Source organism: Taudactylus pleione, unplaced genomic scaffold, assembly GCF_031769625.1.
Source record: "Taudactylus pleione unplaced genomic scaffold, aTauple2 ptg000366l, whole genome shotgun sequence".
Taxonomy (NCBI): domain Eukaryota; kingdom Metazoa; phylum Chordata; class Amphibia; order Anura; family Myobatrachidae; genus Taudactylus; species Taudactylus pleione.
This window is the reverse complement of record NW_028284767.1, coordinates 2,781,865-3,070,222: the sequence shown is the minus strand read 5'-3', so window position 1 is coordinate 3,070,222 and position 288,358 is coordinate 2,781,865. Positions and strand designations below refer to the sequence as shown.

Genomic DNA, 288,358 nt, shown 5'->3' with positions numbered 1-288,358 from the left:
AGCACAACACAGCCCAGTCAGCCCCTATGACAGCAGCACAACAAAGCCCAGCCAGCCCCTATGACAGCAGTACAACACAGCCCAGCCAGCCCCTATGGACAACAGCAGCACAACACAGCCCAGTCAGCCCCTATGGACTGAGTGGACACAGCCCCTATGGACAACAGCAGCACAACACAGACCAGCCAGCCCTAGCTCCCACCCTCCCTCTTCACTGTCCACAGCCGGAGAGAGAAATGGCGCAGACGCGGGGACCTTTTATAGAATCCAAAACCCGCGAGATCCGGAAGGCGGGATGATGATGTTTTGCCTCGATTTCAGTTCCGAGTCAGGCGGGAAAACCTGAGCCGGACTCGGTTCCCGGCTCGGATCGGGAGGTTCGGGGGGGTTCGGATTTCAGAAATCCGAACCCGCTCATCCTTAGTTCATATGGTGTCATTAGGGGTATGTCTCAGTTCTCCAACAGCATCTTTGTGTAGTTTTCCCACCGAAGAACTAGTTAAACTGGCTACAGACACTTCATACAAAATGGTAACATGCTTACCAATAACTGCCTATAGTTCATAACTTGCGGACACATGATGCGATCTCCTTGCCAATAGAACCGGAGATCTGCAAATGACCGGTGATTTAATATAATACCAAACATGAAATGTCTACGATGTTCTAAACCTTAGATCTTATTTAAGTACATATTACATCATAATTACTTGTTAAAAAGACCTTTAATAACTCTCTTTATTAACTTATTGTAAATAGGAACCATTATATACATATGCGTTCGCATATGTGCGTCTGTGCATTGATGTATTAAATGTTCGTATGTATGTGAGGACGCACGTGGGTGTCTATGTGTGCGCATGTGGATATACATTCGAGCGTCTATGTGTAAGCATATGTCTATGTGTGTGCGTTATGTGAATCAGTATATGTGTGTGTTGGGTTTGCAGTTGTGCGCATTGGATTTGTGGTACCCCGCAAATAGGGGAACCAACTAGTGGGGCACCAGAATGTTGTTAACATGTTTAATATAAATGACTTTAACCTAGGCCCATTTATTTAGGTGCTGGACTGGTGTAAGGAGAATAAGTTGGAGGACTGACCCTTATTATGGGGGAGGACTTGGTGATGCCCCATAGAACACCTGCTAACTTGTGGAGGGACACGAGAATAGGACGTACCAAATGATATAACAGGGGGAAAACTGCCCTGTCTGGGCAATGGGGAGTGTGAAGAGATAGAGGGCCTGATTCAGAGCCGGACGCAAATAGCGCTCGCTCGGCCTGAAAATAGGGGTGGCTATTCAAATGAACCGTTCGCTGTTTGTGGTCTGTTCACGCCTCTAGGTCTGAACGAGCGAACAAAACTTGCGGTAGTTTTTTGGGAAACTACATCCCCTGGCCGCTCGCATCCTACGTCATGTCCGCTATTTATTAGATTAATCGAGTACATCGACCAGCGTATGAACTGCTCGCTATTCTTGTGGTTGGTTTTTGCTACCACAATTTTGCGAGCAGTTCTGGCTTAAAAAAAACCCAGTGACGTGGTCAATGTCGCTGCTGTTTTAATTATGCACACCCATAAAACGCCCGTTTTGACCTTTAAGCACACCTGTGATCGGATCTCCACTCCCCTTTTTCAAGCACCTTCCCCTGTTACCACCCACATACGCCTCATTCTGTCACTCAAAATAGCAGGCATTCGCTATTTTGCGAGCACATGAATTTCAACAGCACTGACCGGTTCGCGCATGCATATAACGATCCGTACGCATGCGCAGTTGGCCAAACATCGCTTGGAGCGAACGAGCTGCCGCTTACGAGTGGCTCTGAATCAGGCCCAGAGCGCGAGCGGTGAAGGGCCGTTGAGGGGAGCATGAGCAAGAGAGTCTGCCTTTAAAAAGGACAGAGTATGCGCGGCATGTGCGCAGTAGATTTCCGGAGGGAGAGAGGCAGAGAGATACGCGCTAGTGAGAGACTTACCTGGCAGAGTTGGGTAGTGTCGGCCGGCGGTGCGGAGAAGCATCTCGGAGGCGTCCGAGCGGCAGGAGGGCAGCCGGAAAGAGACGGAAGTGCTGTCGGAAGGAGGCACGGCTCCAGTGGGGGTTCCATGATTGAGGGCTCCCGGGGAGAATGGAGGCGTGTCCGGAGGCGGAGTAAGAGAGACCCATCGGCGGTGATTTCGGACCCTGCAAGGGACACAGAGACCGCAAATTAAGGCTGATCACGGCGGGGGTAAGAGACTTTCCAGCAGCCTGGCCACTACCAGTAGTGCGTACCCTCAGTTACCCCAAATAGTCAGACAAGGACCCCTTTGCTAGCGGGACTTATAAGCCTTCCCCTCATTAACCCCTCTATCTGTGGAACCTATAAAACTCCCCCCCATTGGCACCAGCGCAGTAGAGTCTGGTGGGGTCACATATAAAAGCACCCACCATTAGCACAAGAGACTGCTGCAGTTAAACTTCCCCCTCATTGGCACCAGCGCAGGAGAGTCTGGTGGGGTCACCAATAAAAGCACCCACCGTTAGCAGAAGAGACTGCTTCAGTTAAACTTCCCCTTTAAGCAGACCTAGGACACAAAGTCACAGTCTCATTGATATTGCCAGCCACCCGTCCCCCTTGCTGCAGTGTCTGGCCGGAATAGTAACTTTGTGTCAGTACCTGGCAGACGGCCAAAAACCTAAGCAATCCTCAGGAAAGGCTATTGAGTATTGGTAGCATTAGGAAAAGCAGAACTATTTACAGGATATTACAACAGGACCGAGTCTAGAGACCAAGGGCCTGATTCAGACCCACTCGCGAGCGGCTGTCCGCTCGCAAGTGGGTCGATGTTATGGACTGAGCATGCGCACGACGGAGGGAGCTCCGTCGTGCGCATGCGCCAGACGCGACGAGCGAAGGAAAGTCCTTCGCTCGTTGTGTCCGATCAAAGGGGGTGTGCTGTCAATGTTGATTGACAGCACGCCCCCTTTGGTGGGCGTGCCGGGGGCGTGCCTCCCTGACGGGGGCGTTCCCACGGGAACGCCTCCCGTCAGAAGCCGGCCCACTGACATCACTAGTGATGTCAGTGGGAGTGATTTTGGCTCTGATAGAGCCAAAATCACTCCGGAGCTTGCGGTTGAAAACCTCAACCGCAGGCTCCGACTCGCAATTTCGATGGTCGCAATGGTCTCGACCATCGCGGCCATCACAATGCGCGCTCATATAGCCTGTGGGTGGTGACCCACAGCTATACGAGCGTCCAGGAGGACGCTCCATGAAAATGGAGCCCGGCCCTCATTCAGAGCGTGCGCTCTGCTCAGAGCATACGGCTCTGAATGAGGGCCATTGTCCGCAACGTGTCTCACCCCCCCCCCAAGTGCTGCCTTGGATTGTACAGATAGTAACTGCGTCTTAGTGTCTGGCAGCCGTCTAGGATACAAAAAGAGGAAATCATTTGCAGTTAGGAATAATTCAGCCCTGCATCCCTTACAAGCAGAGCCAGTCTAGTTACAAAATAGGCTAAGGACAACCGGATTAACCAGTATCCCGGGCAACACAGTGTACACGTAGCAAGACTCTATACTTCATTAATTTATTAAAGTGTAGCTTCCGGCAAGTAAGCATTAAGATAGTTAGCATATATACGCATACATTTATAGACGGTTATCTATTATTGTTGCTGTTTCATTTTCGTAGGTAAAATCCACAGTTTATTATATTGCATGCAATAACCCTTTTAAATCGATAGGAGCAACGTGATACCAATCGAAGCTAGGAGGCTAAGTTCTGGTATAATAAAAACTACTGTCATTGTTTCGTTTAATCTGAAAGTGACCTTGTAAAAACAATTGTTATAATAATTTCCAATCGAACTGAACCTGTGATCTATGTTCCATGAATGTGATGTACTAATATATAACTACGTTGTGACAATAAATTACCTTTTTACCTCTCTGTATTGAGTCTGAACCGAGAAATCCCATTCGCACGTCTAAACAGTCAGGGGTATTACAATTGGCGTCACTAAGTACAGGATACAGAGTCCAAAGTGAAGAGCGTAAGGGAGAGGTCATTAGAAAAGTCTTCAATGTCACAGGAGCAGAGAGCAATGGGGGATTCGGCTGGAGCAAGTTGAAGTGGTAGTCCGCAAATCAACCCCATAACCCTTCCTTATTAGTTCGGTGGTCCCTGGCTGCCTACTTTTAGTGGAGATAGATATGGAGGTGAGGGAAGTAACCTAATGGATTTGAGAAATAAAATAAGATCTATGTTTAGAACGGCAACGAGTGGAAATCCTTATTGGCCAGTTAAAAGGGGCGGCCCTACGGGAAGTGACATCATGGCCAGCAGAGGAAAGACATGACATAGACCAGATCTTTCAGCGACTGGCCGCCACTTTTGAAACCCGGACAGTTTCAGAACTTAAAACGGTGTTCTATGGACGTAAACAGTTCCCGGGGGAGACGTTAAGAGATTATGCCCTAAGTCTACAAGAAGCGCTTCGAGATAGCCGAACTATCGGAAATTAAGAAGTGGGAGATACTGATGACGTACTCATAGCCCGATTCATCGAGGGCTCTAATGGAGAAGGCATAAAGACCCAATTGAAACTGTTAAGAATGCAAATGCCAGAGCACTCTTTTCTAGATTTCAAAGAAACAGCCATAAAAATAGTGGGGGTCTCAAAGTGGACCGGAATTAAACTTTCCCGAAATGCCGGAGTATCAGGGAAGTCAAAATATAACAAGAACAAGATATGTGGGGGAAGGAAATGCGATGAACAGAGAAGATTCCGCTAAACCGAATGTTGCACCAGCTGCCGACCCGTTTGAAATGTTACAGAACCAATTGAAAGAACTAACAGTAGGGATGGCCGAAATGCGCCAAGAAGTTCGGACTCTAAAGAGAAATAAATATTTTAATCCCCAAATGTCGAGAGGGAGGAGCGACCGGGAATCAAATTCAGAGGATTGGTGGGCTCCGCCTAGGAGAACGGGCCGGCGAGCTACAGATCAATTTGATGCTCAAGGGCGTCCTATTTGCCAACGTTGCCAAAGGCCCAGTCATATTGAGAGAAATTGTCCACAGCAGGAAGATTTAAACTCCCAGGCCCCGAGGAGAGAGAACGAACCTCGGGGGGAACAGTAATGGCAGATCCAATCCTGGAAGAATGGTGGCCACGCTATGTGGGAAAATGCTCCCTGCTCACCATTGATATTTCAGACAATTGCTATGATCGACACTGGATCTCAAATTACGACCATACAATCTACATTATTCCAGCAATATTGGGCCGAAGATCAAATAGTCTTGCCGCGCCCACCTGGCTACAATTAATAGCCAGTATGGCTTAGGGATCAATTACCTCGGATACTGGGAGGCAGATATTAAAATTGGGAAGAGTTCGTTACCCTGCCAAGGATGCTTGATTACCCATACTGAAGACCCAAAGACAGCACCTATTATTCTAGGCATGAACGTTCTGCAGAGGTGCCCGGAAGAATGGATCACGGCTCTAAGGAAAGAGTTGACCCAAGCCATTATGACAGAACAGCGGGTATTGAGGAAGACTATCAAAGTGCTTCAGGGACATCAACGTGTGGTGAATGCAGAAGGTGAGCTAGGGTGGGTGCGGATCACCAATGGCAAGCCCATAAAAGTGCCCCCAAACTCAGAAATTCTCCTTTGGGGAAAAGGACCTAGCGGACTTGGAGGAAGAAAATATGAAGCCATAATCGAACCCTGTTTGACGATGAACAAGGGGGAAGTAGTGGTCGCTCATGCTGTTGTTACAGTAGATCAAGGACGAGTGCCCATCAGAATTCTAAATCCACATAACCGAACAGTGAAACTATACCGACATCAGCCTGTGGCCAGACTGGTATGTACTACCATTCAGGATGTCTATAGTCTAGGAATCAACACCCGAAAGGTTCCAGAAAAGTCAGAAGACACAGTGCCGGAGACATGGTCATGGTGGAAAGAGATACATATCGGGGGAGAGGATACCTCACAAGCTCAAAGAGAAGGAGCTTTGAAGGTAGTAAAGGAGAATGGTGAAGCCTTTAGTAAACATCCGGCAGACTTCGGAACCATAACTAATATACAGCATCGAATTGTGACTGGTGATGAGCCGCCCATCAAAGAGAGGCACCGTCCCCTGGCGCCAGCACTGTACCAACCCGTGCGACCGATGCTGGAGGAAATGAAAGCCGCAGGAGTGATCCGGGAGAGTCACAGCCCGTGGGCAGCACCCATGGTGCTAGTGAAGAAAAAGAATGGTCAACTGAGACTTTGTGTTGACTACCGAAAACTAAATCACATCATCCACCGGGATGCTTATCCGTTACCCCGCATAGAGGAATCCCTAGCGGCTCTGAAGTCCGCGCAGTATTTCTCCACCTTGGATCTAACCAGTGGATACTGGCAAATTCAGATGTCCCCCGAGGATCAGGAAAAGTGCCTTCACAACCCCAATGGGGATACATGAATTCAACCGGATGCCCTTTGGGTTGTGCAATGCTCCTGCTACCTTTCAGAGGGTTATGGAGCATTGCTTGGGACACCTCAATTTCGAGCTAGTACTTTTGTATCTCGATGACATCATCATTTTCTCCCGAACCTAAGAGGAACATTTAATACATCTACAAGTAGTGTTCAAACGCCTTGCCAAATATGGGCTTAAGCTCAACCCAGCGAAGTGTCACCTCCTGAAACCAGAGGTTAAATACCTGGGGCACATAGTGAGTTCCAAAGGGGTGACTCCTGACACCGACAAGATTCAAGTGATTCAAGAATGGCCAGTCCCACGCACCATCAAGGATGTGAGGCGGTTTTTGGGGTTCGTGGGATATTATCACCGATTCATCAGAAATTTTGCTAAAATCACCTGTCTCTTGCATGAACTTCTCAGAGGATTACCGAAGTCAGGAAGGAATACATCTGCCGGAGTAGAGTGGACTGATCGGCAGCAAGAGGCCTTCGAAAAGCTGAGACGAGAACTGATGCAAGCCCCTATCTTGGCCTATCCCGATTATGGTCGCCCGTTCTCCTTGTACACTGACGCTAGTAGGCAAGGGTTAGGTGCAGTGCTTGCACAAAAACAGGATGGTGTGGATCGAGTTATCGCTTACTCCGGTCAAGGATTGAAAAAGACCGAAAGGAACGATTCCAACTACAGTGCCTTCAAACTCGAATTCTTAGCGTTGGTGTGGGCAGTAACAGAAAAATTGAAGGACTATTTGTTGATGACACCTTTCATAGCCTACACAGATTGCAATCCACTAGCCCACTTGCAAACGGCCCAACTGGGAGCATTAAAGCAACGATGGTATGCCCACCTGGCCAATTTCCAATTCACAATCACCTACCGGGCTGGAAGGAGCAATGGCAATGTGGATGCCTTGTCCCGACTACCCAACAAAGAGGAACCAGAGCGGGAAGACCAATGGGAAACAATTGAAATTCCTGCATTCATCCAAGATGTTGTCCCAGAAAAAAAATGAGTCGTTTCTTCATGCACTTATCTCAATTATGAGGCCATAGGTACGGGGCCTACAGGAGAGTGGCAAAGGTGGCAGGAAGAATCCCTTCTGCTTCAACAACTGAGGACTATGTTACGAATGGGTGGGAGCAAGAAAAAGCAAATGCTACCTGAAGAACTAAACAAACTTTGGAGACAGAGAGACAAATTGAGCATACAAGGAATGATAATGAGACGGAGTATCAATCCAAAAACCCATTTGCCCCAGAGTCAAATCCTGATCCCAAAGGAAAGATCGGAAGAGTTGCTACGAGCCTATCATGATCGTTCTGGCCATTTTGGCCATCAGAAAACTGAAGCTACTCTTAGACAACGCTTCTGTTGGGTCGATCTATGAACAGACGTCAAAAAGTGGTGCCGGAACTGCGTCAAGTGTATTTTGAGGAAACCTTCATTGAGCACTCAGAAAGTCCCACTCCATCCCATTGGCAGTTCAGGTCCACTAGAGTTAGTAACGATGGATCATGTGAAACTAGAGAAAAGTCACACAGGATACGAATACGCCCTTACCATCGTAGACCATTTTACAAAATTTGCGGTGGTATTACCAGTAAAGAACTTGTCAGCAAAAACTACCGCTGAAGTATTCTGGAGAGCCTTTGTACATCCTTATGGTTACCCGATGAAAATATTAACTGACCAAGGACCAGCGTTCACTGCTAAACTTTTCCAAGAACTGTGTGCCCTGTATGGGTGTCAAAAACTTCAGATGACCGCCTACCACCCACAAGGGAATGGTCTTTGTGAATGTACCAACCAAACACTAATACATATGCTTAGGGCGTTATCCATACAAGAGCGACAGGAATGGCCTGTGATGGTAGTGGAATTAATGTATATTTACAACAATACAATACACAGCACAACCGGATACACACCGTACTACTTGCTATTCAGAAGAGCTGGACAGTTACCTGAGGATATTCGACTGCAAGTACCACTTACTGGAGGGCAAGAATCGGATCCAACAACTAATTGGGTGACAGAGCACCAACGAAGATTGCAAAAACGCAAGAAATCATGAAACAACATATCGAAGTTACCCATAAGAGGCAGAATGAGAATTACGATCTGACAGCTTGTGCCAAACCCTTAAACATAGGGGATCGAGTTCTGAAGAAAAATAACCAGAGACACAGTAAACTTGACCCTTGGTGGGAACCAACACCTTATGTTATCCTGGAATCGTCACAAACCGAGTTAGACATATATATGATACAAAAGGAGGATGGGAGTCGTACGATAGTGGTTCATAGAAACCAATTGAAACTGCACTCCAAACAAGCCACAACTGGTCAAGAGAGGGAGGAACATACTCACACAATGCCAATGGAACCCGATACTCAGAGTTCCGATGAATTTATGAACATATTGATGAGTACATATTGGCCAGTGCTGTTATCCTCCAATACAGCGGGAACAGTGACATTGGAAGAGAATGCCACAACCATCCCAGGAGAAACAGAAGGAGAAGGTCAACTAAGACATTCCGAAAGAAGCACAAAAGGACTATTACCCCTTAGATATCGTGAATAAGAGTTAATTGTTGTAACTGTCATTGATTGATCAAATTATATAGTAGAATGTTATAAAGTAATGATAAGAGTTAATTGTTGTACCTGTAATTGATTGATCAAACTATACAGTAGAATGTTATAAAGTAACGGTGGTTTAACTTGTTGAAATGGTGAAACGCGTGAGGGCACGCATGATTCAAGTAGGGAGGAATGTGGTACCCCGCAAATAGGGGAACCAACTAGTGGGGCATCAGAATGTTGTTAACATGTTTAATATAAATGACTTTAACCTAGGCCCATTTATTTTGGTGCTGGACTGGTGTAAGGAGGATAGGTTGGAGGACTGACCCCTATTATGGGGGGAGGACTTGGTGATGCCCCGTAGAACACCTGCTAACTTGTGGAGGGACATGAGGATAGGACGTACCAAATGATACAACAGGGGGAAAACTGCCCTGTCTGGGCAATGTGGAGTGCGAGCAGTGAAGGGCCGTTGAGGGGAGCACGAGCAAGAGAGTCTGCCTTTAAAAAGGACAGAGTACGCGCGGCAAGTGCGCATTAGTTTTCCAGAGGGAGAGAGGCAGAGAGATACGCGCTAGTGAGAGACTTACCTGGCGGTGTCGGGTAGTGTCGGCCGGCGGTGCGGAGAAGGACGGAGGCGGAGCAGCATCTCGGAGGCGTCCGAGCGTCAGGAGGGGCAGCCAGAAAGAGACGGAAGTGCTGTCGGAAGGAGGCGCGGCTCCAGTGGGGGATCCATGATTGACGGCTCCCGGGGAGAGTGGAGGCGTGTCCGGAGGCGGAGTAAGAGAGACCCATCGGCGGTGATTTCAGACCCTGCAAGGGACACAGAGACCGTGAATTAAGGCTGATCACGGCGGGGGTAAGAGACTATCCAGCAGCCTGGTCACTACCAGCAGTGCGTACCCTCAGTTACCCCAAATAGTCAGACAAGGACCCCTTTGCTAGCAGGACATAAGCCTTCCCCTCATTAACCCCTCTATCTGTGGAACCTATAAAACTCCCCCCCATTGGCACCAGCGCAGGAGAGTCTGGTGGGGTCACCAATAAAAGCACCCACCGTTAGCACAAGAGACTGCTGCAGTTAAACTTCCCCTTTAAGCAGACCTAGGACACAAAGTCAAAGTCTCATTGATATTGCCAGCCACCCGTCCCCCTTGTGGTTGCTGCAGTGTCTGGCCAGAATAGTAACTTTGTGTCAGTACCTGGCAGATGGCCAAAATCCTAAGCAATCCTCAGGAAAGGCTATTGAGTATTGGTAGCATTAGGAAAAGCAGAACTATTTACAGGATATTACAACAGGACCGAGTCTAGAGACCAAATTGACAGACTCAGTGATATTGTCGGCAACGTGTCTCACCCCCCCCCCCCCCCCCCAGTGCTGCCTTGGATTGTACAGATAGTATCTGCATCTTAGTGTCTGGCAGCAGTCTAGGATACAAAAAGAGGAAATCATTTGCAGTTAGGAATAATTCAGCCCTGCATCCCTTACAAGCGGAGCCAGTCTAGTTACAAAATAGGCTAAGGACAATCGGATTAACCAGTATCCCGGGGAACACAGTGTACACGTAGCAAGACTCTATACTTCATTAATTTATTAAAGTGTAGCTTCTGGCCAGTAAGCGTTAAGATAGTTAGCATATATAAGGATACATTTATAGACGGTTATCTATTATTGTTGCTGTTTCATTATCGTAGGTAAAATCCACAGTTTATTCTATTGCATGCAATAACCCTTTTAAATCGATAGGAGCAACGTGATACCAATCGAAGCCAGGAGGCTAAGTTCCGGTATAATAAAAACTACTGTCATTGTTTCGTTTAATCTGAAAGTGACCTTGTAAAAACAATTGTTGTAATAATTTCCATCCGAACTGAACCTGTGATCTATGGACCTCATTCAGAGCCGGACGCTATTTGCGGTCGTTCGTTCAGAAAAAAGGGGTGGCTATTCAAATGAACCGTTCACTCTTTGCGGTCTGTTCATGCCTCTATGTCTGAACGAGCAAACCAAACTTGCGGTCATTTTTTGGATAACTACGCCCCCTTGCCGCTCGCAACCTACGTCATGTCCGCTATTTATTAGATTAATCGAGTACATCGACCAGCGTATGAACTGCTCGCTATTCTTGTGGTTGGTTTTTCCTACCGCAATCTTGTGAGCAGTTCTGACTATAAAATAACCAAGTGACATGGTCAATGACGCTGCTGTATTAATTATGCACACCCATAAAATGCCCGTTTTGACCTTTAAGCACGCCTGCGTTCGGATCTCCACTCCCCGTTTTCAAGCACCTTCCCCTGTTACCACCCACATACGCCTCCTCCTGTCACTCAAAATAGCAGGCATTCGCTATTTAGCGAACAAATGATTTTCGGCCGCACTGACTGGTTCGCGCATGCGTATTACGATCCGTACGCATACGCAGTTGGGCAAACATTGCTCGGAACGAACGAGCGGCCGCTTACGAGCGGCTCTGAATCAGGCCCTATGTTCCATGAATGTGATGTACTAATATATAACTACGTTGTGACAATAAATTACCTTTTTACTTCCCTGTATTGAGTCAGAACCGAGAAATCCCATTCGCACGTCTAAACAGTCAGGGGTATTACAGATTGCCCTGACGCAAAGTAGCATCCGATTTACTCTTTATCAGACAGCAGACGACTAGATCGTCAGATAATAATTGCAAACGATCACATCCAAGTATTTGACTTCGACAGTAGGTAAGACAATTGGAGCTGAGATTACAGTAAGAAGGAAATGCAGAGCAAAGAGGAAAATTATAGAATACCAAGAGAAAACAAAGAGCAGTGAAAGAAGCAAGAAATTATAATGTAGGAATAATCAGCTGCAGCAAAGAGAAGAAAGAGAGAAACAGTGAGAGAGACATCTGAGGAGTCAGCATTCAGAAGCTCCGCAGTGAATGAGTTCCTTCCTATCGTGTTTTGGGAGACTGCACTGACACTGACAGTGTTTCTGATTGCAAGAACTAAAAATACGGAAAGTAAAACAGCATTAAAATTAGGGGTGTGCACCGGCCACTTTTCGTGTTTTGTGTTTTGGTTTTGGATCTGGATCTTTCTTCGTGTTTTGGATCTGGATTGGTTTTGCCAAAACCACCCTTCCGTGTTTTGGGTTTTGGGTTTTGTGTTTTGGATCTGTATTTTTTGGAAAAAAGGCATAAAAACAGCTAAAATCACAGAATTTGTAGGTTTTTCTGCTCCTATGCTATTATTAACCTCAATAACCTTAATTTCCACTCATTTCCAGTCTATTCTGAACACCTCACACCTCACAATAGTGTTTTTATGTCCAAAAGGTTGCACCGAGGTAGCTGGATGACTATGCTAAGCGACACGAGTGGGCGGCACAAACACGTGACCCATCTAGGCGTGAAACTGCAGTGGCAGACAGGATGGCAGTTTGAAAAACTAGGCCCCAAACTGTACATAATGCAAAGAAAAAAAAGAGGTGCAAGAAGGAATTGTCCTTGGGCCCTCCCACCCACCCTTATGTTGTATAAACAGGACATGCACACTTTAACAAACCAATCATTTCAGCGCCAGGGTCTGCCACACAACTGTGGCTGAAATGATTGGTTCGTTTGGGCCCCACAAAACAAGCTGGCAATTAATCTGTCCCTGCACAAACTGGCTCTACGGAGGCAAGATGTCATCCTCATCCTCCTCATCCACCGATTCCTCACCCTCTTCAGTGTGTACATCCTCATCCTCACAGAGTATTAATTCGTCCCCGCTGGAATCCACAACCACAGGTCCCTCTGTACGTTCTGGAGGCTGGTCTCTCTGGAAGAGTTGATAATTCATTTTATGAACATCATCTTCTTCACATTTTGTGGAAGCAACCTCCTACGCCTTTCGCTGACAAGGTTCCCGGCTGCACTCAACACTCTTTCGGAGTACACACTGGAGGGGGGGCAACTCAGGTAAAATAGAGCCAGTTTGTACAGGGACCTCCAAATTGCTTCTTTTTCCTGCCAGTACAGGTACGGACTGTCTGACATGCCTACTTGGATGCTGTCACCGATGTAATCCTTTAACAGACAGACGCATGCTTGTCGCTGCTGCTTTGAGGATGCAAGTGTGGCTACAGCCCACACAATTCACAAAGACAGAAAAAAAAAGAAGAATATTTTTATTGTTTGTGGAGCGCACTTTGAGGGTTACACCACCCTTTAACAGACAGACGCACGCTTGTCGCTGCTGCTTTGAGGATGCAAGTGCAGCTACAGCCCACTCAATTCACAAAGACAGAAAAAAAAGAGCAATATTTTTATTGTTTGTGTAGCACACTTTGAGGGTGTCACCACCCTTTAACAGACAGACGCACGCTTGTCGCTGCTGCTTTGAAGATGCAAGTGCGGCTACATTGCACACATGTCACAAACACATTAAAAAAATAGTTTTTTATTTTTTGGAGCACTTTGAGAGTTACACCACCCTTTAACAGACAGACGCACGCTTGTCGCTGCTGCTTTGAGGATGCAAGAGCGGCTACAGCCCACACAATTCATAAAGACAGAAAAAAAAGAACAATATTTTTATTGTTTGTTTAGCACACTTTGAGGGTGTTACCACCCTTTAACAGACAGACGCACGGTTGTCGCTGCTGCTTTGAGGACAGTATCATATGCAGTGACAGTAGACATGTCAGAAATTGTTGGCATGTCCTTCAGTCCGGACCAGATGTCCAAACCAGCCCTTGACTTATGACACAGGCGCACGCTTGGCGCTGCTACTATGTTGATGCACGTGCGGCTACATCGCACACAAGTCACAAACACATTAAAAAAATAGTTTTTTATTTTTTGGAGCACTTTGAGAGTTACACCACCCTTTAACAGACAGACGCACGCTTGTCGCTGCTGCTTTAAGGATGCAAGTGCGGCTACAGCCCACACATTTCACAAAGACAGAAAAAAAAAGAACAATATTTTTATTGTTTGTGTAGCAAACTTTGAGGGTGTCACCACCCTTTAACAGATAGACGCACGCTTGTCGCTGCTGCTTTAAGGATGCAGGTGCGGCTACAGCCCACACATTTCACAAAGACCAAAAAAAAAAGAACAATATTTTTATTGTTTGTGTAGCACACTTTGAGGGTGTCACCACCCTTTAACAGACAGACGCACGCTTGTCGCTGCTGCTTTGAGGATGCAGGTGGAATCTAGACGGGATTTGGAACCGGGGACACACTACCTCCATCAATTGTCTAAATCCCACTGCACTAATGGCGGATACCGGACGCACGTCTAACACCAACATAGCAGTCAAGGCCTCAGTTATACGTTTTGCTTCAGGATGACTGCTGTCGTACTTCATCCTCATCGCTAGGGACTGTTGGAGGGTCAATTGTTTAGTAAAAGTAGTGATGTTCCTACTTCCTCTCTGGGATGATGAACAACTCCCAGCAGCAGCAACAGCACTAGGAGGAAGTGGTTCTTGATCTTTCCCTATTTTATTTTTATCGGAGAAAGTTTGGTCCTCCATTTATGTTATATTGATATATACGTGCGGCTAAAGCGCACACAAACACAGAAAATATTTTTTTATTTTTGCTGGAGAGTAGTGCACTTTGTGGGTTACACCACCCTTTAAGAAATGAGCCAGCCGGCTCTTTACTTATGGGACACAAGCGCACGCTTGGCGCTGCTCCTTTGTTGATGCACGTGCAGCCACAGTGCACACAAGTCACAAACACAGAAAATATATTTTTTTTTGGTTTGGACTGGAGTGTACTTTGGGGGTTACAGCACCCTTTAACGGTCAAGCCAGCCGGCCCTTTACTTATGACACAGGCGCACGCTTGGCACTACTTTGTTGATGCACGTGCGGCTACTGCGCACACAATTCACAAACACAGAAAAAATATATTTTTTTGGTTTGGAGTGTACTTTGGGGGTTACAGCACCCTTTAACGGTCAAGCCAGCCGGCCCTTTACTTATGACACAGGCGCACGCCTGGCACTACTTTGTTGATGCACATGCGGATACTGCGCACACAATCCACAAACACAGAAAATAATTTTTTTTTTGGTTTGGACTGGAGTGTACTTTCGGGGGTTACAGCACCCTTTAACGGTCAAGCCAGCCGGCCCTTTACTTATGACACAGGCGCACGCTTGGCACTACTTTGTTGATGCACGTGCGGCGACTGCGCACACAATTCACAAACACAGAAAATAATTTTTTTTTGGTTTGGACTGGAGTGTACTTTGGGGGTTACAGCACCCTTTAACGGTCAAGCCAGCCGGCCCTTTACTTATGACACAGGCGCACGCTTGGCACTACTTTGTTGATGCACATGCGGCTACTGCGCACACAATTCACAAACACAGAAAATATATTATTTTTTTAGCACTTGGGGGGAGCACCCCTGATGGACAGAGCACCCCCTGGACAACACTACAGCACACCTTTAGGACTGGGACACTGCACAGGACTTTGGAGTGGACACAGCCCCTATGGAGAACTGACTGCACAACACAGTCCAGCCAGCCCCTATGGACTTTGAAGTAGTGGACACAGTCCCTATTAACAACAGCAGCACACCACAACACAGCCAGCCCCTATGGACTTTGAAGTAGTGGACAACAGCAGCACTACACTACACTACACAGCCCAGCCAGCCCTAACTCCCACCCTCCCTCTTCACTGTCCACAGCCGAGTGAGAAAATGGCGCCGACGCGGGTACCTTATATAGGATCCAAAACCCGCGAGACTCGGAAGGCGGGATGATGACGTTTTGCCTCGATTTCAGATCCGAGTCAGGTGGGAAAAGTCGAGCCTGACTCGGATCGGACTCGGATCGGGGGGGCTCGGGGGGGTTCGGATTTCAGAAATCCGAACCCGCTCACCCCTAATTAAAATTTGTTTTGTTTTGAGCAGAAACTTGAAAGACTTTACCATAATGCCAGATGACCCGCTGTGTACACATTAGAAGTGTGAGAGACTGTTGTTGAGAGAGTATTGCTAAATAGACTGCTAGAACCATTTTGTTTTATGACTTATACATTGCTTCCTTGCATTTTCATTTAGGAATAAGAAAAAGAAAAAAACCTTATACCAGTGTTGTACAGTTTCTTAGTAAGTTTGATTTCACCATGAATGAATATACCAGCAAAGTATAAATAAAGAATAATAATGAATTATTTAGTTAACAACGCTAAGCAATCTTGTTCATTCTTCAAGGCTTTTCATTAACATAAAATGTTTGGAACCACTTTATTATTTACATAATATTTTCCAAAACAAAATTGGGGAACAAACAATGTATGTGCTTCTGCAGGAGAAATAAGAATTAGTGTTGAGTTTGTAAGCACAGCACCCTTACATATTACATAACAAATGCATGCAGGCTCATACAATACACAGATTTAAATATTTAGTGCCTCAGTTCTCAGTTCTCAACAAAACTCCACTATGAATTGCCGTTGTTTCCCCATTCTCATACTGATTAGTGATCGCCTCAGGTACTGTAGTATATATCTACCAAAGTATTTCATTGCTTGCATTCCTAAAAAGCCTCCAGCTTGTTTTACCTTGTAACATTGCTTGGTTTACGTAATGGAGGATCAAATATCTTTATTCTCCAAATATTTTACAAGTAACTTGATTTTATTCCCCATATAGATCCTAAATGTATTTATTTTCAAGGTTGATATCAGGGTGAAATAAGCACCTATATAAGTTATGATAAATGGATATTTTATAGTACTAGCTAAACATCCTAAATTTAAAGACTTAGGGGCATATTTAGTAAACAATTTTTACATGATTTTACTGGAAAACAATTATTTTAAAAGGGTACCCACAAATATTAGGGATCCCCCTGATGTACCATGGAGGAACCACAGGAGATATGTCCGATATCTGCCTTGGTCCTTCCTTTTCCGATCACAAAACAGCCCCCAGCCTGTAGGTTTGTATGGGAGCAGCTATGCTATTGGATTTATAAAGTTCTTGAATGTGAAGCTTTCCAGAGCCTGGCCCCATTCGCTAACACCACAGATCCCTTTCTGGTGCCCTCCTCCACTGATGCATGTGCTGGTACAGTAAGCTCGCAGACACCAAACCTGAAAGCAGACAGATCTTAAACACATCCGTAATAATTAACCAGCATATTTATCAATATTATTCTTACTAAAATAATTATTTTAGTATCACTTAAACGTATTCATGGACTTTTGGAGCAGTTTTCATACACTACTCTAAGCCCTTAAATTTGCATTATTTTAGTAAGCAGATTGCATTTGCCATACTTGTAATGGAAAGGTGATCTGTCTTAGATTTTCTGAAATAAAATTGTAAAAATATAACGGGGGAAGCCTTGTGATCATAACACCACCTGGAGAGGGCAGTATTAGGGCTTTTCCTCATTTCAGCAACTACTGCTCTGCTCAGATGGGCACCTGTAATCAGCCTTGTGTGTCTAAAAAGACCAGTTAAAAAAAATATTGAAAAGAACATTTGAATAAAAATAATTAAATAAAAATAATAACTTACCACCAGGAACCTGTGATCCGGTCAGCTCTTCTGTGACTCCGGTCAACTGATAGCCAGGACCCTGCTCTATGACCTTGGTGTCTGACTTGTGCTATAAACCGGCATCTCAGTTTACAGCACAGAGCAGCTGACCAGCTCACAGGGTAGAAGCTCGGATATCAGCTGACCGGATCACAGATCAGTGTGCATGTAAGTGTCAGATTAGTTGGGGAGAGGGCAGGGGATCACGGGGAGGTTGTAGGGTGGGAGGACAGTCACAGGGGTCTGGGGGGGGGGGCACGGGAGTGGCAGTCGGCAGTCTCATGGTATTTTTTGTGAACAATACCCTGAGAAGTGCATGCAATATTGGATACATCCTTGCTATGCATTTAAATATCGCATTGTGATTTTGGGTAATTTATCACATCCCATCCGCATCTGAACTGTGGATTATGATAAATATGCCCATAAATATTTAACATATCAGCATTAAAAACTGTCCTTTCAAATTATCTATACTATATAAGATGAAGGCAGTGTCAACCCTGCTACAAGCCCTGCAGCCGTTTGAGGCTGCTACACACACAGAAAGACATATTGCTGCATAAACACAGTCATGTCTATTATCTTTGTGCTGGAACTTTCCTTATCTGACTGGTTTACAGTAGTGGTGGAAGAGAGAAGAGCCACAGAACTGTGCTACTGTGGGAGATAAACAGTAAGTGAAATATCAAGAATACTATCCACCACATATTGTGGCAGTGCAGTTTTCATTTATTTTAAGGGCAGAATTGCTTGATAAATAGGCCCCATAGTGGCTTAAATTATGACCATGGGCAGGAAGGAGACAGTGACTGGAATGTTAAGGTGCCTCTGGCCTCAAATGCGATAATACATTCCATAGTCAGACATGCAGCTCCAGCTGGCCATGTGTTGCTAGCACTGCTGCCATCTCAGGCCATGTCCTTTTGGGGCTAATTAACATTTAGTTTCACTCCACTGATAAGTAGTAAAGACCACTATGCCTATCTAATTGGCAATGGCGGTCTAAGCTCACAGGGACTTCCCTGGTGGATTTGCTGCTCAATCGGACTCCGCAGAATACTATTCAATACAATTTAAATGTTGTGCGAGTAGCTCAGAATATATTACTTTTATATTCACAGATAATTAAAAAAATTGCAAATCTAACTATAAATACTGTAATTATTAAAATATTGGTACAATTGTAATTTAAAGACCTAGGTAAAATATTGGTCAATTATAAAACCAGTTATTGAAAAGAAAAAGTATTAAAGCATTACAGCCAAAGTGAATGGTAACAATCATTTAATAATTAATAATATTAATATCAGATTCTAAGATTGAGTATGTCTCACTACACAAAAAGTTTTTTCAAAATTTTCAATTACCCAGATAATATGAATAATAATGATTGTAATTTTGTACCCTACCTAAATGACCATGAATCTAATTTTCTATCCTACCTAAATTACCACGAATGAAAAGAAAACTAGAAAAAGAATAGGTATTATGGATGCACACTGTCTCCTAAAACATAACCTTTATTAAGTGCTGTATTTATAAAATGTAATTAAAATCAAAATAATATAATGAAATATAATGTAATTAAAAGAAAAAGCTATGTGTCCGAAAACCTGTCACTGAATTACTACAAATCTTAGAATAGTTTGGATTTATTTGATTACTTTTCTAAGCACACATCTTTCTAATTATTAACACTGTTTTGTTTACATATAATCAGATATCAACTCTATAGTATCGGCATGTAGCTGTGTGGCTAAACAGCCTGTCATCTGCATATATGTCTTACATTAGCTAGGGATGTAGACAGATCTGGCCCTAGGCATAGGCAAACTAGGCAAATGCCTAGGGCCTGCTCAGCTTGACAGCGGGCAACTGCAGGACCGGGACAGGCGGACGTGCCTCTGCTCTTGCTGTCCTTCCACAATCAGAGCTCTCAGCTCAGCTCTGATGGGGCAGCAGCTTATACAGCGGGCAGCAGTGGGAGTGGGGAGCAGAGACAGTGGGGGGCAGTGGGCAGTAACAAAAATTGATGCTGAGGGGGGCTTCTAGGCATGCCTTAATAAGTGACTGCCTTTTCTGTATACAGTGGCAACAATTGCACCTCTGCTGCATCTATATAACCCAATGATTGGATCTCTTCCTCTGTATACAGCGGCAGCAGTTTCACCTATTTGATTTGATCTCTATGACCGGATTTTGGACTACCCGCATGTGGGACGGAGCAGTACATAGGAGACCATAATATAAGGGAAGTTATATTTGATTATGGGATTATTTAAATAATGGCTGCAGGACCATATCGTATTATTTATGGTCAATGTGATAAGTAAAATAAATAATTGTTTCTGTTTGAACATTTATTATAGAATAAATGGACAAACAGAAGCACAACCCTGTCCACCACCACCACCACCACCACATGAATGAACCTAAGAATGGCATATGAGCACAATTTACTTCATTTAATCATTTTTGTTGAATTGCTCAATAAGAAACATTTGGCCTAGGGGTGCCGTGAAAAACATTCTGATGCCATAGAGAGCTATGACTTGGGAGCCAGAAATAACTTATGAATCATCTGCAATTAGGGGACATAACTGTCCATTGTTAAATCAAACAAACCACCTTTATTATCACAGCAATAAACTGCAATTTCAACACCTTACAGTATATCAGAGGCTTCAAAACTCGGTCCTCAAGGTACCCTAATGGTCCAGGTTTTAAGGATCTCCGTGGTTGAGCACAGATAGTTAAATCAAAAGACTGAGGGCCTGATTCAGCAGTGCACCCAATGATCGGGAATCTGCGCAGGCGTCTGACCCATTCTGCTCATGTACAGAACAGGTCTGCAACCCCGCACGCAGACTGGCAACAGACTGTCATTGTGGGTGGGGAGGTGGTAGCTATGGCCTCCGTTTTCCAAAACGAAGGCGTGTCGCCGCTGTTGGGGGGGGGGGAGGGAAGAGACCAGGATTTCTGTCGGCTGATAGAGATTTCCTGGCCTTTTCCTCTCATCTGTGGTGGCCAGCTTGCATGACCCAATGGGTCACCTTAGCTGGTTGATGTTCCCGCAGGGTATCCGATGCTGCATTGGACAACGTAGCACGGATAAGTTATGCAGCATGAGGCGTGATGCCTCCTGTGCATTACCATATCTGCAAGAATCGCAATTGTAAAGCTGCCTGTGTGCATACATTATATCTATAGCCTGCGTGCATACATCATATCTATAGCCTGCGTGCATACATCATATCTATAGCCTGCATGCATACTTCATATCTATAGCCTGCGTGCATACATCATATCTATAGCCTGCATGCAGTTTAGCAATTGCAATCCTTGCTGAATCAGGCCCTGAGGTATAAATGAAGTCACCTGTGCCCAAGCATGGTCATCCTTAAAACCTGGACCATTAGGGTGCCTTGAGGATTGAGTTTGGGAACCTCTGCCTTATATTATAATAAAAAAATAATAATTTGCCATCTCTTAATGCAATTATTTGAATGGGATGTAGTCAGCATCCCGGCGTGTGGGATGCTGTCGGGCAAAGTACCGGCACCGAAAACCCTACAGCATCAGCACCCCGGCACCAGAATCGCGTATTCTGACCAGCAGCATCCCGACCGCCGGGATCTCATACCCAACCCATATGTGAGCTGTAATACGACAATAAAGGGCAGTGAGAATACATCAGAATAAAGATGGAACATAGGCCCTCATTCAGAGCCGTTCGCTATTTGCGTTCGTTCGTTCAAAAACAAGGGGCGGCTATGCAAATGATCCGTTCGCACATTGCAGTCTGTTCACACCTCTAAGTCTGAATGAGCGAGCAAAACATACGCTCGTTTATTTGATAAAAACACCCCCTGGGCGCTCGCACCATACGTCATGTCCGCTATTTATTAGATTAATCGAGTGCATCGAACAGGGTATGAACTGCTCGCTATTCTTGTGGTTGGTTTTTTCAACCGCTATTTTGCGAGCAGTTCTGACTATAAAATAACCCAGTGACGTGGTCAATGACGCTGCTGTATTAATTATGCACACCCATAAAACGCCCGTTTTGACCTTTAAGCACGCCTGCGATCGGATCTCCACTCCCCGTTTTCAAGCACCTTCCCCTGTTACCACCCACATACGCCTCATTCTGTCACTCAAAATAGCAGGCATTCGCTATATAGCGTACAAATGATTTTCGGCCGCACTGACTGGTTCGCGCATGCGTACTAAAAACCGTACGCATGCGCAGATGTGCGAACATCGCTCGGAACGAGCGTACTGCCGCTAGCGAGTGGCTCTGAATGAGGGCCATAATTATCAGCAAAGCAACTTATTTATTTAAATGAAAAATCTGCTATATTTAGATGCTTAACAGCTTTGCAACAATAAGGTAATAGTGATGCTAATCACAACGTGATTACAAAATAGCATGGTTACAAAATAAATACTAGTTTGTCATATGTGAAGAGATAAATCCTTCTATAAACTCTATCTCAAGATACAGAATAAGTATGAACACAATGTGACTACAACATTAATTAATGAATTAACAGAGAAACTGCTTCTACTGATTAATACTAATTAACATCTCCCTAATAGAGATGATATCTGAAAATATGTAAACAAAACATTGTTAATAATTAGGTAGATGTCTGTTTGGGAGAAAAGTGATTAAATAAACCGTCTTAAGACTTGTAGTAATTAGTGACAGGTATTCGGACACATAGATTTTTCTTTTAATCGCATTATATTTCCTTCACGTCTATTCTTTTGTTTTTAATTATTCGCTGACTACTATACATTTTATAAATACTTAATAAAGATTATGTTTTAAGAGACAGTGTGCATGCATAATACCTATTCTTTTTCTAGTTTTCTTTAGATTAATATCAGATTCTACCTACTCCCATAATGATCCAATTATTCCAAAGCTGGGTACACATTAGACAATGTGTACCCAGCACGATCTCGTGGGCGACGGGACCCATACACACTTGCCGTGGCTGGCAACAACTGAGTGACGGTGGAGAGGTAGCGGGGGCCATGCTGCATTCGGCATCACGGCATTGCTAGCTACATCCTCAGATCTTTCTGCATGTAGAAAAAATCTGAGGATGCGAAGGAAGACCCGTGGGAACACACGTTAACATGGGCATTGTGCGTTCACACTGGATGATATGAACGATTTGTATTGGCCAAATCATTAAAGATATCATCTAGGGCAGTAGTCGCCAACCTTAGTTGGGGTGTGAGCTACTCGAGACAAATGAAATCTCCTTAAGAGCTACTAAAATATAAAAAAAAAAATATTTGGCTAATAACCAACCAATTGAAGGTCATTTAATGAAAATTAAAAAAGTTTAATAGAAAACAACAATGAATTTAATTAATACAGTGATATCATTTCAATTTGTAAATAAAGTTTAAGAACAAGCTCTTTTCACTGTTAATTACCGGCTCCAAGGAGGTAAGTGCATTAGAGGAGAAAAATATATGGGCTGTGTGATTTTCCGGGAGGGCTGGGCAGGAGTCACTCGTGGTGTTTGTCACGTATTGTGCCGCTCCACCGTGGCATAGACACCATGGGTGGAACCATGGGGAAGCACAACAGGTGATCGTAGTGGCTAGGGCAATCACTTGACTCACTTCAATGCCACAGAGGAGCATGCATAAGAGGTCACTTCCACCTAGTGGGCTCCTAACTGACTTGGCAGTACTGCAGCTGGGCAAGCTATCCTCCTAGTTGACTCAGCAGTACTGCAGCTAGGCGAGCCACCAAAATTAAGACTGTGAGGTACGGGTGGGAGACCACTGGGCTAGTGTGCAATGGCTTAAGCCTTGATTAAGCAAACTAATTCTGGTTTCTGAAAAATATTTTGGTTAGATACAGACAATTTATGTATATTTGTAGTGTGCGTTAGATACTTACTATGGATAATTATTTGCCTCTTACCAAAATATTTACTATTTCTATGCCTCATAGCTTGAAGCATTAAGTCACCCATAGTTTTATTATTTTCACCATACTTAACTTAAACTTAACCATCTAAAATAATGACACTGACAACTGGATAGATTTGTAATAAAGAGGTCGCAGCCAAATTTATTTAATTGGATTCCAATTGATCTGTTGTAGCATCGAACATGGTGGCGAAAATAAAAAAAAGCACTCCTCCTAACCCACCTCATGCTCTTTCCTTCCTATCTTCCCCTTCTGTGTCTGCCCCTCCCCTTAGAATGTAAGCTCTCATGAGCAGGGACCTCTTCCCTCATGTGCTTCTCTTTACATTTTCTTCTACTCTCTACTCCCCATTAGAGCACCTAACATGGGACCGCCAACTCCCGGCAGCTTATTGTGAGTGCTTTAATCACTATTTCAGCAATGTATATAAGTTGTGTCCTTGTCCTGCACTGTAATGTACTGTAAGTTACTTGTTTCTTGTTCACTTATTAGTTCTATGTACTATGTAAGGCGCTGCGGAACACTTGTGGCGCCATATAAATAAAGGATAATAATAATAATAATAATAATAATAATAATAATAATAATAAAAAGCAGTGCTAACTCGGCTGCAGCCCATAAGCAGAATGTATTACTAAGATGGGGGTGGAGATTCCACCTCCAAGTGCGATCTATCTCGAGTAGTACCATCTCCCCTTAATCTAGCAAAGTGCTGATCCCTCCATAAGATGGAGACCTGGTCCTCCCCTAAGGCAGCGACCGACTTGCCTCTCTCAAAGGGGGGATGCTAGCCAAGTTCAGCTGCACTAAATTGAACCACCGAGGAGCACTGATTTCCACCAAATACGGGGTCCACTGACGACGTACCGCCACCAGCTATCTAGGACCTCTAACTGCCTCCAATACCAGACAAAAGAGCTGCTACAAACAAGACCAAACCTTCCCCATCCAAATGCACTCCATCTGATCTATAGAAGTCAACCTCTTCATAGCGGAGACAGGGGTGTTTGATAACCCGCCTGCCAAAACTCTCTACGGAGCGAGACACCGCAACATTCAATTTTCTCCTCACTCTATCTAAAGCTGCACCTCCTTGTTCTCCTCTCCAAAATCTACGGGGAATAACATCAGACCAAACTAACTGAACCTGTGGCCAATGATGAGCAATTATTTGTAAGTCTCTCTTCATAGCAATGATGATCTCTACCCCTTTACACGTGCCCAAATCATTGCCTCCCAGATGGATGATTAAGTAGTTTGGGGTACCCCATTTTTTCTCCAACTCCCAGAGGAGATTCAAAAGGCCATTCCATCTGAAACCACGCACACTTATCCAGCGAACATTAAAGGGGGTCTCTCTAGCAAGGGGGTGCCTGCCAGCCCAATACACATAGGAATGCCCTACAATCCACACCCTATCAATTAACCCACCATGACCTGTATGGAAAAAGTGTATAAAGTAACATTAGTGTTTATACACCATAGTAATTTTTAAAACAACCGGGGAGGGAAAACTGAGTTGTTTGAGTGACCCAGATGGAGGTGAACAACACTAAAGCCTCATTGAGGGCAAAAGGTGAAAAGAATGCCAATCCCCCCTAGCGGCGGGTAGCGTAACGCACTGGGTTTCCCAAAAAACAAACTCGCATGAGCGCTATCTATTTATGCAGCTTGTCACCTCTAATATAACTTTTATACGCGGAAGACTTCCACTGGCCCAATCGCTTGATTGCATCACTGGAAGAACCCGCTGCTGCTGCACAAGTGGCTGCACCAATCCTGAAAAAGTGCGTGCCATAATGTTCTACTGGCAAATCAAGGGTTATCAAACAACGCTTAAAAATCGCTGTGAACTGAAAACGCGAGAGCGGTGAAAGGTCCTCATGCATCAGCCATTGCAACCCCCCTCGCGGACGTTGCTGATTGTAATGCTTAGCTATGGCTACGGGGCATATGCTCGGGTCTGGATGCTGAGGAATTGACAACCAATGTCCCCTACCTAATTGGTCGGTCTTTGATCTCTGAATTTTCAGCAAACTCGAGTCCGATTTTATAATCATATTATCCAACAAAATCTCTGTTTAAACTGAGATTCTTACTAGCAGCCGCCAGCTCTGCCACATGCAGCGCCCCGAAAAATGCCAAAACGAACGCCAAACTGAACAACAACGCCTCATTATCTCCGAGGGCCACACCTGCCACCGCAACAACGAGATTCTTTAACAAACTGGTATCTACTGGCCTAATTGCAACATGGTATTTTCAACACTCTTACCCTGATCTACTTTGTAAATGAAAGCCAGCCAGGAGTTCCACGCCGCCGTATAGGACCTTAAGGTACCCGGTGCCAATGCTTTCAGAGTGAGTCCGCCGAAGCCGGCCTGATGATCTGCCAGACATGAGCAGGACAAGGTAAACCATGATCGCTGGCTGCGGGTGCCAATGTTCTAAACCTGGACCATTGGAAACGAGATAAAGCATCCGCTATCTCTTCAACTCCCGAAACGTGCCTAGCCTTAAAATCAATGTTCTTTACCATACATAATAATGTTAAATGTCTAAGCAAACTGAGAGCTTGAGGACAAACGGTACTCTGGTTGTTAATGGCCTGAACCACCCCCAGGTTGTCGCACCAGAAATTTATACTACGATTACTAAGCTGCGCCGCCAAGATCTCTACAGCTACTACAATTGGGAACAATTCGAGGAGGAGCATATTGCTTATAAAACCGGCAGCTCGCCAATCTTGCGGCCAAGCTTCCGCGCACCACTGACCCTCAAAAAAGGCCCCAAAACCCAAAGCACCAGATGCATCCATATAAAGCTGGAGTTTGGAGTTGGCCACTGGTTTGGGAAACCAAATCCGAACCCCGTTGAAATCCTGTAAAAAAGTGTACCATAAGTGCATGTCCTGCTTGAGCTCACTATTCAAACGAATCAAATGGTGCGCCTTTTTTACGCCTGCTGTTGCCCTCTCTAACCTACGACAAAACACCCTGCCCATAGGAATAACTTGGCAAGAGAAATTAAACAGGCCGAGTAACGATTGCAAATGCTTTAAGGAAATCTTTTTAGCGGAAAGGCAAAGCCCTAGATGCTCACGTAGCTAGTAACTTTATCGCTGGGCAACCGACATAAACCCAACCTGGTATCGATTTTGATACCCAAAAAGGACAACACTGTGGTCGACCCTTCCATCTTTTTCGCAGCAATGGGCACACCCAAAATGCAAAAAAGAGCCTGCACCGAAAAAAGTAGTTCGCTGCAAATGGCACTATCAGCTGGCCCAACCAATAACAAGTCATCTAAATAATGGGCTATGCCCGACTGACCTGAACCCGCCTGAACGCACCACTGTAGGAAAAGCTGAAACATTCGAAAAAGGAACAGGAAATGGAGCATCCCATTGGCAAACACTTATTCACAAAATATGACACATCGAACTTGAAACCCATGTATTTAAAAGAATCAGGATGCAAAGGAAGTAGCCTGAAAGCGGACTCTATGTCAATATTCGCCAATAGGGCTCCCGAACCGAATTCCTGTACCAACCGGAGGGCATCCTCAAAAGATTGATATGCGATGCTGCAATCATCCGGATCTAGAGCGTCGTTCACGGACCCCCCTTCCGGATAGGACAGGTGTTGGATCAAAAGGAATTTACCAGCCTCCTTTTTAGGAACAACTCCCAAGGGGAAAAGCACATATCGACTAAGGGAGGAGATGGAAAAGGGCCAGCCATGTGGCCTGCATCCACCTCCGCCGCTATTTTCTCCCTCACAATAACTGGGTAATCCCTGGCCGATTTAAGGTTCCTTTTGGCCAAAACAAAAACTGGACGAACAACTGGCAAATGAAAACCTTCAATAAAACCTCGTAACAAAAAGGCCGTTTCCTCCTTAAGAGGATAGCGACCCAACCAAGACTCTAGAACCTCTATTTTAATTGGGGAAAAGGCTCTACTTAGAGCTAAGCTGCTCGCCCTGTCCAGCCGCCTGTCCACTTGTACGTTTACAATCTTTGGCTGCATGAGCACCCCTGCACGACAGGCAGACGTGTTTAAAACGGCAGCTTGTGCCTCTGCCACATTGCCCGTTATTAAAAGCAAAGCATTTACCCTTTCCTGCTGTGTTAAATCCTGGGCGGGCAACAAAGGGCTGTTTACGCCCAACGGGAATAACAGTGGTGGGCTTATTCTGATGGGTGACCTCTAACCAAACTTCTACATCCTTGAACTTGAAACTAAAGATCTTATGGCCATGCTGTTTCTTGCGAAAAACCTCATCGTACTGACGCCATACATTATGCCCAGCAGACAGTTGCATGCTATGCACAAGATGCAAATACTTGAGAATATTCAAAAATTCGGCAGGCCTAGTTTCTGTATAACAGGCCGCAAATATGTATATACCCGAAACCCAATTATCGTAGCTGCGCCGAGCTTCTTCGGCAGCCGCTCCAGCCAATTTAGCCAGGTCTAAGGCTTTTTTATCATCATGTCCACGTACTTGCCTTTCCTAATACGCTCTTTAATTTTAGATCTAACCCCCCACAAAATAGCAGTATTAGAGCAATGCACGGCATCGCCCGATGCATCCGGAACAGAGCTACCCGCTGAACTACGGGATCTATTTGGGCTCTTACGCTTCCCTTTTAACTTCTGAACAAAATAACGCATGAGCTTGTGCGGTTTTTCGCTTGAGCTAGAGGAGTCAGATGAGTCTTCAGGATGTGATGATGTGGCATTGTTATGAGGCAAAGTTATCTCACCTGCTCCAGACATCGGTGGGGTAGCCGCCCCGACTGTGGAAACCGATTCCTGTCCCGTGCTGTGAGATGCACCCGCTCCATCTTGAATCGACAACGCCGGAATGTCCTCCATGACAGTGGTAGCTGGAGCCAAAGTCGCTTGTGACATGATGTTCTGTGAACTAAGAACATCAACATTAGTAACGGACAATGTTGAAACTGAAACTGCAACAGGGGGGAGTTCCGGCTCGAGCAGGCAGGGGGGCATGTGGCTGAATTGAGAGGGGTCCGGAGGGGTGGGAGGCCTTGGCAGGTGGTGGGACCAGAGGCAAGGGGGGTTGGAGGGTGGGATTCGGCTGTAAAATGTCCCTGGGCACCTGCTGGATAAATTGCGGGTAAGGGTTATATACGGCCGAGGTGGAATGAAACTGCTGACCAAAAGAAGGGTGCAGCGCCTGCGGAACATAATGGCCCAGAGCATGGGGCAATTGAGGGTTAATAAATTGCTGGGAAAAAACAGGAAGGACAGGCGGAAGTGTCTGCTGGCTAGAACCCTGGCCAAAATATGGGGACCAATGCATAACGGGCGGCGTGGCACTTATTGAAAAATTATGGCGGGCCAAACCGCTGATGGGAACGCTGGTGATAGGTGGTAATGGGGCTAAACCTGGGTATGAAAACTGCGTAATTAATGGGGTGTTGCGGTTTGAGGCACTATGATGTCTGTCAACAGCAAAAATGTGGATCATTGGTGGAGAATTCATCCCAGCCGGGCTGGCAAGTAGCTGACCCCTGCACATCAGCAGGGGTCAGCATCAAAGCCCTTCCCACTCCTGGAGCAGTGGAGGCCAATATTTGTGGCCTATGCGGGGTCAGGCCACCTAAAATGGCGCCCACTACTTGGGGAGCAGGGCTTAGTGCCGTGTCTGAGGACACCGCGCTGCCCGGCCTAATGGAAGCAGCTGGTGAGCGGGAGGGGCCCGATGAAGCACCCGCTCGAGCCAGTCATGCCTGCAGGCTGGATGGCGAAGGAGCGGGTGCACTAACAAGCGCTCTAGGTGAGGCGGGTTCCACCGGCCCGGAGGACACTAAAATGGAGGGGGGGGAGGTGAATAAAACGGAGCTGAGCACAAAAGGGAACAGTGGGAAGAGAGGAGGGGGGAGTATAAAAGAGCAGGGGGGGAGCAAAGCAATGTAAAATGGAGAAAGGAGGGGAGGGTGGAAATGAATGGAGGTTTGAGGATAGGTTGAAAAAGACAGAGAGTAAAGGGCTATATTATGAATAAGCAGGAAAGCAGGAAGCGATATAATACAAAGACAATTAGGTGTTTTCAGGGTGACACTGAGGTACTTATCCAGACGATCACAACTGGAAAAGAGGAAGCTGACTCCTCCCCATGACCTAATATCTCTAAACAGAGCCCTCCTATAGAGGTCTCTGATAGGCTGTCAAACTTTGATTGACTCAATACAAATACCAATAACGTGACTGCGACCAAAACCCAGTTCTAACCAGTACTGCTACAATAAAAAACAGGGTGCTTATCTACTCTCAATGCTTATGCTAGCTTTCGAGTGCTTTATTCAGTGGTACCTCAGTGTTATTTGACAAATTGCCTTCAAAGCTGAAAGAGGTGATCGAATGGTGAAGCCACCCAAAGTGCAAGGCAAAGCTGCCCCATGGCACCTGTATTTGGCATGGGGATACTTGCAATGGCGCACCATTGATCCACCAGAAAGCTACCCTGTACAGTCTTAGGACGCTGAGCTCCCGGCAGTGGTCCAGCCCTCTTTGTGAGGTTGTGATGTCATGTATGGGAGGCAGGACCAGCCCATGGTGCACTATTGCCCTACTATGGCTCTGACTGCCTTACTACAACTGGTCTTTATTTTTCCATTTTTTATGAAGTTCAAGTGTATCATAAATGTATACATTCTGTACACCAGTATGCTGCTTTATACTGTTGTTAGATATATTTACATTATTTTCTTTTAATATTTGTTTTGACTTCAGAAATCCTGTATGTAACTTAACGGGAATTCCATAGCAGAATAATGGTGACATTTGGCTCTCGCTGCACAGCTGTAACCTGGTATAAGTTGTAGAAACAGTAGGTTTAAAATAAATGTAGCATCAGGGTTTGCCAAGCAATAAAATGAAATGCCAGGGACTAGGAGTAGACAGAAGCAAAGGTGAATGTAGATAGAAAAGTGATAATAGACCATCAGCAATGCTGAACAAGCAAAGATTTGTGATGGGTGGTAGGCAAAGGTTTGTCAGGCATGGAAGCTGTTTAGCAGCAAGGATAAGGTAGCAACCTGAAATTAAGCGGAACACTAGGACTCAGGGCCGGATTAACAATGGGGCGGTGGAGCTTCAGGTCCAGGCCGCGTATCAAAATAGGCCCTTCATCAGCATGTGCTGTGCTGCTGTAGACAGGAAAAAATATTTTTCCTGCTTCAGCAGTCTGACAGTGGCAACCCGAGGCCCCACCCTCCGTCGAACGCGGGCCGAGACGCCCCCACCCCCTTCATGCCCGCGGGGGATCAAAGAGAGGCATCTGTTTATTTTTATGCTGGCACTATGGAGGCGCAGTGGAAGGCTTCTCTAGCCCTCCCTTCACCACTTATGCACAGTGAGTGCCCCCGTGTCTGCGCCTCCTCCATGGCGTGTAACGTCACAACGCATAGGTACACTCTGCGCTGTGAAGAAGCAGGCAGCCTGTGTCAACCTGTCAGTATGAGCAGAAGATCCTGAGCTCCGGGAATGCCAGGAGAGTGTCTGATCCACCAGAGAGGTGTAAGGCAGGCTCAGTACTCCTGGCTGCTGCTGATCACATATGTGTAGCACTATGCAGGCACTGAAAAGATTTTGATAAATAAATATGCATGTGTATATATATATATATATATATACTGTATATATATATATATATATATAATATTTATGTATGTATATGTGACTATATATAGTATATATATTTATATATGCATGTATATGTGAATATATGTAGTGTGCATATATATATATATATGTATGTATATGAATATTTGTAGTATATAATATATATATATATATATATATAATGTATAATGTATATGTGTGTATATATATATATATTTATGTATATGTGAATATATGTAGTGCGTATCTATCTATCTATCTATCTATATACAGTATACATATAAATATATATATATATATATTAGGGGTGAGTGGATTCGGGCCCCCCGATCCGAGGCCGATCCGATTCAGGCTCGACTTTTCCCGCCTGACTCGGATCTGAAATCGAGGTAAAACGTCATCATCCCGCCTTCCGGGTCTCGCGGGTTTTGGATTCTATATAAGGTACCCGCGTCGGCACCATTTTCTCACTCGGCTGTGGACAGTGAAGAGGGAGGGTGGGAGTTAGGGCTGGCTGGGCTGTGTAGTGTAGTATAGTGTAGTGCAGTGTAGTATTGTGCTGTGCTGTGCTGCGCTGTGCTGCTGTTGTCCATAGGAGCTGTGTCCACTCCTCCAAAATCCATAGGGGCTGGCTGTGTTGTGCTGTACTGCTGTTGTCCATAGGGGCTGTGGGCCTGATTCAAAGCCGGACGCTCTGACCAGAGCTCACGCTCTGAATCAGGGCCCTCCTACCTTAAAATGGAGCGGCCTCTTGGACGCTCGCATAGCTAGCGTCCATGATGATGGTCGCGATGGTCAAGACCATCGCGACCATCGGGCTTGCGACGAGACCCTGCGGAAGGGTCTCGCTGCCACAAAGCCCAGGAGTGCTTTTGGCTCTATCAGAGCCAAAAGCACTCCCACTGACATCACTAGTGATGTCAGTGGGGCCGGCTCCAGATGGAAGGCGTTCCCATGGGAACGCCTCCGTCTGGGCAGCAACGCCCCCGGCACGCCCACCAAAGGGGGTGTGCTGTCAATCACTATCAACAGCACGCCCCCTTTGGTGCGAGACCCATAGCGACAGCTTGGCTGTCGCTATGTGGGTCTCGCGTATGCGCACGACGGAGCTCTCACCATCGTGCGCATGCGCATTAGGGCACCATCGACCCGCTTGCAAGCTTGCAAACTCCTCCAATGTCCATAGGGGCTGGCTGGGCTGTGTTGTGCAGTCAGTTGTCCATAGGGGCTGTGTCCACTCCAAAGTCCTGTGCAGTGTCCCAGTCCTAAAGGGGTGCTGTAGTGTTGTCCAGGGGGTGCTCTGTCCATCAGGGGTGCTCCACCCAAGTGCAAAAAAATATATTTTTTTTCTGTGTTTGTGATTTGTGTGCACTGTGGCTGCACGTGCATCAACAAAGGAGCAGCGCCAAGCATGCGCCTGTGTCCCATAAGTAAAAGGCCGGCTGGCTTGTCCTTTAAAGGGTGCTGTAACCCCCAAAGGGCACTCCAAACAAAATAAAAATATATATTTTTTTGTGTTTGTGAATTTTGTGCGCAGTAGCCGCAGTGCATCAACAAAGTAGTGCCAAGCGTGCGCCTGTGTCCCATAAATAAAGGGCCGGCTGGATTGACCGCTAAAGGGTGCTGTAACCCCCAAAGGGCACTCCAAACAAAATAAAAAAATATATTTTTTTGTGTTTGTGAATTGTGTGCGCAGTAGCCACACGTGCATCAACAAAGGAGCAGCGCCAAGCGTGCGCCTATGTCCCACAAGTAAAAGGCCAGCAGGCTTGTCCGTTAAAGGGTGCTGTAACCCCCAAAGGGCACTCCAAACAAAATAAAAAAAAATATTTTTTTGTGTTTGTGAATTTTGTGCGCAGTAGCCGCAGTGCATCAACAAAGTAGTGGCAAGCGTGCGCCTGTGTCCCATAAATAAAGGGCCGGCTGGATTGACCACTAAAGGGTGCTGTAACCCCCAAAGGGCACTCCAAACAAAATAAAAAAATATATTTTTTTGTGTTTGTGAATTGTGTGCGCAGTAGCCGCACGTGCATCAACAAAGTAGTGCCAAGCGTGCACCTGTGTCCCATAAATAAAGGGCCGGCTGGATTGACTGCTATAGTGTGCTGTAACCCCCAAAGGGCACTCCAAACAAAATAATAAAATATAATTTTATGTGTTTGTGAATTGTGTGCGCAGTAGCCGCAAATGCATCAACAAAGTAGTGCCAAGCGTGCGCCTGTGTCCCATAAATAAATGGCCAGCTGGATTGACTGCTAAAGGGTGCTGTAACCCCCAAAGGGCACTCCAAACAAAATAAAAAAATATATTTTTTTGTGTTTGTGAATTGTGTGCGCAGTAGCCGCATGTGCATCAACAAAGTAGTGCCAAGCGTGCGCCTGTGTCCCATAAATAAAGGGCCGGCTGGATTAACCACTAAAGGGTGCTGTAACCCCCAAAGGGCACTACAAACAAAAAAAATATATATTTTCTGTGTTTGTGAATTGTGTGCACTGTGGCTGCACGTGCATCAACAAAGGAGCAGCGCCAAGCATGCGCCTGTGTCCCATAAGTAAAGGGCCGGCTGGCTCATTTCTTAAAGGGTGGTGTAACCCACAAAGTTCACTACTCTCCAGCAAAAATAAAAAAATATTTTCTGTGTTTGTGTGCGCCTTAGCCGCACGTATATATCAATATAACATAAATGGAGGACCAAACTTTCTCCGGTAAAAATAAAATAGGGAAAGATCAAGAACCACTTCCTCCTAGTGCAGTTGCTGCTGCTGTTAGTTGTTCATCATCCCAGAGAGGAAGTAGGAACACCACTAATTTTACTAAACAATTGACCCTCCAACAGTCCCTAGCGAGGAGGATGAAGTACGACAGCAGTCATCCTGAAGCAAAACATATAACTGAGGCCTTGACTGCTATGTTGGTGTTAGACGTGCGTCCGGTATCCGCCATTAGTGCAGGGGGATTTAGACAATTGATGGAGGTAGTGTGTCCCCGGTTCCAAATCCCGTCTAGATTCCACCTGCATCCTCAAAGCAGCAGCGACAAGCGTGCGTCTGTCTGTTAAAGGGTGGTGTAACCCTCAAAGTGCGCTCCTCAAACAATAAAAAAATTCTTCTTTTTTTTTCTGTCTTTGTGAATTGTGTGGGCTATAGCCGCACCTGCATCCTCAAAGCAGCAGCGACAAGCGTGCATCTGTCTGTTAAAGGGTGGTGTAACCCTCAAAGTGCGCTCCACAAACAATAAAAAAATTCTTCTTTTTTTTTCTGTCTTTGTGAAATGTGTGGGCTGTAGCCGCACCTGAATCCTTAAAGCAGCAGCGACAAGCATGCGTCTGTCTGTTAAAGGGTGGTGTAACCCTCAAAGTGTGCTCCACAAACAATAAAAAAATTCTTCTTTTTTTTTCTGTCTTTGTGAATTGTGTGGGCTGTAGCAGCACCTGCAACCTCAAAGCAGCAGCGACAAGCGCGCGTCTGTCTGTTAAAGGATTACATCGGTGACAGCATCCAAGTAGGCATGTCAGACAGTCCGTACATGTACTGGCAGGAAAAAGAGGCAATTTGGAGGCCCCTGTACAAACCGGCTCTATTTTACCTGAGTTGCCCCCCCTCCAGTGTGCACTCCGAAAGAGTGTTTAGTGCAGCCGGGAACCTTGTCAGCAAAAGGCATAGGAGGTTGCTTCCACAAAATGTGGAGAAGATGATGTTCATAAAATGAATTATCAACTCTTCCAGGGAGACCAGCCTCCTGAACGTACAGAGGGACCTGTGGTGGTGGATTCTAGCGGGGACGAGTTAATACTCTGTGGGGATGAGGATGTACACAACACTGAAGAGGGTGAGGAATCGATGGATGAGGAGGATGAGGATGACATCTTGCCTCTGTAGAGCCATTGTGCAGGGACAGATTAATTGCCAGCTTGTTTTGTGGGGGCCCAAACGAACCAATCATTTCAGCCACAGTCGAGTGGCAGACCCTGGCGCTGAAATGATTGGTTTGTTAAAGTGTGCATGTCCTGTTTATACAACATAAGGATGGGTGGGAGGGCCCAAGGACAATTCCATCTTGCACCTCTTTTTTTTCTTTGCATTATGTTCTGTTTGGGGCCTAGTTTTTCAAACTGCCATCCTGTCTGCCACTGCAGAGTCACTCCTAGATGGGCCACGTGTTTGTGCCGCCCACTCGTATCTTTTAGCATAGTCATCCAGCTACCTCGGTGCAACCTTTTGGACATAAAAACACTATTGTGAGGTGTGAGGTGTTCAGAATAGACTGGAAATTAGTGGAAATTAAGGTTATTGAGGTTAATAATAGCATAGGAGCAGAAAAACCCACAATTTCTGTGATTTTAGCTGTTTTTATGCTTTTTTTTAAAAAAAATACAGATCTAAAACACAAAACCCAGAACCCAAAACACGGAAGGGTGGTTTTGGCAAAACCTGTCCAGATCCAAAACACGAAGAAAGATCCAGATCCAAAACCAAAACCCAAAACACGAAAAGTGGCCGTTGCACACCCCTAGTTTAAAGTGCTTCTTTTATTATTGAACAAATATGCATTAGCCTTTAACAACGTGATCTTAATGCATTCAACAATTTAAATGTGTATACAGAGGATAGAAAAATAGGTTGTGCTGTCAGGCTCTCTAAAATACTATAGGCGAGGCACCCCAACTACTAGAACTGTGATTCAGGCCCACCCTTTGAATCGATACATATATACATTTGGTAATATAGCGGCCACACATGGCAGAAAGCTCAAGACTGGCCTGTTAAGTGCAGTATACAAATTATTTACTACAAAACAACGAAGCCAGAGCCCAGGAGTGAGCTCCGTCCTCCAGGTACCGCCAGGGGGAGAGAAGGACCCAGGCGCTCACTGGTAACACACTCAGCGGGCGCCCGGCAAATGGAGGGTGCAGGGGGTGCGACCGCACCCCTTGCACCCTCCTTAGTTACTCCACTGGAGGTGGAATGCCAATCAATGGCGCTCCTTCTCCATGCAGCTCCTCAGCAGTGCCCGGAATGGCCGGTTGACAATGGAGCCAGGTGCCCCCTTCAGGGCTGGCGCTCAGTGGCAAATGACTCCATTGTCTCCGGGAGTTCCGCCACTGGTGTACCCTAGACACCAGACCATTAAGGAATGACATATGTGCCTCTCTGTTTTCACACAAAATTAGTTTGTGTAGACCAACAAGCTGACTGAGAAATGAATTTTGTAACTCTCTTTCATTCTCAGATAAGCTGTGTTAGGTTTTGGTTCAGTGTCTCACATACCCTGGGGAGAACAGACACTGAGGTTTGTTCAGAGACACTGTGATATTTGAAAGTGCTGTGTTTGTGGTAAGGCAGTAGGCCCTGCCACTTGTAGAGAGTAAATAACCTGTCTAGTTAGTGCCCAGATGGGCTAGGATTTATTTTTATGTTTTGTTTATTTTGTTGTTTATATTGCACAATAAAACTGGTTCCAACCAGCTTGCACAAAAACCCTGGACTGGTGTGCTGTTCCCTGGCTGCTGTGCGTAAGGAGGTGTCCATCTACCCCAGGAGTGGGACCCCCTACCCCGACTATATCACAAGTGGTGGAGAATGCGGGTAAACACACAGCAAGAGGAAAAGTTTTGCATTGAAAATTTAAAGAGACAGACACCAATTTGTTGTTTGGATGTCAACCTGTGTTTTGTGGAATCCACGAAGGTGGCGTTGGTAGATGCTTAGAGGAGCAAGATTCCACTTCCAACCTACACCTAAAGACAACATGGAGGACATTGTTAAGGCCTTGCTCCAGGATAACAAAACTCAGCAGGAAACTAACAAAGCTCAGCAAGAAGCCACCAGGTCTCAGCAAGAAGTTACCAGGGCTCAGCAAGAAGCTACCAGAGCTCAGCAAGAAACTAACAGAGCTCAGCAGGAAACTAACAGAGCTCAGCAAGAAGCCTTATGAGAGGTGGTACAAAAGCTAGTAATCTGGTCTGGAGATCCTTCCCTTGCTCTTCCAACTCACACTCACACCATACGAGCCAGTCACTTTCTGCAAAAGATGACCCAGAATGATGATGTGGAAGCGTATCTTACGGACTTTGAAAGAACCACAGAAAGAGAGAATTGGCCTAAAGAGCAGTGGGCAAGCCTTGTGGCACCCTTCCTGTCTGGAGAACCACAGAAAGCCTACTATGACTTGTGCCTGACTGATGCGAAAGACTATGTTAAATTGAAACAGGAAATCTTAACTCGATTGGGAATCACAGTATTTGTTTGCGCCCAACGAGTCCACCGCTGGGAGTTCCAAACAGAAAAGCCTCCATGCTCGCAAATGCATGACCTTGTCCATATTACCACAAAATGGCTGCAGCCAGAGGCTCTAACAGGACCAGAGATCATGGAAAGGGTCGTTATGGATCGATATTTGTGGTCTCTGTGCAAGTGGGTGAGCCATGCAGACCCTAAAACAGCAGACCAATTGGTTGAACTGGTGGAGAGGTATGTGGCGGCTGAGGAACTGTTGAGTGCACCTCACCGAGCCCCAATTCCGCAACGGCAATCTCCCATGATCACTGGTAAGACTGTTCCAGGGGAGAAGGGTGCTGGGCAGTGGAATGTACTTAAGACTGAGGGTTTGGAACCTGGAGATAGGCCAGCCAGGCCAGGAAGGTTCCTACCCTGTAATAGACTTGATAATAGTATGATTCAATGTTTCCAATGTGGTGATTTTGGCCATATTTCTGCTAATTGTTCACTTCCTCTGAACCAATGCAATGTGATACTGCTTACGTCAATCACAGAATGTCTTTCTTTGCACAGCCAGTCTGTACTGCTGACCGACAGGCTGGGACAGATAAGCAAATGTGTATAGTTACTGTAGAAGGCAACCGAGTAGAGGCTCTATTAGATTCTGGTAGCCTGGTTACACTTGTGAAAGCTGAACTGGTGAGCCCCTTGAAGCATAAGGGAAAAACTGTTGGTGTGACCGGCATACATGGGGATACTCGCTGTTATGTTACTGCAGAGGTGAACATAGAAACACAATGTGGTTCTGCGACAGTCTCTGTGGGTTTGGTGCATGGCTTGATGTATGATGCAATATTGGGGAGAGACTTTGCTCACTTCTGGAAGTGGTGGGAAAGCCAATTTGTTATAGAAGTAAATAACCCCAACTCATTTGAGAAGGTTACTGATGCAGTAGCAGAGGGAGTTTCTTCAGAGTCTGAGGTGTTTCCCTTTTCTAGCATGGTTGGCGAACCAGAGAATGCTGAGAATGATGGTGGCTCACCAAGTGATGTGCTTCCTACTGAGGTGGGAAGTGTTATTGAGCCAGTTGGTCATCTGCCTGATCTGAAAGTCAGAAAAGAGGTTTTGCCGTGGAGCAGTTAAATGGCCCTACTCTGGTAAAAGCCAAGGAAAATTTAAAAGTGGGGGAGGTTAATTATAAAGTTTACCAGCCTGGGAAAAGAAAGCCAGAACAGATATACCATGTAAATCTTATAAACCCTTGGAAGGATAGAGCAGCTCTGTCAGCCATCCCGGCCCCTCCAGTAAACCCAGGGCCCTTGGTTCCCAAAGTGACAGTAGCTAAAACCCTGTCAGCAGTTCAACAGCGGGAAGTTAAGGAATTTCTTAGCAGAAATAGGGTTTTGTTTTCAGATAAACCAGGCAAAACCACAGTCATTAAACATGACATAATCACTAACCCAGGGGTTAAGGTTAACCTAAAGCCCTATAGATTACTAGAAGCCCAAAGAGAATCTTTATCTAAAGAAATAAAAAAAAATTTGGAATTGGGTGTAATTGAAGAATCGCATAGTGAGTGGTCAAGTCCCATTGTGCTTATTCCAAAGCCTGATGGGAGTGTGCATTTCTGCAACAATTTCTGAAAATTGAACAGTGTGTCAAAGTTCGATGCCTACCCTATGCCTAGGGTGGATGAACTAATTCAAGAACTAGGAACAGCCAGGTATTTAACCACTCTAGACTTAACCAAAGGTTATTGGCAAGTGCCGTTAACTGAGAATGCCAAAGAAAAGACAGCCTTTTCTGTACCAGAAGGGTTGTTCCAATACAAGATGTTGCCCTTTGGGTTATATGGGGCACTGGCTACCTTTCAAAGGGTGATGGATAGAATTCTAAGGCCACATAGACAGTATGCTACTGCTTATCTAGATGGTGTGGTTGTTCATAGTCCTGATTGGCAGTCTCACTTGCCCAGAGTGCAAGCAGTGTTGGGCTCCATCTATAGGGCAGGTTTGACAGCCAACCCAAAAGGATGTTGCCTAGAGATGGAAGAAGTAAAGTATCTTGGATACACCATTAGCGGAGGTTTGATAAAGCCACAGTTAATAAAATTGAGGCAATACAAAACTGGCCTGAATAAGAAGCAGGTGAGAGCCTTCTAGGGATTACTGGGTATTATAGGAGATTTATACCCAATTTTGCCCCATTGCAGTCCCACTGACTGACCTTACCAAAGGCAAACAGAAAGTCATGGTTAAATGGAGTACTGAAGCAGAGATGGCTTTTCAGTGGTTAAAAATTGCATTGTGTAACCAACCAGTTCTGATGACCCCTGATTTTGACAGGGAGTTTGTTGTGCAAACTGATGCATCAGATGTAGGAATGGGAGCGATCCTGTCCCAGAGTAAAGAAGATGAAGAACACCCTATTTGTTACTTAAGCAGGAAGTTGAATGTACATGAGAGAAACTATGCTACGGTCAAGTAAGAAGCGTTGGCCATAAAGTGGGCATTAGAAATGCTCAGGTACTACTTGATGGGAACGAAGTTCAGGCTGGTCACTGACCATGCCCCTTTGAAATGGATGTCAGAGAACAAAGTGAGAAATGGGAGAATAACAAGGTGGTTCTTGGCACTGCAGAACTTTAAGTTTACAGTCGAACACAGGCCAGGAAGCCAGCTGGCCAATGCAGGTGCTTTGTCGCATGTTCATTGTTTGGGTGCTGCAGTTGTTCCGCTCCACAGGTTGAAACAAAGGGGGGGGATATGTGATAGAAGCACTGGAGAAGTCTGGGATGGCATAGATGGCATATATGTGTTTCCCAGATTCTGATCATGTGTGTTATAAAAACCCAGTGAAAGTCTGTTATGCCAAACAGACCAGAAGTGTCAGCTTTTGGTAAAAGCCGGATAATAGGTCCTAGGGGTGTGGATGTGAGAAGAGAAGGGAGGGCTATATCCACAGGCCATTTCAGGTGTTGGGCCTTTCAGTCTGAGAGCAGGCTGATTAGTAGTTACACCTGAAAGTGGCTCAGATAAGCTGTGTTAGGTTTTGGTTCAGTGTCTCACATACCCTGGGGTAAACAGACATTGAGGTTTGTTCACACACACTGTGATATTTGAAAGTGCTGTGTTTGTGGTAAGGCAGTAGGCCCTGCCACTTGTAGAGAGGGAATAACCTCTCTAGTTAGTGCCCAGACGGGCTAGGATTTATTTTTATGTTTTGTTTATTTTGTTGTTTATATTGCACAATAAAACTGGTTCTGACCAGCTTGCACGAAAACCCTAGACTGGTGTGCTGTTTCCTGGCTGCTGTGTGTAAAAAGTTGTCCATCTACCCCAGGAGAGGGACCCCTACCCCAACTATATCACGCAGCATATATGTGATTGCGGCCTTCACCCTCCTGCACATTAGCTTCACACTGCAACAAATACATTGAGTTTGGATTTCAGCATAGTAAAATCAGCATAGTGATACTATAATGACAGGTCAATCCAGGACAATGTTGACATTAGCAAAAATTGGATTCTATGTCTAAAGAAGTGGGTGTATAGTAACTAAAAATAAACTTACTGTTCCAACGCAATGTCGGGGTCTCAGTATGTGCAGGAGTTGGTGTCCCACTCGGTGTCCCTGCACTGCTTCCACTTGCCTCAACCTCACTCTCAAGTGTATTGGTGTCTGGGACCCCCATGGCAACGATCGGATCTGTGTCACTTATCTCTGTGATGTCATCAAAGAGCATTGGTGGCGTCATTGGACAGAATTGGCTGTTCTCTGGGTTAACACTTCGTGAAGATGCACAACTGGACGATGATATGGCAATGAGATTAACCAGTGTAGAATTGCCAATTACTTCATTACACTGATCATAGTAAACCCATTCCATTCTGGCAACACCACTTTTCCGCCTGTTATTGTCGTGAACTTTGTTGTTGAATTTGAGTAAAGCTTTCAGTTTGTTCACTACCTACTGCTGGGTCCGCACAATGCCCCTTGAGGTGATGATATTAGCTATGTTTGTGTATACTATTAAGTCCTTCACTGTGCCACTGATCTGTTTGCGGATTTCCTCCTTCCCTCTGACTGCCATCAGCTCACGGATCTCCTCTTCCTTCCAGTGCGCCATGTCTCTCTCTCTCTCTGTTTTACTGCAGCACAATTGTGACTTCAGATGCCAGTGCCACTGCACCGCCCGCTCAGCCAATCAGTGAGACCCTGCCACTCAGCCCTTGCACCGCCATCTCAGCCAATAAGCGCTGCTTACTATGCCCGGAGTTGAAAAACCCGGGTCGGCGCCTTTCAGATAGAGAAAAGGTATGATAAAGAGAATAAGAGGGTGGGGTGGCAGACCCTGAGCAGGAGGAATACTGGAAGACGGATCTAAGGGAGGGAGTTGAGCTCCCTGGGATACCTAGGATTCTGTTCTGCTGGATGATCAAGACACCAGTGTTTAACTATATCAACAAAAGATCCTGGGAAGAAATGTATGTTTTCCTATTATGTTTATTACAGCCCATTGGGTCTTTCTACCTGAAAATCACAAGAGCATAACTAGAGATGAGATGGTTCTGAGCTCGGAGTCGAACCAATGCATGCCTTGGTTCCCCTAGCCAAATTAGTATCTCAAATCGCAAACTTCATAGTCCCAAAAACGTTCTGCATGATTTGGATTGCATATACATTGCCACTGGTGCTGAGAGCATGCTGGGCCTGGAGGCGTGACCTAATCGTTGGAGGTGTGTTCACGCCCCCTTAGGATAAAAAAATATAAAAAAATTATTTTTGCAGTGCCACATAGCGGCACTTCATGCTGGGGAGGGGGGCACTGTGAGCCCCTCTACCTGGTGCAAAGCTGGGGGGGATGCTATCAGTGTGATTGCTCCCCCCCACAGGCATAGGAGACTGCTGCGGCTGCTTCTCAGCACTGTGTGCTGGGCTGCTGTGAGGTAAAAGGGAGGGAAGGGGCGTCGTCGGGCCCCTACTGGGCCTCACTAGCAATCCCAGGCCGGTGTAATTAGTACCTGCTCCCCCCCTCTCGCCGCCCCTGTACATTCCTCCCTGCCTACTTCCTAGTTCCTATTCCTCAGTGAAGCAGCTCCGCCTCTGTGGGTGGGCTGTAAGCACTGCACAGATCAGTATATCCTGGACAGACATATCTATGTGTAAAAATACAGAATAAATAGTTATTTTTATAAAATAAATTATGTGAGGTCCCCTTTAATCAACAACCAGCCCATGATCTCTCAGCCTGGGTGGTATTGGAAAATAGATAGAAAACAAGCATTGGGTTCTCCAGTATCCAGCACCAGGCTGAACCAGCAGTGGTGGTGGGGGAGGTTTATGCTACAGAGCTTGCTGGTACCTGTAGTCTGCCTATAAAGAAAATATTACAGTACAGTACGCGGACTCTACAGTACAAGTAATCCTTTATTTAAAAAAAAAAAAAACACCAATTACATACTTAAACACTTGGGTGGCCTCCATAGGTCTTGGTAAAATAAAAATATGCAAACCCGATCCCACCAGTGCCTAAACCTAAAATGACAGGTCACTGCCATTGACATGAATGGGGAAGCACTGATTGACTGAGAGCGGCACTCCTACATTCTCAGGGCCTGATTCTGTAAGGATCGTAAGCTGCACTCAGGCAGCTTTGCAATTGCGAACCTTTGCAGATATAGTAATGCAGCAGGAGGCATCATGCCTCCTGTCCATTACTTAACCGAGCTGTGTTGTTCAACGCAGCATCGGTTAATCTGCGTACCATCGGCTGGCTGTGGTCACCCATGGGGTCCCACAGCCAGCCACCGCAGTTTACAGGAAGAGGTCAGGAAATCTCTGTCACTCTACGGAGATCCTGGCCTCTTCCCTCTCCCCCCAACGGCGGTGACACGCCACCGTTTTAGGTAACATGGGCAGCCGCTGCCCCTTCCCCACCTCCAAACCGCAGCAGACTGTCAATCACTGACATTCTGCTGCCAGTTTACAAGCGGAATCACAGATCCGTTCTGCACATGCGCAGAACAGGTCTGGTGCCTGCACAGATTCTCAAACATCGGGAATCTGCATTCAGCACTGCTGAATCAGGCCCTCAGTCAATCAGCACTTCCTCCATTTAGTTCAGTGGGAGGGACCAGTAATTTCAGGTTTAGGCACTGTATAGAGTACAGTGCTGTCCGTGGGGATCGCGTTGGTGTTTTTGTATTTTTTTTTTAATTACAGCAGTGGCCTGATCTACCTATAAAATAAACATTACAAATCTGACTTTTTTTGTCTTTCTTCTGTACTTGTGCCAGGCTTTTAAGATGATGATATAATAATAATAATAATAATAATAATAATAATAATAATAATAATAATAATAATAATAAAATTAATAATATTAATAATAATAATAATAATAATAAAAATAATAATTATTATTATTATTTTATAATACATTTTATTCATATTCCAATCTTGAAATTTAACTTACAAAAATATCTAACAAGTGTGAGCTCTCCCAGTAACTATGGAAACAAATATACACTTGACAAGTTACTAACCTGGGGCACCCTGCAGTTACTACAGCATTACACCACTGTATTTTTATTCTCTTAAAAATAAAACTATATTTCTTGGCTTATTGACATAAGTTTTTTCATCAGGTAACAAGATGTGATACTTACTGGAATCCTACTGTTTTGCAATTAAAATATATTTACACTTATATTTTGAAATAGAATGTGTTATAGAAGAACTTGTTTCCTCATCTGACTAAGGGCCTGATTCAGAGATGGACGCTAATGCAATCACAGCTGCGATTGCGCAAGGACAGTAGCTGCGAAAATATGCCAATAGTTCCAATGCTTCCCCGAGCATAGGGACACCCACTGCTGCCTTCTCATCTTCGTCCATCATTGCATATTTATTTATTTATTTATTTATTTATTACCAGTTATTTATATAGCGCACACATACTCCGCAGCGCTTTACAGAGAATATTCGACCATTCACATCCGTCCCTGCCCCAGTGGAGCTTACAATCTATATTCCCTACCACATGCACACACACATACACACTAGGGATAATTTTTCTTGGGAGCCAATTAACGAGCATAAATATCGATAACATTGATGCACATTGACCAACCATGCAGCCCTTGTGGAAGTTAAACAAAAGTTGGGTAGGATCCGCACTAGTCAATCCAAACCATAAATACACATTATAAGAGATGAAATTATAGATGTAATTATGAAAACCAACATTATAGTCTTAACTATACACAATTGAAATAAGACTTATTGGTTGGTGGTGCACCAGATAATATTTGTGAAAGTCACAATTTTAACTATTTGCGAAGGAGCAAAAGAACAAATAAAGTCTTTCTGGTGCACTCTTAGGGAATAAGAAAAGGGAGAATAATCGAAGAGAAATAGAAAAATGATTATACTCAATAATATTTAACCTTTAATAGTAATTAATAAAATAGTCCTCAAAGCATATTACAGATACACTTCTTACTGTCCAGGATCACCAACAGTATTAAATCCTTCAAAATACATAATTATAAAGTTATAGCGAAAATATTAATCTCTCAAAGTCCCCTTATATATCCATATATACAAATATTGTCAGAGAACTCGAGTAGATACACCACCTTGTATGATGCAAAAAATGTGTATTCCCTCATAAAGTTTCATACGTTAATTATAATACATCAAAAGGTCTAAGCAGCTGTAGTTTTATCAATTAGAGCATATATAATTTAATAATAGCCACTGGCAGATAATTACTACTAATGTCCCTAGTCATACAAGTATATACATTTTAACACTATCACATAGCTGTTAAATCTAAAATAAAACAGTTTCCCAGAAATAACAAAACAAGGCATACAGTTGAACTGGGCTCAAAAATTGACACAATCAATGAATGAATAGTGCACACCCTAGCTAGATTGCACTATAAAGACATCATAATTTATTATCAGCTTATGTCAATTCCACAGTTCATTGATCACAATAATCATTGATTGATAATATCTCACCTTCAACATTATTATCATAGCTATAAGTAAATTAAGAAAATAGCAAATATTTAATACATGTTGGTAAAACATTAACAAGTGATCACAGTCTGGTATAAGTGATGTCTATTAACCATTTATGTAAATACCCTTAAAGAGAGTTCAAGTACCCCAGAAATAATAGAAAAGCCTAAGGATAAGCTGTGTTATACACCTTCTGCTTTCCCTTGTCTTATAAATATCAGACAAGGGATGAGAGAGGGGCAAATCAGATCCTCCGGGAAACAACAGGTTAAACGCTTCTACTGTCCCCGCTCCTGACTGTGTCTCTCCGCTGTTGCTATTAAAGCATTGCAGAGGTAGAGTGTTAGTCCAGTTTGGATGAGAGAGCGTTAGAGCGATAGAAGAAGGAAAGATACCTTGTATGATAGCGGTCACAAATTCGGCCGCCCAGATAGTGTCAGTCAGATGGTAATACTCAGTTGGCCCATTTACATGTGACTGCAAAAGTCAGCTGCTCGCGGTGTATCATCAAGGACTGTCAGCGTGCAAACAGCCCATGGGTAGGACGCGCATTTCGCCTCTACAGGCTTGGTCACCTGATCACCTGATTGGGTTCTCTGTGTGTGTGCAATGGCGAGACAATTGCAGCACGTGTGCAATGGGACTTTGATGCATGTGCAATAGCCAAAATCGCTCAAATGTTGCGTCCATCTCTGAATCAGGCCCTAAGTTGTGACTTTTTGGCTCTTCTTGAATAACATATAACAGTTGAACCACAGGAGGAGATCCTAAAGTATCATTGCACCAGTTACAGTATTGTATGGGTAAAGAAGACTGAATAGGGGGACTGCACCTTGGAAACCACTTCTTGGCCACATTACAGCCACCTGGATGATAGTGCTACAATTTTGTGTCTCGCATTAATAATAAAATTCTACTTCACTACCCATGATCTCTTAGGTCCTTAGGCTCCTTAGATCCAGTAAGGCACTCCTGTAAATGCAGTGTTGTTGTCTTTGTGCCCGTTCTTTCAACTCCTTATTATCATGGGGAAGGGTGTCAACAACAAAGCTGTCAGTTTGAAAAAAGCTTGCTCTCGTACAAGGAAGGCCGTAGAAATGCAAATTCCTAGCTGGTGGAATTCTGTATTAAAACATAAATGTATAGTTGGAATAAACCAACTTTAGGTTCAGCAATGCTCATGGTAAGTTATTAGCAAGGAACACCACCTATACCTCCAGCTCTCCTCTCATCAGATGAGATAAACTTTTGTGCTCCTGCAAATGCTGCCCTCTATACGCTTCCCCATAAAACCTACAGCAATTGCACTGCATTGCTAAACTTTTATAGTTCATAAATTATATTTATAATATAAAGAAGTGCCAGTGAGACCTTAAATTGTAAACGGCAAAGTAAAACATATGAGATGTAAGGACTGTCTATAGAAGAAGAAATGTAAAGAGAAGAATAATGAAGAGTAATGGACTTAGATATTGAGGGCACTTTTGAAGGATGCACAACTGAGAAACAGATGGGTAAAGTGAAATAGAGAGTTTCATGAAAGAATCAAAGAGGATTAGCACAGAAAAAAGTCTTGGTTACATTTGTGAATAGAAGTAATTTGAGGTATGTAGGTCATTGTTGGAGTGTATCAGCATGACCATTAAAAATGTGTACCCCCACTCATTCCAAATTATTTGACTGCTTGAAAGGGGCCACTGTCTTGTCCAAGCTGGACCTTAGCAGGGCCTACAACCTTATTCAGATTCAACAAGGAGATGAGTGGAAGACAACTTTTAACACAAAGGATGGGCAGTTAAAATACTTGGTGATGCCCTTCAGGCTCTGCAATACCACAGCAGTTTTCCATGGATCCATCCTCCATTGGCACAGGGGCAGTACTATCCCAGTGGTAGTACTATCTCAGTGGGATACCATGGGAAAGCTTCACCAATACAGATATCATTCCCACAAAATGCTGCCTGCAGAGAGGAACTACAGAATTGGGGACAAGGCACTCCAAGCCATTAAATAGACACTCGAGGAGTGGAATCATCAGCTTGCGGGAGTCTTATACTCAATAACTGTTTTTACAGACCACAAAAACTTGGCATATCTGCAGTTGACCAGCAGACTGACCCCAAGAAAAGTACGCTGGTACTATTCTTTTCCATCCCTGCAGGAGTTCGCTCTAGCAGATCATTTGTGCCAGAAAGTCTGAGACCAAGATTACTCTGCTGGGCCCACACATCACAATTTTTGGGACATTTGTGGACCCAGGAAATGACCCACTTCCTGTTATGATACACCTGCATAAATCATAAAATCTCTAGAACCAAACTACAAAGTTCTTCTGCTTATAACAACCACTCTTTTCCAATAGAGAGAGACACTCTCACCGGTACTGAGATGTCGCCAGGTCTTAAACTCAGGATAGTAAAGGTTTATACAATAATCAGGTGATCACAGGGTTAATGCTGGATTAATAGAATACAATATGCAAGTACAATGAGACTCTATAATAAACTTGTGGTTTTTGACAATAACAGCAGGAGCTGTATAACAACAGGTAACTTGATAATGATAATTGCAACAAATGACACTTTTCAATATTAAATAAAGTGGTACTTAACAATAGGTGATGCAGGGAGCAAGAGACCATAGATCAAACTGGATTAGCAGACAAAGATTCAAGATAGTAATAGTAGAGAGTATTCACCAGGTATTCAGATCAGCTAATTTACACCAAGACATGAAGCTATAACTGACAAAGAGGTGAAAGCCTAACTGCCTTTTAGCACACACACACACACACACACACACACACACACACACACACACACACACACACACACACATCACCAAATAACAATTAGGATCAAGCCCCTGCAAGTGAATAAATTACAGGTGTGATGCTGCACATAGGAAAGCAACTATTGAGTATCTCAGCAATGAAACACCAGCTGCAGACATTCCTGTACAGCCTCTGATCACATACACTGATGCCCCTGGTGTCCTAGCAATGACCGTGACTAGCAAACAAAATGGATGCTGACGCTGACGTTCCTAGCAACCGGCAGGACCTGAGCAGGTATTGAAATGCCACGCTGGCTACGTCGGCTCCTAACACTAAGTTCTGCAAACAGGCAGGCATAGAACTGAACTTTTCCTCAGTGTATCACCCTCAGTCTAATGGTCAGACTGAGCATTTTGAGCTCCAGGTTTATTGCATGTACTCTGTGTATCTCATGGTGATTTAATCCCCCAAACTAACACAAATATGAAAATCTTCCACCATATGGTTGCCATGGATGTACAGTATCAAATATTTGACAGGGATAACTACTGTATGTTACTTTTGACAATTTGACCCCTCAGGACAGAATGCCATTGAAATCCATAAAATTTAATGACAATGTAGTGGTGGATCCCACTGCTAAGGGTGGGGAGATTTTGAGTATAATTGTGAAATTAGGATGCAGTTTAGTCACTCATTCATATATTAGGCTTCTTACTGATCCCGTATTTCAAGCTGCTACTTTTGTTTAATAGAATAATAATTCTGCTACAGTCAGGTGCATAAATATTGGGACATTGACAGAATTTTCATATTTTGGCCTCTATTCACCACCACAATGGCTTTGAAATGAAACAAACAAGATGTGCTTTAACTGCAGACTTTCAGATTTAATTTGAGGGTAATTACATCCAAATCAGGTGAACGGTGTAGGAATTACAACGGTTTCTATATGTGCCTCCCACTTTTTAAGGGGCCAAAAGTAATGGGACAAACTACACAATCCTAAATCTAACTTTCACTTTTTAATACTTTGTTGCAAATCCTTTGCAGGCAATTACAGCCTGAAGTCTGGAACGCATAGACATCACCAGACGCTGGGTTTCATCCCTGGTGATGCTCTGCCAGGCCTCTACTGCAAATGTCTTCAGTTCCTGCTTGTTCTTGGGGCATTTTCCCTTTAGTTTTGTCTTCATCAAGTGAAATGCATGCTCAATCGGATTCAGGTCAGGGGATTGACTTGGCCATTGCATAACATTCCACTTTTTAGCCTTAAAAAACTCTTTGGTTGCTTTTGCAGTATGCTTCGGGTCATTGTCCATCTGCACTGTGAAGCGCCGTCCAATGAGTTCTGAAGCATTTGACTGAATATGAGCATATAATATTGCCTGAAACACTTCAGAATTCATTGTGCTGCTTTTGTCAGCAGTCACATCATCAATAAATACAAGGGAACCAGTTCCATTGGCAGCCATACATGCCCACGCCATGACACTACCACCACCATGCTTCACTGATGAGGTGGTATGTTTTGGATCATGAGCAGTTCCTTTCCTTCTCCATACTCTTCTCTTCCCATCACTCTGGTACAAGTTGATCTTTGTCTTATCTGTCCATAGGATGTTGTTCCAGACCTGTAATGGCTTTTTTAGATGTTGTTTGGCAAACTCTAATCTGGTCTTCCTGTTTTTGAGGCTCACCAATGGTTTACATCTTGTGGTGAACCCTCTATATTCACTCTTGTGAAGTCTTCTCTTGATTGTTGATTTTGACACATATACACCTACCTCCTGGAGAGTGTTCTTGATTTGGCCAACTGTTGTGAAGGGGTTTTTCTTCACCAGGGAAATAATTCTTCTGTCATCCACCACAGTTGTTTTCCGTGGTCTTCCGGGTCTTTTGGTGTTGCTGAGCTCTCCGGTGCGTTCTTTCTTTTTAAGAATGTTCCAAACAGTTGATTTGGCCACACCTAATGTTTTTGCTATCTCTCTGATGGGTTTGTTTTGATTTTTCAGCCTAATGATGGCTTGCTTCACTGATAGTGACAGCTCTTTGGATCTCATATTGAGAGTCGACAGCAACTGATTCCAAATGCAAATTTCACACCTAGAATCAACTCCAGACCTTTTACCTGCTTAATTGATAATGAAATAACGAGGGAATAGCCCACACCTGTCCATGAAATAGCTTTTGAGTTGATAGTCCCATTACTTTTGGCTCCTTAAAATGTGGGAGGTACATATAGAAACCGTTGTAATTCCTACACTGTTCACCTGATTTGGATGTAATTACCCTCAAATTAAATCTGAAAGTCTGCAGTTCAAGCACATCTTGTTTGTTTAATTTCAAAGCCATTGGGGTGGTGAATAGAGACCAAAAAATGAAAATTCTGTAAATGTCCCAATATTTATGCACCTGACTGTATATATATTTGTATATTTATTTGCATATATAATCTTTATCTCTGTAGAGTGTTTATACCTAGCCTATTTTTATTATATAACTCCATTACATTCACATACAGGGTTAAAAATGTTCTAGTTTCCTTGCCAACTTGCGCCTCTAAAAAGAAATACATATCACTGAATAAGCTTACTTTAGAAAATAATAATCAAACAGCAGGGGACCAGTACACTGTGTGATTACTTTAAATTAAGTAAGATCACAGCCCAACATAAAGAAGAGGAAAAACATGTCAAACAATACATTTGATTAAAATTATGCATCTATATAATGAAATATCATGGTCTACATCACACAATTAAAGTCATTTGTTTCTAAAAGTCTCTTTTTTTCTTTTATATTCTTTTATATTTTTTTCTTTTATATTCATGTAATTACAATTGTTTGCAGATGCTAAATTGGACTTTCCTTATGTTTAGAGATGAGCAAAGTTTCTAAATAATTAGCATAAATCAGAGGTGTGAAACCTTTATTCAAGAATAACTTTAAGGCCACAATTCAACAACTGCATTCCAAACTGTATATGTAAATTTGCATTTTGCTGAATTTATAGTCATTGATTATACCAGGGATAAAGACAATTATTTATTTATTATTTATTTATTACCAGTTATTTATATACCGCACACATATTCAGCAGCGCTTTATAGAGAATATCTTACCATTCACATCAGTCCCTGCCCCAGTGGAGCTTACAGTCTATATTCCCTATCACATGCAAACACACATACACACTAGGGATAATTTGTGTTGGGAGCCAATTAACCTACCAGTATATTTTTGGAGTGTGGGAGGAAACCGGAGCACCCGGAGGAAACCCACGCAAGCACAGGGAGAACATACAAACTCCACACTGTGGTGGGAATAAAACCCACGACCTCAGTGCTGTGAGGCAGTAATGCTACCATTACACCGTCTGTGCTGCCCAATTAATTCACTCTCCTGTGCAGGGTGGTTAGGGCAGGACTGTGAAAGCTTAAAGCAAAATTCAGCAAATGGGCAAAACTACAGAATAGTTTTGAATATTTTGCTTATCTCAGTAGCACCTATGACATTGGGATCATTGATATCTATGGTTGGTACAGTAAATTGACCTATTAACGTAGCAATATATCCAGAATATCAGAATGTTGCATGCAGCTAGCACAAACTTTATCAATTGTCTAGTTCAGACCTGTTTTGAGACATGGGCGGGAGTGGGGGGCTTGGACTACATGGCCTAATTTTAAACATAGTAGGAGGCGTTACCATGCTGGAACTTGTAGTGCCATGCAGGATAAGGAAAATGCAGGTGAGCACTGTAAGCTCTAAGAATACTAATTGTCATAACAATTCTGATAAACTCTAGCCCATCTATCAGATTAGGGGGCACTGTTACGGTAAGTCCTTGATAAATTTATGTAATGTGTTTAGAAGTGTTAGGGACCCTTCTGATGGTGATCACCTTGATATGGTGGATGCGCTCACATTTATGCCCTAAGAACCTCATTTACACTACATGTTATTTGTAAAGTTAATCATAATTGCTATGACTATCAGTAATCAGGTTACTCAGGATGGCTGGTGTGTTCACGCATAAAACTGCATACAAGGACGCAGCCACTGATATCAGCATGCCCAAACAAATGGGGCAGATGCCCCATTTTCTGAAGAGCTGCCTGATACCACCCCCACTCTGCCCCCAAATGGTCACAGCTAGTCAATCAGGCTGCGGTATCCAGACACTGCAGAAGGAGACCAGTCACGACTCTAGGAAAACTGGCCTCCTGTGATGGAGCAGGCTTAGCGGACTGGGATTCTTTTAGTACGAACCGATGAGGTCTGAGATAGGTCTTCCTCATAGGACGGCACACAGCCAGGAAAGCAGGTCACAGTAACAACAGATGAGGATGGACTGTGTTGAGGCAGGACTGGATATGGAATAAGCTAGATAGCGTATGAGATTGTATATGGTTTTAGATAACAGCAGAAGACTTAGGTACAGACATTGAACTTGAACTCAGAGGTGAACTGCAGGAGTCCGTAGTCAGAAATACTGAGGTAATTCAGCTAGACAGAGGGCCTGATTCAGAGCCGGACGCTATTTGCGGACGCTCGTTCAGAAAAAGGGGCTGGCTATTTAAATTGAGCGCTCGCTCTTTGCGGTCTGTTGATGCCTCTATGTCTGAGCGAGCGAACGAAACATGCGCTCACTATTTTGTGAAGACGCCCCTTGGCCGCTCGCATCATACGTCATCTCCGCTATTTATTAGATTAATCGAGTACATCGAAAGGCGTATGAACTGCTCGCTATTCTTGTGGTAGCATTTTCCTACCGCAATCATGCGAGCAGTTCAGGCTAAAAGACAACCAAGTGACCTGGTCGATGACGCTGCTTTGTTAATTATGCACTCCCATTAAACACCCGTTTTGACCGTTTGGCACACCTGCGTTCGGATCTCCACTCCCCGTTTTCAAGCACCTTCCCCTGTTACCACCCACAAACGCCTCACCCTGTCACTCAAATTAGCAGGCATTCGCTATTTTGCGAGCACATGATTTCCGACCGCACTGACTGGTTGGCGCATGCGCATTACAACCCATACGTATGCACAGATGTGCGAACATCGCTCAGAGCGAACGAGCGGCCACTTACGAGCGGCTCTGAATCAGGCCCAGAGGGCGGGAGCCTTGTTCTGTACTGAGTAATAATCCACACTGTAGACACTGATGTCTTCGTGTTAACACGCTGGATTGAACGCAGGTAAGTGAGGCAAAGTCCAACTATATATATCAAAGTTCCTTACACAAGAAATACGGAGGTTTGGTTAGTAAAACGATGGCTTGGACACTTGTATAGAAGTACTGAACTGAAAAGTTCACCAGGTCCAGAACAAACTTAGATCCAACAGGAGCCAAAAGGAAACCATAGGAGACATTGCACAGACACTAATTGAATGTCCAGGAAGGGTTTAAATACCCAGTGCCTGCTGCTGACTGGTCAATACTTCTAAAGACTGAACCAGATAGGTGGATGCAGCACCAGGTTATCAATCCAAGATGGCTGCACCCATGGCCCAGAGGACCCAGCGACCCAGCATGAAAATCATAGAACAGCATCAGGTAAGGAGCTGAGCACTATCCTCCTAGTCAGCGCTGGGATGAAACATGCAGCAGCCTCCATTTACAAGTGTAGGGAGAGCAGGTAAGCAGCACCACATGCCGGAATCTGATTGGGAGGCACACGGCTATCCGGGGTCTCTGCAGTGCTCTGGCAGCCCAGGTCTTAACAAGAACTTTACATGCCCAGTACAGATCCTGTGCATGCGTAGATCTAAAAACATCGGAGTTGCACGTAAACCATTGGGTTTGCATACAACTCTGCATCAGCAGCCCCTTAGACATTGACCATGACCACTGCTGTTACACATATACACACAAACACACACACAAACAAACATAATATATATTATGATTGCAATAGTAATGCTAGTATAAGGGCTATGTACATATATGAACATTATAGGACATGTATATGAAATATCTTGTAGAGAGGGTCAATGGGGTCTGCAATCAAAATAGAAAATTGACTAGTAAAAATAATTGTCTATTATCTACTATTACTACAGACCCCATTTACCCTTCTCTATAATATTTATATGGTATTGTTAGTATAAAGGCTATATATTGCAATCATAATATACATTCTGTTTAGATAATTCTTTTAATTATACTATTTGTTTTCTTCGTCCTGTCCTCCATTCATCCATGTCTGCAATATCTGTATATTCATGTCCTGCTTACCAGTTTTTACACTTACCCCCGCTCACCAGCTTTTCTCACACATCCCTGTGCCACATGTTCCTGTGCACACTAGCTTTTCTCAATTGTCCCCCTATGCAGCTGGTTTTCTCACATATTCCCTCCTTTTCACCAGCTTTATAACACATGACCCTCTACTCACCAGCTTTCTACATACATTCCTCTGTGCCCACCAGCTTACCACACAAGCACTCCTATTAACCAGTTTAATACAAATATGTCCCTCCCTTTTCACCAGCTCCTCATACAAATGTCCTTGTGCCCAACTGCTGTTTCCAATCATGCCTCCAACATTTCTCAAACCTGCCCACCTGTATTCCTCAAATCTGCCCCCCTCCTTTTACACTTTTACCATACCTGAAGGAACTGGGAGGCTGGAACAGCAAACCAAAAGGGACAGGACTCCACACAGGACCAAAGTATAGAGACAAATAAGGAAAAACTTTCATAGGCGTGGAATCATATTATATGGTGTAACTAACGTTGGTGGTGCACCCAAGGATTAATGTAACTAATACAGTACATATATCAAAAGGCTTTTTGGGGTACTATTGTGAAAACTGATTAAAACTTAACTTTTAATAAATATATTAACAAACTTACATACAGTATACTGTAGACAAAACACATCTAGGACATAATTGTCAAAAGTACAGTAATAAAGTCACAAGGGGTGACTAACTATCACAAATAAAATGTACTATATTAAATACATATGTTTCAGATATAAACTATTTGGTCCAACAAATGGATATGTGTTATGCTGGTGATATATGCAAAGTAACAGTGGTATGTCCTGTCTCCCTGTATTTAAGGGGAGATAAAGGTTATTAAATCTGTTTGAAAAATTACTCAAAATATTGCATGCAAATTGTTGATTAGAGTATCCTATTCTCACAGATCACAAACGTATCTGTACATTAGAGGCATCTACAAACGTCTGGATATGTGCTGTAATGTCAGATACAAAGTATGTAGTAATAATACATGTACTGTAATGATCATGTAGTCATAATTTCTGCAGAGTCAAGTAAGAGATTCCTATTTAGGAAAGAGGGGATTTTTGATATTCAACTAGGTGCAGAGTTTTTCAGTTTTGAGCAGCCTGAGGTTTTTGTTCTTGCAGCCCCAGAGCATGACCAATTTTTCCTAAAATCCATATTTTTAGGAAAAATGGTCAGGAATTGCTCTGGGACCCCCCCTAATGACTAATTAAGCATTGGAAGTTTCCAGTTGTAGTAGCTTAATTAGTCAGTAATTACTCACCATTCGAAACAGTGTCTTCTTCCTCCAACATCAGGATTCGGTTTTCTGCAGCAGTGGTGTGTGTAAGTATGTGTGTCAGTGTGTGTAAGTATGTGTGAGTGTGTGTGTAAGTGTGTGTGTAGTATGTGTGAGTGTGTGTAGTATGTGTGAGTCAGTGTGTGTAAGTATGTGTGAGTGTATGTAGGATGTGTGAGTGTGTGTATGTGTCAATGTGTGTAAGTATGTGTGAGTGTGTGTAAGTATGAATGTGTGACCCTGGGTGTATGAAACCCCCCGGAGGCAGCAGCATGGAGAACTACATTTCCCAGCAGCCCCTTCCCCTCCCAGTAGCCCCCTTGCCTACCAGCAGCCCCCTTCCCAGAGCAAAGATGAAGGGGAGATGACCGGGAGCCTTGATTATCCCCTTTGAGTAAAGAGCTCAGGTATTTATTTATTACCATTTATTATTATTTACTACTAGAGTATTCTAATAAAAAAGCAATGGTGAAATGTAAATATATGGATAATAAATTGAACAAAATATTTGAAAAAGAAGAGGGGATAAGGGACTCACACACGAGTCATAAGAAGGTATAAGTACTATCTGTATGGAAAATGTAATATACTTTAAATGATTTAAAGGAATACAAATTATATTATCTAGAGTACTAATCTATATAAAGATAAATGTGAATTATATTGTGTGACTAATGTGAAATGTATGAGTTATAAAAGCATGTTGTGAAAAAAAAGAAATTTAATGACATGAGTGCCAAAAATTTAATTTGAGAATTAATAGTTAGAGGGAACAGAGGGCCTGATTCAGAGCCGGACGCTCTGACAAGAGCGCTCGCTCTGAATCAGGGCCCTACTACCTAAAAATGGAGCGGCCTCCTGGCCGCTCGCATAGCTGTGGATGACCACCCACAGCTTATGCATGCGGCCAAAAAGATGGTCGCGATGGTCTAGACCATCGAACCATCGGGCTTGCGACGAGACCCTGCGGCAGGGTCTCGCTGCCGCAAACCCAGGAGTGCTTTTGGCTCTATCAGAGCCAAAAGCACTCTCACTGACATCACTAGTGATGTCAGTGGGGCCGGCCCCAGACGGTAGGCATTCCCATGGGAACGCCTCCGTCTGGGCAGCAACGCCCCCGGCACGCCCACCAAAGGGGGCGTGCTGTCACTCACCATCGACAGCACGCTCCCTTTGGTGCGAGACCCATAGCGACAGCTTGGCTGTCGCTATGTGGGTCTCGCGCATGCGCATGACGGAGCTCCCTCCATTGTGCACATGCGCACTAGGGCACCATCGACCCGCTTGCGAGCGCTCAGCGCTCGCAAGCGGGTCTGAATCAGGCCCAGAATCCACTATCATAAACTGTATGTGAACTGTGATGAATTATAGATAACATGGAATATTGTAAGGGCAGAAGTGAGGGTATGTGTTACTAAATAGTAGTAGTGGGGAGAGAGGAGAAGAAATGATATGGTAAATTAGATATAAAATAAGATAAGTGACATAAATTAATATGGTGTGCGACATGATGATTAAATTGTTATTATAGATAGAGGTTGAGTCTCCCGTATCCAAATATTCTGAGATACGGAATATTCCAAAATACGGAATATTTTTAGCATGACCAAGATAGTGAAACCTTTGCTTTTCGATGGTTCAATGTACATAAACTTTGTTTAAAGCACAAAATTATTAAAAATATGGTATAAAATTACCTTCAGGCTGTGTGTATAAGGTGTACGAGGTATGTCCATAAAATAACGAGCCTGTTGTTCCACCTAGTAAACAAAGCAGTCAGAACCGTTTCTAACTGCATACGTAGTAACCTTGAACTTGTCTGAACCTGCATGACAAGCAGCAACACTCTATGATATTAAGTTGTTTGTAAGTCGCCATTTCATTTGGTTGTGTTTTCTGTAGAGTACCAAAAAAATGCTAAGTTTAAAAGTTGAACAATGTGTCAATTTGAAATTTTTAGTAAAATTGCACAAAACACCAACAGAATGTTTTCAAATGCTTACTACAGCCTATGGGAATGACTGCCTGTCTCATGTGCATGTGTTTGAGCGGCACAAAAGATTCAGCGACAAAAGACAGTCAATGCACTGGAAAACACTGTCATCACCAAGAATGAAAAAAGCTTGTCAAAGCAAGTCAAAATTCAAAGCAATGCTCATTGTTTTTTTCGATATCAAGGGTGTAATTTTGCAAGAATGGGTTCCAGAAGGCACAACAGTTATCCAGCATTATTATAAGGATGTTTTGAAAAAGCTGAGAGAGTCAGAAAGAAACGTCTGTGACTGTGGAAAAATGATTTCATTCTTTACCAGGACAATGCTCCTGCTCACACAGCACTTTCTGTGAAGCAGGTTTTGACCGACAATCACATTACTACACTTGAACACCCTCCATATTCGCCCAATTTAGCACCTTGCGACTTTTATCTTTTCCAAAAAGCTAAATCAGTGCTTAAAGGGACACAGTTTGAATCAGTTGATGCTGTAAAGAAGAAAACGGCAGATATGTTGAAACAACTAACAGAAATTGATTTGCTCCATGCCTTCCACCAGTGGAAAACAAGACTACAGCAATGTATTAGTGCAAATGGGGAGCAAATTGAAGGGGACAAACATTAAATTTGTAATACCAATAAATAAAGATGAGTTACAGTATTTAATCAGTCTAGATATTTAATAGACATACCTCGTATATGAAACATAAATAAATTTCATGTATGTAAGCCTTAAAATTATTGAAAATATTGTATAAAATTACCTGTGTATAAGGTGTATATAAAACATAAATGCATTCTGTGTTTAAATTTGGGTCCCATTCCCAAGATATTTGATTATGGTATGCAAATATTCCAAAATACGGAATAGTCCGATATCCAAAATACCCCTGGTCCCAAGCATTTTGGATATGGGAGACTCAACCTGTACTATTATAGATGAACTATGGATTAAAACTGGAGTCCAAATTAGAATAAATTAGGAAAAAGGTATGATTTAAATGGGAAGAAAAACACTTTCATTAATGTTCTCGTTAAGGCCGTGAGGTTTCAGGGTGCCAAGTTTGAAGAAGCACTAACTCTCTCTATTGAAGAGTTCTCTAGAGAGATCTCCCCTGATTCCCAATTTGACCCTCTCAAGACCAGAAAATGTCAAAGATCGAAAGGTATTGTGATATTGTGGTGTCTATTTACTAAGCCTTGGATGGAGATAAAGTGAACGGAGATAAAGTGAATGGAGATAAAGTACCAGCAAATCAGCTCCTAACTGCCATGTCACAGGCTGTGTTTGAAAACTGACAGTTAGGAACTGGCTGGCTGGCTGGTACTTTGTCTCCATTCACTTTATCTCCATCTAAGGCTTAGTAAATAGACCTAGACTGAATAGATAATAATAGAGTTGAAAGTATGCCTCACAAATGTTGCAATTTGTTTAATCTTGGCCAGATTTGTACTAGCATTCCTGACATTTCTGATGTGTTCCAACATCCTTTACTTACAGTAAATGGTCTGTATTTCATCCCTACAGATTTTGTATCACAGAAATAACTTATGCAATAAATTATACCTAATGTTCTACAATTCATAAAGATGTCAATTTCAATGTGATTACCTATTTTAGATTTGATTTTCTTTTGATTGAGGATGTCTCCACTATCCAATACCAAAACTTTTTGACGTTCCTGATGTCTTTTTCAAGGTAGCTTGAAGAAGACATCAGGAATGTCAAAACGCAGATAGTGGAGATGCACGTATACCGATCCACTGTGTGGGTGGACTTGTGTTGGCACTATCCAGGGCTGTATCTGCACAGGAATTCTACCCACATATGCTGAATATGCTGAATATCCACTTGGATCCGGTATGAAGTGAATCTTATTAATTATAATGTGTTTTATGGTTTTATTATATACTGTTCTGGCAATAAATTTCTGTAGATATACTGCACTATGGGTCTGATTCATTACAGATCGCTATGACGATCGCATCATTGATTATGCACGCAGTTCTACTGTCAAAATATGCTATTCTTTGCAACTGCACAGCCAGCACAGAGATGTCCACTGCTGCTTTGTCAAATACGTAAGACCTCGCAGTCCTGCATATACATCGGTAACATCAAGTAACATCGGCCCCTCATGCAGAATTACAGCAGCTCTGAGCTGTCTCAGAAATTGCAGCTCTCGCGCACGCAGTGATTACTCAAGCAAGGCGTCGCAGTGGCTAATTTTTGCATGCCCAGGAAACGGCGTTCAAATAGACAGGCACGCCTGCATTTCTCCAACCATCCCCCCGTCACCAACTACTAACACTGATGTTCCGTCACTCACCCTGCGATAGCTGTGTATCTGCATACGTGATCACATTGCGATTGCAATACTGACCTGCGCACACACACTGCACTGCATAAGCAGGCGCAATACACACCATCGGCCGATCTGCGTACGCTGTTGCAATTGCAATCTGGGATGAATCAGGTCCTATGTGCCAATTTGTTTTCATATGATATACGGAGGTGATCAGAGGCAGGACCATTTTGCAGCATTTCCAAAAGGAAAATAATTTGTTATGTGCTGAAAATCAAGTTTCCTTTGTGTAAGCATAAAACCATAGGCAGTACATACTTTCATTTGATGCTATCCTCTCATTCATCTTGCATTTGGGACATTGGAACACCATTTCATTATTGCAGCATGCATACAGGGGATCTATTCAGAAATACTGCAGTATATTTTCATATATTTTATGTCCCCTCCGTATGACATTTCCCTGAAATTTGGTGGAATAATGGTCAATAATTCATGAATAGACTACTAGATCATTGTGTAAAACTCTATTAGACATTTTAAGCGCCTTTGTGTGTATTTGATCAATGGGATATTCATGCAAACTTTGATATAAAGGAAAAACTGCAAGTTGCTACCGAAACATCACACAATAATATGAGCAGTCTATAACAGTATAAGGAAATGAGAACTAGGCCTGTTCAGGAATAGACCTGAGCCCAGAACAGTGGAACTAAATGCCTGATTCAGAGATGGACGCAGCGGCTGTGAGAAAATATGCAAATTTCGCAGACGCCTAGATTTATATAGAGACGCCCACTGGACCCTTCACAAATCCAAGCACCTGCATACAAAGCCACAGCATCAGTTCTTCAATAAGAATTGCCACATGTACTGAGATGCTGGAGTCATTTTTAAAGTGTACGGTATCGCAGGCGCATGCTGTGACACACCCTGAAATTAGTTGTGATATGCATGCGTTTTTGCCACCACTCCCCGCAGGGGCGTCTTAAGAGAGGAGGGGGCCCGTGTGCACTCCCCGTGCGGGGCCCCCCCTCTCTCCCCGTTGGCCGGCAGACAACTGACGCGGCTGGCCAGCCACCGGAGCATTAGTAGACTCCGGGCATTGAGTGTGTCCGGAGTCTACTGCGCATGCGCAGAATGCCATATAAATGGCCGCGGCAGCCATTTTCCGGTGTTCTGAGCGGCGCTGACACCCGACACGTGACCACGGACAGGTGAGTTTAAAATAATATGGGTGCAGGGTGTGCCTCGCACACATTGCACCCATTATAGATATGCCACCGACTTCCCGTTACCACTCCCAAATGCTACCTGGCTGTTAATCATAGTTTAGGGAAATAGTCACTGCGAGCGGCGATGGTAATGTACCTTGGCACAGGTGCAGTATGACTTAGATGCATGCGCAGCTTACCGATAATTACTCAATTGTGTAAACATCGGCATTGCGTCGATATCTGAATCAAGTTCTAAGTAAAATGCACCCCAGTCCATCTGCAGATGTCATGCCAAGCTGTATGGCTAGTAGGTGACACGTACACCAGCAACATTCTCACCAAGGATGACAGCAGTATGTTAACAAAATGCGCAGCTAACAAAGTAGCAAATTGTACGAATAAGAAAATCCAACTTCGTAGGGGCAACATATGTCATATTCATGCAATGGAGCATAAAGGAGAATGCATAATGCAGCTAGACATAGACGAACAGCTCTTCCTTTCTCCCTCTCCTAGAGTTAAACAGAGAATGCTCCGTAATAGAAGAAAATATAGGTGCAGAGGGATTTAAGCAGCATAGTACACCAATACTAGTAGAAGGCTAATAAAAGAGATTAGCAACAGGGATATTGGATAAAGAACAATTGACAAAGGGCACAGTATGGGATTCCAGGCAAGAACTACGTCTCAATCTAGGCCATAGAGTCCCATAATGCAGCAAACATGTAACCCTAGGCCAGAAACAAAACACCCAGGGAGACCATCCGGCCATGCCATGGCATTTCCCTGAAAGGCAATGGAAATTTGATGTAGAAACCATTGGAGAAATCAACATGAAACCACAGGAGTAGGTGCATAAATAGGGAGGGGGGCCTGTGTCAGCCATTTCAGAAATGCATGGCCCATAATACTCAGTGCATGGAAGTGTCACCTAGCAAAAAGGTATTATCAGCAGATGCAGTCCTGATAGTCAGGGCAGCAACGGGCAGCCTGCTATTTGCTCTATGCTGACATGATAAGAGAGCGGGCCTAGTGGCGAACCACTCACCAACATCACCGCTGGTAATAGTGAGGCTGTGGGCCATAACCTGAACTCTAAGATGAGCCCCCCAACACCTGGGTCTATCGCATTACCAGGGACAGCCTCTCTATGACTAGAAGCATGACTGAAGTGCCAGATGGACAGAAAGTCCCTTCTGACGATGGAAAATGTTACTGGCTAAACCCTTATGGCTATGCTATGGTCAGTCACCGTGGTAGTAGCCATGAGAGGAGAAGGCACCTGCCTGGAGTATCAGCCAGCATGTTTACTCTACAATCAAAAAATATATTGTATTTGAACCCCTTGCAGTGCATTTATCCAGGTGCAAAATTACTTTCTCTTTTTGCTTTACTCCCAGGTCCTGCATACAAAAAGTATGCATTTATTATTAAAAGTTGTTTATATAGCACACACATACATACTTCCCAACCATCCCGATTTCAGTGGGACTCTCCAGCTTTAAGACACTGCAGATGCTGACAAAGTGGGATGATGTGTCTTTTATTCTTACTAAGTCAGGGGAAATCCGCTTCTTTGATTCGAGTTTCTCTTGGTAGGTCAGAGAGGGAAGGAGGGAATCGGTATGAAATACTGCCGGCTGCATGGCTGGCGGTTCGATTCCCGGCAGCGGCAGCCCGACAGCAGAACAGATACCGGCAGTGGCAGCCCGACAGCCCGACAGCCCGACAGCGCTGGAAATCCCAATTATCCTAAGTAATCACTAACCTAACCCCCCTAACTCTAACCCTCCTTAGGGGTGCCTAACCCTAACCTCCCCCCCAAATGCCTAACCCTAATCCCCCCTCTAAGTGCCTAACCCTAACCCCCCCTTCCCCGCTGCCTAAACCTAAGTCCCCCGGGGGGTGCCTAACCCTAACCCTCCCTTCCCCTAGCCTAACTCTAACCCTCCCGGGGGGTGCCTAACCCTAAGTCCACCCCGGGTGCGCTAAACCTAACCCCCCCCCGCGGCTGTCCGCTTGCGGCGCCCGGCATCCCTTTCATTGGGATGCCTGGCGCCTGTCTCCCGGCATCGGGAAAATGACAGGCGTCTAGATAAAGCAGTCGGGAAGCTGGCTGTCGGGATTATGTCAGCCGGTTTCCCGATTGCATCCCGGAAGAAGGGTTATACTGATAAAGAAAGTAACTACTTTTGTTTCAAACAAGTGTATCAATTTATTGCAGGAATCAGTTTTCAAAAACTGTGCAAGAATCAAGTAAAGGTGAACAACCTCACAACAATTTATAATGTTGCCATTTAGACATTCGATAATAATTCATACACCGAAAGGAATATTTTAATTCTCTGGAACATCCAACGGAGTTGAACACCTCAAATGTGACTATTAACACCAATACATTTACTTAAAACCAATACCTTTTCAAGAAATACTGTTATCTTACCCTAGGTGTCAGATTAAGTGATCTCATAAAGCAGTAAACAAAGTACTCCTATATGCTATTATGTTATGTACGTGAAAAGTTATGTACTTGAAACTAGAACAATAAGAACTGAATTATACAATCAGTAAATTATTATACAGTTTACAATACAATAGATTGCTGACCTAAATTTCTTTCTACCTGCTTGTACGTTGCATGCATGCAAATTACAGTCGGCAATAACGTCCAGCTGGTACTTTACAGGTAGTGCACTTTCTGTGGCCCGGGTTGTTTTTAAATTGAGAAAGCTGTTCCATTAAATTGGCTATAGCCATCAGGGAAGTAATACAGTAGATTACTTGAGGAACTAACACGTAAGTGTCTTTTGCAACAGTAAAAGGAGATTTTGTAATCACTTACAGAGGATAGGGTCTCCCTCTTACTAGCAATCCTGTGGAGTCTGTAGGGGCTTTGGACCTGCGCCTTTTTAAACTTGACAAGTCTCCTAATAGAAAGCTCCTGCCTGTAGTACATTTATACAGCTATCCATCTAGTGTAGACTGATGAAGCAAGGGTGACAGCCGAGAACAACTTATTTGGTCACTAGTCTGTACTGTACACATCCATTCTCTGACTAGCAAGTGCGGAGGGTTTTCTGTCCCTACAGCTGATTTAGGGAGAAATGCAGCTGAAAGATGTGTCAATTAGGGTTGCCGTTAGACGGTAACTGTGATTCAGGGCTCTGATAAATATTGCGCTACAGACCTCCCATGCCTGCTCTGGATGTCCTGCAGGAGATGTCCGTTGCCAATGGTATCGCTGACCTCTCTCCATTCACTCTCTTTAGTGATCTGTCTCCAACTCTGCCGCCCACTGGGAAGGGTCTATTGCTCAATCAGCCGCTCACTGCCAGCTGGGCTCTGCCTTGCTGACTGGGAACAGCTGGGAGGGAGAGTTTAAGGCAGTCTCTTCTGCCTAACAGAAGCGCCTCCTTGCCCTGTCTCTTCTCCTAAAAGGCACAAAGGGGATTTGATTCACAGATTAAACAAGAAATGCAAACTATTTCACAAAAAGCCTGGGATGCACATAATGGTTTTCAAGACTTTTTAATGCGAATATCCCAACATGAAAAACGTATATTAGAATTAGAGAATCGATCAGCTGCTGTATCATTCTCTTTTACTACACTCCCTCTCCCACCAGCCAGGTTTGGGGGAGGCCACAAAAGTTTTGTGGATTTATTAATCAGTGTCAGATGCACTTTGACCTATATAATTCCCACTTCAAAACTGAAAGGCTGAAGGTACGATGTATTCTTTTGTTACTTAAAGATGCAGCACTGATATGGGCATCACCCTACATTGAGACCAAGAGCCTCATATTAGAGAGTTTTGATGAATTTCTCAAAGCCATGAGATTAACTTTTGATGATCCAAACCAGAAGGAAACGGCTGAAAAGGCATTACTGAAACTTCGTCAGTGTAAATGCACAGTTGCAGAATATACTGCTGATTTTCGGAGATGGGTTCTAGACATCATATGGAATGCTGAGGCGCTGTCTGTTTACAGTAATGGACTGTCTGATACTATTAAGGATGAATTGGCTTGGGCAGATGCACCCATTGAACTGGAACCTTATATACATCATTGCATTCTTATTGACACCCGTTTAACTGAGAGACGACAAGAGAGAAGAGCCTCAGCCTGGACTAATCTAAATTATCTCAAATCTACTGCTTCAAATTTTGGTACTGCTGAGGTGAAAATAAATGCAGAATTTGAGATTGGACAGTGGACACACTTCAAAAACGAAGTTTAAATGAAAGACGAGAGCAACACCGCCAGGAGAACTTGTGTCTTTATTGTGGAAAACCAGGGCATTATGTATCAAATTGTCCCAGAAGACCTACTAAAGCAGTAGGCACCTTGGTGGAGGTTGATCTTTCTGATCAAGAATCTGTGAATTCTGATACTCCTCACCAATTATATGTTATTATCCCAAGCTTGTCTTCTTTAGCAACAACTGAGAAGAATAAAGGAAATCATAATTATCACTTCACAATTCCAGTTTGGTTCTGGGTCAATTCTCATTGGATTTCCACTTCAGCCACGGTGGATTCTGATGCAAATGGCAACTTTATGGATATAATGTTTGCTAAGATGAACAAAATAAAGTTCCTAGAAAGACAGACACCCATTTTAATGGAAACTGTAGATGGTTCACCCCTGAACTCCGGTCATGTTACTCATGAAACTGAACCCTTGGAACTAGCAATTGAATCATGTCACTATGAGACTATTACCTTTCTCCTGATCTCCTCTTCCCAATTTCCCATTATTCTAGGAATTCCTTGATTAGCTGTAAATAATCCAACCATCAACTGGGAAGCAAAGACAGTTTCATTCTCTCAGGAGATTGGTGTCTCTGAGGCTAAAGCTGAACCCTCTCATATAGAGGAGAGCAAGATTTGCAATTCTCTCCAGCATTGGAACAATTACCTCCACAATATCAAGAGTTTGGTGATGTTTGTGATAAATGGACCATATGATTGCCCAGTGGATTTGATACCTGGGGCTACCATACCTTTTGGACGCATTTACCCATTAGCTGAACCTGAAATGAAAGTCCTTTAAAGAATATCTTGATGAAAATACTACAAAAGGTTTTATTCATCCTTCAACATCACCAGCAGGAGCGCCTATTTTCTTTGTGAAAAAAAGGATGGTTCATTAAGACCATGTATTGATTATAGGGAACTGAATAAAATGACAATTAAAAATCGCTATCCTCTCCCCTTCATTTCATAATTGTTGGAGAGGCTTCGAACAGCTAAAATTTTCACTAAATTAGATCTACGAGGGGCATATAACCTAATCCGCATAAGACCTGGCAACGAGTGGTGTGGTGTCCACAGTTTGTGGAAGCAACCTCCTACGCCTTTCGCTGACAAGGTTCCCGGCTGCACTAAAAACTCTTTCGGAGTACACACTGGAGGGGGGGGGGCAACTTAGGTAAAATAGAGCCAGTTTGTACAAGGGCCTCCAAATTGCCTCTTTTTCCTGCCAGTACAGGTACGGACTGTCTAAAATGCCTACCTGGATGCTATCACCGATGTGATCCTCCACAATTCTGTCAATGGTGACAGCATCATATGCAGAGACAGAAGACATGTCAGAAATTGTTGCCAGGTCCTTCAGTCTGGAACAGATGTCCAAACTTGGTTCTGCCTACCCTGCATTACCGCCAGCGGGTTGCTTAGGATATCTAAGTTGTTTCCTGGCAGCCCCAGCTGCGGGAGAAAATGAAAAAGGAGCTGTTGACGTGTCACGTTCTGCTTCAGCTGACACTGTTTTCACCAGCAGGTCTTTGCACCTCTGCATGCTTGTGTCCACCAAAAAGAGAGACACCATGTAGGCTTTAAACCTAGGATCGAGCACGGTGGCTAAAATGCAATGGTCTGATTTCAACAGATTGACCACCCTCGAATCCTGGCAAAGCGAATGAAGGGCTTCATTCACAAGTCCCACATACTGAGCGGAATTGCTCCATCTTAGCTCCTCCTTCACCTTCTCCAGCTGCTTCTGCAAAGCCTGATGAGGGGAATGACCTGACTCAAGCTAGCAGTGTCTGAACTGACTTCACGTAGGGCAAGTTCGAAGGGCTGTAGAGCCTTGCACAACACGGAAATCATTCTCTACTGCACTTGAGTCAGGTGCATACCTCTTCCTTTGCCTATGTCATAAGTGGATGTATAGGCTTGAATGGCCTTTTGCTGCTCACCCATCCTCTGAAGCATATAGAGGGTTGAGTTCCACCGCATCACAACCTCTTGCTTCAGGTGATGGCAGGGCAGGTTCAAGAGTGTTTGCTCAAGCTCCAGTCTTTGGCATGCAGTTGCTGAATGGAGAAAGTAGGCAGAAATTTTTCGTGCCACCCAAACCTGCCACCTGCACGCCCTTGTCGTTTTTTAGAAAATTCTGTATCACCAAACTTATTGTGTGAGCAAAACATGGGACGTGCTTGAATTTGCCCAGATGTAATGCCCGCACAATATTGGTGGCATTATCAGGTATCACAAATCTCCAGGCGAGTTTAAGTGGGGTAAGCCATTAGGCGATGATTTCCCTCAGTTTCTCTAAGAGATTGTTGGCTGTGTGCCTCTTACTGAAACCGGTGATACACAGCATAGCCTGCCTTGGAACGAGCTGGCATTTCTGAGATGCTGCTACTGGTGACGCTGCTGTTGTTGCTGTGTAAGGTGATACATCTACCCAGTGGGCTATCACAGTAATATAGGGTCTCATTCAGACCCAGTTGCAAACGCTAAGGAAATGGGTCAATGTTAAGGCCCTGCACATGCGCAGTGGCCGCACTGCATGTGTGCAAGCCCCGGAGCGAGACAGCTCACCCCGTTTCGTAGGAGGGGCGGGGGGGTGGCTACACAAACGGAGGCGATCCTCATGGAACGCCTGCTGTTTTGTGGGCGGCCACACTGACATTAGCTATGATGTCAGTGGGGAGCTTCCTGCTTGATAAGAGCAGGAAGCTCCCTAGGGCTTGCGGTTGCCGAGACCCAACCTTAGGGTCTCGTCGCAAGCCCTGATGGTCACGATGGTCTTGACTATCGCGACCATCACCCTGGTCAGTCGCTGAAGCTTAGCTAGCGACCAGGAGGATGCACTAAAAAAAACAAGCGGCTGCCCTCATTCAGAACGAGCATCTCTGAATGAGGGCCATAGTCCTTAGTCTGTCCTATTCCACTTGTCCACATGTCCGTGGTTAAGAGGGCTTTGGGTACAACCGCATTTTTTAGGACACTGAGGACACTTTTTCTGATGTCTCTGTACATTCTCAGTATCGCCTGCCTAGTGAAGTGGAATCTAGATGGGATTTTGTACCGGGGACACACTACCTCCATCAATTGTCTAAATCCCACTACACTAATGGCGGATACTGGAGGCACGTTTAACACCAACATAGCAGTCAAGGTCTCAGTTACCCGCTTTGCAACAGGATGACTGCTGTCGTACTTAATCCTCCTCGCTAAGGACTGTTGGAGGGTCAATTGCTTAGTAAAATAAGTAGTGGTGTTCCTACTTCCTCTCTGGGATGATGAACGACTTCCAGCAGCAGTGGCAGCAGTAGGCGTAGCAATGCAGGATCCTCCGGAGGAATCCCGGATAGGAGAGGAGTCAGTCATGCCAGTGACATGGCCTGCAGGACTACTTCCGAACCTGACTGAGAAGGAAATTGACGAGGAGGGAGTTGATGGTGTGGTTTGCAGGCGCTTGGATACAACAGGACAAAGGGATTTAGGTGTCCCTGGACTGCTTACAGTCTTAGCCACAGTTTCTGAACTTAACAGTAACTTATGAATGCGCTGCAGGTGACCTATAAGGGAGGATGTTCCTAGGTGGTTAATGTCCCTAACCCTACTTATTCCACCTTTACATAAGCTACATATGGCAAGACAGTAGTTGTCCGGATCTGGACTGAAATATTTCCAGACCAAAGAGGTGGAATTTTTGGTCTTCTGCCCACGGACAACAACTGTCTCTCCCGGTGCCTAATTTATACAAACCACATCACCATCAGAATCCTCCTCGTCAACTTCCTCCTCAGTGCCAGCTACACCAATATCATCATCCTGTTGTACTTCAACAGTGACATCTTCACTTTGAATATCAGCAAGTGGACTGTGGATGCTCCTTCCATCACTTCCATATGACGTGCAAATGGTGGAAGGAGACACCTCTTCCCATCTGGTTTTGGGAAGGTCAGGCATCACAACCGCCGCCACACTTGGACTCTCCATGAGGATTTGTGATTTCTTCATAGAATTAGTACACACAGGTCTTTGCTGTACTTTTGCCAACTTAACTCTTTTAATTTTTCTGGGAGGAGGAGGGCTTCCATCGTCATGTGAAGCTGAACCACTAATCATGAACATAGGGAAGGACCTTAGCCGTTCCTTGCCACTTTGTGTCATAAATGGCATATTGGCAAGTTTACGTTTCTCCTCAGACGATTTAATTTTATTTTTAAGGTCATTTTACTGAACTTTGGCATTTTGGATTTTACATGCCCTCTACTATGACATTGGGCATCGGCCATGGCAGACGACGTTGATGGAATTTCAACATCTATGTCATGACTAGTGGCAGCACTTCAGCATTAGGAGGAAGTGGTTCTTGATCTTTCCCTATTTTATTCTCCAAATTTTTGTCCTCCATTATTTTTATGGAGTGACAGCTACGCCGATGATAGTGACAAGTGTTTTATTTTTTTTTTCAGGGCAGCAGCCCAAGACAGACAGCAGCACAGCAGTGACAGCACCCTTGCGCAGCTATGCCGATGATAGTGACAGGTGTGTTTTTTTATTTATTTACAGGGCAGCAGCCCAAGACAGACAGCAGACAGCTAAACCGATGACAGTGACAGGTGTGTTTTATTTTTTATTTTTTTCGGGGCAGCAGCCCAAGACAGACAGCAGCACAGCACTGTGCAAGAGTAGCCAGCCAGCCCCTATGGTCAGTATTAGCAGCCAGCAACAAACCCAGCTCCCTGCCTGTGCACACTCCACAGCAGCCCTTGACAGACAGCAGAACAGCACAGAACAGCTAACAGTTCCCAGCTCCATCCCTCTTCAATCCCAGCCAGAATGAAAAATGGTGGCGATTGCGGGACCTTTTATAGAATCCAAAACCCGCGAGAATCCAACAGCGGGAGGATGACATTTTGCCTCGATTTCAGTTCCGAGCCAGGCGGGAAAACCCGAATCTGGACTCGGATAAGGGGGGTTCGGATTTCGAAAATCCAAACCCGCTTATACCTAGTTCAAACTGGCTCTATTTTACCTAAGTTGCCCCCCCTCCAGTGTGTACTCCAAAATAGTTTTTAGTGCAGCCGGGAACCTTGTCAGCGAAAGGTGTAGGAGGTTGCTTCCACAAAATGTGGAGAAGATGATGTTCATCAAAATGAATTATTAATTCTTCCAGGAAGACTAGCCTCCAGAAAGTACAGAGGGACCTGTGGTGGTGGATTCCAGCTGGGATGAATTAATACTCTGTGAGTATGAGGACAACACTGAAGAGGGTGAGGAATCGGTGGATGAGGACGACATCTTGCCTCCGTAGAGCCAGTTTGTGCAGGGACAGATTAATTGCCAGCTTGTTTTGTGGGGGCCCAAACGAACCAATCATTTCAGTCACAGTCGTGTGGCAGACCCTGGCACTGAAATAATTGGTTTGTTAAAGTGTGCATGTCCTGTTTCTACAACATAAGGTTTGGTGGGAGGGCCTAAGGACAATTACATCTTTGCAGTATGTACTCTTTGGGGCCTAGTTTTTCAAACTGCCATCCTGTCTGCCACTGCTTTGCCACTACTAGATGGGCCACATGTTTGTGACGCCCACTTGTGTCAGTTAGCATAGTCATCCAGTAACCTCGGTGTAACCTTTTTGCCTAAAAACAATATTGTGAGGTGTGAGTTGTTCAGAATAGACTGGAAATGAGTGGAAATGATATTATTGAGGTTAATAATAGCGTAGGAACAAAAGAAAAACAAATTCTGTGATATTAGCTGTTTTTATGCTTTTTTCCCAAAAAAATACAGATCCAAAACACGGAAGGGTGGTTTTGGCAAAACCAATCCAGATCCAAAATGCGAAGAAAGATCCAGATCCAAACCCAAAAAAGTGACCGGTGCACACCCCTAGTATCAAACTAGGTGATAGGGGCATCTCCAGATGCATACAAGTCTGCATACCAGTGAATAAATGCATATTTTTTCAGCCACACTTCTTTGGAGTAATATACTGTACTGTACACCTCATTTACTTCTAACTTAGAGCTTGATTCACTACCATACGCAAATGAGAATACGCATGCAATCTGCCGATTGTTTCACACTGCGTATGTGTACGCATCGCAGTGTGCGTGCGTGAACCGGATGCTGCGATGGAGACTGTGATCACAGTGAGTACGCAGACCTATCGCAGAGTGAATGACAGGAAGTGCCGTTTGTGGGTGGTAACGGAGGGGGGGGTGATCGGTCACACGCAGGCGTGCCACTGCATTTGCACGCCGTTTCAGGGGCGTGCATAAATTATCCACTGCAAAGCCATACGCAGTGGAGGACTCATAGCGTACATGGCTGTTAGCAATTTCTGAGTAAGGCCAGGGCTTGTGCAAGTGTACGTATGGATCCGACGGTACTTGATTGTACCGATGTTTTCACTATTTTGCTAAGTATTATGGATGTGCGTATGGTAGAGTGGGCATCCTTATGTGGTGCTGAGTCTGCATTGCAATCACAGTGGTTTGCCTTGCTATCACACTTGAACTGCGTGCGTGCATAGTATTGCGATCCGTACTGAATCAGGCCCTTAGACTTCAGCCCCATAGTGTTTGTGGGATCTTTACAGTATACTTGTCACATAAAATTCCACTGGCATCTTTCAAGTACTAAACATGGCTTTATCTTGTCAGCTGTCATTGTTATCAACTCAGCTCATTCATTTGAAATCTGGTCTGGTTACCTCTGGGACAAAACTAATGCAGACCTCCATCAGTGCACAGTCTTGTGTCTGTCTGTCTGTCTAGGACTATATAATCCCTGTCATTTTACACTAATTTAAATGCTATTTAATCAATTTACCCACTATAACTTTCATACTCCAGCCACTGTCAGTGCACATAGAACTACAGCAAGAAAGGGAAGAAGAGAAACAGAAGTAAGAATACCCAAACAGAAGACATGATACTTTATGTAGGCTAATTATGTATAGTGGCAAATGCATCATGAAGGAAATATCCAGCATTATAGAATTTGTGCCTCTAAAGTAGACTTAGTAGATTCAAAGGTCAACTTAGCTTACATATTTAATAAATTGTAAAAAAAAATTATATTCTGTTGTGTGAGCCCAGGGTGAACGAAATAAACTGTAGAGAGAAGAAATTACTATTTTACCGAACAGCATGGAAAAGAAAAATCATCCTGATCACCAAAATTTCACTCCTAATTCTGTTTCTAATATCTATAGAGGCAACCTCTCATAAAAAATAAGATTTAATCCTTTTTAACACCTCCATTATCCCTGTTGTAAGCAAGTCAACAGTTTCACTTTTGCAGTGAAGAAATCCTCCTTATACTGATTTTAAAAAACTCCTTTCAAACCTGTTAATTGGTCTAGAAGAGAGGTCCTGACATTACAAAGCACTTTGAGTCCCATGGAAAGAAAAGTGCTACATAAAAGTATTATTATTATTATTATTACTACCTTGCAGGTAAAGCATCCATCTTCATTGGAAGGGCATAATACAAAGTCTGACTGTAATGTCTCCTTCTTACTTTTAAATTTCTAGAGCAAAAAGCTATTAGAGTAGTACATTTTAAGAAAACACATCACAGTCCTTCATTGATTAGTACATGCAGGTAAAAATGTAAAACAGGAAAATCTTTGCAATTGAGATATGCAATTGAGATAATACAGTATGTTGATCTTTTTACATGCAACCCACTTTATGTCTGAACAGATTTTGTAAAATTCAGTGTGCCCATGTGTGGGAACATTCAAATATCATTGTTACAATTTACAATTCCAAACTGTGATTGACTTTGTGTAAGTAGCTATGAAAGTATAGCTTTTATCCTGGGGCCAGGTTATATTGACATAGTTAAGCCTTTGAAAGAATATCTAAAAATAATTAGCAAAATACACTGTAGAGTAGATTGTATCAGTATGAGGGAAATATGTTAACAATTACTGTATGACTTGTGTTAATTAAAAGATGACACTTTTTGTTACTTTAATTATGTGTTTGATTGTCAAGCACAAGAAACATGTAACAGAATGTGGGAAAATGTTCTTTTCTGAATCCTTTTTATTATGTCATTGTAACAGATGTCAAAAGTCCAATGTATTGTTGAAGCCTGAATAGAACGGATCTGAATAATGTGAAGACATTTTTGTTCCCGTTAAAATTGAATGTAATATTTGAATCCTAAAACAAATTAACAACAATTAGTTGCTAATATCAATAAAACTGGCCATACACCAGACCAACTTTCCTCCAATTATCCAATTAGTTAGTTGGTTGGAATGAAAATCCGGTAATGTATGAGAGCAAATGACAATCAGCAATTTGCTTCCAAACACCAGAAAACACGCAAAAAGGTCGTTCAGGCAAGTTGGTTACATCTGTTTGATTTAAACAACTTGTTTGAACAGCTTCATCCATTTTCCAGTGTTTGAAAGCAAATGGCTAATTGTCATTTACTCCCATACAATGACGGAGTTTCATTCATACCAAACACTAGTTGGAGGGTTGGAGGACAGTTGGTCTGGTGTATGGCCAGCTTTAGTGTTTTACCTCCTAAAGCTGATGAGAATGGACATGAGCATTGCTTCCAAGATTCCTAAACACTGCTTATGTTTCTATCTTTCTTCTATCCATCTGTCTGTCCATCCTTCTGTCTGTCTGTCCATTTGTGTATCACGGAATGGGTATGTAATACCGCCAGTCGGGATGCCGCCTGTCAAAATACCGACAGCGGCATCCTGATGGTTGGTATCCCAACACGGGTCAGGTAAGTATACTTACCCTCCCCCCTTTTTCTTCCTAACCGTCCCTTCTTGTAGTCTAAGCCTAACCCTCCCCACTATGCACCCTAAGCCTCCCCGTTAGTGCCTAAACCAGTCTCCCCCTTCATGCCTAAACCTAACCCCCCTTAGTGCCTAACCACCCCCCCAGTGGTATTAATCACAAGCAGAGGTGCTAGAGCTGCGAGATAAAACTGTGATCTAATAAACGACTAGATGTTTGTACTATTAATTGATTATTGGTTTTCTTACGCGGACCACTATAGAGCACCCCCCCAGTGGTGCCTAACCATAACAACTCCTAGGGGTGCCTAACCCTAAACACCCCTAAAACAATGCTAACCCCGCTATGCTGCTTAAACCTAATGCTCTCCCCCCCCCCACCCCACGGCTGACAGCTAAGACACCCCCGGCTTACCTCATTTGGGCTGGCGTCTGTCTGTATTCCGGAATTGGGGTTAAGATAGGCGTCTGTGTTTCAATGCTTATCTTAAGTCCTGAGTCAGACTTCCACCATTGGGATTCAGACTGGCGGCATGCTGTCTGCCGGTCTGCTAGCTACATCCCGTGTATCACATGGGGTCCAGGTTGGCCCAAACTGCACCCCTTGCACCCATATAATTAAACTTACCTCTCTGGAGTTCAGCAACTGTCAGCACTACAGAACAACAGAAATCACCGGAAAAATGGTGCAGTGGCCATTTTCCCACTGATTTGCACATGTGCGATAGAGAAGTTAATAGGAATATGGCGCGAGGGTTCCATGTTCCCAGATACCTACGCATGTGCAGTAGTCTTTGGCACAAAGTCAGTATCTACAGTGCTGTCAGAGAGGATGGAACCCACATGAAGCCTGTACATGGGCCCGCTTTTAAACTGTCTATCTATCTATCTATCTATCTATCTATCTATCTATCTATCTATCTATCCATCCTTAAAAATACACATTCTTAGAACTACTATTCTCATTTAATCAATGAATACAAATATATACAGTATTAGTAGTTCACTATTTAGGGAAAGACATGAAAGGTCGGTAAGTGTATTAACATAAATATTCATGAGAAATGGTCCTTAGTGAATTAGGGGAAAAATAAGATTAGAATAAAAATTTTACTGGAAATAGTGATAATTATGCGCCTGAGACCAGCAGTTTATATACTGCTCAACGAGGGGCAGAAACACATGACTTCCTCCAGGAGAACAGCAGACAGCTTGATTTATTATTTGATGGGTCTCCACTCAGCATGTCAGTCATGTTTTATCAGTCGTGTGGTGAAAGAGCGTTTTACTTCTGAGCTTCCAGCTGTTGCCAGGAAGTCAAATCTGTAAAACAGCGAGAATAATATTGAAGATGGACAGGTTAGCTTTATCATGTCATAATGTTATTAATATTATTTTATTAGATTTCATCTATCCACTCACTTCCAGTTTCCTGCTGTGTAACACTCTAAGTTCTAGAGTTAAGTTCAGCTGTTTTTATTAGAAGTTTCAATGTATAATTATTTGTTTCTTTTGCAATTAAAATAAAAATCAAATTCCGCTGTGATTAGAAATAATGGGGGAGATGTAAGAAGAGGTTGGTAAATAGTGTCAAATGTGCTATAACCAGCTCTATTGAATACTTACAAAGAACCTCAGAATGGCAGAGATAAAGCCTTGGATAAATTGATGAAGTGGAGAGTGATAAATTACCAACCAATCAGCTCCTAATTGTCATTTTTCAAACACAGCCTGTAAACTGACAGTTAGGGGCTGATTGATTGGTGCTTTGTCACTCTCATAGGCAAATGCAGGGGGGGTTTCCGTCTGCCTGGAAACCCCCCTCCCCAGCACACACCATGGCAACAATAGAAATAGTAATATAATAGAATGTTACTAGTGCTGCATGTTCTTCTCAGTATCACAAATGAAATGATTAGCACCAACTGTGGATCTTTAAAAATGTGTCAGCAAGTAATAAATATACCTATGTACCAACTAGGAGATGTGGAAAACATGCACTGTTAGAGGTGCACTGCTATAAACCATCAATAGGGTTAATAATTAATACTGTATAATAATACACTATCCAGTACATAAGGAGACCAATTTGTACATATATATGTCCAGGGCAGTGTTAAGATCTTCTGTTGCTCCCTCAGACTCCCGGACTTGCTCCAATGCTCAGGAATGGTGCCCACATCTGAAAAAAACATTCTGCTCAAAAAGGATGGACCTACTGCCCAGTGGCATAACTTCAGCCCAGGTGCCCAGAGGAAAGATAAATGTTGGTGCGCCCCCCCCCCCCGAATTAAAACATACCACCCCCCAGCACCTGTGCCAGCCCCAGCTGCCACTGCCCCCCCTATGCAGTTCCTTTTACACAATGCCCCAAGTAGTGGTCCCCCTATGCAGTGCCCGTTCATGTAGTGCCCCCCTAGTAATGGTCCCTCTATGCAGTGCCTCAGTAGTGGTCCCCCTATGCAGTACCTCCAGTAGTGAGCCCCCGGTAGTTGCTCCCAGTAGTGAGCCCCTGTAGTAGCCCTCAGTAGTGAGCCCCCTGTAGTTGCACCCAGTAGTTGCCCCCAGTAGTGAGTCCCCTGTAGCTGCCCCCAGTAGTGAGCCCCCTGTAGTTGCCCCCAGTAGTGAGCCCCCTGTAGTGAGCCCCCCCACGCACGCATACAGAAAAAAAAAACACTTACCTTTATCCCCGCTCCAGCTCTGCTGCCATCCATCCCTGGAGCCCGCTCCTCGGCACTATGGGAGTGACGTCGTGGCGTCACTCCCATAGTGCACTGCGGGACCCGGAAGATGGAGGGAGCTCCGTCCCCGGCGTCCGCTCCTCGGCACTATAGGAGTGACGTCATGACGTCACTCCCATAGTGCACTGCGGGACCCGGAAAATGGAGGGAGCTCCGTCCTCCGGCCACCGCCAGGGGTTTGAATAGGAGCCGGGCGCCCACTGGTAACACACTCAGCGGGTGCCCGGCAAATGGAGGGTGCACCCTCCGTAGTTACGCCAATGGAGGTGGAGCGCTGATCAGCGGCGCTCCTTCTCCATGCAGCTCCCAGGGACAATGGAGCCAGGTGCCCCCTTCAGGGCTGGCGCCCAGCAGCAAATGACTCCATTGTCTCCGGGAGTTCTGCCACTGCTACTGGCGCATCTGAAGACTTACTGTGATCGCTGGTCCTGTATATACTGGAATTATGCAACACAATATACTTTGTATGCAACACATTAAAGCTGGATAAGTGCTCATTATGCCCTCTTAATGGACAGGCCACACTCACTCTAAAATAAAGCAATTGGGAAACCCCCCTCAAGAAATCCTGCGTTTGCCACTGACTCTCCAAGGCTTAATACATCTTCCCCATGTATAAAAGAAGATAACGTAGAGAAAAATCACTTTTCTCTTTGTTATCTGCAAACATCTAATCATTTCGATAGAATGTCAATGGAGAATCATTCAGATGTTAATAGAAATCTAATTAGCGCACTTTTGTGATTTATAATTTTTTTGCATAGCGGCAGATTACTTTCCAGTTTGTATGGTGGCTTCTTTAGGGTTCTGGCTTTGCAAAAGTTCTTGCGAAGTTTAGAGGTAAGACAAAGTGCATCAGCACTAGGCTGATGCGTTGTAGGTCTTGCATGGATCGCTAAAGGGGGGTGTTTTCTCTCCCCCACTCCAGCAGCCACAATGTTAATACGACGATATTGTTTCCTTCTTCTCCTCGATAAGGCAAAGCAGGAAAAGCTATAGCAGCATAATAGGTGCTGCTATAGTACATCTGCCCCATAGTTGCTTGTGATTGAATAGATTTCCATTAGGGGTGGAATTACCTGCAGTGCATAATACAGGGTATAAAAGCTGCATATAGTTTTTCAATATTTACCAAAAAGAACAATGAGCCTCTGCCTCTGAGAGAGGCAGAGACTGTTGGCATCTCTTATCGTCGTCCCTATAGGCAACTAGAGTGGCGACACAAGCACCAGCTATTATCAGGAAAAATTATACTTACCATCTCTCTATAGAGTCGACACCTTTTTTGCCATCATCAGAGTGCGAGGAAGCAGGAACTGTTGTAAAGTATGATTGAACATTTTAAATAAAGATTTTCATTGGATGATGTCATTGCGCCTTCTATTCTTGGTACATGCAGTGGTAAATATTTCCTGCTTCACCCGATAAACAGTGAAATGGGCAGTGTTAGTACATGTACCCCTTCTATGTAATTTACTTCAGTCCCTTCACAATAGAGCTTAACCAATTGTACTATCAATATAAACCAGAAACCGGAGTACTTGTTTGAGAATTTAACTAATAATCATAACCACAGTGCTGGGAGGCAGCAATGTTTATCACTGTGCCATTGTGTGCCTCAAAGTGTGATCATTTTCACTAAGAATAAAATTGTCTTCTTGTTGGCCAGGGCTACAATTTATTTATTTGAAAACAGGATGTGATTCTCAATGTACTTACAGTATCTATGCTAAATTACTTTAGAAATAAAGATTAAATAAATATTACCCAATTGTAAAGTGCATATACAGTAAGTGTTAAATAAATAATTACAGATGTTCACTGAACCTCATGTTTCAGTTTTGGTTTTGAATATGGATTCACCTTTGTGTTTTGGTTATGGTTCACCAAAAACACTGTCAAGTATTTTGGCTTTGGATCTGTGTTTTTTTTAAATGCATACAAATAGCTAAAATCATATTTTTGGGGCCTGTTTTTGTTACTTAAGTATTATTAACCTCAATAACATTCATTTCCAGTCAATTTTGACCACCTCACAGCTTACAATACTGTTGTCATGCAAATTGGACATTCTGGACATTATATATATATATATATATATATATATATATATATATATATATATATAATTGGAGGTGCTACCTGTGGAGACCATTGATATATACACAAAGAAAAAATACAGGTGCACAACTCCAAACCAACTGATTATATATAAATAAATACATTTTGCAGTAAATACAATAGAGGTTTTTGGCATAATCTTGGCCAAGCTTATGGGCCTGCCCACCATATCCGGGTAACCTCTTGTCGGGCAGGTCCCTAACATACTAAGGCTCAAATCCAGAGCGCAGGACACCCCCAAACTAGCCCAGCCAATCCACCCCAAAACACCGCTCTAATAAGAAAAGTGAAGTGTTAAGAACAGCCGCTGGCCGCTTATAAAGCATAAAAATAAAAAAGTGAAATACATATATATAAAGGAAACAGACAGTGAAGTATTAAAATGTGTTAAAGGAAAAGGTGTTATACTGCGGTGCCCTGAAGCAGATCAGCAAAGCAATCTAGGGGGACCCACACCCCAAAAATGAACCAAAGCTGCACTACACAGTCTAAATATTAGCAGGACTTACCTATATTGTGCCCTGACTGGTGTGCATATTACATTGCCAGACTCCATGCTGTAACCAATGTAGTAGAAGTGCTAGTCTGAGTGGGAAGTGGCTCAGGTTTCCCAGGTGTGCAAATCAATGCACTAATTAGTTTACAAAGAAAATAGATTTCAGACTGCACATTCTGGACATATATATATAATTGGAGGTGCTACCTGTGGAGACCATTGATATATACACAAAGAAAAAATACAGGTGCACAACTCCAAACCAACTGATTATATATAAATAAATACATTTTGCAGTAAATACAATAGAGGTTTTTGGCATAATCTTGGCCAAGCTTATGGGCCTGCCCACCATATCCGGGTAACCTCTTGTCGGGCAGGTCCCTAACATACTAAGGCTCGGCCAGCGGCTGCTCTTAACACTTCACTTTTCTTATTAGAGCTGTGTTTTGGGGTGGATTGGCTGGGCTAGTTTGGGGGTGTCCTGCGCTCTGGATTTGAGCCTTAGTATGTTAGGGACCTGCCCGACAAGAGGTTACCCGGATATGGTGGGCAGGCCCATAAGCTTGGCCAAGATTATGCCAAAAACCTCTATTGTATTTACTGCAAAATGTATTTATTTATAATTTTATATATCATCAGTTGGTTTGGAGTTGTGCACCTGTATTTTTTCTTTGTGTATATATCAATGGTCTCCACAGGTAGCACCTCCAAATATATATATATATATATATATATATATATATATATGTCCAGAATGTGCAGTCTGAGATCTATTTTCTTTGTAAACTAATTAGTGCATTGATTTGCACACCTGGGAAACCTGAGCCACTTCCCACTCAGACTAGCACTTCTACTACATTGGTTACAGCATGGAGTCTGGCAATGTAATATGCACATCAGTCAGGGCACAATATAGGTAAGTCCTGCTAATATTTAGACTGTGTAGTGCAGCTTTGGTTCATTTTTGGGGTGTGGGTCCCCCTAGATTGCTTTGCTGATCTGCTTCAGGGCACCGCAGTATAACACCTTTTCCTTTAACACATTTTAATACTTCACTGTCTGTTTCCTTTATATATATGTATTTCACTTTTTTATTTTTATGCTTTATAAGCGGCCAGCGGCTGCTCTTAACACTTCACTTTTCTTATTAGAGCGGTGTTTTGGGGTGAATTGGCTGGGCTAGTTTGGGAGTGTCCTGTGCTCTGGATTTGAGCCTTAGTATGTTAGGGACCTGCCCGACAAGAGGTTACCCGGATATGGTGGGCAGGCCCATAAGCTTGGCCAAGATTATGCCAAAAACCTCTATTGTATTTACTGGAAAATGTATTTATTTATATATAATCAGTTGGTTTGGAGTTGTGCACCTGTATTTTTTCTTTGTGTCATGCATATTGGCCAAGGACTGCAGTGAGCTAGCTAGCTGACTATGCTAAGCGACAGCAGTGGGTGGCACAGACATGCTGTTCAACTTCAAACTTGGCACATCTAGGAAACAGAGTGGCACTGCAATGACAGACAGGATGACAGTTTAATAAACTATACAACCCCATACAAAGAATGTTTTCAATAAACAAGAACTAGATCAGAGGTCTGAGGGCAGTAAAGGGAAATGAAGGTGGAATATGCATGTAGTGGAAGGCAGGTAAATGAAGGGAGGATTTATTAGTTAGTTAATTTAATTATTTGATTGACTAAGAAAATGTATGAGTGAGGATGCACACGCAAGACTGAATGATAAGAACTAACCATGAGCTGGTAAAAGATCGATTTGCAAGAGACTGAAGACCATCACCATTGCCCTCCAAAAATATAGCCCATAATGAAAAGAAAAGGGGTGCAAGGTGGAATTATCCTTGGGCCTTCCCACCCACCCTTATGTTGTATATTATTAAGGACATGCACAGTTTAACAAACTAAGCACTTCAGTGATAGGGACTACCTCAGCGATGGTGACAGCCACTTTTGTCGCTGAAGTTCTTGGTTTGTTTGGACCCCCGCAAACAAACTACCAAGGGCTTAAGGTGGCTAACAGCATTGTTGGTAGTTAATCATCTCTAAGATGTCATCATCATTATCATCCTCATCCTCCTCACCCTCATCAGTGTCACTGTTAACAACATCATCGCACAATATTAGCTCATCCCCACTGGAATCCACCATCACTGAAGTCTTTGTAGTTTTGTTGCATTTGGCAACAAAGGTCTTCCTCATGGAATGTTTAGTTCATTTTTATGAATATGAATTATTCCACATTTTGAGGAAGTAGCCTCCTATGCCGATCGTTCAAAAGGTTTCTGGCTGGCTAAACACTCTTTCTGAGTACACACTGGAGGGTGGGCAGCCTAAGTATACCAAAGCTAGCTTGTACAAGGGGCTCCAAATTGCAATGTTTTTCTTCCCAGTAATCAAAGGACTGTGTGACATGCTAATTTTTACATTGTCATTAAAATAAACCTCCACCATTCTATTGAGGCATAGTGTCTCATATTGAATCAAGGTACAAGTGTCAATAATTATGGGCATTTCTTCTAAGCTTGACCAGATGTCAAAATGGTGTTTGCTGCACTCATCATCCACTCCCCCAGTGGGTCTCTCGGTAAAGGTCAGTTTTCTCCTGGCAGCAGCATCTGCAGGAGGACTGAAACAGAGGACATTGTTGTGTCATCATGTGCCATGTGAGCTGTGAAATTGCTGGCACAAAGTTCTTTGCATCTCTGAATCTGTGTCAGTTGGAAATTAAGATATTATATAAGACTTAGACCTAGGATCAAGCGTGGTTGCAAAAATGTAGTGATCCAATTGCAAGATCTTAAAAACTCTTGGGTCCTGTCAAAATGAACTAAGAAGTTGATCTACAAGTCGAACATATGAAGCAGAATCACTTTGTATCATCTCCTCCTTTAGTTTCTCTAGCTGCTTTTCAAGTAGTTTTACTGTATTAAGAGAAGCACCTTACTCAAGTTGGCAGTGTCTGAACTCACTTTATTAGTTGCTACTGCAAATGGTTTCAGTAGCTTGCATCAAACAGAGCGTATTTTCCAGTTTGCTGTAGTAAGCTACATTCCCCTTCCTCACCCTATGTTATAGCTTCTTATGTAGGTTTTAAAGGCTTGTTGCTGCTCTTCAATTCACTAAAGCATATAAAGGGTGGAATTCCACCTGGTCACTACCCCTTGCTTTAGCTGGTGGCATGGCAAATAGAACTGTTCTTGCAGCCGCTGCAAGTTTCTACAAGTGGTTACTGAATGCTGAAAATGTCCAGAAATATTTTTGGCCACAGAGAGCACATCCGTTAATTTTTTTTTAAAATTCTGAACCACCAAGTTTATTGTGTGGGCAAAACATGGGACATGTTCAAATTCACCCAGTCATAATGTTACATGCATTATCTCAATGTTACATGCATTATCAGAAATTATAAATTCTGACGAAAGTCTTAGCGGGGTAAGCCAACTTGCTATGACATCTCTGAGTTTTTCTAACAGGTTAACACTGGTATGCCTCTTAGTGAAACTGGTGATACAGAAAGTAGCCTGTCTGTAAATGAGCTGGCATTGTGATAGATACTGCTGCTGCTGCTGCTGAAGGAGAAACATCTACCTAGTGGGCTGTCACAATAATTGATCTTTTATTTGGCCATTTAAGAGGTGATTTCTAAAATTATTCACCTCAGGGTGCGCTCACATAGACATAAGGATAAATATAATAGTGTAAAATATTTTATTAAAATTACACAATAATAAACATGTAATGAACATTTATAAATCAGCATCTAAATAGCCATTCTTGCATATCCTTCGTATTTGGATCAGTAATAACATGTGTGAACAATTAAGGGTCCAGTTATATAGATAAATATATTGGTTTCCTTAAAGAATGTATTTATGTCCAAATAGGACTATAATGCTCTCCAGTCCCGTCAATAATTAAACTCCTGATTAAGAAGGGATTATGACATTTCCAAGCAAGTTTCAGCTGTTAAATGTCCACTCCAGTATGCCTGAAGTAACCAATCAACACTCTCTGCAGCCAACCAAAGAAGGTTCAAGGTAGCTATTTCAAAGAGGGTGATGATATAGTGGTACAGTCTCGGTATATTTACCCAACTCTCCTCTCCCTGACGTCTGTAGGAGCACTGCTGGTCCGAAATCACTGCTGGTATCATGATATTCCAAAGGTGTGGAATCCCTTTCTCCATGTAGTTGCAGGGAGATAGATGTTGTTTGTGTGTGCTCTCACCTCACACAATGGGTTCTCGTTCTCACTGCAGAGCCGCAGCCTTGGACAGGAGACAATGTTATGATCTGGATATGAGAGAGTGTCAGGTCTGTAACACGTTTTCCCGTCACGTGATGGCTTCTTCAAAAGGGTGGCCATTACCACTTGTCCACATATCAGTGGTTAAGTGGATTGTGGGTACAATGGCATTTTCTAGTCCTAAAACTACCGTAGTTTTTTTTATAAATGTCCTGGTACAAATGAGAATTTGTTATTCTTATGAAATGGAATAGAGATGGAATTTGGTAGTGGGGACACAGGACCTCAAATAACCATCTAAAACCAGATGCATTGATGGAGGATATTGGATAAAGATCTAATGCTAATAGCCATCACAGCTCCACTTGATCCACTTGGCAACTCTATGGCTGCTTTCATACCTTCAACCTCTTTCAAAGGATTGTTTAAAAATTAATTGTTGTATGAAACTGCTAGTCTTCTTGGTCCCCTGCTGGCATGTTAATTCACCCCCAGCAGCAGCAGCCCTAGTGCACAAGGATTCTTTTGTGGAATCCTGAAAGAGTGAAGAGTCAGTTAGCAAATTGGATACAGGACTACCTCCGATCATTAATGAGATTTATGATGAAGGTGTTGGTGGTGGAGGATGCATGAGCTGGTGGGATCTATCTTTGCTGCTGTTAGGTGTTGCTAGACTACTTGTTATCATTTAATAGGATTTTTTAGATTTTCCCTAAGAACTTGATGCAAAGGGAGGAGGATCCTAGCTGATTAAGGCCCCTACCTCTACTTACTTTGGTCTTACAAATGCTACAGATGGCTTGACAACATTGTTAGGATTTGGGTTAAAATAATCCCACACGTAAGAGGTGGATTTTTTGGTCTTCTTGCCAGGCATGACAATTGCCTTATCATGACCAAGCACTGCTGCCACTAGTGGCTGACTTGGTATTACACAAATGACATCCTCATCATCATCAACATTCTTATCATTAACATCCTCATTAGTGTCAGATGCACAAATGTCTCCCTCATCCTCCTGCTGCACTTCCACATAAGCATCCTCAATTTCTAATTCACCATCTTTACTGCTGCCCATCCCCACATTTGCAACATGTATGGAAATGGGGGAAGGAGGGATCTCTAAGAGTACAGTTTCAGAAATGTCAGACTTAGAGTCATCATTACACATAGCACATGTGAACACATTTAGACTCTCTTCAGGGATTTGTTAAGTTTGTGAACTCACAGTTTGTTATTCAGCCTTAGTTTTGTTTTGGTGAACTGATTTGCCTGTTTTATAGGTGAAACATGTATGCTTAAAGTGAGAAGGTGTTGCATGTGAGGTTTTAGAAGATGCCTGACTGTCTTCAGTAATGGCTTCAATAGGCATTCTCGTGCATGAAACATCAGTAGCAGAATCTCCACTAGTAAAGGAAGGCCATGGCCTGAGCCTTTCCGTGCCACTGCTTGTGGTGTATGTAATGTTGGCAATTTTATGTTTTTTGGCAGTGAATTTTCCCTTTATTGTTAAAGGTGATGTTTTTTTTCTTTAAGATTGTGAAATATTTTCTGTATTTCAGGTGCCCTTTCTTTAACTTTATTTTTCCTGGACCACTTTTGGTAGATGTTGAAGTACTACTACTATCAAGACTGCTAGCAGCAGCCACAGCACTAGTACTAGGTTGCTGCTCCTGCTCATATCAACTGATCCATATCAACTCACAACACTCCTAGTATAAGGGTGGTACCCTAATGTAATGACGTTATATATTTTAAAGGCACAAGGTTTTTTACATTTTTTTAACAGTGACTAAAGACACAACAAACTGCCTCACAACAACACTAGTATAAGCTGGGTGGCAGCCTGATAATGACGTTATATATAACTTATATTTGTAACACACAATTTTTATTTTAAATTATTTTAACTGTGCCTAAAGGTCTTCAACACACCACAAACTGCATCACAAATTCCCTAATATTAGCTAGGTGGCACTCTAATAATGACGTTATATATGTAATATATTTTTTAACACACAAGGTTTGTTTAATTTTTGTTTAAATGTGCTAAATCCTAAAGGCCTTGAACACAAAACAAACTGCCTCACAGTGCCCCTAGTCCAAGCCAGGTGGCACCCTAACAATGACATATGTTTTAACACACAAGTTTTTTAAGAAAAATGTAACAGTGATTGAACACACAACAAACTGCCTAAGACGTTATAATCGTCTTTTGTTTTCTTTTATAAAAAATGCCAGTAGACTTAAGTAACAGAGTGCAGAGTTCACTCATATATATATATATATATATATATATATATATATATATACACAGTATATATATATATATATACTTTTTCAAAAAGTAGCCAAGCGCTACGAAACGCTTTGGATGTGACAAGTGGGCAACATAGATTCAGCTGAAAAGCCGACACAAGCAGCACGCAGCAGTTAACATTATCTCCAGGAGCCGCCATCGACAAACACGTGGAAGCAAGAAGCTGGCCCGGGGAGGACTGCGCTATCAGTCTAAAGAACCTGGACTAAGTAGGGTAAGGAGTAGGGACAGTTCTACCCATACCGCTAATTCAACCTGGCTACATCCCACAATTTTCAAAAGAGCATAAACATTAATGTGCTGGATCGCATCCACTTTCTCCTCCCTATTTCCTCCCCTGTATTTTCTCCTCTCTGTATCATTTACACTCTAATCCTATATATATCTCAACCCTAATTCTATCCCAACCTCATCTTAAAATTTTTATTTAAAAAAAAAATTATAATTTTTCACCGTTAAACCTCTTTTTTTTTTAAAACCTCTTTTTTTTTGCCTTTTTGTTTGTTTAGTTGACACATATTAGCACTCAATCTTTCGTTCATAAACTGCTTGTTTGTTATTGAGCTGTTTTTAACCACACCACTTTAGCGCAGATAACCTTCTCTATTCGATACAGTACATCTGGATGCCCTTGGTATGTGACCACACCATCTACATAAAATTATCACACAAACTCGGCACTCACTTACTTTTCAAACTGTAATTCCTTTGAATACAGGGAATGTTAGTTGCAAAATATTGCAATCATTTGTCAGGTGTCGGGATTCTGGCGCCAGTATTCCGAGCGCTGGAATCCCCGTGGTCGGGATTATAACCGCAACCTGTTTTAAATTGTATGTGGAATTTCCTGTGATTCTGACTTGTTCTCTTCCTACTCTTCAGGGATGCTTATCAGGTCTCCATCTGGGATTGGTGGAAATCATTTTGGTGCACTCCAGATGTCTGGTGATACCCAATGCACACTCTAGATACCCCCGGTGTGTGCCGGAGACGTGCTTGGCCAAAAAGGAGGCATGGCCTAAATAAAGGGGGCGTGGCCTTGCAGGGGATCCCCATAACACCACTCCGGGTGCAGCCCTGCATCACTGGAGATGATGAGCTGCCCACGGAAACAAGGCAGTGTACACTATCGGCTCCTCTTCTGTGACAGGAGCTGAGTTCTGCAGGAGAATGTGAAACTGTAGCCGCTGGCTCCTGTCACTGCAGAGGAGTCAGCATTTTGATGTCCCCCCCTCTGCTGCCCGCACCCTGCTCATGAAGCCACTGGTGCACTCTTAATCAATCTTATGGATAATATTTCTAAGTATTAAAACTTAACCTTTACTTATTTATAGAAAAAATTAAATACTGACAGGATCTGTTAAACACAAGACATAAAAATATAAAACAATATATTATGGTGCAGAGAAGCCTGCAGTGTTTAGCATGAAATATACAATGCAGAGAGTACACTTTAGCATGCACTTACTTCATGACAATATACTTTTGGGAACATTTCCCTTAGCTAAATCTGTCCACATGCACCTTCGTCATTCAGGAATAACCCCTAATTTCATGTATGTGGTTTTATTCTGATGTTATATCTTGTTCTTCATAGAAAATATTGTTTTTGAAAACATGTGTCTCAAGATATATAATTCCTTAGAACAAAAAAGTGAAATATGTAAACAACCAATCTTCTCTCCATCAACACTAATATAGCTATAAATTATCCCCAAATAAGTTGATAGATGAGTGAAAAGCATATTGGTTGGAATACATGTACTGTATACTGTATATCCTCTTTTATCATTTGTTGCAAACCTGACAATATATGGGTCAACAAGCAGGTTTTCACACAATAATCTCTAATTATCTAGCTTGATAATACTTCAGATATAACATAGTATGCTCATAATTAAATCTGGATGACTGTGCCAATCACGTCACCCCAAATCCTTGGTGATATCATACAAATCGATAGAATCATAGGTGGATATTTAGCAATCCAATACATTTCCCCACAATTGTCACTTGTAAACACAGCACGTTAAAGTAAAATCACACTTTTATCATAAGTCTCACCGTTCCATCAAAAATATTCTGGGTTTATTATCATATATCAACACAGGAAATGTGAACCCCTCTGTCATAAATAGCAAACACATAATACCTACTAGGAAGATGTCATAATGTGTATATATTAAAGATATATAGAGGAAACGTATCTAGCGCTAGAGTTGGGGAGATCAATTCTGGTTTTCACCCATTTGCCATGAGGTAGTGAAAGGTTGAATGAGAGATGCAAAACCCTTCAGTGGAAGGATAATAGTAAAGAGCGCAGACTTCTGCTGTGGTTTCTTCCCTGATGTGTGAATCACATTGCAGGGAGAGAGAGCTGATGAATGCTGGATGAGAGAGTCTGCTGAGAACCTGTGGCCCTTCAGGAGGGCTTGGTGTGAGCCAGGAGTGTAGACTAGTATCCGTGCTGAGCTCCAGCCTCCAGTCTCCCGGTGCTGGGTCACGTGAACACTCCACGAGCCCTGGAAGTTCAGCCTCTTTAGATGACACACGTTTCACAATAAGCTTGTTCAGGCTCAGATGTGAACAAGCTTACTGTGGAACGCGCATCATCTAAAGAGGCCGGGTATCGTGGAGCGCTCATGCGAGCATCCAGATTAGTACCTTATGCTTATAAGAATGTCTGTACGGCTTCATACGATTCCACCACCCACTGTTTTTCCACCTGCAGTTGCCTGGCTCATTCGTAGCGTGTGGACAGAGATAGGACCCCTGTTTCTGATGGATTTTATGCAGCTAGCATGTCATGGGTGCAAGTCCAGATACTAATGATAACTGCTGCGGCTGCAGACTGAAATGATCTTCCACATGGCTATGCACGGATACTCGGTACAAAGGGGCTGATTCTCTCATTAGCATAAACTAGTAATTAAACTGCGTCCGACTCAGGATGAGTTCTTCAAGATAGGATGTTCTGCATACTCTACAGTACCTACTTATTTTATGGTTCCTAAAAGTTCTCAAATTAGTTTGAGAGAAGTAAGTTTACACAAAGGACACATTAGGAAACAATTGTTTTTTATTTTTATTTTCTTCTTCTTGCTGCCAACACATCAATTTAAAAAAATTGTGAAATAAAGATATGAATTCTAGAATAAAACATAAATAAATGAAACAATTAAACTGACACACACTAGAAAATATCACATTGGGGTAAATGTATTCGACTGCGGCTTCCAGGCATCGGTGAGATTCCGGTGGTTTTGCTTTTTAAATGATTGTCATTTTAAAACATTGTACGACCTCACCAAACAGTTTTGCCAGAGTCTCTAGAAGGCCCCCAATCTCCTGTATTGTGAGTGAATTATTCTAATATACATAAATGATTTGTAGATGTCTGTATGTAAGCTACATATATTCCTGCAACATGTATGCTTTTATGCATTCTTATCTTAATATGTGCATTACATACTGAAAAATAGGTCTAGTCTCATGTTACCTCTTTATTTGATATGTTCTTATTTTCAGTTTGGTATTATTATTTATTAGTTATTCTTCCTTAACTTTCCATGACAGCAGCTGACAAGGGGGCGTTGTTGAAACAAAGGGCCTGATTCAGCCATGCACTGCTGAATGCAGATTCCCGATGGTCGGGAATCTGCGCAGGTGCCCGAACCGTTCTGCGCATGCGCAGAACGGCTCTGAGATCCCACACTCCGACTGACAGCAGACTGTCATCGATTGACAGTCTGCTGCCGTTTGTGGGTGGGGAGGGGGCAGCGACAGCGTGTCTCATCTGCAGTGGCCGGCTTGCGTGACCCAATGGGTCACTTAGACGGCCGATGTTCCGCAGATTATCCGATGCTGCGTTGGATAACGCAGCTCGGATAAGTAATGCAGCAGGAGGTGTGATGCCTTCTACTGCATTATCATATCTGCAAAGACGGAATTGCAAAGCTTGAGTGCAGCTTTGCAATTCCATTCAGTACTGAATAAGGTCCAAAGAACATACTGTAATTCTGAACCTGTTCTCTCACTGCAGTTTACAAGCAGCCACATCTATCTCCCAGGTCTAACTATGCAGCTTTACTGTATATTTCCACCGTATTAAATTCTTTCTAAAAACAAAAGAAGAAAATGCATCTTCCCTTTAAGAATATTATTAAATCTATGCAGAATAAACATGCAGGCAGGTTTGTGACGGAAACAATGTCCATTTTACTAAAAGCTAAATCCCTCTGTCTGCACTGTAGAAATCCTTTTGGTAATGACTCAAACAATTTAACGTTGAGCAAAGGAAATGTAGTGGGAATGAAAGTGTAACAGACTCAGAAGTGCAAGGCCTATAATCCAGGCTCGATGCGACTAGAGCTACAGTATGTAAGTACACTGTCTGCTCCAACCCAAGACTATTGCTTTTAATAAGCCATTTTTTTCAGTCATGTGAATTCATTGCTGTAGCAAAGAAAATAATTTACTTTTCATTTTTCTCTTTTCTTTATATATAGTGGGCATAGGCCAGAGCTGGCACTAGCCAATTCGGTGCCCTAGGCAAAATTTTGGCTGATGCCCCCTAGCATGTATTAATATTAGGGGTGTGCACCGGCCACTTTTCGTGTTTTGTGTTTTGGTTCTGGATCTTTCTTCGTGTTTTGGATCTGGATTGGTTTTGCCAAAACCACCCTTCCGTGTTTTGGGTTCTGGGTTTTGTGTTTTGGATCTGTATTTTTTTTTTAAAAAAGCATAAAAACAGCTAAAATCACAGAATTTGTGGGTTTTTCTGCTCCTATGCTATTATTAACCTCAAAAACCTTCATTTCCACTCATTTCCAGTCTATTCTGAACAGCTCACACCTCACAATATTGTTTTTATGGCCAAAAGGTTGCACCGAGGTAGCTGGATGACTATGCTAAGCGACACGAGTGGGCGGCACAAACACGTGGCCCATCTAGGAGTGACACTGCAGTGGCAGACAGGATGGCAGTTTGAAAAACTAGGCCCCAAACAGTACATACTGCAAAGAAAAAAAAGAGGTGCAAGATGGAATTGTCCTTGGGCCCTCCCACCCACCCTTAAGTTGTATAAATAGGACATGCACACTTAACAAACCAATCATTTCAGCGCCAGGGTCTGCCACATGACTGTGGCTGAAATGATTGGTTCGTTTGGGCCCCCACAAAACAAGCTGGCAATTAATGTGTCCCTGCACAAACTGGTTCTACGGAGGCAAGATGTCGTCCTCATCCTCCTCATCCACCGATTCCTTGGATAAAACAGGAAAAAGGGATTTAGGTGACCCTGGACTGCTTACGGTCTGAGCCAAAGTTTCTGAACTTGACAGTAACTTTTTATGAATGCGCTGCAGGTGCCGTATAAGGGAGGATGTTCCTAGGTGGTTAACGTCCCTACCCCTACTTATTTCACCTTTACATATGGTACATATGGCAAGACAGTTGTTGTCCGGATTTGGATAGAAATATTGCCAGACCAAAGAGGTGGAATGTTTGGTCTTCTGCCCAGGCATGACCGTGATTGGCTTTTTCATCCCACGGACAACAACTGCCTCCCCCGGAGCCTGATTTAAACAAACCACATCACCATCAGAATCCTCCTCGCCAACTTCCTCCTCAGTGCCAGCTACACCAGTATCCTCATCCTGTTGTACTTCAACAGTGACATCTTCAATTTGCATATCAGCAAGTGGACTGTGGGTGCTCCTTTCAGCACTTGCAGGGGGCGTGAAAATGGTGGAAAGAGCCACCTCTTCCCGTCCAGTGCTGGGAAGGTCAGGCATCGCAACCGCCACCACACTTGGACTCTCCTTGGGGATTTGTGGTATCTTCTTAGAACGCACAGTTCTTTGCTGTGCTTTTGCCAGCTTATCTCGTTTGATTTTTTTAGCGGGAGGAGGGCTTCCATCGTCATGTGAAGCTAAACCACTAGTCATGAACATAGGGAAAGACCTTAGCCGTTCCTTGCCACTCCGTGTCGTAAATGGCTTATTGGCAAGAATACGTTTCTCTTCAGATGATTTAAATGTTTTTTTCAAGGTCATTTTCCTGAACTTTGTCATTTGGGATTGTATGTGCCCTCTACTATGACATTGGGCATCGGCCTTGGCAGACGACGTTGATGGCATGTTATCGTCTATGTCATGACTAGTGGCAGCAGCAACAGCACTAGGAGGAAGTGGTTCTTGATCTTTCCCTATTTTATTTTTATCGGAGAAAGTTTGGTCCTCCATTTATGTTATATTGATATATACGTGCGGCTAAGGTGCACACAAACACAGAAAATAATTTTTTATTTTTGTTGGAGACTAGTGCACTTTGTGAGTTACACCACCCTTTAAGAAATGAGCCAGCCGGCCCTTTACTTATGGGACACAGGCGCATGCTTGGCACTACTTTGTTGATGCACGTGCGGCTACTGCGCACACAATTCACAAACACAGAAAATATTTTTTTATTTGGTTTGGACTGGAGTGTACTTTGGGGGTTACAGCACCCTTTAACGGTCAAGCCAGGCGGCACTTTACTTATGACACAGGCGCACGCTTGGCACTAATTTGTTGATGCACGTGCGGCTACTGCGCACACAATTCACAAACACAGAAAAAAATTTTTATTTGGTTTGGAGTGTACTTTGGCGGTTACAGCACCCTTTAACGGTCAAGCCAGCCGGCCCTTTACTTATGACACAGGCGCACGCTTGGCACTACTTTGTTGATACACGTGCGGCTACTGCGCACACAATTCACAAATACAGGAAATATTTTTTTATTTGGTTTGGAGTGTACTTTGGGGGTTACAGCACCCTTTAACGGTCAAGACAGCCGGCCCTTTACTTATGACACAGGCGCACGCTTGGCACTACTTTGATGATGCACGTGCGGCTACTGTGCACACAATTCACAAACACAGAAAAAAATGTTTTATTTGGTTTGGAGTGTACTTTGGGGGTTACAGCACCCTTTAACAGTCAAGCCAGCCGGCCCTTTACTTATGACACAGGCGCACGCTTGGCACTACTTTGTTGATGCACGTGCGGCTACTGCGCACGCAATTCACAAATACAGAAAATATTTTTTTAATTGGTTTGGAGTGTACTTTGGGGGTTACAGCACCCTTTAACGGTCAAGACAGCCGGCCCTTTACTTATGACACAGGCGCACGCTTGGCACTACTTTGATGATGCACGTGTGGCTACTGCGCACACAATTCACAAACACAGAAAACATTTTTTTATTTGGTTTGGAGTGTACTTTGGGGGTTACAGCACCCTTTAACGGTCAAGCCAGCCAGCCCTTTACTTATGACACAGGCGCACGCTTGGCACTACTTTGTTGATGCACGTGCGGATACTGCGCACACAATTCACAAACACAGAAAATATTTTTTTATTTGGTTTGGAGTGTACTTTGGGGGTTACAGCACCCTTTAACGGTCAAGCCAGGTGGCCCTTTACTTATGACACAGGTGCACGCTTGGCACTACTTTGTTGATGCACGTGCTGCTACTGCGCACACAATTCACAAACACAGAAATTTTTTTTTTATTTGGTTTGGAGTGTACTTTGGGGGTTACAGCACCCTCTAACGGTCAAGCCAGCCGGCCCTTTACTTATGTCACAGGCGCACGCTTGGCACTACTTTGTTGATGCACGTGCGGCTACTGCGCACACAATTCACAAACACAGAAAAATTTTTTTTATTTGGTTTGGAGTGTACTTTGGGAGTTACAGCACCCTTTAACAGTCAAGCCAGCCGGCCCATTACTTATGACACAGGCGCACGCTTGGCACTACTTTGTTGATGCACGGGCGGCTACTGCGCACACAATTCACAAACACAGAAAAAATATTTTTTTTTAGCACTTGGGGGGAGCACCCCTGATGAACAGAGCACCCCCTGGACAACACTACAGCACCCCTTTAGGACTGGGACACTGCACAGGACTTTGGAGTGGACACAGCCCCTACGGACAACTGACTGCACAACACAGTCCAGCCAGCCCCTATGGACTTTGAAGTAGTTGACACAGCCCCTATTAACAACAGCAGCACAGCACAACACAGCCAGCCCCTATGGACTTTGAAGTAGTGGTCACAGCCCCTATGGACAACAGCAGCACAGCGCAGCACAGCACAACACTACTCTGCACTACACTACACTACACTACACAGCCCAGCCAGCCCTAACTCCCACCCTCCCTCTTCACTGTCCACAGCCGAGTGAGAAAATGGCGCCGACGCGGGTACCTTATATAGGATCCAAAACCCGCGAGACTCGGAAGGCGGGATGATGACGTTTTGCCTCGATTTCAGAATCCGAGTCAGGCGGGAAAAGTCGAGCCTGACTCGGATCGGGGGGGCTCGGGGGGGTTCGGATTTCAGAAATCCGAACCCGCTCACCCCTAACTAATAAATATACAGTCAGGTGCATAAATATTGGGACATTGACAGAATTTTCATATTTTGGCCTCTATTCACCACCACAATGGCTTTGAAATGAAACAAACAAGATGTGCTTTAACTGCAGACTTTCAGATTTAATTTGAGGGTAATTACATCCAAATCAGGTGAACGGTGTAGGAATTACAACGGTTTCTATATGTGCCTCCCACTTTTTAAGGGGCCAAAAGTAATGGGACTATCAACTCAAAAGCTATGTCATGGACAGGTGTGGGCTATTCCCTCATTATTTCATTATCAATTAAGCAGGTAAAAGGTCTGGAGTTGCTTCTAGGTGTGACATTTGCATTTGGAATCAGTTGCTGTCGACTCTCAATATGAGATCCAAAGAGCTGTCACTATCAGTGAAGCAAGCCATCATTAGGCTGAAAAATCAAAACAAAAGCATCAGAGAGATAGCAAAAACATTAGGTGTCGCCAAATCAACTGTTTGAAACATTCTTAAAAAGAAAGAACTCACCGGAGAGCTCAGCAACACCAAAAGACCCGGAATACTACGGAAAACTACTGTGGTGGATGACAGAAGAATTATTTCCCTGGTGAAGAATAACCCTTTCACAACAGTTGGCCAAATCAAGAACACTCTCCAGGAGGTAGGTGTATATGTGTCAAAGTCAACACATCAAGAGAAGACTTCACAAGAGTGAATATAGAGGGTTCACCACAAGATGTAAACCATTGGTGAGCCACAAAAACAGGAAGACCAGATTAGAGTTTGCCAAACAACATCTAAAAAAGCCATTACAGTTCTGAAACAACATCCTATGGACAGATGAGACAAAGATCAACTTGTACCAGAGTGATGGGAAGAGAAGAGTATGGAAAAGGAAAGGAACTGCTCATGATCCAAAACATACCACCTCATCAGTAAAGCATGGTGGTGGTAGTGTCATGGCGTGGGCATGTATGGCTGCCAATGGAACTGGTTCCCTTGTATTTATTGATGATGTGACTGCTGACAAAAGCAGCAGAATGAATTCTGAAGTGTTTCGGGCAATATTATATGCTCATATTAACTCAAATGCTTCAGAACTCATTGGACGGCGCTTCACAGTGCAGATGGACAATGACCCGAAGCATACTGCAAAAGCAACCAAAAAGTTTTTTAAGGCTAAAAAGTGGAATGTTATGCAATGGCCAAGTCAATCCCCTGACCTTAATATGATTGAGCATGCATTTCACTTGATGAAGACAAAACTGAAGGGAAAATGCCCCAAGAACAAGCAGGAACTGAAGACATTTGCAATAGAGGCCTGGCAGAGCATCACCAGGGATGAAACCCAGCGTCTGGTGATGTCTATGCGTTCCAGACTTCAGGCTGAAATTGCCTGCAAAGGATTTGCAACAAAGTATTAAAAAGTGAAAGTTAGATTTAGGATTGTTTAGTTTGTCCCATTACTTTTGGCCCCTTAAAAAGTGGGAGGCACATATAGAAACCGTTGTAATTGCTACACCGTTCACCTGATTTGGATGTAATTACCCTCAAATTAAATCTGAAAATCTGCAGTTAAAGCACATCTTGTTTGTTTCATTTCAAAGCCATTGTGGTGGTGAATAGAGGCCAAAATATGAAAATTCTGTCAATGTCCCAATAATTATGCATCTGACTGTATATATATATATATATATATATATACTTATATATACACGTAATAAAAGGCCGGCACCACACCTTGCAGTTCCACCAGCCCCATTCCCCCAGACCTAGTGAGTGTCTCAGCCCCATTCCCCCAGACCTAGTGTGTGTCTCAGACCCATTCCCTTAGACCCACTGTGTCTCTCGGCACAATTCCCCCACTGTGTTAGCCTCATTCTCCCCCCAGCCCCAGGGTGTGTCAGCATCATTCTCCCCTCCAGCATGTTTCCCAGCCCCAGTGTGTCAGCCTCTTTCCCCCCACCCCCAGCGTGTCAGCCTCTTTCTCCCCCAAGCCCCATAGTGTGTCTCAGCCTTGACTTCCCCCTCCAGCCCCAGTGTGTCTCATCCTTCTCCCCCCAGCCCCAGTGCATGTCTCAGCCTCCCCCCGCCAGCCCCAGTGCATGTCTCAGCCTTCCCCCCCAGCCCCAGTGTGTCTCAGCCTTGCCTTCCCCCTCCAGCCCCAGTGTGTCTCAGCCTTCCCCCCCAGCCCCAGTGCGTGTCTCAGCCTCCCCCCCCAGCCCCAGTGCATGTCTCAGCCTTCCTCCCCAGCCCCAGAGCATGTCTCAGCCTTCTCCCCCCAGCCCCAGTGCGTGTCTCAGCCTTCCCAGCCAGCCCCAGTGCGTGTCTCAACCTCCCCCCCAGCCCCAGTGCGTGTTTCAGCCTTCACCCCAGCCCCAGTGCATGTCTCAGCCTCCCCGCCCCAGAGCCGCCACTTACCTTGGCTGCTTCCTCTCCGCGGCTCCTCTTGATCCTCTCCTTCCAGCAGCCCGGCCCCTTGTTATGACACGGTGCACATGACGTCACGCGCGCCGTGTCATAACAGGGGGCCGGGCAGTGGTGGGTGGCTGGCTGTTATGTTGGTGGAGCCGGAGCGGCCGAAGCAGGCCCGCTCCGACTCCAACCATTTAAATAATGGGGACCGGGTCGAAATGAGCTTCTGTGCAGAAGCTCATTCTGACCGGTCAAAGTCACCTGACCGGCTGACAGGTGCGCTGCCAGGTCGGAGCGGAGCTCCGATCGCGGCAGCGACGTGTGGGAGACAGCACCAGATCCTTGAATGTCCCTAGGCATTCAAGTCGCCCCTAGGCATTAGCTTATTATGCCTATGCCTAGGGCCGGCTCTGGCATAGGCGATACTAGACATTTGGTAATGGGTAGTCTCAATTTCAACCCCTCACCAGAACTTGTGCAAACCAGCTAATTGTGACGTCACAAGAATATACAACCTTCTCTCAGCCCTCATTGTCAAAGCCCAGCAGTTCTACAAACCCTTCTCCAAGAGCTTTGTCTGTACAGTTTATCCACCTCACCTGTATTTCCATTCCTCCTTTTGCTGACACATGATGCCACCCTACGTGATACTACTCACATCTTCCGATCTCTTCCTTCCAAAAAACTGTCAACTGGAGCTGTTGCTCTTCTCTGCAGCCCATCACCTGACTCTATCCTATAATTACACATAGCTATGCATAAATATGACGTGGAATAAATTTAGAATGTGCACCGACCCCCGTGTTTTGGTTTTGGATCTGTATCTCCTTCAAGGTTTTGAATCTGGATTTGGTTTTGCAAACCACCCTCAAGTGTTTTGGTTCTAGATCTGAATTTTTAAATTACAAAATAGATAAAAAGTGTTAAAAAACAGTTAAAATCATGTAATTTATGCAATCCAAAACCCGAAATTCAGATTTAGGGCCATATTCAATTAGAGGCGAAAAGTCAGAGGTCGGACTTTTCGCCATCATCGCCGTTTTTGCAGGGGATAAAGTATTGGGCTCGTGCCTGCTTATCCCCATATTCAAATCAGCAAAAACGGGACCTGGTGGAAAAGTAAGTATCGAAAAGTCCTGTCACTTTAGGGGAAATCATCCTGTCACTCCCCAAAAGATGGTCTGACATGGGGGATCACTATGGGTACCCACAATTTGGCCTGCTGAAGGTAATTGTGGTTTTTAAACAGCCGTGGCAGGTGCATAAATGCATCTTTGAAGAAGTGGTCAAGAATAGCATTTAGCTTTATTTTTTTGGAAAAAGAACTAGTCCCATCAAATTTGGGGTACATGACAATGGGTGCAAGGATATTCTTAAGTCCCTAAAGTGATTTTTTAAAATTCTTCAAAAATCCACCTGCCGCTACCACCCACACTAGAAAACACCTGCCGCATATTTGGGGATCCCCCGGAGAGAATTTTGCTAGTTTTTAAGTTTGTCCCCCAACTATTTTTTTTTTTTGTCCTCCAAAATGAAACTTTTTTTTGAGGTGTCCTATGCTTATTTTACTTTTTTTTTACACAGATCACTTTAAGGGATCCAAAGGCTGCAGGGTATTTTTTTTAATGCAGCACCCCAAAACCCCAATTCTGCACTTTTTTTCGACACCTATGCAGTGGTGAAAATTTATCCCCGTTTTTTTACAAAGACTTTTCACACCTGCAAAAAGTTTGAAATTGAATATGGGAATAAGTGAAAATGGCGAAAATGACGGCATCGGTGATAGATTATCACCGATAACTGACTTTTCGCTCCAAATTGTATATGGCCCTTAAAATTCGAACTCCGAACCACAAAAAGATCAGAACCATGACCCAGATTTACCCGGATCTCCTCAGGATATTGGAACCACTATTTGGATTTACCCGATTTCACGAAATTCGGGTGAATTCGGATTTTTGGAGAATCTAAATGTGATTGTCATAAACAGCGGTCAAAATGGAAAATTAGAAGTAATAGCACAGAAATTTGAAGTGAACTGCAGGGGCCACCTAGACCCCAATGACTTTAGATATTTGAATAGTGTAAAATAATTTTTGCTTTTTAACACACTTGTTACCAGCTGAGATTAAAATGTTGGGCCACTTAAAAAGAAAACTACTGTAGCTATCTGCTTCTATTATTCTATTGTTCTCTTCAACAAGGGACAGGGAAATCTGCTAGAGGATCAGACCTGCTGCAGAGAAGGTCAACTTCACCCTGGGACTTGGATTACGCCTGACACTTTTACGAGAGCCGCTATAGGAAATATAATGTGATCAGAAATGTGCCGACAATCACATCTGTGAGCCGTAATGTGGCAGGTGTAAGGGTGAACATGGCCATGCTGTGATAATGATCATTCTGATAGACCCCTTCTGGATCCGCAACTGGACGGGATGGAGGGCAGGACCTACAAAGTATTTTTTTGGTGGGAGAGCATAAGAGCGAACACTGAAACTATATAGCAAGAAGCAAAATAATATTGAAATAAAATAGCAGTAAAACAACAGGGTATAAGCAGTTAGCAGTACAAGGTCTCCAAACCACTTACATTACAATAGGCACCATAGTATACACGATAAAAATATAAGACTAAAACACATTATACTATTTAAACAGCATTTACAATTTAAGCTATTCACCTAATTCTTTAGCGGCCTCAGGGCAGCCCCACTTGGGCCCAGCCTTCTACAATCCCATGTTGTAGCCACAAACATGCTACTCACGATGGTGGATGTTCCATGTTCAAGCGCATAAGGGCTGTCTGGCACTGAAGACAAGCCTATCCCTGGGAGCTAACACATCCATAGAGGCTTCTACTGCCATATAAATTACCAGTGGTTCACGGGCACAGTGCAGAGGCCTACGCATCCATGACTAGTTGCGATCCTGGCACTAGGGCCGGCCGCATTCTGGAAACCATCTGGGGGACATACAGAGCAAAAGGGTGAGACATATGAAAAGAAGGCAAAAGGAAGACAGAAACAGCGATGAGCAGGAAGGGTAATAATTAATAAAAACAGGGAAAAGAATGGAGAAATTAATAAAAAAGGAAAAAAAAGAAAATTGAGAAAGAGCAAGTAAGAACAATACAAATAAAAAAATGCAAATAGCCAACAATCAGCAATTCATAAACAACACACAATAGGAATAGCTAGCGTTCCCGCTAGGCTGTTTTAGCGGGCGCGGCGCCCTGCCCTCTTTCTGGAAGGCAAAAAGCGCCCTGCCCTCCAGAAGGAGGGCAAAAAGCGCCCAGCCCTAACAGCCTGCGGGAACCGTCTTCACCCGGGGGTCGCAGTGTCCCGCGGGTGAAGAAATGTGCGGTGACCCGGTCACCGCCGGAGAATAGACGCCGGGCGCATGCGCCCGGCATCTATTCTCCCTGTCTGCAGGGCTTGGGGGCTGCCCGGCGTGTCCGTAAGTGCCGGGCACGCCCCCAAGAGTGACGAAAAGGGGACGCGTCTTATAGACACGCCCCTTTTCAATAACCACGCCCCCTTCTCGGTCGCGCGTGGACATGCCCTCTCTAGCTCCGGCGCCCTGCCTCCCGCCTGAGCTAGAGGGAACACTAAATAGCTACTTATTATTTCCTAGCAACAGCTATAAGGGCCTATTCATCAACACTAAAATAACGGTTTTAAGGAAATTTTCTTAATTACTGTTTTTTTTATATTCATTAACACATGAGATATCACTGAAAACTCCTGGTTAAGTCCGCCTGCGTTAATTTCCATACTCACCATACATTAGTATGGGACTGTAGAAATTTTCAGAATTTGATGGTGTTACTATACACCACTCTCAGGTGGCGTATAGAGGGATATACTTACCTGCTTTCAGTGTGAGCAGGTCCTCCTCCGGCTTGCTACGTCGCTCCCTGGTCCCTCTTTTGGCTCCAGCTGCTGCTCTGACTGTGTTCTCCACGCAGAACACATTAAAGTTAAACAAATAAAAAACAATAAAGTAAAAAAAAATAATCTTCAGCAAGCCCGGGTGGGTGGTCTGGGTACACGGCTGCAGCCTGTCGGGAGAGAGGAGCATATGGGGGGGCGGATGGACACAGAGTTACTGCCAGTGGCGTATCTATAATGGGTGCTTAGTGTGCGGGGCACACGGGTCCCCGAGTCCAGGGGGGCCTTGCACCGCACACCCTGCACCTATAGTATTTTAAACGTACCTGTCCATGGTCCCGCGGCGGGTGTCAGCGCTGCTCAGAACACCGGAAAATGGCCGCTGGGGAGAGAGGAGGGGGTCCTGCACGGGGAGTGCACAAGGGCTCCCTCCTCTCTTAAGACGCCCCTGGTTTCTGCAGCTGTAATCAGTGCTGCGCATGTGCTGTTCTTTTAAATTTAATGGCACATGCGCAGCACTGATTACAGCTGCGGTAAGTTAGAGTAGATAGGGAAAAGTATATTTCCTGAAAAGCTGTCATTGCAAAAATAACAGCTTTTCACAATAGATACTTATGGAGAGGAGGAATGATGAATTCCTCCGGTAATTAGGTAGAAGACTCCATGTGAGTTCTAAACCTAATTACCTCCAATGATATTTTAGTGTTGATGAATAGGCCCCAAAGACCTGTTGCATGCCCCCCAATAACAGCAGTGCAACTCCCTCTCTGGTACTGGTGAAGCATGCCCACGTCCATTCACAGTGGGAGCTGGACTAAAGGGTGAGAGAAAAAACAAGGGGAGATAGCAACCGATGCAGAAGGAGACAAGAAACATAGGGGGAGATTCAATTCAGCACAATTTGAATAGTCCAATTTAAAGTAGTTAAATGGAGACTCACATTTTTCAGGTAAGGTACATATGAAAGATCTTCATCAATAGATATTTAAATAAAATGCCCTGTTACTTTGCAGATGTGACTTAGAACATGCTCTATTCACTCCAACAAGTATTGGGATATTCAACCTGGGGGAAGTGAGCATTCTTAATTAAATCTAGGTTAATAAGGATGAGATACTGGATGTGAACTTTGAAGGCAACACTTAAGCTAGTACAGTGCCAAGCATGAATGTTTTACAGAACATCGGGCAATGCTGGAACTCCCCAATCAGACACTTTCACAGACAATGAGTGCTGTACTTATCTTGAACAATTCAGATTTCAATGAATGAATAAACACTGTAAAACAGTAAAACAACCACCACTCATTATCTACCTGCAGTTCAAAGCAGCATCAATAGCTGTCCATTCACAAAGGTTACTCATCTCCCATTATATTGGTGATTCCAGCACAGGACTGTATCTTTGTATGTTCTGCTACCAGACTGCTTAGCACTCAACATCTTTGTAATGGAAGCAGGAGTCTGACTGAATAGATGGTGTGCTGACTGCTGATTTTCCCATAGCTCCTGCTCCTCACAGGATCTGCTGTGCTGCTGTTGCCCCATCTTCCTCCCAGGAACATGCTGACTGCGGAATGGAGGAGGAGCTTATTTCTGATTGGTCGCCTTTGTTGCTTGTGATGAGTAAAGCCAGGTACACACCTTTCGATTACAGGCTGATCGGGTAAAACTCTCCTGATCAGCTGTGCAGTCTGTCCCTAGTGTGACCCCCTGTCAGCTGCCTGAGAGCCGCGTACACACTGTGCAGACATAGCACAGTGTGTACGGGCCTCTATGGGATTGGGATGTCAAATTGATAAATATTAAACAGTACATAAGATGCGACCTCACGATCCTGACCGTTGCAGGAGCATTGAAAGCCATTTATCAGCTAACGCTCCTGCATTGGGACAGCGTACACACCGACACAATCCAACTGCCATTCTCTTGACGATTGTATTGGTGTGTACCCAGCTTAAAGCTCCAATCCTCAGATCAGATTGTTTATACAATCCTTCTGCAGACCTGGTCGCAGATTCTACATCCAATATATGTGTACACACTTGACAAATTTTCAGCAGACTTCCAATCTGCATCTGCTGAAATAGTCTCTTGAAAGGATTGAATCACCATACACATTCTTTCAATTTTTGGCAGACCAGCTGCCAATAAGAGAATAATTGGATAAACCAGTCTCATGAACGTGAACGTACACACTTCTAAATTGGCCTGGTGATTAGCGAACTGGTCCCCTGATATTTCAGTGGGTTAAAAATCTTTTCACAAGACCAGAAGACCAAGATTGTATGAAACCAGAGGTCTTGTGAGCGTACACACTCTACCAATGTTTGATAAACCAGTTGGTCTGAAGTTAGATTGGATGAGAAGTAGCATTACCGCTAGGCTGTTTTCGCGGGTGGAGAAACATGCGGTGTTCCGGTCACCGCCGGAGAATAGACGCCGGGCGCATGCGCCCGGCATCTATTCTCCCTTTCTGCAGCGCTTGGGGGCTGCCCGGCATGTCCGTAAGCGCCGGGCACGCCCCCAAGTATAACGAAGAGGGGACGCGTCTTATAGACACGCCTCCTTTTCATGACCACGCCACCTTTTCGGGCACGCGCATAATGTTGCCCTCTTTGGCTCCGGCGCCCTGCCTGCCGCCGGAGCTAGAGTGAACACTAGAGAAGTCTGTACCCAGCTTTAGTGCTGAGTCTAAACAAACTGTGCAATATGAGGTGTGACTCAAGCGTTTGGTGAGTTATATAGGAGGGTGGTGCTAAGTTGTAGATAAGGAAGAAGCAGACACCAGCACAGGATGGGTTTGGGGGAAGGAGAGAGTCTGCAGCTCTGCTTAGTCCCTGACTTTGCTAGTCCTGAGTCCTGACTGGCCACAAAGTATCAAAAAGGCAGATCATAGAATTCATGATATGGCGCGTGTCAATGGGTGGTCCTGTGCATACCCGGACCACCCCTTAGGTTTGCCTATGATTGTGGTCTCTTTCTACAAAGAAAAACCAATGTGAGCTGCAAAATGTTGCTGCGTTTTGTAGTGTTTTGTCTTGCTTTCTTCTCCGTATTTATAGTACTAGTACTGCCGGGACAGAGAAGTGGTAACGGTCTGTCCCAGTCAGGAGAAAACGGGCATGTAATGTCCTCTTTTTGCTGTATTTCTCAAATTGGAAAGATGGCAATGTATGTGCCGAGAGAGCTGGATGAGCAACGCACTGTGGGCTCTATTTACTACAATCCGCATTTGTAATGCAGATTGTAGTGTGATATTACCGACTGAATTCGCATTGCGAATTCAGGCAATATCACAGGGATTTACTACAAATTCCTTACAGGGACAGAGCTTGTGAGAAAGCTCTGTCCCTGCGAATCCCCTCCGGAGCCTTACCACGGTATTTTTGCAAAAAATACCATGACAAGTTCCCCGCGCATGCGCCGACCGGCCGCCGCTGCTACCCCCCTGTCGCCAAGCCCCACCCCCGTCGCTAAGCCCCGTCCCCCACAATTGCGACCCCCCCCGCGACCCCCCCTCCCGTAATTACACTTACCTGCAGTTATCGGGCCTCCGGTGATGTCCTCTGTCGCTCTTGTCAGGTCACATCCCATACAGCACTGGGACCCTGTCAGGTGACGACAGGGCCGCAGTGCAGTATGGGAGACCAGCTGACCGGAGGGAGGACATCACCGGAGCCCCGAAACCCGGTCCCTGGACTCAGGTAAGTTTGTTTTTTTTTTACTTTTTTTTTTACAGTGTATCAGCATGTGATCTGTTTAGACCACACAGTTGATTACTGGGGCCCGCTACCGGCTCTGCTCTGCCCTTTATAGCGGAGCAGGAATCCGGTAACCGGGAGAGACCCTGGATAATGCCACCTCCAGGTGGCGTTATTATCATAGGGCTTCCCTGGTATTTTTTCACATTTTATTTTTAGTAACTTGCAGACAGACACCATTACAATTAAGGGAAATGCGATCTGCTTACTAAAAATAAGTGATACTTAGGGGTTGGAGTAGAATTTTACGAATTCTACTCCGATTGCCCTTTAGTGACTGTAGGTGATACTAAAATAATGTGAAAAGGGTGTGAAAACACCCTTTTTCACATTATTTTAGTAAAATAATGTTAATAAATTGAGTCCTGTGAGAGAAAGCAGGAAGAGAACCGTCTCCTCACTTCATGGCCCCTATTTACTACAATCCGCACTTAAAATGCTGTTGTAGTGTGATATTTTTTACTAAATTTGTATTGCGAATTTAGGAAATATCACATGGATGTACTAACACTCCAAATGCAGGGACAGAGCTTGCGATAAAGCTGTTCCTGCGAATCCTGTCCGCACACTTCTCTCTGTATTTTTCAGACAAAATTAAGGGAGAATGTGTCTGCCCATGCACCACTGCCGGACACCACAATCCCTTCTTCGCACGATGGCCCGGTCAGCTGGTCTCTTTTTTAACTAATTTTTTTCTTCAGTGATCAGCTTGTGGTCTATTTAGACCACACAGCTGATCACAGTGGCCAGCTCCCAGCTCTGCTCTGCCTCTCAGAGAAGTGTAGGAGTCAGGAAACTAGGGGAAAGCCCTAATAACATAATCTGAAGGTGGTGTTATTGGTATTTTTTCACAATATATTTTTAGTAAATCTGGGCAGATCACATTTTTCCATTACAAGTATGGGAAATGAGTTCTGCTTACTAAAATTATGTGATAATTAAGGTTTGGAGTAGAATTTTGCAAATTCTATTCCAATTGTCCTTTAGTAAATTCTTGTGATACTAAAATAATGTGAAAAGAGTGTGAAAACACCCATTTTCATATTATTTTAGTAAAAATAATGTTAATAGATATGCCCCCATGTCTCTAGTACCATTAGACATTTTTATGTTTTTTTTTACAGTAGTTTTGCATTGCAAAACGTTTATGTGTTCTATAAATTGCGGAAGTGTCCGGATCTCATTGTAAGATATGAGGCCAACACGCAAACTTTTTGTGAAGCTTAATAGCAGAGATCTGAGTGTCCTCTGCATTTTCAGCGTTTTTTATACTGTATGAAGCTACTTTTATTACTTTTATAAATAAACACTTGTAAAACAAACCAATTAAAATGTTGAATGCTGAGGCACAATAAGAGTACTGGCTTGGGCGCAGAAACATTATGCAGCCCTGGTTCAGCTCTTGCATTATATCAAGTAAATTGCAAGCTATAATGTTCATGTCTCCAATCCCTAAAGTTAATTAGACACGTGTCAATTTGGTTAGACAAGTTCATTAATTGTTTTATCTATTCATTCATTATACAGTCAATAAATATCATTAGTAAACACTTATGATATCAATCTCAAGCAGACCCGATTTTCTAAAAAAAAAAAAAACAAGGATGAAATCTGGTAATGGCCTGATTCCGCAACGAACGCAGTTGCTAATACGCTCGCAATCGGCCATTTGTTGCTTACTGCGCATGTATCACAGTGTGCATGCGCGAACTAGCCACTGCGATGGGGACTACGCAGACATAACATTTTTAACAAGTTTCTTCATTATTACTCTATTCATTTGAGCCCAATTATTACACTTATGGAATTTGCGGGCTAATTGAACATTGGACATTTATAACGTTTTTGCCTACAGCTGGACATGGCTGTTAGGTTACATATGTAAGCACACAAATGTTATGATTTTATCCAAGATCAGAGCTGTGGATGTTATTGCTATTATTGCTATTACTGTAGTATTTTAGACACCTGTCACTTTATTTGTTTCAATTTATTAATACAATTTTAATGTTATGTATTGTATGAACATATGACCCTGAGTTTCTAGAAATCACATTATGCTTATATGCAGGGGCGTAACTAGGTATTTGAAGGTCCCATAGCAAAAGTTTGTAAGGGCCCCTATGTACCACCCAATGGTGAAAATTGTATATAACACATGTATTGTAACTTTGACAAGGAAGATGGGCCCCACTTAGCTCTGGGCCCCATAGCAGCTATACCCCTTGCACCCATGATAGTTACGCCCATGCTTATATGTATAAATAAATTTAAATCTAATTATAATTTTTATTTGCATTGGCACATTTTTAATTTACCACCCATAGCGTGTTAATTTTTCTATATTTGTCACGTTTGTGATCCCCACTGCTGTCGCTTAGCTTAGTAGGCCAGCTAGCGCTAGATGCAAGATTTTGGCCTAAACTGGATTAATTCAATGTTGTGAGCTATGAGGTGGTCAAAACTGACTTGAAATAAATGTTAGTGAGGTTAATAATACTATAGGAGCAAAAACAGGCCCAAATTATATTATTTCAGGTGTTTTTATGATTTTTTTGAAAAAATACAGATCCAAAACCAAAACACGCATGGGCGGTTTTCAAAATTAAATCCAGATAAAAAAAACACGAAAGAGATACAGATCCAAAAACAAAAACAAAATCAGCAAAAATTGCCCGTCTTGCATCTCTAAAATCTAAATGTGTTAAAAATCGTAGTATATTTAGTGGGATTACTTCCATATATCTTCTATTTTCCAAAACAAAATTATGATGTATTTTTAGGACCCATTATTATACTGTTCTTAAATAAATATACAATAAAACAGTTGTGAAACAGACTAGCATTCCAGCAAACTTCTTTCAGTGATTTCACCAAGGAAAGAGGTTTGAGCATGGAAGAAAGTTTAAAAAGTAATGAAATGATTTACAGAAAATAGTTGATTTTTTTGGTGGTCATCTAGGGCAAGCCGTGCCAACCTGCGGCTCTCCTGCTGTTGTGAAATTTTAAGTTCCAGCATGCTTTACCAGCTGATCTGTGGGTGGGTATACTGGGACTTGTAGTTTCACAACAGCTGGAGAGCCACATGTTGGCCATGTCCGACCTAAGGGAATGATTACTTATAGAAGTACTTGAGTATTGTTTCTCTGTTTTAATTATTTTCTTTTTTCACTGATTAACATTTACAGTATATTTCTGTATGTTATTGCCAGATTTACTCATATATTAGCTGTTGCCCATGAGTTTTCCCACAACGAAATTGCTTCTGCCAACATTTTTTTTATTTGAGGTGCTATAGTTGTATTGCTTTGCAGGTGCTTTATTGCGAGAGTGTCCTATGTGACCAGCAGCACCTTCACCTACCATACTGTACATACCAATGTCACTGTGTGTCCTGTGCATAGACTGCTACAGTATGTAGTCTATCCTATTCAAGTGAATACAGAATGCAAGCCCAAAGCATCTCCCCCCCACCCATTACCAGCCACATGCATGGTGCCACACCTATCTCTTGCATTGATGATGTCAATTAAATTTGTTTTTGTTATTGCTCAGCTTTAACTTTACAGATTGAGATGAAACAAGGTGCAGGTTATTTCTAGGAGTTTCCACTACAAAATGATGCAGTTTTCATGAAAATCAGTTAATGAAAACTGCAAAGTTTTTGTGCCAACTTGGAACAAACAGAAAGACACAACACACTCATAATATAAGTAGAGATAAGAACTGTGTATTTTTATCCTAGAAAATCTAGATTTAATAATGTTTTGTATTTGTGTTCTTAACAAAGTTATATCTCAGGCATGGATTTTATTAAGCTACATTTATGCAAGGAATTGTTTGGCTTACAGTAACTTGCATTAGGCTGTGATAGCAGGTTTGGGTCAGTCAGAGAGTAACCATATGCATCCTAAGAGTGTCAGCTTTTGAACTTTATATTAGTTGTGGCAATACTTGGGGGTCTATTTGCTAAGCAGTGTTAGGAGACAGAGTGAAAAGTGATAAGAAAGTGATAAGATGCCAGCCAATCAGCTCCCAACTGTCATCTCACAGGCTGTGTTTGAAAAATGACAGTTGGGAGCTGATTGGCTGAAACCTTATCACTTTCTTATCACTTTTCACTCTGTCTCCTAACACTGCTTAGTAAATAGACCCCTTGGTGTTTTACAGTGCGTATGTGATACATTTTTGGGAAATTTTACTCAAGTAGATTTTGTTTTGATTAACCCTTTTACATCCATACTCATGCCCAGATGGGTTTTGTCTGGTCAGTTTTTATCTATTTTTGGACACCCAGAATCTTCCTATTTGTAAAATATTTATGTATTTCACTAAACCATTAAAATCCTTTAAAATACTTTGCCTGCCTAGTTCCTATGACTTAACCCTTATGGGTGTGTGTGTTACAATTACGCTAGACTCATCAGACACACTAATAAAATATCTAATTAAGCTGCCTGTATTCTGGGTAGAGCCTGTCTAAGAACTGAAATCTGCATATGAGTAATGATCCTATTTGTCTATTTTGGTTACACTAATTGACTACACATTTTATGTAGGCCATAATTTACTAGTTGCAAATTTACCCCAGATAATATAATAACATTGCATCAAAGGTGTTACATTCCAGAAATAATATTTGGGCAGGATCTAGGAAGTGGGCAGGATACAGGAGAGCCGCCCACCCTTCTGAAAGCCCAGGGGACTCCCTGAAAATTCAAGAGTCTTTTGGAGGTTCTGGCAGAGTTTTGAAAAAGGCAATTTGGAGAAACATATCACAAAAGTCATTACTCATAAATATTTGTTTTTACCATACATAGGGCATGATTCAGAGTCACTCACAAAGCAGGCCAATCTATGATATTTTTGCACTGAGCATGCTCATGAGACTGAATTGCGGTACTTACACATCTATGTGGATCTGCAGAGCTATTCAGACTAACACAGAAGTCAGACAGATCGCCAAATGCAGCTACATAGGTGTAACCTGGTTGCAAAGGGGGGTTCGCACTTAGCATAAGGTTGCTGTGGGTGGGTAGACGGAAGTGCAGTCTATTCATATGTAAGCATCTAACTATTTCAGTGGGATCTCTTGCAACTAGGATAGGGCTGGTGCAAATGCATGAGATGACAGCTGCTACAAGCAAATGTATAGGGTGGTGCGGCCACATATGTAACCCCCCTTTAACCTCTAAAGGGTCACTAGGTTACTAACTCCCATTTCACTAAGTGGTCTAATGTGCTCCCCCATCTATCCACTAAGTGGTACATATAATATTAACAGTGCCTCCTCCCAAGTATCGGTTTTAAGTTTGGGCCTACTTGGGAAAACCCTGTTATGTAATGGTTTGGATAATGAGCCGTATTCTAAAAACGAACCTGCTCCCTGTTTTTTTCCTTAGGTTCCCATGTCATCTGACCCCTCTCACCTTCCTCCCAGATAAATGACACCAAATATAACTTAGACATTTCTTTTATATTTGCATAAATAGGCAAATAAACATATGAATACCCATTTACTACATTACCAATACATGAGAATTTGTAAAATATATGTGGACACATACACTTTTTCTTCTACACACCTGCATAGATAAATATAGTTTTAGATGAACAAACAATATACCAAAATATATACGAACAATATTATTATTCTATTCAGTGTTAATATATTTTGTTTACTCTAACAAACTTCTTACTGTCTCTGTAGGTTTAATAATTTACTCTCAAACACAGTTTCCCTCTTTCTCGTTCTCTCAAAGGGCTCTATTTATTAACATTATTTTTACTAAAATAAAGTGAAAAAGGGTGTTTTCACACCCTTTTCACATTATTTTAGTATCACCTATAGTTATTACAGGGCAATTGGAGTAGAATTCGTAACATTCTACTCCAACCCCTAAGTATAACTTATTTTTAGTAAAGCAGATCGCATTTCCCATAATTGTAATGGGAAATGTGATCCGACCATAGTTACTAAAAATAAATGTGAAAAAAATATCGGGGAAAGCCCTGTGATAATAACGCCACCTGGAGGTGGCGTTATCCAGGGTCTCCCCCCGGTTACCGGCCTCCTGCCCTGCTCTAACGGGGAGAGCAGAGCCCGGAGCCGGTCCCAGTAATCAGCTGTGTGGTCTAAACAGACCGCAAGCTGATTACTGTAAAAAAAAGAAAAAAAAAATAGTGAAAATTTTTTTTTACTTACCTGACTCCAGGGACCGGTGATCGGGCATCCGGTGATGACTCCCCTCCGGTCAGCTGGTCTCCCACAGTGCACTGCTGCCCGGTCATCAGGTGATCGGGCCCCAGTGCAGTATGGGAGATCACCTGACCGGAGGAATGGAGACCATCACCGGAGGCCTGGAGCATGCAGGTAAGTGTAAGTAAGGGAGAGAGGGGTCGCGGGGGGTCCGCGATCGCGGGGGCGGGGCTTAGTACTGAAGGGGGGGTTTAGCGCAGGCGGGTTAGCAGCGGTGGTCGGCGCATGCGCGGGCACTTAATCACGGTATTTTTTGCAAAAATACCATGATAAGGCTCCGGAGGGGTTTCGCAGGGACAGAGCTTTATCGTAAGCTCTGTCCCTGCAAGGGATTTGTAGTAAATCCCTGTGATATTGCCTGAATTCGCAATGTGAATTCAGTCGGTAATATCACACTACAATTTGCATTACAAATGCGGATTGTAGTAAATGGAGCCCAAAGTCTTGTTGTCCTTAAAAACTATGGGCACGATTCATTTCAGCGCGATGTAAATAGCGCCGGGAGATAGCTCCCGGAGCTATTCAATTCATCGCGCTGTTAGGTCGGGGAAGGCTCGTTATCGCGCCTTAAACAGGGTGTTTAGGCATGATAACGGACATTCCCCGACCTAACTTCCCGGCGCGAGGCTGTTTTCCCGGCGCTAAGGGCAGAAAACAGCCTCACGCCAGGACTTTTGTCGGATTTCTTCTCTCATCCCCGGAGGGATGAGAGAAGAAATCATTAGTCGGACTTGTCAGCGCGGTGTATTGAATAGCTCCGGGAGCTCACTCCCGGAGCTATTTACATCGCGCTGAATAGAATCGAGCCCTATATGAGCAAGATCCACACAACATGTCGACTGTGACCGCTCCTCTAGGTTGGTACATATTGTAACACAGTCCAGGTTGGCTAAACCCAACTATTATTTTTTTTTTTCTCCCCACACCTTCGAATGGGGGATGTAAGATAACTGTCTATATGATGCTCAAACAAGTGTAATTCCTGAGATAGGAGTGGTTACTTCTCAAATGGTCTCCTATGAGTCAGTGCTAGTGAATTGAAGTTACACTCGTTCCTGTCTTCCTGTATGAGAGTATCCAATTGTTTAAGGATACAAAAGTTTCAGTGTTGCTGCTAACTGAGCAGATACCTTGGATTAGAGATGATAGCTATTTAGCAAAACTGCTAAACCTGCATAATAAATAACACTATCTAACTAGTTGCTTGTATTCCTTTTAGTGACAGGTATATGTACATTAGCAGGCTCTACCACTGACACCAATCACATAGAAATAGGTTTTGTTATGCAATGTTGATCAAAGTGAGACTCCAACTCAATATACAAGTCCTTCCACTGCTCTTTTAGTAGCTGCACACTATAGTCAATACTGTGGGCACTATATGTAGCCTCTCTTTATGGAGATACACACCCTAGTTTGGCCGCTGCCTCTGTGTGATTTCTGCCGGGCTGTGCTATCAAGGGAGCTGGCCTGACAGCTATTGCTGCTACACCTCTAATATCACTGGTGCATCCCTCTTCTAGAGTGCAGCCTCTCATCTACGGGGATATGCTGTGACTCCACCCCCTGTCTGCTTCCCCGTCAGCTTAACACGAACCCTTCACTGGCATCTCTCTTTCCGGGTCCCAGTCTCCTCAGACAGCCCGGAATATCTCCTCTCCACCAACACAGCTCCACAACTATTCTCCACCAACACAGCTCCACAACTGTGCTGATTCGTAACATTCTACTCCAACCCCTAAGTATAACTTATTTTTAGTAAAGCAGATCGCATTTCCCATAATTGTAATGGGAAATGTGATCCGACCATAGTTACTAAAAATAAATGTGAAAAAAATATCGGGGAAAGCCCTGTGATAATAACGCCACCTGGAGGTGGCGTTATCCAGGGTCTCCCCCCGGTTACCGGCCTCCTGCCCTGCTCTAACGGGGAGAGCAGAGCCCGGAGCCTTTCCCAGTAATCAGCTGTGTGGTCTAAACAGACCGCAAGCTGATTACTGTAAAAAAAAGAAAAAAAAAATAGTGAAAAAAAGTTTTTTACTTACCTGACTCCAGGGACCGGTGATCGGGCATCCGGTGATGACTCCCCTCCGGTCAGCTGGTCTCCCACAGTGCACTGCTGCCCGGTCATCAGGTGATCGGGCCCCAGTGCAGTATGGGAGATCACCTGACCGGAGGAATGGAGACCATCACCGGAGGCCTGGAGCATGCAGGTAAGTGTAAGTAAGGGAGAGAGGGGTCGCGGGGGGTCCGCGATCGCGGGGGCGGGGCTTAGTACTGAAGGGGGGGTTTAGCGCAGGCGGGTTAGCAGCGGTGGTCGGCGCATGCGCGGGCACTTAATCACGGTATTTTTTGCGAAAATACCATGATAAGGCTCCGGAGGGGTTTCGCAGGGACAGAGCTTTATCGTAAGCTCTGTCCCTGCAAGGGATTTGTAGTAAATCCCTGTGATATTGCCTGAATTCGCAATGTGAATTCAGTCGGTAATATCACACTACAATTTGCATTACAAATGCGGATTGTAGTAAATGGAGCCCAAAGTCTTGTTGTCCTTAAAAACTATGGGCACGATTCATTTCAGCGCAATGTAAATAGCGCCGGGAGATAGCTCCCGGAGCTATTCAATTCATCGCGCTGTTAGGTCGGGGAAGGCTCGTTATCGCGCCTTAAACAGGGTGTTTAGGCATGATAACGGACATTCCCCGACCTAACTTCCCGGCGCGAGGCTGTTTTCCCGGCGCTAAGGGCAGAAAACAGCCTCACGCCAGGACTTTTGTCGGATTTCTTCTCTCATCCCCGGAGGGATGAGAGAAGAAATCATTAGTCGGACTTGTCAGCGCGGTGTATTGAATAGCTCCGGGAGCTCACTCCCGGAGCTATTTACATCGCGCTGAATAGAATCGAGCCCTATATGAGCAAGATCCACACAACATGTCGACTGTGACCGCTCCTCTAGGTTGGTACATATTGTAACACAGTCCAGGTTGGCTAAACCCAACTATTATTTTTTTTTTTCTCCCCACACCTTCGAATGGGGGATGTAAGATAACTGTCTATATGATGCTCAAACAAGTGTAATTCCTGAGATAGGAGTGGTTACTTCTCAAATGGTCTCCTATGAGTCAGTGCTAGTGAATTGAAGTTACACTCGTTCCTGTCTTCCTGTATGAGAGTATCCAATTGTTTAAGGATACAAAAGTTTCAGTGTTGCTGCTAACTGAGCAGATACCTTGGATTAGAGATGATAGCTATTTAGCAAAACTGCTAAACCTGCATAATAAATAACACTATCTAACTAGTTGCTTGTATTCCTTTTAGTGACAGGTATATGTACATTAGCAGGCTCTACCACTGACACCAATCACATAGAAATAGGTTTTGTTATGCAATGTTGATCAAAGTGAGACTCCAACTCAATATACAAGTCCTTCCACTGCTCTTTTAGTAGCTGCACACTATAGTCAATACTGTGGGCACTATATGTAGCCTCTCTTTATGGAGATACACACCCTAGTTTGGCCGCTGCCTCTGTGTGATTTCTGCCGGGCTGTGCTATCAAGGGAGCTGGCCTGACAGCTATTGCTGCTACACCTCTAATATCACTGGTGCATCCCTCTTCTAGAGTGCAGCCTCTCATCTACGGGGATATGCTGTGACTCCACCCCCTGTCTGCTTCCCCGTCAGCTTAACACGAACCCTTCACTGGCATCTCTCTTTCCGGGTCCCAGTCTCCTCAGACAGCCCGGAATATCTCCTCTCCACCAACACAGCTCCACAACTATTCTCCACCAACACAGCTCCACAACTGTGCTGATTCGTAACATTCTACTCCAACCCCTAAGTATAACTTATTTTTAGTAAAGCAGATCGCATTTCCCATAATTGTAATGGGAAATGTGATCCGACCATAGTTACTAAAAATAAATGTGAAAAAAATATCGGGGAAAGCCCTGTGATAATAACGCCACCTGGAGGTGGCGTTATCCAGGGTCTCCCCCCGGTTACCGGCCTCCTGCCCTGCTCTAACGGGGAGAGCAGAGCCCGGAGCCTTTCCCAGTAATCAGCTGTGTGGTCTAAACAGACCGCAAGCTGATTACTGTAAAAAAAAAAAAAAAAAATAGTGCAAAAAATTTTTTACTTACCTGACTCCAGGGACCGGTGATCGGGCATCCGGTGATGACTCCCCTCCGGTCAGCTGGTCTCCCACAGTGCACTGCTGCCCGGTCATCAGGTGATCGGGCCCCAGTGCAGTATGGGAGATCACCTGACCGGAGGAATGGAGACCATCACCGGAGGCCTGGAGCATGCAGGTAAGTGTAAGTAAGGGAGAGAGGGGTCGCAGGGGGTCCGCGATCGCGGGGGCGGGGCTTAGTACTGAAGGGGGGGGCTTAGCGCAGGCGGGTTAGCAGCGGTGGTCGGCGCATGCGCGGGCACTTAATCACGGTATTTTTTGCAAAAATACCATGATAAGGCTCCGGAGGGGTTTCGCAGGGACAGAGCTTTATCGTAAGCTCTGTCCCTGCAAGGGATTTGTAGTAAATCCCTGTGATATTGCCTGAATTCGCAATGTGAATTCAGTCGGTAATATCACACTACAATTTGCATTACAAATGCGGATTGTAGTAAATGGAGCCCAAAGTCTTGTTGTCCTTAAAAACTATGGGCACGATTCATTTCAGCGCAATGTAAATAGCGCCGGGAGATAGCTCCCGGAGCTATTCAATTCATCGCGCTGTTAGGTCGGGGAAGGCTCGTTATCGCGCCTTAAACAGGGTGTTTAGGCATGATAACGGACATTCCCCGACCTAACTTCCCGGCGCGAGGCTGTTTTCCCGGCGCTAAGGGCAGAAAACAGCCTCACGCCAGGACTTTTGTCGGATTTCTTCTCTCATCCCCGGAGGGATGAGAGAAGAAATCATTAGTCGGACTTGTCAGCGCGGTGTATTGAATAGCTCCGGGAGCTCACTCCCGGAGCTATTTACATCGCGCTGAATAGAATCGAGCCCTATATGAGCAAGATCCACACAACATGTCGACTGTGACCGCTCCTCTAGGTTGGTACATATTGTAACACAGTCCAGGTTGGCTAAACCCAACTATTATTTTTTTTTTTCTCCCCACACCTTCGAATGGGGGATGTAAGATAACTGTCTATATGATGCTCAAACAAGTGTAATTCCTGAGATAGGAGTGGTTACTTCTCAAATGGTCTCCTATGAGTCAGTGCTAGTGAATTGAAGTTACACTCGTTCCTGTCTTCCTGTATGAGAGTATCCAATTGTTTAAGGATACAAAAGTTTCAGTGTTGCTGCTAACTGAGCAGATACCTTGGATTAGAGATGATAGCTATTTAGCAAAACTGCTAAACCTGCATAATAAATAACACTATCTAACTAGTTGCTTGTATTCCTTTTAGTGACAGGTATATGTACATTAGCAGGCTCTACCACTGACACCAATCACATAGAAATAGGTTTTGTTATGCAATGTTGATCAAAGTGAGACTCCAACTCAATATACAAGTCCTTCCACTGCTCTTTTAGTAGCTGCACACTATAGTCAATACTGTGGGCACTATATGTAGCCTCTCTTTATGGAGATACACACCCTAGTTTGGCCGCTGCCTCTGTGTGATTTCTCTTGGGCTGTGCTATCAAGGGAGCTGGCCTGACAGCTATTGCTGCTACACCTCTAATATCACTGGTGCATCCCTCTTCTAGAGTGCAGCCTCTCATCTACGGGGATATGCTGTGACTCCACCCCCTGTCTGCTTCCCCGTCAGCTTAACACGAACCCTTCACTGGCATCTCTCTTTCCGGGTCCCAGTCTCCTCAGACAGCCCGGAATATCTCCTCTCCACCAACACAGCTCCACAACTATTCTCCACCAACACAGCTCCACAACTGTGCTGATCAGTAGCGGCTCTGTTTCCTCCATCCTCACCTGGCGTTCAGCTGCCACTGCAGCGCCGCTCTAGCTGCTGGGAACATCGCTGATGCTCACTCGCCCCAGGAAAAGCTTTTAGAAGCCGCTGCCACTAATTCCTTCCCAGGGAGCTGCTGACTGCTTTTCGGCTGAAGTTGCTCTCACAGCTCCTGCTTTGAAAGGCTTCCCCTCCGGCTCCACCCCCCTGTGCCTGGCAGGACACAGGGGGTGTGAGCATCCAAGGATGGGAGGTCCTGACTAACTGTCAACTGCTGCTGAGAGCTGTTATATCTCTTTCACCAACAGGACCCTTTTTCCCTGACAGGAACCAAATCACTCCCATCCATATCACTCCGCCTCTTTTTCTACAGTGCATGTATATCCCCAAACACTGGGACATATTTTTACCTCATTTAGAGACCATAAAAAGTTTTACATACACAATGCATTACTCAAGTATATATTTCATGCATTACATACATCTCTATACTTAGTTTTACCTCACAAATTGTACATTTATGAATATTGCTTAAATATATGAGTGCAGTTCTTCCATTAACCCATAACTAGGGTTACATATAGGTCTACTTTAAATCCAGGTGGAAATCGACAGCTATTTTTAAGTGGCACTTGTATGTGACTCTGTGTCAGTCACATAATGTGCTCTCACACCTAAGGGGTACTGTGTTTCATACACATTTGCATCTGCATTACTACATGCACCGGCTAGGAGTTCTCTACGTGCTCAGCTGTCCTGCTGTAGGTGAACCTACTAAGGAGCAGAGTTTCCTACGTTCATGGAGCCGAGCACTTACAAGCACAGCATTTGTGGCCATCTCCAGCCTCTCAACTTCCATCTCCGACTACACTTCGACCGGCTGACTTGCGGCTATGGGAGCTATATATGATACCATCGGGCACCCGGCTCCTGCTGTGGATTAGAACTGGGAATATCGCCACATGCTGTTAATATCTGCCTCACAGCAACAGTCTGGCAGCCGACTGACGGGGGATAGTCTCAGCCTCTTAGACCCGTGCACCCGGCATACTCTCCCCTGGATTAAAAATCTACACTTTCTTTTTTCGGTGACTGTATTAGGAATGTACAGCTTTGCTATTCTGACATCTTTCTACCTGTTACACAAGGGAGCCAGCTCATGATAATAACTTCGGGTTCTAACAGTCTATTATTTTGGCATGATTGCTTGAACACTCTCTTATATCAGGGTATTATACAAAGCATATTTCACTGGACAGTACTTTTACTATCAGATAATATAATGAGCAGTGCTTATGGACATATTTGGAGTTACCAGCCAACCACATATCTCCCATTGGAGACCTTTTTGAAACCTTTGAATGATACATGCAGACTTGGTAGCAAATGTTTTTTGTACCCCTCAGTGCTAATACCTCATTGAGATTGCGATTTTAAGTGTATAAGTGAAGGATTTTTTATTCTATTTTTTTCTTTTTTTTCTTATTTTAATACAGTGTGATAAATGAATTGCATTCTATGATATCTTACACTATTTATCTGTATAAGGTTATTCCTAAATAAAATATTTAGTCTATTGATTAAACACCCCTAGCGCTGCTCTGTTCGTTTATGTCGTTAATACTGAACATGCAAATATACCTGTAGAAATAGTCTTGTAAATTATTAATATCCTTCACGACTCCTTCAAGGCTTACTTTAAAACAGGTGAGCCTTGGACCTCTCATTTCAACATCCCTTTGGCGTTGGTCTAGTCTGCTATTCCATTCTATGGACCTTGTGTCATAGTACATAAATGATTGGAAGTCTGATACTCAAATGGGCCTTCGGACAGGTCCGGCTGGGCTAATTTCCCACCCCCTTCTTTACCTTTTGTTCTTTCCCACTCTGAGGGGGGCCACTTCACTACTCTCACCTCTATTTTTTCTTTACAACCTTCTCTATTTCATAATACATATATGAAAATTGGATTTTAGACCCCTTTCACATGTACAATATGTTCTTTTTCTGACAGAAATTGAAGGCACTTTTGCTGGTTCTATAGCTTTAGTGCATTCTATCTTTGTTGAAGTCAGGATATGAAGCCATCTTGTTCAGAGACACCATCTTGTTATTATAGGACCATTTTGTGATATTCTTGAAACACAGCAGGTTAATTCAAATCTTGGAATTTCTCTGTAGAGGCAGAAACGAGCACACAGCTGTACTGTTATCTAAAGTTTCTGGGAATATGCAAGATCTTCATTTACTGAGTTTCTGGGAGTATGTAATTTCTGACATGTGCTTATTGGAATGTATCAATTATTAGTTTGTTTTATATTTTTTAATTGGGAAATACACTATAAGATGATTGTTTAGGAAATTAGCCAGAGATGAGTGCGTAGTAGGCAGATTTTAGAGTTCCATAGCACTCTATGTTAAATTAACCTATAAATACCACGTATTGAGTACAATAAAATGCAGATATACTTCATACATACAACTGTATGTGTGTGTATTTTCTCCCGTGGTAACTGCAGATAAGAAATTGGTTGGTTGCTGTCTGAGCTACAACATGAGCCTGACAGGTTTATGAGTCTGAATTAATCAACACTTTGACAATCTTCAACATTCAATGGGCGGAATTCAATTCATTCCAGCCCCTATCGCGCCCGACGGAGCTATTCTATTCTTGCTCCTGTCGGGCGCGATCAGCTGCCAAGCGCTACATTTCAGCTCGCAGCCCCAGGGGGATGAGAGCTGAAATGTGCAAAAAGTGACATGTTTGGGCGCCCAAACATCACTTTTCGCGATCGCGCCCAGCACTTTGGTCGGGTTTAGCTGCTTTACGCGGCTAAACCTGACCTCTATGGGCGCGATCAGCGTGAAGAATGGCGGCAATTGAATAGCGGCCCGCGATCTCCTGTCACTTTAGACGGGAGATCCGGACCGCGTAATCAATTGAATTCCGCCCTTTGACAGCAATGGAGGTTCCGTACCAAGATGCCCATGAATAATAATCCTCTGATGGAGACATAGATGCTGGCTGGAGGGAGAGACCCTGTAACAGTCCGCGGTGTGAGTATTTTTGCTCTATTTCATATTCCATCCCTTTACCCTGTGTTGCATTCTGTCGGTGAGTTATATCTGGGATAGTCACCTTCCAAATTCTTTACATGTTCTTTTATGTTTTATGTGCATCAGGGTATGAAAGTTTGAATCTATTGTTTGTCTGTGTGACTTTGGATGTCTGGCAAGGACCGTGCAGCCCAAGGTCAGAGGATACGTCCTTGTTTGACTCTGCTTAAAGCAATGATAAATAATACTCTGTCCAGATTGTATATGTATAATTACCCTGATATGCCAACTGATTTAGATAGTGAATAAGGAGGACAACAGTGGTTTGTTTTTGAGGTTACTGAAACGGGGGACGCCCCACTCAGTGCCGACTCAGGAGTCTGGGTGGAAGGATTTGATTTACTGAAGTGTGTTTGTTATAATTTATTGGTTTCTGAAAGACACCAGGGGAGACTCAGGCGTTAAGCAGTGTCTCGCATCCTCTTCATAGTGTCAATTGAATAGACCATAAGGGAGATATAGCTTTGATGGAACATATGTTGTCATAATGAAAGATCTGTGCAAACCACAGATCAGTTCTCAGATTGCCTCAAGGAGGTAGAGAAATTTTAATTGACTGATTTTATGATCAGCAATTAAAGGGAATTTAGCTCCAGGATTAATAAGGGCGTCATAAGGTTAATTTGACCCCCAGAGTCATAAGGTTACTTTGACTCGAAGATTTCTAAGGGCGCCATAAGGTTAATTTTGACCCCCTGAGTCATAAGGTTACTTTGACTCGAAGATTTTTAAGGGACCATAATGTAATTTGGTTTCGCAAGAAAGGTCAAAACGAGGGACAGTTTTTGATCATGGGGAGCACAGAGAGTAAGACTGTGCCTGAGGGTACTGCTGGCCAGGTTCTTAAGCTTTATGGAGAGAATAAGGCTGATAAGATAATGAAGATGTCCCACAAGGCTAATGTCCCTGAAAGTCAGAGCCGTAACTAGACTATTTGGTGCCCTGTGCCCCCTCATTTTTCAAAGGTACATAATGCATCAAAAAAGGGCCATGGCTTCATGGGGAAGGGCCAGGGAAGAGATAGGAGAGGCCAGGAGATGCTGGGGATGAAATAATAGGAAGCTACAAGCAAGAATAATAATAATCAGAAATTTGACTGGCCCAAACAGCACCCCCTGATCTGTGGTGCCCTGTGCGATGGCACCGGCCGCACTACCCTAGCTACGGCCCTGCTGAAAGTGCTTGGTTTAGTCACCACAAAATGATGGATGTGAGAAAGAGAAACAGGGGTTTTGTTAATAGGTATGATTTGAATGATACATTAGATGATCGGATTGATAAGTGCAACAGACTTGAATTTGAACGGGAAAAGGGACAGGATAAGGCACTTATAGATCATCTGACTCACCGCTCACGGCAGATCAAATTCTGAGCTATGTGCAGAGACCACAGGAAAACCAAACCTGGAGATGTGATTGTAAAGGGTGTCATTATTGGACTGATAGACAATGTACTGTCTGTAAAATAAGGAGAAAGGACAGACAAGACAAGCAAGACAAGAAGGCTAAATTAGCACCACAGCCTATTTATGTTGTGCAATCATCAGGAAAGCGACAACAGTGCCATTCCGGCAAAATACTGGTACACGTTTAAAAAAAAATATGCTAACAGCGTCACCTGTTGCTATAATTTTATCTAATGTTAAAATTTGTCAAAGATCTCAAACTTACTGTATATGTAGAATGGTTTGTGATTTCACTGCCCTCGTCTCAGTGAACTCACAGGAGAGCACACAGACAAAACAAGACATAGGAGTTCAATTCTAAATACCTCTATTGAACATGTAGACAGTCCAATGTGTAATAATCCAAATACCCATAGATCAAATAGACATAGGAAGAATAAAGTTAATCCACAGACATCTCGATACAAGGAACTGCCTTTCTGTTGTGGGAGGAGGGGGCATATATAGAGGAACTATTATGATTTTCATGACAGCCCAGACGATCCTTCATACAAAGCGACCCACAGCATCAACCCACAAGCAGAATTAAGAAAATGTTACACTTACGAGAGATAAGATGTATGCTTGGTTGGCTAAATTCTTAGCAGCTGTGCATGGGTGTAGAATGTGTAGGTGCAGAAATTGAATGGTCATAATGCTAGTTCTGAGTTGGAAAGTACTGTAAATTTAAAAGTGTACATGTAATAGTGTAAATAGATATGCAATCCTCAGATGAGGACAATGTTGACAGCTACACTTTAAGAAATTCCATAGGCAGAGTTGAAATTGCAGTGATAAGATGCTGATTTACATTGTCCAGCGAGGCGGTGTGAAGACGGACAGGATGAGACACTCATAGACCCCTTGACCCAATTGAATTTGGAGGAATGTTGTATTTTGAATAAACTAGTAGTTTTTTTTTCAAAACATATTTTTATAGTACTGCTATTGCACAACCATTAGCTTTGTATCATGAATAGAGTTTCTATTACGTTGTTTTGATAACAATGGAATGGTTGGAATGCAGAATTTCACAGATGAAACTGAGAAACTGTAAGTGCTGTAATGAAACAAATGTTAGTTTGTACGGTGTAATTACCTAATGTATGTATGTGAGGAGAGAAAGTCAAATTAATCTATAGTGAAAATTTGTATTTGTGTGCATCAAGTTATATCGATTAGTTGTGAAAAGAGAGAGCTTAAGTGAGGCTGATGCAAAGGGATATGATTTTTAATGTGTTGGGAGGGGTGTTCTCAATACAGAAGGTTTTACAAATGTTTTGCTGTGAGATATAGTTCTATATGATAGGAAATCAGGAAGTATTGAAGTGCCTATTAAAAAGGGTGGAGCCAAGTGAAAGGGTGGGCATGATGCCTGCTACATTGCCTGATGAAAACATGGGAGTTACCACAAGCCAGTAGGTGTGAGATAGGCAGGAGTGCAAGTATAGCACAAGCCCCTGCAACAAGCGATGATCACTTTGAAGAAATATATTTACATGGTGTAAAACACAAGCTGTAATTGTAAAATGAAATTGGTAAAGGTGATTTTCAAGCAGCAAAAAAAGAGGGTTTAATACATAGTAAAGCGGACTATGTTTTATAAGCTGACTAGTAGTTAATTAATGTAGATTTTTGTAAATAATAATGAAATTTAGATTACAATGTACTTCTTGACAAAATGTTTTATTGGTTAACGGATTATGAAATAGCTGAATGATGTACGCCTACAAATTAAGATGTTAAATTGCTTCAGAAAAATTAGCAGAAGATGTTTATACAAATATAGAATATAGGCAGGAGAAGAGTTAATCAGTACGGGACTACTGTGATTTAATACTATAAGAATTTCAAAGCATTTACTGGTTTAAATGTACTGTAATTCTCAATTGGTTTATGTTATGAATATCAGATTCACCAAGTATACAGTAGTATTACTTTAATATTACTATCCAAGGATGTACAGGTTTAAACCCAGTTATTTTTTTATTCCTGAGTTCAAAAAGAGGGGAGAAGAGAATTATGGCATTTTTGAGACAGAGAATTCAAATATGCAACTTTTTTCATTTTTTAAACCTTTCCTTTGATAAGGTCATGTTATTATGAGTTACACATAGATTATGTAGATTGCATTAGATTCATGTTTGCTGCTTTTCAATTGCCTACAAATGTAGCTGTAATTTAAGGTCAAAAGCACAGACCAGAGAAAATTCACTAGAGGTAAGAGACAATGCCCTAGCAGACCAAGCTGCCAAATAGGCCACAGTAAAACCCCTACCTGATATTCTCAAACTGGTGGCCATAACACCAGATACATTGGACCTGGACCTTTTTAAACAATTACAGGCCCAGGCCTCCACAAAAGGAAGTAGAAACCTGGAAAAGGCTAGGTGCATAACTTCAGGGTGATGGATGGATGATTGAGCACCATCTCTGTCTGCCACGTGCACTGTTCCCAGTCTTAGCCCAGATACTTCATGGAAATACTCAGCAGTCAAGAGATACTATGGTGAGGGTGCTAAACCAACATTGGGTAGCACCAGGCTTCAAGGCCACATAGGCCTACCCTCCAATTGTTACAGGGTGTGTATTCTGTGTTTTGCACAACCCAGGACAAGTAGTCAAGGTACTAGTAAAAAGTACCCCACAAACATGTTATCCCTTCCAGAGATTACAGATTGTTTTTTTATCCAGTTATTTAAAATGTTCTGGGTATTATTATGTTCTGTGCTCAGACCTGTTGTCAAATTGACTATGATTTTCCAAGGTAGCAAACGCAAAGGAATAAAAAAGAAATAAATCACAGAAGTAATTTGTATACTGTATATTAAGCACTTGAGGTAATAGAGAGTGACAAAGGTACACATTTTACTTAAAACATTTTTGGAATGTATCTTGGAGAAACTGAGGATAAATAGTTTCCAAATCAATGATAGAGTGTAAAGAGGGGACTATACAGTCAAATTTTAATTGTAAAAAGTTTGTTAGAATGTTTATTTTACTATGGTTATTAGTCAAGAACATTCTCAGTGGGAAACGTAGGATGATAGCTTATGAAATACTATTTAGTATAGCTGTTAGAAAAAGATGTGATTTCCTACAACACTTACAATATGAGCATCGTGACTTGATTCAATATGTGATGCATATATAATAGAAACTAACCAAAGTCCACCACCAGGTGTTCTCTTATATTCTAGATCCCAATTCAGATTGCAGCACCCACAAACTGCAACCAGGTGATTGGGTTGTGATAAAGAAGCATTTGAGGAAAAGTCCTAGAACTCAGATACGTGGGTCCTTATCACATTCTCCTAACTACTCCAATGGCAGTAAAGGTGGCAGAAAAGAGTACCTGGATACACGCCTCACACTGCAAGATCTTCATACAAGGGGAGTTGGAGTAATTTGAAATTATGAACAAATATATGTTGTTAGGGCCAAAAGCCAGACAAAGGCTTGTGGGAATGTATACTTTGCTTTGATTTGTTATAGTGTTAATTTTAGTTTTAATCTTTGAGTTGTCGTTACAAGTATTAAGATGAGTAACTGCATAAGTAGTGGTATATTAAGAGACAGGAAGCAGTAACAATATCTAGACTCGGGTAAATTTACTAAGATGGGAGTTCTATTAAGAAATAATGTTGCCCATAGCAACCAATCAGATTCTACTTCTCATTTATCTAGCATCTTCTAGAAGATAATACCTGGAATCTGATTGGTTTCTATGGGCAACATCACTTCTTAATAGAACTCCCATCTTATTAAATTTACCCTCAGTGTATAGAATGTTCAGAATGCAGAAGCTTTAGCCAAATTGTTTGATAATGTTAGAGATTACATATTTGATGTGCTTGAAATAATCACTAATGAACTGCAATTAAAAGTCAAGGTAATTGGACAGTTTAGACTGATCCTTGACTACCTTATGGCTGATTAATAAGCTATGTGTCACATAGTGAGATTAGCCTGCTGTAGTTATATAGCTGATAAATGTTCTGACCTGATACATGAACATATGAAAAATCAAAGAATTAAAGGACCAGTTCAGGAAAGTACAAAATGATCCAGAGTATGATCTTGATGGTAATGAATGGTTTTCATGGTTGAACCCAGCAAACTGGTTTAAGGGTATTGGTGGATGGATTTCAGGCATACTTGGTGTAATAGCTAAGGGATTAGTAATACTGCTTATGATATATATAGCAATACAATTGTTTATGTGTGTGATGGGAAAAATACTTACACTTGATTATTGTTCCAGGAACCAGACTCCAGCATCAGCTTCAATGGTGGTTCTTTATGATAGCTCTGCACAGACTTGCGTGATTTGCAAAAAGAAAGAAGCTCTGCTTGAAAAGGATGTATGTGAACTTTGTATGGCGACTGCAGAAAGACTATATATGAAAGTTGGACAAGATAAAGAGGACACAGGACTGTAGGGACTGAGGGATTCACCACCTATATATGGTCTTGAATGGGAATGGATGTTGCCCATGCAGCTACCTCATTGAAAAGGGATAACTTGTTGTGTGAAGTAGGGACCAGATGCATAGGAGGTGGAACCAAGAGTTAGGTAGGCTAGATGTCTCAGATTTGAATAAAAAGGAGGGAAGTTTTTCAAGTCAGGATTTGATGCCATCTTGATCAGAGACACAATCTTGTTAATATAGAGGCATTTTGTGATATTCTTGAAACACAGCAGGTTAATTCAAATCTTGGAATTTCTCTGTAGACAAACAAAGGAGAGATTGGAAAAACGCACTGAAAAGTCCTTGCTGACAAATATATTCCATATATCTCTAAAAACCTTTCTAGGGACCCTTTGCATAAATTTGCGAAATATTACCTCTGTAGAGGCAGAAACGAGCACACAGCTGTACTGTTATCTAAAGTTTCTGGGAATATGCAAGATCTTGATTTACTGAGTTTCTGGGAATATGTAATTTCTGACATGTGCTTATTGGAATGTATCAATTATTAGTTTGTTTTATATATTTTAATTGGGAAATACACTATAAGATAATTGGTTAGGAAATTAGCCAGAGATGAGTGCGTAGTAGGCAGATTTTAGAGTTCCATAGCACTCTATGTTAAATTAACCTATAAATACCACGTATTGAGTACAATAAAATGCAGATATACTTCATGCATACAACTGTATGTGTGTGTATTTTCTCCCGCGGTAACTGCAGATAAGAAATTGGTTGGTTGCTATCTGAGCTACAACGTGAGCCTGACAGGTTTATGAGTCTCAATTAATCAACACTTTGACAATCTTCAACATTCAATGTGTCTTCATCGTGTGTGATTTAGACATATCAGGCCTATGTAGTATGTTGCTGTGACGTTGAACCTCGGTGAAGGTATCTTGTACATTATTACTTATTCTTTGAATAACATTTTCATTAAAAAAAGTTTAATGTACTAGTGACTACAGGGCCGGATTAAGGGGGGGGCAACAGGGGCGGTCACCCCGGGGCCCCCACACACAGAGGGGCCCCCACACAGGGTCGATGTGACCCTGCCGAGAACAGGTGAAAGCAGCACTTGTTCCGGGAGGAGGCTCTGTGGTCGCGTCTATTCTACTGCATGCAGCAGCACAGTCAGTGCTGCTGCATCAGCTTTCTAAGGGGGAGAGGGGGCAATATGTGTATATATGTTAGTGTGGGCATGCTGCTGATGTGTATGTGTGAGTGTATGCCCCTGTCTTCATGTGGCCTGGGGGGAGGCCTCCGTGTGGGTCTTTCGGAGGGGGGATATAAGCTCAGCTCGGCTCTGTGTGGCTTGAAGGGGGCCCCCACAATTTAGTTGCCCTGGGGCCTCACAAGCCTTAATCCGGCCGTGAGTGACTACCACCTTTCTTCTCATAAGAAACAGACCATAAGGCCAGCGTTGGCAGTTAAAAAGTTGACAAACCCTTTAAAGACATAAAACCCTAGTCACGACTGTCTATATTTTTCTTATATACATTTATACTATCACCCTATAAAGAAAACCAAAAACTATTATATACATGTGTTTCTTTATTTTCTTAATGCTTGAGTAAAAGAATTTAATATATATGAAAATGTATAAAATTACTGCAATAGTACTTATACTGTAAGTATGAAAGATATATACTGAAACAGAAACCAAAATCTCATGTGCCTTTACAACATGTCATTCTAGGATACATTTTACACATCAGATTGTAAACAGCCATTGTGAAAGTTTCCCCAATTTGTCATTTTATACTGTTCTAACATGGAGAAGAGATTTCTTATGAATTGCTGACTTTCTTCAGATTTCTAGAAAGGAAAGGTTGACGCCTTTCATACAATCCTTGTAAATCTTTTCAAACTCTTCATCCTGAGCAGGAGTAAAATATTGCTTATGATCTCCAGAGATACCTATGAGAAGAAAATGTCTTTACGTGAATGTGTAAGCATTGGTAAAGTTCATATTGTACAATCGATATTGTTGATGTTCTGTTCACTACAGTTCTACATGTAATGCAGATACCAGTATTTTTTTTTGTTTGGGTGGGGGGGCAGATAAGCACATTGACAAATAACAGCGTAGTAGCCCATACTTTTGCAGATTCCTAGGTAAATTGTGATATCACTCAGCACACAATGAATAAGACTATGGGCTCTATTTATTAACGTTATTTTTACTAAAATAAAGTGAAAGGGTGTTTTCACACCCTTTTCACATTATTTTAGTATCACCTACAGTTTTAGTATCACCTATTTTAGTATCACCTACATTCATAGCAACCGCGAGCAGTCTTCCAGTGCAGCCCAGCAAACAGCGTGTGCTAGGCTGCTGTGATGAAAGAGGGGGGGGAGGGAGCTTTACCGGACCCGGGCCACCGCTGGGCCCCTCCAGCAAGCCCGGGTAATTTGTACCCGCCCCCCCCTCCCGGCACCCCTGGTTATGTCATTGGCATCACTGATGCCTGACGGACGGCCACTCACTGACACGACTTCTTCTGTGAACCGCCACCTGATGCTGCGGCTGATGGGGCCGGCTGGGGAGTGAGGAGTCAAGACCATCGCGACCATCTGGGCTTGCGACGAGACCCTTGTGGTAGGGTCTTGTGGCTGCAAGCCCCTATTAGAGCTTCCGGCTCTGATAGAGCCGGAAGCTCTCCCGCTGACAGCACTGGTGATGTCAGTGGGGCCGCCCACAAACGGGAGGCGTTTCTCATGAGAACACCTCAGTTTGGGAAACCACACCCCGCCATGCCTAAAAAACGGGGCGAGCTGTCGATCAACATCGACAGCCGCCCCTTTTGTAGTGAGCCACGGAGCGAGAGAATTTCTCTCTCACTCCGGGACTTGCGCACGTGCAGTATGGCCGCTGCGCATGCGCAGAGCACACCATCGACCCGCTCGTGAGTGCTCAAACGCTTGCGAGCAGGTCTGAAACAGGCCCCGTGTGCAGCACTGATGCTGCAGTCACACTGTCTATCCCTAACATAGTGCAGTGGCATCGGGCAGCTCTACAAGTGCCGCGGCTACCGCTCAGACATTACAGGGGCGGCCAGGCCATTAAAGTAATACACTGTGTGCCTAGACATAGCGGTGGCTGCGGCTGGCTTTACAAGTGTCATGGCCGCCACTCAGAATTTACGCAGGGGCCGGCCATTATAGATAGCAGTAGTACACTCCCATTACTAACAAAACCTGGCAGTAAGCGGCGCCCCTAAGCAGCTGCCTAACGGTGGCGCCGGCCCTGGTAGTAGCCCATACTTTTGTAAAGTACTGTGACTCATGAGACCTATCCACCATTACTGGTTATAGAACAGATACAACATCTTAATGCCTCAACTTGTAGTCTTTGAAACCAACTTTCATATTTGTGAATTATGCCTTTGCAATTATATGATGTCACATTCTAAGCAGAAACAAGCCACAGTCATTTATTTCTATATATTTTGAATAACCTAAAGTGCAAAAGACTAATTTAATCTTCTAGAATGCCATCTGCTGGATAGGTCTCATCCTCTTGTGTACAGATGGCTCTCTTGTACCAGGGTTATGGCTGGTACACATGCAGATGGATGGGGGCAGTGCAGTTGCATAGATGGGGCTGACCCTGAATACAGTTACATGCAGATCTTTGCTTTTATTTGTGACTTTGGGCCTGATTCAGAGGTGGATGCAGAAGCGGCCTCAGTCGCGTCTATTGGGTGGTCGGCCATCTGCGACTTTATGCAAATCCAATATGTACATTTGTGTATTTGAATGTTCAAGGACTGAGGCATCAACTTTCAGCATCCATCCACACAGCAATACTGATTTGATTTCACCAGTCATGTGTCAGGTGCAGTTTCTCTGACCACGGCCTCCTGTGCTTGCGGCTGTGCGGCTGTTAAAGAGGCCACTTACAGTACATTGAAACACCTAAGACACTCCTATAATAAGCCTACTGCATGGACCATGTTTGCTTGCACTAGCAGCCACCACCGAATATGTACAGTAGGTGCAGTTTCTCCGTCTGAGTATGAACTACATACACTTTTCTCTAGTTGCGCCTGAAATTAGAACTGCAACTCTGCAGGCACATAATGGGGAAGCATGTGCAGGGCAACTTACACACATGCACAGCAGCAAAAATTTGCTCCACTACGTCCGGCATTCGCTGTGCATACACCTCTGAATTAGGCCCTTTATGTGCAACTCTGAATCAAGCCCAAAATCTTCATGTGCAATTATAGAGATAGCAAAATCAAATATTTAGTGGTTGGAGCTTAAGAATCCATTGTTGCCTGGAGATAATGACCTTGTCCTACATAAGCAATGTGTTGTCATAAAGTTCAACTATGCTGTTAAGAGAATCTTTAATATGCTATACAAAAATACTTATCAAGGTGGGCAGTAAGGGGAGGTAAATGCCTGTTCTTGCTATATATCTATTAAAAGTAGGGATGTGCGCTGGACCATTTTTGCTGGATTTGGATTTGGCTCTGATTCAGTGTCCGGCTCTGGATTTGGATTTGCCAAAGCACTGTGGCTGGTTTTGTATTTGGATTTTTTACAAAAATGTACAAAAAAAAGCTAAAATCACATAATTTGGCCTTTTTTTGTTCCTAGAGTATTAATAACCTCAATAACATTAATTTCCAGTCATTTACAGTCAATTTAGACCACCTCACAGCTCACAAAATTGTTTTCACCATTATTGGCCAAAGGCTGCAGTGAGCTGACTGGTTACTAAGTGACAGAGCAGCGGAACAGACACCGCAGTTTAAAGCACATCTATGAAACATTATCACACAGCAGTGGCAGAAAAGAAAGGTAGTGCAAAATGGAATTGTCCTTGGGCCCTCCCACCCACCCAATGGGGTACGGCCAGCAAAGTTACAGTACTTCCTGTGACATGGCATGTAGATTGGTATGTGCGAGCAGTCTCCCAGAACACCGTGATGGGAAACGGTGCAGCTTCTCTCTCCCTGCAACTCTCACACCCTGTGCTGTGTGTTACTCTGCAGCTGCTACCCACCTCTGCCTCCTCCCCATGCAGGACTATCAGCGGTGGCAGCTATGCGATGGGGGGTAGGGGTGCTATCGGCAATGGGCCCCTGGAATCATGGGGCCCTTGGGCAACTGCCCATTTAGCCTATAGGTAGAGATGGCCCTGTACAGTGGGGTACGGCCAGCAGAGTCACAGTACTTGTTTACACGGTGGGCTACAGTCCGATGGGAGTGACAGTGCTTGTATACACTGTGGGCTACAGCCCGATGAGTCACAGTGCTTGTATACACAATGGGGTATGGCCAACAGAGTCACAGTACTTGTATACACAGTGGGCTACAGCCCAAGGAATCACAGTGCTTGTATACACAGTAGAGTATGGCCAACAGAGTCACAGTAATTGTATACACAGTGGGCTACAGACCAATGAGTCAAGGTGCTTGTATACACAGATTTTTTTTAATAATATGATTCTACTTTTTTTTTTACACTGGAGCAAATGGGCATGAGTACAGCGCAGCATACATCAGCATGCCTTGTACACAGCCATTTGTGAATCTGGACTTTAATCAGCAGATTATAGCGCAGCATACATCAGCATGCAGTGTGCCCCCTACAGTCACTTTACCAGCACAGCCACTTGTGATTCTGGACACAGCCACTTTAATGAGCAGAGCAGTGCGCAGCGTGCTAGTGAAATGGCGCTGAGTCACGGTCGCGGCGCCTTATACAGAAAACTACTCTCGTGAGAATCCAATGTCCGGAGGATGGCGTTCAGCCTCGAAGTGGGATCTGAGTCAGATAGGAACACCTGAGCCGTGGCTCGAGTGGACTCGGATCCCCGGTGTTTGGAGCAGTTCGGTTCGACAGAATCCGAACCGCTCATCTCTAATTAAAAGTGGACCAGAATGAAAATATTTGTGAGCCCTCCCACAGCAAATGCCAGAGCCCAGCATTCCACATTTCAGACAATTTGTGTTGGTTTTCCTGCCAAATCTAAAAAGCCTTACTGAAGTCCAGTACACTCGATGCAATATGCCGGACTCTGCAGGTGGGGTTTGCAGAGCATGTTTCCATGTCTCCAACCTCTAATCTCAACAGTGTAACCTCATTCTTACCACTAAATGTGTCCCCAGCAATCCTATCCAAAAGAAAGTAGTAGACAGAGAGTTTTTACTTCTCGGTGCCCAGAAATTATAGCATAAATCTTAATGTGGAAATGGCACCTCACCAGCAATTTGAGCAGAGAGATCATGTCTGATCTGTAGATCACAAAAGTGATTGTACATATCAGTGTGATTTGTGCTGTGTACTGAAGGTTAAATATCAGAAACATAATGGTGTGGGGACCCCCGCAAACGCATAACCAGTTCCAGACTTCCGAGACCATTTTAGTACAGGAAAATTAGGGAAAAAACAGACCTGGAGTTCCCCCTATTTTTCTATAACCAGCACCGGTTTATAGATAATGACATAGCAGGGAGACAGACAGAATGGAGTTCCCCTGCCAAAGCTTTAACCAACCCCAAACTGCTCAGCACGGAGCTAAAAATCTTCAGAAAATGGGGAGCTCAAAAATAAAATTGGGTCCCCCCTCCCAGTTATTATCTACAACTAGATGAAGGTCTGAAAATGGGCATAATTAGGAAAAAATAATATGAATATATTTCAATCAAAATCCCCAAAATACCAACTTTTTACCCAAAATCCACAAAATAATAAAAGAGCCACCAGGCCAATCTATCATCTCTGGAATTGGATCACTCACCATAAACTTATCTCGATACATTGATTACTTTCTACAACCAATAGTGCAGAAACTAAACATTTTGCAGATTTTTTAAGATATCCAATGGAAAAACTCATACACCCAACTGTATGTACAAGTGATATCAAGTCACTATACTTGTATTCACATACTTTAGGATGTGATCCCACAAGGTATTACTTAATCACATAAACAGATATACTGTACACCGAACCGACAGGTCAACTTCATCATGGAACAGATGTAATACATTTTGTACAATAACTATTTCTAGTACAAAGGCGATTTCTATCTCCAAACTAAAGGAACCACCATGAGCAAACCATTTGTGCCCAGTTACACAAATTTGCTAGTGTCAAGTGGGAAGATGAGCAAATCTGGCAAAACAACAAGTTCAGTGAAAATCTAATTCACCACATCTACTAGTAAGGAGAAGGTCACCTTCCTTGACCTTGAAATCAGCATAGAAAATAATGAAATCACTTTAAAGACCCACACAAAGGAGATTGATGGCAACAACATTCTTCCATACAGCAGTAATTATCACAGGAAATGGCCAAATAGCATCTCTGGAGGTCAGCTTAGAAGAATAAAGAGAAATTGCACAAGTGATGAGACATTTAAAGAACAAAGCCAATAAATAAAAAATACATTTTTGAGAAAAGGCTACAAAAATCAACTTCTAGAAGATGAAATAAAGAAAGTTACATAACTGAATAGAGCAGAAATGATCAAATATGCACATAAACAAAAGAACAACAAAAAAACTGTATATAGTCTTCATCACACAATTCAGCACCAATCATAGCCAAATTCTAGCAATACTTAAAAAACACTGGCATGTATTGATGCTAGATGAAGATCACAAATCCATAATTCCACATAAACTGCAAATTATTTATAAACATGCCAAAAACTTGAGGCAAGAGTTAACAAACAGCTTCATTCCTATAGAAAATATAAAAGACAACATTCAAAGAGAATCAAAGGGTTCTTATGCATGTCTCAACTGCATGGGATGTAGATCAGTTGAAAAGAAAACAATGAAACCAATACTGAAATTTAAGTCTAACCAGACCATCAAGGAGTATGTGATCATACAACAAGTCACCTGTAAAACTGAAGAGGTAGTTTACCTCTTAGAATGGGTATGCATTCAGCATCCCGGCAGTCTGGATACTGAAACTTACCTTACCAGTTCCAGAATACCGATGCCGGTCAAAATCCCGGTGCCGGCATCCCGACTGGGCTGAAGGTAAGTAGCAGGGTGGGGGGAGGGTTAGGGAATAGGGTTAGGCACTAGGGGGAGGGATAGGGTTAGGCACTAAGGGGGGAGGGTTAGGTTTAGGGTGTGGGGAGATGGAGGTTAGGTTCAGGCACCAGGGAGGGAGGGTTAGGGTTAGGGTAGGGAGAGGGGGGAGGGTTAGTATACCGACAACTAAGCGTCGGTATGTTAACCCTGTCGGGATCCAGAAAGGTCGGGATTCTGACCGCCTGGATCCAGTCTGTCAGTATTACATATTGATTCCCTTAGAATGCCCTTCTTGCCTACAATACGTAGGCCAGACTAAAAGGAAACTTAAGACATGCCTAGTAGAACACATATATACTGTAGCAGCAAAAAGGGACAACACACAGTGTGTCCCAGCATTTAGCCGCAATGCATGAAAAAAATCTGAATAGATTGAAATTCACTGCTATCCAAAAACTGACTCCCCACTGGAGAGGGGTGATCTAGTCATTGAATTAAAAAAGACAGAGATCAAATGGATATATGAATTGAGAACTCTAACATCCAGGGGCTCAACATAGATATTAAACCCAATGCCTTTTTATAAATCATATATTATTCAACCCTTTTAAACATCTCACACTTTTAAACATCTCATACATCTGTACATATATTTTTATTTGACACATATATTTTAAATATTATTAAATGCAATGCTGAAAAACTTATGCACAAACTAACTTATGCACAAACTAACATGTGCTTGCCGCCTCTGTGGACCAAGATCCGGTTGAGGATTTCCATTTTTTAAAGAAAATTACATAAAGTATTTTTATATTTCTTCCATAAATATGTACTCTTCACTACAGAGAGTATCCTTGACAAAGTACATAGCATAAAATGTGTTGGGTAGGTACTAGGAAATTGGCATTCATCAAACCCAAAGCAACATCATGTACCACTTCTAGAAGGATGAACAGCTCTGGCGGGGAACAAAGGACGCATTACATCGGCCACAAGTGAGGATGTGATCAATGCCAGGTGACAAAGGTAGGAGTCGAGACAGATAGTTAGAGGTTCCCTGCATCTCCAACATCGAGCACAAGGCACTGTCCTCCAGGCATATTTAATCCGCATACCCCACTGTCCAGCTCCCTAATTGCACCACAAAGAGCTATAAACATTTATGCCATATTTGTTTTATATGTTTATTTTATTTTCAGGTGTATCAGCATTGCACACTATTTGTTTCTGAACCCACATCCCAACAAGCACTCCTTTTACATTTTACAAAAGCTGAAAAGGTCTTCCCAAGTATACGAAAAACATTTTCTATATCTGGAGTTAACATCTGGCTGACACTAAGGCCATCTACAATTTCATGTACGATCATGCTCATCGATTTACTTCTAGCCAAATAGTCAAAGAGCCTACTGTTATCAGCTTACACAAATTGAGAGTGAGTTACAAAAGACAAACTACATTTGAATTTATCTAGACGGTGATCTGTTCACTCTGTATGAGCTACCAGTCACTCTAAAATATTCACAGCAGACTGGCTAGCAATGTACTTTTCTTCCAAGTGAAGCATTTTTTTGCACAAACCCCTCTGTTTTCCTAATATTTTTATTGATCTGCACTACTCTTGATATTAAGGTACCTTTGAGAAAACCTTTAATTTTGTCCTATAGAAGTATCCCTCTTATGCAGCCCAGAACCAGCTCCCATACAAGAGAGCCAGAATGGAATTAAAAGGACTCAATCCAACTGAAGTTTAGATTGATATTAACTACTATGTAAAACATTCACCCCAAATGTCTGTAAAGGAGCATTTTGGGTAGATTTTGAGCAGTAAGCAATATGCTCCTTCAACATTGAATTGTGATGTACAGTAAATGTATCCCAAATTGTTGTACAAGCCAGTTTTCTATGAATTATTTAGGCTTTGATCCTTCAACCTGTTCATGGAGACCAAGCAAGTGGATATTATTTTGCATCAAAAACTCACTGACATTAAACTGCGACTTAGGAACATTTTATTGCCTAAGTAGCAGTTCAGTGTCAGTGAACTTTTGACTACAGGTCAACAGAATGATTCCAGTATAGAAACGAGGTTCAATAAATAAGGTAACAAGACCTTTCATTGTGTAAATCTATTCAACTCGTACATATATACGTGTAATCAATAGTACAGCCTTGGTACAGATTATTTTTCCACATACTTGTTTAAGCATTTGTTCCAACAGTACACCAAGGCATCTTTCCCGACATAGAAGAAACCAGTGTCAAGTGCCTGAAGCCAGGACATGACGGCTTGCTGAACTTCACCATTGTTTGCAAATCACCTACTACCCAGGTACTTCTTAGATGGTCCAAAGAGATGGAAATCATTCAGTACAAGGTTAGGGAGGATGGTCTAGTACTTCCCAATGGTAGTGCCTTAACAACTCACACGTGCATTTGGCTGAGTGTGAACTGGCAGTATCGTGCAGCAATTCACAGCAGCTCAGGTCATTTTTGACAAATCGCCCTATGCACCTAGCTCAATGTGTCACAATAATGGACAGCATTCATAGTATCTCCCTTGGTGAGGAAGTCAACAAGAAGCTTGCCCTTGTGGTCCCAAAACATGGTCGCCATGACCTTCTTTGATGATGGAGTTGCTTTGAATTTCTTTCAAGGTGGGGATGATGTGTGTTTCCATGTAATGGATGTTTTATTTCTTCTCCGGTGTCACATAATGCACTCAAAATGTAATTGCCTGTAACAATATGCTGCAGAAAGTGCACTCCTTCCTCATAGTACTGCGTCAAGTGCATGAGAGACAATCCCATCTTATTGGTTTTGTGAACTTCTATGAGTTGCTTTGGTACCCAGCATAAGCACTTTTTCCTGTACCTTGGCTGCTCATGAACGATGTTGTGCACAGTACCCACTGGAATGTTTACCAGCAATATCATTAACTCGAATGCGCCTGTCCTTCTAAATCAGACCTTCAAAGCAGCACAAATTGTAATCTGTGGAGGACGTGCTGGGCCGGTTGGATTGCTGCTCATCTTGAACGTCTGTCCTGCTGTTATCGAACGCAGTGTACCAAACTTAAACCTGTTTCCATCATATGACGTTACACTTCTACAAGTTGGCGATGACTTCAGCTCTTACTGTGCCCTTTAGATGCACAAATACGATCACACGACACACCTCAATATTTGACCGAACTAATGTTGGGACAGTATGACTGATATGAGGCGCAGTCTAATGGCTGTGAGGGGAAGCAGTGGTCTAACTGCTCTGGCCTGGCAGGAAATTAGAATGAAATAGAGAACATTACACATGTGAGATATTTTGTTACCTTACTTATTGAACCACCGTGGTATTTTTCCCTTCAAAGAAGCACTGCATCCTCTAATGTGGATATATAGAATTTTCTGTTACACCTACTATCTCCTGCATTTTTTGCATATCATGGATAATCACAGTTATGTCAGTTTGTACTTCAACAGTCTTGTCACTCTTTTATCACATGTGTTAATGCCTGCAGGAGTTATGATCTCATGTTACAAGTCTGTTCACCAGATACAGGAGGAGATGTGGGTTGTAAAGGGCATGGTGTGCTGCTGGTAGTCATGCAGGGGAATCTCTCCATCCATGCTTTTGCTGAGGCATGGGAATGTGTGCCAATTGCAGGAATATACTGTATAAAGGGTCAGTGCAGAAATACTGTAATGAAAAAGAAGTACTCCAATATAGCATATAGAAGCAATGTCACCTCAATGTTATAGGGTCAAAAGATCAATAAAGCTCATACAATGCCCTCATGCAGCAATATGCTTGTTCCACCATGCATAAATAAATGTGGCCCAATTTGCATACTGCAAGTCCCAAATAATTCACCTCACAGGACACAGAGGGCCTGATTCAGACCCGCTCGCAAGCGGGTCGATGGCCGGGCAGTGCGCTAGCCCCGGAGCGAGAGAGAAATTCTCTTGCTCTGGGGATCGCTACAAATGGGGCGGCTGTCGATGTTGATCAACAGCTCGCCACATTTTGTAGGTGGGGAGAGGGGTGGCTGGCCAAACGGAAGCGTTCCCGAAGGAACGCCTGCCATTTGGGGGCAGCCCTACTGACATCATGAGTGATGTCAGTAGTGAGCTTCCGGCTCTATTAGAGACGGAAGCTCACTGGGGCTACCACAAGAGTCTCGTCGCAAGCCCGATGGTCGCGATGGTCGCGACCATCACTACCATCACCTTGCCGCTCGCAAAAGCTGTGGGTGGTCAGCCACAGCTTAATGAGCAGCCAGAAGGCCGAACTAAAAAAAAAAAAATGCCCTTCAGACCTGCGAGCTGCCTCCGGCAGCGAGCGGGTCTGAATCAGGGCCAGAGTTTAATAACTATATAAGAGTATTTGGGCTTAAGGAAAAAAACTGGAAAAAATGGCACAGGGCATGCTATCAATAATCTAGCTGCCGTAATGATCTCAAAATGGCACCCAACAAGAAGAGTACAGAGAAGACCTGCAAATTGTGTTCACTCACCCCTACACTGGCAACAAGAGGGGCACAGGACAACTTCCCAGCAGATGCCAGGTGTAAAATCTGCAATGTACAGACTGGAGAGCTTGGAAACACAGATCTACTCCATGCCTGTCCTCACAATCCAATTGCTGCATTTTTTTTGAGGGGGTGGACCAACTGTACTGTTGAAAAATTTACTCTGGATCTGTAATGCCAAGAACTTTCTAACTGCAGGTATAAGTGGAGTTTTCAGTTGTTTTCTGCTTCTGGTACTGCCAGACAATGCAATAATGAATAGCGTTTAGTATTTTACCTCCCATTAATGTTTATATTTGTCTTTTATATTATGCTGTAGTGTATATACAAATTTGTGTATGCCTCTAGACCAGTGATTCCCAACCTCGGTCCTGAAAGCACACTAACAGTCCAGGTTTTAGTGATATCCTTGCTTGAGCACAGATGGTTTAACCAAAATAACTGAGGCACTTTGCTGAAGACACCATTGCTTAAGTATAGCTATCCTTAAAACCTGGACTGTTAGTGTACCTTGAGGACCACGCAGTGGAGTATCTATAATGGGTGCAGTCAGGGCCGGCTCCAGGGTTCTGAGCACCCTGTGCCGGCCCGGTACATAGCGCCTTGTAATTGGGGGCGTTGTTTCATTTCCGTAGGCCACGCCTCCTGCGTGATGTTATTTGGAGGCGTGTCCACATGGCACGCCTCCAAATAACGTCAGGCTGGGGGTAAAGCCCAGCCCTCCGTCACTGGCTGGGCTTCCCCCAGCCCTCTGCCATTAATGTTTATATTTGTCTTTTATATTATGCTGTAGTGTATATACAATATGGCACGCCTCCAAATAGCATCAGGATGGTGGTAAAGCCCAGCCCTCCGTCACTGGCTGGGCTTCCCCCAGCCCTCTGCCGTCAGTGAATGGATGCCGCGTGCGCGGCATCCATTCACACTCCGGGGGTCCGGCACCGCCACACAGCTGCGGTAGTGGGGGTCCCCAACCTCCCGATTTGACCACCCGGGGGTCACTACGGCCCACGGGTGGAACAGAGGGACAGTACTGTCCCACTGAAATCGGGATGTTGGGGAGGGGTGCGCCCCTGTGCGACCGTACTGGTCAAACATCCCTAGAGGATGTTGGGGAGGGGTGTGCCCCTGTGCGACTGCACTGGTCGAACACTCCTAGAGCCAGCCCTGGGTGCAGTGTGTGCGGGACACACGGGCCCCCGGGTCCAGGGGTGCCCCGCACCACACACCCTGCACCCATATTATTTTAAACTTACCTGTCCGTGGTCCCGCGGCGGGTGTCAGCGCTGCTCAGAACACGCGTTCTGCACATGCGCAGTAGACTCCGGGCACACTCTAGTGCCTGGAGTCTACTAATGCTTCGGTGGCTGGCCAGCCGCATCAGTCGGCTACCGGCAACCTGGAAGAGAGATAGGGGCCTCACACGTGGAGTGCACACGGGCCCCCTCCTCTCTTAAGACGCCCCTGGGACCGTGGTTGGGAACCCCTGCTTTAGACTATAGGTTCTCAAGCTCTGTCCTCAGGACCCCAACCAGTGCACGTTTTCCAGGTCTCCTCACAGAATCACCAGTGAAATAATTAGCTCTTCCTGTGGAACTTTTAAAATGTGTCAGTGAGTAATGAATACACCTGGGCATCTGTTGGGTGACATGGAAAACATGACCTGTGTGGTGTCCTGAGGATCGAGTTTGAGAACCACTGCTCTAGACTAATGCAAAACATGAATGGGCATGCACTGAGATTTTACACATACTTACATAATATCAATACTTTTTAATTTGTAAATTATTAAATGCTAAATATTACCTCTCATTTTTCTTAATTTACTAATTACAAACTATGTGAACTCATTTCAGATATTCTTGCATGTTGCATTCTGAAGTGGGTGGAATATATTTACCCTACAGCAGTGGTTCTCAAACTCGGTCCTCAGGTCACGTTTTCGAGGTTACCCAGCAGGTGCACAGGTGTATTCATTACTCACTGACACATTTTAAAAGATCCACAGTTGGAGCTAATTATTTCACTTGTGATTCTGTAAAAAGACCTAGAAAACATAAACTGTTTGGGGTCCTGAGGACCGAGTCTGACAGCCACTGCCCTACAGTATATAGACATGACAGTTACGGGTAGATATATATAATAACGGGTGGGTTGTCATTTGCTAATGTTAAACAAGACTAAATTAGCATTGATTCCTGTTGTCATTTTAGATCAGTCAAAGCTTTCAATGATTGGCAGCTTTAACAATCCATGCATTAATAAATATTAGAGATGTGCTGTTTGGTTCTCCAGAAATCCAAATCCACCCACATTTCGCAAATCCAGACAGATCCAAGTGTGCACCTGAGGAGATGCTGACAGATCTGAGTTGTGATTCTGATCTTCCTGCAGTTCAGAATACGGATTTTAAATCCAAATTTCAGGTTTTGGATTGCAAAAAGTACATGATTTTAGCAGTTTTAAAAACGTTTTACTTTAAAAACAGAAAAACTAGATCCAAATCCAAAACACTTGAGGGTGGTTATGCAAAACCAAAACACGAAGATAAATCCATATCCAAAACCAAAACATGGGGATCAGCACACATCTCTAGTAAATATACCCCATAATCCCTTAGCCAGTTCTTTATTGCCTGATCCACAGCAGTACTGACCATTCGGAAGAATCCATCTACCAAAGAAGTGATCTTTAATTACTTTTGAAGCTATGCCTCATTAGTTAACTTCCATGACAATATGCATCCAACCATACCCATTATTCAAATGATGAAAAGATGGTTCTGTTTCCATGATAAAGTTCTTTTTATCATTTTTCTTCAGGCAAATCTAATACCAAAATTACAAAAGATTCTGGAGCATTCATGCACATAATGACCACGATCCTGTACTCTACCTTTTCTGTAAAAGGATCCAAAATTCTTGTCGAAGACTGTGTCAGGGATGGAAGAGTAGTTGGACTTTTCATTTAACTTCATAGCTTGAAAAGAGGAATTTTCTACGATAGAATCGATTACAGCATCATCCAGCTCTTTTCCAAGAAACTTGCAGAGTTTAATCACATTGACCTTTGGATCCTAGTGGAACGAACAAATGTATTTTAGTTTAGCAGTTTTTTTCTTTTATTCTAAGATACCAAAACTATTCTGTGAATTGGACCTAATAGAATCCTGACGTGGAAAGCCAGACTTGGGATTAAAGACAGGCATTGAAATACTGACACCTATCTTTATTCCAACACCGAGATCCCCACAGCTGGCATCCCGAACAAAGGTAAGTGGGGACAGGTTAGCATTAGCCGCGGGTTTAGGTTTAGGGACCCCGGGGGAGATTAGGATTAGGCAATCCCTGGGCAGGGTTATGATTAGGCTAGGGGAAAGCGGGTTAGGGTTAGGCACCACCGGGGTAAGTTAGGGTTAGGCACCCCCCTGGGAGGGTTAGGTTTAAGGTTCTGGAAGGGGGGGTTAGGGTTAGGCACCTCCGGGGGGAGGTTAAGGTAAGGCACCACTAAGGGAGGGTTATGGGGGACAGAGGAGGGTTTGGATACTTACCAGCCCCAGTTGGGATGTAGAGCCTCGGTCTTCTGGCGTCAGTATTTAATCTGGTGGCTAATCAGCCGCCGGCATTACATACCGATTCAAATGTTAAAACAATGAGCACATAACAATCCACCATATAGGTGACATAGCTACAATATGATTATATGTTATCACATAATTAATTATATAGAAGTGTCCTGCTATGATATTATTACTGTATATAATATGTGACTAGTGTATTTTATTTTACCTGCTTATTAATGACATGTGCTATCAGAAATGTGTCCTCTCAGGATGTTTATGATATGCTGAAATGGTTTTATCAAAGTTTATCTAAACAACATGTTTCAAATATTTCTAATGTTGTGGAGTACAGGGATACATTTGATTATGTCCCTCTTCCTTTTTGTGTGGAAGATAGTCAACACAAAAGATATATTAAATATATTATTAAACCTATTTATAATGGTTTAAAACTTGTGATGGAAATTATGGAAGCTAAGCAAAACTGGGCCACTAAAATGTTTGATTAGGGGTGTGCATTGGCCACTTTTCGTGTTTTGTGTTTTGGTTTTGGATCTGGATCTTTCTTTGTGTTTTGTATCTGGATTGGTTTGCCAAAACCACCCTTTCGTATTTTAGGTTCTGAGTTTTGTGTTTTGGATCTGTATTTTTTTGGAATAAAGCATAAAAACAGCTAAAATCACAGAATTTGGAGTTTTTATTGTTCCTACACTATTATTAACCTCAATAGCATTCATTTCCACTAATTTCCAGTCTGTTCTGAACACCTCACACCTCACAATTTTGTTTTTAGGCAAAAAGGTTGCACCGAGGTAGCTGGATGACTATGCTAAGAAACACAAGTGGGCGGCACAAACACATGGCCCATCTAGTAGTGGCAAAGCAGTGGCAGACAGGATGGCAGTTTGAAAAACTAGGCCCCAAAGAGTACATACTTGGCGCTGCTACTTTGTTGATGCACGTGCGGTTAACTCGCACACAAACACAGAAAAATAAAAAAAATAAAAGTTTTTAATTTTTTTCGGGCACTTTGGGGGTTACACCACCCTTCAACAGACCAGCCGGCCCTTGACATATGACACAGTCACACGCTTGGCGCTGCTACTCTGTTGATGCACATGCGGCTAATGCGCACACAAACACAGAAAATTAACACTTTTAAAATGTTTACATTTTTTGGGGCACTTTGGGGGTTACACCACTCTTCATCAGACCAGCCGGCCCTTGACTTATGACACAGGAGCACGCTTGGCACTGTTACTTTGTTGATGCATGTGCGGCTAATGCACACACAAACACAGAAAAATAAACACTTTTAAAATGTTTTAATTTTTTGGGGCACTTTGGGGGTTTCACCGCCCTTCAACAGACCAGCTGGCCCTTGACTTATGACACAGGCGTACGATTGGCGCTGCTACTAATATTTTTTTTTGCACTTGCGGGGAGCACCCCCGATGGAAAGAGCACCCACCTAGACAACACTACAGCACCCCTTTAGGACTACAGTGACACAGGAGGCAGTGAAGCCCCCCTCTTCTGTCTGCACACAGCTCCTATGGACATCACAGCCTTTATGGAACAACAGCACTGCACAACACAGCCCAGCCAGCCCCTATGGACTTTGGACACAGCCCCTATGGACAACAGCAGCACCAGCAACCTCCACCTTCCCTCTTCATTGTCCACAGCCGGAGTGAAAAATGGCGCCAGCACAGGGACCTTTTATAGAATCCAAAACCTGCGAGAATCCGACAGTGAGATGATGATGTTTTGACTCGATTTCAGTTCCGAACAGGTGGGAAAACCTGAGCCTGACTCGGTTCCCGGCTCAGATCGGGGGGGCTCGGAGGGGTTCGGATTTCTAAAATCCGAACCCGCTCATGCCTAGTTTGCACTATTTAAAAAATCTTTCCTGGAAACACAGATACACCTTTCGCACTGCCAGCAATAACCCAGGTTATATCACACGAACACGCAGCAACCCGGGTTAATGTGCAGTGTGAAAGGGTCCAGTTGACATAACCCAGGTCCAGTGACCTGGCATTTCAACTGTGGTAACGAGCAGGGTTGAACATGAGTTAAAACCAGCTCACGGTGCAGTGTGAATGGGTAACCCGGGTCGATGCGACCCGAGAAACGTTCACAGCATAGGAAGAGCTGGCGCTTGTATTTGATCTCATCTCCAAGCACTGGCTCACAACATGCCTTTGGTGACATTATCAACCTGGCAATAAGCTGGGTTGGACCTCCAGTCTGAATGGGGTCTAACTGACCTCAATATTTATAACTTGGAGTAGATAAGGGAGATGGGGAGGTGATTAAAGCTTTCCAATATAAATTAATAAGGGTTATAACAAGTGTGATAACTTGGGGGTAATTAGCTCAGTAGATTGGTGTCAGTGGTGCAGTGATTAAGTGCAGAATTAGAGTCCACACATGGCATTCCAGTAAAATAAATGAAAATGGTGCTTTTACTTCCAGCATGCAAACCAGGAAATAGATAAAGAAAATAATAAACAACCTAGCCCCTATTTAGGGTGTCTAACTCACTTCTTGAACCCTCTCTATAAGGGTGCAGCTAATCTGCCAATAAAGTCTCAGCCTGTTCTCTGCAGGTCTATTGCCGGCTCCAGCCTGGCTTGGCTGCCACAACTATACAAACACAGTCAGTCTCTGTTCCTTCCCTGTATCCTCCAGGTATACAGTAGGCCCTGGTTTCCTCAGCCTGCAGCCCAGCTGCTTCAATGTCACACAGTCTGAGAGTTTTGTGGTCCCCCCTGCCTCCTCCAGGTACAGACCCAGGCCTACTGGCCCCCAATGGCTTCCTCAGTTTCACTGGGCTCTCTGGCTGCCACAGTCCCACATAGACTGTCTCCAACAGCAGCCTGACTGGTCTGCCTCCTCATCAGCCCACACCTGAGCTTGCTCCACAAGGCAGCAACTACACATCTTCCCAGAATCCTTTTCTTCTCTGTGTGGGCAGATCTCTCCTGCCCCACACAGAATCTGCTGCTCATCAGTGCCATCTCTGGTGATACTGCCACACAAGATATAGAAGGGACCAGTCTACAGAGGATTACAACTATTAGAACAAGATGACATTTATTAAAACTAAGGGTAGCAAGTTCAAGGGGAAAATTGAGTAAGAAATGCTTTACAGAAAGATAGGTATAATAGAGGTGGTAGAGGCTAAAAGACTAATATAGAGTTGAAGATATCCCTGCTGTTGGGTTGTATATTCCATACTTTTACACTGAATATGCTCCAGAATAAAGGATATGCAATTACGGGTGATGCAGAGTTGTATACATTTTAGTTGCACATCCACTTGCAAAGTTTCCGGCAAATAATTTGCAGCAATTATAGACTGGTATTAGTGTGCCCTGATGGTGATGCTTACAAACAAAGATTAATAAGTGGTGTGTGTGCGATGTAAAGATTTCTACAGTTCTGCATACATTCAAATTAGAGATGAGCCGTTCGGATTCCTTGGAATCCGAGTCAATCCAAGCGGCAGATCGGGTCCTGAATCGGATTCCGCATCGAGGCAAAACGTCATGTATTGTATAGCACCTGACATACTGAATCCCACTTTTTTTGTTTTGTTCATATTTAAAAAAAACAACTGACTGTAAAACAATCCTTTGCAAGGGGAGGCAAGTATGACAGCAGTCACCCAGTCGCACAGCAGATCTATGTTATCGCTATGCTAGTATTAGATCTGCATCCAATATCTGCCATTAATGCAGTGGGTTTCACACAGTTAATTGAGGTCCTGTGTCCCCGGTACCAAATTCCATCTCGGTTCCATTTTACCCGAAAAGCCTTTTCTGGGATGTACAAGGGGATCATAATATTCATCAAAATGAACTGGAAATTCCACTAGGAAGACCTTTACTGCCAATTACATCAACAAAGGTACTGTACCTGTAATGGTAGATTCCAACAGGGGTGAATTAATATTGTGTGAGGATGATGTACACACTGATGAGGGTGAGGAATCAGATTAGGAGAATTACATCTTCCAGTTTCAAATGTAGAGAGGATTAACAGTACTGTTAGCTTCCCTATGCCCATTGGTAGCTTGTTTCACTTCACCCACATGTGGAGTCCCTGTGGCTGAAGTGCATGTCCTGTTTAATATATACAATGTAAGGGCTGATGGAAGGACAATTTCATCTTGCATCTCTTTTCTTTGCATTATGCACTGTTTGGGGCATTGCTGACTGACATTGTTATAGTATATTAAACTGCCATCCTGTCTGCCACTGCTGTGTGTTTGTGCCGCTGCTCTGTCGCTTACTTTTCTTTGTTTCATACTATATTTATTTCAACTAAAATCACAAATAAATATACTTGCAAAACTACTCTTATGTCTTTTTCAACCTTCATTTTTAGATACCAATCTGGTTGCCTTTTTTGTTAAACAGCAGATAAGTTGCTTGACCAAGGTCTGAGAACTATGATCTTGGGAATCAAATTAAAAATGTTAATATGTTAACCTCTATTTAGTCTTTAGAATCTTACATATTACTATTTTTTTTCACTGCAAGTGACTATGGTAATGTACCTGGACGTATGCGCAGTGCGACTCAGACGCATGCGCAGATGGCCGATAATCACTCAACTGCGAAAACATTGGCATATTGTAAGACTATGAATCAGGCACTAAATCCCAGCTGTAATCTCAAATCCAAACCAAAAACACATTCTGCAAATTTGTTGATTAATGTTAGCCTGATTTTGTCTTTCCAAATATAAAAAATGTGAGAAACCATCCTACTGTACAGTAGCTTAATATTTGTACCTATTGAGCAAAAGGAAATTTTTATGAGAAAACATTAGTATAAATTTTGGGATATTATTGCAAGTTACCATTAAAGTTAAAGGGTTATGGAGGGCCCTGTAATGTGAGCCTTAACGTAGACCCACCAAAAGGATTCTGACAGCCATAACCATGATCTACTACATAGTTACAATCAGATCAATATAAATGAAACAACAAGAAACTCAATTATAGTATACCTTTAACATTTCATCATATGACATGAGAAAAAAGTTTGGGTTGTCCTTCATTGATAGCCATCCTTTAACATGTTCAAACCATCCACCGAAAATAACTAAAAAAAATAAAAATATATAACATTAAAACAAAACTGTATGCCTTTAGTTTGCATGTTCCTAAAGTGTTTTATTTTTCCTTTGGGATTTTGCACACCAGTGTCAGATTAGCCTACTGGAAAACCATTAAAATCCCTGGTGTCCCTAATGCCTGAAGGCTTCACTCCCTTACCATACTCCTCTATTCTTTTTTGAACCTAAACACAGGAGCATGAGTCATAAAATGGACAGGGAGGAACATGGTTATTGGAAAGCACACCCCCCCGGGAGGGTTAGGGTTAGGCAAGGGGGAGGGAGGGTTAGGCACCACCGGGGGGGATTTAGGGTTAGGCACCCCCCGGGGGACTTAGGTTTAGGCAGCGGGGAAGGGGGGGGTAGGGTTAGGCACTTACAGGGGGGATTAGGTTTAGGCACTTGGGGGGAAGGTTAGGGTCAGGCACCCCTAAGGAGGGTTAGGGTGTTAGGTTAGGTTAGTTTTTACTTACCTGCGGACGATCGGTATTTCCAGCGCTGTCGGGCTTCCGCTGCTGGGATCTCTGATTCTGTCGGCCTGCCGCGGCCAGGATTCGAACTGCCGGCCAGAGGGACGGCGGTATTTCATACCGATTCCCTATAAACTGTCCATGCCTCTTTAAGTGGAACTTCATTTAGTGGCCTCTATTTCCTCTGCTGGGTCCTTCATACCCCAAGCCAGCACTCTCGTATACAGGTATCTCTTGCTCAATTCTCTAAGCTATGAATGCAGAAAAGATGCCAGAATATCGCTATAGAAACTACACTAAGGGGTACATTTATAAAGTTGTGGCTTATGGTGTGTTTAAGCAGGACATTTAAAAGGTCAATACTATTTGTATTTAAAGCAAATCACTCCTCAGCTTAGTAAATTTACCCTTTAGCATGCATGGGGAGTTTTTTGTGTAATGTATGATGGAACATTGACAAGAATTAGTAAAGCAAGAACTTGGACTTTTCATGCCCAAGCTTCCGAGTCTATGCAACTCTGTCTATTCTGGCTTCAAATTTTATCTGGATTTCACATGATCTGAGATAATATTTATCCTAAAACAAGGTAGAGATTCTAATACTTGTTATAACTACAGTCCTATTTTTTTATTGAATGATGACCCAAATTTACTGTTAATCCTAGGTTAGATAATAACCTAAACATAGTTATTACTTCTCTTATATACTCAGACCAGGTAAGTTTTATACCCAGTAGAGAGGCTTTTGATAGTCCCAAATGAGCAATTGATTTTATTCATCTAATTTCCAGCTGTAATGATAACTTTACATGCGGAAAAAGCTTTTGAGATATTTGGTTGGTTTGGGTTGGATATGGGATGCTGGCAGTCAGGATCCCGGTGGTCAAAATCCTGATGCCGGCACCCCAACAGGGTTCAGATACTAACACCTGTCAGTAGGTATCCCAACCTTCTCCCTCTCCCTACCCACCTGAACCTAACCTCCCCCCCTAGTACCTAAACCTAACATCCTTATCCCTGCACCCTAAACCTAACCCTCCCACCTTAGTGCCTACCCCTCCGCCTAGTGCCTAACCATAACACCTAATCCCGCTACTTACCTTTGGGATGCCGACGGTCGGGATACCGGTGCCGGAATTCTGACAGGTGATGAAATTTTGGCGCCAGTAATCTAAGTGCCAAGATACCATGTGCCGGTATACTAACCATATCCCGGTTAGTCTTACTTGGGAGAAATGGCATGGGGATCCATTCCTGGGAGGTGTTGGTGCTCTGTATTTCAACTTGACAGCTGTAATTTTTGTTAATTGCTTTCAGTCATTATTATTTGCCATTTACGATGGTATAAGGAAGTGTTGGCCTCTAATTTCCGCTAATTTTTGCCCTCATGATGAAGTAAATGACTGCAAGGATTTGTCTAAACACTAATATGACAGGTATAAAAGTTGGTCCCCAAGAACAAAAACATTGTATGTGGATGATAATTTGATGTCCACTTCCACAGGGATTAAAACTTTTTAAAAGAGTCTCTAATTATGAACTGAATGTTACTAACTCTGAAATACTGGATCTTTACCTTCCTAGACAAAATTCTGATTTTTTTTTTACATTTTGCTGCAAGCATTGTTGACCACACCATAGACTGAAATATTTGAGAATCTGACTAATGCTTACAACCAATTATACACTGCTAATTTCCCACCCTTGCGTGAAACAACGAAAACCGACTAAGTCAAGAAGAACAATCTTCTGCTATCTGGGACTGGTAGAATTGCATCTAACAATAGGAGACCCTGCCTGTGCATTTGAAACTCTACAACTTGTTTCCAAATGTATTTGTTGAGTCACAATGACATGCATGTAATATATTATCAAGGACTGATCAGTTGCCTCTAACTTTCTCAAATATTACAGATTTGCCTATTTAACTCAAAATTAAAATTCTCACCTACTTTTGTAGAAATTAAGTTACAGGCTCATCAATGCAGAAGTTATCACTGATATCTCCTGGTAACAATTCTCCCCCCATATTTTCCATAGTTCCCATACTTTAGTATGGGGACATAGAAATTATGTAATTCATCAAGTATTAAAAAAACATTCTGAGATGGTGTACAGTCCCCGATACCCATCAGAAGATGCCTTTTACACTGCATCTTGTGCAGTGCAAAAGACTTGTTCCACTGCACCTGCCGCCGCTTGGAGGGAGACCTTGAGTCAGGAGGGAGGGTGATGTTGGCGAGCTGGCTCCTGTCCTGCAGTCAAAGCAGGGTTGTCGGGAGCTGGCACCGCTGGAGAGTAGCCGGCTTGAGAAATCAGACCCAGCAGCATGAAGGGGTCGGGAATTGTGCACCAAAGAATAGCCAGATAGGGGATGCCAGACAGCAGATGCTGCAGTGGGCAGTGTGGGGGGGGGGTTGGGAGACAACAGAGCAGAGGAGCCGATAGGAGGGGGGAGACACCATTGAAGATGAGCCAGCAGGGTGGGGAGACACCGGAGCAGAGGAGCTAAGAGCAGGGGAGTGACGTAGGACCAGTGGAGCCAGCAACGGGGGAAGGGAGTGCAGAGACACCGGAGCAGAGGAGATGGCAGCTAGAGGGGGGTTACCAGTGAAGACAAGCGAGTGGTGGGACAGAGAAGCCAGCAGTAGGGGGGAGAGACACGGGAGCAGAGGAGCTGGCAGAGGTGAAGGGGGGGAAACTGGAGCAAAGGAGCCAGCAGTGGGAAAGGGGGGGAGACACTGGCGTAGAGGACCCGGCAGTGGGAAAGGGGGGAAGACACTGGAGAGGAGGAGCCAGGAGCAGGGGGGGATAGCAGGGGGGGATTGGATGTGAGACACTGGAGGAGGGAGGAGGGATTGCAAGGCACTGGAGGAGTGGATAATGTGATAAAAGTGAGGGGGAGGGATGCGCTGATCTACAATATTCTAATAGGAGTTATTGCTGCTAGGTGTAGATGAGGGTACTGCCAATCCTCATTATATAGCTAGACGTGGTGGCTAAAAAGTAGGGAACACCCAGCGCATACAACACCTAAAATGATCCAATAATGGACGAATAATAAGTAGGTGGTGATTCCACAGAGGCTAAATAGGTTAATCATAAAATGATACCAACATTATTATGCATTGTTTTAGACAATGTAATATTGCGATGAAATGAATATATCAATTTGATAAACAATATAAATATAGATATAATTATAAATATAAATATAAATAAACCACTGAGATAAAAAATAATTTTAAAAAATCAATGTTTATTGATAGAAATAAATATACCTCTAGATAGTGGCTAAACGAGTAACTCTAATATATAATAAAACTAATACCGGTATGTAGCACAATAGGACAAACAAACATTACATATAGACATATACACATATATAACTTATGGCGTTTGATATGCGCTCAGCAGAGTGATACACTGTGAGCGTTAACGTTTTACTCACTCTGCATAAATACTGGAGTAAATGGGGACACTGTATTGAATTTGCTCCAGATGAAATAATAAAGTCAGTGCTGCGTGGATAATAATGGCTTACATCCAATGCTGACAGGTAGTGAAGTCTTGTATACCTCAATGAGGTTGGTGATTACCTTGGTCTTCCTGGTGTAGTCCAGATGTACATGAGTGCGATCTCTCTCCAACCGGAGTCCTTATGAGTCCCGTGGGGCTGGTGTGTCTGCTGGCAGACTACCTTGGTATACCGCACTGAGCACATGGCTGCTCGTGCGGCTTGTAAGGGGATCGACTTTTCTGTAATCGACACGTTTCATCTAGAAGGCTTCCTCAGGATAACAGATAACAGTCTAGCCCGCTGGGGCTCCATTTAAACAATCCTGCCTGTGAAACAGTGGCGGCCATTTTGCTTCAGGGAATTTTGCCCATTTTATGAGTCCCTCCTTTAAGATGTTCATAACGGCCATTTTAGTAGAGGGAAATCTGTAACAATGTTGCCAGGAGTGTGCTTATCACTGTATACATTGTACTGGACATGACAAGACATAAATACAGACACAAACACAAAAACAGAAATACATACTACAATTAACGCATATTATTTAATATTAAAAATAACTAAATATCTATATTTCAAAAAAGTATTAAAAATAATATAATTAAAAAAGGCTACACTTATTAGAACCAAGGTGTTGATTATAATCATACCTATTATTCAACTAATATGTAATATCAGAAGTGATCATATTATAAATAGAATTAATAATGGAAGACGCTGTTAAATGCAATGATTAGTTTTAGTTGTGTTTTCTCTATATAGATTTCTTTTCTGATATCGCTCTTAATGGTCTTGTATTTAAGGTGAATGTATATAAGGATGCTTTTTCTGAGGACATTACACTTTTGCCAGATGTACTGCTCACTTTAGTTAAATTTGGTAATAATTAACAATATTGGTAATGGTTATAAATATGTCTGGAAGGTGATTTTTGTCTTACTACTCAAAGGATGGTCATTTTATAAGAATTGTGCAATATCGATGTCCAGATTCAATCCTTTTGGGTTTAATGTACCAATTTCATAAATTGTTTTAGTTTCTTCATTACTTAAGAGGTTATCCACATTTCCTCCTCTCCATGGTGGTGTTACTTTCTTGAGACCAATAAATTGTAGGTCCTTAGGGTTACTGTTGTGTTTTTCTTTGAAGTGGATTGGAATGCTATTGTTATCTTTTTGATTTTGGATATTACAAAGATGTTCCTGTATGCGAACATGGAGTTTTCTCTTGGTTTTTCCCACATATTGTAGGCCGCATTGGGCATGTCAACATATAGACCACACCTGCGGTTTGGCAGCTAATACGGTCTTTGATGATGAATTCCCTCAGGTTACTGCTCACTAATGAAGATCTAATTGTAGGGGCTTTTCTATATACCATCCTTGGATGTTCTGGTAGGAATTTCTTCAGTTCCTCGTCAGGTCTGAGGATGTGCCAATGTTTTTTGATACTATTTTCTAATAATGTACTTTGCGCTGAATAATTAGAGATAAAGAGAAGGTTTTCTAGTTGTTCTTCAGGTTTTTCCTTATACGTCAGAAGGTCTTCCCTATTCAGACTGTCGGCCTTCAATCTCTCTTGTTCCAAGTGATGAGTATCATATTTCTTATCTATAAAGTTATTCAGTAGTTCTTCTGATTGTATATCAAAATCTGCTTTCTTGGAACAGTTACGTCTTAGTCTTCTTAACTGGCCACCAGGAATGTTAGTTAACCATATGTTGTGGTTACTCGTGGCCTCCAAATAACTGTTGCAGTCAGTAGCTTTAATGAAGGTTTTCGTCTGTATTTGGCCATCTTCAATATATATGGTCAAGTCCAGATAATTAACTGTATCGGCACTAATTGTGCTTGTGAACTCCAAATTTGCTTTATTATTGTTAATGGTCTGTATGAATTTTTCAAGATCTTCTCTTGACCCTTTCCAGATAATGATCACATCTTCGATGTATCTCACCCATAACTTCAATTCTCTTCCATAGTGTTTACTATTCCATATATTTTCATCTTCCCATTCTGACAGGAATAAATTAGCGTAGGACAGCGCAAATTTAGTTCCCATTGCCGTCCCTTTCCGCTGGACATAAAAGGTGTCGCCATACCAAAACAAGTTGTGCTGTAAAATAAACTTGATGGCTTCTATAATAAAAATAATTTGTGGTGGTTCTAATTCCAAGTCTTTCTCTAGCCTCTTTTTAACATTAGCACAACCCATCTCGTGTTCAGTGCACGTGTATAAGGCTTTAATGTCACAAGTGGCCAGGAGTAGATATTCCTCCCAGGTGATGTCTTTTAGTATGTTCAAAATATGTGTGGTGTCCCTGATGTATCCTGGTTGGCATCTTACCACAGGTTGTGGAAACTTGTCTACGTATCTGGACAAATTAGCCGTTAGTGATCCTACACCTGCTATGATCGGTCTTCCCGGTGGTTTGCTAGTATCTTTATGTATTTTAGGCAGATGGTAATACACTGGGATAATTGGATCTTCTTTTTTAATATATTGGTATTCCTGTGTAGTCAGGTTCCCTGTTTCCAAGCCTGTCTTCAGTAGTATTGCCAATTATTTTCTATATTCTGTAGTCGGATCTCTTTTCAAAGGTTCATATGTGGACTTATCTTGCAGTTGGTTCAAAGCTTCTTCATCATATGATTTCCTGTCCATAAGGACAATACCTCCACCTTTGCCTGCAGGTTTGATAACCACATTTTTATCATCTTTTAATGTGTTAATTGCTTCTCTTTCTTTCTTAGTGATATTCCTTTTGTTTCTACTGATTTGGGTTGTCATGTTTTCTATATCCTGTTCTACTAGTTTCTGGAAGGTTTTAATAAATGGTCCTTTTAGATGTTGTGGGTAGAATGTAGATTTGGGCCGTAGTTCCGTGTGCTTGAAGCTCGATTGTCCTTCCTCTTGTGTTTTATTCGTACTAGTCATTGGTTTTTGATTGAAGAATTTTTTAAGGTTAACTTCCGTACAAATTTATGTAAATCTATAAAGGTTTTAAACTTATCCAATCTGTTTTTCCGGGCGCATATTTTAAACCTTTTTGCAGGATCTTTTTCTCCTTATTACTCAGCTAATGTTGACTTAAGTTGAATAAGCCTTTTGGTGTTTGCTCTTCTTTGGTTCCCTCCTGCGATTGTGGTTATTTCTTTTTAGTTTTCTTTCCTCCTCGCTTTCCTCGCTTGAATCTGAACTTGTTCTTTTCTTTCTTTTTCCCTTGTTCTTCTGGATTTGTAAGTTTTTTGGAATGGCTCCAGTTTGTAAATGAGCTCCATTGTTGTTTTGAATGTTTCTTAACGGAATGTAGTGTAGAACTGGAAAAAAAGTCATATCGTGTAATACAACCTTTTGTCCACCAGGTGTCACTTTTCCTAAACTACACAGAACATGCATCAGTGCTCCAATGCATTTTCTGCATCATCGCCCGATGATTGACTGACAGAAGCTGTGATTGGGTACACTATAGTATAGCATTCTGGTCATGGAATCAGTGCTGTAGAAGAATGTGTAATAAAGTATTAAATAATAACAGTGTGCATGTGAGTCCTCTACTGTTAAAATATATATATATATATATATATATATATATATATTTATAATAGTCTAGCTTCTTCAAGAAAGAAGAAAAACACTCTCCAGATTTTCAGCAAGATTATTCAGTATTTAATGATTAAACCAACATAATTTGCCAACGTTTCAGTCCAATATGGACCTTTGTCAAGGCACAATAGCTTCTAAACATCAATGGTTCACTAAAATGGAGTACATATAAACAACGTAAGCATTCATAGTCTGACAGGTCCTTTAAAACACATAAGTTCAAAAATGATCAATATGTATGTGATATAGGGAGGGGTATGCCTCATATTACAGTAACATGATATCCAATAGAAGCCCACACTGCAAGAGACTATTCACCTCACCTCCGCACTTCCGGTCGCGGGGTTTTTAAACCCAGAGCTCAGACTATGCTCCAGCACCAGGACATTCTCTGACAGACCAACGCTGAGGTAAGACATCTTTTTTTTTTTTTCATCTTCCAGGCTCCCACAGCCTCCTTATGCATACTGGTGTAATATATACACCAGGGGATTGTACTGCACATACCCCCATGTACTTGGCTTTTATGTATATGCTGTGTGATACATGACTACTTTTCTGAAATTGTCCCTCCACCTGGTTGCTATTATTATAATCTACATTGTGGCGCACATTCGACCCTTGTATTCTCAATACTAGTTGCTGCATATAGGTTTTGTTTTTTTCTACCGCTGTGAATAGTCTCTTGCAGTGTGGGCTTCTATTGGATAATATGAGATATGGTAAGAACTTACCCTTGTTATCTCTATTTCTACGAAGTCCATAGGGTTCCACAGGATACCTTGGGGTATAGGTGTGACGTCAGTCGCTGGGCACCATAGAGTTAAGCTTTTCAGCCTCCCAGGATGCACTAGGGTCCCCCTCCTATACCCCGCCCCCGAGCCAAGGCACCTCAGTTAGTTATCAAGCCATAGGCCGGAGGAGAAGGAAGAGAGAGAAAAAAGATCTGGACACATACAAGAATCACATTCTCACCAGAGGGAGACGGAAAACCGGTGACCAGAGCAAAGCCCATCTGCAGCACAGGTGCGACAGGGCGGGAGTCCTGTGGAACCCTATGGACTTCGTAGAAATAGAGATAACAAGGGTAAGTTCTTACCATATCTCATATTTTCTACTTCAGGGTCCATAGGGTATCCACAGGATACCTTGGGGATGTCCCAAAGCAGTATCCTTTAAGGGTGGGGACGCTCCTGTGCAGAAAGGAGAATCTGCCGCCCGAAGGAAGCATCCTGAGAGGCGAAGGTGTCAAACCTGTAATACCTCACGAAGGTATGGACAGAGGACCACGTAGCAGCCTTGCAGATCTGAACTGCCGAGGCACCACGTCGTGCTGCCCACGAAGGACCCACAGACCTAGTGGAATGAGCCTTCAGAGAAGGAGGGACCGGTAGGCCTTCATGAAGATAAGCTTCAGAAATAGCCATACGGATCCAGGCTGCCAAAGTTTGCTTTGAAGCAGGCCAACCCTTTTTACGGAAGCCATAGAGGACAAACAAAGCGTCCGACTTCCTAAACGAAGAAGTGCGGTCAACATAAGTCCTTAAGGCCCGCACAACATCCAAAGAGGCCTCACCCACGGAAAGACCCGGTGAGTTAAAGGCCGGAACAACTATTTCCTCATTAACATGAAACTGGGAAACAACTTTGGGAAGAAACTCGGGCCGAGTGCGGAGCACTGCCCTGTTCCCATGAAAAACCAAGAAAGGGGGTCTACAAGAAAGAGCCCCTAACTCAGAAACACGTCTGGCCGAAGCAATGGCCAGAAGGAAAACAGTCTTAGCTGTTAGCCATTTAAGATCCACTGAGCCCAGTGGTTCAAACGGCGGTTCTTGGAGAGCCCTCAGGACCACAGCCAAATCCCAAGGCGCCACAGGTGGAACAAAGGGCGGCTGAATGCAGAGAACACCCTGCATAAAGGTGCGCAAATCCGGGATTGTAGCAATCCTACGGTGAAACCAGACAGATAGGGCCGAAACCTGTACCTTCAAAGAAGCAAGGCGTAGCCCATGATCTAGTCCCGCTTGCAGGAAGGCGAGAATCCGAGACAGACGAAACTCCCGCGGTGCATAACCTCTCGGTCGACACCACTGGAAGAACGTATGCCACACGCGATGGTATATCCTCGTGGAAGACGGTTTCCGAGCTCGTAACATGGTATGCACCACAGAGCTGGAAAACCCCCGGGACCTCAGCATGGCCGTCTCAACAGCCACGCCGTCAAAGACAGCCGAGTCAGGTCCGGGTGAAGGCAAGGACCCTGAGACAGAAGGTCCGGTCGTAGCGGCAACCGCAGAGGACTGCCCACGGACAGACCCTGAAGGTCTGAGAACCAGTTCCGTCTAGGCCACGCGGGAGCTATCAACAGGAGCGTCCCTCCTTCCTGTTTGAATTTCCGGATTACCCGTGGAAGAAGGGAGACCGGAGGGAACAGGTATGCGAACCGGAACGTCCACCGGACGGACAGAGCATCCACCAGAGACGCCCCTTCGTCTCTTGTGCGAGACCCGTACACCAGCAACTTGTTGTTGTGCCGGGACGAAATGAGGTCGATTTCTGGAAGACCCCACCTGTCCACCAGTAGTTGAAAAACGTCCGGGTGCAGGGACCATTCCCCCGGATGAACGTCCTGGCGACTTAGAAAGTCCGCCTCCCAATTTAGCACTCCCGGGATGAAGACCGCTGATATGGCCGGAAGATTGCGCTCCGCCCAAACCAGGATCCGAGAGACCTCTACGAGAGCCGCCCGACTGCGAGTTCCTCCTTGCCTGTTTATGTAGGCCACGGTGGTAGCGTTGTCCGACTGGACCTGCACCGGGCGACCCTGGAGAAACCGCTGTGCCTGCTGGAGAGCATTGAAGACCGCACGGAGTTCCAAGATATTTATTGGAAGCTCCGCTTCTGTCGGCGTCCACCTGCCCTGGAACAAGTGTGGACCCGAAACTGCTCCCCAGCCCCGAAGACTGGCGTCCGTTGTCAACAGGACCCAATTTGGAACCCAGAACGGATGTCCCTTGTTGAGGTGGGTCGTCTGTAACCACCACGCAAGGGACAGACGAACCTCCTGGGTGAGCACAATCGTCTGGGACTTCAGAGACTGAGGCAGCCCGTTCCACTTGGACAGGATCAGGTGCTGCAGAGGTCTGGAGTGAAACTGGGCATATTCCACCATGTCGAACACCGACACCATGGAGCCCAGTAACCTCATCGCCGAGTGTAAGGACACCCGGCGGCTGTGCAGGCAACTGCGCACCCTTGACTGTAAAGCAGAGATCTTGTCCTCCGTCACGAAGATCCTTTGCTGTCCCGAGTCCAATAAGGCTCCAAGATGCAGAATCCTCCGAGACGGGATTAGAGTGGACTTCTGCCAGTTGATTAGCCAGCCGTGCCGTTGCAGCAGTGCAATGGTCAGGTCCAAGTGGCGTAACAGGAGCTCTGGAGATCCTGCCACCAATAACAGGTCGTCCAAATACGGCAACGTGCGGACTCCCTGCAGCCGCAGAGAAGCCGCCATGACCGCCATCACCTTGGTGAAAACACGTGGTGCTGTTGCCAGGCCAAAAGGTAACGCCCGAAACTGGAAGTGGTCGCTGCAGATTGCAAACCTGAGGAACTGTTGATGGCGCAAAAGAATAGGGACATGCAGGTAAGCGTCCTGTATGTCCAATGACACCATGTAGTCCCCAGGTTCCAGCGCCAGAATGATGGACCGTAGGGTCTCCATCCGAAACTTCGGGACCCGCAAAGACTTGTTGACTGCTTTGAGGTTGAGAATCGGACGATATGACCCATTGGGTTTCTGTACCAAAAATAGATTTGAATAGAAACCCTGGCCCCTCTGGGAGAATGGAACAGGCACTATAACTCCAGCCTGGAGCATAGTGTGCAATACCTTCCGCAGCTCCGTAGCCTTGTTCCGGTCTGATGGTAGACCCGTGGTGAAGAAGCGAGCCGGGGGTCTGTGCCGGAAGGAGAGGGCGTATCCGTGGGAAACCACCTCCAGAACCCAAGTGTCTGTCGTAGTGGTCGACCAACACTGGGCGAACTGTAGCAGGCGGCCTCCCACCCTGGGATCCCCCAAAGGGAGGCCCGGACCGTCAGGCCGCAGGCTTGTCATCTGGCTTGGGGGCCGGACGTCTGGTACTCCATGCCTGCTTCCGGGGCCTGACCGATTTCTTAGGGCCAGCCTGTCGAGGAAACGACTGTGGTTTGGGCTTGCCCTGGGCCCTAGATGACCGAAAGGACGATGGTCCCGAACCAGAAGGAGCAGCGGCCGACGGGAGACAAGCAGATTTGGCTGCCGCCAGCGTGGCCACAATCTTATCCAGATCCGGACCGAAGAGAACTTCTCCGGTAAACGGCAACGCTTCCAGACCTTTCTTGGAATCTGCGTCCGCCTTCCAGGATCGCAGCCACAAGGTGCGACGAGCAGCTACCGCTGCTGAAGAAATTCTAGATACCAGAGTACTAATGTCTAGAGCCGCCTCGTTGATGTAGGTGGCCGAATCACGGAGATTGCCAATCAACTCCGCCTGTTCGGCCGGACAGTCGGATTCAAAAGAAGCCTCTAATGAATCCGCCCAGCGCTCCATCGCTCTGGCAACCCAGCAAATGGCCATAGCCGGCCATGCTGCCCCCCCTGCAAGGGAATAAGCGGACTTCAGGCAGATTTCTACCTTGCGGTCCGTAGCATCCTTAAGGGAGGACATGGATGGCATCGGCAATGTGGCACTACGGACAAGACGGGTCACGTGAGAATCCACCTGTGGAGGGGATTCCCACTTAGCAAAATAATTATCCGCGAATGGATAAGCCACCGCCAGACGTTTCTGCGGCTGGTATCTTTTGCCAGGCTGTTTCCACGCCTCCTCTAAATGGTCCACCAACTGACCCGAAAGAGGAAAGACTGTGGCATCGCCCTTCACATCTTTGAAAAAGGCATACTTAGATTGAGCCGCTGGGGGAACTTCGTCCTCAATCACCAAGGCTGTGCGGACCGCCCGAATAAGTCCGGGAATATATACTTTGGACTTAGCATCAGCGTCCTTAGTATGGAGAGGTTCCTGATCGTAAGGATCCAGAATCTCCCCATCATCAGACGTCCCTTCGTCATCCTCATAAGGAGCGGACAGAGACGCCACCGGCCTTTTATGAGGCCGCATCACAGACTCCCCTTGCAACACATCCGACAAGTGCTGTACAGAACTCGTCAGGGAGTTAACCCACGCTGGCTCCTGAGAACCCGGGAGCGGGGAAATAGGGAGACTGTGGGGTACCACCAATTGTCGTGGGAACCCCTGCATGGGTGACGACACCACAGACTGCTGGGACAAACCCATCGGAGTAAACGCGGGCTGCGGAGCTAACTGGCCCACTAAAGCTGTTAACGCCTGAGCGAAACAAGCCCAGGGCGGCTCCTGTACCGGTGCTGTAACCATAATAGGCCGCGCCATGGACAAACACTGCCGGCAAAGGCCCTCCGCACTACCCTCCCCCTCCGCTAACGGTACTTTGCACGTGGTACACTGTAGCCGGAGGGGAAAATCACTTTCAGACATGATGGCACCACGTATGTGACCTCTCTCACCAATTAAGTATTAAATAGGCGAGAGACCACCCTGCAGCACCGCACCGCAAGGGCTTTAGCAGAAAGAACAGGGACAGTAATAAAGCTGACAGTTTAGAGAAGAAAAGTTACAGGCAGCGCTAGCACAGTCACATACAATGCAGAGAAATAACAATTCCTGCACTAACAGCGCTGATCACTCAACTACACAGACACAGGGCCTGGTAGGACACAGCGCTGCATACACAGACCTGAGCCACAGCGGAGGAGAGGTATGCGGGGGGACCCAGACCACGATGCTTCCGTCCAGCGCTTCCAGCAGCGTTCACCATGCGTTCTGGAGAAGATGGCCGCCGAGGAGCAGAGAGGAGGCTGGCCTGGGGGAGGAGCGCTGCCACAGGACCAGTCGGCAGCATGCAGAGAGGGCTGTGTGCAGCGGGGGAGGCGCCGGCTGTGAGACAGGGAAGGCGCGCTCCCCTGGCATGCATTTAACCCCTGGGACGCCGCAGCGCTACCGCTCTGCTGCGGTCCGCTGTCCCAGGGGGTAGTGGAAAGCGCAGGTTGGTCGCCTGGCTCCACGCTGCAGCCAGTCCCCAGGGAGCCCCCTGCCTGGGGACTTAGGACCATGTGACCAGCGGGGACCACCGCGGGACCCCGCTGCTTACCTTTGTCCCCCTTGGATCCGGCCATGGTCCGGAACATCTGGGGTCACCGCTAGCTGTGACCCCAGATGCTCACCAGCATCCCCGGATCGGTACCGGCGTTCTGGTACCGGCGGGGGTGTAGGGAAGACAGCATGGACGTCAGGACTGACTGTCCATGCTGTACATCCAGATGTGCAGCCACAGCTGCACTGAAGAAAGCTTCAGGGGCTCTTCTAGCCCCCACTCCGACAGGTGCACCCGACGCCGGCCGGGCACCAAACTAAACTGGGGTGCCTTGGCTCGGGGGCGGGGTATAGGAGGGGGACCCTAGTGCATCCTGGGAGGCTGAAAAGCTTAACTCTATGGTGCCCAGCGACTGACGTCACACCTATACCCCAAGGTATCCTGTGGATACCCTATGGACCCTGAAGTAGAAATCATGTTACTGTAATATTAGGCATTCCCCCACCTATATCACATACATATTGATCATGGATTAAATCATTTTTGAACTTATGTGTTTTAAAGGACCTGTCAGACTATGAATGCTTACGTTGTTTATATGTACTCCCTTTTAGTAAACCATTGATGTTTAGAAGCTATTGTGCCTTGACAAAGGTCCATATTGGACCGAAACGTTGGCAAATTATGTTGGTTTAATCATTAAATACTGAATAATCTTGCTGAAAATCTAGAGAGTGTTTTTCTTCTTTCTTGAAGAAGCTAGACTATTATCTATGGAAACCTCTATATGAATTTCCCTAAAAACACCCCAGTATTTTGAACATTATAAATTGAGAGTGCCGGACTATCTATCTATCTATCTATCTATATATATATATATATATATATATATATATATATATTTGTCTCATGGGCTCAGACAGGGGTCACAGTCATGCACAGCTTTCACTAAGACATGAGGACTCAGTAGGTCAAGCATCTTTTATGCGACTTTTTACCTTCAAATGCATCTGAATCATACAGCGAATCGAATTGCTAGCACAAGTAGCTTCTGCTGATTGAAATTATATGAGCCAGTTCGGGTGTATCTGCACGTGAAGCATTTCATTACACTAATAGCGACTGTAACACTTTAACGTAGTGATTTGCTTGCAGATACACCCATATTGGCTCACAGAACATAGGCATGCTGCATTTCATTTTAATCAGCAGCAGCTGCTTGTGCTAATAAGACGCATTTTAGGGTAAAATGACGCATAAAAGACGTTCGGCACTACAGAGTCACACAGCACTCCTGCGCTATGTGTGGAGCAACTTGTAGCGCACGGAGGATAGATATATGTGGACACATTTCTATTACTGTGCTACAAAGTACCCATCCCCAAAAGTGACCCTACAGTAGATGCATATTATTGTACTGAGTCCCAATAAAGCAGCCGTACAGTAGCTAACATTGACCAGAAGACGAACACTAAGCATTACATAATGACAGAGCAACTAAAGTTCAGTTATTTTAAAGAACTCTACTGAACTAAAGGCATTTCTCTCAACATCCCACCGGAGTACAAATTTTGTCAGTGGAGCACTTGCCACCTAGAGGTTTAGCAGTGAATTACATGCCATGGCTTATCTTTCATTATAGAATACCACGGTACGCCACAGTACAGCCATCACGTAACATTCCATGGCACGACAGAGGAGGCCTGAGTGGCACACTATGAGCAACAAACTAGCTGGGTACATCTGTATCTAGTCGGTAGTAGGACAGTCCAGCTGAAAGAGTTAAGTAACACATTTCCGAAAAGCTGTCTCTGCAGAAATAGCAGCTTTTCGGAAGTGATACTTTAACAATGAAATCGCAGCGAGTTCAAATCTAAAGTATCACTACTTAAAATTTTATCATAATGAATATGGCCCTATGTGTCTTATTATTACACACTTCACCAAGTGGAAGAGTTTGGGTGGATATAAAGACCAATGCACTAACCTCTACTTGGCCTCAACTTTCTTTTGGTCAAATCCTCAGCACAGCATCAGCTTAAATAATTGGTTCCATACATATGTATCAAGCTGATTGTTACATAAAATTGTCCACCGGAGAAGTTTTTCACTTCTGTGAAAGACTTTTACAATTTGCTGAGGATATAACTCGGAGGGACAGTGGTTACCGCAACCGCTGTCCCTGTGAGCTCCCCTTGGTACATAGGGGGGATATTTTCATTAAAAATACGAATATGACCTGCAGGATGAATACATAATAATAATCATGGCAGTACCATGACTATTAGTACATAGACCCCTAATGCTTGCAACTTTTTCTCTCAGGACTGGCATCTACTGAATCTCTGCTCTGGAAAAATCCCTTGTTCTCTGCCTCTTCTTTATCCTACTGAAAAAAAGGGTGGATGGGGAAGGGCTAGATGGAAAGCAGTTGTAATCATGTAAAGCAGGTGAAATGTTAAAATAAATGGTTTCATTTGCAGACCTCTAAATTCAGTCCCCAGTCTCCAACTCATGCCATTACCAATACCTCCAATTGAGAATTTTTGCACTGCCACTTGTCTTTCTACATCAATCCCCCTCTGGAAAGCTTCTGTGCCAATAAATCTTCTTCTAGAGGAATTATATCATCATTTTGCCACATAATGCTGATTAATAAGCACCGAATAAAAGATTCTTATGATCTAGTGGGAAGTGGACATGAGGGATGCACATTGGATACAATATTTGTAGAACCTTTAACAGGGTTAATATAATTGAAAATGCTTTTTATACTGTATATATTACTATTGGTGCCTAGAACCTAAAACAGTCCATACGATCTTCCTCATGCTTCTCCTTTGTTTTGAAGATATTGCAGAGAGGAGGGAACTCAGGGGCCTATTCATCATAAGGAGCCATATGGCCACGGGGGATACTTAACATCGGAGCAATTCACCATTGTCTCAGTGTGGGGACATCTGCTCCAGAAAGCAGCTGTCTCCATGACTAGTAGCGCAGCGACAGAAGTAGCTGTGTTACTTACCTGTCCTCATGGCCGGCTTCTGTGCATGCATGTCCTGAGGTCACGCAACCTAAATATGCGGAAACTATTGCGTACGGATGGTTAACAGGCCATTTCTCATATGATGAATAAGACTCATATTTACTGTAGTGGCATTGTCCTAACCTACTGCCATTATGGACATTGGTGCGTTATCTTTTAGAAATTATTATAGACATTGGGATGCATGACTCTCTCATTTTCACTCTTACCCCATCTTGCACCAGATGTCCCTAAATATATTCAGTGATTAATAACACATCTCGGTTGGGTACGGGATACTGGCGCTCAGAATCCCGACGCCGGCATCCCAACTGGGTTACAATGCCAACACCTACATGTAAGTAGGCTACCCCTACCCCTAAATCCTCCCTCCCCACAGCCTAAACCTAACCCTCCCCCTCACAGCCTCAACCTAACCCTCCCCCCTCACAGCCTAAACCTAACCCTCCCCCCCAAAGCCTAACTCTTCCCCTAGTACCTTACCCTTTTGGATTTTACTCTGTCCTCAGGATAGACAAATATACATAATAGAGATGTGCAGCTTCAGTTTGCTGGATAGTCGTACACCCCCGAACGTAGGGGAAATGAGTATTCTGAGTTCCAGCTTGGGTCTTCCCTCCAAGTTCGGATACCAAAATGGGGCAAAGTGTCATCTTCCCGGCGTTGGATCTCGCTTGCTTTGGATTGCATATAAAAGTCCCTCCCTAATGATCGTGTGCCATTTTTTATTTTTTTTAATTCTTTTTATTGAGATTTCAAATAAAGAAGACATTATGAATAGACAACATTGTAAAATAGCTGTGTAACTATCATAACGTCATCGAGAAATAACAACAACAATGCCAATGTTAGTGTACTGAGACATTAAAATAATTGAGATCAACCCTCTATAGTCGATAATAAAGCGTCTTAGTCATTTTAAAGAAATGCACCACTGCCGTAATATATATATATATATATAAACCTTGAGGGATGTAAATCATAGTACACTCAAAAATAATAAGGAAAACATTCCGCCATAAACAGTTTAAACAGAGCTATATCATAAAGAAGAGAAAGAGAATGGTTATATATAGGATGAGGGGGAGGGGAGAGAACATGAAGGGAAGGGGGGGTGGTAGAATTGATGAACAAGTTTTCAGTACAATCTAAAGCTTTGTCTGTGACATAGGAGGCCTCTGAGAATAGAATTATGATATGGATGATCACGGGTTCAATAGTATTTGTCTATGAAGATACCATTCCGTCGTTTCAAAGACCTTAAAGATTTGAGATTGGGTGGTTTGGTCTAGACTTTCGATATATATACCCCATTTCTTGTAAAAAGTCACCACTCATTTTTCAATATGTGGTTGAGCAGATTTTCTATCATAATATAGAAATGTTAGCAATTTTGCTTTGACTTCTGCAAGAGAAGGAGAAGATCTGGAGATCCAATGTGTCAATATAGTTTTTTTTTTAAACCGTGACAATCATGGTAATAATTGGGATAGTGGAGGCTTGTAAAGACTCTAGGTTCCAGTTGGAGAAATTTGTGCATAAACATGCTAGAGGGTCTGGTATTAAATGTGTGGATGATAGGTCATTGATTAAGGCTATAACTTTATTCCAGAAATGCTTAATTTTCCGGCATTCCCAGAAACAATGGAACAAGGATGCAGATGCACAGGGACATTTTGGGCACTCTCCAGTCATATGTGAAGAAAAATGAGCACGTTGTGAAGGCGAAATATATGCCCTCTGCACTGTACGGAGATGTACTTCTTGTAGATAGGGAGAATTGAGAATCTTCATTGTGAAATTATAGTGACTAAATAATTGATCTGGGAGGGTTAGGGTTAGAATATCTTTCTGCCACTGAGCAACTATTCTGGTCCCACCAATCTTGGAGAAGATGTCTACTAGTGGTAGGTATATGTATTTAATTCAGTAAGTGACCTTATCACATAGAGTTATAACTGACTGTAGGAGATCAGGTTTAGAGGATAATGTGTGTGCATTAGAACATAGTGAAAAGAGATAATGTCTCATCTGTAAAAACAGGTAAAAATGTGATTTAGGTAGATCGTATCTCTCTCTAATATCTGAGAATTGGTATAGTTGCCCCTCGGGATTGAAGACTTTGGATGAGTCCGTCAAACCTTTCTCTCTCCAGGATAGAAAGTTAGCATTGGTCAGAGATGGGGGGGGACGCTGGGTTTCCCCAGAACGGGACATGGGAGGAGAATAATGGGGATCTCTTTAATCCTTTATTTAGTGTGAGCCACGCATAGTATATATCGTGGAATAATAAATTCCGAAGAGTGTCTGGTGGAATCTCTGAGCGTTTCAAATGAAGTAAGGCACTTGAGGAATATAGGAAAAAAAGAGCCTTATCTAGTTTAGTGTCTGCAAATGTGTTTTTGTCTAAAATCCAGTCTATTGCATATCTAAATAGTACAGAGAGTGAGTAAGAGGCAAAATCTGGTACCCCCGAGCCTCCCGCCGCTCTAGGTGTTATAAGTTTAGTCATAGCGATCCTTGTTTTTTTATCCCGCCAAATGAAAGTAGTCATTGCCTATGTAATTTAGCGATATCTTTTTTGGTCAGGGAAATTGGTAACATTCGCATTAAGTAGAAAATTTTCGGGAGTATAATGCTTTTGAGGACTGCTACTCTGCCTAATATGGAGAGTGGGAGTAGGTTCCAAATAAGTAACAATGTTATCATTTTTGATATCATAGGGGAAAAATTCTCCTCATATAGTTTGGATGGATCCGCGGTGACCTGTATCCCCAGGTAGGTAATTTTGAAGGGGGCGATTTTGAAAGAAGATAATGACGCATGTGTAATAGGTGTAGAATCGTGTTTATTCAGATGGAGTATCTCCGACTTGTTGATGTTGATATGATATCCGGCCTTCCTACCGAAAGAATCAATTACATTTAAAATCTCTGGTATTGATGAGGCTGGGTTGGAAACGAATAGAAGCATGTCGTCAGCAAACAGGGATACTTTCAGTTCCACATCCTCAACTGTAATGCCTTGAAAAAGAGGTGAGGTTCGTAACGCTATTGCCAGGGGTGCTAAAGCAACGGCAAATAAGAGAGGGGAGAGGGGGCAGCCCTGCCTTGTTCCTTTTTGTATAGAAATGGGGGAAGAGATAATTCCGTTACCAGAGATTTGGGTCTGGGGTTGAAAGTATAAAGTTTTCAGAATTTCAATAAAGGGTTCTGGGAATCCAAACCAGGCAAGAGTCATGAATAAATAATCCCATTCTATTAGATCAAATGCCTATTCTGCATCTAGGGATAAAATCATGTTTGTTTGAGGACATTGGTTAGAGGAGGAGGTATATAGAGGAAAAAATGTTGTATTATGCGCTCACCTATCTGTAAAAAATATAATGTATTCAGATGTAATGTCACCGTGTGACTCTATTAAATACTCTGAAAAATGTAAATGAATATTAAAGAAATGGCATACAATATAACTATAATATTGTTTAATAATGGAGACACAATGTTAAAATGCTGGTAGTAGCTGTAAGGGTGCTAAACGCAAATGGTTATGTGGGAAAATTAGAGACTCCTTTAGGGTGTCTCTATCCGTAGTATCCAAAATAGACTACGTGTCCACTGTACCTTTAAATGTCCAGAGTAAGGGTGAAGGTGATAGGTGTGCCCTTTGAGGGGGTTACCTTCCGTAATGAAATACGTCACCTTGTATGAAAATCGTCAATGATGATGTAGATCAAAGGAATATACAATGGAATATGTCCTGTTCATATATCTGTATTGGTAACTAGTACCTCTGGATAGTTATTCGTATACAGCCCGCCAATGATAGGGATGTGGAGAACATAAACAGTTAAGCCCTATATCGTATGTGATCCATACGTATCTTGAAATGTGGTATGCTGTATACCAGTATAATGTGGGGTATGCCTGTAGACCGCGGCGTCCCACGTGGGAAGCTTACCCGTCGTTGTCTTCAGTGGATTCTAAGTCCTGATCCCGGCAGTTGAGGAGTAGAAAGAATGGTGTTTGTTCTGTGATACACGCGTCGGTGCAGCCGCACTCGCCTGGTGTACTCTGTCCTGCCGGTGGGGAAGGTCCTGTATCTGGCGGCAGCGTGAGGCTGTGCGTCAGTATCAATATCCTGCTGATCAGCGTGTGTGTGTCAAGACATGTGACAACGTGTTTCGGCCAATCGGGCATTCTTCAAGGTGGAGTCTGTGGTAATGTCTCCTTGTTAATATACCAGCTCTATCCAATGATCTTTTTAATGGGTGTCTCCTAATATTGGACCTGCACTTACATGATAGTGCAGTGTGATTGGCATGCACTAACACGTCCTCAAAAATATAGAATATTAAATTGAATCCTATTTTAAATCTAGCCTGAATCCTTTATTGTACTGTATAAGTATAAATTGGATTAAAAATAAGTGTCTTATCAAAAAACATATATCGTTTAAAACTGTGTGCTTTCCACTTTTACCATATGGAAGCATGTATTGGAAAAATACAATACTGCAAATAACACAAAAGAAAAAGACTGAAATCCATTACTACAAATGGAAGGATTATAAGTGGATTCTAACAATTAATGAATGTATAGAGACCCAGGAAGATTATGAAAATAGGGAAAGAAAACCAAGCAGAAAAAAGGAAAGAGAAAGAGAAAAAAAGAGTCAGAATAGGGAATGTTTATTTATTGCATCAACATCTAAGAGAGTATTTTATTTTATCAGAATTTTGTTGTTAAATTCGATTTGTTCATCCTTTAGGGGTCATGGTTTGTAAAGTATAGATCCATTTCATATCATTTCTGTCTAACATTTTCATATGGTCACCCCCCCTCCAGTTGACCTGTGGCTGTTCTATCGCTATAAAGATTAAATTTGTCGGGTCCGAATTGTGCGCCTCTTTGAAATGTTTGGATACACTATGGTTATCGTAACTAATCTTGATGTTCCTTATATGTTCATATACACGTTTTTTTAAGGGGTCTGATAGTGCGACCGACATATTCAAGTCCGCATCCACATCTTAGCAAGTAAATGACGCCTCGAGATTCACATGACATGGCTTGTTTGATTTGAAAATCCTTATTCACTGTAGATGAGTGAAAGTACACTGACTTTTTTAGAGTCTGAATGTGTATAGTCTTACATCCTGTACACATCCCACAGTAGTGGAAACCACCTATATGTATTGTATTGGGTAGTTGTTGTTGAATGAGTGATCTTGGAGGAATATGATTCTTCACTATTTTGGATTTTATATCAGGTGCCTTTCTATATACTATATTCGGTCTACTACCAAGAACTTGATTCAAATCCTCATCTTGTAACAACAAATCCCAATGTTTATATAGAATCTTTTTGACCTCATGAGCAGATTTGTTATATTGAGTAATGAAATATACATTTTGTTGTTGAGGTGTTAAATCCGTACTGATCTTCATTTTGGACTGTAGTATAGTCTTCCTGTCTAGCTTTCCTGTTGTTTGGAATGCTTGTTCTATCCTAACTGGGTCATATAGTTTGTCTATAAATTAGGAACTCATCTCCAACCCTTGTTTGTGATAATCCTCGATTTTAGAACAATTCCTCCGGATTCTCCTGAACTGGCCTTTGGGTATGTTTGCTAGCCAACTTTTGTGATGTCCACTGGTGGATAAAATGTAACTGTTAACATCTACATTCTTTTTGTATGTCCTGGTATGTACTTTATTTTGATCGATGTATATCTTTAAATCCAGAAATACTGCTTGACTTTTGCTCATGTGTGTGGTAAATTTGAGATTATGATCGTTATTCCCCATATGGTCTAGGAAGGCATCAAGTGTAGATTTGCTTCCATTCCAAATGAAGATAATATCATCTATGTATCTCCGCCACAGGATCAAGTTATCCCCCCAGCCATGCCCCCCCATATGTGCTCTTCCTCCCACTTGCCCATAAACAGGTTGGCATAGCTCGCACCCTCGATCCCATGGCGGTACCCTTGGTTTGTAGATAAAATGTATCATCAAACCACAGGTAATTGTGATGTAATATGAAATCAATTGCATCAATGATGAATTTAATTTGGGTCTCATCCAGACTCTCATCCTTATCTAGAAAGTATTTGACGCTTTCTAGACCTTGTGTGTGTCGAATGACAGAATATAGTGAACATACATCACTGGTGATAAACCAATATTCAGGTTGCCAGTGTATAGTCTCCAAGGTGTTTATGATGTCTGTACTGTCCTTAATATGTGATGGTAATTGTCCTACAATCCCTTGTAAGAAACAATCTGTATACTGAGCTAAGTTCGACGTGAGTGATCCAATACCTGACACTATTGGGCGTCCGGGTGTATTAACTGGGTCTTTGTGCATTTTTGGAAGAAAATAGAAAACGGGTATGACCGGATGTGGGGTGGTGAGGAATTGTAATTCTTGTTTGGATTCCTCAATTCTTGTTTACAATTCCTCACCACCCCACATCCGGTCTAAAATCGAGGATTATCACAAACAAGGGTTGGAGATGAGTTCCTAATTTATAGACAAACTATATGACCCAGTTAGGATAGAACAAGCATTCCAAACAACAGGAAAGCTAGACAGGAAGACTATACTACAGTCCAAAATGAAGGACAGTACGGATTTAACACCTCAACAACAAAATGTATATTTCATTACTCTATATAACAAATCTGCTCATGAGGTCAAAAAGATTCTATATAAACATTGGGATTTGTTGTTACAAGATGAGGATTTGAATCAAGTTCTTGGTAGTAGACCGAATATAGTATATAGAAAGGCACCTGATATAAAATCCAAAATAGTGAAGAATCATATTCCTCCAAGATCACTCATTCAACAACAACTACCCAATACAATACATATAGGTGGTTTCCACTACTGTGGGATGTAAGACTATACACATTCAGACTCTAAAAAAGTCAGTGTACTTTCACTCATCTACAGTGAATAAGGATATTCAAATCAAACAAGCCATGTCATGTGAATCTCGAGGCGTCATTTACTTGCTAAGATGTGGGTGCGGACTTGAATATGTCGGTCGCACTATCAGACCCCTTAAAAATGTGTATATGAACATATAAGGAACATCAAGATTGGTTACGATAACCATAGTGTATCCAAAATTTCAAAGAGGCGCACAATTCGGACCCAACAAATTTAATCTTTATAGCGATAGAACAGACACAGGTGAACTGGTGGGGGGGTGACCATACGAAAATTTTAGACAGAAATGAAATGAAATGGATCTATACTTTACAAACCATGACCCCTAAAGGGATGAACATCGAATTTAACAACAAAATTCTGATAAAATAAAATACTCTCTTAGATGTTGATGCAATAAATAAACATTCCCTATTCTGACTCTTTTTTTCTCTTTCTCTTTCCTTTTTTCTGCTTGGTTTTCTTTCCCTATTTTCATAATCTTCCTGGGTCTCTATACATTCATTAATTGTTAGAATCCACTTATAATCCTTCCATTTGCAGTAATGGATTTCAGTCTTTTTCTTTTGTGTTATTTGCAGTATTGTATTTTTCCAATACATGCTTCCATATGGTAAAAATGGTAAGCACACAGTTTTAAACGATATATATGTTTTTTGATAAGACACTTATTTTTAATCCAATTTATAATTATACAGTACAATAAAAGATTCAGGCTAGATTTAAAATAGGATTCAATTTAATAATCTATATTTTTGAGGACGTGTTAGTGCATGCCAATCACACTGCACTATCATGTAAGTGCAGGTCCAATATTAGGAGACACCCATTAAAAAGATCATTGGATAGAGCTGGTATATTAACAAGGAGACATTACCACAGACTCCACCTTGAAGAAGGCCCGATTGGCCGAAACGCGTTGTCACATGTCTTGACACACACACGCTGATCAGCAGGATATTGATACTGACGCACAGCCTCACGCTGCCGCCAGATACAGGACCTTCCCCACCGGCAGGACAGAGTACACCGGGCGAGTGCGGCTGCACCGACGCGTGTATCACAGAACAAACACCATTCTTTCTACTCCTCAACTGCCGGGATCAGGACTTAGAATCCACTGAAGACAACGACGGGTAAGATTCCCACGCGGGACGCCGCGGTCTACAGGCATACCCCACATTCTACTGGTATACAGCATACCACATTTCAAGATACGTATGGATCACATACGATATAGGGCTTAACTGTTTATGTTCTCCACATCCCTATCATTGGCGGGCTGTATACGAATAACTATCCAGAGGTACTAGTTACCAATACAGATATATGAACAGGACATATTCCATTGTATATTCCTTTGATCTACATCATCATTGACGATTTTTATACAAGGTGACGTATTTCATTATGGAAGGTAACCCCCTCAAAGGGCACACCTATCACCTTCACCCTTACTCTGGACATTTAAAGGTACAGTGGACACGTAGTCTATTTTGGATACTACGGATAGAGACACCCTAAAGGAGTCTCTAATTTTCCCACATAACCATTTGCGTTTAGCACCCTTACAGCTACTACCAGCATTTTAACATTGTGTCTCCATTATTAAACAATATTATAGTTATATTGTATGCCATTTCTTTAATATTCATTTACATTTTTCAGAGTATTTAATAGAGTCACACGGTGACATTACATCTGAATACATTATATTTTTTACAGATAGGTGAGCGCATAATACAAAATTTTTTCCTCTATATACTATTTGTGGAGATAGGACGTCTCCAGTATTAAGCTGCTCCCTACTATCTTTACACATTCCCCTGAGCGCTGTTCACAACTATATCTATAGAGGAGGAGGTATGTATAGCTGATATAACTTTTCTTAAGTTGACTTCCGGATGTCGGCCCCATATGAATCTCGTTTGATCAGTGTAGATTATATGTGGAAGAATGACTTTTACGCAATCTGCTAGGATTTTGGGTAGCAGTTTGAAATCCAAGTTTAACAGGGAAATGGGGCAATAGGAACCAAGGAGTGAAAGATTTCTTCCCGGTTTCGGAAGGACTTTCAAAATTGCAGAGTAAAAATGAGGGGGTAGTTTTACCGAATTAAGCAGAGAATTAAGCACCAGTACTAGGGAGTCTCCTATTCTAGGGAGTAGTATTTTGTAAAAGTCTCCGCTGTATCCATCTGGACCGGGGGCTTTGTCACTCTTAAGATGGCTAATGGTATGTTGAATTTCCTCTAAAGTTATGGTGGTTAGGAGTGATTGAGCCATCTTTGGTGTAATTCGGAAGCAAGGTAGGGTGTCTCAAAAGCCTGGGGTAACCAAGGTAGATGGGGTGGCCGGAGGCATTGTGGGCTATTAGCTATAGGAGAGGAGTAAAGATTGGCATAGAAAGATAAGCGTGTTTCAACTATCTCTTCATTAGATGATGTAAGAGTACCCTGGGAAGTTTGAAGTGGGTGTACTACCATGGGTGTGCGAGAGCCATTGAGTAAATTAGTAAGGAGTTTTCCAGTTTTATTACCGAATTTGTAAAAGCTGTGATGTACAGAAAAAAGATATCTGTTCCCCAATCCTTCCATATGTTCGTCAAAGTGTGTCTTAGCCAAGACATAAGTTTGTTTAGTGTGCGGGGTTGGGTTGGTTTTAAATTGTTGATAAAGCTATTGTACATTGTAAGTGCCGATTGGAAATCTAGATAATGTTTTGCATATTTTTTGTTTGTGGCTGCAACATAAGCGATTATCACGCCTCTGATAACAGTTTTGGCTGTCTGCCAAAACAAAAGAGGATTTGAGTCTACGGGGTAAATTTACTAAAGTGAGAGTTTTTAGAAGTGAGTTTTAAAAGTGGTGTTGCCCATAGCAACCAATCAGATTCTAGCTATTATCTTCAAGAAGGTGCTAGTTAAATGTTAAGTAGAATCTGATTGGTTGCTATGGGCAACATCACTTTTAAAACTCACTTCTAAAAACTCTCACTTTAGTAAATTTACCCCTAGATGTGAGATATTGTCAGTTTTATATTCCTCCCATGCAGTCTCTAGTCTATTCCTAAATTTAGTGGATTTGGAGAGGTAGGACGGGAACCTCCAAAATTTTGAAGCTCAGGAATACATAGGCTGGCTAAGACTAACACGTGATCAGACACTGCAATTGATTCTATTTGGGAATTGGCAATATTAGGAAATATGGTTTGTGATACGAAGATGTAATCTATCCTGGAAAGAGTGTGATGCTCAGCAGACAGGCATGAGTATTCCCTCTCAATTGGAAGGAGGACTCTCCAAACGTCTATTAGCTGAAGGTCCCTTGACATAGAGGGGATTCCCATCTTGGGCAAAGGAGGCAAGTGGCGTGTTTGTTGAGATTTGTCCAAAATCTCTGAAGATATAAGGTTGAAATCTCCGCATAGAATTAGGGGAGTTTGAGGAATGGCGTTAAATGAGCCAGTAGTTTTTGGAAAAATATTATATTATACTTATTTGGGGCGTAGATATTAAAGAGTGTATACGGGCATTCCCTGATTTTGAGTGACAATGTCACAAACCTACATGTTAGGTCAGTGTGTGTCTGCAAGACCTCTACTGGGATATAAGATTTAATCAGAATGACTACACACCGTGCTTTGGAGTTGTAAGCGCTAAATCCCAATACATGCCAATTGAGCATATTAAGTTTCCTAATCTCCTCAGGAACTAGATGTGTCTCTTGTAGAAATGCTATGTCTACTTTATGTTTATTGAGATATAGGAGTATCTTTCTCCTTTTTGCTGGCATATTGAAACCTCCCACATTTAAAGAACCTATTCTCAGATCAGCCATAAAATATCAGAAGATGCATGTATATCACAGACAAGCCACATCCTAAAGTGTGCATATTAAACCTATACGAGTGGGTGGGGGGGGGGGGGGAAGATGGGAAGGGAACATCCAGGGAGGTTAGGTGACAAGACAGGGGGAACAAAAACATAAACAATACCATATGCAAATATGGTAACGCAATTTTTATAGTGACACAGTATCAAAACCGTACTTCCAGGATGCTAATCTGTGTGCAAGCAATAAATCACCAGCTAGTTGTACCAACCAGTAGTCGTGAGAATGAGCGCCGGCAGGATCGCCAGGACTTCAGACAACATTTGAACTAGTATCATTAAATTGAGCCCATTTGTACTAGGAGCATTTTATAACTATGACAGTCTAGGCTGTCTTCATATTGAGTGGGTTAAACCCTAAAAAGTTGCTAGATATGTATAACAAACAGTTTAAATAACAAAATAGTCATTAAATAACACATATCACTGAACCTTGCCCATCCGCAGAAGATCATTCTACAGATGAGACAGTGAGCGACATCTTAACAGTAGGTGTTAGGAGATGGAGGATAGAGATCTATTAGATGTGAACACTAAACAATTGAAAACGATATAATAAACCGTCTGTAACTCCTCTGAAATATCAGGGGAGGTTATGAAATAATTTGAATATGCATACAGAAATAAAATAAAAGAGAAAATATGTGAATGGCAATGTGAGGATTATCGATGGACTATGAGATCCATCATTCACCAGTGGAGGATCCGTAAGGTGAGGTTATTAGTATGTGGCTCAGCCATTGGGGGAATCAGCAATGTCAGCATGTGTAGCCTGGGTTAGTTCTTCCAAATATGCTGTCGCATCAGCTGGAGAAGTGAAATCTGTGTGAGAAGATCCCATAAATGCGAAGGCGAGCCGGATACATAAGGCTAAATTTACGGCCTTCTACAATCAATTTCGAGCATGTGGGCAAAAACACTTTCCTGGCCTTAGTTAGTTCTACTGAATAATCTTGGAATACATAAAGTCTGTGACCTTCCCAAGTCATATTTTTAATGCGACGCGAGGCTGTCCAGAACGTAACTTTGTGTAGGTAATTCAGGCATTTGAAGAGTGTGACTCTGGGACGTGGTTTATTCGGGGAGGGGGGTGGTCCAACCCTGTGTACTCTTTCGATGACTAAGTCACTGCATTCTTGTTCAATCCCCAATAGTGAAGGTAGGGTATTGCGTACAAAATGTGCTAGGGAACCTCCCTTTACTGATTCCGGTAATCCTACCAATCGTATATTGTTCCTGCGAGAACGATTTTTCATGTCATCTAATTTGTTGTCAATCAGATAGTTCTCTGTAGTGAGCTGTTTAACAGCTTGTTTGAGATTTTCTACCTCATGTGCTGTAGCTCCTATGTGATTCTCTACTGAGAAACCCTCTGGGAGAGCTGGTGCATTTGCTGTACTATGTCCTGCACAGCTTGTGATAGGAGTGGGGCCATGGTGGACTGTATTGCCTCCACTATATTCCCCATATGTAACCGGGGAGTCCAGCTAGTGGCATACCTGTGACCCTGCAGTGATGTCTGCCTCTGCCACAGGCTTCTTGGAGCTGGGAGTAGCCGAGTCAGGACCCGCGTCCGGCGCCATATTGCCTGGTGTGCGGCGTTTTTCCTGGCGTGTCTGCTGCTGCGAGGTCAGTGGGGTGGAAGTGACAAAGCGTTCCATGTCACTCCAGCTGCAGCGGGGAGAGGAGAGAGGGGCACTCGGGGGCGACTGGAGGCATATGAATGCCTTTAAAAGGTATGTCCCGGCGATTGATGATGGAGCTCAAGCCAGCGGCTCCTCACTCCATGAGACTGGAACCGGAAGTCTGATCGGGTGCCATTTAATCAAGGAAGAGCAGAGGAAGAGGGTGTGGGTCTGTGGGCTGGACCACTGTGAGGCACTGTGTCAGGGTGCCTTTAGCATTAGGTTAGGAGGAGTTAGGTTTAGGAGTTTAATAGGTACAGTAGAACTGAAGACAGGTGTAGGTGTCTGGGAAGTGTGACTGCAGGCATAATTGCCACTTGTCAGTGTATGTGTGTTTGTCACACAAAGGGGTGTATCTATAATGGGTGCAGGGTGTGTGATGCACACAGGCCCCCAGGACCAGGGGGGGCTCGCACCGCACACCCTGCACCCATATTATGTCAAACTTACCTCTCAGAGGGCCCATGCAGCAATTTTTAGGGTGGTTTGCACAAGCGCTGTGAGGAATTTTCCGGGGAAACGGCGCCGCACCATTACCTCGGTGATCTGCGCTTGCACAATAGACTCCAGGCACACTCTAGTGCCCAGAGTCTATTGATTCTGCGGTGACCATCCAGCCGCGCCAGTCGGCTGCCGGCCGCCGGAGTGAGAGGAGGAGGCCAGTGACGGGGGATGCACATGGGCCACCTCCTCTCTAAAGACCCCCCTGGTCACATACACTGCACACTCATACACCGCAGGGCAAACAAACAGGCTAGTTACTGTGTCTGTTGCTGTTGATTTGCTTTGTTTCTTAAAGTGGACCTGTACCTTTTTTTGTTTCTTAAAGTGAACCTTCACTTATTATTTATCTGTTCAAAAAATACTCTACTATGCCTGAGGCTCCTGAATCCCATATACATATAAAAGAAAATGAAATATATATTTTTTCCTGCTTACAAAAAAACCTGTAGTCTTTTCTAACTGAATTTATAAATGACAGAGTGTATTTCAAAGGGTGTGTTCAGTTCAGAAGAGTGATGCAGAGTATACAGTATTACTGTTCTGTGGGCGAAATCGCATGCAATGCAGCTGCGAAAATATGCTAATGCCTGCCACAGCTCAGCCTGCATAAAGACACCCACTGCTGCTTCCTCGCATCCGTACTTCCTCGCACTTCTGCATATATATCGGAACCATTGTTGCACACCGCAGATCACGACCATTTACAACAGGTCTGACCAGCCGCAGAAATTGCAAGCCTTGTTGCACGCTGAGAGCTTTCGTGCCGCAAACAATCGCACGACTGCATTTGATATCGCTGTTGCGCATGCTGCTGAATCAGGCCCTATATGTGGTTTTGTCTTACTTTAATCTGCACCACAAAACAATTCTTACAATGACCTTTTCCTCCAAGTGCATGCAAACAATTGCCAGTGGTTTCTTGTATATAAACAAAGTCATTAGTGTAAAAAAAATAGCATAGTGTGTTATCCTTCAAGTGTAAGTGACAGTGCGTGCAGTTTTGTCCCACCACTAATCTCTCCCTTCAAAACCAGTTCTCACAAATACCTGTTCTTCCAAGTGCATGCAAACAATGGCCCTCATTCAGAGCCACTCGCTAGCGGCAGTACGCTCGTTCCGAGCGATGTTCGCACATCTGCGCATGCGTACAGTTTTTAGTACGCATGCGCGAACCGGTCAGTGCGGCCGAAAATCATTTGTACGCAATATAGCGAGTGCCTGCTATTTTGAGTGACAGAATGAGGCGTATGTGGGTGGTAACAGGGGAAGGTGCTTGAAAACGGGGAGTGGAGATCCGTTCGCAGGCGTGCTTAAAGGTCAAAATGGGAGTTTTATGGGTGTGCATAATTAATACAGCAGCGTCAATGACCACGTCACTTGGTTTTTTTTAACTCAGAACTGCTCGCAAAATAGCGGTTGAAAAAACCAACCACAAGAATAGCGAGCAGTTCTTATCCTGTTCGATGTACTCGATTAATCTAATAAATAGCGGACATGACGTATGGCGCGAGCGGCCAGGGGGCGTTTTTATCAAATAAACGAGCGTATGTTTTGCTCGCTCGTTCAGACTTAGAGGTGTGAACAGACTGCAATGTGCGAACGGATCATTTGCATAGCCACCCCTTGTTTTTGAACGAACGCAAATAGCGAATGGCTCTGAATGAGGGCCAATGACTAGTGTTTTTTGTGTAAAAACAAAGCCATTAGTGCAAACAAATTTGTGTAGTGGTGGTGCCCCACCCTTAATCTGCACCCCAAAACAATTCCAAAGTGTATATATATAATTTCTTGGCTAGTATCAAACATAAAACCAATCATGGATCAGTTGCTAAAAGAGCAGGAGCAGCAACTCAGTACTAGCGCTGCTGCTGCTTCCAGTCATAATAGTACTTCCTTATCTACTAAAGGTGGTCAAGGCAAAAGAGGATTTAAGAAAGGACACCTGAAATCTAAACAATATTTAACAATGTTAAAGAAAACATCACCTCTCATAATAATAAAGGTAGAATTTACTGCCAAAAAATGTAAAGTTACACCACATGCAGTGGCAAGAAAAGGCTTAGATTGTGGCCTTTCTTTACAAGTGGTCCTGCTACTGCTGTTTCATGCACTATAATGTCTATTGTAGAAGCTGGGGTCAAACACAGTCAGGCATCTTATAAAACCTCACATGCAACACCTTCTCACTCTGAGTCTAGAGATGTCACCTTTAAAACGAGCACAAAAACACAATGGTTGAAGAACAAATTGTGTGTTCACAAACTTTACAAATCCCTGAGGAGAGTCTAACGGTGTCCACGAGTGCAATGTGTGAGTCTAACACTATAATCCTAGAAAAGCCTCCTTCCACCATTACTGCACACTCTGCAAATGTGCAGATGAGTAGCAGTAAAAGTAAATATGGTGACAAAGAAATTGGAAATGCTTCTGTGGAAGTACAACAGGATGAGGGATGTTTGTATATCTAATGCTACTGAGGATGTAGATGACGAATGTTTTGGACAATAAGTTGATAAAATTAAGGAGGAGGATGTTGTTTGTGTCAAAGTAAGTCAACCACCAGTGGCAGCAGTTCCTGCCCATGACAAGAAGAAGGCCATTGTCCTGCCTGGCAATAAAACTAAAAAAGCCACCTCTTTTGTGTGGATTTATTTTAACAAAATCCTGACATTTGTCAAGCCATCTATACCATTTGTGAGGCTTACATCTATACTAGGGGTGTGCACCGGCCACTTTTCGTGTTTTGTGTTTTGGTTTTGGATCTGGATCTTTCTTCGTGTTTTGGATCTGGATTGGTTTTGCCAAAACCACCCTTCCGTGTTTTGGGTTCTGGGTTTTGTGTTTTGGATCTGTATTTTTTTTAAAAAAAGCATAAAAACAGCTAAAATCACAGAATTTGTAGGTTTTTCTGCTCCTATGCTATTATTAACCTCAATAACCTTAATTTCCACTCATTTCTAGTCTATTCTGAACACCTCACACCTCACAATAGTGTTTTTATGTCCAAAACGTTGCACCGAGGTAGCTGGATGACTATGCTAAGCGACACGAGTGGGCGGCACAAACACGTGACCCATCTAGGCGTGAAACTGCAGTGGCAGACAGGATGGCAGTTTGAAAAACTAGGCCCCAAACTGTACATAATGCAAAGAAAAAAAAGAGGTGCAAGATGGAATTGTCCTTGGGCCCTCCCACCCACCCTTATGTTGTATAAACAGGACATGCACACTTTAACAAACCAATCATTTCAGCGCCAGGGTCTGCCACACAACTGTGGCTGAAATGATTGGTTCGTTTGGGCCCCCACAAAACAAGCTGGCAATTAATGTGTCCCTGCACAAACTGGCTCTATGGAGGCAAGATGTCATCCTCATCCTCCTCATCCACCGATTCCTCACCCTCTTCAGTGTGTACATCCTCATCCTCACAAAGTATTAACTCGTCCCCACTTGAATCCACCACCACAGGTCCCTCTGTACCTTCTGGAGGCTGGTCTCCCTGGAAGAGCTGATAATTCATTTTGATGAACATCATCTTCTCCACATTCTGTGGAAGCAACCTCCTACGCCTTTCACTGACAAGGTTCCCGGCTGCACTAAACACTCTTTCGGAGTACACACTGGAGGGGGGGCAACTCAGGTAAAATAGAGCCAGTTTGTACAGGGGCCTCCAAATTGCCTCTTTTTCCTGCCAGTACAGGTATGGACTGTCTGCCATGCCTACTTGGATGCTGTCACCGATGTAATCCTCCACCATTCTGTCAATGGTGACAGTATCATATGCAGTGACAGTAGACATGTCAGAAATTGTTGCCAGGTCCTTCAGTCCGGACCAGATGTCCAAACTTGGTCCTGCCTGCCCTGCATCACCGCCAGCGGGTTGCTTAGGATACCTAAGTTTTTTCCTGGCAGCCCCAGTTGCAGGAGAAAATGAAGAAGGAGCCGTTGACGTGTCACGTTCCGCTTCAGCTGACAGTGTGTTCACCAGCAGGTCTTTGCACCTCTGCAGGCTTGTGTCGGCCGGAAAGAGAGACACCACATAGGCTTTAAACCTAGGATCGAGCACGGTGGCCAAAACGTAGTGGTCTGATTTCAACAGATTGACCACCCTGGAATCCTGGCAAAGCGAATGAAGGGCTTCATCCACAAGTCCCACATGCCGAGCGGAATCGCTCCGTCTTAGCTCCTCCTTCACTTTCTCCAGCTGCTTCTGCAAAAGCCTGATGAGGGGAATGACCTGACTCAAGCTGGCAGTGTCTGAACTGACTTCACGTGTGGCAAGTTCGAAGGGCTGGAGAACCTTGCACAACACGGAAATCATTCTCCACTGCGCTTGAGTCAGGTGCATACCCCCTCCTTTGCCTATGTCATAGGTGGATGTATAGGCTTGTATGGCCTTTTGCTGCTCCTCCATCCTCTGAAGCATATAGAGGGTTGAGTTCCACCGCGTCACAACCTCTTGCTTCAGGTGATGGCGGGGCAGGTTCAAGAGTGTTTGCTGGCGCTCCAGTCTTCGGCACGCAGTCGCTGAATGGCGAAAGTGGCCAGAAATTTTTCGGGCCACCCAAAGCGTCTCCTGCACGCCCCTGTCGCTTTTCAGAAAATTCTGCACCACCAAGTTTATTGTGTGAGCAAAACATGGGACGTGCTGGAATTTGCCCAGATGTAATGCCCGCACAATATTGGTGGCGTTGTCAGATATCACAAATCCCCAGGAGAGTCTAAGTGGGGTAAGCCACTGGGCGATGATTTCCCTCAGTTTCTCTAAGAGGTTGTCGGCGGTGTGCCTCTTACTGAAACTGGTGATACACAGCGTAGCCTGCCTTGTAACGAGCTGGCATTTCTGAGATGCTGCTACTGGTGACGCTGCTGCTGTTGCTGCGTAAGGTGATACATCTACCCAGTGGGCTGTCACAGTCATATAGTCCTTAGTCTGCCCTGTTCCACTTGTCCACATGTCCGTGGTTAAGTGGACATTGTGTACAACGGCATTTTTCAGGACACTGAGGACACTTTTTCTGACGTTTCTGTACAGTCTCGGTATCGCCTGCCTAGTGAAGTGGAATCTAGACGGGATTTGGAACCGGGGACACACTACCTCCATCAATTGTCTAAATCCCACTGCACTAATGGCGGATACCGGACGCACGTCTAACACCAACATAGCAGTCAAGGCCTCAGTTATACGTTTTGCTTCAGGATGACTGCTGTCGTACTTCATCCTCCTCGCTAAGGACTGTTGGAGGGTCAATTGTTTAGTAAAAGTAGTGGTGTTCCTACTTCCTCTCTGGGATGATGAACGACTCCCAGCAGCAGCAACAGCAGCAGCGGCAGCAGTAGGCGTAGCAATGCAGGATCCTCTGGAGGAATCCCGGATAGGAGAGTCAGTCATGCCAGTGACATGGCCTGCAGGACTACTTCCAATCCTAACTAAGGAGGAAATTGACGAGGAGGGAGTTGACGGTGTGGTTTGCAGGCGCTTGGATACAACAGGACAACGGGATTTAGGTGTCCCTGGACTGCTTACGGTCTTAGCCAAAGTTTCTGAACTTGACAGTAACTTTTTATGAACGCGCTGCAGGTGCCGTATAAGGGAGGATGTTCCTAGGTGGTTGACGTCCCTACCCCTACTTATTTCACCTTTACATATGGTACATATGGCAAGACAGTTGTTGTCCGGATTTGGATAGAAATATTGCCAGACCAAAGAGGTGGAATGTTTGGTCTTCTGCCCAGGCATGACCGTGATGGGCTTTTTCATCCCACGGACAACAACTGTCTCCCCCGGAGCCTGATTTAAACAAACCACATCACCATCAGAATCCTCCTCGCCAACTTCCTCCTCAGCGCCAGCTACACCAGTATCCTCATCCTGTTGTACTTCAACAGTGACATCTTCAATTTGCATATCAGCAAGTGGACTGTGGGTGCTCCTTTCAGCACTTGCAGGGGGCGTGCAAATGGTGGAAAGAGCCACCTCTTCCCGTCCAGTGCTGGGAAGGTCAGGCATCGCAACCACCACCACACTTGGACTCTCCTTGGGGATTTGTGATATCTTCTTAGAAAGCACAGTTCTTCGCTGTGCTTTTGCCAGCTTAACTCTTTTGATTTTTTTAGTGGGAGGAGGGCTTCCATCGTCATGTGAAGCTGAACCACTAGTCATGAACATACTAGGGATCGACCTTAGCCGTTCCTTGCCACTCCGTGTCGTAAATGGCATATTGGCAAGTTTACGTTTCTCTTCAGCTGATTTAAATGTCTTTTTCAAGGTCATTTTCCTGAACTTTGCCATTTGGGATTGTATGTGCCCTCTACTATGACATTGGGCATTGGCCTTGGCAGACGACGTTGATGGCATGTTATCGTCTATGTCATGACTAGTGGCAGCAGCTTCAGCACTAGGAGGAAGTGGTTCTTGATCTTTCTCTATTTTATTTTTATCGGAGAAAGTTTGGTCCTCCATTTATGTTATATCGATTTGATATATACGTGCGGCTAAACACAGAAAATAATTTTTTTTTGGGTTTGGACTGGAGTGTACTTTGTGGGTTACAGCACCCTTTAACGGTCAAGCCAGCCGGCCCTTTACTTATGACACAGGCGCACGCTTGGCACTACTTTGTTGATGCACGTGCGGCTACTGCGCACACAATTCACAAACACAGAAAATATTTTTTTTTTGGTTTGGACTGGAGTGTACTTTCGGGGGTTACAGCACCCTTTAACAGTCAAGCCAGCCGGCCCTTTACTTATGACACAGGCGCACGCTTGGCACTACTTTGTTGATGCACGTGCGGCTACTGCGCACACAATTCACAAACACAGAAAATAATTTTTTTTTTGGTTTGGACTGGAGTGTACTTTCGGGGGTTACAGCACCCTTAACGGTCAAGCCAGCCGGCCCTTTACTTATGACACAGGCGCACGCTTGGCACTACTTTGTTGATGCACGTGCGGCTACTGCGCACACAATTCACAAACACAGAAAATAATTTTTTTTTGGTTTGGACTGGAGTGTACTTTCGGGGGTTACAGCACCCTTTAACGGTCAAGCCAGCCGGCCCTTTACTTATGACACAGGCGCACGCTTGGCACTACTTTGTTGATGCACGTGCGGCTACTGCGCACACAATTCACAAACACAGAAAATAATTTTTTTTTTGGTTTGGACTGGAGTGTACTTTCGGGGGTTACAGCACCCTTAACGGTCAAGCCAGCCGGCCCTTTACTTATGACACAGGCGCACGCTTGGCACTACTTTGTTGATGCACGTGCGGCTACTGCGCACACAATTCACAAACACAGAAAATAATTTTTTTTTGGTTTGGACTGGAGTGTACTTTCGGGGGTTACAGCACCCTTTAACGGTCAAGCCAGCCGGCCCTTTACTTATGACACAGGCGCACGCTTGGCACTACTTTGTTGATGCACGTGCGGCTACTGCGCACACAATTCACAAACACAGAAAATAATTTTTTTTTTGGTTTGGACTGGAGTGTACTTTCGGGGGTTACAGCACCCTTAACGGTCAAGCCAGCCGGCCCTTTACTTATGACACAGGTGCACGCTTGGCACTACTGTGTTGATGCACGTGCGGCTACTGCGCACACAATTCACAAACACAGAAAATAATTTTTTTTTTGGTTTGGACTGGAGTGTACTTTCGGGGGTTACAGCACCCTTAACGGTCAAGCCAGCCGGCCCTTTACTTATGACACAGGCGCACGCTTGGCACTACTTTGTTGATGCACGTGCGGCTACTGCGCACACAATTCACAAACACAGAAAATAATTTTTTTTTGGTTTGGACTGGAGTGTACTTTCGGGGGTTACAGCACCCTTAACGGTCAAGCCAGCCGGCCCTTTACTTATGACACAGGCGCACGCTTGGCACTACTTTGTTGATGCACGTGCGGCTACTGCGCACACAATTCACAAACACAGAAAATAATTTTTTTTTGGTTTGGACTGGAGTGTACTTTCGGGGGTTACAGCACCCTTTAACGGTCAAGCCAGCCGGCCCTTTACTTATGACACAGGCGCACGCTTGGCACTACTTTGTTGATGCACGTGCGGCTACTGCGCACACAATTCACAAACACAGAAAATATATTATATTTTTAGCACTTGGGGGAAGCACCCCTGATGGACAGAGCACCCCCTGGACAACACTACAGCACCTCTTTAGGACTGGGACACTGCACAGGACTTTGGAGTGGACACAGCCCCTATGGAGAACTGACTGCACAACACAGTCCAGCCAGCCCCTATGGACTTTGAAGTAGTGGACACAGCCCCTATTAACAACAGCAGCACAGCACAACACAGCCAGCCCCTATGGACTTTGAAGTAGTGGACAACAGCAGCACTACACTACACTACACTACACAGCCCTAACTCCCACCCTCCCTCTTCACTGTCCACAGCCGAGTGAGAAAATGGCGCCGACGTGGGTACCTTATATAGGATCCAAAACCCGCGAGACTCGGAAGGCGGGAAGATGACGTTTTGCCTCGATTTCAGAATCCGAGTCAGGCGGGAAAAGTCGAGCCTGACTCGGATCGGACTCGGATCGGGGGGGCTCGGGGGGGTTCGGATTTCAGAAATCCGAACCCGCTCACCCCTAATCTATACCATTTGTGAGGCTTACCAAAGTAAGTAGAGATAGGGTTGTTAATCATCTAATACTTTTCCTCCCTGTTACATAATTTGCAGTGAATTCATGAAAATTAGTTGAGAACATCTTCAATATTCTGTAAAATAATAACAAGCAGTCCAGCATCTACCAGCAGCATGAAGAGATCCCAGCACATGCAATCTCCACCACCAAAACCTTCATCATCAATCTCCTCATTGATAATCAGGGGTACTCCTTCTGCATCCAGTTTGCTAAGAGTTAAGGCACACATCCACAAGACAATTAAATTGAGCGATTGAACAATAACAATATCGTTATTGTTCAATAATCGTTTGCAAATCGTTTGAAAATCCTTAAAAAAAATGTCTAAAACGTCCATCGATGCACTCTCCCGCTGGTCGTTTAGACATCTATAATCGGGCAAACATGTTGTACAACCTGACGATAATGTCAGGTTCAACATGTTTGCAGATGATTGATGTTCCTACACTGAATGGCTGCTCGTTCAGTGCAGGCTCATCACAGACTGACAAACGACTGCACGATTGCAATGTCGTAAATGTGCAGCTGTTTGCCTGTCTTTTAGAGGATGTGTGCCTTAACTGACTATATATTCTCCCCTATCCAGGATTCCACAGAAGAAACATAGCATGCTACGGCTGCTGCTGGGATTTAATCATCACAGAAGGGGACCAAAAAGACTAGTAGTTTAAAAAAACTATTATCTGTGAAACAATCCTTTGGAAGAGAAAGCAAGTATGAAAGCTGCTATCCAGTTTCATGGTCACTGAAGCCATGATGCGTATACTAACATTAGATCTGCATCAAATATCCACCATCAATGCATCTGATTTTAGACAGTTAGTTGAAGTCCTGTGTCCCTGTTACCAAGTTAGATCTCAATTCCATTTTACCAAAACAGCAATTCCTCGCCTGTACCGGGATGTTAAAAAAAACTTTATTTTGGCCTTAAAAATTCCATCATGCTGCATATCCACTTAACTACAGACATTTGGGGAAGCGGCACTGGTCAAATGAAGGATTACATGACAGTGACATCCCACTGGGTGGGTGTATCACCTTCAGCAGCAGCAGTAGCACTATCTAACACACAGCACCAGCTCATTCACAGGTAGGCTACTATCTGTGTCACCTGCTTCACTAAGAGGCATAACAGTGTCAACCTGTTGGAAAAACTCAGGGATGTGATAGGAGAATGGCTTACCCCGCTAAGACACTCCCCAGGATTTGCCATTTCTGATAATGTAAGTAACATTACACGAGCACTAGAAATATGAACACAAAACATGTTTTGCACACACAATAAACTTGGTGGTTCAGAATTTTTTGTGTAAATGACAGGTGCATGCAGGAGATGCTGTCTGTGGCCCATAACATTTTGGGGCATTTTCGGCATTCATCAACCAAATGTTAAATATTGCAGCAGCAGCAAGAACAGTTCAATTTACCATTTCACCTTCTGAAACAAGAGGCAGTAACCAGGTGTAATTTCGCTATTTATATGCTTCAGTGACTGAAGGATCAACAAAAAGCCACCCAAACCTAAACTGTAAGCCATGACATAGGGAGAGGAGGGATAATGAACCTTACTCCAGCACATTGGAAATACTCTCCATTTTATGCAAGTTACTGAAGCCATTTGAACTGTGGGCCTGATTCAGAGCCGCTCGTAAGCGGCCGCTCGTTCATTCCGAGCGTTGTTCGCACATCTGCGCATGCGTATGGGTTGTAATGCGCATGCGCCAACCAGTCAGTGCGGTCGTAAATCGTGTGCTCGCAAAATAGCGAATGCCTGCTAATTTGAGTGACAGGATGAGGCGTTTGTGGGTGGTAACAGGGGAAGGTGCTTGAAAACGGGGAGTGGAGATCCGAGCGCAGGCGTGCCAAACGGTTAAAACGGGCGTTTTAAGGGTGTGCATAATTAACAAAGCAGCGTCATCGACCACGTCACTTGGTTGTCTTTTAGCCTGAACTGCTCGCATGATTGCGGTAGGAAAATGCTACCACAAGAATAGCGAGCAGTTCAGACGCCTTTCGATGTACTCGATTAATCTAATAAATAGCGGAGATGACGTATGATGCGAACGGTCAGGGGGTGTTTTTTCAAAATAGCGAATGCATGTTTCGTTCGCTCGTTCAGATATAGAGGCGTCAACGGACCGCAAAGAGCGAGCGCTTCATTTAAATATCCGGCCCCTTTTTCAGAACGACCATCCGCAAATAGCGTCCGGCTCTGAATCAGGCCCTGTAACCAAAGAAGTGAGTTCAGGCACTGCCAGCCTGAGTCAGGTGATTCCATTAATTAAACAACTGGAAAAGCTGCTAGAGAAACTGAAGGAATGTTGGACTTAGGGCCTGATTCAGACCCACTCGCGAGCGGCTGTCCGCTCGCAAGTGGGTCGATGTTGTGCACTGCACATGCGCACGACGGAGGGAGCTCCGTTGTGCGCATGCGCCAGACGCGACGAGCGAAGGACTTTCCTTCGCTCGTTGTGTCTGATCAAAGGGGGTGTGCTGTCGATGTTGATTGACAGCACGCCCCCTTTGGTGGGCGTGCCTCCCTGACGGGGGCATTCCCAAGGGAATGCCTACCGTCAGAAGCCGGCCCACTGACATCACTAGTGATGTCAGTGGGAGTGATTTTGGCTCTGATAGAGCCAAAATCACTCCGGGCCTTGCGGTTGAAAACCTCAACCGCAGGCTCCGGCTCGCAGTTTCGATGGTCGCGATGGTCAAGACCATCGCGGCCATCAAACTGCACGCTCGTATAGGCTGTGGGTGGTGACCCACAGCTATACGAGCGTCCAGGAGGACGCTCCATAGTTATGGAGGACGACCCTCATTCAGAGCGTGCGCTCTGCTCAGAGCATACGGCTCTGAATGAGGGCCTTAGTTAGATCAAGTTCTTTATTCCCTTCACCAGGACCAAAGGGTTTGCAACTTCTTGCAATTGGATCACTACAATTTGGCAACCTTGATTGGTCCTATGTAATGTCTTCCTTTCTAACTAACACAGATCTTAAGAGAAGCAAAGAGCTGCTTGTGAGCAGCTTTTCAGCTCAAGTGGCACATGACACAACCATGTCTCTTGGTACATGACACAACGATGTCTCTTGGTACATGACACAACGATGTCTCTTGATTCAGTTTATCCTACAAATGCAGCTGCCAGGAAAAAAAATACCTATTCCAAGAGATCCACTTGTGATAACAATGAGCTCAGTGCACCAGAGGGAAACAACATTAAGACATCTGGCTTCAAAGAATTGGACAAAATTATTGTCACCTCTACAATCCGATACACTTAGGGGTAAATTTACTAAAGTGAGAGTTTTTAGAAGTGATTTTTAAAAGTGATGTTGCCCATAGCAACCAAGGAAGAAAAACAGGCCCACATTACATGATGTTAGTTGTTTTAACCAAAATACTTGAGGGTTGCTTTGGCAAAACCAAAACATAATGATGAATTAGAAACAAAGCCAAAACAATATGTGTTTCCCTCTATTGGGGCCTCTGATTAGGATATGTGTGCATCCACCCTCCATTTAATTCCACCTCCAGCAGATGTCCACTGAAAGTGGCCAAGAGCAGGCAATTATGGAGGAAGAAATATACTGTAAACACACTGTTTGTTTTCCTCCACATTTGTCTGTGAATGGATTCTTTAATGAGTGTTAAAACACAAGTGTATTTTACTGAGCTTTAGCACTTTATATTCTTCAGGCAATATTGAAATTAATGCAAACCAAAGGCATTCCAGAAAGTATGGACATACAGGTCAATTTGCTTACATAATTTTTTGACTATTAGCATCAAAATATAAGTTATTAGTAACAATAATAGTAATAAAAATGCTCAAAGTATACACCCATATTATAAGCCATATTTTTTCTGAATAAATGTAAACCTTAATTTGCTGGATAGAGATGTTACATTTGTTAGAGAGCAGTGCACTCTACTTTCTCTTCTCTCTACTATACATGGTGGGTACTAGGACCCAGGGATAAATTTACTAAGAATCGAGATAGGTCGAGATGACCATCTCGGGTGATTTATTGATTTTTTTCCTGCTTGCAAATTTACTAAAGGCAAAGTCGGGTGATTTAGAGAGAGACTTCTCTCATCTCACTCGTAAAACTCGGGTGAGATAGCAATCTCGAATCAAATCACCATCGGGCCAAATCGGAAGTACTTTTCACCTAAAACATACATCTCTCAAATTTACCAAAAATCAGGATGACAAGCTCGGGTGAGATAGGAGCAAACTCTCTGTCAAAATCACTTTTCAAACTCTCAACCCTGAGTTGGGAGATGGTCAGAAACATACACAAATCATTGTGATTTGTGTATGTTTCTTTCTGTAACTTGAAAAAATAGGGATAATTTGTTTAAAAAAAGACATGAGGTCCCCCCCAAAACACTAACCAGCCTCGGGCTTGCCAGCCTGTCCCGGTTTTTAACATTACAGGGAAAAAAATGTGTAGGGATCCCCTGTAATGTAAGAACCAGCACAACGCAGCAGGGACAGAGCTGGTTTTAAATATACGGAGAAAAAAATGATGTGAGTTCCACTGTATATTTAAAACCAGCCCAGGACGGTTTTTAACGCAGGACTGATGCCACAGCCAGGGGTGCCCTTTCATCGGGGCTATCCCATCCACCCCTCGGTGGTGGGTGGCGGGTTGAAAGTGTTTGGTGTAGTGTTATAGATTTATCATCATTGTCTTTACAGTGAAACTACAGGTCCCAGCAAGCCTTCCCCGCATGCTGGTACTTGGATAACCACAAGTACCAGCATGCGGGGCATTAAGGGGCCACTGGTACCTGTACTTTACCTGTAAAGAAATGGTTAAAAAAACACACAACACACCTGGAAAATAAAGCTTTATTACATACATACATACATACACATACATACTCACACGTTTCTAGATGTTCACGTCCACTTGTCAACGTAAAGTATCCCATCGAACTACCTGTAAAAAAAAGATCCAAAACTCACCTTTATGTCCCACGATGTTCTCCGCAGAAATCCAAGAGGGGTCCCGGATACAATGTAACAGCATGTTACTGCTTGCTGTTACACTGCGCTACTGTCTGCTCGTGGGAAAGAGCAGACTTCAGTCCTCGGCCACCGGCCAATCAGCGGCAGCTAACATTAGCGGCCGCTCATTGGCTGGGACCCACGTGGAGGAGCCGCTCATTGGCTAAGCCCAAGTGGGTCCCAGCCAATGTGCGGCCGCTAATGTTAGCCGCCGCTGATTGGCCGGCGGCCCGGGACTGAAGTTAGCTCGTTCCCACGAGCAGACAGTAGCGCAGTGTAACAGCAAGCAGTAACATGCTGTTACATGGTATCCAGGGCCCCTCTTGGATTTCTGCAGAGAACATCGTGGGACATAAAGGTGAGTTTTGGATCTTTTTTTTACAGGTAATTCGATGGGATACTTTACGTTGACAAGTGGTTGTGAACATCTGGAAACAGTTGAGTATGTATGTGTATGTATGTAACAAAGCTTTATTTTCCAGGTGTGTTGTGTGTTTTTTTAACCATTTCTTTACAGGTGAAGTACAGGTACCAGTGGGCCCTTAATGCCCCGCATGCTGGTACTTGTGGGTCTCCAAGTACCAGCATGCGGGGGGAGGCTTGCTGGGACCTGTAGTTCCACTGTAAAGACAATGATGATAAATCTATTTTTTACTCTACACCAAACACTATCAACCCACCACCCACCACCCAGGTGTGGCAGGGATAGCCCTGGGCTATCAGCCTAGGCCAGGGGTGCCCTGGAGAGGGTGACCCCTTTATTGGGGGGGTCACCAACTCCCCAGGGATCCCTGGCCTGGGCTGACTAACAGTCAGGGCTGATGCTGCGGCTGAGGGGCACGGTGAAAGGGCACCCCTGGCTGTGGCATCAGTCCCCCATTAGAAAAAGTCCAGGGCTGGTTTTAAATATTGGTGGAACTCACATCATTTTTTTTCTCCATATTTTTAAAACCAGCTCTGTCCCTGCTGCCTTGTGCTGGTTCTTACATTACAGAGGATCCCTACACATTTTTTTCCTTGTAATGTTAAGAACCTGGACAGGCTGGCAAGCCCGAGGCTGGTTAGTGTTTTGGGGGGGACCTCACATCATTTTCTTTTAGACATTTTTCTAATATTTACGAGGGAAAACAAACAAGCACCAAGCACATATCTCACTGATATGTGCTGGCTGCTAGCTCAGGAGAGATTTGCAGAGCGAAAACACTGCAATCTCTGCTGAGTAATCTCCTGCAAAATGAGTTACTCGGGAGAGATATCTCGTTCTGCTTCACCATCTGCAAACTTGTTTAGCCTCAAATCACCTGTTGGTAAATTTGGTAAAAGAGAAGGGATTAAATCACCTGAATTTTGTCGAATCCAGCGAGATAAATCACTTTGAAAATCGGGACCATCTCGAATCTTAGTAAATTTACCCCCCAGAGTCAGAAGGATGTGTAACCTATTACGTGATGTCACCGTTGGGACACTCCTCATGTGCAGCTGGTGCCATCTTTACTGGGTACAGTGTCTCATTACTGTGCAGATGCAAAGTACTAAGGTCCTGAGATGAGACACCTAAATATCGCTGTTAACCCCTGCAATACCATTATTCTGCTTACCGCTGATACCTCTGTGTTACCACTGTTACAGCATACTGGTTAAGGACTCTGTGTGCATAACAGTCACTTTCACATTTCTCCTGACACCTATTGAGACCACCATCCCAATTTTCTATATCAATAGGTTATGGGCTCTTGCACTCTAAATATGAAATTAAAGTTGCAGTATTTGAGTCATCATATACAGAAAAAATGCACAGTGTACCAAACTGGTAGGTTCAGAGATATACACCACGTGGAAGTTTCCTATGGAGATGCAGCTAAAGTGGTTAGAAAATCACAAATGATTCAGATGACAATCCAAATCCTCATGAAGTGGATAGGGCCATGGGAACAATAGGCCTAGCTATGGAGCAGCAAGTATATTTCATAATTCACTAGAAAGTGACAACACTTGGCATGTGGATAGCCCTTCAGACAGCGTATGAAGATAAGGGTCTAATGAGGAGAATAAACCTGAGGTGTACACTGTACAGTACCATACTGAGTGCATGCAGAGACATGAATAAGTAAATTAACCAGATGTTATCCATATCTCAGAAATTGACATCTGTAGGAAACCTGGTGGATGACAAGGAGGTTGCAATGGATAAACTGCAGAATCTAATGCCTGGATTTTACTTCTTAGTGGTTGCTTTAGAATCCACTGTGACTAAACTATCAACAGAGATTGTGAGAACTAAAGTGCTGCAATTCCAAACATGCATACTTGTTGAGTCTAATGCTAAGAGTTCTGCATTACTCACAAGGGACAATAAGTCTAAAAAGCCTAAGTACAAATATTTTCTATATCACAAGGTAAGAAATAAAGCTTCTGAATACAGACTGAGAGATGAATATTAACAATTGAGAGATGAAAGTTAACCACAAGCCAGAACAAAATGGTGACAGCGAGCGTGCAAACCGCACAATTGTGGAGTGAGTGTGGACTATGCTAAGTGACGCTCGCCAAGTAAAGTGTTTTTGGGCAGAAGCAATGTTGGCAGTATATTTAAAGAATTGTGCACCCACAGTTGCTGTAAAAGGCAATATACCATTGGTATTGTGGTCTGGAAACAAGCCGAATGTCAACCATCTCAGAATGTTTAGATGTAAAGCTCATGTCCACATTCCAAAAGAAAAGAGAAGCAATCTGGTTCTAAAGTAAGTGGCATTTATCTTGCTTGGATACTGTCAAAAACGTAATGATTACAGCTATGGGACATGACAAATAAAAACGTATAAAGTCCAGGGATGTAGTGTTCGGTGAAACAGCACCACCTAATGTAAGGCTGTAACAAGAACCACAGCACAAGTTTGTTTCATTTGATATGCCTAAAGTTGAAAATGTGTCTGAGTTGGAGATTGCCAGTGTGGATACCCAATTGCAGTACAGAAGTTTTTTAACCACTTAACTGACTAATTCTTTTTCCAAAAACCGCTCCAAAATTGTCGGTTTCTTTTATGATTGAATTAGGTCAAGAACATAATTTTAAACTTATCCATCACTATTTCATTTGAAAAATTTTTTTTTTTTAAAACCAAGTATACCATAAAAATAGCAATTTTTATGTTATACTGTAGTGATGGCTATTGACAGTTGTACCATCGATGGTTCAACCATCGTTAGAAGCCATCAATTGTTTAGCGATTGGGCAAGATCTGTGTAGACCACAACTGTCGATGTTTCCTAAACATCGATTGAGGGCTACCATCGGTGGTGCAACATTGATGGTCACCAGCAATGGCAAACCACTTGTTTTCAGTCAGACCATCGATGTTTGGAAACCATTGATGGTTGTTTGCCATCCCTAATCAGAGGCTCTGCGATATCTATCAATATAGATATTATATATACACACACACATACGTGTGTATATGTGTATATATATATATATATAAACATACATACACACACGTGTGTGTAAGCAGAAGCAGTATATATATATATATATATTATATATGTTTGATATATATATATGTTCAAAATATACATATATATTTATCGAATATATATATATATATTCAATATATATATATGTTCGATATATATGTATATATCGAATATATATATCATATATAAATATATAGATATATATATATACTGCTCCTGCTTACACACACATATGTGTGTATATATATATATACATACACACGTATGTGTGTGTATATATATATGCATATATATATATATACATATATATATATATATATTCATACATACATATATATACACATAGTGTACATATATATATATATACACATAGTGTACATATATATATATATATATATATATGCATACATATATACATACATATATATATATATTAGGGGTGTGCACCGGCCACTTTTCGTGTTTTGTGTTTTGGTTTTGGATCTGGATCTTTCTTCGTGTTTTGGATCTGGATTGGTTTTGCCAAAACCACCCTTCCGTGTTTTGGGTTCTGGGTTTTGTGTTTTGGATCTGTATTTTTTTGAAAAAAAGCATAAAAACAGCTAAAATCACAGAATTTGTAGGTTTTTCTGCTCCTATGCTATTATTAACCTCAATAACCTTAATTTCCACTCATTTCCAGTCTATTCTGAACACCTCACACCTCACAATAGTGTTTTTATGTCCAAAAGGTTGCACCGAGGTAGCTGGATGACTATGCTAAGCGACACGAGTGGGCGGCACAAACACGTGACCCATCTAGGAGTGACACTGCAGTGGCAGGCAGGATGGCAGTTAGAAAAACTAGGCCCCAAACTGTACATAATGCAAAGAAAAAAAGAGGTGCAAGATGGAATTGTCCTTGGGCCCTCCCACCCACCCTTATGTTGTATAAACAGGACATGCACACTTTAACAAATCAATCATTTCAGCGCCAGGGTCTGCCACACAACTGTGGCTGAAATGATTGGTTCGTTTGGGCCCCCACAAAACAAGCTGGCAATTAATGTGTCCCTGCACAAACTGGCTCTACGGAGGCAAGATGTCATCCTCATCCTCCTCATCCACCGATTCCTCACCCTCTTCAGTGTGTACATCCTCATCCTCACAAAGTATTAACTCGTCCCCACTTGAATCCACCACCACAGGTCCCTCTGTACCTTCTGGAGGCTGGTCTCCCTGGAAGAGCTGATAATTCATTTTGATGAACATCATCTTCTCCACATTCTGTGGAAGCAACCTCCTACGCCTTTCGCTGACAAGGTTCCCGGCTGCACTAAACACTCTTTCGGAGTACACACTGGAGGGGGGGCAACTCAGGTAAAATAGAGCCAGTTTGTACAGGGGCCTCCAAATTGCCTCTTTTTCCTGCCAGTACAGGTATGGACTGTCTGACATGCCTACTTGGATGCTGTCACCGATGTAATCCTCCACCATTCTGTCAATGGTGACAGTATCATATGCAGTGACAGTAGACATGTCAGAAATTGTTGCCAGGTCCTTCAGTCCGGACCAGATGTCCAAACTTGGTCCTGCCTGCCCTGCATCACCGCCAGCGGGTTGCTTAGGATACCTAAGTTTTTTCCTGGCAGCCCCAGTTGCGGGAGAAAATGAAGAAGGAGCCGTTGACGTGTCACGTTCCGCTTCAGCTGACAGTGTGTTCACCAGCAGGTCTTTGCACCTCTGCAGGCTTGTGTCGGCCGGAAAGAGAGACACCACATAGGCTTTAAACCTAGGATCGAGCACGGTGGCCAAAATGTAGTGGTCTGATTTCAACAGATTGACCACCCTGGAATCCTGGCAAAGCGAATGAAGGGCTTCATCCACAAGTCCCACATGCCGAGCGGAATCGCTCCGTCTTAGCTCCTCCTTCACTTTCTCCAGCTGCTTCTGCAAAAGCCTGATGAGGGGAATGACCTGACTCAAGCTGGCAGTGTCTGAACTGACTTCACGTGTGGCAAGTTCGAAGGGCTGAAGAACCTTGCACAACACGGAAATCATTCTCCACTGCGCTTGAGTCAGGTGCATACCCCCTCCTTTGCCTATGTCATAGGTGGATGTATAGGCTTGTATGGCCTTTTGCTGCTCCTCCATCCTCTGAAGCATATAGAGGGTTGAGTTCCACCGCGTCACAACCTTTTGCTTCAGGTGATGGCGGGGCAGGTTCAAGAGTGTTTGCTGGCGCTCCAGTCTTCGGCATGCAGTCGCTGAATGGCGAAAGTGGCCAGAAATTTTTCGGGCCACCCAAAGCGTCTCCTGCACGCCCCTGTCGCTTTTCAGAAAATTCTGCACCACCAAGTTTATTGTGTGAGCAAAACATGGGACGTGCTGGAATTTGCCCAGATGTAATGCCCGCACAATATTGGTGGCGTTGTCAGATATCACAAATCCCCAGGAGAGTCTAAGTGGGGTAAGCCACTGGGCGATGATTTCCCTCAGTTTCTCTAAGAGGTTGTCGGCGGTGTGCCTCTTACTGAAACCGGTGATACACAGCGTAGCCTGCCTTGTAACGAGCTGGCGTTTCTGAGATGCTGCTACTGGTGACGCTGCTGCTGTTGCTGCGTAAGGTGATACATCTACCCAGTGGGCTGTCACAGTCATATAGTCCTTAGTCTGCCCTGTTCCACTTGTCCACATGTCCGTGGTTAAGTGGACATTGTGTACAACGGCATTTTTCAGGACACTGAGGACACTTTTTCTGACGTTTCTGTACAGTCTCGGTATCGCCTGCCTAGTGAAGTGGAATCTAGACGGGATTTGGAACCGGGGACACACTACCTCCATCAATTGTCTAAATCCCACTGCACTAATGGCGGATACCGGACGCACGTCTAACACCAACATAGCAGTCAAGGCCTCAGTTATACGTTTTGCTTCAGGATGACTGCTGTCGTACTTCATCCTCCTCGCTAAGGACTGTTGGAGGGTCAATTGTTTAGTAAAAGTAGTGGTGTTCCTACTTCCTCTCTGGGATGATGAACGACTCCCAGCAGCAGCAGCAACAGCAGCAGCGGCAGCAGTAGGCGTAGCAATGCAGGATCCTCCGGAGGAATCCCGGATAGGAGAGTCAGTCATGCCAGTGATATGGCCTGCAGGACTACTTCCGATCCTGACTAAGGAGGAAATTGACGAGGAGGGAGTTGACGGTGTGGTTTGCAGGTGCTTGGATACAACAGGACAACGGGATTTAGGTGTCCCTGGACTGCTTACGGTCTGAGCCAAAGTTTCTGAACTTGACAGTAACTTTTTATGAACGCGCTGCAGGTGCCGTATAAGGGAGGATGTTCCTAGGTGGTTGACGTCCCTACCCCTACTTATTTCACCTTTACATATGGTACATATGGCAAGACAGTTGTTGTCCGGATTTGGATAGAAATATTGCCAGACCAAAGAGGTGGAATGTTTGGTCTTCTGCCCAGGCATGACCGTGATGGGCTTTTTCATCCCACGGACAACAACTGTCTCCCCCGGAGCCTGATTTAAACAAACCACATCACCATCAGAATCCTCCTCGCCAACTTCCTCCTCAGCGCCAGCTACACCAGTATCCTCATCCTGTTGTACTTCAACAGTGACATCTTCAATTTGCATATCAGCAAGTGGACTGTGGGTGCTCCTTTCAGCACTTGCAGGGGGCGTGCAAATGGTGGAAAGAGCCACCTCTTCCCGTCCAGTGCTGGGAAGGTCAGGCATCGCAACCACCACCACACTTGGACTCTCTTTGGGGATTTGTGATATCTTCTTAGAAAGCACAGTTCTTCGCTGTGCTTTTGCCAGCTTAACTCTTTTGATTTTTTTAGTGGGAGGAGTGCTTCCATCGTCATGTGAAGCTGAACCACTAGTCATGAACATACTAGGGATCGACCTTAGCCGTTCCTTGCCACTCCGTGTCGTAAATGGCATATTGGCAAGTTTACGTTTCTCTTCAGCTGATTTAAATGTCTTTTTCAAGGTCATTTTCCTGAACTTTGCCATTTGGGATTGTATGTGCCCTCTACTATGACATTGGGCATCGGCCTTGGCAGACGACGTTGATGGCATGTTATCGTCTATGTCATGACTAGTGGCAGCAGCTTCAGCACTAGGAGGAAGTGGTTCTTGATCTTTCTCTATTTTATTTTTATCGGAGAAAGTTTGGTCCTCCATTTATGTTATATCGATTTGATATATACGTGCGGCTAAACACAGAAAATAAATTTTTTTTTGGTTCGGACTGGAGTGTACTTTGTGGGTTACAGCACCCTTTAACGGTCAAGCCAGCCGGCCCTTTACTTATGACACAGGCGCACTCTTGGCACTACTTTGTTGATGCACGTGCGGCTACTGCGCACACAATTCACAAACACAGAAAATAATTTTTTTTTGGTTTGGACTGGAGTGTACTTTGGGGGTTACAGCACCCTTTAACGGTCAAGCCAGCCGGCCCTTTACTTATGACACAGGCGCACGCTTGGCACTACTTTGTTGATGCACGTGCGGCTACTGCGCACACAATTCACAAACACAGAAAATAATTTTTTTTTGGTTTGGACTGGAGTGTACTTTCGGGGGTTACAGCACCCTTTAACGGTCAAGCCAGCCGGCCCTTTACTTATGACACAGGCGCACGCTTGGCACTACTTTGTTGATGCACGTGCGGCTACTGCGCACACAATTCACAAACACAGAAAATAATTTTTTTTTCGGTTTGGACTGGAGTGTACTTTCGGGGGTTACAGCACCCTTAACGGTCAAGCCAGCCGGCCCTTTACTTATGACACAGGCGCACGCTTGGCACTACTTTGTTGATGCACGTGCGGCTACTGCGCACACAATTCACAAACACAGAAAATAATTTTTTTTTTGGTTTGGACTGGAGTGTACTTTCGGGGGTTACAGCACCCTTAACGGTCAAGCCAGCCGGCCCTTTACTTATGACACAGGCGCACGCTTGGCACTACTTTGTTGATGCACGTGCGGCTACTGCGCACACAATTCACAAACACAGAAAATAATTTTTTTTTTGGTTTGGACTGGAGTGTACTTTCGGGAGTTACAGCACCCTTAACGGTCAAGCCAGCCGGCCCTTTACTTATGACACAGGCGCACGCTTGGCACTACTTTGTTGATGCACGTGCGGCTACTGCGCACACAATTCACAAACACAGAAAATAATTTTTTTTTGGTTTGGACTGGAGTGTACTTTCAGGGGTTACAGCACCCTTTAACGGTCAAGCCAGCCGGCCCTTTACTTATGACACAGGCGCACGCTTGGCACTACTTTGTTGATGCACGTGCGGCTACTGCGCACACAATTCACAAACACAGAAAATAATTTTTTTTTGGTTTGGACTGGAGTGTACTTTCGGGGGTTACAGCACCCTTTAACGGTCAAGCCAGCCGGCCCTTTACTTATGACACAGGCGCACTCTTGGCACTACTTTGTTGATGCACGTGCGGCTACTGCGCACACAATTCACAAACACAGAAAATAATTTTTTTTTAGGTTTGGACTGGAGTGTACTTTCGGGGGTTACAGCACCCTTAACGGTCAAGCCAGCCGGCCCTTTACTTATGACACAGGCGCACGCTTGGCACTACTTTGTTGATGCACGTGCGGCTACTGCGCACACAATTCACAACCACAGAAAATAATTTTTTTTTGGTTTGGACTGGAGTGTACTTTCGGGGGTTACAGCACCCTTTAACGGTCAAGCCAGCCGGCCCTTTACTTATGACACAGGCGCACGCTTGGCACTAATTTGTTGATGCACGTGCGGCTACTGCGCACACAATTCACAAACACAGAAAATAATTTTTTTTTAGGTTTGGACTGGAGTGTACTTTCGGGGGTTACAGCACCCTTAACGGTCAAGCCAGCCGGCCCTTTACTTATGACACAGGCGCACGCTTGGCACTACTTTGTTGATGCACGTGCGGCTACTGCGCACACAATTCACAAACACAGAAAATAATTTTTTTTTTGGTTTGGACTGGAGTGTACTTTCGGGGGTTACAGCACCCTTAACGGTCAAGCCAGCCGGCCCTTTACTTATGACACAGGCGCACGCTTGGCACTACTTTGTTGATGCACGTGCGGCTACTGCGCACACAATTCACAAACACAGAAAATAATTTTTTTTTTGGTTTGGACTGGAGTGTACTTTCGGGGGTTACAGCACCCTTAACGGTCAAGCCAGCCGGCCCTTTACTTATGACACAGGCGAACGCTTGACACTACTTTGTTGATGCACGTGCGGCTACTGCGCACACAATTCACAAACACAGAAAATAATTTTTTTTTGGTTTGGACTGGAGTGTACTTTCAGGGGTTACAGCACCCTTTAACGGTCAAGCCAGCCGGCCCTTTACTTATGACACAGGCGCACGCTTGGCACTACTTTGTTGATGCACGTGCGGCTACTGCGCACACAATTCACAAACACAGAAAATAATTTTTTTTTGGTTTGGACTGGAGTGTACTTTCGGGGGTTACAGCACCCTTTAACGGTCAAGCCAGCCGGCCCTTTACTTATGACACAGGGGCACTCTTGGCACTACTTTGTTGATGCACGTGCGGCTACTGCGCACACAATTCACAAACACAGAAAATAATTTTTTTTTAGGTTTGGACTGGAGTGTACTTTCGGGGGTTACAGCACCCTTAACGGTCAAGCCAGCCGGCCCTTTACTTATGACACAGGCGCACGCTTGGCACTACTTTGTTGATGCACGTGCGGCTACTGCGCACACAATTCACAAACACAGAAAATAATTTTTTTTTGGTTTGGACTGGAGTGTACTTTCGGGGGTTACAGCACCCTTTAACGGTCAAGCCAGCCGGCCCTTTACTTATGACACAGGCGCACGCTTGGCACTACTTTGTTGATGCACGTGCGGCTACTGCGCACACAATTCACAAACACAGAAAATAATTTTTTTTTAGGTTTGGACTGGAGTGTACTTTCGGGGGTTACAGCACCCTTAACGGTCAAGCCAGCCGGCCCTTTACTTATGACACAGGCGCACGCTTGGCACTACTTTGTTGATGCACGTGCGGCTACTGCGCACACAATTCACAAACACAGAAAATAATTTTTTTTTTGGTTTGGACTGGAGTGTACTTTCGGGGGTTACAGCACCCTTAACGGTCAAGCCAGCCGGCCCTTTACTTATGACACAGGCGCACGCTTGGCACTACTTTGTTGATGCACGTGCGGCTACTGCGCACACAATTCACAAACACAGAAAATATATTATTTTTTTAGCACTTGGGGGGAGCACCCCTGATGGACAGAGCACCCCCTGGACAACACTACAGCACCCCTTTAGGACTGGGACACTGCACAGGACTTTGGAACTGACTGCACAACACAGTCCAGCCAGCCCCTATGGACTTTGAAGTAGTGGACACAGCCCCTATTAACAACAGCAGCACAGCACAACACAGCCAGCCCCTATGGACTTTGAAGTAGTGGACAACAGCAGCACTACACTACACTACACTACACAGCACTAACTCCCACCCTCCCTCTTCACTGTCCACAGCCGAGTGAGAAAATGGCGCCGACGCGGGTACCTTATATAGGATCCAAAACCCGCGAGACTCGGAAGGCGGGATGATGACGTTTTGCCTCGATGTCAGATCCGAGTCAGGCGGGAAAAGTCGAGCCTGACTCGGATCGGACTCGGATCGGGGGGGCTCGGGGGGGTTCGGATTTCAGAAATCCGAACCCGCTCACCCCTAATATATATATATACATACATATATACACCTACATATATATGCATATATACTGATCTCACTGATCACTGTGATCCGGAGCCGCAGCGGGAGGGTGTCCCGCTAGCGGCCCGGCTACATAGCAGCAGCGGCGGCTACCAGAGCTACACTAAATTTAGTCATAGACATTTTTTGCTATTTATGATTTATTGCTGCACCAGTTAGATTTGGATTCCACTTTCCTAAATGGAGAATTAGATGAAGAGATTTATATGGAACCTCCTGAACATTATAATGGTGACATGTTCCTAGAAGAAAAAGTCTTTATTAAAGAAAGCATTGTATGATCTGAAGCAAAGTAGCCGCTGCTGGCACATTAAGTTAGACACAGTACTTTTGCAAATGGACTTTGTATGTTCAGAGACTGATAACTGTATATACTGTACCACAAAACAATGTAGCAGAAACTATTCATAATTGTTGTGTAAATGGATGACTTGTTACTAGCAGGTCATGACAAGCACATACAGTAGCCAGTGTCAAATATCTGTTAGATCAGAAGTTCACGTTGGAATACTTAGGGCCTGTCATCACCTGCTAGGCTTAAAAATCTGGCAAAACTTGACTAAAAGAACTGTCACAGTTGATCAGCAAGGACATATTGATACAGTACAGTACTTAGCAAGCATGCAATGTCTGATGCAAAGCTAGTAAATACTCCTGTAAAAATCAGCCTATTCACAGATACATCAATTTGAAACCACTGTCAGTGACTTTGGCTTACTCAGCATTCACTTGAGTCTGTGTGACATGGTTTGGTATAAAGCTGATCAAAACAACCTCCTGATCTGTTAAACAATGATTACACTTCCCACAATATCAATTGCACTCATGTTGAATATCAAAATTCTCATTGCCACTACAAATATTGGTTCAAACGTTAGTTACCCCTAATAGGAAGTTCCTGGTCTATCTATAATTCACGGTTATTATTACCAAAACAATAACCTAAAACATATATAGCATGTACCTACAGTCCATAAGCTTATGGATCCATTTCAGAATCAGCACACACCAAGCTAATTAAATGAAATGTTTCATTTTAAAAAGATTTTTCATAATGCTTAAACAGTTACAAAAGTTATGAATATAAGGTTTACACAATACTTCAAGGAACTTGTTAGAAGTTTCCACATAACTTAATGCACAGGATGTCAGGCTGCATTATCAATATGTATGAGTGTAGGTGACAAATTGATCATCAAATGGGCTATTGAAGTAATGATCAGATAAAGAGATGGCTCATTAATGAGACCTGGTTTTGGGGATTTGTAAAAAAAGAAAGAAATCCCTGGCCGTCTTAACCCTTCCCCATCCTTACTTCTACCTTTTGTTACTTCAATTCTTTTTACTTGATTTCCCTTTCCCTCACCCCCATTTTTAAAAAACTTTTTTTTGTTATCCTTTTTTTTTTAACCTTTTCTTTTTATTTTTGGTGTCTTTAGTCTAGCGCTCAGTCCATAGCCGGAAGGCTGTAGTGCTTTCTAAAGTGTGATATATGTTTTCGTGTAACCGGAGATAGCTCAGAGCAAGGGGTTGTTAGAAAGCAGTGCACTCTGGCACTATCTCCCTCACCCCCATTTATAAAAACCTTTTTTCTTTAAACTTTTTTTTTTTTATCTTTTTTTTTTGGTGGCTTTAGTCTAGCGCTCAGTCCATAGCCGGAAGGCTGTAGTTCTTTTTAAAGTTTGATATATGTTTTTGTGTAACCGGAGATAGCTCAGAGCAAGGGGCTGTTAGAAAGCAGTGCACTCTGGCACTATCTCCTCTCTCTACAATACAGTCTGGGTACTAGGACTGACACCTGTTGATGCTGCCGCTAGGCTACTACTTATGTGCAGCTGGCACCATCTTTACTGTCTATAGTGTCACAGTATTGTGTGGATGCATCTTGGTTAGCTCCTGAGTTAAGACACCTGAATACCGCTGTTAGCCCCTGCAATTAGAGATGTGTGCAGACACCCGTGTTTTGGTTATACTGTAAATCATTGTCATGTTTTGGTTTTGGCAAAACCACCCTCAAGTGTTTTGGTTTCGGATTTGGATTTCTTTAAAGATTGACAAAAACAGCTAAAATTATTTATTTTGGGTCTGTTTTTGTTCACACAGCTAAAAATATTGAGCTGGCTGGTTAAACTAAGTGACAGAGCAGCGGCACAAACACATGGCAGTCTAAAAGAGTATAGCACATCTATGAAACATATTGGCACAGCAGTGACAGACAGAATGTCAGTTTAATAAACTATACAACCATATGTTTTCATTAATCAAGAATGAATAGCCTAAAAGTAAAAGCCTAGTAGAAAAAAGTAATGCTTGTTACTGTTCCTCCTGTCACTAAAGCATATAAACGGTGGGAATCCACCTGGTTACTACCTCTTGCTTCAGTTGATGGCATGTCAAATTAAACTGTTCAAATCTTCAAAATGCAGTTGATGAATGCCGAAAATGCACAGAATTTTTTCGGCCCACAGCCACCATATCCTACACCAAGCTTGCCTACCCTCCCGTTTTGGTCGGGAGCCTCCCGAATATTGGGTGCCGCTCCCAACCCCCCAGAAAGGCAGGCAAGCCTCCCGGCTGCCACCTGCCCCTTGGATTACTACTAGAAACCCCCGCAGTGGGGGGGTCCCATGACGCGATTCGCGCTGAATCCCGTCATCATGGCTCCGCCCCCTGCCTCACAGTGCCTTTATTGTGAAGAGCGGGCGGGGCCACATTGAGCAATTGCATTTGCATGCCCCCTGCCCCCATACAGAGTCAGTGCCCAGCCTCGCCCCCCGCTGTATGCAGGCATTTAACTACTACTACTAACCTTAACATTTGCAGAATGTTCAGAAATGGTGGAAGTAGGCTTCTCTAGGTGTACAGTGTCAGAATTAGAAGTCTCAGATTCACACATAGCACTTTGTGGACACCTTTAGACTACTTTTTAGACACCTTTGTGGAATCCTCAGGGATCTATGAAGTTTGTGAACACATTGGGCCTGATTCAGAGCCGCTCGTAAGCGGCCGCTCGTTCGTTCCGAGCGATGTTAGCCCAACTGCGCATGCGTACGGATCGTTATACGCATGCGCTAACCAGTCAGTGCGGCCGAAATTCATGTGCTCGCAAAATAGCGAATGCCTGCTATTTTGAGTGACAGAAAGAGGCGTATGTGGGTGGTAACAGGGGAAGGTGCTTGAAAATGGGGAGTGGAAATCAGAACGCAGGCGTGCTTAAAGGTCAAAACGGGCGTTTTATGGGTGTGCATATTTAAAACAGCAGCGTCATTGACCACGTCACTGGGTTATTTTATAGTCAGAACTGCTCGCAAAATTGTGGTAGCAAACACCAACCCCAAGAATAGCGAGCAGTTCATACCCTTGTCGATGTACTCGATTAATCTAATAAATAGCGGACATGACGTAGGATGCGAGCGGCCAGGGGGCGTATTTTTCCAAAAAACGAACGCAAGTTTTGTTCGCTCGTTCAGACATAGAGGCGTGAACAGACCGCAAACAGCGAACGGTTCATTTGAATAGCCACCCCTTGTTTTAGAACGAACGACCGCAAATAGCGAGCGGCTCAGAATCAGGCCCATTGTTTCCTCATTGGCTTTAGTGTTATTTTTGCACTTATTTGCATGTGTTAAAGGTGACACACCTAGACTCAAAGCAAGAAGGTGGTGCATGCAAGATTACCGAAGTTGCCTGACTGTGTTTGGCTCTGGCTTTCATAATTGTCATTCTAGTGTATGAAAGAAGAGCAACAGGACCACAATTTGCAAAGAAAGACCATAGTATGAGTCTTTCCTTGCCACTTTATGTGGTGTATGACATGTTGACAATAATGCGGTTTTCGGCAATAACCTTTTCCTTCATCGTTCAAGGTGATGTTTTCTTAAAGATTTTCAAACATTGTTTAGATGTGGAGTGCCATTTCTTACACTTTCTAACCCCTTGACCTTCTTTAAAAGTAGATGTTGACTGCCAGCACTGGTACTACGTTTCTCCTTTTCTTCTATAGACTGATTCATGATTGGTACACACCAGCACATGAGTAAATCTACTGTACTTGAACTTGCAACTGCCACAACACCAAGTGAATGTACAATAAAATATGGAAATAAGTGACTGTTACCTTTACCATGCAGTTTTATTAAAAGACTTAAAAAAAATGTCAACCAAGGGCTGCAACACCCAGAAAGTACAGTAATATATTCTACCTATCAATTACACATAAACTTTCCTTGATATATCTTAATTGAAATAAAATTTACTATTTTTAAACCACAAAAAAAATATTATTTTAAATGTATTATTTTTAGGGTATAGCTGATAGAGACATGAACACACCCAGTAAGTACATTAATATACACTTCATCTCCAATACACAAACTCTTGAAATATGATTCATATTGAATTCTGAAAGACTTCATGGGGTAAATGTAATAGGGTTCGAGTTTTAGCAAAATCCAACTCGCACCTTCTCGCAAATGTAATAGCCTGCAAACTTTTGAGCTTGAGGCTACTACACTACAGTATGCGAATCTGTGAGAGTATTTTCCTATGTAAACTCATACCTTTTAATGCGACTAGCATTAAAAGGTATGATTTATACAGAAGCCTTCACAGATCAGTAAGATCCATGAAGGCTTCTATCTATGTGCTAAAAAAAAAATGTGCACCCCCCTCCCCAGAAGCATAACCAGCCCTGGTCTCTGTACAGCCTGTGCTGGCTATTTAAAGCCTGTCCTGGTTCTAAAAATACAGGGGCTAAACTGCATAGGAGGCCCCTGTATTTTAAGCACCAGCACATGGCTTTTATGATCTGGTCCTGGCTGTGGAAAATCAGGGGACAAAACGAGTAGGGGTCCCCTGTAATTTCCATAACCAGCATCGGACTCTTTCTAATGGGGGAGTAATGCCACAGCCAGGGAAACCCTTTCACCAGGTTCCCCAGCCAAAGCATTACCCCTGACCACTAGTCAGCTCAAACCGGGGATCCCTGGGGAGGTGGGGTCCCCCTAATAAAGGGGTCCCCGCTTCCAGGGCACCCCTGGCTGGTGGGTGCCGGGTTGATAGTGTAAGTGTGTTGTGAAAAATAGAACTGTAAATATTATGGTGGGAACTGCTACATTGTATCCAATGATGTAACCGCAAGGTTACTTGAGGTGAACCTTGCGGTTACATCATTGGATACAATGTAGCAGTTCCCACCATAGACTTCAATGGAGATTTCACACCATTGAAGTCTATGGAGGAGACAGGCTGACTGCGCATAGCCAATAAGCAGACAGCTCCAAGGGAGACACCCGCTGATTGGCTCTGGGCTCCTGCAATGACTGGGCACACATGGGCCCCAGTCATTCGCGCAGAGGAAGGGTATGTGTAAACACAAACCTTTCCTCCTGTCCGGCATGGTTTCAGGTTTTTCCGATTTTTGTTTTAACCACCTGGATGCCTACAGGGACCGAAAAGGACAGGATCATCGCATGGAGGTGTATGATTTTTTAACTACAGGTACTCTATGGAATCCTGCTGGACAAGGGGACATGATGGCTTCAGGAATACTAGATGAGTATGTGTGTCAGTGAGTGTGAGTGTGCATGTGTGTTTAAATAAAATTGTACTTTCAAGGTGTGTCATCTTTATTTTAATATTTATTTTGCAGTGGAACTACATGTACCAGAGGGTCCGTAATACCCCGCATGCTGGTATTTGTGGTTCTCCAAGTACCAGCATGCGGGGGAGGCTCGATGGGACCTGTAGTTCTACAGCAAAAGACAATATTTACAGTTCTATTTTTCACAACACATTTACACTATCAAACCGGCACCCACTGGCCAGGGGTGCCGGGGATAGCCCCGGGCTATCAGCCTAGGCCTGGGGTGCCCTGGAGAGGGGGACCCCTTTATTGGGGGTCCCCACCTCCCCAGGGATCCCTGGCCTGAACTGACTAGTGGTCAGGGGTAGTGCTTTTGCTGGGGAACCGGGTGAACGGGTTTCCCTGGCTGTGGCATTACTTTCCGGCTAGAAGGGTTTATGGAAATTACAGGGGACCCCTACTTGTTTTGTCCCCTGTTTTTCCACAACCAGGACAGGATCAGAAAAACCCTGTGCTGATGCTTAAAATACAGGGCCCCCCTACGCATTTTGGCCCCTGTGTTTTTAGAACCAGGATAGGCTTTAAATAGCCGGTGCTGGTTCTTAAAATACAGGGCCCTCATGCACATTATTGCCCCTGTATTTAAAAAAACAGCACAGGCTGTACAGAGCCCGGGGCTGGTTATGTTTCTTGGGAGGGGGTTCATATAATTTTTTTAAATAAAATAACAGTATTTTCATATGTACACGCAGAAACATGCACATATCTCATGGATATGTGCATTTTTCTGTGTTACTCTGACCTATTCAGGATAAACTCGCTATCCTGAAGCTGGTCTATTGTGTTTGCAAGTTCTCAGGCAGTAATATGTGTGAGTGAAGCACTTGCACTCTATTACATTGCCCAAGTTCTCTCTAGTGAATGGGAAAACATCTGGATGCAAGATGTTCTTTGCGAGTTATAGTAAAGCCCGAAAAATGTGAGTTTTACTATAGTTGCACCCTATTACATTTGCGAATGAGTAACAAATGCAAGTTCAGTGCAAAACTCACTTTTTTAACTAATTCAGTAGTTAGTTAATTGAGTAGCTGAGGAGGACTTTTGATACTGGAGAAAAATGTATTTTTTTGTACTTTGCACAATTTTTTTTAAATACAGCTGACAGGGACACGACCATACCCAGTAAGTAGGCCGTCTCTCAAAAATACATACTCTTGAAATATGAAAAAAAATAATTATAAAAGTTATAAATAATAAAAATAAATAAAAAAGTTAAAAATAATTATAAAAATTAAAAAAGGTGCAGCTCATTCAGCCGCAGCACAGTATTTTTTGGACAGCTAAGCTTGAAATCACACTGTCTCTGCCCATATACACAAGTGACAGTATATACTGCAGTGTAGATAGATATCCTTGTGAAAAACAATTATATGTGCAGCTCACTTCAAGTTCACTTCTAGCAATCAATACAAAAGAGTATATTTTGCACTGGATTGCAGGTGCTACTAATATGTCTCACAAACAAGCACACAGTGACAGTAGCCTGTTTGCAGTTTCCAATGGATTGCAGTTGCCAGCTAACACACACAGTGACAAAGATGCCTGTAGTCCAGAGGTTCCCAAACGCGGGCCTCAAGGCTCCCCAACAGTACATGTTTTATAGATACCCATGGCTGAGCACAGGTGGCTTAATCAGTACCATAGTCAATTTGATTTAACCACCTGTGCTCAACCATGGACATCTCTAAATCTGAACTGTTGGGGAGCCTTGAGGACCACATTTGGGAACCTCTGCTGTAATCTTTTTACACCCTTTCCATCCAAGCCATTTACTTACATCTCGCTCTAATGGCTTCTTTAATGGCATCTATTGAAGCACAACTACAGCCCATACACTCTCCTGTGTGAAATGACGCCTGATCACCAGGGAGGGACGTTTATATGCAATCCAAAACACATCTCGCTTTGAGAACTGAACTTGGCTGGAAGACTCAAGACAGGACTCGGTTCCACTTAGAACCGCCAAGTTTTAATGTGTTTGTTTTTTTTGTAAAACCGTACCATTCATCTCTATATGCAATATCAATATTCTGCTTACCAATGATTACACTGTTATCTATTACCCTGTTGATATCAATAAACTCAGCATCCTGGATTTGGGTTCTCTATGTGACCTAACAGTCGCTTTCACATTCCACCTGACACATGCTGTGACCATCACTCCAATAGGCCATATAAATAACATGGTATGTACGATGACAGTAAATCTCAGTTTAGGTTATCTGGAGTGCATTCTTTGGTATCTTTTCATTTTAAAATAAACTCTCAGTGGAACCAGTGGAGAATGTCTGTAGAGACTGTATTTTTGTTTATTTGCCATTATTCTGGTTACTGAAGTTTGAGCTGGAGTGTTGGCTTGCAGTTACAGTTATTATATATGTGTTTCTAAGAACTGGTGTACATTTTTTTTTGTAAAGTCATGTAAATGTTAATGTCTTAACCAGCAATACTCACTGTCCTTACTAAGAAACAAAGACACAAAATCCTGGAAGTCTTCTCTGCATTCCATGAACTGAGCAACCAAGGAGAAGTGATAAAGAGACACACACAGATCTTTAGGATGTCGGACTGTGTAAATCACCTAAAGGAATAAGATGGAAAAATAATCTTCATTCATTAAAATAGTACAAAAGACAGAAAATCCACTTCTGGAACTGAAAGTGTACTATATCCACCAACTACATAATTAAAGGTATGTCAATTAAAGATGATATTATCATTGGAATATTTTATTTAATTTAGTAATAAATGAAATAAATACAAGGGTGGTTCAATAAGTAAGGTAACAAGACTTCTCACATGTGTAATGTTCCCTATTTCATTTTAATTTTCCACCAGGCCAGAGCAGGTAGACCACTGCATCCCCTCATGGCCATAGACTGCACCTCATATCAGTCATACTGTCCCAACATCAGTTGTACGATGGCGGGGCTGGAGGAAACATGGTTCATTGGTGTGTAGTGTGATCAGATTTCTTCATCTAAAGGGCACATCAGCAGCTGAAATTAATTGCCAGCTTATCAAGGTGTACGGTGGTATCGTCCTGTCACAGAAACAGGCTTGGGTTTGGTGCACTGCCTTTGATAGCAGCAGAACAGACATCCAAGATGAGCAGCAATCAGGACGGCCAAGACACCAGATGACAATTTTTGCCACTTTGAAGGTCCGATTCAAGAGGACAGACATATTTGAGCTAGTAATAATGCTGACAAACTGAACATTTCAGTGGGTACTGTGCACAACATCGCTCATGAGCACCTGTGGTACAGGAAAAAGTGTTCACACTGGGTACCGAAGCAACTCACAGAAGTTCACAAAACCAAAAGAATGGTATTGTCTTTCGTGCACCACGAGGAGGGAGTGCAGTTCCTGTAGCGTATTGTTACAGGCAATGAAACGTGGGTGTATTATGTAACGCCTGAGATGAAGCAAGCATCCATTACATGGAACAATGTATCGTCCCCACCTGCAAAGAAATTTATAACAGCTCCATCAGCAAAGAAGGTCATGGCGATGGTGTTTTGGGACCACTAGGATGTGCTTCTTGCTGATTTTCTCACCAAGGGAGATACTGTGAATGCTGTCTGCTATTGTGACACATTGAGCTGGTTGAGTAGGGCAATTAGTTGAAAACAACCTGTGTTGCTGTGAACAGGCATCCTAATGCTGCACAACAACGCCAGGCCACACTCAGTCAACCGCACGCGTGAGTTGTTACAGCACTACTATTGTGGGGTACCGGAACATTCTCCTTACAGCCCTTACCTGGCACCAAGTGATTTCCTTCTCTTTGGACCATTGAAGAAGCACCTGGGTGGAAGGCAATTTGCATCCGATGCAAGCTGTCATGTCCTGGCTTCAGGGGCTTGACACTGGTTTCTTCTATGTCAGGATAGATGCCTTTATGTACCATTGGAACAATTGCTTAGACAAGTATGTTCACTATGTGGAAAATAATCTGCACCAATGCTATACTATTGATTACATGTATATGTAGATTTGAATATATTTATGCAATGAGAGGTCGTGTTAACTTACTTAAACCACCCTCATACATATTTTAACTATAAACCTAAAACACAGTTTTATATTTTGCTTGTACAGAGGTGGAAATCCTCCTATGAGGAAAAGTGAGAATTTATGCAGGAGGGTTCACAATGTGACACCAAATACCAAAGTTTCCTTCTGAAGCCGGAATATTTGCAGCAAACTGACTGTCAGAATTGACCAGTATATCTATTATTAACACTGTCAGTCAAAAGGACAAGAAGAATCAATCACACATGTCATATATATATATCCACATCATAGGTAAATAATAAAGAGGATATATATTAACCCTAATAAGGGCATTAAGTTATACCCTCATCTCCCAAAAAACAGTGGTTACATGATGTTGGTGCAAATGAACCTATTCATTTTAATTTGTAGAATTTAATTGTTAATGTCTGATATAATCTTTAATTGTGAATATCTGATACAATTTTGATTACAAGAAATATAAACCTTTTTTTATGTGTAACAGATTTGTTACCTGTGGTATACATTATGAAACAACATTAAGACACCAGACACATTGTGTTATTTAATGTTTATTGTACACACAGCAACGGCAATCCTGCACACTGTAATTTTATTCACTATTTTTTACTTCTGACACACTTGATCTATCTTTTATATTATGCCGCAGTTTTTGACATCCATATTTTAATAAATGTAATGAAAGTTTTTTTAATTACACTTTTTCTCTTTGTGCATCACACAATACAAATTATTTCCTATCCAGTCTTTTTCATACTTGCCTACTTTTGAAAACTAGTGTCAGGGAGGTTACAGGTGGTAGCAGAATGTGCCGCAAAAAGCGTGTCATTTTCTGCCTAAAGGGCGTGTCTAGCTCAACCTATGGGCGACTCTATTGTCACTCAGGGGCGTGTCCTGCAGTGGCAGGTGATAATTACAGTACTAAGAGCAGCATACCACCAGAGCTAGTTTTTCTATGGGTAGCATACTCCCAGAAGTTGTATAGTCAAAGCCGGCAATCACGTATCATGTGTTATTCCCACTAATCATTGGCTACTATTGTCTGAGGACATTTTATGATTAATATCAGGCTTGTCTACCCTCCCGATTTTAGCAGGAGGCTCACGATTTTTAGTGAGCACTGAAAATACAGCTGCCTGTTTGAAAAATATATCAATCAGATGTTAATACATTGTTGAATCTAATATTTAAAACCTCATCTGGTTACATAGAACCATTTGCTGTTATTTAATAATAAAAAAAATACATATTAACCATAACATGTCCTCAGACAGTAGTAGCCAATGATTAGTGTTTGTAGAAAGGTACTCAGAGGGCAGCTGTATTTTCAGAGCTCCCTTATTTTGATATATCCCATCACAGACATTAACTGCACTCTGAAAGGGCACTCACTGACAGCCAATAAATAGATGGCTTTCAGTGAGTGCCCTTTCAGAGTGCAGTTAATGCCTGTGACACTCAGCAGCACTATCAACCATGGACTATATACAGGGGCACCGAGAGGGGGGGGGGCGGGTACACTTTACCCGGGCCCGGGCTTCCTCCCGCCTCCCTCCCTTGCAGCAGCCCAGAACGTGGGAGATTGCTAGTGGCTGCTAAGCAGCAGCCACAGCAATCTCCTCTGCCTGAGGGGGGGAGCGATCACACTATTCGCGCCCCCCTCTGGCTTTGCGCCGGACTGAGGGGCTCACAGCGCCCCCTCCCCGGCGTGCAGCGGCGCTTCGCGGCGCTGCAAAAAAATAGTTTTTTTTCTTCAAGGGAGCGTGGCCATGCCTCCCGTGATTAGGCCACGCTCCTCTTTACCGGAGCCCGGTGGCGCTCTCTACGGCCCTGACTATATATATAATATATATGACACAGTTCACTACACTTTTTAATTCCTAACATTTGTGGCCACTGTGGGGGCAGAAGAGACCACCACTACTGCTGATGTCTGACACCTGCGCTGTTGATTAGTGCAGCCGCTGATGCCGCTGTGGCCAAACACACTCTGTCTGCCAGTAATCAATGTGCACTGCTGACTTGACGGCCACCGCTACCCAGAACCCAGTGGTGGCTGACCTTTAAGTAACATGGCGTCATGCGTCGTGACGTCCCAGTGCAGGCCCCATCCCCGGCATTTCCGGACTCGTGCATGTGTCAAAAACCGGGAGTTGATGTTCACTTTGCAGGGCAGTGGGAGGCTTCATTAACAATAGGGAGTCTCCCGCTAAAATCAGGAGGGTAGGCAAGTCTGGTCTTTTTGTAACACTGTCAGTCACCACACTAATATAGTACATACAAAAAGAAACGGGTGCTTGGTGTGACATTGCACTTCCTACATTATCCTGGTTGCTTACCATTTATTGTACTCATATTCTGGTAGCCTAATGGAGCTGTCTGGGAGCCAAAAATGTAATTGAGTCCTGTGGCTTGCCCCTTCAAAGGGACTGGGCACACTCCTACTTGTGCCACAGTTCAGCCCATGGCTGATTCACCTATTCTCCCCCCTGCTCCTACCTGTGCAGGAGAGAACATGTGCTGGGTTGCAGTGGATGCAGAGCCAGCCCTAGGCATAGACAAACTAAGCAAATGCCTAGTGCATTTGGAAAGTCATGGGGCATCCAAGCCCACCTAGGGCCGGCAGAGGTTTGTGGCACACACGGCCAGGACACCTGCTGCCAGCTGGGCAGAGACTCTGGCAGCTGCTACTGCCACGGCGTAGTGTCCATGATCGGAGCTCAGCTGACAGCTCTGATCGAGCCTGGCAGCAGCAAAAAGCAAGCAGACAGCAAAGAAACAGCCAGCGGGATGTGCTGGGATAGGTGTGCTGGGTCAGGTGAGGGGTGCTGACACCATGTTGTGCTGGGAGAGGGGGTGCAGTGCTCAGTGAGGGCCGTGGTGATGAGTGCCGTGATCTGTGCATTGCTGGGAGAAGGCTGAAGGCTGCTGTGCCGAATGAAGGAAACTGCTGAGAGAGGAGTGATGGGTGCTGTGATCTGTGCTGTTCTGGGAAAGATGTGATGGGTGGTCTGTGCTGTGATCTGTGCTGTTCTGGGAAAGATGTGCTAGGTGATGGGTGTTCTGTGCTGTGATCTGTGTTGTTCTGGGAAAGATGTAATGGGTGTTCTATGCTGTGATCTGTGCTGTTCTGGGAAAGATGTGCTAGGTAATCGGTGTTCTGTGCTGTGATCTGTGCTTGGAGAAGGGTTCTCTGTAGAGAAAGGGGTGATGAGAGCTGTGCTGGGTATGATATGTGCTAGGAGTGGGGTGCTTGGAGCACAGTGAGACCACACCCCTTCAGTGAAGCCACACCCCTTTTCAGGATCCCACGGGACCAAAATCTTACCTAGGGCACTACTTTGGCTAGGGCCGGCACTGAGTGGATGCAGGTTGGCTGCTGCTTCCCCTGATTAGCAGCAGCAGCAGTCTCTCCTCTGGCTGTGTTGTGAGAAGGGGGGAGAGAGCACACTGAACTTACCCCCTCCTTCACCACAGATCTGCTCCTGGCTGAAGGGTACAATGGCACCCTCTTGTGGAGCAAAGTGATGCCACAAATACTTTTTTGTTTATATTTTTTGTAAGGAGGTGTGGCCACGGTTCGTTACATTAGGTATCGCCTATTGGTATTACCTGTGCTTGGCTAGTCTGTATATTGCCCTGCCTACCACTGCCAGTGTATAATCTGTGAGTTCTGAGTAGATATGTGAGGGTTCGGACTTCTGAAATCCGAACACACCCGAATTTAGGGTCTCCGAGTAGAACCGGGTCAAGGTCCAGATTCACTTTTGTGACCCGATTCGAACTGAGGGCCTGATTCAGACCCGCTCGTGAGCGCATAGCGCTTTTGAGCGGGTCGATGTTTGGCCACTGCGGATACGCACGCCGGAGCCAGCTCAGACGTGCGCATGCGCGAGTCCCGGCTAGCGACGGGCGCTCCATCACTTTGGGTCTCGCACCAAAAGGGAGCGGATGTCGATTTTGATCGACAGCTCGCACCGTTTTGGAGCGGGCAGGGGGGTGGCTGGCCAAACGGAGGCGTTCCCGATGGCAAGCCTGCGTTTGGGGGCGGCCCCACTGACATCACGAGTGATGTCAGTGGTGAGCTTCCGGCTCTATTAAGAGCCAGAAGCTCACTGGGGCTTGCGGGAATGATACCCTACCGCAAGGGTCTCATCGCAAGTCCCGATGGTCGCAATGGTCTCGACCATCGCGACCATCACCTGGCTGCTCGCAATAGTTGTGAGTTGTCACCCACAGCTATGCGAGTGGCCAGGAGGCCGCACAACAAAAAAAAAAACGCTGTGACTCTGGCTCTTTCATAGCGTCTGGCTCTGAATCAGGCCCTGATTTCCTGTTCAGATTTGTTGCTGGTTCAGAACCTGGATTTAAAAACTGAACTCAGGTTTTGGATTTGGGCATTTTAGCTGTTTTTATCAACTGTTCCGGGAGTGGCAAGGCCAGGATATGCATCCACGGACACAGTTTCCTGACCTCGCAAGCCGGCCAGCCTGCATAAGCTGAGGCTCACTCAAATGGCCAGTGCCATCCACCATTGTGGCCGATGGTCATGATGGTTACCTACGTCGCAGTGCAGGGATTGCAAATGCAGCAGGGGTGTCAGACACATCCTGCTTTATTTTCATATTTGCTAGGGAAATTTTATTTTAAGTTAATCCTGCATTCATTTGTGTTATTGATGCCTAAAAGACAATTTCATAATTTTCTATGGCCACATTATGTTCTCAATTGCCCCTGCTCAGTTATTATATAAAAGACAATCAGAAGCTAATAAAGCATGGTCACGAATAATTAATTGTTATATAAAAATATGTTTGGATGGTCGAATTCTCGTACTTTTGCTTCAAATTCTGTTTTCATATATACAGTAGTAGGTGACATTACCATTGAATATTTTTTTCACTTGTTTATTACAAACCTTAGCTTTTGTTTTGTTGAATGACTGTGGAAACAACTGTATAGGAAGATGAGTTGTGATAAGTCGGGGAGATTGTAGAATTGCAACTCGACCTCTTGACTCACACTGCTCGAGCCAGGGTACACGATCCCAGCTATACTGTGTTTTCAATGGTGTAAGGTCTCCATTGCTATAAATAAGGGTTAGGATTTCTTGTAACCATGTAGTGCCTGCAATTACAATGGACATATTAAAAACAATAAGAACAATATGACAGTTAGGTGCTTCAGTTGTTATTATTTGTATAAAAAAATTATCATTAATTTTGTATATATATAAATAACCAGTGAATACACACTATGGGTAGAAAGGTAAACCACACTTAGTAGTTTCCAATTTAACACAAATTTAAATTAAAGTATATGAGAAATGAATCCCATATGATTAAAATCTCATATATACTGGCAACAGTTAATTAATCTCACTTAAATTCCATAAAGAGATACCTTAACTATAATAAAATCATTGGGGAAAATGAAGTAATGCTCTTAATTGGATATATTAACCTTTTGTAGAAAGTTTACTTCACTGAAGAGGTAGCTGTATCATAACAGCACAATCAATTCCTCTTTATTGAATATAATTTGACAGGTTTATTACTTTAAATCAAAGGTGTCTTCAACTGAAGAGGTGCTTACATATCGGCAGCACAATTTAGTCCTCCTTTTGAAATTAGTTTTATATATATATATTATATATATATAATATATATATATATATATATATATATATATATACCATAGATAAAAAAAACCTTATAGTTTCACATGTCCCATTAAGGCTTCTTAGACATGATCTGAAATTTCACTAAACCTACTGTACTTACACCTTAATGGACGTGTTCCTTGCGCAATACAAATATGGTATGCCATCAAACCCTGGGGTAAACTGCAAATTCAGCAGAGTGCATGTGTGTATTCCAATAAGCACACAATTCTGTGAATTAGCAACTCCACCATTTTGTGAGTGACAGCAATCTCACTCTGTGAGAGTGCTGAATCTGCAGTTAACCACAGGGTTTGATGGCATACCATATCTATATTGCACAAGGAACATGTCCATTAAAGCATCAGCCTTAATGATCATAATTTCATTGCTTTTTTTAGTTTGAGTGGCACAAATTCAGTAGGCTTTGTGAAATTTCAGATCATGTCTAAGAAGCCTTAATGGAACATGTGAAACCGTGAGGTTTTGTGTCTATGGAATTTCATTGCTTTTTTACCCTCGAAAAAACCGGCCCACCTGCAGGGCAGAAGGACAACAATTAGGTATACTAACACGGGTGGAGGAGCAGACAGCACACAGGAAGTGTTTTAATGGTGCAGAGGAAGAGACAGCTGCGGGGGCAGGCTGCAGGTGTGTGGGGAAGTGGCAGCAGCGGGGGTGTGGAGCAGTGGCAGCAACAGGATCGTGCACAGAAGCATCAGCGGGCGACAGACTTATTGGTGCTGGGCATGCACCTGACAAAATCAAATCAATAAGACACAGATGCATGGACGTATCAGTGAGATCTATCCATGCATTGTTTTAAAAATTAATGTGTAATATAAAAAAATATATATGTGCCCCCACAGCAGAACCAGCATCGGGCTTTGGAGCCCCAGTGCTGGTTGTGCTAAACACAGGGGACAAACAACATAGGGCTCCCCTCGAAAAAAAAGGAATTTTCCCATAGAGAAATTTTGAGGGGGGGCATAGTGTTTAAGGGGCTACACCTCAAAAGCTATTGGAGGAACCGGGCTGAAATTTGGCATGGGCTGGTAGAACTGTCGCTCAGTGCTGCATGCCAAATTTCAGGGCAAAAACATAAAAAATGAGGACTTAGGAGTAATCTAAATTTCCAACTGTCAGTTTGTACTGACATTCTCAATTAGGACCACTTTTCTGCTGTTCTTTATAGGGGATTTTTGGGAAGGCATAACTCAGGATAGGTGGCAAATTTATACTTGGGGTTTGTATTATTAGGTAGCTATTGTTCAACAGTAGGTGCTTTTGGGGTTAGGTAATTGAGAAAGTTACAGTTTTTAAACTATTACCTCATGAATCCACCATTATAGAGATAGGAAGTGTCAACTTGATGCGCAGCCTCAGTAGGAGTGTCCATCTGGTGTACTCACTGTGACTTCACTTGGGTGCACCAAGATAGCAGGTCAGTGCGGGCGGTAGCCGCGGTGGGCTCGGGGGAAGGAAGCAGCCGTCAGTTATGGCCAGAATTCGGGGGGGTAGTGGGAGTTAACTGCGGCCAGGACCCGGGGGCGTTAGCGGTGGCGGTGGTGCAGGAGGCAGGACTTGGGGAGGAAGCAGCAGACAGATGCAGGCTCGGATCTGGAAGAGCCGTGATACCTGCATCTGTGTACACAGAAGCAAGGATGGGATCAGTGAGACCCGTCTGTGCTTCTGTATTTTAAAATATACCTGTTTAAAAAAAAAATGGTGTGGCCCCACCCCCCAAACACAAGCAGCCCTGGGCTTTGAAGACCCAGCACTGGTTGTGCTAAATACAGGGGACAAACAACATAGGGGTCCCCTGTAACCAGCACCAGGCTTTCCAGAACCAGTCCTGGTTGCCAAAATACGGGGGCCAAATGATGTAAGGGTCCCCCGTATTCAGCACAACCAGCACTGAGCTCTGAGCCAGTCCTGGTTCTTGAAATACAGGGGAAAAAATGCGTAGGGTCCCCCTGTATTTACCAGAATCAGCACCGTACCCTTTCTAGCAGGGGGATGATGCTACAGTAAGGGGATATCTTTCACTAAGCCCCCCAGCCAAAGCATCACCCCTGACTGCTAGTCAGCCCAGCCTTTACGTTCTTTTACATGGCTGCTGCATCCCCCAGGACTTCGGCGGCATCTTCACCTGGAGGACAGCGGCCTTTAAGCTCTTTAGCATGGCCACTGCCCATCCAGGGCTTCCGCGGCATCTTCCTGCTTCAGCTGGTCTTCTCTCCAGCTACCCGGCCGATAGACTGACTGGACGGCACCTGGCGCTGGCTTTATATAAGCCAACCGAGGGGGCAGAGCGATGACGTCACAAGCCGTGATTGGCTCGTGGCAGCCATATTTAAATTTCAAACATGGTGCTGAGGCGCCATTTTTGAAAAGGGCACGCTTGGTTCTCACCATTGAAGTCAATGGTGAGAACCGCTCATTGAGGCAGAAGGCTCACCCAATCAGCGCTCCGCACCGGGATTTCTGTACTGAAATCCCATGGCGGAGCTGTCATTTGGGTAGTAGTGTTCTTAGAGGACACTACTAAAGTTCGTGGTTTGTGTTTTTGTGGGGGTTTTTTTGCCAAGACCCTGGACTGCCTACTTTGGAACGAAGAGGAAAGATCCACATATAGAAGGAGGTGAGTATGGATTTGTTATTACAGGTACTACATCAGATAATCTACTGGAGAAGAGGACAGATTGGCTTCAGGGATACATAGGTAAGTATGTGAGTTATTGTGTGTGTATATGTGAGTACATGTGTGTGTGCATGTATGTTTCAATAAAATTTTACTTTTCTACGGTGTGTGTTGTATGGTTTTTTAATATTACTTTTGCTGTGGAACTACAGGTACCAGCAGGCCTATAATGCCCCACATGCTGATACCTGTGGTTCTCCAAGTACCAGCATGCGGGAGAGGCTTGCTGGGAACTGTAGTTCCACAGCAAAAGCCAATATTTTAACTTTACTTGTACCACTTTTTACACAATCAAGAGTGCTGGGGATAGCCCTGGGCTATCAGCCTGGGCCTAGGGTGCCCTGGAGAGGGGGACCCCTTTATTGGGGGTTCTCCAGCTTCCCAGGGATCCTCGGCCTGGGCTGACTAGAGATCAGGGGTGATGCTTTGGCTGGGAGGCCTGGTGAAAGGGCTCCCCTGGCTGTGGCATCACCTTCCCCCCCCCACTAGAAAGGGTCCGGTGCTGGTTCTGGTAAATACAGGGGGACCCTATGCATTTTTTCCCAGTATTTCCAGAACCAGGACCGGCTCAGTTCTAAAAAGCCTGGTGCTGGTTGTGCTTCATATGGGGGACCCCTACATCGTTTGTCCCCTGTATTTAGAACAACCAGCACTGGAGCTCCAAAGCCCAGAGCTGGTTGGTTTTTGGGGGGTGGGGCCATGCCATATATTTTTTTCTTTTACACAGGTTTTTTTTTTAAACACAGAAGCACAGACGGGTCTCACTGATCCCGTCTGTGCTTCTGTGTGTGTTTATTTAAACACAGATGCAGGCATCATGGCTCTTCCAGATCCGAGCCTGCATATGTGTGCTGCCTCCTCCCCCGTGTCCTAACACCTGCACCACTGCCACCCGCACCACCGCCGCTAATGCTACCATCCCCTGGTCCTGGCAGGAGCTAACACCCGCTACCCCTCCACCAGCGAAGGCCAGCTTCCTTCCCCCCCATTCCTGGCCTCTGCTATCACCGCAGAAGCAATCTTGGTGCACCCAAGTGAAGCCACAGTGAGTACACCTGCTGAAGGCTCCTACGGAGGCTGCACAAGGAATTGAAACTTCCTATCTCTATAATGGCGGATTCATGAGGTATTAGTTTAAAAACTATAACTTTCTCAATTACCTGAACCCTAAAAGGCCCTATTCTGGAACAATAGCTACCTAATAAAACAAACCCCAAGTCTAAATTTGCCCCCTAGCCTGAGTTATGCCTTCCCAAAAATCCCCCATATAGAACAGCAGAAAAGTGGTCCTAACTGAGACATTTAGATTATTACCAAATCCTCATTTTTTATGTTTTTGGCCTGAAATTTGGCATGCAGCACAGAGCGACAGTTCTAACTGCCCGTGCCAAATTTCAGCCCGGTACCTCCAATAGCTTTTGAGGTGTGGCCCCTGCCCTCCCTTCAGAATTCTCTATGGAGATTTCCAATTTTTTCGATTCAGCCTTAATATAAGGGCACGCCTGTGCCCTTATCATTTATATTTATTACGATTGGCCCCCACTTAGTGGGGTCAAATAGAACAAGAGATACAAGATATACCGAGAGGGCGCATCAACACTTGAATTAAAATACACAAGGAACACATTGAAATTTTTAACGGTAAAACTTAGAGATGTTCGGGAGTCAATGACTTTTCATAGCCATGACTTTACCAATTGCAAAACCTTTCCTTGAACAGCTTTGGTATAACTTCAGTGAGATTATCAATCACAGGGATATTTTTAGGATTTAGCCAAACATAAAAACAATCTTTTTAATAAATAAAAACAATTTGTTATACAATAATTACAAATGTGCTAAAACAATTCTTAGATGCTGACAGGGATACAGAACACTCTGGGTAGAGCTTCCCAACCACCTGTCTCCCCCATTTATGGGGGTTTGAGCTTGTGACAGTGGACCCTTTAGTGTGGAACCCTCAGAAGCATATCAATTTGACACGATCTGGATTTTATGTATATCCGGCTTGGGACCCTTAGGTATGATGGCTGTGCATAGGAAACGAGGTGGCTTGATAATACTTTGGCTCATGGGTATGAACATGAGCAAGGTACACTAGTGACAGTGTAAGAACCACAGACTTGTGATATACAGGGATACTGGACTGGAACCAGAGTGAAGAGCCCAGACGCACTGGGCAACCCCTCAGCTAGTGACCTGTGAAGGCCAGTAAGACCAGGAATATACTCCAGGGACCTTGGTGACCCTCAGAACTCAGAACAGTATAGTACTGGTAGATATGAACTCAGAACTCAAGCCAGGAATCAGAGTCTTATGTAGTCAGAGTACAACTTGCGGAAGCTACAACTCTGGTACTGCTCCAATGCAAGATCTGGAACTGGAACCAGCGAGGAACTCAGAAACTGGGAATCAGGATATCAGGATTAGTAATACAGCTTTCTGAAAAGCTCAGTTTACAGACCGTATATTACACACTTTACCCTAGCCCTGGAACCAGCACCCTTCTCTGGACCAGCCCAAGACTGGAACACACTAGAACACTCTATTTAGCACTTTATTAACACTTCTACTAATACTACTTTATTTAGCATTTTAATTACACTCTTCACCTGTGTATCACCCTTTAACACATAGCATTTGATTTATTAATATTATTATTAACACTTACTAACACCGTAGTCTTTCACTGGTGTGCTGCCGTGAGGTGGCTGGCCTTTGCTGGCTTTTTGGGGTTCCACACCCCGGATTTTGACTAAGAAGTAGGAGCCTCCAGAATTAGAGATGCCGTGACATGGCCTGGAGCCTTAAACATATTTTTGCAAACATATGCAACTGAGATCTCTGAATTATCTACCACCATGTAGTTTTTCAAGTCTTATTGCTGATATCATTCCGAGTGCTGGGGGATAACATTTGCTATTTCTTGTATACAGAGTGGTAGCTGCAGCGCCGGCAGGTGACTAAACTTAGCGGCAGATGGCAAATAGGGAGAGTCCACGAAGTGGCAGATATAGTACAGAGGACACGATCACAGGATACAGGAGTAACTTTGGATCCTAGAACAATCCTGGGAAGGAACACATTGTTCAGGCAATGGGTCGTTCACAGGAACTGGTTTAAATAGGAGGCAGTGAATAGCCATTGGTCAGGCTGAATAGGGAGCTTATTCAGAGCCGCTCGCTGTTGGCAGCCGCTCGCTCTGAATGTGGACATGTTTTTTTTTGTCTGTGGCCACTCGCAAAGCTGTAGGTGACCACCCACAGCTTGTGCGAGTGGGCCGGAGACCGTCGCGATAATCGTGACAATCAGCCTTGTGTTGAGACCCTGGGACAGGGTCTAGTTGCCGCAAGGCTGAGTCGACTTCCTGCTCTAATAGAGCAGGAAGTCCACTACTGACATCAATAGTGATGTCAGTTGGACCGCCCAAAAAACGGCAGGTGCCAAATGTAATAGGGTGTCAGTTTTAGTAACAGTACAAACTCGCACGTTCTCGCACTTTTAAAAAGTGCAAGTTTGTACTGAAACTCGCAAATTCAATAGCCTGCGAACTTTTCAGCTCGAGGCTACTGCATTTGCGAGTTTAGGACTATGTAAACTGACACCTTTTAGTGCGAGTAGCATTAAAAGGTGTGAGTTTTAGAGAAGCCATCACAGATCAGTGAGATCCGTGATGGCTTCTGTGTGTGTATTAAAAAAAAAAATGTGCACCCCCTCCCCAAAAGCATAACCAGTCCCGGGCTTTATAAAGCCTGTTCTGGTTCTAAAAATACAGGGGCCAAAATGTGTAGGGTGCCCCTGTATATTAAGAACCAGCACAGGGCTTTGTTGAGCTGGTCCTGGTTCTGGAAAATCAGGGGACAAAACGAGTAGGGGTCCCCTGAAAATTCCAGAACCAGCACTGAACTCTGTCTAGCGGGGGGATAATGCCACAGCCAGGGAAAACCTTTCACCGGTTTCCCCGGCCAAAGCATTATCCCTGACCGCTAGTTAGTCCAGGCCGGGGATCCCTGGGGAGTTGAGCACCCCCCCAATAAAGGGGTCACCCTCTCCAGGGCACCCCAGGCCTAGACTGAGAGCCCGGGGCTATTCCAGGCACCCTATGCCCGTGGGTGCCGGGTTGATATTGTTAGTGTAAAGTGTAAAAATAAAGTTTCCATATTGTCTTTAGTTGTAGAACCACAAGTACCAGCAAGCCTCCCCTGCATGCTGGTATTTGGAGAACCACAAATACCAGCATGCGGGGCATTACGGGCTCGCTGGCACTTGTAGTTCCACAACTAAAGAACTACGTAAATAAACAAACATACACCGTGAAAGTATAATTTTAATAAAACAAACATGCACACTCACACTCACACATACTCACCTAGTATCCGAAGTAATCCATAGGGGTGTACCTGAAAAAGAAAATCCATACTCACCTCTCCTATGTGTAGATCACGTCCACTTCTCAAAGTAGGCAATCCAGGGGTTAAAATAAAAAAACGCAAAAAACACGATCCATGTTCATTTTTTTTTTATTTAAAAACATTTAACATAAGTACACACAGAAACATGTACATATCTCATGCATATGTGCATGTTTCTGTGTTAATCTGGCCTGCTCAGGATGTACTCGCTAGCCTGAAGCAGGTCTATTATTTGGGGACTTTTGGTAATCTTTTTTTTGCGAGTCTGAAACAGACACTCTATTACATTGGGCGAGTTGATTGTTTCAATGTGAAAACATCTGGATGCGAGTTTGAGAATGGAGAGTTTTAGTAACTCTGAAAAATGCGAGTTTTAGTGAACAGACACCCTATTACATTGGAGAGTTGTGAAAAATTGCGTTTAGCACCAAACTCGCAATTTACCAAAACAGACTACCTATTACATTTGGCCCCAGGTGTTCCTAAGGGAAATCCTGCGTTTGTGCAGCCACCCCCCCCACCCACCCACAAAATGTGGCGAGCTGTCAATCAACATCGACAGCCGCCATCTTGTTGCGAGCCCCGTAGCGACTGAACTTCAGTCGCTCAGAGGGGCTCGCGCACGCCGGACCCGGCGAAAGCGCAGTGAAGGTCTGAACGCAAGATGTTCAAACTTTCAGGTCGCCTAATGGATAGGCGCCTTAAGACCCTGATATGTGTAGAGCAGATCTTATTAAGATCCCATGAATAAAATGTCTCTTAGATAAGGGTATCTTAACCCACCAATCAAGGGCTATTGATAGTACAAATATATTATCCAACTTAAGAAAGTAGGAATGCTGCTGACCTCAGTATTATATCAAGCTGCTTTACTACACACTGCAGCTTGCTATACTATGCACATGCGCTGTGAGGGTTGATTTTCACTCTCTGCATGATGTGTTTATTTTACTTTTTATATATAACTCAGAAATAATACTATTGTCACCTACAGTATATGCCCTGCCACAGGTTTAGCATTTCCTATTAGCAAAACTGTGCCTGGGCATGCTGGAACTTGTAGTTTCACAACAGCTGCAGAGCCACAGTTTTTCCCGGTCTGACTATAGGATTAAAGATCACCAGCAAACAAAAAGCAAACATAAAAATCTAAAAAATATATTAAAAAATAAAAAAAATGAATAAAGTCTAAAGCTGGGCATCCACTATACAATTGTCTTTCAGATATTTGTCCAATCTGGCTGGTTGGAATGAAAAACTGGTAATGTATGGGAGCAAATGACAATGGTCCATTTGCTCACAAACACTGGAAAATAGCCAAAAATGTCCACCAGGCTTGGGAAACACCTACTTTCCCTTCCTAGTAAAGTAACATAATACACAGTTTCTACAGGATGTAGATCCCCTTTGTTAACATAGGGTTGGTTTACTTTATTAATAAGTAATAATTAGCTTGTGCCAGCTATCCATCAGTATTAAGATTTTCAGGCATATCTGGTTGCATAAGGATGTCCCTCAGGCTGGACTCTCTTCTACAGTTAATCATAAGTTTATTTGGCAGATGATCCCTCAGAGCAGGGTCACTTGTGACAATTAGAGATGTGCACGGACCCCCATGTTTTGTTTCTGGATCTGGATTCATCTTCATGTTTTGCAAAACCACCCTCAAGTGTTTTGGTTTCGGATTTGGAAAAAATTTATAAAAATCGATAAAAAAAATCAATGAACATCAATAAAACCAGCTAAAATGTCCAAATCCAAAACCCAGGTTTTTAAATCCAAGTTCCAAACTGGCAACAAATCCGAACCGGGACTCGCTTCAAACCGGGTCATAAAAGTGGATCTGAACCTTGACCCGGTTCTACTCGGAACCTATAAATTCGGGTGTGTTCGGATTTCAGAAATCCAGACTCGCACATCTCTAGTGACAATACCCCAGTGTTCCCTGATATCCAATGTAGAGGCATGACTGGCAGAGTCATAAGTAGCAAGGAATACAAAATTCTCATAATGAGAAGTAGCCTGATACTTCTTTCATGGGATTTTGCCTGCATACAGATATATCCAACAACAGCACTTAATGATTACCCCGCACCACCTACTGCAGAACACTGGATTTTTTTCTCCATCCATATGCGGGAAATGTTTTTAAGACTGAAACCCTGTGGTAATAGTTGAACAAAAATTGCCCGTGGACTAATAAATCTACTTCCCTTTTTTCAAGATTTAAGATGTTATAGTATAGATCTAAGGTACTTTCACTTGGAATCTTATCAATATCATATAATTAAAATAAAACATTAAAAGTAATCTCATTATATTCAGTATTGTTCAGCAGTTCAGCATTAGCCGAATCATCCATGGACAGTTACAGATATATAAAATAGTATTACCACTGATTAGGGACACAAAACTAAAAAAATGGACAGCAACAAAAATAGAAATAAACAATTAAATGCATAAAAAAAAATAGAAGAAAAGTTACAGCAAGATCCCCATCAACAATGGATCTACAACTATCCTACGTAGGATGGCAATAATAAAAAAATAGATATTTAGTAAATCTCAAAAACAATTATTAATATGTGTGAAGAACAAAAATGTCATAAATCCCACTCCAAATGAAAAAATAAGTCAAACATATCCTATAAGGCCCACACAGACATAGGGCCTAATTTAGAGGCAGACGCTAATCCCTTCATGGCTGTATCTTTGCATGCAGCAATACTGAGAAGTTATGCTAACGCCGCAGCCACTGTATGTACAGAAATAGCCACTGCCTACGTCTGTGATAAGCCACTAGCTTACAAAAACTCAACACTGTTCACATATCGATAGCACCATCAAACTTCTGAGAAACCCTAAGGCTGCTCAGAATATCCATCAGAAGTATGCAGCTGGGGCCAGTTAAGCTGTATGCAAAGATGCAGGTGCTATCTGCGGGACCCACAAAACACTTGTGACACTGCTGTGTTTGACTACTCACCACCCGCTACCTCCCAAATACTCACTACGACAGCACCAGTAAATACTTGTGACATAAGAGCAGTGCGAAAGAGATGCATATGCAATACAAAAACACTGACCAACTGCGCAATCATTGGCATACAGTACATTAGCGTCCACATTTGAATAAGACCCATAGTCATAGGAATGCAGCCTGGACCAGGTTGAATTAGCAGATTTGAATTGCAGAAATACAGTACTGTAAATGAGGCGTGCACTCACCAGATTTGTAAAAAGAGATATCGTTTTATTCAGGCATCATCAAATAACAAAACCAATGTTTCAGTCCAATTCAAGGCCCTTTGTCAACCCACAAAGAAAGTAGATAACTAATCCCATGTAAATACCCCATACAAAATATTCGAAAAAGCCACTCCCATTAGTAGCTGTTATGTCCTGGGTTGCTTGTGGACCCGGGGTGGTAGCAGGAGCGATCACAGAAGCAGATTTGAAAATAAAACTAGGATTTTTAATAAGTGCTTGAGTAGACATATAATGTGGCAGTAAATAAAAGTCCAGGAAAATATAAATGTGCACAAGAGTTCTGTGGTGGGAGCAAAAGGGTTAATGTCCAGGTAGAAACAATTAGAGCTGTCCAGGTGTGCAGGTAGTGAAACTGAAAATAATCAAGCCAGGTTTGCAGGTAGTGAACTGAAAATAATCAAGCCAGGTTTGCAGATAGTGAACTGAAGCGCAGGATGTCAGCAGGCTCAGGCACTCTTGTATGGGCAAGGGTGATGGAGGTAGCAGGGTAGTCCAGTGGGAACTAGGAGCTGACAGGCAGACTGGCAGACAGCGAATTCACAGGAACAGGAAAGCACAGAGAACTCCCTCTCAGCTAGGCTGAGATACACGTTGCACTGGCAAAGAAGGAAGGCACTGACCCTTCCTAAATACCCCATGCCGTGCTGTTACTGGCCGGAGGGAACATGTGACTCACCAGGATTGGCCAGCCTCATCACATGGCCAGAAGGCAAGATGGCGGCGCCCATGCCAAACGGAACGGAGACGCCGCCAGGCCTCACCAGCGCAGAGTGACAACAGGGCCGCACAACAACGCGCACAGCCAAAGCCCCCCGCCAGACACCAGATCCGCCACCAGACAGCCCGCGCCACAACGACCTCACAGGTAACACCCGCCTAGCGCCATGCTGAAATACCCTGGCCGTGACAGTACCCCCCCTTTTGGGGTGGCCTCAGGACACTCACCAGGCTTCTCCGGATGGGCAGAATGGAATCTCCTGATGAGCGTGAGAGCGTGGACATCACGAGCATCGGTCCAGCAACGTTCCTCTGGACCGTAACCTTTCCAGTCCAACAAATACTGAAGATGACCTCTGCGCAGACGAGAGTCCAAGATCTGGGCGACTTCAATCTCAACTCCTCTCTCCGTCTGGACTCGAGGAGAAGCAGGTAGAGCATTATGGAACTTATTCAGGACTAGGGGCTTTAATAAGGAAACATGGAAGGAATTGGGAATTTTTAGGTATGGGGGTAACTGTAAACGGTAGGCCACTGGATTAATGACTTCTGTTATGGTGAAGGGACCGATGAAGCGGGGTGCGAATTTCATAGACGGAACTCTTAGACGAAGGTTCCGAGTAGACAACCAGACCTGGTTTCCTACTTGCATGCGTGGAACTATTCTACGCTTCTTATCGGCCTGGGTCTTATAGCGAGAGGATGCCTTCAACAAATCAGACCGTACTTGAGTCCAGATGGCAGCAAAATTCCGCACCGTGTCCTCCACGGCCGGAACATCGAAAATAGGCAGGCTTCGGAATTCGGGAACACGAGGATGAAGGCCATATACAACCTGAAATGGCATTTGGTTAGTTGACGAGTGGTAGGAAGCATTATGTGCAAACTCAGCCCACGGCAGCAAGGCAGCCCAATTGTCCTGGGAAGATGACATAAAAATTCTTAAGAAAGTCTCTAGATCTTGATTAACTCTCTCGGTGGAGCCGTTGCTTTGCGGATGGTAGGCCGTGGAAAAGTTTAACTTCACTTGAAGAACAGAACACAAAGCCCTCCAGAATTTTGCAGTAAACTGCACACCACGGTCAGAGACAATTTCAGCAGGAAGGCCATGTAGACGAAATATGTGTTGGACAAACAACTGTGCCAGGTCAGGGGCAGAAGATAACTTCTTCAACGGTATATAGTGGACCATCTTAGAAAATCGGTCTATTACAACCCAGATAGTGTTGAAACCTTGAGAGACTGGCAGGTCTGTGACGAAATCCATGGAGAGATGCATCCATGGACGTGATGGAGTAGGTAATGGAAGCAATTCCCCAGCTGGAGCTTGTCGAGATGATTTATGCTGGGCACAGGAGGAGCAGGAAGAGATAAACTCCATTATATCTGCCTTCATAGAAGGCCACCAAGAGTGTCTTTTCAGGAACTCCAAGGTCTTCCGAGTGCCTGAGTGCCCTGCGAAGTTAGAGGAATGTGCCCAGGTGAGAAGCTGCTTCCTTAATTCCGGGGCCACAAATGATTTTCCCGTAGGAGGCTGAAGTTGTAATGCGGCAAAAACTCTTGATTCCAAGACAGGGGTATTGCTTTGATTTTCAGATTGATCATCACAGAGGAGAGATCTCGATAGGGCATCAGCCTTCTGATTAAGTGCTCCAGACCGGAAGGTCAGGGTGAACTGAAACCTGGCAAAGAATATTGCCCAGCGGGCCAAACGAGGACTCACACATTGGAGGTTTTTGAGAAATAGGAGATTTCTATGGTCCATAAATACTGTAAATGGAAACTTGGCGCCTTCTAGCAAATATCTCCATTCCTTCAACGCCAACTTTACAGCTAGTAGTTCTTGCTCACCTATGGCGTAGTTCCTTTTGGCAGGAGAGAATTTTTTAGAAAAGAACCCACACGGATGGACTCGGTTGTCCTCATAACGTTGAGACAAGACTGCTCCCACAGCTTCAGATGATGCGTCTACTTCCAACAAAAAAGGCCTGTCCAGATCGGGTTGTCGAAGAACTGGTGCTGAGATAAAGGCCTGTTTTAGAAGATGAAAGGCAGACTCTGCCTCGGGTGACCATTGGGCAGGATTAGCACCCTTGCGGGTCAAGACTGTAATGGGAGCCAGCAGTGTAGAAAATCCATTAATAAAGCGTCTATAATAATTTGCGAAGCCCAGCAATCTCTGGATGGCCTTCAGTGTCTGAGGTCGGGTCCAATCCAGAATTGCCTGTACCTTCTTGGGGTTCATTTCTAAACTGGAGCCAGATATTACATAGCCGAGAAAAGGTACACTGGGCACTCCAAAGACGCACTTCTCCAGTTTGCAGTAAAGGTGGTTTTCTCTCAAATGGGTCAAAACTTCTTTAACATGTTCTTGATGTTTAGCCACAGAGGGTGAAAAAATCAGTATGTCATCCAGATAGACAACAACCGAAACATATAACAAATCCCGGAAAATCTCATTAACGAAACTTTGAAAGACAGCAGGGGCATTACACAATCCAAAAGGCATTACTAAATACTCGAAATGTCCATCTCTGGTATTAAAAGCGGTCTTCCATTCATCGCCAGCTCGGATACGAATGAGGTTGTAAGCCCCTCTTAGATCTAATTTCGAAAAAATGACAGAGCCCTTGACCCTATCAAACAACTCAGTAATCAGGGGAAGAGGGTATCGATTCTTTACAGTAATATCATTAAGGCCTCGATAATCAATACATGGTCTTAGACCACCGTCCTTCTTGCCAACGAAGAAAAACCCAGCTCTGGCAGGTGAAGTAGAGGGGCGAATGAACCCCTTTGCCAGGTTGTCCCGGATGTATTCGGTCATGGCTTGAGTTTCAGGCAAGGACAGCGGATAGGTACGACCACGAGGTGGTATCTTATCAGGTATCAATTCAATTGGACAGTCCCATTCCCTATGAGGGGGTAAGATATTTGCTTGTTGTTCAGAGAAAACGTCGGCGAACATCTGATATTCCTTGGGAATGGCAGAAGAAACTAATGGAACTGTCTTTCTCACAGGTCGAATTTTTGGAAGACAGGATTTCTGACAGTCCATACCCCATGACAGAATCTGCATAGAACTCCAATCAATCCTGGGATTACGTTGACGTAACCAGGGTAGACCAAGAACAATTTCTTGAGAGGCCTCTGATATCACCAGGAATTTTAAGGACTCAGAATGAAGTGCCCCAATTCGGACCAATACTGGTTGAGTCTCTTTGGTGACTATCCCGTTAGTTAGAGGGCGTCTGTCTATAGAGGTCAGAGAGATGGCATGGTTGAGAGACAAACAAGGAATCTGAAATTTATCTATGAAACTAGATGTTATGAAATTTCCGGCTGCTCCCGAGTCGAGTAGAGCAGTAGCAAAGACAGGTTTGGGTTTAAGATCCAAGGCTAGGGTAATCGTGAAATCTTTAATTTTTGGAGACGGGTTCATAACTCCTAACTTGATGTCTCCAGGGTCAGTTAGGATTTGGCATTTCCCAGTTTACGGGGGCAGGAGATCTGCAGGTGACCGGACTCTCCGCAGTACAGACAGAGGTTCTTTTGCATTCTTCTCTGACGTTCTTCTTTAGAGAGGTGTGTATGATTCACCTGCATAGGCTCCTCTTCAGTAGGGGAAGGAATGGAATGGGTAGAAATGGAGGGGGTAAATGACCTTTGCCGGTCAGTTCTGTTTTTTTCAGCCTGACGTTCCCTGAAGCGTAGGTCAACTTTGATACACAACGAAATCATGTCGTTCAGATTAGTAGGAAGCTCTCGAGTGACTAGATCATCCTTTAGTCAGTCTGACAAGCCATGCCAGAAGGTCGAGGTGAGGGCTTCCTCATTCCATTTGAGTTCTGATGCTAAAATTTGAAATTGCACGGCATATTGACTGACAGGACGGACCCCTTGTCTCAGTGTCATGATGTTTGATGATGCTGATAGAGTACGCCCAGGTTCATCAAAAATCCTCCTGAAGGATGACACAAAGCCTGCGTAATTATCCAGCAGCGGATCTGAGCGCTCCCAGAGTGGGGAAGCCCATTCCAAGGCCTGGCCGGATAACAGAGAGACTATATAAGCCACTTTAGTTCTTGCAGTTAGAAAGTTGTCAGGCTGCAGGGTAAAATGTATGTCACACTGATTTAGGAAACCTCGGCAGAGTTTAGGATTGCCGTCAAATTTATTCGGTAAAGGAAGACGTAAGCGGGGAGATGATCTGCCTCCTGTATTCCCAGACGCTGATGCGGATGTAGATGCTGGTACTTCAGGGGTAGAAAAGGAAGTTTGCAAACTATCCTGTCGCTTGGACATATCTTGCAGAAATTTAGCCATCTGATGCTGCATGTTTTCCAGATTTTCTAAACGACCAGAAATGCACCTGAACAAATCCACTCCTGACTCCTGATCCGTGGCCGGCTCCATGGGGCCAGTGCAAACTGTTCTGTTCTGGGTTGCTTGTGGACCCGGGGTGGTAGCAGGAGCGATCACAGAAGCAGATTTGAAAATAAAACTAGGATTTTTAATAAGTGCTTGAGTAGACATATAATGTGGCAGTAAATAAAAGTCCAGGAAAATATAAATGTGCACAAGAGTTCTGTGGTGGGAGCAAAAGGGTTAATGTCCAGGTAGAAACAATTAGAGCTGTCCAGGTGTGCAGGTAGTGAAACTGAAAATAATCAAGCCAGGTTTGCAGGTAGTGAACTGAAAATAATCAAGCCAGGTTTGCAGATAGTGAACTGAAGCGCAGGATGTCAGCAGGCTCAGGCACTCAGGTATGGGCAAGGGTGATGGAGGTAGCGGGGTAGTCCAGTGGGAACTAGGAGCTGACAGGCAGACTGGCAGACAGCGAATTCACAGGAACAGGAAAGCACAGAGAACTCCCTCTCAGCTAGGCTGAGATACACGTTGCACTGGCAAAGAAGGAAGGCACTGACCCTTCCTAAATACCCCATGCCGTGCTGTTACTGGCCGGAGGGAACATGTGACTCACCAGGATTGGCCAGCCTCATCACATGGCCAGAAGGCAAGATGGCGGGGCCCATGCCAAACGGAACGGAGACGCCGGCAGGCCTCACCAGCGCAGAGTGACAACAGGGCCGCACAACAATGCGCGCAGCCAAAGCCCCCCGCCAGACACCAGCTCCGCCACCAGACAGCCCGCGCCACAACGACCTCACAGGTAACACCCGCCTAGCGCCATGCTGAAATACCCTGGCCGTGACAGTAGCAAGAATTGGCACCCTAAAACGAAACCCGAAGTCAAAGGACTGGATATGAGAACACTATCTTGGGAGAAATGGGACCTCTTAGTTGGGTCCTGACTGTATATCCCTGCATTAGCGTAAGCCCCCTGGCTGGTTCAGCCAGGCACTGTTTTTCCCTTGATTTTTCAGTACCAGACCAGGTTGAGGTCTGGGGCAGATTTTGGTTTTAGGGGAGACTCCACGCAATTTGTTTTAAATCTTTTCATTATTTCTATCCTTTTACACCTAATAAACCTGTATACATCATACTAATCTGTGCAGTGCTTCTGTTTTGACAGGTTTGTCATCATTTTTTTGCACTTCTATTTACCATTGGTGTTTAACAGAAAGATAACAACCAACAGCATTTAGACCTGCAGAAATCAAATTACATTGCCATTGGGTTTCTATTTCAAACCTGGATGATAAATATCTGGTTTCAGCACTTCTAAACGATGGCTATAATGAGCAGTTTTGGTCAGTTTTGATTTAGAAGCAAACCAACCTTTAGTGAATTTAGCCCTAGGAGTTTGTTTTGTCAGATATATCTTGTTTCTGCTTAGGGCATACTGGGGTTAAAGTTTTTGAGAAAGTTACTGGCTTTTTTTAAATTTGGTAAGATACTGTATGCCCCATACTAAAGATAGGGAATTTCATAATGTTCTGCATGTCAAGTAGCAACTTATGCTGGGTGTACCGAGAGTGGCTTTAACTGAGTGTACACACATGGTTGACATCACCCCACTTAGAGGATTTCTACAGTCAGCTGGAGAGTAATTAGTTGAAAACTGGAGAGTGCTACTGCACAGTCTCCATGATAATCCTTTAGGGAGGCATCAAATACCTTACCATCTGGTCTTCTGCGCATGTGTGGCACCATCATGTCACTGTAATGGAGCGCCACAGTGTTCCACTTAGATCAATGAGACCCTGCGATATAATGCATTCCATAGCACGATTACTACTTGCATCCTGCACCGCTACCAATATACAGTCACAGGCTGGTGGTCTGTATACTCTATTCCATGCTGAGAGTCTGTCATGTGCAGAACTGTGAGTATGGCTGTACATCCAGATTACTGATAAATAAACCACCCCACTGGTTAAACACTTGGCTGTTTGGTGGCTTTAAGGGATCCGCTTGTGTATACCATTACTCTGCCATTACCATCTCCAATAGTACACATATACCTCAACAGGTTATTGGCATAGGTAAACAAGCAACAGATGAACAGGTCCCAAGCACCTAAATGCCCAGCAGTTCACAGACACCTGTAGACATGGGTAGGCACAAAGTAAAGATAGCACCCATGTGAAGTGTTTCCAGCACCCATGATGGGATTAAAGGTGCAGAAAATGATACAACATAGAAGTTTGAAAGGAAAATGTAATTAAAGTATATTAGATTGTGGAAAGTTACAGTTTACCCTGGTGGCGGACCAAATCCAGGTGATGTAGAAAGAGCCATGGGAACAATTGACTTAAGTGTTGAGCAATATGTGAATTCTATCATGCATGGAAAAGTGTCAGCAAAACCACATGGACAGGACTGTAAGCATCATATGAGGATGCGGTCTAATGAGTAGAATTAACCTGAGGCATGTATTGTATAATACAAAGTTATGTAAATGAACAAGTATGAGTGACTACATTGACAAAATGATGTCCATATCCCAGCAGTTAACATCCGTAGGAGTCCAGGTAGATGATGAGGGGATTGCCATGGCAATCTACAGACCTTAATATCTAAGTTTTACATTCTAGTAGTGGCTATTGAAGCAAACGTAGCAAAGCTAACTACAGAGATTGTTAGAACAATACTGTCACAGTTCCAAGAACATGTGCCAGTTGAACTGAATGCTGAGAATAGTGCATTGCACGCTGAAAGTGAGAAGCCTAAAATTTTTGTACAAATGCTATATATGTCACAAAATAGGTCTGCTATACACAATATGAGGTGCAACAGCTGATTCAGCATTGAATGTCACAGACAGTTGCAGAAAGCATTGCTAGTATACCCACTCAAGTGCTACCAGACATTTCAGCTGCAATGAGGAATGGTTCACTATCTTAGCCACATGTGATCATATAGCAATTAAGGGAACTGGAAATGAAGTGCTTACAGCTACAAAAGTTGGGACAGTCACTACACATTTAAAAAATGGACTTACACTAAGGGTAAATTAAGGGTAAAGTAAGGTAAAATAAGGTATATTACTGCACACAGTAAGAACAGTAATATACGCTGCGTCTCAAAAACTCAAACTTCTTTGAAAATGCTATTTAAATTTAATTATAAAAGACAGCAGGTTTTTTGTTTGTAGACAGAAAACAATGTCCTTTTTTTAATAACAGTAAAAGAGGTGTTGTTGGGTTGTAGCTCACAGACTCATCAAGTATTTTGGGCATATAATTTTGAAATCACACTGCCCTTACACAGTGACAATATATATACTGCAGTGTTGATACGAGATAGATATCCTTGTGGAACAAAACTGCATGTTCACTTTTTAACAAACAATAATACAAAAGAGCCTATTTGTAGCATCACACAGTAGCCTGCTTCTAATTTGCAGAGCACTGGATTGCAGTTGCTGTCTTATAAATATACAAATAAATTGTTTCAAACAACAGAGTGCAATAAATTCTAGAATTAATTTTTATTTTTAATCATATGCAATCTATAATTTTTTTTAAAAAACACATAATACATACAAAGAGAAAAAAAACAATATAAAACATACTAAATATACATAATCGTTGATCCAACATCAAAAAAATATATATGAAAAGAAAGAATCCTCCTACAGAAGATAGGTAGTCCCAATTAGGAGATACAGTATCTTTATAGGCCATTGTCTCTGGTACATCCGTCGCTGTATCTATGTATGTTATGACTTTAGTTAATCTGACATTTTCAAAACCTCACATAAAATAGTCAGAAAACTTCATCAAAACCGCAAATTTTGTCCAAATTTAGACTCAAATGTTAAAATAATAATACAGTTTTCTTGCAATAGATAAAACAGTAAAGTCTTACCTGATTTGGGAAATGTTACGTTAAAAACATCATCATCAAGTACTTGAAATTCCTTCCATGCATAGGTTAAGCTTTCTTTCGAATGTATAGAAAGGGGTACTTTTAGCCCTTCAAATTCAAAATACTCTCGTGTGAATGCCATTATGAACAGACCTTGAGAGATAAAAATAAGTATTACCAAAGGTAGAAACATTTTAAAATAAAAAAAAATATGACCATAGCCTTAGTACTAATTTATTTAATGAAAATAAAACACACATTTTTAAAAGATTCAGCATGGAGTGCTATATAAAACTACATACAGCCCCATAATAAGAGTGGTAAAAACTTACCATAGTGAAATACAGGAACACAATAGCCAGACTTTACCAGAAAACAAGAGATTGACAGAGTATTGTTTTATAAATTGTTTTATAAATATTCAGAATGCAACTTATCTGTGCACTGAATAACTTTTACTCTGCATTACTATGGTTTATCTCACACTTGCCAACTCCTGAAAATTGGCCAGTGCTCTGTGACTGGCCCGGATGGCTGATGATGTGATTCGCGCTGAACTGTGTCATTGTGGAGCTGCCCCCATATCTCAATGTTGGTAATTCTGGCATTGCCTAGTAGGGGGTGGGGACATGATAATGCAATCACACCATCACACCTTCTAGCTCCACCCACTTGCCCATGCCATGCCCCCCACAGTGCTGAACTGGCTGGCTCCTCCCAGAGGGGCCAGCACAAAGGTTTGCAAGTATGGTGCATCTATAATACAGCAATCACCGGTAAACAAATGGCTTTATGTATGTACTTTACCAAACAGAGTGAGTTCTACATGCTAAGAGGCCTAGTTATTTATTGTACAGTATCACCTCTAATGATCATGCACAAATGTAAATGGCAGGTGTTATATTAATGCAGAGGCCAAGACTAGAATGTGAATAGTGAGAAATAGAATATGTCCGAGCAATACCTGAACTATACTGTTGCATTCTCCTCCGGGAGAAGCCCGATGAGGGGATGAACCTGACCCTTTGAGTGTGGAGTCGGGTTCATTATGTCATTAGCGTCACCCCAGTCTCAGCAAAATGTATAATTTTAGCCCCCCCTCCACTTCCCTACTGACCTGTGATTTCGGTATTATCTTCTCATCCTGCCCACTTTTCTGGGGGACTACCTGTGAGATTGTGAGTCTTCTGCACCTTCTGTGAGTGTAATTGAATATGACCTGAACATATGACCTAAACCACACATTGGTTTTGCCAAAACCACCCTCAAAGATTTTGGTTTTGCCAAAACCACCCTCAAGTTTTTGGGTTTGGGGTTTGAATCTGGAATTGTTTCAAAATTGTTAAAATGGCTAATATCATGTAATTAGGGATTTTGTTCCTACAGTGTTATTAACCTCAATAACATTAATTTCCAGTCATTTCCAGTCAATTTTGACCACATCACAGCTCACAAAGTTGTTTTCAGTTTTCACCTACAGTATATTGGCCGAAGGCTGCAGCAAGCTGACTGGCTAAACTAGTTACAGAGCAGTGGGACAAACACATAGCAGTTTAAAAAAGAATATAGCATATCTAGGACACATAGTGGCACTGCAGGCCAGCAAAAGTATATGGAGGTGGATTACTATTTAGTGGAAGCCAGGTAAAGCATTTATTGATTTATTGATTGATTAATATTAATAAGTTAAGCATAAAAAAGTAAATCAAGAAATGGAAAGGACTTTTACAAATCAGTCATCCAAAATCCCAAAGGTTGATTGATTGACTAAATAATATAACTACAAATTAAAAAGAATTTAATACATTGATAAATGGAACAAATCATTAAAAACAAGAATCCAAATTATATCGATTGATTGACAACAGAGTATAACTATAACAATTTTTATAAATTGAACAAACCATTAAACAATGGGAATCCAAATGAGATTGATTGTCAAAGCATGCCATCAGATGGTGCTGGTCAGCGGCAGGGTACTGTGTAGTCTTTCTTCTCCTCCAGGCATCCAGCGGCATGGTGCAGGCAGCTGCAGCTCCCCTGGGTGGCATAAAGTTTAAAAAGCCAGTCCCTCCAATTGTGTCTTCACAGTAGGCACCTAATTCAAGCCCCTTTCTATATTAGGAAGTCCCTGGGAGCACTCCTGTGGCAAAGTATAGGCTCCCAAACCATACTCCAGCATTCCGAGAGATACCGTCTGTCTTTTTCTGACCTTGGCTTTGTTTGTGACCTGCTTCTGTCTCCTCCATGGTACTTCACTTGGTATTCTGGTTTTGACCTTGGCTATCCTCTGTGACCTGCATACATCTGCTCCCTGGTACCGTCTTGCCCGATAGGTTCTGCACTAGCTTGATGACCACGCTCTACATCTTCATCATACTCCACTCCATCCAGAGTAAACCAACACCTGTATTAGAAAACCTAATCTTACGGCCAGATGCAGCTACAGTAAGTCCAAATCACCTTGTGGGGGTCTCTGGTGAATAACGATGGCATATTACACTCTGCGCCTCAGTAATAGGTCTCACCAATCCCAAAATACAGGTTAGCATCCACTACCCATCTGTGAGTTGCGACATCGATTGATTAGTGTAAAGAATTTAACAATCAAAAACACTAAATTGGAGAAATATAAAAGAAAACACTACCAAAAAAAAGGCATCCAAAATCCCAATGAGGTTGATTGATTAACTGACTACAGAATATAACTATAAATTAAAAATAATTTGATAAGTGGCGCAAATCATTAAAAACCAAGAATCCAAATGTGATTGATTGATTGATTGACTGATTGATTGCAGAAAATAAGAATCCAAATTAGATTGATTGATTGATAGTAATTCATTGATTAGTGTTAATAATTTAACTATAAAAATAGTAAATCAGAGAAATGGAAAAGAAAACACTACCAAAAACAAGCATCCCAATAAGATTGATTCCTCGGGATTTAAGGCAAAGTAACAACCTAGTCAAATTGAATAATTATTATTTAATTTGATGATACTAGTCTGTATCTGCTGAAAAGCTGCAGGAAATGGGGCCTATACGCCTGGATGAGAAGCTGATGATGGATGGCATTGCAAGATACAAAATAACATGAACACCCCAGTAAAGTACAGTAATTTGTAGTACACTGCCTGTCAAACACAAACAATCTTGGCAAAGCCCATAATGAAAGTGGACCACAATGGAATTGTTTTGGGGCCTTCCACCCACCCTTATCTATTATATTAAAAAGAACATGCACTGTTTAACAAAGAAAGCACTTCAGCGACAGGGACTGCCACTTTTGTGGCTGAAGTGATTGGTTTGTTTGAGCACCCACGAAACAAGCTACCAATGGGCTTAAGGCAGCTAACATCATTGTTATTAATCATGTGTACAGTTGGAAGATATCATGATCTTCCTCACCCGCACCAGTGTTGTTAATATCACCATCACACATTATTAGCTCATTCCCACTGGAATCCATCGTTTGCTTGTTGTAAATTGGCAGCAAAGGTCTTCCTCATAGAATTTGTAGTTCCTTTTTAATGAAAATCAGTTTTTCCACATGTATAGGAAGCAGCCTCCTATGCTGATCACTCTCAAGGTTTGCTAAACACACTGGAGCGTGGGCAGCTTAAGTAAAGCAAAATTAGTTTGTATGAGGGGCTCCAAATTGCCCTTTTTCCTCTCAGTATTCAAAGGGACTGTGTGACAGGGATGCAGTCAGGAAGCCAACGGTCGAAATGTCGACCGCCGACTTCCCAACTGTCAAATCCTGGCAAGGTACTAATGACAGGTATCGAAATCCCATTGCCTGTCATTAGACCTACGCTGGGAGCCTGACGTCCGGCATATTGAATGAAGGTAAGCCGTGTGCCAGTTGTAGACAGCAGCAGGGGGAGGGTTAGGTTTTAGGGCTCCCAGGGGGACTTAGGGCTAGGCATCCCCCTGGGAGGGTTAGGTTTAGGCTATGGGAAGGGGGGGTTAGGGTTAGGCACCCCCAGGGGGAGGTTAGGGTTAGGCACCCCCTTGGGAGACTTAGGTTTAGGCTGCAGGGAAGGGGAGGTTAGGTTTAGGCACTTAGAAGGGGGTTAGGGTTAGGCACTAGGGGCAGGAGGTTATGATTAGGCACCCCTAAAGGAGGATTAGGGTAAGGGGTAAGGTTAGCAGTACTTACCTCAATTAGCGATTGGGATCTTCACCCCCGTCGGGCTTCCACTGTCGGCCGGCGGTATTACATACTGATTCCGTGTGACATGCTAATTTGTATATTGTTATTAAAATAATCCTTCACCATTCTATTGATGCTAACTGTATCAGATTGAGTCACGGTAGAGGTGTCAATATTTTTGGGCAATTCTTTTAAGGCTGACCAGGTGCCATTATGGTGTTTGTATGCTGAGTTAACTCATCCTCCTCACCAGTGGGTCTCTTGGGAAAGTTCATTTTTTTCTGGCAGAAGCATTTGCCAGAAAAACTGAAACAGAACACATCATCTAGTCATTGTTGTGATAATTATTTTGGGGTGTAGATGATGGGGGGGGGGGGGGAGACTACCACACACACACACACTGTCTCTTACAATAAAGGAGTATCCACTATGCAATATTATTTGCACTGATGACTAAGACACAGCCCACACTGGCAATTGTTTGCATGCACTTGGAGGAATAGGTCTCTGTGATTGTTTTGGGGTGCATACTAAGGGTGGGACACCATTGCATACGCAGTCGCTTACATTGGAAGGATAATACACTATGCAATTTTTTGGGAAATAATGTCTTTGTTTTTTAGACATAGACAACACTGACAATTGTTTGCATGCAGTTGGTGGAACAGGTCTCCGTGAGAATTTTTTTTGGGGTGCAGATTAAACACCACCACACACAGAACAGCAATATACGCTGCGTCACTCGTCTGAACAAACTTCTTGAAATACACAGTATAATTTTAAAATTCAATTATAAAAGACTGCAGTTTTTTTGTTTTAAACAGGAAATAAATATATACAGTATATACTGTATATTATATATATATATATATATATATATGTATAAAAGTGTGAAGAAACTGAAAACAAAGTGGTCTTCTTAGGATGCAGCAGCCTCAGGGCCTGATTCAGACCCGCTCGTAAGCGTCCACACGCTCGCTCTGAACGATGGTCGCACAACGGCGCATGCATATGGTTCGCAAATAGCATGCGAAAACCAGTCATTGCGGTCGGAAATCGTGCGCTCGTAAAACACAGAGGGGCTGCTATTTTGAGTGACAGAATGTGCCGTTTGTGGGTGGTAACAGGGGAAGGTGCTTGAAAACGGGGGAGTGGTTGTGCGAACGCAGGCGTGCCCAATGGTCAAAACGGCATTTAATGGGAGTGCATAAGTAGCAAAGGAGTGTCATCGATCACGTCACTTGGTTGTCTTTTAGCCTGAACTGCTCGCAGTGATTACGGGAAGTAATTCCTACCTCAAGCGCTGCGAGCAGTTCAGAGGCGTCCTCACACCGCAAAGAGCGAGCGCTCAATTTAAATATCCAGCCCCTTTTTGAGAGCGAGCGGCTGCAAATAGCATCCAGGTCTGAATCAGGCCCTCAGTACACACTGAAGAGTATTTTTTGGACAGATTGTATACTGCAGTGCAGGGCTGGATTAAGGCTTGTGTCGGCCCCAGTGCAATTAAATTGTGAGGGCCCCCTTAAGCCACACGTAGCCTCCCCCCTTCCCCTTAGCCACTCTGAGCCTACTGCCCTCCTACCCCAAAAGCCTATCGCTCCGCCGCTGACTTACCTGAGTGACGGCTGTGGTGGCGTGACCTCCCAGCAGAGCTGCTCCCTGGTCCTCTCATCGGCGTTGTGGATGTAATGTGTCACGTGGTGCTGGTGAGGGGACTCGGGAGCCACTCTGCACTGTATGCAGCGGCATTGAATGTGCTGCTGCATACAGTAACAGCGGATCACGGCAGTGAGTCTCAATCCAGGAACAGGTGCCACCGACCCTGTGTGGGGGCCCAGAGATGACTGCCCCTGTTGCCCCCCTTATTACGGCCCTGCTGCAGTGAGAAAAAAAGGGTTGCATGTTCACTTTAAGCAACAAAAACAATTAGTAGCAACACAGACAGTACCCTGTTTGTTTGCACTGCAGTGTGTGAGTGTGCAGTGTGTGTGACAAATGCACACACACTGAGTAACAAGTGACAATGATGCCTGCACTGCGATTACACTTCCCAGACACCTACTCCTGTCTCCAGACTTACCTGTTAGGGGCCCATTTATTAAAATCGAATTTACACTGCAATCTTGGCATGATATTAGCACCCATGATAGTATTGTAAGATGCAATAATAGCACCCAAATGAGCCCGTCCCAGGGTTATGCCGGGAGTAAAGTGACCGCATCAATAAGATGCAATAATATCAACCAAATGAGCCCGTCCCAGGGTTATGCCGGGAGTAAAGTGACTGCATCAGCGGTCGCTTCACTCCTGTGCCAGGGATACTGCGCATGCACGGTCTACTAACCACACATTTGCAGCCACCATAGCCGGTTCGGGGTTCCTCTGGAACCTGTCCCAGCAGTTTTTGTGATGTGTAGCCCATAGGCTACAATGGATTGCGCCATTCCGGAGCTTGGTAAATCTATTAGCATTGCATCCCCCATAGATACCTATGGGGGTTGCGGCTGTTGTCGGAAATGGAGGGACCGCAGCAGATATTGGAGATATCAGGGAGATAATAAATATTTGCAGGTATCCCCCTAAAATGGGTGTTTTCGGGAAACGGTGCAAGTATTTATTGATAAATAGACCCCATTTAACCTAAACTTAACTAACTCCTCCTCACCTATTTGCACCCAATGGTGCCCTGATGGCTTGCTAAAGCATTTTTTTCAGAAACAGTGCCTCACAGTGCACCAGGCCATGGTCCCACACCCTCTCCCTTTGCTCTCCTTTGTGAAATGGCACCTGACCAAGAGGGAGAGACTTTTATATGCAATCCAATACATGTGAGACCTGACGCTGGAAGTTATCAGGAAGACCTGAGCCGGGACTTGGATACACCCATTTCCCCTAAGTTCCGGTGTGTTTAGTTTGCAAGGAAACTGAACCACTTATCTTTACTTTTACAGAAACACAGTAAATTGAATCTAACCATAATTTCGCAAAAGGTTTTCTTTTACTTACAGTATATACTGTAGCAAGAAAGTGAACTAAAAGCAAATATGAGTATGTTGTTTATAAACAAGTCAATCAGGGTGGTTTCTAGAGCGGAGGGGGCCCGTGTGCAGTCTCCAACATGGGCCGCCATCCTCTCCGCCCGGCGGCCGGCAGTGCACTGAGCTGTGCGCGGCCAGCACCAGAGTTATAGACTCTGGGCACTAGAGTTTGCCCAGAGTCTATAGTGTATGCACAGGGAACCGGGAAAATGGCAAGCGCAAATGACAGAAAAATGGCCACCACGGTAATTTTGCAGTCATTTTACAGCACCGGACCCCCACGCTGACGTGTGATTCCGGAGAGGTAAGTAATATTATGGGTGCAGGGTGTGCAGTGCGGGGTGCCCCTGGACCTAGGGGTCCGTATTCAGGGCTGCAAGAGAAATCCTGGGCCCCGGTACAGCAACTTACCAGCCCCCCCCCCCTTAGCCATACGCAGCGTATGATGTTTCTATTGTCTATTGGAGGGGGAGACAGGACAAGATCTTCTTGGCTGCAGCACTGAGCAGCCAGATTAGTGTTTCAGGCGGGGCAGGGAGTCTGTGTGCACGTTCCCAAAAGTGGGTGTGGCTAACCAGGAAGGGCATGTCACAAGGACAATTCATCAGACTTGGGGGGCATGCCCAGCACTTACCAAGGTGCTGGGCTTCCCCCAAGCTCTTTCCTCATGGTATAAATATGCTGTGCACACGCATGGCTTCTATTAACCTGTCGGTGATCGGTCACTGCAACTTTTCCCACCAGTGGGACACTGCGGCCTGCTGGTGGGGAAGGCACAGGGCAGGCTGTTTTAGCGGGGCGCCGTTAAAATTCCAGGGCGCATTTTGTCCTATTAAAATCGGGCAGGGCACGGCGCCCCACTAAAACAGCCTAGTGGGAACATTACCGAATGCTATCGTCATGCTGTGCATCTCAGCCGTCATTGGATTGGTTGCATAGCGCATCCCCCAGGACCCCTAAATATATATATATATTAGGGGTGTGCACCGGCCACTTTTCGTGTTTTGTGTTTTGGTTTTGGATCTGGATCTTTCTTCGTGTTTTGGATCTGGATTGGTTTTGCCAAAACCACCCTTCCGTGTTTTGGGTTCTGGGTTTTGTGTTTTGGATCTGTATTTTTTTGAAAAAAAGCATAAAAACAGCTAAAATCACAGAATTTGTAGGTTTTTCTGCTCCTATGCTATTATTAACCTCAATAACCTTAATTTCCACTCATTTCCAGTCTATTCTGAATACCTCACACCTCACAATACTGTTTTTATGTCCAAAAGGTTGCACCGAGGTAGCTGGATGACTATGCTAAGCGACACGAGTGGGCGGCACAAACACGTGACCCATCTAGGCGTGAAACTGCAGTGGCAGACAGGATGGCAGTTTGAAAAACTAGGCCCCAAACTGTACATAATGCAAAGAAAAAAAAGAGGTGCAAGATGGAATTGTCCTTGGGCCCTCCCACCCACCCTTATGTTGTATAAACAGGACATGCACACTTTAACAAACCAATCATTTCAGCGCCAGGGTCTGCCACACGACTGTGGCTGAAATGATTGGTTCGTTTGGGCCCCCACAAAACAAGCTGGCAATTAATCTGTCCCTGCACAAACTGGCTCTACGGAGGCAAGATGTCATCCTCCTCATCCACCGATTCCTCACCCTCTTCAGTGTGTACATCCTCATCCTCACAAAGTATTAACTCGTCCCCACTTGAATCCACCACCACAGGTCCCTCTGTACCTTCTGGAGGCTGGTCTCCCTGGAAGAGCTGATAATTCATTTTGATGAACATCATCTTCTCCACATTCTGTGGAAGCAACCTCCTACGCCTTTCGCTGACAAGGTTCCCGGCTGCACTAAACACTCTTTCGGAGTACACACTGGAGGGGGGGCAACTCAGGTAAAATAGAGCCAGTTTGTACAGGGGCCTCCAAATTGCCTCTTTTTCCTGCCAGTACAGGTATGGACTGTCTGCCATGCCTACTTGGATGCTGTCACCGATGTAATCCTCCACCATTCTGTCAATGGTGACAGTATCATATGCAGTGACAGTAGACATGTCAGAAATTGTTGCCAGGTCCTTCAGTCCGGACCAGATGTCCAAACTTGGTCCTGCCTGCCCTGCATCACCGCCAGCGGGTTGCTTAGGATACCTAAGTTTTTTCCTGGCAGCCCCAGTTGCAGGAGAAAATGAAGAAGGAGCCGTTGACGTGTCACGTTCCGCTTCAGCTGACAGTGTGTTCACCAGCAGGTCTTTGCACCTCTGCAGGCTTGTGTCGGCCGGAAAGAGAGACACCACATAGGCTTTAAACCTAGGATCGAGCACGGTGGCCAAAACGTAGTGGTCTGATTTCAACAGATTGACCACCCTGGAATCCTGGCAAAGCGAATGAAGGGCTTCATCCACAAGTCCCACATGCCGAGCGGAATCGCTCCGTCTTAGCTCCTCCTTCACTTTCTCCAGCTGCTTCTGCAAAAGCCTGATGAGGGGAATGACCTGACTCAAGCTGGCAGTGTCTGAACTGACTTCACGTGTGGCAAGTTCGAAGGGCTGGAGAACCTTGCACAACACGGAAATCATTCTCCACTGCGCTTGAGTCAGGTGCATACCCCCTCCTTTGCCTATGTCATAGGTGGATGTATAGGCTTGTATGGCCTTTTGCTGCTCCTCCATCCTCTGAAGCATATAGAGGGTTGAGTTCCACCGCGTCACAACCTCTTGCTTCAGGTGATGGCGGGGCAGGTTCAAGAGTGTTTGCTGGCGCTCCAGTCTTCGGCACGCAGTCGCTGAATGGCGAAAGTGGCCAGAAATTTTTCGGGCCACCCAAAGCGTCTCCTGCACGCCCCTGTCGCTTTTCAGAAAATTCTGCACCACCAAGTTTATTGTGTGAGCAAAACATGGGACATGCTGGAATTTGCCCAGATGTAATGCCCGCACAATATTGGTGGCGTTGTCAGATATCACAAATCCCCAGGAGAGTCTAAGTGGGGTAAGCCACTGGGCGATGATTTCCCTCAGTTTCTCTAAGAGGTTGTCGGCGGTGTGCCTCTTACTGAAACCGGTGATACACAGCGTAGCCTGCCTTGTAACGAGCTGGCATTTCTGAGATGCTGCTACTGGTGACGCTGCTGCTGTTGCTGCGTAAGGTGATACATCTACCCAGTGGGCTGTCACAGTCATATAGTCCTTAGTCTGCCCTGTTCCACTTGTCCACATGTCCGTGGTTAAGTGGACATTGTGTACAACGGCATTTTTCAGGACACTGAGGACACTTTTTCTGACGTTTCTGTACAGTCTCGGTATCGCCTGCCTAGTGAAGTGGAATCTAGACGGGATTTGGAACCGGGGACACACTACCTCCATCAATTGTCTAAATCCCACTGCACTAATGGCGGATACCGGACGCACGTCTAACACCAACATAGCAGTCAAGGCCTCAGTTATACGTTTTGCTTCAGGATGACTGCTGTCGTACTTCATCCTCCTCGCTAAGGACTGTTGGAGGGTCAATTGTTTAGTAAAAGTAGTGGTGTTCCTACTTCCTCTCTGGGATGATGAACGACTCCCAGCAGCAGCAACAGCAGCAGCGGCAGCAGTAGGCGTAGCAATGCAGGATCCTCCAGAGGAATCCCGGATAGGAGAGTCAGTCATGCCAGTGACATGGCCTGCAGGACTACTTCCGATCCTAACTAAGGAGGAAATTGACGAGGAGGGAGTTGACGGTGTGGTTTGCAGGCGCTTGGATACAACAGGACAACGGGATTTAGGTGTCCCTGGACTGCTTACGGTCTTAGCCAAAGTTTCTGAACTTGACAGTAACTTTTTATGAACGCGCTGCAGGTGCCGTATAAGGGAGGATGTTCCTAGGTGGTTGACGTCCCTACCTCTACTTATTTCACCTTTACATATGGTACATATGGCAAGACAGTTGTTGTCCGGATTTGGATAGAAATATTGCCAGACCAAAGAGGTGGAATGTTTGGTCTTCTGCCCAGGCATGACCGTGATGGGCTTTTTCATCCCACGGACAACAACTGTCTCCCCCGGAGCCTGATTTAAACAAACCACATCACCATCAGAATCCTCCTCGCCAACTTCCTCCTCAGCGCCAGCTACACCAGTATCCTCATCCTGTTGTACTTCAACAGTGACATCTTCAATTTGCATATCAGCAAGTGGACTGTGGGTGCTCCTTTCAGCACTTGCAGGGGGCGTGCAAATGGTGGAAAGAGCCACCTCTTCCCGTCCAGTGCTGGGAAGGTCAGGCATCGCAACCACCACCACACTTGGACTCTCCTTGGGGATTTGTGATATCTTCTTAGAAAGCACAGTTCTTCGCTGTGCTTTTGCCAGCTTAACTCTTTTGATTTTTTTAGTGGGAGGAGGGCTTCCATCGTCATGTGAAGCTGAACCACTAGTCATGAACATACTAGGGATCGACCTTAGCCGTTCCTTGCCTCTCCGTGTCGTAAATGGCATATTGGCAAGTTTACGTTTCTCTTCAGCTGATTTAAATGTCTTTTTCAAGGTCATTTTCCTGAACTTTGCCATTTGGGATTGTATGTGCCCTCTACTATGACATTGGGCATCGGCCTTGGCAGACGACGTTGATGGCATGTTATCGTCTATGTCATGACTAGTGGCAGCAGCTTCAGCACTAGGAGGAAGTGGTTCTTGATCTTTCTCTATTTTATTTTTATCGGAGAAAGTTTGGTCCTCCATTTATGTTATATCGATTTGATATATACGTGCGGCTAAACACAGAAAATAATTTTTTTTGGGGTTTGGACTGGAGTGTACTTTGTGGGTTACAGCACCCTTTAACGGTCAAGCCAGCCGGCCCTTTACTTATGACACAGGCGCACGCTTGGCACTACTTTGTTGATGCACGTGCGGCTACTGCGCACACAATTCACAAACACAGAAAATAATTTTTTTTTGGTTTGGACTGGAGTGTACTTTCGGGGGTTACAGCACCCTTTAACGGTCAAGCCAGCCGGCCCTTTACTTATGACACAGGCGCACGCTTGGCACTACTTTGTTGATGCACGTGCTGCTACTGCGCACACAATTCACAAACACAGAAAATAATTTTTTTTTGGTTTGGACTGGAGTGTACTTTCGGGGGTTACAGCACCCTTTAACGGTCAAGCCAGCCGGCCCTTTACTTATGACACAGGCGCACGCTTGGCACTACTTTGTTGATGCACGTGCGGCTACTGCGCACACAATTCACAAACACAGAAAATAATTTTTTTGGGGGTTTGGACTGGAGTGTACTTTGTGGGTTACAGCACCCTTTAACGGTCAAGCCAGCCGGCCCTTTACTTATGACACAGGCGCACGCTTGGCACTACTTTGTTGATGCACGTGCGGCTACTGCGCACACAATTCACAAACACAGAAAATAATTTTTTTTTGGTTTGGACTGGAGTGTACTTTCGGGGGTTACAGCACCCTTTAATGGTCAAGCCAGCCGGCCCTTTACTTATGACACAGGCGCACGCTTGGCACTACTTTGTTGATGCACGTGCGGCTACTGCGCACACAATTCACAAACACAGAAAATAATTTTTTTTTGGTTTGGACTGGAGTGTACTTTCGGGGGTTACAGCACCCTTTAACGGTCAAGCCAGCCGGCCCTTTACTTATGACACAGGCGCACGCTTGGCACTACTTTGTTGATGTACGTGCGGCTACTGCGCACACAATTCACAAACACAGAAAATAATTTTTTTTTGGTTTGGACTGGAGTGTACTTTCGGGGGTTACAGCACCCTTTAACGGTCAAGCCAGCCGGCCCTTTACTTATGACACAGGCGCACGCTTGGCACTACTTTGTTGATGCACGTGCGGCTACTGCGCACACAATTCACAAACACAGAAAATAATTTTTTTTTTTGGTTTGGACTGGAGTGTACTTTCGGGGGTTACAGCACCCTTAACGGTCAAGCCAGCCGGCCCTTTACTTATGACACAGGCGCACGCTTGGCACTACTGTGTTGATGCACGTGCGGCTACTGCGCACACAATTCACAAACACAGAAAATAATTTTTTTTTTGGTTTGGACTGGAGTGTACTTTCGGGGGTTACAGCACCCTTAACGGTCAAGCCAGCCGGCCCTTTACTTATGACACAGGCGCACGCTTGGCACTACTTTGTTGATGCACGTGCGGCTACTGTGCACACAATTCACAAACACAGAAAATAATTTTTTTTTTGGTTTGGACTGGAGTGTACTTTCGGGGGTTACAGCACCCTTAACGGTCAAGCCAGCCGGCCCTTTACTTATGACACAGGCGCACGCTTGGCACTACTTTGTTGATGCACGTGCGGCTACTGCGCACACAATTCACAAACACAGAAAATAATTTTTTTTTGGTTTGGACTGGAGTGTACTTTCGGGGGTTACAGCACCCTTTAACGGTCAAGCCAGCCGGCCCTTTACTTATGACACAGGCGCACGCTTGGCACTACTTTGTTGATGCACGTGCGGCTACTGCGCACACAATTCACAAACACAGAAAATATATTATATTTTTAGCACTTGGGGGGAGCACCCCTGATGGACAGAGCACCCCCTGGACAACACTACAGCACCTCTTTAGGACTGGGACACTGCACAGGACTTTGGAGTGGACACAGCCCCTATGGAGAACTCACTGCACAACACAGTCCAGCCAGCCCCTATGGACTTTGAAGTAGTGGACACAGCCCCTATTAACAACAGCAGCACAGCACAACACAGCCAGCCCCTATGGACTTTGAAGTAGTGGACAACAGCAGCACTACACTACACTACACTACACAGCCCTAACTCCCACCCTCCCTCTTCACTGTCCACAGCCGAGTGAGAAAATGGCGCCGACGTGGGTACCTTATATAGGATCCAAAACCCGCGAGACTCGGAAGGCGGGAAGATGACGTTTTGCCTCGATTTCAGAATCCGAGTCAGGCGGGAAAAGTCGAGCCTGACTCGGATCGGACTCGGATCGGGGGGGCTCGGGGGGGTTCGGATTTCAGAAATCCGAACCCGCTCACCCCTAATATATATATATATATATATATATATATGCACATATATAAGACATGGGCGGCACTCTGGGAAAAATTGCATATATTTGAACAATAAAGTTTCAGAGCCCCACCGGATCTTTTTTCAAGGTACATATATGCGAGTCCTGGAGTGCCGCCAGTGTCTTTCTTACGAGGGACTAGTGTTTCTATATTTATGGCTGGGAAAGGCACCAGGGCATCTGGTTACCACTTGGACCTTTGAGTTCTGGTTCTATACAGTGGTGTATATATAATAGGGATGTGCAGGCTCGGATAGGTTCGAGTTTGCACGTTGAGTTCGGATTTTTCCCTCCAAAAAATCGGAACTCAGAAAGAGGCTAAACGTCATCTTACATGGACGAACATCATCATTCCTGGATAAAAAGTTCAGGAATGATGATGTTCGTCCATGTAAGATGACGTTTAGCCTCTTACTGAGTTCCGTTTTTTTGGGAGGGAAAAATCCAAACTCAACGTGCAAACTCGAACCTATCCGGGCCTGCACATCCCTAATATTATATATATATATATATATATATATATATATATATATATATAAAAACACACCTGTATACAAACGCTAATACACATATTTGCACACACACACACACATATATATATATATTTATATTACACACATTTAAATTTACCTATCAATTTGTATGATATATATATATATATATATATAATACACTAAAGAATGAATACATTATATTTATAAAATAAAAATATAGTAACTGCAGCACCCCCGTGTCAAAGGCACTCACAGTCACTGCTGTCAGCGGGGCACTCCTCAGCTCTTCCCTTCCCTCCATGACACTGCTGACACCTTCCTGTTGTCCCTCCTACTAGTCCCCGCCCGCCTTCCAGAGTCTGCTGTAGAGTGAGAGAGCCGTGTGAGATGATGTCATCATCATCATCTCGCGAGACCTTTGGCTCCGCAATGGCGCGGCAGCTAGGACTAGGAGTGAGTGCACAGTCAAGGAGTCCGGCGTCCAAGACCCCCCCTTCCCCACTAACACCCCCACCCGAACGAACTGCCGCCCCCCACGGCGGAGGTCTAATAAAGGTTTTTTTTTTATATATATAAAAATACAAAAATGGCAAAGCAGTTACTATTGTGCTGCGGACCGGGGCCCCTGACATGGCCGGGCCCGGGTAATCAGTACCTGCTCACCACCCCTCTCGGTGCCCCTGCCCGTGTTCCCCGCGCACCCTGCACCCATTATAGATACGCCCCTGAAGTCAATATATTTTGTGCTTCTTACTTAAATCCACCTTTCCAAAGAGCATTATTCTACACATAGGTTGTCACTATAAAATCACATGAAAATGGGTAGCATGGATGATGAAATGTTTAGTATTACTGCCTCACAGCACTAAGGTCTTGGGTCGATTCCCACCCTATTTGTGTGGAGTTTGTATGTTCTTCCAGTGCTTGCATGGGTTTGCTCCAGATGCCCCACTTCATACTTGCCTACTCTCCCGGGAGTCGCGGGAGGCTCCTGATTTTTTGGGTAAATCCCCCACACCCCCGGAATAGTAGGCAGATCTCCCGCATCCTGCCCACTTCCTAGTGAAGTGGGCAGGATGGGGAGATTTTCCGTGAAATTTGCGAGTCCGTAGGGAAAGGGGAATCGCGTTGTTTAGCCCCGCCCCCTCTGTGAAAACACGCGAATCGCGGGGGGTTTCATGTAAAGGGGGCAGGGCCAAAAGCTAGCAATAGTCTGGCCCCGCCGCCCCGAAGCAGAGAGAAGATGGTCCTCTCCGCCTGCTCCTGGAATGGAGTGAAAGAAAGTCGGTAAGTATGCCCATTCCTCCCATAATCCAAAAACATACTGGAAGGTTTACTGACTTCTGTCAAAAAATAACACTAGTATGTATGTGTGTGTACATGTGGTAGGAAAATAGGGCCTGATTCTGATGTAGATGGTATTGCACAGTCGCAGGGAAGCGAACTAAAAAGCAAATGCATCAGGAGGTGTCTGTAGGAAATAGATGCCTCATGCATGCATCTGCAATCCGAGTTCTGCAACCCACGAAGTCGCAGACCCTGGGTTCAGCACACCTACAAAATGGGGACGACATTCCCCCATTGTAGTCACAACCCGGCTTTATAATGCCGGTAATCTCAGCACTATATAGTGGGGGTGTGTGGCCAAGATGATATAATCATGCCGACATGCCCCATGAACTGCCCACCTATGCTACACCACCACTACCCATTTTCCCACTGTGCCAACCTGGCTCCCCCTTCCGCAGGCTGTAACCAATGGTGACATCTAAGGATGCACCAATCAGTATTACTACATGTACAGATGCTGAAAGTGGGTGCCTTAGTTCTTGCACATTCAGCTGCATGGATATATATTAGGGAAAGAGGTTTTGCAGCAGCATTTGCATAAAGTCACAGACAAGTCACTAACCGGCAATAGATGCTATTGCGTTCAACTCAGAATCAGGTCCATATTATCATTTGCTTCTAGAGGACATAGCTAATTTTACTCCTGGTACGGAAAGGATATCAGAATATTCTATATCTAAGGTTTCTGTCCTTTTTTCCATTTAGTTAATTAGAATTTCTGTTAGTTTTTCATATATTAACTTATCATCTTAAGACAACTGACCTACTTTACGCAGAAAACTAAATAATGCATCAAGGATCTTCCAAAGGACAGAAATGGTGTGAGAACAGAATAATGCAAAGTCATGGCTGGCAGTCATATCTCTACGTAGATCCGTGGATGAGTGACCTTTGCCTGCTGCTGAACTACAGAACAACGTTTTATTGGTTTAATGTTTAAACTTCTTCCTCACTTGTTTTTATATTTTTAAGAATCTGTTAAATGATTTAGTGCATATCACTATCTCACCTAATAGAATACAAAATCTACAAACATAAGTAAGTGAAGAATAAGTAGTTTCTTGTTATTTAGGGGCATATTAATTAATACATGTGATTTATCCCTGAACATAAGAATTCCTTATCGCTGCAATTCGGAGCAATACTAAGAATTCCTGATCACCGCAATACGGTCCAATAAGGAATCCTTATTCACTTGAATGTACTATCACTGGGTACCCGAGACAGGGGCTCCGATAAGAGCCCGCTCCAGTGATCAGTAGAAGCAGAGGTCAGCGATTCTTTTGATCCTTCTCCTAAAAACTCTATGGAGTGTAGCCCATAGGCTACAATGGGCTAAAGTCATTTAAAGATTGCGTTAGCTGCCGTGGCCAAGCTCCGGAATGCACTTGTCTGACTTGGGAGAAAACGTATAGAATTATTATATACTGTAGATATCATTTTCCCACTTCCTGACATTCTGTTATACGTGGGCTGATTGAAAAGTAATGAGACTATCTCTGTTTTTCTGTCCTATAGGTAGACGTGGCAACACTATGCTGGTTATTGTGAAGCTCATACATCGATGTGTCTGAACCTGCAGTTGGACTGCCGTAGTCTTCTTTGTTTGGTCACAGAGAGTGGAAGATCTTCGTATGTTTCATCAAGGCGGATGAGGAAAACGTGTCTGTGAGATTACATCAGAGATGTGTGATTGACTTTGTGTTAAACATGAAAAAAGCGGAAATGAAACTCATGAAATGTTATGGCAAGCATGCAGTGGAGAAACAATTAGCAGTTCTGCAGTATTTTGGTTGTGGAAGCAATTCAAAGAGGGTAATACGTGAGTGACTGACAAAGTGCATTCTGGGAGACCATCCACCACGGTTACACATGTGAACATTGGAGAAGTTGTACAATGACAGAAGGTTAACTTTACGCAAACTTTCGTCTTCACTTCGCATCTCTTTCAACGGGTTCAGCATATTGTGACAAAGGAACTGAAAATGCATTTCATGTGTTCCGGGTGGGTCCCCAAAAATCTCACAGAAGAGCAGATACGATGATGAGTTGAATCGTGCAAGAACACCATTCGAATGTCAGAGAGGATACCTGGTTTCCTGACATCGACTGTGACGTGTGACGAATCGTGGATTCGTCATTATGATCTGGAATCCAAACAATCCTGTGTATGGGAACACGCAAATTTGCCTCCGCCCAAATTCTATGTGATTCCTTTGGCATGTAAAGTCATGCTTCTGCTATTCTTTGATTTGATCCTACAGCACTGGGTTCCCCGTGCACAGACAATTAATGATGACTACTATGCAAACGTCCTAAAAACCCATTTGGTGGAGCCATGAGGAAGAAAAGACCACATTTGCTGAAGAAACAGTGTTTTTTGCTCCAAGACAATGCCCAACCACATGTTGCTGCTGTTGCATTGGCAGCACTGGCTGAAATTAGTGGGACAGCACTGGAACACCCTACATATAGCCTGGACTTAGCGCCCTTTAATTCCTGGGTATTCCCAACCCTGAAAAAACAAATGCCCTGAAAGAAGTTCTCAGCAGATGATGAAGTAAAAAATGCCACAGCTGCCACAAAACAGTCTACTGCAAGTCTTTGAATCATTGTTTAAATGCTGCAAAAAATGTATTGAATGTGAAGGACTCTACTTTGAAAAAAAAAATGTCCAGATCCTGTGGAGTCATCTGATTCTGAATAAAAAAAATCAGTCTCATTACTTCTCAGTCAGCCCTTGTATATCTTAGCTTTCACCGAATTGTTTCTTTAGGAATTTCCAAAAAAAAAAAAAAAATTTAAATTCCAGGCAAGTAATGTAAATTCCAGGCAAGTACTGCAGTCGCGTACACAGTTCTATAGAACAGTAAGTGAAATTAGCCTTGATCAATCACTTCACCATCTCATTTCAACAGAATGAATCTATGTATCTATCTATCTATCTATTGTTCTTTAACTATGTAACTTAATAATAATTATCATATGCATATCACAAAAATGTATCCTTCATGTTACAGGACAATAACGAGTAAAAAGCTAGACCAGAATTAAAAGACGTGTGTCACAAATGATATAAAGTACACTAATAGTAGTTTGATATATATATATATATATATATATATATATTATATATGTGGAAAGATTTCAAATATTACAGCACTCTTTTCTCTCCAGTTAAATTCTACAGTATTTGCAGAGGTGCAAGTTTGCAGACATGAAATATAAAGAATACATATATTTCAGAGTTGTTCTGCTTCTTACCTTAAAAGCTGTTTTCCGACAGCTAAAACAGAAACTACAGTAAGAGAGCACAGCTGGAGCAAAAGCAATGCTGGTTTAGGTAAATATGGGAAGACTTTTACAGATCATTATATAGGAGTTGTATTACCATAGGAAGGGTTTAAGGTCACTGCATTCTCATTGGTAGTTCTCCCTCTGATAGAAACTCCCTCTGAGGTTACAAAGTATGCATGACATCATTATCAGCACTACACAGTCTTGAAGAGAAACATTTCTCTAGCACTAAAATGAGCCTCTGTGTTTAGACTGTGGGCCTGATTCAGCAAGGATCGCACGTGCAAAAACGCAGGCACCCAGTCGATTGTTGAGGTCTGTGCATGCGTATGTATCGCAGTGCGCAAAACAGCCACTGCGATCGGAACTGCAATCACAGTGACTACGCAGACCCATCACAGAGTGACAGGCAGGATGTACCGTTTAGGGTGGTGACGGAGTGGTGGTTGGAGAAACGCAGGCGTGCCAGTGAGTTTCAACGCTGTTACATTGGTTTGCATAATTAAGCCCTTGCGACGGCATACACAGCCTGAGCACTAGATACCGACAGGAAGCTTAGCAGTTTGTGAGTGAGGTCTGACCTGATTTAATTATGGGTGAGGCTCTGATGGTACTAGATTGTACTGATGTTTTTGCAGACTTGCAAGGTATTATGGATGTAAGTAAAGGGAAGTGGGCGTCTTTATGTTGTGCAGCGGTGGCATTGTGATCTCAGTCATTTGCATAATTTTGCAGCAGAACTGCGTAGCTAATAAAATGAAAATATTTTCTATCCTCCCTATCCCACTACACAGTGGACTGTGGTGCAGGGACCCATGGCCGCCTGCATCTCCTATAGTGCACAGCGGGAGGAGAGCGGAGCTGATGGCGCTGGGCACTGGAGCAGGGATTCAGGTAAGTGTGGCTTTTTTTTTGTGTGTGTGTGTTTGTCTTATATATGTAGGGGAGGCCACTACTGGGGGCACTGTATATGGGGCACTACTGGAGGCATTGTATAATGGGCACTACTGGGAGCACTGCACAGGGTAGACCGCTACTGGGGGCACTGCATAGGAGGGACCACTACTGGAGGCACTGCATAGGGAGGACTATTACTGGGGGCATTACATAGGGGGACCACATCTGGGGGCGCTGTATAAGGGGCACTACTGGGAGCACTGCATAGGGGGTCCACTACTGGGGGGCACTGTATATGGGGCACTACTGAGGGTACTGTACAAGGGCCACTACTGGGGGCACTGCAGAGGGGGACCACTACTGGTGGTACTGCATAGGGGGGCCCAAAGCATATTCTTGCACCTGGGCCCACCACTCTCTAGTTCCGCCACTGCCACTTCATTTCTTTCCCTCTGTGCCTCTCTGTCTCTATCTGTTTTGCTGTTTTCTCACCTCTACCTCTATGTTTCTGTCTCTCTTTGAAAGCTAAAATCTACAGTGCTGGACAGTGAGTATAACAAACAGACATAAAATATATCACAAATAAGCAAAATCTTACATAAAATCAGAACAGGTCTTGCCATTAGTGTTGTGTAAGTACTGGCTGATTCTAAATCTATTGTGGCTGTTTCTAAGGCTGCAGTGGCTTTTTTAGTGCCTCCTATCAAGCCTTTAAAATGCTATTTATCCTTGTGCTACTTTTGCCTTCCGGCATCCTTCTTCTATTGACACTTTTGCATCACAAGGGGGGTATCCACTTAGCGATTTAACCAAGCAATTGCACGATAACAACGTCGTTATCGTGCAATCGCTTGCAAATCGCGCAAGCATCGTGCATGCATCGGGCATGTTTTGGTCAGAAGCGACCAGCGATGCGTGTGCCCGCTGGTTGCTTCCGACATCCGACATCGCCCGTACATGCTGGTCAAGCTGACAATCTTGTAAGGTTCAGCATGTGTGGGGATGAGGGATGTGCCTGGACTGAACGAGTGAACTTTCAGTCTAGGCACATTACTAGATATACAAACGAGAGCACGATTGTAATGTCGTAATCGTGCTCTTGTTTGTATATCTATAAGTGGATATCCGCCTTAACAAGACACTTTAAAAAAAAATACTGTAAAATTAAAAAAAAAATACTGTAAAATTACACTTACCACATTTAGGGCCTAATGCATTACCGATCAAAACTGCGATTACGCACGCAAGTGGCCGATTGTGGCATTCTGCAAAGCATATGCATCGCAGTGCGTGTGCGACAACCAGCCACTGCAATCGAGACTGCGATCGCAGTGACTACGCAGACCCATCGCAGAGTGATTGACTGGAAGTGCCGTTTGTGAGAGGTGGCGGGGGAGTGGTTGGCGAAACGCATGCGCGCCAGTGCTTTTGAATGCCGTTGCATAGGTGTGCATATATTATCCACTACGATGCCATGCGCAGTTTGAGTAGTCATAGATTGCGACGATATTAGAAATTCCTGAGTAAGGTCAGAGCTTGTACAAGTGTGTGTGAGGCTGCGATGGTACTCAATGTTACCAATGGTTTCACAGTCTTGCTAAGTATTATGGATGTGTGTGAGGTAAAGTGAGCGTCCTTATGTTGTGCTGTGATGGCATAGCGATCGCAGTGGATTAGCATACTATCGCAGTGAGACTGTGTGCATAATCGCTATTGCAATTGCAGTTGTGATCCGTAATGGAACAGGCCTTCAGTTAGCAATAATCTAACTTTTTTATGCATTACCATTTACTGAACAACCTTTATAGAATACTTTTGCTACAATTTCCCGCATGTAGGTTCATTTCATAGTAGAATTTCTTCCATCTTTCAGAATAAAAAAAAGTTTAAATTAGAGATGTGTGGTTTGGTTTTGCCGAAAACCAAACACACCTAAACTTTGGGGTTCTAAGTCAAATCAAGTTCTTGCTCGCATCACTTTTGGGGTTCCAAGTAGATCAGAGTATCGGCTCAGGTCTGCTGTAAGATCAGAATTCAGGCCCGCTCGCTAGGATGCGAACGCTCGTAGCTGACCAATATTTGCGATCTGCGCATCACAATGTGCGTGCGCTTAACCACTGTGAAGCATTCGCTCGCTGCGCATAGACAGCCCAGCAGAGTGACAGGAGAGGCTGTTTGTGGGTGGTGACAGGAGCAGACCTCTAGGATCGGGGGAGTGGAGGTGCGAAAGCAGACATGCCTGAGTGTTGCAACGCCGTTTCAGAAGCGTGCATAATTAAAAGGCAGCATCACAGTACACATCACTTGGTGGGATTTCACACTGAAGTGATCGCAGTGCTTGCGGCAGGATATAGTCAACCTCATGCGCTGCGATAGCATCCGATGGTGCTTGATGTACCAATGTTTTCTTGCACTTCCTGAGATTACGTGTACAGGTGGCCGTCTTATGAATGGCTGGTGGGCATCTGCATACACAAAGTGATCACACTTCAAGAAATAGTGGGCGTGCTAATGCCTTGCCGTGCAATCGCCTGCCTTGCTGGGCGTGCGCTGGATTTGCAAATGCAGACTGCAAGCGAATGCATCTAGCAAGCGGGTCTGAATGAGCTTCTCACATTTAAAAAACAAATGTTGGGTTTTGGTGTGCATATACACAGGTCCAAATTAAATGATTTTAGCTATTTTTATCAATTTTATAGAAATCCAAAACCAAAACTGAATCCGAACCAAAACACTTGAGGGTGGTTTGTTAAATCCAAAACACGGGTGTCCGCACACATGTTTAGTTTAAATTATGATGATTACTTTAGCTTTAGAGTTATATAATAAAAAACCTAAGAGATTTATGAGGAGCAGTATCCTACTATTTATGGAACAGGAATATACAACTTCAATGAGAAACATGTGGACATGAGACAGAGGCAGGGACGGATTGGCCATTAAAGTCACCGTGAAGTTTCCCGGGAGGCCACATATAGCCCCGCTCCCAGTAGCTAGTCACTCGCTATTATTTCTAAAAGGCAGTGCCAGCCCACCAGCTATTGTCGCAGCCCACGGCTTAGAGGAGCTCATGATCATCTCACGAGACAGAGCTCCTCCATTCATCACCAGTTCAGCAGAGCTCCCGGCACCCACCCTAAAAGAAGTGTGCAGCGCCGACATGCACCCCTCCCCCACACAGCTCCTGCTCCCTCCCCTCATCTGCAGCACCTTACAACCACACCCTCCCCCTGCACAGGTACACTGCTCTCTCCTCTTACAGTTCCAAACTCCCTCCCCCGTCTGCAGCACCCCCTGGCCCCCCTCCTACACGCAGGTTTCCCATTCCTGCTCTCCTTTCTCACAGCTACAGCCCCCCAAATCCCCCCTCCCCACTCAGATTTCCCACTCATATCTCCAACCCCTCCCATCCATGGCAGCCCCACAGATTCCCCTCTTTTACTCTCTCCCCTCACAGCACCAAAATCACCCCCACCCATGGCACCCCTGGCCCCCAACACAGGTTTCCCACTCCTGCTCTCTCTACCCTCACAACTCCAAACTCTCCCCCATCCACAGCATCCCCTCCTCTCCTGCTCTCTCTCTCCTCACAGCTCCAAACCCCCCATTCACAGCACCCCACCCTCCCACACAGGTTCCCCTCTCATGCTCTATAACTCCTCCCATAGCTCCAAACTCTCCCCCATCCTCAGTACCCTGACACCCTCTCCTCCACACAGATTCCCCTCTTCTGCTCTTTCTCCCCTATCCTGCTCCAATCTCCCCCCATCCACGGGACCCTAAGCCTCTCCCCCCACACAGGTTACCCCCTCCTGCTCTCCCTACCCTTATGGCTCCAAACCTCCACACCCATTCGCAGCACCCCGATTCCCCCTCCCTGCTCCAAGTTCTCCTGCAGTGAATGCAAGAGCCAAACGTCATCATGACCTTCCAGATGCCGACATCACCCTTGGTGTTGGTGCAACAGTGGAAATACAGTGAATCCTGTTTCTCCACATTAAAGGTAAGTGACTTACTGTAGATGTTACACTTATGATTTATTATTAATATGAAGTAGCTATACCGTATATTAGAAATTAAGAGCACTGGAGGTTACGTAGTCATCATGCTGACATTTACAATGTTGACACCATAATGTCGACATTCAAGATGTCAACATGTTCATAATGTCGATATTCAATGTGTTGACATTTGCAATGTCGACATTGATATGCCATTGTTGTGCATGTCAACAACCAGAATGTTGATACATAAAGTTAGGGTTAGGCTGCATTTAGGGTGATGTTAGGATTAGGCTGCAGTTAGGGTTAAACATCAGTAAGGGTAGAGTTAGAATTAGAAAAAAGGAAGAGGGAGAAGAATCTGTATATACTGTAGCGCACTTAAATAAAATATAACTTTTAATGAATCCTATCGAAAATAGATATAATTAAAATAGCGAAATATGTGTGACAAAAATATAAATTAATGAATAAAATTAATAAAGTGCAAATAAGTGTGAAAAAAATGTGTCTATAATACGCTGTGTGCCCTATTTGGTCTTATTATTCTAGATATGAACCTGAATGCCTCATTTCAATATGTTTGATACAAGATGTTTATCAATTCTGAAATATCTAGGTTATTAGTACTCATATCAATCCTTGCAGTCAGGGTGGGTGCAAGGTTTCAGGGCGCCCTAGGCAAAGGTTCACAATGCCGCCCCTGTTTTCCTCCAAACCCTCCGCCCAGCTCACAGACACATACACAGTGCCCTAATAATATCCACATGACCCAAATTAAAGGGATGATTCCCCCTGTAGTGCCCCCAGTTGTAATGCCCCTGTAGTGCCCCCAGTAGTAATGCTCCCTGCAGTGCCCCCAGTAGTAATGCTCCCTGCAGTGCCCTCAGTAGTAATGCCCTCGTAGTGCCCCCAATAGTAATGCTCCCTGCAGTGCCCTCAGTAGTAATGCTCCCTGCAGTGCCCCTTGTAGTAATGCCCTTGTAGTGTCCCCAATAGTAATGCTCCCTGCAGTGCCCCAGTAGTAATGCCCCTTGAAGTTCCCCCAGTAGTAAGGGCCCCTGTAGTGCCCCCAGTTGTAGTGCTCCCAATAGTGCCCCCATATGATGCCCCTGCAGTGCCCCCTGTAGTAAGCCCCCCCCGCCCCACGCACACACATACACACACACACACACAAAAAAATACTTACCTTTAACCCCGCTCCAGTGCCTGCTGCCGTCCGTACCCGGCGTCACTCCCATAGTGCACTGTGGGACCTGGACGCCGGAGCTGGCCGCTGGCACCAGGGGGAGAGAGAAGGAGACGGGCGCCCGCTGGTAACACAATCTCAGTGGGCGCCCGGCAAATGGAGGGTGCAGGTGGTACGATCACTGGGCCGGTGAGCCCCTTAAGTAGCAACTGCACCCCATGCACCCTCCGTAGTTAGACGGACTCAGAAGCGTCCTCTAGTGGCCGGCTCCCCTAGGTGTCTGAGCTTGCCTAGTGGTAATGCCGGCCCTGCTTGCAGTGCAATCCGCGCGCCTGCATTACGCTGTGTGCCCTTGGTCAATTGAAAAAATTATACCTGACTGAAAGATGTGTAATATGTAGTGTTAAACCTGATATTGATACTTAATGTTTAAACTGACTGCAATACCATGCAACAGTGGATAGCGTATGTGTGACTTAGCTGATTTATACTGACTACATGTTTGCTGTCTGTGGTTACCTAACTGGACAATCCACTCTGAGACAATTCCCACTATAGTAGTAGCCGCTAATGTCCTGCAATATTAGTATATCTAAATGAACTGATTCTGTAAATAGCAGGTCGGAATATACAGTATAGAGTCATTTGATACGCTAGGTCTACTTACTCATTACATAGCAGCCTAATAATGTGTGTATAATTAAGCTAATGTGTATACACTGCACGCTTGTTAACCACAGCCTTTTAACAAGGCAGCGTGTATTTTCTTGGTATCTCTAGCTACATTCACTGACTACGGGTTCATTATACTCAAAGACGTGACAAAGTACGGGCTCTGGCATTCTCAGCCTGACCACCTTATGACTGACATTGATGTGTTCTTCATGATAAAGGGAAGATAAGTCCTTATCTACTGGTATTACGATTTACAACCAATGACATGCACAGTGTGGATGCTGCCATATCTGAGATTGAACAGGATAAACCCTATAAATGCCAGTAATAAAGGCTAAATTAGTGGCACTTGATATTTTATTCAGAAACAAAAAATATATTAACATATATAAGTAATGGCTTATTAACACAACACAAAATATATATATATATATATGCTGCTGAGAAGATAGTTATATTCCCTTATATTAACACAGACAAGGGGTTATTTTCCAAGTTTAGTTAAAAGGCTGTCTGTACGATATCAAGGGAACACAAATAGATGCTATTATTGCTACATATCTAGTGCTCTGTGATACTCTTGTGTCTATTTTTTTTTATACAAATCTATTTAAGAAACAGTCTGTACACTGTAAGGATTGATATGAGTACTAATAACATAGATATTTCAGGATTGATAAACATCTTGTATCATACATATTGAAATGAGGCATTCAGGTTCACATCTAGAATAATAAGACCAAATAGGGCACACAGTGTATTATAGACACATTTTTTTCACACTTATTTGCACTTTATATTCATTTTATTTATTAATTTATATTTTTGTCACACATATTTAGCTATTTTAATTATATCTATTTTAGATAGGATTCATTAAAAGTTATATTTTATTAAAGTGCGCTACAGTATATACATATTCTTCTCCAAATTTCCATTTTTCTAATTCTAACTCTACCCTTACTGACCATACACAGAGAGGAAGGGAGAAGGGAAGAGCAAAGTAGTGTATTTTAAAAGTATTGAACCTGACATGATTTCTCTTTATGAAAAACTTGCCCCTGTTATGTGTACAATACAATGTCTACTGTATAGTGGAAATTAATATACAGTGAGTTGACGAGTCGCGCCTGACATTAGTTAATGCAATTGAGTTAAATATGTTAACTCACATCTGTGTTAATCCACTCAATTTAAATGCAGTATTGTGACGTATAAACAATGAGGAGATAGTAATAATAATATCTTTTTACTGGTATAGGATGCAAATCTGAATAGGGTAACAGTACAACAAATAACAGATATAGTGCATACAAGACAAATTACATATATTGTGTGCCTTTAAAAATATTTGTATTATCCTTGATAATCTATATATGAAAAACATGTAAAAGTCTCTAGAGGTGTGGCGTCCCACACTTCTAACCTGATGATGGAAGAAATTCCTATATTTGAAAAAATTATCTTAGTCAAGATAAAACTTCTAATCTTCTAATCAGTGATCAATAGTGTCGCTGTTGGCATGCATACGTCTTCATACGTCTTCACACTGGTGGTGACAGTATGGTACCTGTGCGGGTATGATAGAGATCTGGGATTGCGGAAAAATGGGGAAAGGAAAAAACAGACTCCTAAAGGAATAACTCAGCCGGGTGCCCCCTCCTCTCACGGAGTCTTACCTTACTCCTCTGAATTCACGCGTCCTGTACTCACATCTGACCGCGTCGTCTCCTCACCGTGCAGGCATCTCTAGGTTGCTGGTTTACCCCTCCGTACTTCCTTCTCCATCCCGTCCGGGGGTATAGCAGCCTGATGGTCCTCACTCCTATCCGGTTTGTCTTCCACGCGCACTCCGGACCATGTAAGTTCTCCGACTTCCGGGTCCCATGTCAGTCTCGTAACAGCAAGCAAAGATAGTTGCACTACTAAAGTGATGTGGATATACTGTGCTTCTTGTTCCTACGCGTATCAACCCTCCTGGGTCTTCGTCAGGGAGTATATAGATCTCTTAAAGTGTTGTCTCTTAAATACCTTGTCTCTATGACGTCATAATTGGATACAATAGTGGCAAAAGAGAATCCTCAATCAGGCTTGTTCAATTGAAGATGTTAATTTATTAAGATAATTTAACAGTATTCCATAATAAATTGTATGCACAAACATTTACAAACTTCTACATATAAATGATTAGTGTTTACACAGGTTGCTAATCTACTGCAATATTATTTTGCAGTGATTTCAATAAGCTTAAAGGGAAAGGGGAAAGGGGAGGGGGAGGAGAAGGAAAGAGGAGGGAATAAAACTCCAGGTGGGGGATAATTATTAAGCTCCACATGTAATCTAGAAACAGTTAACCTGTGGGCAGCACAGTCCGGAGTCTGTTTTTTCCTTTCCCCATTTTTCCGCAATCCCAGATCTCTATCATACCCACACAGGTACCATACTGTCACCACCAGTGTGAAGACGTATGCATGCCAACGGCGACACTATTGATCACTGATTAGAAGATTAGAAGATTTATCTTGACTAAGATCATTTTTTCAAATATAGGAATTTCTTCCATCATCAGGTTGGAAGTGTGGGACGCCACACTTCTAGAGACTTTTACATCTTTTTCATATATCGATTATCAAGGATAATACAAATATTTTTAGGCACAATATATATGTAATTTGTCTTGTATGCACTATATCTGTTATTTGTTGTACTGTTACCCTATTCAGTTTTGCATCCTATACCAGTAAAAAGATATTATTATTACTATCTCCTCATGGTTTATATGTCACAATATTGCATTTAAGTTAGAGTGGATTAACACAGATGTGAGTTAACATATTTAACTCAATTGCATTAACTAATCTCAGGCGCGACTCGTCAACTTACTGTATTTTAGTTTATGCCTGTTAAGGATTTGGGTCTCCTTGAATTGAGTTGCTGCCCAACACATTGAGGAAGCGCGGAGGTTTAGCAATATATGTATGTATAGCGAAAATGCCAAGTGGTGGGATGTCGAGAGAAATGTTTTGAGTCTAAGGTCACAGAAGTGCTGTGTGACTTGGTAGTGCCGAGCATCTTTTATGCGTCTTTTTACCCTAAAATGCATCTTATTAGCACAAGCAGCTTCTGCTGATTAAAATTATATGCAGCATACCTATGTTCTGTGAGCCAGTATGGGTGTATCTGCAAGCAAATAACTACGGTAAAGTGTTACAGTAGCTATTAGTGTAACATAACGTTTCGCATGCAGATACACCCGAACTGGCTCACAGAATATAGGCATGCTGCATATCATATTAATCAGCAGAAGCTGCTTGTGCTATCAACTTGATTTGCTGTATGATTTCGATGCATTTGAAGGTAAAACGTTGCATAAAAGACGCTCACGGTACCGAGTTACGCCATGCCATAACAGAATTCACACACACCACAAAAAAAGAAAAAAAAAACTCCCCTTCCATGATTCGAACCCTGGAAACAAGGGTGCAAGACGCAGACCTTACCCACTAGCCTACACACTCTAGCCATGTTGAGAGCTGCACCTGTTGTGTATGTGATGTGAAGTGTGCAAATTAAAGCAGGCAATGTGTACAATGTCAATAGCGGGCTCAGCTTGCGGCATTGAATAGATGCGAATTATGGTGGGGGTGGAGGTGAGCCATACAATGAGCTCAATGGAGTTGAATAGTAATTGTGTGATGGTCGGGGGAGGTGGTGAAGGAACTTGGGTGGCCATACACAGAGAGGAAGGGAGAAGGGAAGTGCAAAGTAGTGAACCTGAAAAACTTGCCCCCTACTGTATAGCAGAAATGCCAAGTGGTGGGATGTCGAGAGAAATGTTTTGAGTCTAAGGTCACAGGAGTGCTGTGTGACTCGGTAGTGCCGAGCATCTTTTATGCATCTCTTTACCCTAAAATGCGTCTTATTAGCACAAGCAGATTCTGCTGATTAAATGATATGCAGCATGCCTATGTTCTGTAAGCCAGTATGGGTGTATCTGCAAGCAAATCACTACATTAAAGTGTTACAGTCGCTATTAGTGAAACGTAACGTTTTGCATGCAGATACACCTGAAATGGCTCACAGAATATAGGCATGCTGCATATCATATTAATCAGCAGAAGATGCTTGTGCTATCAATTCGATTCGCGGTATGATTCAGATGAATTTGAAGGTAAAAAGTTGTATAAACCACGCTCATGGTACCGAGTCATCATGTCTCAGTGAAAGCTGTGCATGCCTGTGACTCCTGTCTGAGCCCATGAGACCAATATATATATATATATATATATATATATATATTAACAGTACAGGACTCACACACATGCTGTACTGTTATTATTTAATACTTTATTACACATTCTTCTACAGCCCTGATTCCATGACCAAAATGCTATACTATAGTGTACCCAATCACAGCTTCTGTCAGTCAATCATCGGGCGGTTTTACAGAAAATGCATTAGAACTCTGACGCATGTGCTGTGTAGTTTAGGAAACGTGACACCTGGTGGACAAAAAGTTGTATTGCACGATATTACTTTTTTCCAGTTCTACACTATGTTCCGTTAAGAAACATTCTGTGTGGCGCAACTCAAGGCTACTATGTAGTGCGAGATGCATGGCGCACTACATGGCTGTATGGAGCAACAAACTAGCTGGGCACATCTGTATACAGATTCTTCTCCCTCTTCCTTTTTTCTATCAAACATATATCTGTGGCAGCACCCCCTACTTAAAGAATTGATTAAATTATGTTACAGATACTGAGATAGTATATTCTTTGGGGTCCTCTTTAAAACAAATGGTCATCAAAATCTTTTCCTGTGCAATAGAAACCTTTCTTTTATTCAACCTAGAGTTAGGATTAGGCTGCAGTTAGGGTAGAGTTAGGATTAGGCTGCATTAGGATGTAGTTAGAGTAAGGTTAGGATAAGGCTGTGGTTAGAGTTTGGCCGCAGTTAGGGTTAAGTTAAGTTTAGGCTGCGGTTAAGGTTAGGCTGCAGTTAGGGCAGAGTTAGGAATAGGCTGCGGTTAGGCTGCAGTTAGAGTAGAGTTAGGATTAGGCTTCTGTTAGGGTTAAGATGCAGTTAGGGTAGAGTTAGCATTAGGCTGCGGTTAGGGTCATGCTACAGTTAATGAAGGTTAGGCTGCAGTTAGATTGAAGTTAGGATTAGGCTGTGGTTAGGGTTAGGCTGCAGTAAGGGTAGAGTTAGGATTAGGCTGCGGTTAGGGTTAGGCTGCAGTCAAGTTAGGCTGAAGTTAGGGTGACATTAGTAATAAGTTGTATGTAGTGTTGGGCTACGGTTAGGTTAGGGACAGGCTGTAGTCAGGGGAGGGTTAGGATTAGGCTGCGGTTAGGCTGCAGTTACGTTAGGCTACAGTTAGGGAGAGGTTAGGATTAGGCTGCAGTTAGGGTTAAAATGCAGTTAGGGTAGAGTTAGGATTAAGCTGCAGTTATGGTTAGGCAGGAGTTACTGTAGGTTAGGCTGTATTTAGGTTGAGGTTAGGATTAGGCTGTGGTTAGAGTTATGCTGCAGTTAGGGGAGGGTTAGGATTAGGCTGCAGTTAGGGTTAAGATGCAGTTTGGGTAGAGTTATGGATTAGGCTGTGGTTAGGATTAGGCTGGGGTTAGGGTTAGACTGCAGTTACTGTAGGTTAGGCTGCAGTTAGGTTGAGGTTAGGATTAGGTTGTAGTTAGGGTTATGCTGCAGTGAGGGGAGGGTTAGGATTAGGGGTGTGCACCGGCCACTTTTCGTGTTTTGTGTTTTGTTTTTGGATCTGGATCTTTCTTCGTGTTTTGGATCTGGATTGGTTTTGCCAAAACCATCCTTCTGTGTTTTGGGTTCTGGGTTTTGTGTTTTGGATCTGTATTTTTTTTTAAAAAAACATAAAAACAGCTACAATCACAGAATTTGTGGGTTTTTCTGCTCTTATGCTATTATTAACCTCAATGACATTAATTTCCACTCATTTCCAGTCTATTTTGAACACCTCACAATATTGTTTTTAGTCCAAAAGGTTGCGCCGAGTTAGCTGGATGACTATGCTAAGCGACACAAGTGGGCAGCACAAACACGTGGCCCATCTAGGAGTGACACTGCAGTGGCAGACAGGATGGCAGTTTGAAAAACTAGGCCCCAAACAATACATAAAGCAAAGAAAAAAAAAAGGTGCAAGATGGAATTGTCCTAGGACCCTCCGACCCACCCTTATGTTGTATAAACAGGACATGAACACTTTAACAAACCAATCATTTCAGCACCTGGGTCTGCCACATGACTGTGGCTGAAATGATTGGTTCAATTGAGCCCCCACAAAACAAGCTGGCAATTAATCTGTCCCTGCACAAACTGGCTCTACGGAGGCAAGATGTCATCCTCATCCTCCTGATCCACCGATTCCTCACCCTCTTCAGTATTATGTACATCCTCGTCCTCACAGAGTATTAATTCGTCCCCGCTGGAATACACCACCACAGGTCCCTCTGCACATTCTGGAGGCTGGTCTCCCTGGAAGAATTGATCATCTTCTCCACATTTTGTGGAAGCAACCTCCTACGCCTTTCGCAGACAAGGTTCCCGGCTGCACTAAACACTCTTTCGCAGTACACACTGGAGGGGGGGCAACTTAGGTAAAATAGAGCCAGTTTGAACAGGGGCCTCCAAATTGCCTCTTTTTCCTGCCAGTACAGGTACAGACTGTCTGACATGCCTTCTTGGATGCTGTCACCGATGTAATCCTCCACTATTCTGTCAATGGTGACAGTATCTTATGCAGTGACAATAGACATGTCAGAAATTGTTGCCAGGTCCTTCAGTCCGGACCAGATGTCCAAACTTGGTCCTGCCTGCCCTGCATCACCGCCAGTGGTCTGCTTAGGATACTTAAGTTGTTTCCTGGCAGCCCCAGTTGCGGGAGAAAATGAAGAAGAAGCTGTTGACGTGCCAAGTTCCGCTTAGCTAACAGTGTTTTCACCAGCAGGTCTTTGCACCTCTGCTGGCTTGTGTCGGCTGGAAAGAGAGACACCACATAGGCTTTAAAGCTAGGATAGAGCATGGTGGCCAAAATATAGTGGTCTGATTTCAACAGATTGACCACCCTCGAATCCTGGCAAAGTGAATGAAGGGCTTCAACCACAAGTCCCACATGCCTAGTGGAATCGCTCCGTCTTAGCGCCTCCTTCACTTTCTCCAGCTGCTTCTGCAAAAGCCTGATGAGGGGAATGACCTGACTCAAGCTGGCAGTGTCTGAACTGACTTCACGTGTGGCAAGTTCGAAGGGCTGGAGAACCTTGCACAACACGGAAATCATTCTCCACTGTGCTTGAGTCAGGTGCATGACATAGGCAAAGGAGGGGGTCCTTTGCCTATGTCATAAGTGTATGTATAGGCTTGCATGGCCTTTTGCTGCTCCTCCATCCTCTGAAGCATATAGAGGGTTGAGTTCCACCGCGTCACAACCTCTTGCTTCAGGTGATGGCAGGGCAGGTTAAAGTGTGTTTGCTCGCGCTCCAGTCTTCGGCACGCAGTCGCTGAATGGTGAAAGTGGGCAGAAATTTTTCAGGCCACCCAAAGTGTCTCCTGCACGTCCTTGTTGTGTTTCAGAAAATTCTGCACCACCAAATTTATTGTGTGAGCAAAACATGGGACATGCTGGAATTTGCCCAGATGTAATGCCCACACAATATTAGTGGCGTTGTCAGATATCACAAACCCCCAGGAGAGTCTAAGTGGGGTAAGCTACTGGACGATGATTTCTCTCAGTTTTCTAAGAGGTAGTCGACGGTGTGCCTCTTACTGAAACCGGTGATACACAGCGTAGCCTGCCTTGGAACGAGCTGGCGTTTCTGAGCTGCTGCTAGTGGTGATGCTGCTGTTGTTGCTGCGTAAGGCGATACATCTACCCAATGGGCTGTCACAGTCATATAGTCCTATTTAGTTTGCCCTATTCCACTTGTCCGTGGTTAAGTGGACATTGGGTACAACCACATTTTTGAAGACACTAAGGACACTTTTTCTGATGTCTCTATACATTCTCGGTATCGCCTGCCTAGTGAAGTGGAATCTAGACGGGATTTGGTACTGGGGACACACTACTTCCATCAATTGTTTAAATCCCACTGCACTAATGGTGGATACCGGATGCATGTCTAACACCAACTTAGCAGTCAAGGCCTCAGTTATCCTTTTTGCTTCAGGATGACTGCTGTTGTACTTCATCCTCTTCACTAAGGACTGTTGGAGGGTCAATTGTTTAGTAAAATTAGTGGTGTTCCTACTTCCTCTCTGGGATAATGAACGACTCCCAGCAGCAACAGCAGCAGCAGCAGGCGTAGCAATCAGTCGCGGGCTGGGCCAGGGGGCATGGTGCCATTTGCCCCCCGGGCCGCAGCGTCATGTGGGCCACGGGCAGTCTGTGTCACTGTGACACAGACTGCACCGCGTATGTAGCACTGACCGGACGGAGTTCGGTCAGCGCTACACAAGTGACAATCACACAGCCGCCGGCACCGGCAGCTGTGTGTTTGTTTTGATCAGCAGCCAATGAGAGTCTGTCAGACTCTCATTAGCTGCTGCTGCGCCCACTGCAGGAGCTGCTCCATCTTCCGGCTCCCGCAGTGGGCAATGGGAGAGGCGCCATAACGTCATATGACGTCTCTCCTATAATGCAGAGCGGCCCAGCCTGGGAAGGACAGACGGAGGAGCGGATGGCGACGGCGGGAGCGGGGATTCAGGTAAGTGTTTTTTTTTTTGTTTTTTTTACTACGTGTGTCTACTGGGGGGGGCTGGCACTACAAGGGGGAGACCACTACTTGGGGCACCACAAGGGGGCAACCACTACTGGAGGCACTGCAAGGAGGGGGACTACTACTAATGGGGGCAATACAAGGGGGGGACTACTACTACTGGGGGCACTACAAGGGGGGGACTACTGGGGGCACTACAAAGGGGGAACCACTACTGTGGGCACTACAAGAGGAAGGGACTACTACTGGGGACACTACAAGTGGGAGAGCACTACTGGGGGTACTACAAGGGGGAGATCACTACTGGGGGCACTACAGGGGGGACCACTACTGGGGATTATAACAGGGGCACTTCAAGGGGGGGACTACAACTGGGGGGGACTACTACTGGGGGCACTACAAGGTGGGTACAACTACTACTACAAGGGGGGCTACTACTGGGGGCACTACAAGGGGGGGACTACTACTACTATGGGCACTACAAGGGGAGGGGACAACTACTAGGGGCACTGCATAGAAGGAGGGGACTACTACTAGGGGCACTACATAGGGGGGCGGGGACTACCACTGGGGGTACTGCATCGAGGGACCACTGCTGGGGGTCTATAAAAAGGGTAATACTGGGGGTACTGCATAAGGGGGAGACTACAACTGGGGCCACTATTTAAGGGGCACTGCATAAGGGTTACCACTATTGGGGGCACTGCATGGGGTGTGGACTGCTACTGGGGGCACTATATAAGGAGCACTGTATAGGGGGTACCACTACTGGGGGCACTATATAAGGGGCTTACTACTGGGAGCACAAGGGGCACTCCAAAGGGGGAACCACTTCTGGGGGCACTGTATAAAGGGCACTGCATAGGAGGGATCACTACTGGGGGCACTACTGGAGGCCTGCATAAGGTCCTCTCCTGGGGCACAGGGGAGCACTGCATATGGGCACCATGACGGGGCTGTCCCTAATCTTTATTTTTACTTTACATTAATCTCATATGGACCCGCTTCCTCCCCGGAACACTTGAAGGGGGGCGCCATAGCACGCACGTTCTTCGGGCACCCTGGCTACATGCTACTCCTCTGCCAGGGCCACCTGCATGCATTTGCCCCCCAGGCTAAAAGTTGCCAGCCAGCCTCTGGTAGCAATGCAGGATCCTCCGGAGGAATCCAGGATAGGAGAGTCAGTCATGCCAGTGACATGGCCTGCAGGACTACTTCCGATCCTGACTAAGTAGGAAATTGATGAGGAGGGAGTTGACGTTGTGGTTTGCAGGCACTTGGCTACAACAGGACAAAGGGATTTAGGTGTCCCTGGACTGCTTACGGTCTTAGCCAAAGTTTCTGAACTTGATAGTAACTTTTGATGAATGCACTGCAGGTGACATATAAGGGAGGATGTTCCTAGGTGGTTAACGTCCCTACCCCTTCTTATTTCACCTTTACATATGGTACATATGGCAAGACAGTTGTTGTCCAGATCTGGATAGAAATATTGCCAGACCAAAGAGGTGGAATGTTTCTTCTGCCCAGGCATGACTGTGATGGGCTTTTTCATCCCACAAACAACAACTGTCTCCCCCGGAGCCTGATTTAAACAAACCGCATCACCATCAGAATCCTCCTCATAAACTTCCTCCTCAGCGCCAGCTATACCAATATCCTAATTCTGTTGTACTTCAACAGTGACATCTTAAATTTGAATATCAGAAAGTGGACTGTGGGTGCTCCTTCCAGCACTTGCAGAGGGTGTGCAAATGGTGGAAAGAGCCACCTCTTCCCTTCCAGTGTTGGGAAGGTCAGGCATCGCAACTGCCGCCACACTTGGACTCTCCTTGGGGATTTGTGATATCTTCTTAGAACACACAGTTCTTTGCTGTGCTTTTGTCAGCTTAACTCGTTTGATTTTTGTAGCCGGAGGAGGGCTTCCATCGTCATGTGAAGCTGAACCACTATTCATGAACATAGGGAAAGTCCTTAGCCATTCCTTGCCACTCCGTGTCGTAAATGGCATATTGGCAAGTTTATGTTTCTCCTCAGATGATTTAAATGTTTTCTTTAAGGTCATATTCCTGAACTTTGTCATTTGGGATTTTATATGCTTCCTACTATGACATTGGGCATCAGCCTTGGCAGACGACGTTGATGGCATTTTATCGTCTATGTCATGACTAGTGGCAGCAGCACTAGGAGGAAGTGGTCCTTGATCTTTCCCTATTTTATTACTATCGGACAAAGGGCCTGATTCAGACCCACTTGCAAGCGGCTGTCCGCTCGCAAGTGGGTCGATGTTGTGCTCTGCGCATGCGCACGACAGCGTGAGCTCCGTCGTGCGCATGCGCCAGACGCGACGAGCGAAGGACTTTCCTTCGTTCGTTGTGTCTGATCAAAGGGGGCGTGCTGTCGATGTTGATTGACAGCACGCCCCCTTTGGTGGGCGTGCCGGGGGCGTGCCTCCCTGACGGGGGCGTTCCCACGGGAACGCCTCCCGTCAGAAGCTGGCCCCCTGACATCACTAGTGATGTCAGTTGGAGTGATTTTGGCTCTGATAGAGCCAAAATAACTCCGGGGCTTGCGGTTGAAAACCTCAACCACAGGCTCCGGCTCGCAGTTTCGATGGTCGCGATGGTCACGACCATCGTGGCCATCAAACTGCACGCTCGTATAGGCTGTGGGTGGTGACCCACAGCTATACGAGCGTCCAGGAGGACGCTCCATTTTTAAGGAGGGCGGCCCTCATTCAGTGCGTGCGCTCTGCTCAGAGCGTACGGCTCTGAATGAGGGCCAAAGTTTTGTCCTCTATTTATGTTATATTGATATATATGTGCAGCTAAGGCGCACACAAACACAGAAAAGAATAATTTTTTATTTTTTTTTAAGTGCACTTTGGGGGTTACACCACCCTTTAAAAGACGAGCCAGCTGGCACTTTACTTATGACACAGGCGCACGCTTGGTGCTGCTACTTTGTTGATGCACGTGCGGCTACTGCGCACACAATTCACAAACACAGAAAATATTTATTTTTTATTTTTTTTGGAGTGCACTTTGGGGGTTACACCACCCTTTAACAGATGAGCAAGCTGGCCCTTTACTTATGACACAGGCGCACGCTTGGCGATGCTACTTTGTTGATGCACGTGTGGCTACTGCGCAAACACTATTCACAAACACAGAAAAGAAGAATTTTTTATTTTTTATGGAGTGCACTTTGGGGGTTACACCACCCTTTAACAGACGAGCCAGTCGGCCCTTTACTTATGACACAGTCGCACGCTTGGCGCTGCTACTTTGTTGATGCATGTGCGGCTACTGCGCACACAATTCACAAACACAGAAAAAAATAATTGTTTTTTTGCACTTGGGAGGAGCACCCCTGATAGACAAATCACCCCCTGGACAACACTACAGCACCAATTTAGGACTACAGCCTTCATGTGACACTGCACAACACAGCCCAGACAACCCCTATAGACTTTGGAGTGGAAACAGCCCCTATGGACTTTGGAGGAGTGGACACAGCCCATATGGACAACAGCAGCCGAGCACAGCCCAGCCAGCCCTAACTCCCACCCTCCCTCTTCACTGTCCACAGCCGGAGTGAGAAATGGCGCCGACGCGGGGACCTTTTATAGTATCCAAAACCCGTGAGATCCGACAGCGGGATGATGACGTTTCAGATCCGAGTCAGGCGGGAAAACTCAAGCCTGACTCGGGCCCGTCTCAGATCGGGGAGGCTCAGGGGGGTTCAGATTTCATAAATCAGAACCCACTCATCCCTAGTTAGGATTAGGCTGCAGTTAGAGTAAAGTTAGGATTATGATGCGGTTAGGATGTAGTTAGGGTGAGGTTAGGATTAGGCTGTGGTTAGATCTAGGCTGCAGTTAGGGTGAGGTTAAGATTAGGCTGTGGTTAGGGTTAGGCTGTAGTTAGATTAGGGATATGCTGTAGTTAGAGTAGGGTTTGGATTAGGCTGCAGTTAGGGTAGAGTTAGAATTAGGCTGTAGTTAGATTAGGGATATGCTGTAGTTAGAGTAGGGTTTGGATTAGGCTGCAGTTAGGGTAGAGTTAGAATTAGGCTGCAGTTAGAGTAGAGTTAAGATTAGGCTGCAGTTAGGTTGCAGTTAGAGTAGAGTTAGGATTAGGTTGTTGTTAGGGTTAGGCTGCAGTAAGGGAAGATTTAGGATTAGGCTGTGGTTAGGATTAGGCTACAGTCAGGTTAGGCTGCAGTTAGGTAGTGGTTAGAGTAATGCTACAGTTAGGGGAGGGTTAAGAATAGGCTGCAATTAGGGTTAGGCTCCTTTTACATATTATCCAAAAAGTATATAAATAATTAGCGCTAGTGCTACTAATAAACCTCATAATAATAAGAATAATAAAAAAAGATACAATACAAGCAACTCACTTGGTCTGCAGCTACTTAAAATATGAGGTGCTGAACCTTATGAAATACATACATAAAAAAATAATCTATTTAAGAAAGCGCTGACCCTAGAGAGTGCACAATTATAATAGGGTAATACGGTTGAATGTTTAAAATAACAGTAATAATTTTATTTCCAAAACATAAAATCTTGTGATCTGTTTCTTAGCTGGTTATTTGAGTATGTTAATTTACTATCAAATAACCAGCATAAAATCCTTGTATAGTATAGTATACTAATATACAAGGATTTTATGCTGGTTATTTAATCAGGGTGATGAGCAAAAGTGGAATATTATTATAACTTGTTGACAAATATTGATGTTGTGCAAATGTCCTTGGCTTATTTTATTTTACATATCTGATGATTAATAGTATGTTAATTTACTAAGAAATAGATCATGAGATTTTATGACTTGGAAATAAAATGATTACTGTTATTTTAAACATTCAACCGTATTAGCCTATTATAATTGTGCACTCTCTAGCTTTTACATATTATTTGCCCCTTTATTCAAAATGGTGTTAGAAGTGCCTCATACTCATGTTTACTTTACTATCCTTTCAACATTAGTACCTTCTGAACAGCCCCCACTGTACCTGGTGCTGGCTGGGCTGAAGGGCAGTCTTTTGTAGGTGTATGAGGAGCTTGGTGACAGATAGGGCTACAGGAGGGTTAATTCAAGGTTCTCTCCTCCTATAGGACAGGCCTGAACCTCTGGCGCTCACTGTCAGCAACCGTTGCCATGGTGCCTCCTGCTCCAGTCTCCCTGTGAGCCATCCAGTTTCAGACTGGGGCACGAAGGGCCCACTGGGGGAATGCAGGGGTAGAAACCTGTCTGGGGTAGAAACCTGTCTGGTAGTTTAGCCACCAGTCCCTGGTCCTGCTCAGCCAAATAAAGCAGGACCAGGGACTGACAATTTATTATTACAGTGCAATGTCTGGAGCCTGACCCATAAAGCAACAGGTATTTCCCCTTTCCCTGTGGCCCTGACTGACTCTGGAGGCATCCAACTGCATCCGACGCACTCTACATGGACAGAGAGGACCATTTCCTGCTGCTCTCACTCTAAACCATACCTTGGCTCTGACTGAATGTATGGAGCTGCCAAGGAACTGCACACAGGGTCCCATCACTAACTACTGTAGGTACAGCACCAACTGCAGCATTGTAACAGTGCGGCAGTGAACTGATGTCTCCAGTTATAGTGATGTAGTCATTCTGCCTTCTTTGGTGTTGGCTCCGCCTACAGTTGATTTGGTACCGCCCATGTGAGGTAATTTCTGGAAATTTTTCCAGGACCACTTTTAGGGCCTAAATCATTAAGGATCGCTATTGCTATCACAGCTCCGTAATCACATGCAGGTCTGCTGTGAAAATATGCTAATGAATGCTATTGCAATGCCATCGCACACTGCCAGCATATAGACGCCCACTGCCTCTCACTACTGCTATCTCACATCCGTAATACCTTGCAGTCCTGCGTATACATAAGTATCATCTAGTACCATCGGCCCCTCATGCAGAATTACAGCAGCCCTGACATTAGAACTTGCTAACCTCGTTGCATGCATTAAGTACTCAAGCTGCGAATGCAATCACGATGGCTAACTTATGCACACCCATACAACAGCATTCAAACGTACAGGCACGCCTGTGTTTCTATGACCACCCCCCTCGTCACCACCCCCAAATGCTCATTGCCTGTCAATCACTCTGCGATGGCTCGCCGTGATCTGTGTGATGCAACAATCAGCCATCTTTGTACGTTTTAGCAGTTGCAATCCATGATGAATCAGGACCTTAGTCCCCAATATGCCCCTGGACAGAAGATGTCACACATTGGCCCATCTGTTGCTTTCGCCGTCATCAGAGGTTTTGTAAAGTATCACGATCATCCCCACATATCCCCGTATTCATTTCCAAATATGCGAAAACGGGACCCGGCGAAAATTTAATCAGCGAAAAATGCTGCCATTTTTGGCGGAAATCAGCCAATTCAATTAGAAAAGACAACAGGAAAAATACAATTGTTTTGTCATTTTTTTTATATTACTGGAACTTGTCAAAACAAAGAGGACTTCTTGGGGTGCAGCTGCCTCAAACACATTAAAGTATACTATTTTAGGGGCAACACAAGTTTAGCACAGTGCCTCAACACACAACACAGTGCCTCACTGTGCTGCTAGTAATGGCACCCTAATGGTATTTTTTTAACACAGTGCCTGAACATACTACACAATGCCACACAGCGCTCATAATAATGGCACCCTAATGGCCTTTTTTTAACACAGTGCCTGAACACACAACACAGTGTTTTATTCTTTTTTCACACAGTGCCTGGAGAATACACAGTGCCTCACAGTGCTCCTATGGCAGTGGCACCCTAATGGAGTTTTATTTAATAACTACTGTTCCTTTAACACAGTGCTCCAAATGGCTTTATTTAACACAGTGCTTGAACACACATCACAGTGCCTCACAGTGCTCATATGACAGTGCAATTTTTTTAATAACACAGTGCCCCTTTACACAATGCTCCTAATGGCTTTTTTTAACATAGTGTCTGAACATGTAGCAAGACCGAGGGTACCAGTGTGGTTACTCGCCCTGCTACTAGGCATCCTCACCTTCCATGCCTGGAGGGTGGGGGTGCCTTGGGTCGGAGGGGGCCCCAGGCATCACGGTGGTGTGGGATCCAGAGGGATCCCAGCCCCGTCCAAAGGTGTGGCAGGGTCCAGCAGCAGGCCAGCCGACAGCCCTGGATCAGTCACGATCCAAACCCCCATCCGGCAGTGGTTTAGCCAATCAGCATGCGCCCATTTGAATTTGGTGCCGACTGTGAGCCAATCAGGGCTCAAAGTTTGGCAGCCAGCAGGGGATGGCCGCGGGGAGCCAATCACGGCTCTCCATGTCATTGCCCCACCCCCTGGCACCGGCTTGAATTAGCTGGCGCAAGGGGGCAGAGAGGAGTACGACGGCTGGGACGGAGCGGTGAAGAGCTACCGAAGATAGAAGCAGGAAGAAGACGCCGGAAGTCCTGCAGGGCGACGGCCATTGAAAAAGAGCTTACACTGGCTGCCGCCCGCTGGGTGAAGAGTTGCCGACTGACGCCCACCAGGAGTGGAGCCGGATAAGACGCCGTAAGCCCTGGGACAGCGGTGGATCTTGAAAACAAGCTATCCCCGGCTACTGCTGCCCAGGTGAAGACTTCAGGAAACCCGGAGGTGGTGGAAGGTGTTCCCCCTCCAGTGAAGACCACGCAGAGACTGGGCCCAACTCGGCTCAGCCAAAGACGCCAGGACTGTCTACAGGTGCTGAGATCAGGACTTGTCCAGCAAAGGGACAAGATTATTTTCGGTGAGCGTAAACTGTGTTTTGTGTGCTGTTTGTGTCGTGTGTCACCCATTTCCCTTTTCCTTTTGGGTGTTTCCATTCGGGGTACACCCTTGTGCTTGGCACATAGTTGTGTAGCCAGTCTGAGGCCTAAAGTGCCCATGATGACCATTCATTGATCCCAGTGGAGGTCACCCCGCCTCAGCATGTTGCTCTCTTTCAGGGCCAGGAGTGGAAACCCCATTCGTGACTGTCCGCATCCGACCTGTATTCCAGGACCATTGACGGGGGCACCCTCAGCGGCCTGAAGGTGAGAGGCTGGGAGCCAGTAGGTATGTGTCCGAGTACACCGGCGCGGCAGCCAAAGACCAGTCTGAAGTCTGGGGGATCACCCCCCCTCACCTCTTACATTCACACAACACAGTGTTTTTTAACACCATGCCTGAACACACAACATGGTCCCTTACAGTGCTCCTATGGCAGTGGCACCCTATGGCGTTTTTTTTATAACACAGTGCCCTTTTAACATAGTGCTCCTAATAGTGGTTTTTAGTGCCTGAAAGTGAACACACAACACAATGTTTTTTAACACAGTGTCTGAACACACAACACAGTGCCTCAGAGTGCTGCAGCCAACAGTCCACACCCTCTCACTCCGATCTCCTGTGTGAAATTATGCCGATCACGAGGGTGGGATTTTTATATGTAATCCAAAACAGACAAAACAGGCAAAATCCGATGACATTTGGCATTGTTTTGGGATCCGGACCTGGTGGAAAGACCCGAGCCCTGGCCGGCTATAGTGTCTCTGTACGTGCCCTTCTGGTTCCTGCTTCTGGGCTTTGTTCCTGCATCTCTTCAAATTGTACCTTTGTCTTTAGGCCGCACCTAATCATCGGGCTCTCGTAGGCGCTCCACGGCTAACCAAGCCGCACCTCGGTCCTTAGGCCGCACCAATCCCTCCGGCTCTCGTAGCCACACCACGGCTAATCAAGCCGCATCTCAGTCATCAGGCCGCATCATATCTCCGGCTCTCATAGTTGCACCATGGCTAGTCAAGCCGCATCTCGGACATCAGGCCGCATCAATCCTGTGGCTCTCATAGCCGCACCACGTCTCATCTCAGCATTCAACCACATCAATTCTACCAGCTACTTGCTGCATCAATCCTGAAGGCTATACCAGCCACAGCAATTCTACCAGCTACTAGCTGCATCAATTCTACAGGCTATACCAGCCACATCAATTCTACCAGTTACTTGCTGCATCAATCCTACTGGCTATACTAGCCACATCAATTCTATCAGCTATTAGCTGCATCAATTCAACAGGTTATACCTTCCATCTCTAATCCTCCAGCTATAAGCTGTATTTATTCTACAGACTATACCAGCCGCCTTTATTTCACCAGCGGCAACTGCCACGTCTGTACCACCAGTCCTGCATAAACCGCACATATACCACCAGTGCGGCATTAACCGCATCTATACCACCAGTGCGGCATTAACCGCATCTATACCACCAGTGCTGCATAAACCGCATCTATACCACCAGTGCTGCATAAACCGCATCTATATCACCAGTGCTGCATATACCGCATCTATACCACCAGTGCCTTATTAGCTGCATCTTTTCCACCAGCGCTGCCAAGCCGCATCTCAGCTACCGGTTCTCATTTGTGTTATCTTTTATTCTGGTACTCCTGGGTGCTCTGCGTAAACCCTTATTACTTCGAGTTTAAGTCCAGGCGGCCGCCTAAGTACCGCTGAACGTTCCTAGTTCTAAGGGAACAAAGGGCGGCTGTTAGTGGCAGAAGATCTCGTCCTTGAGTTTTGAGGGTTTACGCAGGGTGTCCTGGAAAACCTGTAGCACCGCCCATCTTAATTGATTATTTCGATTATTCTCACTGTTAGTGCATAGGGATCTGTCCCTATGCATCACCAGTATGAGAAAACATCTCATTTTATTAAATTCTGCATGTGCAACTTTATTCAATTAATGTATGTGCGACTTAATAGCACTAGGTTGTGTGACTTTTCTGCAGGAAATATCCTTCTTCACTGCTGCTTCAGTGATTTACATCTGCAATTATTTACCCTGTACATGATTGGACCTCTACTATTCTTCCTCTATACATCCTATCTAGGTGAACTCATCAGCTCTTTTGACCTCCATTATCATCTCTATGCTGATGACACTACCTTTCCTCCCCTGACCTCTCCACCTCTCTCCTCACTTATATCTCCAATTGTCTCTCTGCTATCTCTTCCTGGATGTCCCAGCGATTTCTTAAACTTAATATGTCTAAGACTGAGCTGATCATTTTTCTACCTTCCAACATAACCTCACTTCCCACTATTTCTTTAACAATTGATGGCACAACTATCTCTTCTAGCCCCAAAGTGTGCTATCTTGGAGTTATCCTGAACTCCTCCCTCTCCTACAAACCACAAATCCAGAGCCTCTTACAGTCCTGTCGTATCCATCTCAAAAATATTTCCAGGATCAGACCCTCTCTCACCCAGGATGCTACTAAGACCCTTATACACTCACTTGGATTGGAATACTGTAACCTTCTCCTATCTGGCCTCCCCAACTCCCTATCTCTCTCCTCTCCAGTCTGTCCTCAATACTGCCACTCGACTAATCTTTCTCTCCAAACGCTCTACATCTGCCTCCCCTCTCTTACAAGCCCTCCACTGGCTCCCCTTCCCCTTTAGAACCCAATTCAAGGTTCTCACACTCGCTTACAAAGCCCTCACACACTCCTCTCCATTTACATCTCTGACCTCATCTCCCTTCACTCTCCTGTCAGCCCTCTTCGTTCAACAAATACACGCCGCCTCTCATGCCAACTGATTACGTCCTCCCACTCCCGCCTCCAAGACTTAACCCGTGCTGCTCCCCACCTTTGGAACTCTCTCCCTCTCCCTATCAGACTCTCCACCTCTTTACAATCCTTCAAACGGACTCTCAAGACCCACTTCATCAAAGCCTTCCAGCTCCCATCCTAACTTGCTCCAACATGCTCCTTCCTCTCTGTTTACCCCATCTGTGTCACACCTGTTTGTCTGCCCCTCCCCTTTAGAATGTAAGCTCTTAAGAGCAGGGCCCTCTACCCTCTTATGCTTCTCCTTACTTTTACTTTCATCTACTTCTTCCCCCCCACCAGGGCACCTAACACTTGGCTGCTTATGCTCTGTTGCATATCTAGGTGTTATGGTCACTAATGTACTGTAGCAATTTATATTATCCATGTCATTGTCCTATATTGTACTGTACGTCACTTGTGAAATTATTTGTTTATGTACTTTGTAAGGCGCTGCGGAACACTTGTGGCGCCATATAAATAAAGGATAATAATAATAATAACAATTAGCCCACCTGTCAGGGCTTGTTATACTGTAGTGCCATCTCCATCCACCGCTATTGAATTCAGGGCCTGATTCAGACACATTCGCAAGCGCTATGCACTCGCAAGCAGGTCGATGGTGGGGCATTGCGCACGTGCGGGAGCCCCCGAGCGAGTGAGAAATTCACTCGCTAAGGGGCTCACTACAAACGGGGTGGCTGGCAATGTTGATCGACAGCTCACCCCGTTTTGTAGGCTTGGACAAAACGGAGACGTTCCTGAAGGAAAGCCGGCCATTTGTGGGCGGCCCTACTGACATCACTCGTGATGTCAGTAGTGAGATTCCTGCTCTATTAGAGCAGGAAGCTCACTGGGGCTTGCGGGAACGAGACTCTGCCACAAAGGTCTCATCGCAAGCCCGATGGTCGCGACTATCACCTGGCTGCTCGCAAAAGCTATGGGTGGTCACCCACAGCTTAGCGAGCGGCCAGGAGGACGGGTAAAAAAAAAAGCAGCTGCCCTGATTCAGAGCGAGCGCACGCTTTTTGCGAGCGCCTCTGAATCAGGCCCTCAGTTCTGTAGTTTTAATCAGTGGCACACTGGCAAACCAGTGGTCAACCTGTGTATTGCATGCCGTGGATCCTCATGTTTCACCGCGCCGACCCATGGAATTTTCATGCAACGGCTAAGATGCAGCAGCGATGCTAACAGTATCCATCTCTGAATCAGGCCCTAAGTGCATTAACTACAGTCATCTTGTGTGTATATTATTGTGATACAAAACAGACGGGTATGTCTACATCTCTGAATGAGGCCCTTAGTAAAACCTCTTTACATTATTAAGTGTACAGAATCCTTCATCTCTATCCTTTCATAGAGGATATTTTTTTTTAGTTCTTGTGGAACATTTCATGTTCCTTAAAACTTAATTTTCTAGAAGTTCTACTTCCTTATTATTATATTGTGCACATGACAAATCAGTGTAGCCTAAAGTAAAAATGACATTTTAGAAAAGAATCTGATAAAACAACAGTATTTTGGCAGTGTTTTTTCAGTGTTGGAGTCTGACTTCTGTTAGATAACTAAAATATATAATTTTAACATCTTCTAGGGTCTGTTTTCATTAACAATTAAAAAGAAAAACTCTTAATAAAAAAGAATACAACTGTGCCTTGTAGCAGCAGCTATCAACTTAATAAAAAACTCCTAGTTTTTTGTTTATTTTAATTAGGGGTGAGCGGGTTCGGATTTCTGAAATCCGAAACCCCCCCGAGCCCCCCCGATCCGAGTCAGGCTCGACTTTTCCCGCCTGACTCGGATCTGAAATCGAGGCAAAACGTCATCATCCCGCCTTCCGGGTCTCGCGGGTTTTGGATCCTATATAAGGTACCCGTGTCGGCGCCATTTTCTCACTCGGCTGTGGACAGTGAAGAGGGAGGGTGGGAGTTAGGGCTGGATGGGCTGTGTAGTGTAGTGTAGTGTTGTAGTGTAGTGTAGTGCAGTGTAGTGTTGTGTTGTGCTGTGCTGCGCTGTGCTGCCGTTGTCCATAGGGGGTGTGTCCACTACTTCAAAGTCCATAGGGGCTGGCTGGACTGTGTTGTGCAGTCATTTGTCCATAGGGGCTGTGTCCACTCCAAAGTCCTGTACTGTGTCCTAGTCCTAAAGGGGTGCTGTAGTGTTGTCCAGGGGGTGCTCTGTCCGTCAGGGGTGCTCCCCCCAAGTGCTAAAAAAAAAAAAATAATTTCTGTGTTTGTGAATTGTGTGCACTGTGGCTGCACATGCATCAACAAAGGAGCAGCGCCAAGCGTGCGACTGTGTCCCATAAGTAAAAGGCCGGCTGGCTTGTACGTTAAAGGTTGCTGTAACCCCCAAAGGGCACTCCAAACAAAATAAAAAAATATATTTTTTTGTGTTTGTGAATTATGTGCGCAGTAGCCGCACGTGCATCAACACAGTAGTGCCAAGCGTGCGCCTGTGTCCCATAAATAAAAGGGCCGGCTGGATTGACCGCTAAAGGGTGCTGTAACCCCCAAAGGGCACTCCAAACAAAATAAAAAAATATATTTTTTTGTGTTTGTGAATTGTGTGCGCAGTAGCCGCACGTGCATCAACAAAGTAGTGCCAAGCGTGCGCCTGTATCCCATAAGTAAAAGGCCGGCTGGCTTGTCCGTTAAAGGGTGCTGTAACCCCCAAAGGGCACTCCAAACAAAATAAAAAAATATATTTTTTTGTGTTTGTGAATTGTGTGCGCAGTAGCCGCACGTGCATCAACAAAGTAGTGCCAAGCATGCGCCTGTGTCTCATAAATAAAGGGCCGGCTGGATTGACCGCTAAAGGGTGCTGTAACCCCCAAAGGGCACTCCAAACAAAATAAAAAAATATTTTCTGTGTTTGTGAATTGTGTGCACTGTGGCTGCACGTGCATCAACGAAGGAGCAGCGCCAAGTGTGCGCCTGTGTCCCATAAGTAAAAGGCCGGCTGGCTTGACCATTAAAGGGTGCTGTAACCCCCAGAGTACACTCCAAACAAAATAAAAAAATATTTTCTGTGTTTGTGAATTGTGTGCGCAGTAGCCGCACGTGCATCAACAAAGTAGTGCCAAGCGTGCGCCTGTGTCACAAGTAAAGGGCCAGCTGGCTTGTCCGTTAAAGGGAGCTGTAACCCCAAACTACACTCCAAACAAAATAAAAAAACATTTTCTGTGTTTGTGAATTGTGTGCGCATGTGCATCAACAAAGTAGTGCCAAGCGTGCGCCTGTGTCCCATAAAAAAAGGGCCAGCTGGATTGACCGCTAAAGGGTGCTGTAACCCCCAAAGGGCACTCCAAACAAAATAAAAAAAAATGTCTGTGTTTGTGAATTGTGTGCACTGTGGCTGCACGTGCATCAACGAAGGAGCAGCGCCAAGCGTGCGCCTGTGTCCCATAAGTAAAGGGCCGGCTGGCTTATTTCTTAAAGGGTGGTGTCACCCACAAAGTGCACTAGTCTCCAACAAAAATAAAAAATTATTTTCTGTGTTTGTGTGCGCCTTAGCCGCACGTATATATCAATATAACATAAATGGAGGACCAAACTTTCTCTGATAAAAATAAAATAGGGAAAGATCAAGAACCACTTCCTCCTAGTGCTGAAGCTGCTGCCACTAGTCATGACATAGACGATAACATGCCATCAACGTCGTCTGCCAAGGCTGATGCCCAATGTCATAGTAGAGGGCACATACAATCCCAAATGACAAAGTTCAGGAAAATGACCTTGAAAAAAACATTTAAATCATCGGAAGAGAAACGTAAACTTGCCAATATGCCATTTATGACACGGAGTGGCAAGGAATGGCTAAGGTCTTTCCCTATGTTCATGACTAGTGGTTCAGCTTCACATGACGATGGAAGCCCTCCTCCCACTAAAAAAAACAAACGAGTTAAGCTGGCAAAAGCACAGCGAAGAACCATGCGTTCTAAGAAGATATCACAAATCCCCAAGGAGAGTCCAAGTGTGGTGGTGGTTGCGATGCCTGACCTTCCCAGCACTGACGGGGAGAGGTGGCTCTTTCCACCATTTGCACGCCCCCTGCAAGTGCTGAAAGGAGCACCCACAGTCCACTTGCTGATATGCAAATTGAAGATGTCACTGTTGAAGTACAACAGGATGAGGATACTGGTGTAACTGGCGCTGAGGAGGAAGTTGGCGAGGAGGATTCTGATGGTGATGTGGTTTGTTTAAATCAGGCTCTGGGGGAGACAGTTGTTGTCCGTGGGATGAAAAAGTCCATCACGGTCATGCCTGGGCAGAAGACCAAACATTCCACCTCTTTGGTCTGGCAATATCTCTATCCAAATCCGGACAACAACTGTCTTGCCATATGTACCATATGTAAAGGTGGAAAAAGTAGGGGTAGGGACGTTAACCACCTAGGAACATCCTCCCTTATACGGCACCTGCAGTGCATTCATAAAAAGTTACTGTCAAGTTCAGAAACTTTGGCTAACACCGTAAGCAGTCCAGGGACACCTAAATCCCGTTGTCCTGTTGTATCCAAGTGCCTGCAAACCACACCGTCAACTTCCTCCTCGTCAATTTCCTCCTTAGTCAGGATCGGAAGTATTCCTGCAGGCCATGTCACTGGCATGACTGACTCTCCTATCCGGGATTCCTCTGGAGGATCCTGCATTGCTACGCCTACTGCTGCCGCTGCTGCTGTTGCTGCTGCTGGGAGTCGTTCATCATCCCAGAGAGGAAGTAGGAACACCACTACTTTTCCTAAACAATTGACCCTCCAACAGTCCTTAGCGAGGAGGATGAAGTACGACAGCAGTCATCCTGAAGCAAAACGTATAACTGAGGCCTTGACTGCTATGTTGGTGTTAGACGTGCGTCCGGTATCCGCCATTAGTGCAGTGGGATTCAGACAATTGATGGAGGTAGTGTGTCCCCGGTTTCAAATCCCGTCTAGATTCCACTTCACTAGGCAGACGATACCGAGACTGTACAGAAACGTCAGAAAAAGTGTCCTCAGTGTCCTGAAAAATGCTGTTGTACCCAATGTCCACTTAACCATGGACATGTGGACAAGTGGAACAGGGCAGACTAAGGACTATATGACTGTGACAGCCCACTGGGTAGATGTATCACCTTACACAGCAACAGCAGCAGCGTCACCAGTAGCAGCATCTCAGAAACGCCAGCTCGTTCCAAGGCAGGCTACGCTGTGTATCACCGGTTTCAGTAAGAGGCACACCGCCGACAACCTCTTAGAGAAACTGAGGGAAATCATCGCCCAGTGGCTTACCTCACTTAGACTCTCCTGGGGATTTGTGATATCTGACAACGCCACCAATACTGTGCGGGCATTACATCTGGGCAAATTAAAGCATGTCCAATGTTTTGCTCACACAATATATTTGGTGGTGCAGAATTTTCTGAAAAGCGACAGGGGCATGCAGGAGACGCTATGGGTGGCCCAAAAAATTTCTGGCCACTTTCGCTATTCAGCGACTGCGTGCCGAAGACTGGAGAGCCAGCAAACTCTCTTGAACCTGCCCCACCATCACCTGAAGCAAGAGCTTGTGATGCGGTGGAACTCAACCCTCTATATGCTTCAGAGGATGGAGGAGCAGCAAAAGGCCATTCAAGCCTATACATCCAACTATGACATAGGCAAAGGAGGGGGTATGCACCTGACTCAAGCACAGTGGAGAATGATTTCCGTGTTGTGCAAGGTTCTCCAGCCCTTTGAACTTGCCACACATGAAGTCAGTTCAGACACTGCCAGCTTGAGTCAGATCATTCCCCTCATCAGGCTTTTGCAGAAGCAGCTGGAGAAAGTGAAGGAGGAGCTTAGACGGAGCGATTCCGCTCGGCATGTGGGACTTGTGGATGAAGCCCTTCATTCACTTTGCCAGGATTCCAGGGTGGTCAATCTGTTGAAATCAGACCACTACATTTTGGCCACCGTGCTCAATCCTAGGTTTAAAGACTATGTGGTGTCTCTCTTTCCGGCCGACACAAGCCTGCAGAGGTGCAAAGACCTGCTGGTGAACA

General features: G+C 44.1%; 1 protein-coding gene across 2 annotated transcripts; it reads right to left on the bottom strand.

The window, feature by feature from the left end:
- Positions 1–127,546: 127,546 nt before the first annotated feature.
- Positions 127,547–256,244, bottom strand: LOC148508424 (sulfotransferase 2B1-like). 2 transcript variants are annotated; one of them, XM_088444471.1, is made up of 7 exons: positions 256,171–256,244; positions 236,794–236,946; positions 216,670–216,878; positions 210,165–210,291; positions 147,120–147,214; positions 141,428–141,608; positions 127,547–127,908 (listed from the first exon to the last, which is right to left on the bottom strand). In XM_088444471.1, exons 2-7 carry the CDS (start codon positions 236,933–236,935, stop codon positions 127,799–127,801), a joined length of 864 nt encoding a protein of 287 aa, XP_088300597.1. In that variant the 5' UTR covers positions 236,936–236,946; positions 256,171–256,244; the 3' UTR covers positions 127,547–127,798. The 2 variants fall into 2 exon arrangements, with proteins under 2 accessions (XP_088300597.1, XP_088300598.1); XM_088444472.1 differs by having other exon boundaries at positions 210,174–210,291.
- Between the last annotated feature and the right edge of the window lie 32,114 nt (positions 256,245–288,358).

Bases quoted from the DNA above. Each gene is read 5' to 3' on its own strand.
- LOC148508424 (XM_088444471.1), bottom strand. From the start codon at position 236,935: ATGGCATTCACACGAGAGTATTTTGAATTTGAAGGGCTAAAAGTACCC. The intron at 216,879-236,793 runs GTAAGACTTTAC...TTGTAATTGCAG, and splicing joins CGTAACATTTCCCAAATCAG to GCACTACATGGTTACAAGAA. The intron at 147,215-210,164 runs GTGAGTATTGCT...TATTTTTTTTAG, and splicing joins TTTGTTTCTTAGTAAGGACA to TTATTTTCGGTGGATGGTTT.